This window comes from Antedon bifida, chromosome 5 (assembly GCF_963402885.1).
Source record: "Antedon bifida chromosome 5, ecAntBifi1.1, whole genome shotgun sequence".
Lineage (NCBI taxonomy): Eukaryota > Metazoa > Echinodermata > Crinoidea > Comatulida > Antedonidae > Antedon > Antedon bifida.
In genome coordinates, this window is record NC_136230.1 from 8,569,033 (window position 1) to 8,812,825 (window position 243,793).

The 243,793-nt window shown below is 33.8% G+C and overlaps 18 protein-coding genes across 21 annotated transcripts; 11 read left to right on the forward strand and 7 right to left on the reverse strand.

Moving 5' to 3' along the window:
* Window positions 1-11,557: 11,557 nt before the first annotated feature.
* LOC144843834 (cytochrome P450 2U1-like) lies at window positions 11,558-16,284 on the forward strand. Its single transcript, XM_078700795.1, has 4 exons — window positions 11,558-11,801; window positions 14,114-14,751; window positions 15,139-15,463; window positions 15,758-16,284. The coding sequence occupies exons 1-4, from the start codon at window positions 11,558-11,560 to the stop codon at window positions 15,937-15,939; spliced, it is 1,389 nt and encodes a 462-aa protein (XP_078556921.1). The 3' UTR covers window positions 15,940-16,284.
* A 786-nt stretch (window positions 16,285-17,070) lies between these two features.
* Window positions 17,071-19,958, forward strand: LOC144842171 (cytochrome P450 2J4-like). The gene is made up of 4 exons (XM_078698570.1): window positions 17,071-17,491; window positions 17,878-18,518; window positions 18,781-19,099; window positions 19,667-19,958. The coding sequence occupies exons 1-4, from the start codon at window positions 17,140-17,142 to the stop codon at window positions 19,846-19,848; spliced, it is 1,494 nt and encodes a 497-aa protein (XP_078554696.1). The 5' UTR covers window positions 17,071-17,139; the 3' UTR covers window positions 19,849-19,958.
* A 330-nt stretch (window positions 19,959-20,288) lies between these two features.
* Window positions 20,289-32,313, forward strand: LOC144843829 (cytochrome P450 2U1-like). The gene is made up of 4 exons (XM_078700787.1): window positions 20,289-22,416; window positions 29,838-30,478; window positions 30,739-31,057; window positions 31,602-32,313. The coding sequence occupies exons 1-4, from the start codon at window positions 22,065-22,067 to the stop codon at window positions 31,781-31,783; spliced, it is 1,494 nt and encodes a 497-aa protein (XP_078556913.1). The 5' UTR covers window positions 20,289-22,064; the 3' UTR covers window positions 31,784-32,313.
* On the forward strand, window positions 32,284-37,534 carry LOC144843828 (cytochrome P450 2J4-like). Its single transcript, XM_078700786.1, has 4 exons — window positions 32,284-32,648; window positions 32,971-33,611; window positions 33,718-34,039; window positions 36,945-37,534. The coding sequence occupies exons 1-4, from the start codon at window positions 32,297-32,299 to the stop codon at window positions 37,124-37,126; spliced, it is 1,497 nt and encodes a 498-aa protein (XP_078556912.1). The 5' UTR covers window positions 32,284-32,296; the 3' UTR covers window positions 37,127-37,534.
* A 1,206-nt stretch (window positions 37,535-38,740) lies between these two features.
* Window positions 38,741-42,849, reverse strand: LOC144843290 (arylsulfatase A-like). The gene is made up of 4 exons (XM_078700085.1): window positions 42,614-42,849; window positions 41,133-41,768; window positions 39,469-39,727; window positions 38,741-39,286 (listed from the first exon to the last, which is right to left on the reverse strand). The coding sequence occupies exons 1-4, from the start codon at window positions 42,847-42,849 to the stop codon at window positions 38,843-38,845; spliced, it is 1,575 nt and encodes a 524-aa protein (XP_078556211.1). The 3' UTR covers window positions 38,741-38,842.
* Window positions 42,850-65,281: 22,432 nt separating this feature from the next.
* On the forward strand, window positions 65,282-69,848 carry LOC144842323 (arylsulfatase A-like). Its single transcript, XM_078698760.1, has 4 exons — window positions 65,282-65,409; window positions 65,749-66,390; window positions 66,762-67,020; window positions 69,402-69,848. Exons 1-4 carry the CDS (start codon window positions 65,282-65,284, stop codon window positions 69,846-69,848), a joined length of 1,476 nt encoding a protein of 491 aa, XP_078554886.1.
* A 5,991-nt stretch (window positions 69,849-75,839) lies between these two features.
* LOC144842325 (arylsulfatase A-like) lies at window positions 75,840-78,934 on the forward strand. Its single transcript, XM_078698761.1, has 4 exons — window positions 75,840-75,967; window positions 76,328-76,966; window positions 77,960-78,218; window positions 78,488-78,934. Exons 1-4 carry the CDS (start codon window positions 75,840-75,842, stop codon window positions 78,932-78,934), a joined length of 1,473 nt encoding a protein of 490 aa, XP_078554887.1.
* A 5,237-nt stretch (window positions 78,935-84,171) lies between these two features.
* On the forward strand, window positions 84,172-89,138 carry LOC144843291 (arylsulfatase A-like). The gene is made up of 4 exons (XM_078700086.1): window positions 84,172-84,209; window positions 85,984-86,622; window positions 87,332-87,590; window positions 88,310-89,138. The coding sequence occupies exons 1-4, from the start codon at window positions 84,172-84,174 to the stop codon at window positions 88,739-88,741; spliced, it is 1,368 nt and encodes a 455-aa protein (XP_078556212.1). The 3' UTR covers window positions 88,742-89,138.
* A 3,265-nt stretch (window positions 89,139-92,403) lies between these two features.
* LOC144843827 (apoptosis-inducing factor 1, mitochondrial-like) lies at window positions 92,404-106,644 on the reverse strand. Its single transcript, XM_078700784.1, has 16 exons — window positions 106,503-106,644; window positions 105,393-105,514; window positions 104,260-104,413; window positions 103,434-103,543; window positions 101,974-102,104; window positions 101,469-101,644; window positions 101,058-101,134; window positions 100,265-100,373; window positions 99,710-99,754; window positions 98,593-98,655; window positions 97,754-97,848; window positions 97,081-97,221; window positions 96,421-96,563; window positions 95,731-95,884; window positions 94,868-95,026; window positions 92,404-93,973 (listed from the first exon to the last, which is right to left on the reverse strand). The coding sequence occupies exons 1-16, from the start codon at window positions 106,588-106,590 to the stop codon at window positions 93,902-93,904; spliced, it is 1,839 nt and encodes a 612-aa protein (XP_078556910.1). The 5' UTR covers window positions 106,591-106,644; the 3' UTR covers window positions 92,404-93,901.
* A 59-nt stretch (window positions 106,645-106,703) lies between these two features.
* Window positions 106,704-110,812, forward strand: LOC144843833 (ATP-dependent (S)-NAD(P)H-hydrate dehydratase-like). The gene is made up of 9 exons (XM_078700793.1): window positions 106,704-106,843; window positions 107,156-107,319; window positions 107,726-107,814; window positions 108,290-108,398; window positions 108,736-108,786; window positions 108,996-109,100; window positions 109,473-109,593; window positions 110,047-110,167; window positions 110,492-110,812. The coding sequence occupies exons 1-9, from the start codon at window positions 106,777-106,779 to the stop codon at window positions 110,655-110,657; spliced, it is 993 nt and encodes a 330-aa protein (XP_078556919.1). The 5' UTR covers window positions 106,704-106,776; the 3' UTR covers window positions 110,658-110,812.
* An 8,391-nt stretch (window positions 110,813-119,203) lies between these two features.
* Window positions 119,204-129,375, reverse strand: LOC144843824 (translation factor Guf1, mitochondrial-like). Its single transcript, XM_078700781.1, has 13 exons — window positions 129,138-129,375; window positions 128,633-128,747; window positions 127,580-127,728; window positions 126,929-127,087; window positions 126,115-126,263; window positions 125,259-125,462; window positions 124,010-124,139; window positions 123,493-123,602; window positions 122,754-122,958; window positions 121,929-122,030; window positions 121,142-121,275; window positions 120,342-120,600; window positions 119,204-119,622 (listed from the first exon to the last, which is right to left on the reverse strand). The coding sequence occupies exons 1-13, from the start codon at window positions 129,318-129,320 to the stop codon at window positions 119,497-119,499; spliced, it is 2,025 nt and encodes a 674-aa protein (XP_078556907.1). The 5' UTR covers window positions 129,321-129,375; the 3' UTR covers window positions 119,204-119,496.
* Window positions 129,376-129,394: 19 nt separating this feature from the next.
* On the forward strand, window positions 129,395-140,260 carry LOC144843836 (vacuolar ATPase assembly integral membrane protein VMA21-like). Its single transcript, XM_078700797.1, has 3 exons — window positions 129,395-129,506; window positions 139,344-139,453; window positions 139,925-140,260. Exons 1-3 carry the CDS (start codon window positions 129,478-129,480, stop codon window positions 140,059-140,061), a joined length of 276 nt encoding a protein of 91 aa, XP_078556923.1. The 5' UTR covers window positions 129,395-129,477; the 3' UTR covers window positions 140,062-140,260.
* A 1,001-nt stretch (window positions 140,261-141,261) lies between these two features.
* On the reverse strand, window positions 141,262-147,609 carry LOC144843830 (N-acetylglucosamine-6-phosphate deacetylase-like). 3 transcript variants are annotated; one of them, XM_078700788.1, is made up of 9 exons: window positions 147,472-147,609; window positions 146,575-146,850; window positions 145,930-146,069; window positions 145,524-145,578; window positions 145,104-145,316; window positions 144,535-144,623; window positions 143,749-143,893; window positions 142,704-142,833; window positions 141,262-142,230 (listed from the first exon to the last, which is right to left on the reverse strand). In XM_078700788.1, the coding sequence occupies exons 2-9, from the start codon at window positions 146,786-146,788 to the stop codon at window positions 141,987-141,989; spliced, it is 1,230 nt and encodes a 409-aa protein (XP_078556914.1). In that variant the 5' UTR covers window positions 146,789-146,850; window positions 147,472-147,609; the 3' UTR covers window positions 141,262-141,986. The 3 variants fall into 3 exon arrangements, with proteins under 3 accessions (XP_078556914.1, XP_078556916.1, XP_078556915.1); XM_078700790.1 differs by having other exon boundaries at window positions 147,456-147,473; XM_078700789.1 differs by lacking the exon at window positions 147,472-147,609 and adding an exon at window positions 147,010-147,123.
* Window positions 147,610-160,245: 12,636 nt separating this feature from the next.
* Window positions 160,246-180,440, reverse strand: LOC144843823 (neurochondrin-like). Its single transcript, XM_078700780.1, has 16 exons — window positions 180,027-180,440; window positions 179,515-179,614; window positions 172,939-173,086; window positions 171,840-171,991; window positions 169,370-169,497; window positions 168,534-168,669; window positions 167,588-167,757; window positions 166,875-167,060; window positions 166,395-166,510; window positions 165,596-165,812; window positions 164,718-164,841; window positions 164,147-164,224; window positions 163,680-163,838; window positions 163,047-163,145; window positions 162,429-162,540; window positions 160,246-162,074 (listed from the first exon to the last, which is right to left on the reverse strand). The coding sequence occupies exons 1-16, from the start codon at window positions 180,147-180,149 to the stop codon at window positions 162,032-162,034; spliced, it is 2,091 nt and encodes a 696-aa protein (XP_078556906.1). The 5' UTR covers window positions 180,150-180,440; the 3' UTR covers window positions 160,246-162,031.
* Window positions 180,441-180,737: 297 nt separating this feature from the next.
* LOC144843820 (ATP-dependent DNA helicase DDX11-like) lies at window positions 180,738-193,745 on the forward strand. 2 transcript variants are annotated; one of them, XM_078700776.1, is made up of 22 exons: window positions 180,738-180,871; window positions 181,304-181,610; window positions 182,238-182,353; window positions 182,817-182,943; window positions 183,170-183,256; window positions 184,068-184,280; window positions 184,779-184,977; window positions 185,750-185,955; window positions 186,544-186,696; window positions 187,173-187,219; window positions 187,598-187,790; window positions 187,874-187,912; window positions 188,007-188,154; window positions 188,285-188,401; window positions 188,641-188,826; window positions 189,074-189,177; window positions 189,759-189,977; window positions 190,585-190,691; window positions 191,089-191,173; window positions 191,264-191,339; window positions 191,733-191,887; window positions 192,009-193,745. In XM_078700776.1, exons 2-22 carry the CDS (start codon window positions 181,371-181,373, stop codon window positions 192,042-192,044), a joined length of 2,853 nt encoding a protein of 950 aa, XP_078556902.1. In that variant the 5' UTR covers window positions 180,738-180,871; window positions 181,304-181,370; the 3' UTR covers window positions 192,045-193,745. The 2 variants fall into 2 exon arrangements, with proteins under 2 accessions (XP_078556902.1, XP_078556901.1); XM_078700775.1 differs by having other exon boundaries at window positions 180,820-180,871; window positions 181,310-181,610.
* LOC144843818 (uncharacterized) lies at window positions 193,740-208,867 on the reverse strand. Its single transcript, XM_078700772.1, has 16 exons — window positions 208,808-208,867; window positions 207,876-207,920; window positions 206,561-206,601; window positions 203,837-205,908; window positions 202,858-202,981; window positions 202,560-202,615; window positions 201,902-201,970; window positions 201,018-201,167; window positions 200,200-200,376; window positions 199,376-199,428; window positions 199,065-199,261; window positions 198,648-198,706; window positions 198,160-198,327; window positions 197,374-197,542; window positions 196,464-196,534; window positions 193,740-196,055 (listed from the first exon to the last, which is right to left on the reverse strand). The coding sequence occupies exons 3-16, from the start codon at window positions 206,598-206,600 to the stop codon at window positions 195,942-195,944; spliced, it is 3,519 nt and encodes a 1,172-aa protein (XP_078556898.1). The 5' UTR covers window position 206,601; window positions 207,876-207,920; window positions 208,808-208,867; the 3' UTR covers window positions 193,740-195,941.
* Window positions 208,868-209,230: 363 nt separating this feature from the next.
* LOC144842616 (uncharacterized) lies at window positions 209,231-226,931 on the forward strand. The gene is made up of 15 exons (XM_078699073.1): window positions 209,231-209,277; window positions 211,651-211,780; window positions 212,217-212,410; window positions 213,228-213,385; window positions 214,806-214,864; window positions 215,058-215,147; window positions 215,437-215,499; window positions 216,043-216,161; window positions 216,831-216,936; window positions 217,272-217,337; window positions 217,497-217,595; window positions 217,982-218,094; window positions 218,570-218,696; window positions 219,304-219,426; window positions 219,640-226,931. Exons 2-15 carry the CDS (start codon window positions 211,742-211,744, stop codon window positions 223,894-223,896), a joined length of 5,613 nt encoding a protein of 1,870 aa, XP_078555199.1. The 5' UTR covers window positions 209,231-209,277; window positions 211,651-211,741; the 3' UTR covers window positions 223,897-226,931.
* Window positions 226,932-227,614: 683 nt separating this feature from the next.
* On the reverse strand, window positions 227,615-241,081 carry LOC144842415 (acid-sensing ion channel 1-like). The gene is made up of 10 exons (XM_078698867.1): window positions 240,845-241,081; window positions 233,904-234,071; window positions 232,940-233,119; window positions 231,737-231,858; window positions 230,946-231,133; window positions 230,216-230,360; window positions 229,773-229,829; window positions 229,336-229,492; window positions 229,086-229,177; window positions 227,615-228,741 (listed from the first exon to the last, which is right to left on the reverse strand). Exons 1-10 carry the CDS (start codon window positions 240,985-240,987, stop codon window positions 228,632-228,634), a joined length of 1,362 nt encoding a protein of 453 aa, XP_078554993.1. The 5' UTR covers window positions 240,988-241,081; the 3' UTR covers window positions 227,615-228,631.
* Between the last annotated feature and the right edge of the window lie 2,712 nt (window positions 241,082-243,793).

Consider the following 243,793-nt stretch of genomic DNA (forward strand, 5'->3'; position numbering starts at 1 on the left):
ACGATATTATTTCTATTCACAATATTTCCTATTTTATGAACATTTTGTCTTTTTATTATTATTCTCCCTGAGGTCAATGTTAGCATATTTGTAATAATACTCATTCGTTCTTTCGGCGGTTTCGCTAAAAAGGTAAGGTATACGTGTTAAATAATCGTTGGTGTTTTTACGCGCGTGTATGAATATCAAGGTTATTTTGAGAAGTACTTGAAATTACTATTATAATAATAATAATAATAATAAATAACATTTATAAAGCGCAAGAGACAAAGGTTTCAAAGCGCTGTGTTTTCCAAGATATGTGCAAGTAGTAGCGTGTGATTATGCTTCTCTGAAGAGATGAGTTTTGAGTTTAGTTTTAAATGTGATTACAGATTTTGATGAGCGTATTTCGAGGGGTAGAGTGTTCCAGAGTTTTGGGGCTGCGACAGCGAAAGCACGATCACCGTAAAACCGAGTTCTGGAACGGGGTCCAGGTTTGAGAAGAAGTCTGCAGGATGAACTCGATAACTTAATTTATTGTGTATGTATATTGAGGGACATATTGCAACATAGTATATTTTAACGCGCGTGCGCAAAAGTCAAAGTCTTTCAAGAAGTACATACTTGTACTTGTCAGATAAGGTATTCAACAGTGATCCGCTGGATTCCGTATTTACATGTGAATTATGTTCTTTGTAACATTGTATAATTAATAACATAATTGGTTTTTTTACCTCATCAGAAGAAGACCCATGTCTTTTTTTCTGCCAAACCTTCATCATTTTGAATAGCTATTAGCAATACGTTTCTGAAAAATATATAAAAAATAGCAAGAATTATCTGGTTGATAATTTTAATAATATGTTTATCTTTCATGTTTAATATAAATATAGTAAATACGATTTTCTTTGAACTATATAACGTTTTTAGTCGCGTGGACGCGACTCTATAGTTCACTATGTCGGTCGGTCGGTCTGTCTGTCGGTCCGGTATCACTATGCGTTTTAGCACGCGACTTGCTGTTGGCCTTGTTATATATAAAATTGAAAGCTTAATTCTCCAAAAATGCAGTCCCCAACAGTTTGAAGATATAACATGTAAAACGTTCGTGTCCAAAATATTAGGCCTATGTATTTGCCAATCATTCACTGTAAAACTCTGGCGGACGTCACTTAATTATCTGGCGGACGCCACTTATGGTCTTTTTCAAAATTTCCGCCTGTTATGTATGTACATCGCACATGATATATAAATTAGGCTATTTTCCTGTTGCTGTAGTAATTGTAGTCGATACGTTGTAGTATGAACGTTGTGCACAATAAGAGATACGTTGTACTAACGTTGTTGTACGTTAATGCTCCGTGTGGAAACAGAATCGTATATAAGTGAGCCCTAATATCAGGTATTTACGTTATATAAATTGTATTTAATAGTTATCTATGATTTAGTTAGATAGACATATCATGACTGTTTGCCCATATTAACCGTGATTCATACGGTGGCCTCTAAGTCACGGCAATTTAAAAAAAAAACACGACAATTTAAAAAAAAACCCACGGCAAATTGAAAATAAAACATCACGGCAAATTAAAAAAAACATCACGGCTATTTAAAAAAAAATCACGGCGACTTAAAAATGAAAAACCACGGCAAATCAATTGAAACACCACGGCAAAGTACAGAATTCCACGGCGGAAGTGAGTTACCACGGCCGAAGTGAACCCTTTGAACCATTTGGAAACTTCGATTTTAAGCATGCCATGTTCTTTCACATATTTATGATCCTAGCTTGCTCTGTTATTGCAGCAGGTATAAAAGGTATAGTACAATATTTTGATATTGATCCTTACTGTAAAGCTTGTTAAAATAAAAAACAGATTACTGTAATGTTAAAACATTGTAGGGCCTATGCCTAGAACTTAAAGAAGAGTGCAACAAACACGTAACTGCTGCAGTGCTAGGCATAGACTGCGCTAGGCCACATGTAAGATCATAAATAAATTAATAGAAAGAACATCATCAATGCAAAAATAATTACTTGCCTGAAATCAGAAAAAAATCGAAGATTCCAAGCGTTTCACTCCCGCCTTGGTAACTCACTTCCGCCGTGGCATTCTGTAATTTGACGTGGTGCTTCATTTTCAAGTTGCCGTGGTATTTTTGTTAAATTGCCGTGATGTTTTATTTTTAAATTGCCGCGATGTTTTATTTTTAATTTGCCGTGATGTTTTATTTCAAATTGCCGTGGTTTTTTCAAATTGCCGTGTTTTTTTCAAATTACCGTGGTTTTTTTTTTGTAAATACCGTCGTGGCTTTTTTTGTAAATTGCCGTGCCTTTTTTTTAAACTGCCGTGATATAGTATTATGTGTACGTACGTCAGAGAGAAAACACTATACTTAACATTGGAATCGAAATACAGTATATCTATATATATCAGTATTTAATCATAAATATTACGGGGGCCTGTTGAGCCGTGAAATGTGCAAAACGTCACATTTGTGCAAAAATGGCACACGGATGAGTGATCACACTGAAAAGAGATAGAAGTTTTTCAGGTAATCGGTAGGCCTACACAAAATCTATACAGAAAGTAATAAATAAGAAAAAAATAATAAAGATTTATACAATAACAATAGGTATATTTGATTGTGTAATAGCATGATGGTTTCTTGTCTGATTATTTCGTATACTCGCCGCTCATATTGGTGAAACTAAAATTGACCCGGCAGAACAGTTAGAAATGTTGGTGTTGGAAAATTAATGCCGGTATGACGATGGTTTCTCATATCTCAGAAACTATTTCTGCGTCGTCCTTTTATTTGCGTAACATTCGGAGGATTCGTAAGTATGTTGATGATGCAGCACCTGAAAAACTTTTTCGTGCATTTGTAACTCTTTGTTATACGGGCTACCACAAAAACAACTCCACATGCTTCAGCTGATTCAAAATACTGTGGCACGAGTTGTCACAAAATTACAAAGATATGCACACATAACAAATACGTTGGAAACATTGCATTGGCTTCATGTTCTAGGTACTGCATTGTTTTTAAATCTATAAATAGCATGGCTCCTGAGTATATTGCTGACATGCTTGGCTGTATGTTCTTGGGCGTAATATGCGTTCTAGTGATAATAGAGTTCTGCGGTGCTGACGTCACGATGGTAGGTGGCGCTGCGTGGTTGCTAGCCAACCAAAAAATGCGTTCAACCTGCCTGAGTGATTGAAGTAGTCATTTTAAAACTCAATAAAAACAAACTAAAATTTCAAAAGATCACTAAATATTTGTTTTTAATGATCTATTTATTTATAAAAAAAATCAAGCTAAGATACATAATTTGATAGAAATACAGATCTATACAGTTTATCAACATAGTAGCGTTAGCGTATAAACTGAAAGATACACAAATTATGTTAAATTAGTTAACAAACGTTTCATAACTAAACAACTTTTTTCATTAAACATGCAATATATTTTGTAATAGATAACATAACAAAAAAATATGCAGAAAATAATGTAAATATATATATGAGATTCTGTAATTGTTGAATAAAGGTGGTAGTTAACCATAAAAGAAAAAAAAAACATAGTAGCGTTAAATGCATTTTTTGGTTGGCTAGCAACCATGCAGCGCCCTCTATCGTTGTGACGTCTCACATCGGAAAACTATGGGGGAGACGGAACTTTGATAGTTACTGCTCCTCGTTTAAGGAATGCTCTGCCGAGCTCCATTAGATATTGCAAAACTGTTGGTATTTTTAAAAAAACAATTAAAACTTAAGGCATATGATTGAAACCACGAGGTTTCTTAAATTTTAGAAAAAAAATGATGGATAAATTCAAGTAGGCTTTTAATTGTTTTTTTTCTTTTCTGGCTAGTGGATAGTGACCTTACAAAGAAATTGCATTTTATTGAGCCAGATATTGTATATTGAATTGAATTTTTTAAAATTTGTTTTTAACGCGCCTTGAGCACTCCTGAGTGGTATGTGCGCCATAGAAATCTATATTATTATTATTATTGGACGTTCTGTTCGTTCGAGGGTAAGTTCCAGCGAGACTTCTGTAAAACAAAGGAAATGTGAGTTAGCAGAGGCTGGAGTAGTAATTAAAGTGGAATTGTCGTAAAAATAACGTCAATTAGAGAAGGAACTGCAACAGGAGAGGTCAGCAAAAGAGTTGAAGATTTGGCGAAAAAAAATGGCGAAGAAGATTATTATTTTTTTTTTCAGTTGAGCAGGTAGTTGAAGGATTACACGGAGAAGATAAAAAAGACGACATGAAACGATTTCTTAATGCTGAGTATTCTAAGGTTAATACTGCTGGAGATGTTCCGATCGTGTATGTGGTTAGTGAACCACAACCTACTACTACTGAGATTGTATTAGATCCTGGTACCTCTAAATATCAACGATTGGATGTAGAAAACCGAGAGCTGTTGTTTCGTTTTCGACGCCATATCCAACTTCATATGATAGAAAGGTTATGCAACCAGTATGTGTGAGCTTTGCCGTTTCTGACTATCCTGTTGTGTCTACACATGTAATAACACAGAACCAGCACAATGAATCAATCTGTTATGTACACAACATCTTAAGTCTGTTAGTGAAAATATTATCTAAGTTTGTTTTTGCTATTTTCATGCTTATACCGTACTATTTGTGTGCTATGTTGGACACTGTTAACACCAGTTGTCAATAAAGTATAATAATTATAATTATAAGAAATAATGTTGGTTGTTGAAGCTTTACAAAATTTAAAAAAGCTATAACTTAACATGTCAAACTAATTTGTTTAGATGGAAATTATTTAATTATGCCCTATGTAATAAGGAAGATGATTATAATCATATGTTTGTTTCATGTAGGTAGTTGTTTTTACGCAATTTAAAACAGATTATTTCCTATATATTGATATGTAGTTCCTTGATTCAAGACGTGACGTTTCAAGACAGTTTCGTCTAGCTGTCAGCTTGACTTCTTCAGTTGCTATGCGTTATGACGACGATTGGCCTCATTTCCAGCCACTGGATGTTGTTGGTGTGTAGCCTAGGGGACCAGTCGTTTTAACGCTGAAATTACTATGTATTCGAGAAGCATCTGTGGCCACGACCTAGATGGTACGCGGGCGAAGTTATTAATAAAACATGAAAACAAATAAATTTCGTTACAGAGTGGATAAAGAATATATTTAAAAATTGTTTCTCTTTGCACCACTCACTTCCCCATCCCTCAACCCTAATGTTACATACAAAACACAAATTCGGTTTGTTTAAATTTGACTCAAACATTATAAACATTATTTCCCATGGTGCTAATTTTAGTTGACTACATAAATCACCGGAAGTTTAACGACAACAATCTTTACATGTTATCGAGTAAAAGAAATGTTTGAATGTTATAAATGCAAAAAGCATAAAGTTATACTAATCTAAACAAATCATGAACTACTTACAAACACATTAAAGAAGTAGATAATTCAAAAACTATTACGAGAAACTAACATAAATACAAAATTCAAGTGATTAGAATATAACATGTTGTACATTATTGTTGTTAATTTAAATTATATTAATTTAAAATAAATAGGAAAAAAATGTTAAACATTTAAATATATCGCATACTACAAAGAATTCAAAATATGATATGATATGTAATGTATAACTATGTATGAAATGAATATTAAAGGTGGATTTGATACCCACAAGGATAAAAAAAAAAGAATAATTATTTGTTAAGTCGAGCGGCGTTTTTTAAGAAATATTTCGTGTTTTAACTTGTCCTGCAAAAATATTATGCTCGCCGCGCTATGTTATTTCTGTTGGTTATGCTCCAATGACCATACTTGTTTATCATAAATCGAAGTCTTTACTTCCGTGTATCTTGAAAAAGGTGTACTCAACAGCAAGTTTAGCAATTGGCTAAGCCCTGGAGGAAATATATTGCTATATAATTATTTCCTCCATGGCTAAGCCTACCTTGTATTACCTACGTATACAGGAAATTCGTTTCGTTTATTTTTTTGACCAGTATTACATCAATATAATAATATAGAATACTTTAAAAAGAGATGAAATATGCTGAGCATGGGCAACTTAAGCAAATTACATCTCTGTAGTTCAAGTGGATCAGCTAACCCTTAAAAATTAAACAAATGAAAATAATATAAAGTTAGATAGATAAATTTCAAAAAGTGTCAAGCAAGAAGGATTTCAAATGAAATGAATGATATATGTATCAATCAGTGTGTCAAGTTTTTAAAAATATATAAGAAAAAACATTTAGCTTTAACACAACTGAAAAAAAAACAGTCACTGCGTATAAAGGGTACTATCCAGGTGTAAAGAATACCGTTGAACTACGTATACCCAGATAAACTACCGGATATTTGAAAATATATTTGTGTTTTCCTCCATTGCATTCTAGATCATGTTGTGTCGTTTGTTTTAAAGGCCAGGTGCGGGCAAACAATTTCTATTGACCATACATTACAATAATTGTCGATCTACAGTTTCCCCTATGTTTCATAATTTTTAGGATTTTATTTGTGTTACACAAGCTTTTTGAAAATAAGCACTTTCTTATCAGTGGAGGGATAGTTCAAATTACACAGCAAAATATCTATTATTTTGTACACAAAAATGTTGTAAATAGAGAGGCATTTAAAAAAAAATAATATCAGATGACTAAATTTAGGTAATCTAACTTAAATTTTACGTTTCTGGTATTTTTATTCAACTTCAGAGTTTTATTTTCATGTTATAGAAAAATTACCACCGTATATCCACCATCCTTTTTTCACCTTCTAGGGAGTCACCAGATAAGACATATTATTATTACATTAGGTTAAACTACCTAACTACTGAAAATAAGTCTTCCTGTTTTTTTATAGCAGAATTTTGCCAAATTTTGTATTTGACCATTTTAAGGGAAATTAATGTTTTTTCGTCTAGATTTCTATTACAAATATTTGATTTATGTACAATAACCCAGATATTAGGTTTAAAATGCCTGTACCTGAGCTTTAAACTTGTCTCATACAGGCCTAAAACGAGTCTTTTACATATTCCTTCTTCTAAAAATACAGCAAAATTACACTACGCAGCGAAGTGCTCTTATAATGTCACTGTGATCATTACCAACATTTGATATTGGTTTCAAGATAACAGAATAATTATCATTTTGTTAACAAAATGATCATTATAAACATGTTAAACATGTTAGTTCTCTTTCAATATATTCATTATTGTTTTTTTTATCATCCTTACGGAAATCCATGTAAGACATTCTTCCTTCAAATTACAGTAAACTAATATAACAGAACAGAATTTTGAGAATAAACATAACAAATAGCAACATCACGAATAGAGCACGCCTATACATCTATAATATATAAATTATGCTTAATTCTGACATTGTAGGCGAGCACAATGGAAACACTTTTATAAAGATCTCCGCCTACCTACCTTATCTATCTCAGATGTACCACCGCGAAGGAAGCAAAACGTAGATTATATAACATTAGTCTTCAATATTATGAAATTGTTCCATATTTCTTTCTTAGGAAGATATTATAAAGGGTTTAAAACAAAAAATATTATTTCATCGGTAATTCCGGGTCGGTGAGTCATCACTTGCTACTTCCTGGTTTCAACAAGTATTTGGCCGTTAGTGGCGATATTCATTTTTTTGCTTTTTTGTTCCGTTTTTTTTTTCGGACCGTACTTGAAAGGTAGGTAGGTACTCGAAATAAAACTTATACTGCAAATTAAAATTAAATTAAATATATTCATAAATCTGGCGCGGCGGATCCAGTTGGCAATCCTCAGCTTTCTGTATTCGATAGTATTATTATATCATTTCTTAATCTATTATGTAACTATATTGTATTGAATTATACATTTTGTATTATATTACTTGGTTTTTAGCATTATATTATTATAAACATGAATGTATCAAAATATATTATATTATATCTATTTCTAATAAATTATGTAAAAAATGTAACAAATTATTTACGTTTTGTATTATGGCAATTCTTAAGTGACGGGTACTGTTCAAGGGGGAACCACTCAAATTACCCCTAAAATTGGATTTAATTATAGCATATCGAGTACATGGACCAAACAAATTCTAAAATGATCTATTATGCAGAAAATAGCACCGGTCTAGGCCTAGCTAGGCTAGTAGAAACGGGACATCCGTAGAGCCTACTTGGCTCCAGTATAGAGAATAGAAATAGGTCTACAGTCTATATAATAGTTCTATCAATGGACATATAAATTAATAGGTCCTAATTTGATAAAGGTCCATGGTTCTATCTATTTGAACGTGTACTTTTTATAAATTAATTTGATTTATTATAATACTATATTTATAAATCACAAAATGTTAAATGTTGCATTTTAAAAATTAAATGAGCTTGCTTAATTTAATCATTTAGTCAGTACATTCTTTTATTTTTATCTCAAAGAAGAAATGTGCTATTCAACATTGGTCAGGATTATGTTGCCAAAATCTAGCCAATCTAATTGTTGTTTTTGGACAAGAAAGAGATACTCCAGATATCAAGTGATGAAATTTACAGTGATTATAGTGTACCATCTACTATAACAGCATACATAGTAATACATTATATAATTTCAACTTAAAGACAGGAAACGTACTAGGCATACTTAGTAAAAATGGTGTGTTGTGTTGCTTTTTAGAAGATTGTAACATTATAAATTTCAATGAATAATAATAATAATGTTTCTGTTAAAATTATTAACTTTAGAAATGATTTTATCCTGTTTTGATGATATTAAATATCAAAATGAAGAACTTTGCTTATTTTATATTATCTCTCTTTGATGTGGAGGTGTGTGTAGTGTGTGGCTTCGTCGTACGACGCTGGCCTTTTACACACAAACTTTTCTCTAATCTATCTATCTAAGCTACCCCGCGCTATTTACACCACATTATTCAGGTTTTAACATGTTTAACTGAATATTTTTTAATCCAAAGGGATCGACATTTCAAAAGAAATGATTTACTATACGAAACAGAAAAACAATCACAATAATATTGTGCATTTAAAGTAAAAAATAAAAGAAGAAGAACTAAATAGATAAGTGTAGAGAGAGAAGACTGTCATTGACTTGCCAAAAAATGTCAGATCAAATGACTTTTGACTTTTTTAAAAATAAAAAAAAAAGTACTATCATGTATATTTTGAATTATTAAAGAATATTTTATTTCTCTCCAAAAATATCGACATTTCAAAGGACATAATTGACTATGCGGAACAGAAAACAATCGCAGTAATATTGTATATTTAACCAGAGATGTTCAAGTGCTTGAGAAAGATCTTCCAACCTGGCAAAATCACTTTACTAAAGAACTTTCACTTATCGTTATGCATTGGGTAAAAGATAAGAAGAAGTCTATACAAAATGTAAGCATTGTCTTAAACATCAAGGGGATTTATTTATTATTGTTACTGGACCAATGCTGAAGATGATAGGGGTTCGACCAGGTGAACTAGGATTCTATCTGAAAAATAATATCAAATGGAAAGATATTCTCAAGGTACGAACATTGTTTACGGTTCTTCTGTACTTACAACCATTTTGCTATAAATATTTCTGTACAGTACTTGCTTTGTATTTGTATGTTATTGTATCTCCAAAGGCAAATTACTGAAAAATGCTGGTGCTGGTGCTCAATGGAGATACACATAAAATGTGCAAAAGGTTAAATCAAAACGGCAAGAATGAAATTGCCAAACTTTCGGAAAATATTTCTTTCGGCAGGGATTTGTTATGTGTATGTAGGTTTGTTTGTTCTCACGATAGCGTCCACAAATTTCAAGTTATCATCCTTTTTTTTTGCAAAATACCTATTAATTTAAAAAAATTGATAACGTCACAAAAGCTGATTAAAATCTCGAGTTATATTTGTTTTCAACATGGGCCGAAATGCTAACGTTTCCTACGTTTTACCAAGTATTTCGCTCAGTTTCAGAGCGCTTAAAGAATTTATTTTACAATTGTTTATTGATCTTTTCGGCAATAGACATGATAAGCTTTACAAAACAAAGAAATATATAAATAAAAGTAGAAGCCGTACACAGAGTACACAGTATACTACAATGTATTTTTCGATTAAAATTAGAGGGCCAGAATGTTAGTACATAATTGTACACGTTATATAGGCCTACCTATCATCATGTTTAATATACTATCATTCTCAACAGAACTATGAACACAAGTTGTATAATGATTTTACGTATGCTGATTGGACAACACTTTTGGAGTCAGAAGGATGTGAAATTATTCACGGTGAGGTGAAAAATCCATGTGAAGAATTAATTATTCCCGACGAGAATTGTTTAAAAGGTATTACAAATAGACATGGAATAGACAAATCGTTATTCCTATTTTCACTCCAGTATAATATCATTATTATTGGGTGCATAATTTACAAATTTTCATGTTTCTAAAATTAATTTCCAGCCTTAAACAATCGCGCTGTAGCAAAACAAACGAGTGTTATTAATATTATTATTGGATTAAGAAATATTTTTAATTTTTAATTTTGCTTATCCTTCGCAGGACATCTTCGTACACTACTGGGGAATTTCAACTACCTGCCTCTAAAACACCACGACGACCTTATCCAAGACACTGTCCAGCGGTGTAAGCGGGAAATGCCCGTAAACAAGGACAGCTTAATGTATTTTTCAAATGAACTATATTTCATTCATGCAAAATTAACTAGAAAATAGTAATTAATACAGCATCATTCATCGAGTGTGCCATAACAATTCGTTAAGGAAATTATTATGTCACACACATGATTGTATCTCAATTTGGTTGGTCAGTAGGCATTATGGGCCATTTGGAATTCGCCCTATTTAAACGCATACGTGAATTCTGTAAACGACAGTTTTCCTGTTGCATCGAAGCTTTTGTTTTTTAGTTAAGTACAGTTAAACTTATGTAGGCCTATAGTCTATAGTTTGTGGATTCATTTTGATATTATGAATGGATACGAAGTCTGAAATGAAAAGAGAAATGAATGAATAAATAAATAATAAAAATGTATTTATTCTTTGCGGGATTTCACATTATCGTAGCCCACATACACTAGAATATATATATATATAATTTGAAGTTCCACAAAATTATGACGTTTAAGCCTATATTTACAAGAAGTTTCTACTAAAACTACTCTCCTTAATACTTGTAATGTTTTCTTGAATGTTTCTTGTACATTGCAGTGATTTTGACCAAATGAATAAAAACAGATTCGTTTGTAGTAGCAAAGTAATCGGGAGACGTTACGTAACTAATCACTCAAGCATTCTTTACCATTGAGGGGGCAATTTAGGCTAGATTGGTGTTGATTTCGAGGTGGAACGCTATACTGTAGTAGTAGTTCAAATTGCCTGTACTGTACTTTCGCATGAAATGGCGTTGCTGTACACCGAGAATTGGCTGTCTTCAAGCGCAAGCATTCAAACAATTGTTTTGATTATCATCGTGATTCTTTTAGCAGTATGGTTATTTTCCTCCAAGCCAAATACTAATATGCCACCAGGTCCCGATGGTTGGCCGATTATCGGATCGTTGCCACATATTGACAGCAATCCTTGTGTGACGTTCGAAAAGTGGGCCTTAAAATACGGTGATATCTTCACAGTGCAGTTAGGCTGGAATAAAGTTGTAGTTTTGAACAGCGTCGATGCGGTGAATTGTACTCTTAAAAACCAAGGTGATAAGTTTAGCGATAGATCTATTCTACCTTTAGTAGAATTAGGTTTTTCAATACCAGGTAAGTCAACAATAGACTATTGAATATATGTCAGCGAATAGGCATTCTTAAGCGTACTACCACTACCAGTCAGTGTTTTTTAAATTAGTAATTGTTTCGACATTACACCGTGATAATTCTCTTTTTGTTGTGTTACATACGTCATTTCACTATTGTCCTATTACATCATTTATTTAGTTTATTATTTTAGAGAATTGTAGTATGATGAGCACGTTTATATATGGGACATATTTCCACCGTCCGTGTAATAGCGAGGACCTTTTAAGATGAGCACTGTTTAGATTACAACTTTGGATATTTGCATTTACCGTATAACCAATAACACTATAAAGTGATATATTGCATTAATTATTTCACTTAAGCCAATACATATTTAATAATTTCGCTTACGTGTGAATGATAAAGCAGGCCTACATTCAACTATCCAAAATTCAATTGATGTTTTCATTGATGATTATGTCTAGTTGTATCTCTATAAACCTAACCCTACTGACTGGATTAGTTAATATCCTTTCAGGGTTGGATTATTGTTGATCTATTTCTTCCTAGAAATGACCTTGTTGAAGTGACCATTCAATTTCTACAACTATTCAACTTTGAACCGGAAGCACTGGTTGCCATATAAAGCGATTATCGAGAGTTCTTTAAAACAGACCTTTACTCCCATGCAAAACTTAGATATATTTTATATCGTGATGGCGTGTGGATTACATCGTTGTTCGAATCTAACTCTCACCGCATTGCTTATTTATTTATTTATTTATTACCATCTTTACTGAGGGTAGCCTATCCAGTTCCAAATAGAACTGATCATTCAGGGCCCTCGATAAAACATACATACAGTACAACACATAAAATATTAAATATTCAAATGACATAATATATTAAAAGCCTATAAATTTACAATGATTATATAAAATTCATATAGAAGTTAAAATCGTTGACAGATCGTATCAATTACATTTGCCTCTCTCCACCCAGGTGTATAAAATGGGTACCCGGTTAGATCAAGACACAACTTTGCGCTGATTACTAGCTGCAGTATTATGGGAGTATGTTTCCATCCTGTATGATCCAAAGAATGACCGGGGTAATAATGTGCAGCGCATTGAGAGCTTGCTTATGCGCTATATAAGGATGAACTATTATTATTATTATTTTACAAGTTCTTAAAGCATACAGAATCATCCTCATTCGGGCCTAGTACTGTAAACGTAACATGATCGAATCCTAGCAAAAAATAAGAAAGTAAAATTACTGTTCCCTGGTAAGTTAATTAATGTGGTTTAAATATGTGCGATCATTGTGCGAAAGATTTTCTGAAAAGTAGGCCTAATAATTTAACAAAAATGAGTTTCTGTAAATATGAAGCAATATGAACACGTGAAATCATCACTAAAATGTATTGAAGGTTGTAAGTGTTTTTCCTTAACCGTAAACTCTTAAATTGTCAGACCTTCCATCGCTAGTTAACAGAAGAGTCCAACTCTTACTGAAATTTGGTAAAGGAATAATAAAGTCTGATACATTTAGAAGCATTCTTCCCCCTGTTCGTGACATTAGGTCTGCGAGTAAGCCTGCGAGTAAGCCTGCGAGTAAGCCTCTACTCGAAATCCCGTTTGGTCGTACAGAAAGATTTAGATCTTCACCAGTCCCTTTTTTAGTCCGACTCATTAATGATGAATATTGAATAGGCTGGCACTATTTTAACTTACAGGTGGACCAATTTTAATGTGTTAATTTTTTAAAACTAGTTTTACCTTTTATACATATTTATATATGTTTATCAAATTTTGTAAAATACTGCTTTTCAGCATTTTGGCTGCCGTTGTATTTTGATGTCTTTTTATGAATAAATATACCTGAATATAGGCCTATAAGCAAATCTATATATATATATTTTAATCGCATGTGTTTTTATGATAATTATTTGGAGTATTTTTAAAATTGTTTTTTAACTTGCCAAAATAACGTTGCCAAGTATAGTACTTGCTTTGTTTGTTATTTCCACGATATTGTCCACATGACAATTTTCTATTGATTTTTAGAAACATCTAAATATTGGTGACGTCACAAAGGCTTATTAAAATATCTATACAAAATATCTTTATCTTTAATATGGGCCGAAATAATAAATAGCACGCCCTCTGTTTCTCTCTTTCTTTTTCCCAAGTATTTCGCTCACTTTCTGAGCGCTTAATTTCTTATTTAATTGTACATATCATGGCTTTGAATTTAATTAATGAAAACGAAGAAAAAATCAATATGTCGATAAATATTAAACTTTAAAAAATGCATGAATTTTTCGACAGGAAGCATTGCTTTTGAAAATGGCCCTACATGGAATGAGCGAAGACGCTGGTTGTTTGGTGTCATAAACCAGTTTTGTCTCGGAAAAAAGGATTTAGGAAACCGAGTAAATTTAGAAAATCGGATAAATATAGAAGCAGACTACTTGTGTCAAGAAATGGACAAACCTGATGAGTCTTTTAATCCGCGTCACTATATCAACAACGCAGTTTCAAATATCGTCTGCACTGCTTGCTTTGGTGATAGATTCGAATACACGGATCCGCAATTTAAGAAGCTCATAGAAGGAACACGTTATTTATTTCAACATACTGGCATTTCGTCTCCGGGAAACATCCTTCCTATACTGTACTACACTCCACTGTACAAAGAGTTTCGTGGTGTGGTGACGTCAATGAAAGACTTCATAAATGATATTATACGTAAGCATGCCGAAACCTTTGATTCTGGTGATATCCGTGACATCATTGACGCATATATTTTGGAATCTCAAAAGCATGGTAAAGATGATAATTCGTTTTCTCGAGACACGCTTTGGCGCGCTATTTTCGACTTGTTCAATGCTGGTACAGATACAACTAGTTCAACTATCCTTTGGATCATTACATACCTCTTAAACTATCCAGAGATTCAGAAAAAGGTAAGTGTTTCAGGCATAGTAGGCGATCAATGAATCAACCAACATCAATGCACACCAATAAGTAAATGGTAAGCAATACACTACTATAAAATAAATGTAATAGTTTGCTAGAAGAAATTGTCACGCAAAACCCATAAACGAAAAAAGGAGAAAGATAAAAGGAAACAAGTAGATAAAATATAGTAAACATGGGGTCATGAAATCGTTTTTAAAATCATAAAATGATGATTTTTAAAATAGTTTTAACGAAATGTTAAAAGAAATGAGATAACAATACTAGTATCGAATTGGTCGATCCGTATCGGTCCAGAAACAAAAATCTTCATCATCAAAGTTTTATTTTTTAAGTTTACTTTATTTATTGTCAATTTTGTTTGTAAAAAAAAGGTACAGCATGAAGTTGATGAGGTCCTAGGCCAAGAGAAGGCACCAAAATATAGTGATCGTCTTTCGATGCCATTCCTGGAGGCCACAATCATGGAAGTACAGCGACTTAGCAACGTTATACCATTGTTTAACCGAGCTACTACAGAAAATGTTAACGTACATGGCTACAATATACCAGCAGAAACTCCGGTATTGGTGAATTTCTGGAACATTCATCTTCATCCAGACACTTGGGAAAGACCTTTGAACTTTGAACCGGAGCGATTTTTATCTGATGATCTTACGACCATTAAGAAACACGAAGCATTTATGCCTTTTGGAATTGGTAGGTATTCGTTTTCCGCGCGGATCCTTGCAAGCGCAAAATGTACTGTACATACGTAAAAAAATATATGTGCACAAAGTATAGGATACTGTAGCATAGATGAAATTGCAAGACCACTTAAATTCAAAGGTCTGTTATTATCCATATACAATTTAACATGACGATAATATTTCCGGTAGATAATTGACTGAGCAAGAACATATTACTGTAGATTGTTTGTCTGAAAAGCATAAGACGATACCACTCTCATTGCCTCTTCACAAGACTCCTTAAGTATTATTTTTCTTATTTCAGGTCGAAGGTCGTGCATTGGTTATCTAATGGCAAAGATGGAAATATTTATTTTCACGGCAACCCTCATTCAACGGTTTACGTTCAAAGTACCAGATGCGGAACCTACCCCATCGGTTAAAGACTATGTCCCAGGTTTATCTCTCGTTCCTAAGCCATTCAAAATATTTGCAATTAAACGTTAATTGTAAATGTTAATACAGTAGATAAGATTGGATTCAAAGTACCAAGCGGTGAACCTACTACAGTACAGTACAGTACAGTTTCGTTCCTCCAACTGATGCCAGTCGCATCCAAGAGGCAATCTTCTCTAGCATCCAAATATATGCTGGGTCCGACTGTTGAAGGGCTTCCTTGACTGGGTGAGCTTCTTAGCTTGACTATGATCGCACTGAAGTAAATTGCTTAATTTAATCCAAGGGTCACGATAGTATGGTTTTCGGGCTTGTGCAAAGAGCATTCGTTTTGTTAATCAGTAGGGTAACCTACTTAATACCACTTATTCATTTAAATTCGTTACTAAACGCTAATTATAACATTTTAAAAGATAATAATATAGGTTTATATGGTTTTATTTTGGTTTATTTTATTACTTACTCTGAGGGTCCCTAATGATCAGCAATTGCTGGATGGATCACCCTCATTAAATATGGTTAAAAAAAAAAAAAAAAAAAAAAAAAAAAAACTTAGTTTATAATAATAGATGGGGTTATAAAGCTCTTTTGTCCATGACATGGTTGTTCTTGCCATGGAGGAAATATATAGATTTATATAATTATTTCCTCCATGTTCTTGCTTAATTGAATTTCGATCAGGTAATTATATTCAAAGTTAGGTGTGTTACATAAAATATGACTTACGTTACTTATTATTGTTACATTTGCTTAATATTACAATATTAAATTATTGCTGACGTTTTTTATGTTGTTAGTTTGATTTAAGTTATTTTGATTCCTTCTTTTGAATAACTAGCAAACTGCGTTATGGTATTGTATAAAGACTTAAAGTAGACTAAGATTGACGACTTTCAATTGTTCGTATAATTAAATTCATCAACACTGCCGGCCTACGAAGAGATCACTATTTTAAAAGGCGATTTGCTGATGCGTGTCGCTTCACATGTGTATCGCCTATTGTGCATCTGCTTAATCCTTTCTCCGCAATGTAGACTTATAAAGAGTAATATACTTTTTACAAAAGTATAACTTCCTTCTTGGCGGAGGTAATAATACTACTGGGCGGGAGATTGTTTAATTTTGGCCATGACAACAACGACACGGAAAACAAGTTGACAATAGGTTCGTTCATGCATATTATTCATTTCAAAGATTTGGTTTGGTACACAACGCACAGCTTTCAGTTTACCACCCAGTAGCAATATCAAGATGGCTTTGATTTATGACAATTTGTTGTCTTTAATTAGCATCCAAAATGTTGTTATACTTGTATTCGTAATCCTATTGGCATTATGGTTATTGAAGTCTAATAATAATTTACCACCCGGTCCCCGTGGCTGGCCGATTATAGGATCTATACCTTACATGTTCGGAGAACCACACGAGACCTTCGAGGAGTGGACAAGAATATATGGTGATATCTTCACAGTCAAATTGGGCTCGGAAACAGTAGTGATTTTAAATGGTTCTGATGTTGTGAAACAGGCTTTAAAAGACCAAGGAGAACGGTTCATGGACAGAACAATTATACCAATAGTAGAATTTGGCTATACGATAAAAGGTAGGTGACAATTTGCTTGTACGAAGTAGGCCTAGGATTATGGACTTTAGAGCACGAGCAAAAAGGACTCCCGCGAATATAAATCTGAATTCCCACCACGCTTGAAATGGTAGGAATTTGTTTTTGTACAATCAAGTTCGTACAGCTGGCCTCAGTACCCACTTATTGAATATCTAACAGAGCGTGGCTATTTTCGGAGTGATCTGGCGGTATGAGTAGAGAGAGTTATTAAGAGTAGACATATATTCTTCCTATTGTTTCAGAATACCATACTACTTCTTTTTATAACCGATACAACTTGTGTCCAGTCAGTGAATATGTAGTGCAATATTACATATTTTCATTCTATAGTTTGATTATAATCCCTAACTTCTATTCATCCTTAGGAGGTATTGCTTTCCGAAATGGACATCCCTGGCTTGAACTTCGACGCTGGTCATCTAGCTTCCTCCGTGACTATTGCCACGGCAAGAAAGGTTTACTTGGAAGACAGTTGAACTTAGAGAGCCAGTTGACTATAGAAGCAGAACACTTGTGTCAAGAATTTGGTAAACGCGAAAAGCCCTTTAATCCATTTCATTGCATAAATAATGCTGTATCGAATATTATTAGTATCATTTGCTTTGGCGATAGATTTGAGTACAACGATCCAAAATATAAGGAACTGTTAGAAGGCATGGGGTACTTGTTTGACTGTACTGGATTCGTATCCGCACTAAATGCATTTCCCATATTATACTATACTCCAGTGTACAAACAATTTCGTAACACCTTGCTACATACAAAATCATTTCTAAATGATATTATAAAACGACATGAAGAAACATTCGATTCTGAAGATATTCGGGACATCATCGACGCATATCTGCTGGAACTCCAGAAAGATGACGTTGATACCAGTGTGTTTTCCAAAGACATACTATGGCGAACAATTCTTGATTTGTTTGTTGCTGGAACAGATACTGTTACTTCTACACTTGCGTTTACTATCGCGTTCTTAGTCAACTATCCAGATGTACAGAAAAAGGTAGGCCTCTTGTCGTTTATACTAGGAGTAATTTAATTTATAAATGTGTTCTGTGAGTACCGATATATAGCTTACTATCAATCAAACTTGATTTGCCTTGTTTACATTAAAATGATCATTCTAACTCTCTGAAAAAGTATATTGGGTATATTTTCTTAATACTATATATATATAAAGGCCTACTTAAACTAGAAAATATATGTTAATGAAATAAACATTATTTCTCTCTGGCCTGTACTATAATTTCATATTTTCAATATAGCTACAAAAGGAAGTGGATGAAGTAATTGGCCAGAAGAAACCAAAATGGAGCGATCGTCATTCGATGCCATACCTCGAAGCCACAATAATGGAGATACAGCGGCTGGGTAACGTTGTTCCGTTTTTCGGACGGCGTACATCTGATTGTGTTATAATAAATGGATACGAAATTCCAGCAGATACCACCGTATTGGTAAACTTATTTAGCGTACATCGTCATTCAGATAAATGGGCAAGACCTTTGAACTTTGAACCGGATCGATTCTTAGATGATTTAAAGACCATTCAGAAGCAAGAGGCACTTCTGCCTTTTGGAATAGGTAATTAAGTTAGACCTAATACTTCCTCCATTGTAGACTAACATATTAGTTAAAAGTGGTCCAAACTGGTCCACAAAATCCACATTTTCAAAAACTAAGCGTATGTAGGCCTATGCATGGACTATATATGTAAACTGAACTCGCCAAGACTAAACTGTCTTTCTGCGTGTACCATCTCGTTTAAAATGTGAGTATACAAGACGATTATAGATTATTAATGACGATCTGAAATGTTGATTTAACATATTTGGCTTATTTAAAGAATCTGATGAGCTAGACTCATCTTTCCCATTATACTGGATACCGTCATATTTTATACCATAGTGTAACAAAAAGCATGGGGAAATGAATTCATCAATGGTTGACCAGGGAGTTGTTAAATTAACAACTCCCTGGGTTGACTTTAGCCAATTATTGGACTTGAATTATTACTTGAATAATTATGTTTTTATTGTAATACAAATCAAATTTCGATTATTGGATATTTCACGTATTATTAATTCGTAATATTAACTTTTATGGACAATTAAACAATGATTAAATTCTTCTTTCTTATAATTCTTTCAGGTCGTCGGTTGTGTATTGGTGAGCTGATGGCGAAAATGGAACTGTTCCTGTTTACGACAAACCTGATACAACGATTTCAATTCAAGGTACCGGAAGGAAGATGTGCTCCATCCGTAATCGACTGTCTGTCTGGTATAACACGACGTCCTAAACCCTTTGAAATATGCGCCATTAAACGTTAAGCAAATGTCTGATATTATGTATGTATGATATTGAGTTTGCGATTGCTTTGGCTGCCGGTACTTTTATGGAATTGAATATAACTAAATAAAATAAATGTGTTTGCATTATAGTTTACAGTAACAAATTGTATGTTGCACAGGTTTCGACGCATCGTATTGCATGTCCTTCGTTTCTATTTCAAACTGAAGCCTGACATGAGAAATGTATGTTCGTAAATCTTTATTTTGTATTAGGGAGGTTTCGCAACCTTACGAATACGATACAAAAACGGATACGTCACACATTTGTGAAACTTTTGAGCTGATCCACATTTTATATTCGTAAAGCGTATTCGTGTTGACGAATATCACCAGTCATATTCTTAACTACAAAACGAGTATTTTGATCTATTTTGCACATTTTGCAATTGAATCAGTAATGATTCATGATTAAAATATAATTATACTTTTATTTAAAGTAATTTACTAAAGTAATTTACTAAAATACCATGTCAATTTTAATAAATAGCAGTTTTTAAAGTCCTCACTCCCTTTGATGTTACGCTAGGCCTAGGCAGCCAAGCACCAAGCAACACGTAGGCTACCTGCCCTTCGCTCAAATTTACCGCAGTCATATTTTGGACGGCGCCCTCAATATTTCGTTGCCATGCGAAACAGATTTTTACTGGCTTACGAAAAACGAATACGTGTGCGTGACGTATCCGTTTTCGTTATCGTATTCGTAAGATTGCGAAACCTCTCTAATATCTCGCAGGTCTGATGACATACTTTTGTTACAACTACTAATGTAGAAAACGCCAGCTAATGTAGAACAATCCACCGCTAATGTAGTAAAACCTCCAGCTAATAGAAACACCAACAGCTTATAATATAGTAGATACAAAATCAACACCAGCTAATGTAGAACGGTCAACAGTCAATGTAGTAACAAAAATTGCCTCCCAGTAATGTAGTTACTATCGCCAACTAATGTAGAAAATATTATATATTTTACAAACCTATGTCTAAATCATGTGCAAATGCATCTCTTTATTTAGATATCAGTCTATCCACCTCTCATAAGCGACCGACTTTAAAAAAGGGGACATCTCCTAAGTGACCACCCCCCTAAACACAGACCGTCGTAAGCAACCACCCTCGTTAGCGACCACCTCTATTGAACGACTACCATCTCTGTTAAGGAAGGTACCGCTTGCCCTAATCGACCACCTCTTTAACGAACATACCTCTCGTAAGTGACCACCTCTTTTAAAGGATCATCACCTCTCTCTTTACTTATCAATCAATCTATCCACCTCTCGTAAGCGACCAACTTTCAACAAGCGGCCATCTCAGCGACCACCTCCTTAAAACGACCATACATCGTAAGCAACCATGACCTCTCCGTTTCTTAATCGACAATCTCCCGTAACGACCACCTCTCGTAAGTGACCATTGAACGAGAAGTGGTCCCTTGCGAGAGTTGGTGGTCCTTTAAAAGAGGTGGTCACTACGAGAGTTGTGGTTGATTATGAGAAGCGGTCCTTTAAGAGAGGTGATCGATTATGAGAAGCGGTCCCTTATGAGTGGAGGTAATCACTTACGAGAGGTGGTCGATTATGAGAAGTGGTCTCTTAACAGAGATGGTGGTCGTTCAATAGAGGTGGTCATTTACGAGAGGTGTTCGATCGTTATATACTGGATGTGGTCGATTATGAGAAGTGGTCATTTAAGAAAGAGCTGATGTTGTGGTCCCTTAAAAGAAGTTGTCACTTACGAGAGATGTGGTCGTTAAGAGAGGTGGTCGCTTACGAGAGGTGGTCTATAGTGTTTGGATTTTTTTAGCTACAACCAACACTGAAAAATATATACATGAGGCTAAGGCTTACATGATTTTTAGATAGCAGACACTCGGTAACATGGACGACATAATTCATATGGTATAAACAGGGAAAAGGAACAATTTCACTTTTCCTTGGGTATAAATAAATGCATACATGCTATAAAAGTTTTTCATTCTAGGCCTATAGAAGTTGTGCCATTCGGTAAATTCGGAAGAAAAAATGCTTTGTTTAATTTTGGCCACGAACACCCATAACCTTGGAAAACAAGCTTGTGTTCAAAACTGTCAACAATATAATTATGTTCATTCATGCGTATACTTGTACACATTCACGGAATTCTAAAGATTTGATTTGGTACGTAGACGAGTTGTGATCCAGCAAGACAATATTAAAATGGCGTTGATCTATGATGATGTGTTGTCTTTAATTAGCATCCAAACTGTTGTTTTACTTGTTTTCCTAATTGTATTGGCATTATGGTTATTGAAGTCTAATAATAATTTACCACCTGGTCCTCGTGGCTGGCCGATTATAGGATCTATACCCTACATTTTCGGTGAACCACATGAGACATTCGCGGAGTGGACAAGAATTTATGGTGATATATTTACAGTAAAATTGGGCCCTGAAACAGTAATCATTTTGAATGGCTTGGATGTTGTGACACAGGCGTTGAAAGAACATGGCGAGAAGTTCATGGACAGACCACTTGTACCGATATTAGAATTAGGCTATACAGTAAAAGGTAGGTAAGAATTTAAGAAATAGACCTATAGCTAGTATTAGATTATCTGCGCCTACTATTAGTCGAACCGGCAAAATTTGGATTAGTTTATTTGTATGTGTTTATATATCTATCACACACGCACATTAAAAAATTTACGTATAAAAATAAATGTATGTTAGTGTAGGCCACTATGTAATTTCGTGTCATTTTTTTGTTAAAAGCAAAATTCAAGCTGATTTAGTGTCTTTAGGGTGTAAAGTAATAAAAAAAATATGTTGCCATTTTTCTAAAGAAGCTTAAGGGTGTCAAATCCAAGATGGCCGCCAATACATAAAAAATCCAATAAATCTAACATGTTGGACAAAGTAACTTCCATTTTGAATAATGTTTTACGTTAGAACTAGTGCCATATGCGTTCTATACTATATAAACCTTACATAAACCTACATGCAACAGTATTCAGCCATTTTGAATCCCAAAATGGCCGCCATTTGAGAAAATGGTTAATTTCTTATTAAAACATGTGTACTGTTAAATGACATAGATTTAAGTCACATCAAATGATAGGCATATGCCAACAAAATGGTAATTAACATAACATATTGACCATTTAACATACCAGTCTGCAACTCAGTCTGGCCAGTCGGCATACAACAATACTTTTTATCAGGAAAATCAAAGTTACCTTATAATTCCTCGCTTGCATCTCCTGCAAGGGTTGGGGTTAAGTTTTCTAAGTTGCTGCATTCATGAACAATACAACCGCATATTTCTGTACATGGGAGCTTATTCCTGCGGCAACTACACACATTTCCTTGACATCCAGATTTGCAGCCACATTTAATAAGTGCAATTATAGCTTCTGGTGCAGGGGCATTTAAGCATCGCACTGGAACAAACTTGTCTTCTTCCAATTCCCATCCATAGTCAGTTGGAGAAGGAAAATGTGGATGACTTTCACAGGCCTTTCTCCACACCATTGCAATGTAATGTGCTCTCAGGATGTGTGGTTGTAATGAACCTTTAGTGGGAGGAAGACTCTCTCCCTCTGCTTGACGGTTCGAATATAAGAACCAGCGTAGTTCATCAACTTTAGTGTGTAATTTTGATCTATACAGCAAACAAACAAACTTTTCTAATTGGGTTGTCATTTCTGGACCTGGTTCTGTTATGTCATCCTGACCTAGTAAAGCCAATACATCCAATATTCCGTCTTCCAATGACATGAACACCTTCATGCACCAGTCTTTTGTCCTTCCAGCAAACCTGCCACACATATCTGATCCTGTAAATGCATGAAACCCAAGAATAGCTAATGCACGTTTTTCCCCAAGATTTTTATAGATAGGTTTGATAGGGATCTTCCTGTTGTTTTTCCCCTTTCCAGTCAGGAAAAATGTATTGACAGGTAGTTTTGGATACATGTATATCATCAACAACAAGACATCCGTATCTGGCGAGTCGATGACAATCTCCACATCACCATTCACGGAAAGAGCATGTAGTAAAAGTAAGGTATCTGCCTCTTCATGACTATGAGTGAGTAGTGTATTTGGCACATTAATATTGCCTTTGGTCTCTGTCCCAACTGTTACCATAAATTTCTTCAGTTGATTTACAGAGCTCCTACTATGACCCAGTGTCTTTGCAGCTAAGTATTCAACTAACTCTGCCTTTGTCTTTATGTCTGAAAGAAAGTCCTTCAATGAAATATTGTTGATTAGTGAGCTATCTTGAATGTGATAGTAGGTTGACCTTCCTTTCGTTCTCTTCTTTCTCATTTGTTCTTTCAAAGAACTAGTAATGTATCTATCAAATACCAAACGAACTTTATCATACCGTTCTGCGATCACAACAAGCTTGCTCAGAAACGAATCAGCAAAATCACTGCAATATTTCATATCATCTGTTTTGGAGATTGAGTTTACTAGTGCCATACCATCTATAACAATAACTGTGTACTGATCTGTTGTTACATCCTGGTCCATTGGTTGTATTGTTTCATCTGAAGTAATGTATTGTTCTTCAGGAATTAGTTCTTCGAGGTGATGAACAATCTTAGATTTGTCATATGCAAGAAGAAGTGTCCCGTCTGAAGCAAAAAGTGCACGTGGAATAACGCCAAACTCATACTTTCCTACACATACCTTCAAATCTAGATCAGGAGGACTACGTGATACAACAATGAATCTTTGTAGGAGGCCTCTTTCTTCTTTGACTTTGATGAGTTTGTCACCTATTTTCAGGTTCATCGCTGTATTTGCACTTTTAAATGTACCAATCTTCCTCCTTTTCATTGGATCCCATACAGACAATTTGCCCTCTACAAGACGTTCTGTTACAAATGCCTCAAACATGTTCTGCCCAATGGCATCACGCTCTAATATTTCATTTGTCACCTTCTCATTCATTACTTCTTTGCTAAGAAGATTATAAAGGTCATTACCAGCAGCATTGAATGGATCTCCATGGTCAACAAACACCTGTGTGAGCAATGCAGCATTCTTCTTTATTCGGGATGCCTTTCCTCCTGTTATCTCATGGTGCTGTTTTCTATAAAATTCGTTTCCTTTAAAATGCTGGCTTTCAAACTCAGAAACTAGATTTGCCAGCTCTGGTGCAATCAGAAAAAATCTGTCAAGAGCTTTCTCATTTTGTGTTATTCCGACAATACCACCAATGACCTTTAGTTTACGATTTTCTTGTTCGATTCCATGATCTGGACCAATAGACGTGAATCCAGCAAGTCCCTTTGTCACACAGAAGTTTCCTCTCATGAACTCTGTCCAAATGTCTGGAAACTTTGTTTCTGTAGTCTGCATTGTTGAAAGGTACAGCGGAAGTAACCGGGCATAGTTCAGATGGTCATGTGCAAAGAAATATTTTATAAGAGCCTCTGTACTTTCCATATGCAACAACAGGTCCCGTTGTCTCGTGGCCCTGACATACAAAAGGATAGTTTCAAACTGTTTCAAATAGTTGAGAAAGTAGCGTTGGATTGGATTTGCCTTGCCTTCAAATTGACTAAACTTTGTAAATATATCTCTTGTTTCAAACATTGTCAGTGTTTTATTGACAGCCTCATTTAGATTTTGTGGACCTTCTGTGCTCCCGGTAATATCCTTATGATAAGCATCTTGCAAATGAAACGATGCATCACTTAGAATATCTTTCTCTTCCGGCATTTTGTCTAAAAAACTGTCAAAATAGAGATGGTAGAGAGAAAGAAGAGTTATAGTATGGGCTTCTAGTGACCTGTATAGATGTTTTCCATTTAAGATTTGTGTTACTGTTGTGGGTGAATAGAGTCCAGCTTCAACCCAAGCTTGTTCAATTCCGCTTGCTTCAACATATTTCCCCAATGCTGCCAATGCCCAAAAGACTACATGTAGCTCACCGGGTCGAAACAGAAATTATTTCTTAATGTCATCTCTGTCCACCCAAAGTTTCATCGCCATATCATACAGTTGAAGGTCAAGAGTCATCACCGTTATCTTTCCTTTTCCTAATACCTGAGTTGTTATATCATGTGCTCTCATCAAACCAGTGTATAACGTTCCATATTCTGTGGGAGGTGATCGTATTAACGGTGGAACTAATGAAACATTGGTACGTCGTGCAGGAGATGAGAGGAGGGAGTTAAATGCTCCCCATGTTCCTGGAGCTTGTAAATGAGTATCTTTATTTCCTTCAAAGTTCAGACATTCAAGTATCCATGCCATATCTGTCTTTTTACTCATCTCTGTAATGGGCTGTGAAGTGCTCAACTTGCATGGAAACTTATTCTTTTTAGGACTTGGTTTTGAACACACTAGATATTCACATTCCAAAGCTTCATTATCTGATTGATTTTTTGCCTTTGGTGTGCGATCAATTTTAACTTTTGGTAAGATTGGTGGTTTGTCTTGATTGACAGTTTGATAAATTGCTATTGCTGTTCCATGCAATGTATTCATACCGCAGGGCGTGGCTTCTAAAAAATCTATGTTGTCCAGTGCGAACCAAACAAAGTTATCCTTTACAAGCCAAGGAGGAAGACACAGTCCTCCCACAGATTCCATCTGCATTTTAACAGCTTTGGCAATACCGGATTCGATTTCCATAACTTTAGAGTAACTGGTGCCAAGATCAAGCTCTTCTAACTTTGATACAATTGACTTTGATCTAGTATTCTTGTGTACATCTAGAGCTAAACCAACAGATAAAGGAGTTTCACAGTGGTTTCTAAAGTCGCTTGCCTCTGTCTTTGGTTTATACGACACTTGTCTGTCTGATTTGTAAGCTTGAACAAAGTGTTGCGCCAAGACTGATGCACTTTGACTTATAGATGTTTCTCTTCTCTCAGTTTGAATGGGCCTTGTTCCTTGTATAGCATGCTTGCAAAACATGTACAGCAATGGTGGTGGGTCATAATCTTGAAATGTACCACAGAACTTCCATTTAGGTGAGTTTTCAATATCTTTTCTTATTAGTTTGGCTGCTTTGAGAAGAATCTGCAAGTCCTCCTTTAGATTTCCCATTTCTATTGCAATTGATACCGCAACTTCTTTAGATTTGGTTGATAAAACTTGCTCTGACATTGTCTTGTCTAATGGTCTGTTAAAGTGTACATCAGGAATACTATCAATAATCAGCTGCTTTAAATATGGTTTATACCGTGGATTGTTAGGTACTGATACTCCGTTGCTTTCAAGAATATTTATGTAAGTTGTTTGAATATCATTCATGTTAAGAATAGTGTCTGTTTGATTGTCAAGTTCATATTCTACTACCTCAAGTAGTTCAAGGTCAGATACAATTTTACTGCAATCATCATCATGTGTCGTTTCAGAGTTACTGTTCCTATCGATTTCTCTTTTTACCTTTACTAAACAAGGAAGATGGTATTTGATATCATACGCAACTGCTGCTAGAGGATCAGCTGCTGCAACAACATTACTAAGTCTTGCTTTAAGATTTAAATTGCTTGTGTTTTTGCCAATTTCAATGAACTGGAATCCCATGTTTTTTGTTGAAATATCATGCAGTTTAATTTCTGTGTCTTCATCACAAATAATGCATTTATGGTTGTCAAAACTATTTCTTTTGCCCCTTGTGGATGTTGAGGCAGACATATCAGTAAAGGAAGATGGTCTTCCCCTCTTTTTTTGACGTATGGCACCAACATCCCTAACATTTATCCCCTTGTTAAATCTAGCTTTTGCCCTATCAATTTTGCCTTTGTGTGTAAGATCCTGATAGCATTGCCTGTGATAGGAAATGCCCTCATTTAACAGTTGCTCTGCACTTAAATCTTGTATACGATTAATCAATTCTACAAAATCTGTTTCGCCATACTCATATCTTAATTGAGCACTTTCTATAATTTTTTTAATTGAATCCAATGATGGTGTTGTTACGTAACTTTTATATCCACTTTGGCCACCACTTCTCTGACAAACAAAGCACACTTTTTCATCAATTAATTTTTGCTTTTTGGTTGTCAGATGAGCTTCCATGATTTGATATACAGTTTGGAAAGGATAGGAGAAGTACTGTTACCTATATGAATATAATAGCATTATTTAACTATGTTTATAAGATTTATAAATATAAAAACAAAATTGAAAACATTAATTTACTAAATTTCTATATAATCTTCTTCTATACATATTACTTATAATTAACTACTAACCTGACAAATAACATTTCACTTGGGATATCCTTTTTAGAATAAATTTAATAAACCTGTAATTTCAAGTTTAGAAGACCATAACACAAAAGCATTTTGTGGTACCATATCATCAAAGGTGTAATGTACTTGTGAGAGAGTCAATAATGGCAATAACTCATACAAAGTTAGACAACATTAGACAAGTTTAGACAACTTTAGACAACTTTAGACAACTTTATACAATCATATGAAAATGACTATTGTAGAACATTCTAGTACAACAAAATATTTATTTACACATATGGACACATATTAAACAAAAATATTTAAATAATTTAATTTTTTAGTGGCGGCCATTTTGAAATCCAATATGGCCGACAGATTATACTTTTGCCTAGTCACAAATGATTGTTTAATGAATAATACCAGCAAAACAGACTTGATTCACATTGATAATTTGTTTTATTGGTGACATTCTTATCTAAATAGCGGTTTTTTTTAATGTTGGCGGCCATCTTGAATTTGGGCCTTTAAATGTCTTTTAAAAAAATGGCAACATATTTTTTTTCATTTCTTATATTATCAAGATATGAAATAAAGTCTAAGTTTGCTTTTAACAAAAAATATACACGACATTCTTATAGACGACATACCAGCCTACACTATGTAGGCCTATTGTCTACTAAACCTGAAGGTTTAAAGTTCATCCCAGGGCCCATAAATTGACCTACTTGTGTTATACCAACATTGAGAGATTGGAATGTTCCATTCATCGCCAATCAATTAAATCTATTAACATAGTATTTTAAAAAAAAATTTGGTTTGTCTTCAACATTATGATGCGCTGTACTCGAGCTGTTTGATAGGTTTTCAGCTATTAAAACAATTATTGTAGAAGGAGATAGGTAAATGCGAATCATCCTCGTGTTATTGTGTGCGGGTATTTTTCAAGATGGATACACCCATTAGACAAACACCCCTATTTGGGTTGGGGCAAATCGTTGAACCTGAATTCGTTTTAATCGTCAATAACTAATTATCTAACTCAACTTAATTAGTAAACAAGGTGGTTAAAATCAGTACCGAAAGTATGAACCAACTTTTTATACCATTGAGTAAAAATTGTAGAAGTAACGCGCGATTTACCGAATTTTGCCCTTACGTAAATTTATATAAGGATTCCAAAATATATTCCGCAAACATAAATAGAATCTATATAGTCTTTGCTCTGGAAATTTAATTGTAGCAAGATATTTTTGTTTTTCTTTTTGCGCAACTAAACAAATTATGCCTACGTTCATGCAGTCCGGGCCTGTGTTGTGTTTTCGAATCATTAGCGCAATATACCGTCTACTGTATAGTTACTGTATCTAATCATGACTCAGTAATTTTTAATGTTCGTTCGGATCCCAATAAATGTTTAAGACTAATTCGAGAGGGATAAATGAAAGAAATAAGTTCCTGCTATTTTAGAAAAGTGCCTCATTTTCGTTATAAGATGGGTACCTCTTAAACCGTTTTTAGTGTTTCTGAACATTCAGTAGGCCTAGACTACAGTACAGTACGTCAGATCATGGACTCATTATTTAGATGAATAACCAGTCGACCAATTAAAGCTGCTCTCTCGCTCAAATCTACCTCGTATCAGAAGATAATACTTTACCGTAGTATACTTTACCGTAGTATACTTTATGCCTTTCAGGAGTACCGTCAAAATATCACCATACTATACACAAACCTCTATGGTTAATTCTATATCTTAATGTTTCTGTTCTTTCAATTCCAGGGGGTATTGTTTTTGTGAATGGACACCCCTGGCTTGAACTTCGACGCTGGTCATCTAGCTTCCTCCGTGACTATTGCCACGGCAAGAAAGGTTTACTTGGAAGACAGTTGAACTTAGAGAGCAAGTTGACTATAGAAGCAGAACACTTGTGTCAAGAATTTGGTGGACGCGAAAAGCCCTTTAATCCATTTCATTACATAAATAATGCCGTATCGAATATTATTAGTACCATTTGCTTTGGTGATAGATTTGAGTACAGCGATCTAAAATATAAGGAACTGTTAGAAGGGATAAGATACATATTAAAGTGTAACGGATTCGTAACTCCAGTAAATACCATTCCTCTACTCTATTACACCCCATTGTATAAGCGCTTTCGTCAAACCATGTCTAATGCAAAGTTATTTATTGAGGATAATATAAAACGTCACGAAGAAACATTCGATTCTGAAGATATTCGAGACATCATCGACGCATATCTGCTGGAACTCCAGAAAGATGACGTTGATACCAGTGTGTTTTCCAAAGACATACTATGGCGAACAATTCTTGATTTGTTTATTACTGGAACAGATACTGTTACTTCTACACTTGCGTTTACTATCGCGTTCTTAGTCAACTATCCAGATGTACAGAATAAGGTAGGCCTCTTGTCGTTTATACTAAGAGTAATTTAATTTATAAATGTGTTCTGTGAGTACCGATATATAGCTTACTATCAATCAAACTTGATTTGCCTTGTTTACATTAAAATGATCATTCTAACTCTCTGAAAAAGTATATTGGGTATATTTTCTTAATACTATATATATAAAGGCCTACTTAAACTAGAAAATATGTGTTAATGAAATAAACATTATTTCTCTCTGGCCTGTACTATAATTTCATATTTTCAATATAGCTACAAAAGGAAGTGGATGAAGTAATTGGCCAGAAGAAACCAAAATGGAGCGATCGTCATTTGATGCCATACCTCGAAGCCACAATAATGGAGATACAGCGGCTGGGTAACGTTGTTCCGTTTTTCGGACGGCGTACATCTGATTGTGTTAAAATAAATGGATACGAAATTCCAGCAGATACCACCGTATTGGTAAACTTATTTAGCGTACATCGTCATTCAGATAAATGGGCAAGACCTTTGAACTTTAAACCGGATCGATTCTTAGATGATTTAAAGACCATTCAGAAGCAAGAGGCACTTCTGCCTTTTGGAATAGGTAGGTTAGACCTAATACTTCCTCCATTGTAGACTAACATATTAGTTAAAAGTGGTCCAAACTGGTCCACAAAATCCACATTTTCAAAAACTAAGCGTATGTAGGCCTATGCATGGACTATGTATGTAAACTGAACTCGCCAAGACTAAACTGTCTTTATGCGTGTACCATCTCGTTTAAAATTTGAGTATACAAGACGATTATAGATTATAAATGACGATCTGAAATGTTGATTTAACATATTTGGCTTATTTAAAGAATCTGATGAGCTAGACTCATCTTTCCCATTATACCGGATACCGTCATATTTTATACCATAGTGTAACAAAAAGCATGGGGAAATGAATTCATCAATGGTTGACCAACTCCCTGGGTTGACTTTAGCCAATCATTGGACTTGAATTATTACTTGAATAATTATGATTTTATTGTAATACAAATCAAATTTCGATTATTGGATATTTCACGTATTATTAATTCGTAATATTAACTTTTATGGACAATTAAACAATGATTAAATTCTTCTTTCTTATAATTCTTTCAGGTCGTCGGTTGTGTATTGGTGAGCTGATGGCGAGAATGGAGCTGTTTCTTTTTACGGTTAACCTGATACAACGGTTTGAATTCAAGGTACCTGATGGAAGATGTGCTCCATCCGTAAACGACTGTCTGTCTGGTTTAACACGACGTCCTAAACCCTTCGAAATATGTGCCATTAAACGTTAAGCGTTATAACCAAATTGGTTTGGCGCTTTCTTTCGTCTGATAGTCACCGCTGAAAGTTTTCGGGTTTTGTGTTAATACTGTTCGTAATTTGGCTTTAGAATATGGGTGATAAATCAATTTGTGAAACACACAACAAAATTACTGTTAACAGAATGTTCGTTGCGTAAGTTGCAGTGGTCCTATGTGTTTCGACGAATCGTACTCTTCAATTTTTATAACTATTGTGAATATTCAGTGACGTCAGTATAAATACATGCTATACAAGTCGTTTACACTATGTATTTCTATAAAAGCTGTGCGATTAGGTAAAAAGTTTCTAAATAATGACCATTGAGGTATACTATGCATTGTTTAGTTTTGGCCAATAACACCCATGACCTTGGAAAACAAGCTTGTTCAAAACTGTCAACAATATAATTATGTTCATTCATGCGTATACAACAAATTCAGTGAATTCTAAAGATTTGATTTGGTACGTAGACATTCAGTTGTGACCCAGCAAGACAATATAAAATGGCGTTGATCTATGACGATGTGTTGTCTTTAATTAGCATCCAAACTGTTGTTTTACTTGTCTTCCTAATTATATTGGCATTGTGGTTCCTAAAGTCTGATAATAATTTACCACCTGGTCCTCGTGGCTGGCCGATTGTAGGATCTATACCCTACATGTTCGGTGAACCACATGAGACATTCGAGGAGTGGACAAGAATTTATGGTGATATCTTCACAGTCAAATTGGGCTCGGAAACAGTAGTGATTTTAAATGGTTCTGATGTTGTGAAAGAGGCGTTAAACAGCAAGGGGGACAAGTTCATCGACAGACCGCTTTTACCAATATTAAAATTAGGTTATACGGTAAAAGGTAAGTTAAATTTAGTAACTGACGATGGGTACCTAATTATTTAACAAAATAGGTATAATAGTGGATTACAATCCATAGATTAGATTAATCTCCAACTAGAGCACTTACAAAAAAAGAATTACTATTGTACTACGATACTTTTTGAGTTCCCTAACAGTAGGCCTAGTACACCCTAGGCCTACATGATTTCTTGGAAATCTTAATGTATGAATTAAAGACTAATTACCTTAAAAATGATTTGCAAATGTTCATTTCAATACACGTGACAATATACACCAATAATTAATTACTTTATTCAATGTATGATTTTTCTATTCAACAGGAGGTGTCATTTTTGTGAATGGACATCCCTGGCTTGAACTTCGACGCTGGTCTTCTAGCTTTCTCCGTGACTATTGCCACGGCAAGAAAGGTTTACTTGGAAGACAGTTGAACTTAGAGAGCCAGTTGACTATAGAAGCAGAACACTTGTGTCAAGAATTTGGTAAACGCGAAAAGCCCTTTAATCCATTTCATTATATAAATAATGCGGTATCGAATGTTATTACTGCTGTTTGCTTTGGCGATAGATATGAGTACAGCGATCCAAAATATAAGGAACTGTTAGAAGGGATAAGATACCTATTAAAGTGTAGCGGATTCGTAACTCCAGTAAATACCATTCCTCTACTCTATTACACCCCATTGTATAAGCGCTTTCGTCAAACCATGTCTAATGCAAAGTTATTTATTGAGGATAATATAAAACGTCACGAAGAAACATTCGATTCTGAAGATATTCGGGACATCATTGACGCATATCTTTTGGAGCTCAAGAAAGATGACGTTGATACCAGTGTGTTTTGCAAAGACATATTCTGGCGGACCATTCTTGATTTATTTTTTGGTGGAACAGACACTATTAGTGCCACACTTGCGTTTGCTATGGCGTTCTTGGTAAACTATCCTAAGGTACAGAAAAAGGTAGGTTCTAAAACTGCCAGTTAGTTAATTAATAAGTTTTATTCTAATTCTATGAATTGTTGATTAATTAATAATGGTCTTTGACTTGCTTCTTTTATCTATTTAGCTACAAAATGAAGTGGATGAAGTAATTGGTCAGAAGAAACCAAAATGGAGCGATCGTCATTCGATGCCATATTTGGAAGCCACCATAATGGAGATACAGCGGCTGGGTAACGTTACTCCGTTTTTTGGACGGAGCACTACAGGTGATGTTAAAATAAGTGGTTACACAATTCCAGCTGACACCACAGTATTGATAAACCTATTCAGCGTCCATCGTCATGCAGAAAAATGGGAAAGACCTCTGAACTTTGAACCGGCACGATTCTTATCAGGTGATCTAAAGACCATTCGAAAGCAAGAGGCATTTCTTCCTTTCGGTTTAGGTGGGTAGCTGGTTATTAAATTGGTTAAATCCATCAATACTTCTATAATAAACCATAAATCAGTGAGGTGCAAAATCAGCAAAAATGTAAAAAAAATAAATGTATCCTTGTTCTGGGATAGCCCTATTGTGCGACTAAGAACTTGTTTATGTTGTAAAATTGAGCGCGGTCCGCTGCAAGAGACATTGTACGTTTGATCTCAAATTGATACAAAATCTCTCTCATTTATCTATGGTTCAACCTTTTGTGGACGAGTCTAAATTGAATGTAAACTAGATGGTACGCTCGCTTCGCTCGCGTACCATCTAGGTCGTGCCACAGATGGTTCTCGAATACATAATAATTTCAGCGTTAAAAAACTGGCGATTTCAAATGTACGTACAATAAGACATGTCGTTTACAGGAACGAATAAATAGACACTGATTTATGTACTCAACTAAAATTAGCACCCTGAGAATTACTTCCGAAAGAGAAACTTGTCACAAAATGAGACCAATTGTTTAAGTCAAATTTAAACAAACTTAATTTGTGTTTTGTATGTAACATTAGGGGCTGAGGGATGGGGAAGAGGATGGGTGCAAAGAGGAACAATTTTTAAATATATTCTTTATCCATTTAGTAACGAAATATTAATTGTTTTCATGTTTTACAAATAATATACCACTAAACACAGTAAAACATTGCGATGTAATACTTTGTTGAAACTATCACCGTCCTAGTCGATTGAAATAGTTCAGTACATGTAACGATACATCACTACGACGTGTATGTTTATATAATGTAAAACAATTTGTGAAAACCACCTCTATTCGGGGAAAATCATAAATTCGATTTAATCGTCAATAAATATTAAATTATCTAACTCAACTTAATTAGTAGGCCTAATGGTTTTCAATTGTTTCTTAGAGCCAATTCATACTTAAGTTGGTTCCTACCCTACCCACCAAAGTTGTTCTGCGTTTAGGGCATGTGATGCACCGTAGGCCTATCCTCTACTGGCTTTACAACGCTACTCATGCCAGTGAGGGAAGGGTGATGATGTGGGTGGTTTAAATGCAATAATAAAGATTTGTACATAATATACGGCGACTGAAAACGCTAGCTCATTATCCGTTAAAAAAAAATTTATATCCAACCTCTGCAGCACAGATTGAAAAAAAAAATGGATCGAATTTCTGTTATGAGTATACAGTACTTGCCACTTGTGGAACAGAGATTGGAATGTTCCATTCATCGCAAATCAATACATTTGTATAAACATATATTAAATTAAATAGTATTTTTTAAAGAAAATCGGCCTGTCTTCAACATTATGATGCTGTACTCGAGCTGTTCAACCGGTTTTCAGCCATTAAAAACAATTATCGTAGGAGGAGATAGGAAAATGCGAAGCATCCTCGTATTATTGTCTGCGGGTATTTTTCAAGACGGACATCCATTATACCACGATCGAAAACACCCCTATTTGGGGCAAATCGTTGAACCTAAATTCGTTTTAATTGTCAATAACTAATTATCTAACTCAATTTAATTAGTAAACAGGGTTACATCTGGTGGTTTAAATCATTACCGAGATTCTAACCAACTTTATATACCAACATTCTAGAAATAACGCGCGATTTACCGAATTTGCCCTTACGTAAATTTATATATAGATTAAGTTGCGGAACATCCAAAATCATTTCGTGAAATGAAGAACCATGATACTAGTGAGGGCAATGTAGACAAAATTAGAAAATGGAGACAAAATGAGAAAAAAGAAAGAAAGAAATTAGGTTAATATCCATAAAACCAAAAATGGCCGCTATCTTCAGTACATTATTTTTTCTATTTATATCAGGTATAGTCTAGGAAATCTAGAATTTTAAGTCAAGCAAATTGCACACAAAGCTTTTATTTTTTTAATTGAACACATATGATGTGGAGATATAATTCCACAAATTGGGAATATGTAAATTACCTGAAATATGCAAATTGAGTGGAAAAATATAGAATATCTATTGAACCGCTAGTTGTAGAGAGGTGTTTTCCTAAATTGTTAAATATGTATGTTTATATTCCTTCTTATGGACTTTTTTGTCCAAAAATGATTGGAATTGCTGTATTTGACCTCTGACCTTATTTTCAAAGGATTAGGTAATTTTCAAAGGATTTACGTATCTCCATAACTACTCTAGGTAGAGACATCATTTTAGTCTCTATACTTTCACATATGATGAGGGGATGGAATTCCACAAATCACACCTCGGTCACACATTGGGAACATATGTAAACTAGAAATCAGAGAGTTGCAACCTCCGGAGTAAAAAGAGAAAATGGATCAAGAATCGTGATAAAGATCCGTATTGTAGTTTTTGCATATGGCCTAAGTAAAAAAAATGGTCCAGAATTGGGATATCCTGATCCGGATTGCCTCCAAAAGTAATGGAGTTGTTAAATTTGGTAAAGAGCTGGAATGGGGATATGTTCAAGCTAAGGTTCATCTTGAACCCTTCCAGCTGATTTACTATCAGCTCCAGCTTCTCTTCTAACGGTTATTTAATGCGATTGCAAACTGACTGCAATACAAGAAACTTTAAGATAAAATAGTTCATACATTAAGCTGGTCTGATTATATGGTTTCACTGAAATGCATTTTTTCCTTCTAATAAATCATGTTTAAGAACTTTACATCTTTCTCAAACTTTTCCCCTTGGAATGGCAGCCATTTTGAAGTATATTTACCATCTTGAATTTTTAAAAGTTGAACAATATTTTTTTAATGACTGTGGTTGAACAACTATTTGCCAAAATCGGATGCTTGAATACTGATATTTGGCCTAGATATGAAACAAAATGCGAATTTGACATTTCTACTGTATCTATTCTTCTACTGTTTTTGACTTTAGTAAACTCTTCTTTCAGGTCGTCGGTTGTGTATTGGTGATCTGATGTCGAGAATGGAAGTGTTCCTTTTTACGGCAAACCTGATACAACGGTTTGACTTTAAGGTACCAGAGGGAAGATGTGCTCCATCCGTAAACGACTGTCTGCCTGGTTTGACACGACGTCCTAAACCTTTTGAAATATGCGCCACTCGACGTTAAATGGCGTCAGTTTTCAGGAATATGAAAATCAGGAGTAAAATTCACATGTATGATCTCAATCAAATTGGTTTTTCAACGCTCTTCAGCAAGCCATTTGAAAGAAATTACTGTATTTATTTGAATAAACGCACGCCTCGCTTTGAATAACACTCGTCCCCTCGTTATTAATTAATTTGTAATATAAGAATAATAATAGATCTATATTTTTGTATTTTCATTGTATAAATGTATTCTGTTGGGGAATCCTTTGGAAACAAGCCTTTGGGCTTAAAGGGTTATCCCCTGCTTTCCATGTTTTTTTTCTCAAGTATTTGTATTATTCTATGTATTTATTTTCCTTCATATTTTATGCTGTTTCAATATTGTACTGTCCGTGGAAAGCAATAAATATTACTTACTTACTTACAATGTCGTTTGGAATATAAGTCCACCACCCCTCCCCCTCTTCCAATAATTTCCCCACATGTACACACAATATTGTATTATAACACATTTATATTTAATATTTGTAATGGGATTTACATGATCTACTGATCTACAATCTACCAGGCATGTCAATACAATTTTTACTGTATTTTATCTCTTCTTGATATTAATTGTGTTTGTGATTTATTCCTATTAGGCCTATAAGGGGAATTTGTTTTAACTATAAATGTTACGATATTTTAAATAAATGAAATAACCCCTCCCCCTCTAAAGACTCCCTCTCCTAAATATGATTATGTTCATGTATTATTCATGATTTCTGCCTGAACTCGTTAAAAATAATACATCTGGAACTGCTTTTTACAAGAAAAATAACAATATAATTATGAATAATACTGTATCAATATGCAGTCGCGTGCTCAAGTTAGTCGATATTTTGTTTAAAAAAAAAATGCGCAGAATTACATAATCTGTTCTGTGCATATTACCTCAGTATATAATTGAATAAGTTGATATTTTGGTCCTTTTTAAAATTTCGAAAAATTTACCTGAGGTGCAGAGAATCACATAGGCCTAATCTGTTTCTGCACAAGTTCAACACATAATTCGATAAGTCAACATTTTGGCCATTTTACGAAATTTCTCCCTGTACATGGATTTTTTTCTCTAAAAAATTGCCAAAATATAAACTTTTAAAAATATGATATGCTATTAAATGATAAATAATTATTATATTGATATGCGCAGAACAGATTATGTGATTCTCTGTATGTCACATTATAAATATTATCCAGTTATGTAAAAAATATGTATTGAGGCAACATGCGCAGAACAGATTATGTGATTCTGTGCATGTCACATATCACTCTTCCCTGGATATAGTAACCAAAATAACGACTTTTCGAAATGCAATTATTATGCAATAATATTGGCATATGCGCATATAATAATGATGTAGAACCATAGAAACCATTTATTCATGCAAAAAATAAAGGCCCATAATTTGGCAATTTTTCGAAATTTCCCTTTTTTTCGGCGGCCTTTTCTTAATCTTTACAGATTTCTTCATCTTTATTATTTAGTTAATTCATTAATGTTCAGTATATCACTTGGGGGTATAAATTACTGTAGTTCTATGCCTTTTATTACACTGTACTGTATAGTGTCAGGGGATGCTATACTTTATAACATATGAGATGAAGGTTAGTGTCAGAAGACACGATACTGCAGGTTATTTATTGTCGCTAGACATGATACTGCTCGTGTATTTTAGCAATACATTTGATTAAGTTACAAAATTGAGCAGTCTAAATGAAGCGGGAAAAGGTCAATGTTATAAAGAGAATTACACTGGCAACAACTTGGAAATGGTGCACAGCCAGAGTTACAGCATAGTAATACACTGTTGTCTCTTGACAGTAACACACTTTGTCCAAATGTCACTTTGTTTGACGATTCTTCCATCAATCTGAACATCATCTGAACTACACCCTGTGATTGATAGGCAATGTCGAATCTTTCTTCTGGATCAACCAACAAATCATAAACAAATGGTATTGTATATATTTCAATAGTACTATTACCTGCCAAGCACATTGGATCAAAATCTTGTCGATCAAGCGAGTATATATTTGTGGTCATGAAATGTCCTTTGTATCGCTTATTTCGAATGGCAAAAGGTCCCAAATCTGGGCTAGGTTTCGCGTTGTAATACAGCTGAGTTTTTCTTGGACTCTGGAGAATTAAAGAAATATATAATGAATCGTCATCAAAAATAAAAGTAAAAATATATTTATTAGAAAGAAAGAAAAAAAGAAAGGAAGGAAGAAAGATAGAAAAGAAAGACAGGAATAAAGAAAGAAAGAAAAATAAAGAAAGCAATAAAGGAAGAAATACTAAAAGAATAATAAACACACCTTTTCACCGTTAAACATAACGTCGCTAATATCATAGCCATCAAGAATAATGTCGAAATAATCCACTGGAGTACCACTTAATCTTCTTAAAGTAGGCCAAATATCTAGATGACTTAGAAGCTCCATTGAAACACCTTGTTTGATATGACCAGGCCATGACGCAATTGCGGGTACACGTGATCCACCATCAAATGTGGAATACTTTCCACATCTCATTGGTCCTGAAAACCCACCTAGAGTATGTTCTTTTTGAGCAGGTCTGTGAACAGAATGTTAATGGTGTTGTCCTATTCTAAATAGATATCAAGATTCGCTTTGTTTTCACAAGATTACATGTATTTGAAAGGAAATATCAAATATAATGAAATTCAAATATGTACACATGATAAACATAACAACTTAGCAAATGGTACAAAATAAAATACACAGACTCCAGCCACAGATTAGACACACAATTAAACAAGGCCATATAGATGGCTGCAGTCGCGTGCTCAAGTTAGCGTTTACCGACCGACCGACCAACCGACCGAATTTGCTGAACATGTTTAAAAATGTTGAAAATATTTAAAAACATTAATATTTTTTTAATTTACACGTGCGTAGCCTGTCATATTTTACGTGCTCGTATAACGTAATTTCGAGTTGAAAAGTGAATCAAATATGATGATATTATTAAAGAAAGGTTGTAAAACAGAAATCGGGCAAAGAGAGGCCATATTATTATCTAACGCGCGAAAATCTGCGCACTTTTGACAATTTTGATATGCTTAAAATTGCCCGAAACGTACTCTTATTTCATCGAATATAAATTTTGAAAATTTTAAGCGTGCGTACGCATGCGCTACATGCGCTACGTAATTGTATTGCCATATGATGATTTATGCCCTGAAATTTATGAGTACCAAATTTTATTTAATTGTGATTCATGCTTGTGAAGTATGATTACAAGCGCGCGTACGCATGCGTTACATGCGCTACGCATGTAATTGTTTTGCCATATGATGATTTATGCCCTGAAATTTATGAGTACCAAATTTTATTTAATTGTGATTCATGCTTGTAAAGATATGATTACAAACGCGATTTCGTTAAATCGTGCGTCGACCGCGTAATTTTTGATTGCGCACCGTGAAAACATAACCACATCGATTCCTGGTGGCCATAAGGAATATACTGTGAAAAATTGACTTAGCTAGATGAAACTGATATCAAGATAAGGCCATATACAGGTTAGTGTTTACCGACCGACCGACCGACATAGTGAGCTGTAGAGTCGCGTTGCACGCGACTAAAAACGACGATTACAATGGTATGGACACATGTTAAGACTCCCCGAAGACTGAGGCTCTTGTAAAAATTGCACTAAATGAAAACGGAAAGGCGAGAAGACCAAGAGGACGATCGCAATCTACGTTGATCATGAATTTAAAAAGTATACAGAAACTATTCATCCCATGACGAGAGGCGTTACTAAATAGTTGAACGCGTCATGCCGCAAGACCAGAGGCGTTACTAAATAGTTGAAAGCGTCATGCCGCAAGACGAGAGGACGAAAGCATGAAGCAATTCCAGTAAGAAAGACGTATGACTAGTTTTTATCAGAAGAGTCGTTATTTCTGTATATTATTCTCTGTACATCCTTTAGCTCAGAATTTTAAACTTACCCATTATCTGATGTGAACAATACCAATGTATTTTCTATGAGATCATTTTTTCTTAACTCGTCCATAACCTCGCCAATCTCCCAATCGAGTTCAGCCAGCGAATCTGTATATTGTCCACCCTTTGTTTGATTCGTGTATCGTCTGCTAGCAAAATGTGGAGTGTGTGGATGAAGGAATGAGTAAAAGAGAAAAAATGGTGTTTCGTTACAAGCAAATTCTTGTATCCAACTTCTGGCTGCTCTTACTTGTCGGTCTGCTAAAGTCGTTAAGTCTAGAGGTTGCTCAATTATGTCATTTTCCAGCATCAAAGGGCAAGGAACAGAATCATTTCTCATGTCGAAGTCACATTCTATATCTGGGTAAAAGCACGCACTAGAAAAACAACTTTCATGGCTGTATGGGAGTCCAAAAAAATGATCAAAGCCTTGATTTAAAGGTAGATATTCTTTGGACAGTCCAACACCTAAGTGCCATTTTCCGATGATGGCAGATTTGTAGCCTTGGGTTGCTAGCATTTCTGGAATAGTTGTCTCATTTAAGGGAAGTCCAAGAGTTGAGTCTGTTGAAAAAACTGACATTTCATTTTTATTCCAAATTCCACTACGAACTGGATAACGACCTGTCAGCAAACCAGCCCTGCAATACATTATTAACATCGATAATTAGTTTTTTTGTCAAGTATCATAGGCACATTTCGTAATACAGCATTTCGTATGTATCACATGTGATGTCTGTATCACGGAAAGTTGTATTAAAGGGTAAGTTTGTTAGTTTTTATTATATTACATACGTTACAGTATATCATGGAATTTGCATATGATACTGGACAAATTTAGATACAGTGCCAGGAATCGACTAGAACGCCAGCGTTGTGATTATATCAATATTATATTTTATTCGTCATAAAGACTCTTTTCCATTAGCGAATATATTTGCGCGAATCAAACATTCCTGAGTTATGGTTGCGTATTTGTTCATGTCACAAAAAGTATATGAAAATATTAATACGCATGTGCATTAGTTAACACATTATATTCGCGCGAATAAATTCGTCTTGTGAAAAACCGGCTTAATGGTGATGAATGGTGTTCGGCCATTTTATTGTATAACACGTTAAACCACCTCGTCGTGTTTTATGTACTACATTATACACGTATGCACCTAACGTTTACCAACAAAATAACTCATGCTATTGAATAAAGTATTTTTACTAAATGAATGTCCACTACAACGTTAGTGGTTAATGTTACATAAGTGGTTGATGTTTGTTGATTGTTACGTTAATGGGTGATACAAGGCCTGATACCAAATGCCGTAACATAAGGTACAAAATAATGTTACAATGATTCAATCCCAGACTATCTTTGCAGTCTCATTAAAAATGTGTTTCATTATTATATAGCGCTTAATCTTGGTTCACATGATGCAACGTAACAACGTTATCGTTCAATATTATGTTACAGTATCAACAAATTGCCTACCTTGAAGGGCTACAGATTGGACTAGCACTGTACATTTGTGTAAACTTCAACCCCGATCTCTCCAATTCATCGATATTCGGAGTCATCGATAGCGGATTACCGTAACTTTGTAGGTCAGCGTATCCCATGTCGTCAGCAAGGAAGATTACAATATTAGGTTTCTCTGTATAACATTTACTGCTAGTTAGTAGAATTAACAGTAAATATATCGACTCCATTCTCAGTTGCAACTTCATGTTACTTCATAGGAATAGGAATATAGAGCAATGTTTGTATTGTTTAATAATATTGTGAATTTTAATTAATTGTTACCAGCAATACGACAATGATAATAAGGAACGATTAAAGTACAATATGTTTAGTTATGAATATTACCAATGACAAATTATTGCTTTAATTATTAACTAAATACTCAAAATTAAATTTGCCTGGTATAGGAGCATCAGAAAAGCTATGTATGGTCGATCTTACTAATTGTTATCAGACATTCATATACATCTATATATAAATGATGGGTAATTCTGACATAGGCGAGCACAATGAAAAAACTTCGGGACAAATCTCTGCGTAGGATACCTACCTGATCTATCTCAGATGTACCGCGAAATGTAAATTTGATAACATTAGTTTTCACTATTACGATATTGTTCCATATTTCTAATTCAGGAAGAAGAACATTTCTGATTTCATCGGTAGATTTTCAACTCAATTTCAATTGTACGCGGTCAAAGTAATTTCCGGGTTCACGATGCAACTACCTGGTTTCAACTAAGTTGGCCGTTAGTGGATATAGCCATTTTAGTTTGTTGTTTATTTTCAGATCGGACAGCGCGTGTGAAGGTACAGTAGTTAAAAAATAAAAATTATACTGCAAATTAATAAAGATCAAATTAAATATAGGCCTACGCCATAAAGCATCGGAATATATTGTGGGGAATAGTATTATAAAATTACATAAGGAGATCTGATGATAAGACATTTTGTTTAAAATCGAGTGAAATCCCGATAGCCGAGTTTTATTGAGTAAGCTGGCAAGAATAACTGTAGGCTATCTGTGTCCCGTTAGGACCTCCACAATAAAACATCACTTTGAATAATAATCGCCGATGTTTTTCATGGTAATTTTATACACCTATTCAATAAATATTTCCCTCCCCAAAAGATTAAATTGACACAGAAGAGTAATTCAAAACCCTGGTTCACATCTGGTCTAATAAATGCATGTAAAAAGAAGAGTAATCTATATAAACTTTTTATAAAAGATCGAACACAACTGTCTTCAAATAAGTATAAGTGATACAAAAATAAGCAAACAAATATTCTGAGAAATGCTGAGAAACAATATTATAATAACTTTTTATTGTTAAAACAAAATGATATTAGGGGTACTTGGAGTATCATCAATGGTCTGATTAAAACAAGAAATTATGGAAATCTGCCAAAAGATTTTATCGATAATCCTGTTGATACTGTAAATGGTTTCAATAATTTTTTTGCTAACGTTGGACCTAACCTAGCTAAAAAAATAACAAGTCAATTTCCAAGTCGTGATAGTCCCAATGATTATATTAAAAAACGTATTCCAAATTCTATTTTTTTAGAGGCCACTTCCAAAGAAGAACTAATAACAGAAGTGAACTTATTTAAGTCTAAACATTCCAGCGGACATGATGATGTCAATAGTTGAACACATTATATATGAAATCAGTAAGCCATTGACACATATTTTTAATCGTTCGCTTGAGACTGGTATTTTCCCAGATACCCTTAAGAGCTGGGGATAAAAGTAGCTTCTCAAATTATCGACCAATCTCCTTCTTGCCCCAATTTTCTAAAATTTTTGAAAAAATATTTAACACCCGTCTGTTGAAATTTATAGACAAATTTGATATTTTATATTTAGGACAATTTGGTTTTAGAAAAAATATGTCCACTAGCCATGCATTGCTTCACTTTTCTCTTGTGCCTTTTTTCATATTTCTATTATATATATATATATATATATATATATATACTGTTTTGTAACAGGGGGTTTCTATTTATAAGCTGTGCTTCAGAGATTCCCTCTTTCCATTCTTTCGTTTTGTAATGATTATGTATGTTTATGTTTTTGTTGTGAATGGAAATAAAGAATGTTACGAATGTCAAGCATTTTCAATAATGGTAACCGACAGAAAACGTACAAGGAGAACGTCCTTCTAAAACCTTTTTACCCGAGTCATTATCATTCCGAGAACCATCGTCTACACTTCTTAGAGGGGAGTGAGCGAAGAGGATTTTATTTGATTATAAATGTTACCATATTATAAAAAATAAAAACATATCCCTCAAATAAGCACCTAAATTATGTATAAGACCAAATATTTATGTCTGGAAGTGTTTAGTTATTTGTTTTTGTATAAGATTGAAAGAATGTTCTTTCATACCCTGAAAAAGGGTCGATAAAGAAATAAAGGAATCATTGTCATTGTCATTGTCATACAGTCGATATTTGGCCATTTTTCGAAAAAAAATCCTTGTACTATTATAGTATTGGTAAATGTTCATAAAATGGCGCAATTTCGACTATTTTATATTTTGACATAATGCATAATGGTATGCGCAGAATCACATAACATGGTCTGCAAAACGTTCTTCAGTTATGGAAAAAAAGAAATCTTTCTTTGGAAGGATAACAATATTCAAAACACTTGCAATCTCTAAATTGGTTTATAACGCAAGCATAATTAACGTACACTTACATAAAATTAAAACATAAAAATACTTTATAATTTTCTGTGGAATGGTCAACGTGAAAAAATTAAAAGACTTGTTCTTATAAAAAAGCATGCGAAGGTGGCTTGAGTATGATAAATTTCAACTCCGTTATAGATTCATTAAAACTAACATGGATAAAAAGATTACTCAGTCTCGATCCAGGAAAATGGAAAAATATTCCTAAATACTTTATGTATCCAATAGAATACACTATAGGTGCTACTCAGCTTAACCTTGAAGATCATATTGACTTGAATAGAATGCCTGATTTTTATGTATCAATGTTAAAATTAGCGGTTAAGTTGAATAATATTGTTAGAAGTGTAGTTCCACAAAATATAGAAGACATTTTAAAACAACCACTTTGGGAAAATAAATATATAATTTCCGCAAGTCGAAAATCTCTTTATTTTAAAATATGGTTACATTCCAAATACAAATCGGTATGTGACATTATCGTTAATAACAGATTTCTAACTTCAGATGAAGTGATACCTACTTTAATCAATAAACAAAAAGGACTTATCGAATATTTTACGCTCTTGTATTTAATTCCATGTTTTTGGAAAGAAATCATCTTTACTTCAATGGAAAACAATCAAATTAACCTGCAAGTCAAAGAAACCGTATTTCATAAAAAATACAAGGCATCTTTTCATTATACCCTTTTTGTTGGCAAGGTTGCAAAAATCCCCAAAATACAAGCAAAGTGGGAAGTTGAGTTAGGTAAAAATAAAATAGACTAGGACAAAACATGGTGCTGTAAAGTTCACAATAATATGAAACATTTAACAAAAGTCGCCCAATTTAATTTTAAATTATTACATCGTATCTTAGCTTGTAGAAACAAGCACGAATGTGCGATACTCGGGGTACAGCAAAAGAAGCTGTGATGACGTCATAAGTAACGTCACATACACATCAATAACCTCGCTACCAAATACGGCTATACGGTACCATCTTTGAGACGTGATATGGCTGCATCCGGTTTGAAATTAAACAATCCGGCTCTATAGCTTTGAGGACATGTCCCTGTAGTATATTCATGCCAAATCCCAGCTCAATACTACAACGAATAAGGGAGGAGTAGTACTTTATAAATCGCACTTTTTTACTCAATAGTTTCCAGATGGAGGAGAAGAAGATGAGTGAGTCCTAGACTCGGGTACCCCGAGTAAAAACTTAAAGAAGTGGAATCTTAATAAAAGTGATTATTGCGAAAGGTGTTGCATAGAAATAGAAAGTGAAAAACATATGTTGTACACCTGTAATAGTATTCAATCAGATTTGAGTAAGTTCCGTAAACTGATCGTTAAAATAATGTATTCCGACTAATGAAACACTACGGCCAGGTTTCCCCGAATGGTCAGACATAGTTATAGGAACTCAGCACACGCTTTATAATGAATTCATCTCTTTATTTACATTTAGTATTTACAAATCTTGCATTATATATAAAACAAGCAAACGTAAAGATTGGATTATCACTTGGAATTTATTTAAGATAGAACTAAAAAATTTAATTTCAAATGAATACTTATGTAATCTAAACAAAGCAGAAAGAAAATGGAAGGACGTTAAAGAAAAACTCCTTGAATCAATTATCTAAAAAGAGAAATATTTAATAAAATTTAATTTATTTTTAAAAAATACACAAGAATAAACATAAACGTACGGTATACAGTATATTTTCTTGAGTTTAGATCAATTTTTAGTTTACCACCATTAGGGGCCTATTATATTATTGTTTTCTGACCGAGACGCAACTGGTGCTAGCCAGGACTAAACTAGAACTATAAAAATAAACCTGGCTAGCGACGAGGGCGTATCCTCATACTTCGGTTTGGGTTTAGCTTTGCAATATTTATTAGTTTCTTATTTTATCATATAATTCATGTAAATAATGAAAGCAATATTATGTTCAAAATGTAAAACTATACAATTTTATCAAAGTATTCAAACAAAGCACAATCTTATAATGCAATATACCATTTTGCAGTCAGGCTTGCTCTATGTGTGTGTGTGATACTGAGAATGAAACGCACATATAGATGATATAATGATTTGGATAAATATTTATTCTGAAAAGTCCCGTGAGCACGGATCACGGCAAAATAGAAAGTATACCTGCCCTCGCCCACGGGGCGAGGGATAAGTGATTAAGTAGGAAATACTGGGATGCTACAAAAGCCAAATTAAAATAAAATAAAGTGGGAGGGTGGGTGGGAAAAGAATTAAACTTTAAGAACATGAGCACAAGCGTGCGTTGCGACTGGCGATGATTTAGAAAAGGGGTGAAAAGTTTGAGCCGCCAGCCGTGCAAAATGCGATTGGTGTGTGACACCACCAATCGGGCGATTTTGCAGTCAGGCTTGCTCTATGTGTGTGTGTGATACTGAGAATGAAACGCACATATAGATGATATAATGATTTGGATAAATATTTATTCTGAAAAGTCCCGTGAGCACGGATCACGGCAAAATAGAAAGTATACCTGCCCTCGCCCACGGGGCGAGGGATAAGTGATTAAGTAGGAAATACTGGGATGCTACAAAAGCCAATGGATGCCACTGAAATGGCATCCAGCAGCCCAGCAAGTGAGGCGTGGTATCGGGACTTTTCAGAGCAATAAATGTGTTGAGCTATAATGCGCACAATAACTATTATAATGCGCCTACAAGTGTAGAGCGCGTTATGACATTGGTGGTCTATTTGGTACGAAATACTTTAGACAATAAAAGCTACGATGCACCTACAAGTGTAGAGCGCGCAATGACACTGGTGGTCTATTAGTTATAAAAGAATTCAGGCAATAACACTACTGTATAATGCGCCTACTAGTGTAGAGCGTGTAATGACACTGGTGGTCTATTTGAATATAAACTAATTTAGACAATAACAACTACGATGCGCCTACAAGTGTAGAGCGCGTAATGACACTGGTGGTCTATTTGAATATAAACTAATATAGACAATAGCAACTACGATGCGCCTACAAGTGTAGAGCGCGTAATGACACTTGTGGTCTGTTTGAATATAAACTAATTTAGACAATAACAACTACGATGCGCCTACTAGTGTAGAGCGTGTAATGACACTGGTGGTCTGTTTGAATATAAACTAATTTAGACAATAACAACTACGATGCGCCTACAAGTGTAGAGCGCGTAATGACACTGGTGGTCTATTTGAATATAAACTAATATAGACAATAGCAACTACGATGCGCCTACAAGTGTAGAGCGCGTAATGACACTGGTGGTCTATTGTTATTATAAAATAAATTAGACAATAACAATTATGATGCGCCTACAAGTGTAGAACGCGTAAAGGCACTGGTGTTCTTACATGTTATTAAGCAATTTAATTAGTATAGGGTAACACAAAATTACGGTTTCTGGTAGCGTTATACGGTACTACCTTAATTTCAGATTTGTAGTGGGGACGTCATGACAATCTGGTCGGATATATGTCATGTATGCGTTGCTAGACCATCTCCCAATAGCCTTGATGCTGTCTGTTGACAAGCCGAGTTTATGTAGGTCGGTTGTTCTGCCGATGCGGAAAGAGTGTGTGGTAACCGTATACTTTCCTACTTCCAAGTTTGCTGATTTCAGTGTTCTATCAAGAACTTCACAGAACGTTGTTCTGGTGATCGGTTTACCGGTAGTGTCAATAAAGAACTGTCCAGGTTTTGGAGGTCGCAGTGATATGTACTTTTGAACAGCCTTTACAGGACAGAGTCTTTCATTGTTCTTTTGTAGAATGAACGGGCGCTGTTGTTGCTTGCTGTGTTTGTAGGAGTGAAAGTTCAGGGAGATGCTGGATTTACTGTAAGATACATCTGCCGCGTTCAGGGCATGCCCTGACGGGGTAGATACTAGTTCGCTGATTCGTAGGCAAGCATAGTAACATAACAGAAACATAGCCTTGTACAGGATATAATCTGTTACGTTTATTGTAGTTATCTGTAAGCGTTCGATTAGCCTGATTAATATTGGCAGTGTGATTGGTGATCGTTTATCTCGCTGTCGGTATAAGTTTTTCACTCCTCTGCACAGAATGGTAACAATTGGGTTTGTTGTCGGATCTTCAAATAAATTGATTTTGTGCATAAAAGACACAGCACTGAGGTGCGTTCGTATTGTACTTGGCGCAAACCCGTGTGTGTGAAGATATGAGACGTACTGATGGTATGCGCATCTGCTGGTAGCTGACAGGCCGTGATTTGGTTTGTAAACTGCGTAAAGAATTTCCAGTTAGCTGTATATTGTTTCGATGTTGATGTTGACAACGATGCAGTAACTAGTTCTTTTTCAGTGGAGCGTAGTTGATGGGCAAGATGTATTCTGGGATTTTGGTTGGCGTAGGGTGCATTCCGTGTTTCTTTAGCAGATGCGGTGTTGCCTCGTATCGCGATAGGGCGTCGCACAATACATTCTTTTGCCCTGGAATGTGTTTTGCGGGCGATTTTATCATTATTATACCGAATCTAAATTTTTAATACTGAATATCAATCTTTATATCGTTTTAGCTCTGTAATATAAATTTTATCTAGATTTCAACACAATATCAAAATATTTTATATTATCTTTTAACCTCAGTCTGTGTAATATCACTTAAATATTCATTGATAGATAGATAGATAGATAGACATATATAACCTTTACCATGATTGTTTTTCATTGCAATAAAAATGGGTTGCCCCCACAAAAGAGAAAAAAAACATGGTCTGCGCATGTTACAATACATTTTATACAGTCGATATTTGGAAATGTTTTTTCTCGTAAATTAGAAAATTAATGGCCAAATTTGCACCCTTTTATTTGTTGACATAATGGCATGTGCAGAATAACATTCATGTGGTCTGCGCATGCTACCTCAATACATTTTTATACAGTCGATATTTGGCCATTTTTCGAAAAAATCCCTGTATTATTATAGTATAGGTACTTTTCGTAAAATGGCGTAATGTCGACCCTTTTATTTTTTTATAAAATGACATGCGCAGAATCACGCGAATGTATCCAGTCGATATTTTGTTTATTTTTTTTTAAATGCGCAGAATTACATATTCTGTTCTGCGCATATTACCTCAATATATAATTGAATAAGTTGATATTTTGGTCCTTTTTAAAATTTCGAAAAATTTGCATGAGGCGCAGAAGTTCAACACATAATTCGATAAGTGAGTGAAAAATGATTTTGGCCATTTTACAAAATTTCTCACTGTACTGTACCAAAATATCGACTTTTAAAAATATGATATTCTATAAAATGATTATTATATTGATATGCGCAGAACAGATTATGTGATTCTCTGTATGTCACATTATAAATATTAGATTCAGGGGAGCAGCAGGGAAGAGTGAAAAAAATATCACTCTTCCAAGGATATAGTAACCAAAATAACGACTTTTCGCAATGCAATTATTATGCAATAATATTGGCATATGCGCATATAATAATGATGTAGAACCATAGAAACCATTTATTCATGCAAAAAATAAAAGCCCATAATTTGGCAATTTTTTTTAATTTCCCCTTTTTTCGGCGGCCTTTTCTTAATCTTTACAGATTTCCTCATCTTTATTATTTAGTTAATTCATTAATTTTCAGTATATCACTTGGCGGTATAAATTACTGTAGTTCTATGCCTTTTATTACACTGTACTGTATTAGTGTCAGGGGATGCTATACTTTATAACATATGAGAAGAAGGTTGTTGTCAGAAGACATGATACTGCAGGTTATTTATTGTCGCTAGACATGATACTGCTCCTGTATTTTAGCAATACATTTGATTAAGTTACAAAATTGAGCAGTCTAAATGAAGCGGGAAAAGATTAACGTTATAAAGAGAATTACACTGGCAACAACTTGGAAATGGTGCACAGCCAGAGTTACAGCATAGTAATACACTGTTGTCTCTTGACAGTAACACACTTTGTCCAAATGTCACTTTGTTTGACGATTCTTCCATCAATCTGAACATCATCTGAACTACACCCTGTGATTGATAGGCAATGTCGAATCTTTCTTCTGGATCAACCAACAAATCATAAACAAATGGTATTGTATATATTTCAATAGTACTATTACCTGCGCGGCAAATTGGATCAAAATCTTCTGAATCAACCGCAGCTAAATTTGTGGTCATGAAATGTCCTTTGTATCGCTTATTTCGAATGGCGAAAGGTCCCAAATCCGGGCTAGGTTTCGAGTTATAATACAGCTGAGTTTCTCTTGGACTCTGGAGAATTAAAGAAATATATAATAACACGCTATGAATCGTCACCAAAAATACAAGTAAAAATACAGTTATTAGAAAGAAAGAAAAAGAGAAAGAAAAATAAAGGAAGGAAGGAAGGAAGGAAGAAAGAAAGAAAAAGAAAGAAAGCAATAAAGGAAGAAATAATAAAAGAATAATAAACACACCTTTTCACCGTTAAACATAACATCGCTAATATCATATCCATCAAGAATAATGTCAAAATAATCCACTGGAGTACCACTTAATCTTCTTAAAGTAGGCCAAATATCTAGATGACTTAGAAGCTCCATTGAAACACCTTGTTTGATATGACCAGGCCATGACGCAATTGCGGGTACACGTGATCCACCATCGAATGTGGAATACTTTCCACATCTCATTGACCCTGAAAACCCACCTAGAGTATGTTCGCTTTTATCAGGTCTGTGAACAGAATATTAATGGTGTTGTCGTATTCTAAATAGATATCAAGATTCGCTTTGTTGTCACAAGCTTACATGATATTTGAAAGGAAATATCAAATATATTGAAATTCAAATATACACACACATGATAAACATAACAACTTAGCAAATGGTACAAAATAAAATGCACAGACTCCAGCCACAAATCAGACACACAATTAAAAAAAACGTATGGACACATGTTAAGACTCCCCAAAGACTGAGGTAGAAATTGCACTAAATGAAAACAGAAAAGTGAGAAGACCAAGAAGACGATCGCAATCTACGTTGATCATTGAAGTAAATTATACAGAAACCATTCATCCCATGACGAGAGGCGTTACTAAATAGTGGAAAGCATCATGCGGCCGCAAGACGAGAGGCGTTACAAAATAGTGGAAAGCGTCATGTCGCAAGACGAGAGGCGCTATAAAATAGTGGAAAGCATAAAGCAATTCCAGTAAGAAAGACGGATGACTAGTTTTCGTTATTTCTGTATCTATAGCCTTTGACTCAGAACTTTAAACTTACCCATTATCTGATGTGAATAATATCAATGTGGTTTCTATTAGATCATTTTTTCTTAACTCGTCCATAACCTCGCCAATCTCCCAATCAAGTTCAGCCAGCGAATCTGTATATTGTCCACCCTTTGTTTGATTCGTGGATCGTCTGCCCGCGAAATGTGGCGTGTGTGGATGAAGGAATGAGTAAAAGAGAAAAAATGGTGTTTCGTTACAAGCAAATTCTTGTATCCAACTTCTGGCTGCTCTTACTTGTCGCTCTGCTAAAGTCGTCAAGTCTAGAGGTTGCTCAATTATGTCATTTTCCAGCATCAAAGGGCAAGGAACAGAATAATTCTTCATGTCGAAGTCACATTCTATATCTGGGTAAAAGCACGCACTAGAAAAACAACTTTCATGGCTGTATGGGAGTCCAAAAAAATGATCAAAGCCTTGATTTAAAGGTAGATATTCTTTGGACAGTCCAACACCTAAGTGCCATTTTCCGATGATGGCAGATTTGTAGCCTTGGATTGCTAGCATTTCTGGAATAGTTGTCTCATTTAATGGAAGTCCAAGAGTTGAGTATGTTGAAAAAACTGACGTTTCATTTTCATTCCAAATTCCACTACGAACTGGATAACGACCTGTCAGCAAACCAGCCCTGCAATACATTATCAAATTAACATCAATAATTAGTTTTTTTGTCAAGTATCATAGGCATATTCCGTAATACAGCATTTCGTATGTATCACATGTGATGTCTGTATCAAGGAAAGTTGTATTAAAGGGTAAGTATGTTAGTTCTTATTATAGAGCGTCGCGTATGAAACACACGTTACATTTTTTGACCTTTGACCTCTTAATTATATAACTTGTATAACGTATATAATTATGTGAACATACTGTATGTGGTTTACACTGGTATAAATGCACCTACTTTTTTTTACCGAAATAAATGACACTTAACGCAAAAATGACCAGGAATTATTATTCTGAATTTTTGACTTTTGATCTGATAGGATAGGCGTAAAGTATGACAGATCACTGAGAAACAGCAATCTCAGTTCTTACAATCAGCATACATCCACATAGGAACTAGTGATGTACAGAACAACTTCCATCCACACTTTTGCAGCTCTCAACAATCTTTCAACACTTCTTCTGGAAGATGATCAGTGGGAAACAAATCTATTGCCCTCAACTTTCCTTTTCCATTCCCATATTATAAATGTATAGCTTGCACATGTTCATTAAGTCTCCATCTTAGCCTGTGTATAAAATATCATAATGATGAAAAATATTACTTTAAACTCAATTCCACAATGAAAGGTACTTATGATATAATGATAAAAGAAATGTCGGTTTTAATATACCTTTTTACATTTTGAGCTCATCTATGCCGACTTGTTTGCTAAACTGTGATGTGTCAATCATTAGATGCCATTTGTAAATATTTTTGATGTAAAGTAGCATTCTTTCGTTGGCCTCTTTAATGTTGCATATGAGACAAGGTCGGGAAGTTCTCATTTTCATGAGTTGAGAGAACACCGTCTTTCAAAGTACTTACTTCAAACTTATCCTGCATTTGTGCAGTAGACCTACTTTCATGAGTCAGAAACTCAGATAATTCTTGTTCATTTTCGTTGCATCTAACAAAATGCACTCCACAGACAAAGAATGTGTAATTCAGACTCGGATGTTAATTTCACTACTTCAGGACCAGCCATGCCACATTCGTAAACTCATGTATCCTCTGTTATTTCAATGTAGCTCCACCTACACCATTTATTTTGGCATTTAACTGTTTGTGATTGTGATACAATGCAATACTGTGCAAGATTGAACATATAATGCTCAAAGGAGCTCATAGCATGGTGCTATGGCATGTAGTTAAGTACAGTTCAAAGTTGTCTCTTGCAATCGACAAACTGAAGACTGTAGTGTTATAGCTTCATCCTCAGAGGTATAATGTTGAACATAGGATGCTCCTCCGTGCGGTATTCTCATTCAGAGTATGACATTGGGGAATCATCTTTAAGAGATTACTTTTCGAAATAAATGCTGTAGATTGTGTGAAACATACAAAAAGAAGATGCAATCAAAGTAGGCCTACCACTTGGAAAACAATAAATTGTAGAATAACTGAGGCTTAATTGTTGAAATATAAAGGGTTCATTGTAAGGTCATTAATAATATTGATATAAACACGATCATCATACTATTCATTTGACATTCAATTACAGTCTATCTCGAAAAGAAGCTCATACTATCACCTTTTCGAGGTTTATTCCCTACCAATTGTACATATTAACCAAGGAAGCATACAAAAAGAAGATGCAATCAAAGTAGGCCTACCACTTGGAAAACAATAAATTGTAGAATAACTGAGGCTTGATTGTTGAAATATAAAAGGTTCATTGTATCATTAATAATATATTGATATAAACACGATCATCATACTATTCATTTGACATTCAATTACAGTCTATCTCGAAAAGAAGCTCATACTATCACATTTTCGAGGTTTTACGGTATTCCATAACATGTATGTTATTTCCTCTGTCAAACTATTAACAATTTTAGCCAATCAGAAGGTTCCATCATCATTTAACTAATGACCACCCAGCACAATGTTTACCATTAATCATTTAATATAATTAATATTTCAAAATTAGGTGCATTTAAGACCAACATAAACCACATACAGTATATTCACATAATTAAAAATCAATAAATAAATGTCAAAGGTCATAAATTGTATTTCCGGTCATTTTATGTGAAAACGTTTCATTAGTACACATTTTAATGTATTTATTCTAAACAAAATGACACCAAAATCGATTGAAAATGACCAGTAGTAGAGATATACAAATACGAGGTCAAAGGTCAAACTGAAAGAAACGTCATTTCCGGTCATTTTTGGACGAAACTTTTCATTAGAGCAAATATAAATATATAGTTTGTGAACAATTTGAGACCAATTAATTAAGTCTCTAATGTGTATAGTTGCCAAGATATGAACATTTATTGTTTTTATGGTGGCCATTTTGGAATCAAGATGGCCGCCATACCGGACGTTGGACACTTGGCACCCCCCAATATTTTGAATCTAAATACATCAAAGAAACTTTGTGCCAAGTTTCATGCTTTGGTAATAAAATGCACACCTCATGGCATTAACTGCTCTACTATAAATTAATGTCCACTACAACGTTAGAGTGGTCACGTGTTACATAAGTGGTTGATGTTTGTTACGTTAGTGGTTGATTGTTACGTTAATGGGTGATACAAGGCCTGACGTACCAAATACCGTAACATAAGATACAAACTAATGTTACAATAATTCAATCCCTGACTATCTTTGCAGTCTCATTAAAAATGTGTTTCATTATTATATAGCGCTTAATCTTGGTTCACACGTAAGAACGTATATGCGAAGTTTTTTTAGCGTTCTTTCAATATTATGCTACAGTTACAGTATCAAAAAACTGCCTACCTTGAAGGGCTACAGATTGAACTAGCACTGTACATTTGTGTAAACTTCAATCCCGATCTCTCCAATTCATCGATATTCGGAGTCATCGATAGCGGATTACCGTAACTTTGTAGGTCAGCGTATCCCATGTCGTCGGCAAGGAAGATTACAATATTAGGTTTCTCTGTATAACATTTACAGCTAGTTAGTAGAATTAACAGTAAATATATTGACTCCATTCTCAGTTGCAACGTCATGTTACTTCATAGGAATAGGAATATAGAGCAATGTTTGTATAATATTTTAATTTAAATTGTTACCAGCAAAAAAACAATTATAACAAGGAACGATTAAAGTCTAATCCGTTTAGATAGGATATGAATATTCACCAATGACAAATTATTGATTTAATTTATTAACAAATACTCAAAATTAAATTTGCCTGGTATAAGATCTTCAGAAAAGCTCAACTTATATGGTCTTACTAATTGTTATCAGACATTCATATACATTTATACAATGAAAACATATTTATCTTTAAAGGACAACTTTACCGAGAGCCATATTTTTACAACGCATTAGAAATGCACATATAATTTCAGAACAATTACGAGATTTACGATATCGCCGCGTGCGCTTGCCGTACAGCAGTCGCCGTAAATTGCTGTGACTTCAAGTGTGCTTAGCAAATAACCTTATGAGTTTTTACTTTTTTTAATATACAAGAGATAGGTACCCTAATTTGACATGCATTAGGCTTAAATTTGCCAAAATATTTAGTCTCTTATTTTAAAGAAACACATCAATATCCAGATAGCCAAAAGAAACAATAAAAAAAGAAATCCACATTTATATTATTTTTTTACTATTTATTTAAAAAGTGTGTTTATTAGAAATTGTCGCGTTTTGCCAGGCTTATCTATTGCGGAATCTTTAATAATAATAATGGTAACGAATTTCAAAGGATCGGGAATATGAACTGCAGTGTATTGGAGAGCAACTCATAACGTATTTTGAAAGTTAAAAAAGTATTTAATTTCCTTTAGAGCCAAGACCTTAGAAAACAAACGCTGTTCTATCTGTTGTCACCTACCAGCGCAATGCTTGCTGTATGCTTTGTATAGAAAACGACCGACTTCCGGTAAAGTTTAGCCAGGCTGGTTTAGTAGTGTTACAACCGTTAATGTAGAAAACGCCAGCTAATGTCGAAACAACCGTTAATGTAGAACAACCCACCGCTTATGTAGTAAAACCTCCAGAAACACCAGTTAATGTAGAAACAGTCAACAGCTTATGTAGTAACGAAAATTGCCTCCCAGCATGTAGTTACTATCGCCAGCTAATGTAGAAAATGTTATATATTTTACAAAAACGACGACACATCGTAATAAGCTACCATCTCTGTTAAGGGACCGCTTCTCATAATCGACCACCTCTCGTAAGGAATCACCTCCTCTCATAAGGGACCGCTTCTCATAATCGACTATCGCCCGTCACAACGACCTCTGGTAAGTGACCACCTCTATTGAACGTCCACCATTTCTATTAAGGGACCACTTCTTATAATCGACCACCTCTCGTAAGTGATCACCTCTTTTAACGACCACACCTCTCGTAAGTGACCTCCTCTTTTAAAGGACCACGACCTCTTTCTCTCTATTAAAGAACCGCTTTTCATAATCGACTATCTCCCGTCACAACGACCTCTGGTAAGTGACCACCTCTATTGAACGACCACCATCTCTTTTAAGGGACCATTTATCATAATCGACCACCTCTCGGAAGTGGTCAATGATGAGAAGCGGTTCCTTAACAGAGACAGTGGTCGTTCAATAGAGATGGTCACTTTCGAGAGGTCATTGTGATGGGAGATGGTCGATTATGAGAAGCAGTCCCTTAATAGCACGCTAACTCTAATAAATACATATCATGTTGGAAAGCATGTTTTAGGATTGATTACAATTTATTTTTATCTATTATTAAGTATTTTAAAAATATGCACAAATAGATGCAACATATGCGCACTAAAAATAACTTTGAAAAACACCCACCCTAGTTTCAAAACACGATCACATGTCACGAGGTTAAAATAAAAGGTGATGCAATTATTTTGTTATCAGGCTTTTTATTTTTATTATACTACCCAAAATTTGTTTTCTGCGATTGAAATTATAATTTAAAAATATATTTTTTCCCCGTAAAATAATCTAATTATCTAAACTAATTAATTTAGTATTAGTTCTTTTCAAAACTACACTGTTTTATTTGACATTGCGTGAACCTCGTACGGAAAAATCTCTACCGAAATATCAACGATGTTACACCAATACCACATGGATAGTATACAGGCTAACTTAGGAGCCTGCTACCAAGACACAGTGGGCCAGAAACAATTCAAAGTGTGCCAAAAGTCCAAAATGGTAAATGTGGCAATCCAAACTTTTTAATATTGTATAAGTCTATTAGGAAAAAGACATCTTAAATTATATAAATCCACAATAATGTTATATTTGGTACATTTTAATATTGTCTTATAACCATGGAAACTAGGAGAAATTATGACATTTCACTTAAAATGAGCAAAAATAACAGTTTTGATAAATTCGCTGCTAGAAAAAAGCAACGGATTTGATACTGCATGAAATTTGTATCTGTTATTATCAACCATTATGAGCTACTATAAAAAAATAAAAATAAAATTATTGCTTTGTTTTAGGGTTAAAGGTCACCAAATGCAGGCCAAAAATACCAACAAATCGTATTTTAAAAATAAAACCACTAAAATAGTTTAGATTCACGGCGATTCACGCGCTAATTTTGACATTAATATTTCGAGCGAAGCTTGAGCTTTACGTTAATACTAAATTTGGCTCCGACAATCCACGAGATTTCATATAGCAAACGATCAAGACCATATAAAATAAACAGCGAAAAAATACAAGAATTAATTTACTTCTGTTCTCTGGGGAACACATAGGGATATCCTCCTTTTTAACTTTGAGTACCCACCTAGTAACTCGTTTTTGACTACGCTCAATTAGGTCACTTTGGTTGGTAACCATGCAGGCAAGCCATATTCAATCAAAGACAAGCCACAGCACTACATGAACATATGCCGGCATCATTAATTTTTTTCCTATGACTAGACTAAGGCAGAATTCATGAATAATTCATTAGAATAATTATGACATAGTATGGGACATTATAGAGGGCGCTATATAAGCATGGAGAGCAGAGCCATATATAGAGAGAGTTACGGCATTGAATGGATTAGAAGCCGTGTTTGTGTCCAACTATTCCTATGTAGCGTATGGAGTTGAGTCTTTTGTTTTGAAAATGTATAACGTTCAAAAGGCTTTAATTATCGAATTTAATATTAAAACAATCAATTTGATTAAAGGCTTTTGTTAAAATAATAAAAAAATTATAAAGTTACTGCGAACATGATTTAAAACAACAAAAATAGCAATTTCGGACGGGCTCTGGTTGTGCGCTCCATGCACGCTCTACGCGTGCGCGTTTAGTTTGTACAGCGATTCTCTATAGTAATGCATTGTTTTTACATTTTGTTGTTTAAAATCATGTTCGCAGTAACTTTATGAGGTACACCTGACAAAGAAAGGGACCAAGACAGCTAGCCCGAGGTACACCTGACAATACTGGCAACGAGTTAGAGGTGGTACCTTGGAACTGTACTCGTTGATATCGTCCAATTAGGAATGATGATATCCAGTTCAGTACTGCCCCTTGTATATCAAAAAGTCCAAGTTTGTGGCATTTTGTCGAAAGCTCGACTCATATCTAAAGTATCAATGATGGCCGGTACTAGATTATCAAGGATTTTGGACCATTGATACACAATGTTGGTTAGTTTAGTGATACATGATTTCCCTTTGACAAACCCATGTTGATTTGAGTCAATAAGACAGTAATCTGTCAAAAATGAGTTGAATTTTTTTTATAACAATCTTTTCCATGAGTTAACTGAACACTGAAGGTCTATAAATAGACATGAGCGATTTGTCTCCTGCTTTGTAAACTGGTATCACATTTGCATTTTTCCAATCAACTGGCAGTTTTCCTACAATCAAAAGATATGCGAAATAACAACCACAGTGGGTGGGAAATTCTGGACAAAATATGTTTAATAAGTTTATGCGTGATCTGACCAGATCCTAGTTAGGTTTTAAAGAAGAAATAGCAGATGGAATATTTGAAAATGACGGGATTGAAAAAGGACATGCAGATGGATGTTTAAGGTTGGAATTTGGAATGTTAAAAATTGACACAAAATGTTTGTTAAGCCATTTGCAATATGTTAAAATTCTGAATATTGCACATCATTTGGATTATAAAAAGTGTTTGGTTGGCCTGCTGACCTTCTGGCACCAGAACCGCTTTTTACTATAATATGAGTAATTAAAAAGATTGTTTACAAAACTCTTTGTATGAACTTTTGATTTCATATTTTTTTCTATATTTTTTTCTGTTTATATTGTAACCAAATGGTAGATACACCCGTATTCTTTGCTTTCTGAAATAGTTGACGCTTTTTTCGAATCAGAAGTTTGATATCTTTAGTATCTAAGGATCTAAAGGTTTCCGTGTCTTTTTAGTGACAGTTGGGATACTGTCACGAACAGCTGCATCAAAGATATCAAGAAAACCGATCCAAGACACTTCAATGTCTTCTAAATTCATAGAAAAACACTCCTTGAATATTTGAGAAAGGTTCTTATTGAAGATTTACATGGCAGAGTTTTACGAATATCTAAAACAAACTCAATTGTCTTATGGTCACTCTCAACAGGATTATCCACTGCGCGTGTAAAACGAGATTTTTCAGTTTGGTTAGTGAAGGTAAGGTGATAGTCATGAGAAAGCCTGGTCAGTTGTTCATAACCATACTCTATAGTATCTTTGAGTTGATATGGGGCACTTGGCCAGTCCACATCGCCAAGGATTAAAACGCCTTTGTATTGATTGAAGTAATTTTCAAATACGGATATTGCTTGGTTGAAGCTTCCCAGTATGCCATGTTTTTATTTGGAGGTCGATACACAATTGCTAAAAGCCATGTAACTATTCTAATAGTTACAGATATCCACAATCTCACTAAATTGTCGTCACTTTCAATTACTTTGGGATTCAAATTAGCCTTGACAGCGACCAGTACTCCACCAGGTACGATCTCTTCGGAGAATGTCATAATTTTCCGAGAAATGTAGGTTATTTGAATCAGCACATTGTTTCGGTTAAATACATTATATCGATGTCACTCGGCCCAGATGAACAGTAGGCTGCTAACTAAACAGACTTCATCCGAATGCTACGACAGTTCAATAGACTACAAGAAATACCTTTATATGATGGACTTGAGTTTATATTGTGATAATCAACAGAATTGTCAATGTTTCTTCAACAACATGAGTTATCGATTCATTTTTCTAGAGATAAAAAACGGTTCAAATAGTAACAACCTAAATAAAATAATTGACAAGGTACTAAATTGACGTTTTATGTTTTTTCTATTTAAAAATAATCTTTAAAATATTATAGATTAGGCATACAACATTACCACATCATAAATTATAAATATTACAAACTATAAGAAAATAGAAGAAAATAATCTAACATTAACAGTCTACCGTATCATGAAATTGAACCTTGTACAATGATAAAAATTACTCACTTTCTGGTTAGTTGTGGAACTTCTCGGTTCATTTGTAACGTTGATTTCCCGCCATGGTCGTTTGATCTTGATTGGACCTTTACATGAATTTATGTCTGATGTTAATGGTTCTAAATTTCGCCATTTTCGCTTCCTTCCGTTGAGGCCATTATTATATTCTCCAGAATCTGTCACATGTCAAACATTCAATGTTTAGGCCTAGGCTACTTAATTTATTAAATTAGGAAAGACAGAACACTTTTCATCACTATGATGGATATCCGGATATGTGTTTTTAAAACTTTCGAATTGATAACAACATTAACGACAAAATGATTAGGCTAATTAGGCCTAGATTATTTTTTAAAAGACCAACTCTGCTGGGTGGACGGACATTTTTCGTCTAAATTTATGAATGTATCGTCCAAGAAAATGCCAAAATAAATCGCGATTTTAAAAATGTATATACTTTGGTGGGCCGATGTGTCTTCCAAACTTACGTACTGTCCAAGGCCATGGACAGTACTAAAATAAATCTCAATTTTGAAAATAGAACTAAGATTCATTTTGGTATTCGTCATTTAATAATCATACTCTTGTTACGTATGAAGTCAATATAATTATTTTAAATCGTATATTTACGGGACTTGTGTGTGGGTGCTTACCCGAAGAAGCGTAATAAAGTGGTGGTGGTGCGTGTGAATCGATTTGGCCAGTGGTGGCTTAAAAAAATTGTAAAAGAAAATTTGTAATTTAAGATATTGTTCACTACCTTTTGAAGTAGTTGTGCCTTTTAAGACGTTCTTCAACTTGGTCTTGTTACTTCCGATCATAGTTCTTAGTATGATATTAAAAATGTATTATATATTTTCAAATAATTTAAGAGCGTTTTTTGAAAAGAACTTTCTGTGAGAAATATCAAACAGAAATGACGTCTGTTTGTTCTACGCTACCATAGATATCGAATAAACATCACAATGCATTATTTACGCGGGCGTGGTACGCGTTATTGCTATGGTAATTATGCGCGCTTTCTTATCTAAAGATTTGTCTGTACTATCAAAACTTGATAAAAATAAAATATATTCTCTTAAAATGAATACAAACTATTCAAATCAAATTAACTGTATAACAGTACAGATGATGATTAAAATCATTATGTTGATTGTTACACCCCAACAAGTAGATAGAAATAGAGCACAGAGCTGAGCGCTGCCGCTGCTGAAAGGAGCCATCTATCAATACATCAATCCAATAATATTTATTATACTGTATAACATCTAAATACATTCCTGTCATTTGATTGGACGATTATGGGTCACATGGCGTGCAATAGTACGCACTATTTAACAATCGTTAAATAGTACTTTTTTCGTGTACGAAAAAAAAACTGTTAACGTTTGGAAAATATGTTTATACTATTGCTTTTAAAATACAACAGCGCCACCTATTTTGTACGTCCACCGCAAAGTAGAGCATACAACACCATAATAAATGCAACATATTCTTCATTTGAAATACAGTTATCAATGTGTGAACAATGGTGTACTTAATGGAATCAGGACTGGAGAAAGTCTGATCATTTTGTTGGTCTTGTGAGGGTTTGTCTCACTTTCATAATACAATACTTTTGTTTTTTCTCTCTCCTTTCTATATGTTACAGTGTTAGAAATATCGTAGTTACAATAAATAATATATCCTTATACTGTATATACATAAGATGCTTGATCTCGTCATAAACTACATTTAATTTAAATATATAAATAACAAAATTGCTATAAAAAGACGATAAAAATTTATCAAAATCGTACACTTATGACTGGGATTATTACAGATACAGATACAGATAACTTTTATTGTCCAAATAAACTGCATAAATTGCATTTGCTCACTTATCACATAAAAATATCGTATAAAAATAAAGTATAAAATGTAGAATAACAATAAATATAAAAATACACAATGATTAAAATAGTTCTAGTCTAGTATGTTCTAGTATGTTCGTTCCGGTAGCCTGATCATTAACAAGGTTTTATAAATTGTCAATACTTTTAACTTTTCTTTTAGATCCAAGCAAAATGCACCCCGTTTTTGTGAGTGCATGGCCAACAACATCAACAACAACAAAATCGACGACGACAACGATAATGTTTTTATTTCTATCTAATTGTATTTTGGTACTTTAAAGGTCCTATGTGAATGTGAATATGAAATTTTAAAAAAGGCATCTAATTTTCAGAATTAATTTTATAGAATTATTTCTGATTTAACTGCTCTTTTAAATTGTTGTCTTTTTCCTTGAATTGAAGTAGTAGACATAAAGCACTGTCCTATGGTACTCTGTATTTACATTGTAACGGTTCTGAATAACATGTATCAATACGAACACGTTTTCGTCTATTAGATAAATATAAGAGAGGTTTCGCAATCTTACGAATACGATAACGAAAACGGATACGTTACGCACACGTATTCGTTTTCGTAAGCCAGTAAAAATCTGTTTCGCATGGCAACAAAATATTGAGGGCGCCGTCCAAAATATGACTGCGGTAAATGTGAGCGAAGCGCAGGTACGTGTTGCTTAGCTGCCTAGGCCTAGCGTAACATTTTAACTTTAAAAACTGCTATTTATCAAAATTGACCTGGCATTTTAGTAAATTACTTTAGTAAATTACTTTCAATAAATCTATAATTATATTATAATCATGAATCATTCATGATTCAAATGCAAAATGTGCAAAATAGATCAAAAACTATACTCGTTTTGTAGTTACGAATATGACTGGTGATATTCGTCAACACAAATACGCTTTACGAATATGAAATGGGAATCAGCTCAAAAGTTTCACAAATGTGTGACGTATCCTTTTTCGTTATCGTATTCGTAAGGTTGCGAAACCTCCCTATTATCAAAACCATTCGACCGACCCAACACAAATTTCTTACAAATGATTTATTGGTCAACTGTATCAAATGGTATACTTCTCTAATATATATATCGTATATCGTAAGGTTACTGTAAATATTCATATTTTATTACATGTTTTAATTAATTATTTTTTTTCGTTTTCTCCCGGTATTAAAACTACAAAGGTCTATTCCAAGTTTGATTGAATCCATCGGTATTTTTTATGTTTTGTGGACAATATATTTAAGACCAGTTGGTTCATAATAAATTTCGCTACATCAGCCAAATGTCAGTAATATGGAGAGGCATTTTAACTGGAATAACTGAGTAGGTAAGAGACGTTAACATATAGTATAGGTCTACCAGTAAGTATATATAAGTATGTATAAACACATCAGCCAAATAACAATATTATTATATTAACTTGAATAATTCATTTTTCTTTGATAACTAAAATTCATTTTGGTAGCATCAGTATTGGAAATATTAATTCACGAGTTGGAAACAAAATCTGTATTGAGATTTACCAGTAGTAGATGGAAAAATGTTGACAACAATAATATGCCTACTTACTCTAGAATACAGTGTAGCTTATACAGAGAAACCTAATGTTGTAATCTTTCTTGCTGACGACATGGGATACGCTGACCTACAAAGTTACGGTAACCCTCTATCGATGACTCCGAATATCGATGAATTGGAGAGATCGGGATTGAAGTTTACACAAATGTACAGTTCTGGTCCATTATGTAGCGCTTCAAGGTAAGAATTAACAGAAACAATTAGGCCCTAGCAATTTAAGTGTAAAGTTTTTGTACAACACTTTGTATCTTGTTTTGAGAAAACATTCATGTCATTATGCAAGTTTGCCCATATTTGGAATAAACCTGGAGAATGACACGGTTATTACGGTTATGTGAGCTCTTTAATCTGTCCGTTGGTATGTGTTTTATTTTCAACTAGTATCCTGTGTGGAATAAAGTGTTTTTATTCCACAATAGTATAATCGAATTTCGATAAAATATTGATTCAAATAAGAATGTTAATTAGGCCATTCCAATATATCCTTCAATTTGTAATGTCTATAGTATTAAATAATAGGGCTGGACTACTAACCGGGCGTTATCCTGTTCGCACTGGAGTTTGGAACAGCGATCCGGATGGCGATGCTGTCTTTACGTCAAAATCTCTTCTTGGACTACCATTAAATGAGATAACTATTCCTGAAATGCTAGCAACCCAAGGCTACAAATCTGCCATCATTGGAAAATGGCACTTAGGTGTTGGACTGTCCAAAGAATATCTACCTTTAAATCAGGGCTTTGATCATTTTTTTGGACTCCCATACAGCCATGAAAGTTGTTTTTCTAGTGCGTGTTTTTACCCAGATATAGAATGTGAAAGCATCATAAACAATAATTCTCTTCCTTGCCCTTTGATGCTGGAAAATGACATAATTGAGCAACCTCTAGACTTGACGACTTTAGCAGACCGACAAGTAAGAGCAGCCAGAAGTTGGATACAAGAATTTGCTTGTAACGAAACACCATTTTTACTCTTTTACTCATTCCTTCATCCACACACTCCACAATTCGCGGGCAGACGATACATAAATCAAACGAAGGGCGGTAAATATACAGATTCACTGGCTGAACTCGATTGGGAGATTGGCGAGGTGATGGACGAGTTAAGAAAAAATGATCTCATAGAAAATACATTGGTATTATTCACATCAGATAATGGGTAAGATGATTTGTTATTTGTTATTTTCTGTAGTTAAACGTTATCAACCAAAGTGCTCTGTGTTAATGATTAAATCGAAGTTCATAAACGATTTATTTAAGTGTGATCAATTCGATTCAAATTCGGTCAAATTTAAATGGCCTCAAATTTTAAAAGTTATGCTTTTAACCACATTCAATGTATCGAGCCTTTTTTAAGCTAAGGAACCCCACTTATATGAAACGGGCATCAATATGATCAGTATTATACTCGCACTATAAGTTGAAGGTTCGAATCTGATCAGATATGTTCATTTATTTTAATTTTTAAAAAACACGCTTTTTATTTATTCATATAATTATTATGTTGAAAACTCCAGTCCGTTTTCACAGGCCTGATAAGGAATCACACACACAGGGAGGATTTTCAGGACCAATGAGATGTGGAAAGTTTTGCACATTCGATGGTGGATCACGTGTACCCGCAATTGCGTCATGGCCTGGTCATATCAAACAAGGTGTTTCAATGGAACTTCTAAGTCATCTAGATATTTGGTCGACTTTAAGAAGATTAAGTGGTACTCTAGTGGATTATTTCGACATTATTCTTGATGGCTATGATATTAGTGATGTTTTATTCAGCGGTGAAAAGGTGGGTTTAAATAACTTATTCTCTATGGTTTATATTTTACTAAATATAAAATACGTAGATACGAAGTTATCAAAAAATCGCATTTCTCTCTTTCTTATTGTGATAATTGTCATAATATATAATCATAAATAATAATATTGTGATAATGTAACTCGAAACTGTTTCACGTTAAAAGAGCGAGTTTTCACCTTTTAAGAAGTGGTTAAAATTGTCTGATGTAATCGTTTTACCAGTTTTAAAATCGTTAACAAGAGTAAGACTTATTCTTTAATACTAGTCCTACTCGTGAAACATCATTCACTCTAAAGGATGTGATCATCATCATTATTTTACATTAAGACAGATTTTCAAAAACCAAGCAGTTCTGATTGGGAGAGTAAAATTATTAATACTAGATAGTACGATCGCTTCGCTCGCGTACCATCTAATACCCCTTTCACACCAAAACTCCGGAGTGATCTCCGGAGACACCCCGGGGTTTACGACCATTCAAAACATCGAGAAACTCCGGAGATACCCCTTTCACACTAACCTGGCAACACCGGGGTTTATAAAATAAAATTGTAAATGTCGCCCTCTATTTTGTTTGTTTACATAGCGACGATCATTAGAATGATTTTATTTAGACCCGCTATATATGTTTTACAAATATTTAAAGTATTTTGAAATAATACTAAAGCAATGAGTGATCGTGTGAGAATGACCTTTTGACCTGAAAACTCCGGAGTTCGATGTTGGTACCTTTCACACCAAAACACAGGGGTGTCCCCGCAGTTCGCTCTCCGGAAAATATTCAGCTGTTCAACCCCGCAGTTTTAAACTCCGGAGTTGCTTGATTTTACCTTTCACACAAAAACACCGGAGTTTTGCTTTTGGTGTGAAAGGGGTATAGGTCGTGCCCACAGATGGTTCTCTAATACATAGTAATTTCAGCGTTAAAAAACTGGCGATTTCAAATGTACGTACCGCAGGACAATAATACATGTCGTTTACAGGAACGAATAAATAGATTGATGTACTCAACTAAAATTAGCACCCTGGAAATTGCTTCCTAAAGAGAAACTTGTCACAAAATGAGACCAATTATTTGAGTCAAATTTAAAAAAACTTAATTTGTGTTTTGTATGTAGCATTAGGGTTGAGGGATGGGGAAGAGGATACGTGCAAAGATGAACAATTTTTAAATATATTCTTTATCCATTTAGTAAAGAAACATTAATTGTTTTCATGTTTTACAATACCACTAAACTGAAACTGTCACCGTCATAGTCGATTGAAGTAGTACAGTACATGTAACGATACATCACTACGACGTTTATATTTTTTTGTAATTACAGTATTAATTAATACAAATGTTAAGAAGCAACTGTCAATAATAAAGTTTATTTGTTTATGTTTATATAATGTAAAACAATTTGTGAAAACCATCTCTATTCGGGGCAAATCGTAAATTCGCTTTAATCGTCAATACATAATTATCTAACTCAACTTAATTAGTAGGCCTAATGGTTTCTTAGAGCCAATTCATACTTAAGTTAGTTCCTACTCACCAACGTTGTTCTGCGTAACGTTTAGGGCATGTGATCCTTCGTAAATAAAAATAATAAAATACCTATATCCAAGACACTTGTGGAACAGAGATTGGAATGTTCCATTCATCGAAAACCAATACATTTGTATAAACGTATATTAAAAATATCAAAATAGTATTTTTAGTCGCGACTCTATAGTTCACTATGTCGGTCGGTCGGTCTGTCTGTCGGTCCGGTATCACTATGCGTTTTAGCACGCGACTTATGGCTGTTGGCCTTGTTTTAAAGATGGACATCCATTAGACAGTGTATACTACGATCGGAAAACACACCTATTTGGAGCAAATCGTTGAACCTAAATTCGTTTTAATCGTCAATAACTAATTATCTAATTCAATTTCATTAGTAAACAGGGTTACATCAGGTGGTTAAAATCAGTACCGAAAGTACGAACCAACTTTATATACCATCAAGTAAACATTCTAAAAATAACGCGCGATATACCGAATTTTATCCATACGTAAATTTATATATAGATTATACTCATAGCTATCGCTTTCAGGTTTTAGAGAAACAGAACGCACTTAAATGGATTTCAGTATTGAATTATTTTAAAGGTATTTTATAATGTGAATTGTGTTCCTTTTTCATTGTAAATATCAATTTTGAATTTGTCTTTATTGTTAATAATATATATATATATATATATACATTTTTTAAACCAAAATGCTTCGGGCTGCATGTTTTTTGTATAAACCTGAATAAATAAATACATTCTTGTTAATTGTATAGATTGTATTGGGTCTTCGTAATTAAAATATGCTAATTTTTACGTATTATATTTAACAGAGTCCACGAGAATCACTTCTGTATTACGACTACATGCCCGACCCAGAGACAGGACCTTATGCGATTCGAAACAACCGTTTCAAAGCACATTTCATTACAGAAAATATATTCGGAAGCGATCCAGTTGATTTAGACTCGATGTGCCGGTCTGGTAATGCCACAGAAATTCATGAACGACCACTTATTTATGATCTACTGGTTGATCCAGAAGAAAGATTTGACATTGCGAGCAACTCAGCATGGGTAACTGAAATGATGGTTAAATTGATGAACGAAGAATCGAAAGTCTTATTTGGACCAAGTGTTTTAGCTCAAGTAAATTCAACTATAAAACTTTGTTGTCTATCAAATTGTGAACCATTTCCAGTATGTTGTCAGTGTCCTTCTATTTATAGCTTAGATTTTTTCCCTATCCAAAATGTATGCAGAGAAGGAAGAAAAGAGTAAAGTTTCTTTAATACTTCTCCATTACATTTCAGTGATCTCGAACAATAAAGTAACTCAATACATTTTATTTTTTCCTAACGATATTAAATTAAGACTTAAGGATTATGGGAATTCCTTAGCTTTGGACCAGTAAACGAAATACAAAAACTTGTGTTATATAAATAGTTTGGCTTGGTTGTAACGTAATTGTTCTTTCTCGTTAAATAAGTTTGTAAAGAACCGTCTAAATTTCGTCAGATATTTTGAAGACGTTCACTGTAATTAAAAAGTTTGTACATAATAATAACACCAGTTTCAAAATATTATATGCATGATGCATGATAAAAGCGAACAAATTTGTATAACCAGACCAGCTCAATACCGATAAATGAAACGCAATCAAGAAGTCGATGGCAGTCCACGTGCCTTGTAAAAGTAAACAACAATCAGTATCATTTGGGCCTAACAATTACGGAGCTTGAAATATCCAACCAACTGTATTGCATGTCTACTATAGTGACAGTAAATGAATGAAAAACGGACTCATCAATGTTGATATAATGATCATCCATCAATCTTAAATTATCACAAATCACTAAATTGGAACGCAATTTCACATACAAACAACAGATTCAGAACTGAACTTAAACGGAAAGATTGGGGGAAAATGTGACCAACAATATTGTTATGCAAATGAGTCGTAAGTACATACATACATATTTATACCGCAGCATGTGAGAAACGCCGCCATCTGAACTGAACTGAAAATTAAATAAACTTAAAATAAACACCCAATGAAAAGAGGAAAATGATTTTACTAGAGAATCAGAGAAAATATTTTTAAAAATAGAATAGGGAGAGATAGAGTAAGGAGAAAAATATATTGGTTCTACTTAATATTTCTTGTAAAATGTATCTTGAAACTACGCAATATGGTGATCGTGAAGGGAGTGATTTCGACTTTCCCAAATTGTTAAGTTATTGTATTTTTCATGTTGTTAGCACAATTCATTTAAAATTAGTTCTAATAACACCAGTTTCAAAATATTATATGCATGATGCATGATAAAAGCAAACAAATTTGTATAACCAGACCAGCTCAGTACCGATAAATGAAACGTACTACTAATAAAATAATTATGACTTTTTATACCACTTTTATTCAACAAAACCAAATGCAAACATTACGAAAACAACAAAATATTAAAATAAAAACCTAGGAAAAATGCTTACCTTAAATTAGGACTAGCCAAAGCAAAAGGGGCATAGCAAGGCACAAGGGTAAATATAAAAGGATTCACTTCAGAACAAAAATTGTCAAAGTCGTCACTCCGGCGGACAAACCTGTAGGACATTGTTCATAGGTTTACACATTTCCACGGAAATAGAATGAAAGATGTGGAGAAAACCACTTTTCAAACCTTCTACACCGAAAAATGTACCTCGAAAATTGGATTGATGTCTTCCAGAGATCCTGTACAATGCCCCCAAGTACAGTGAGCACCTCGACAACTTTTGTCCACTAAGAATATTAAAGCTAGGCCCGATGTTGCCACTGATAGAATGGTCTAGAGAACCTATTTCAAGGGTGACGTATTGCAAAGTTATTTTTCCGAATCCCACTGTATGTTGCCGAATCCAAGTTTGCCGAATTTCAGTTTGATAAAAAAAGTGTTTCCATTTACTAGCATAAATAAAGTTCCAATTCTATCTTAGGCTTACCTACTTTCTTCAAGCAATAGGCATACAGATTTGTTGACATTATTTCATTTCCTTTATTTATTTGACAAAAAAAAACCAGCAATAAAATCAGGTTAGAAAAAACAAGCGACCTAGGCCACTATGACTCAATGAGTCAGTAATTCTTTCATATAATATAAAAATATTTAAATTAGGAAATTAAAACATAATTATTGTTATTGTTTGTAATTATCTTTAAAATAGTTCAAAGGAAAATTAACACCTGACCTTTTTAACAAAATTCAGACATATACATTTTCGCGATTTGTCCAAAATGGGGAAATTTCTGTCCAAAATAGAGAAGTGCTGTGTCCAAAATAGAGAAATCAGATTTGTTCAAAATAGGTAAATTTGTCCAGAATAGAGAAGTGCTAGAAACTGTCCAATATAGAGAAATCCGATTTGTTCAAAATGGGTAAATTTGTCCAGAATAGAGAAGTGCTGTGTGATTCAAAGTAAAAGCTTTCTTTTTACGATAAATCGAGATTTCATGTACATTTTTAGCCGCGTGTAACGCGACTCTACAACTCACTATGTCGGTCAGTCAGTTGGTCGGTAAACACTAACTTGAGCACGCAACTGCAGCCATGTATATGGCGTTGTTCCAGAAGGTACCCGCAGAATTCACATGTGTATCCATGTAATCCAGTCTAATGCAAGTTAATTAGCAGAGTCAGCAACCTAAATGACGTTTATTAAATCAATATTGGCAGAAGTTTAATATAACTTGATAATTAGAACTTGACAGGAGCCCGTAAACGTGTGCTATTTGTTTCCATAGTCGTTTCCTATTCAGCGCTGTCTGGGGTTCGTTGTGAAAACCAACAATCTATTTGATTTCGCAAACGTTTCCATATTGATTTTATTAATTTATTCTGAATACAATGGCTCTTGTTGACATTGTAAAATGATCATCTCGTCGTCTCAACTAAATTGATGTATTCCACGGTTCATTAGTACAATGTTCCTACTGTCTTATTTCAAGACACATAATAGAAGAAATGAAGCTAGTGCTTTTTAAAGTTGGGGAATTTGGAAAATTATTACAATTGTTTTGTTTTAAATTGAAATCAATTTAGCAAATTTGTGAACATTGGGTTTAACTGGGGTTAATTAATAAGGGACTTTTAGATTGTCACGGCTCTGGCGACTGGCAAATGGGAGCACCGTTTCAGTGGCATTTTGGCGTTCGGTTTCTGACATGAGTACAAGTGGACGTATGAACGAAAATGTGTTTCACATCAATTTCTTGGAATTAACAAAACAGAAAAGATAAAGAGATTAACATTAATCAATGATTATGAAAGTGGTGGAGTAAATGCTCCAGACTTCAGATCTCAAGTCAAAGCATTACAAATGTCATGGCTTAAAAGATTGTACAATAATGAATACCACGAGAATGGAAAGATATAACTTGTTCAAAAATTGATAATGTAAAGGTTAACCAGGTTATATATCAATACAGTAGAGAGGTTTCGCAATCTTACGAATACGATAACGAAAATGTGTGACGTATCCGTTTTCGTTATCGTTTTCGTAAGGTTGCGAAACCTCCCTAATATTGGTAAAATGAGTTGTAAAAGCATTTGTCTCTATTTCTTTTAAACAAATGTAAAGAACCAACCAAGAGCAAAACAAAGTTTTTGAATATAGAGAACGATTGCTCGATTGGACGATTTGTGCCTTTTTGGTTCCTCTAAGTTTTTCCCTGCCTTCTTTAATGTCTTTTGCTGTTAACTTGTTTTTGTCTGCACTAGAAGGAGAGTACTCACATAGTGACTTCGTCACTTTTCTACAATCCGCCAGACTAGTGTTAGATTTCATGTGTTTGTATTTTTGATTGTATATTTTGTGTATTTTATGTCTTCTGGAAAATAAATGAATTGAATTGGTCACTGACAGAAAAGTAAAAATGATATTAAAGATAATAAACTTAAACAGCTAAATTATTGCATTGTATTATTCCTACCAATAGAAGGCTCTTTAAAATGGAATATTAATAACATAGACACACAGAAGATGATAATCATTCCTTTTATTAATGTACTGAAGCAAATGATTTATGGAAATACATTGCTATTACCTTATACAAGTTTGGAATTGAAGCTAACTTTCAAAATATTGTACTCGGTACCGGAAACAGATATGTTGACCGCATGTTCTCTCTTGGATGCTTTTTTATTTATAAAGCACACATATTGAAAAACGGTAAAGAAATGCAACTATGGTTCACTTTCTCATAAACCTCTTAAATGCTTTGCTTTTCCATGACAGTTTACACAATAATTGATTAAAAATTAAATTGCTTTTCTACAACCAATAAAATAAAGAAGAATTATGTTTGACCATGAAGAAATGAATACTGAATACTAACCATTGTGATAATTTTGATCGGCGCATTTAAGAATCAATTGTTAAAGATGTACGAAAAAAACATGAAAAATGAAGATTAGTTAAATCAGACTTTGAATATGTTATTTTGTAGTTTTAATCAAGTTAATCACTTCAATAGAAAAAAAACTAAAAAAAATCATGTTTTCACTTATAAAATGACAAAATAAATGGTAAAATTCAACCAAAAATCCATTGGCTGGCAGCCAAATTGACTATTTTTTTGCTGTAATTTACATTTTTTTTTCAGGTAAATACATTTTTTTTATCATCCAATTTTTGGTCAAAGTGGACAACTATTATGTTGCATTAAAAAGGAATATTTAACAAAAATGTTTTAAGAATTATTTTTCAGGGGACAATACATCTTTAAGTATGAATATATCACTTACGATTTTAAAGAAATGTCCACCGAAGTCTAATACTAATGTATTAAAGGAGGGAACATGGTTCACCGCACACACTGCAGTAGCACTGCAACTCGGAAATGTAGGCTGGTGTAAACGACGTAAAAGGTTACCCAGGTCGGTGAAGCACCGGGTAAGTGATGCGGAATGTATTCAGCGTCAAGTCACACCGGGACGAACCCGTGTGCTTGCGTGTTCACGATGTAAACAGTCCCGTGTATATTTACCCGGTTTAATCCTCGCTCATTATTCTATTTAATTTATATAAAAAAGAAAAGATACTGATTGTGTTTGTTCATTGATTCTACAGTATAAATAAAACCTGATTATTTGTTTTTAGTCGCGTGCAACGCGACTCTACAGCTCACTATGGTCGGTCGGTAAACACTAACTTGAGCACGCGATTGCAGTCATGTAATGGCCTTGTTACTTATGTCATACATAAATACGTAATTTGATACGTATCACATATTTGATGACCACATAGAAATGTTGGTTTGCTTGATCCCACTCCTTACAAAATATATATATATATATATAAATCCAAAGGCAAATTACTGAAAAAAATGACAATGCTGTGGGTATCAGTGGCTGGATCTCAATGGAGATACAAATAAAAAAAGCGAAAAGCTAAATCAAAACGATAAAGTAAACAGCCAGAAAAGTTAGCAGAGCTTTCGGGCAACACTAGCCCTTCATCAGTGCAATATATATATATATATTTCCTCATCTTTATCGTTTCAAATTAATTAATTAAATTTCAGTATATCACCGGGCGGTTTAGAATTAATGTTCTTTGCCTGATTTGTTTATATATATATATATATATATATCCTTAACGTCGATGAATTTTGACATTTCAACGTGATTAGTGGACCTAATTTGTATACGAAATTGTATTTATGCAGCAAATCTCGCACCGTACTACACAATAAAGACAATAAACTGCGGAATATTTGTTGCCTCTAGGCCCATAAATGTCACTTAAATGTAAATAAACACCTACAAAATATTTATCCTAATCCTCTAAATAAGTTTACTATTTAAACAAGCAGCTATGCATATGCATATGCATGCAGATTTCTGCAGTTTATTGATAACAATAGAAATATACTTTTATATTTGATTGACTCCTTTTTCCATTATGTTGCTATTGAATCAATATTTGGCCCGGACTAACCAACGAATAACAAGCAACCAATCAAAAGCAATATAATAGTTCTATATTATTACAGAAATAAAACAATTTGTGTATATCTAGAAGTCGGAGATACAGGTAGCATAGTTCTATGTTGGTTGGTGGCCAGTTGTGTATGTTGGCATTCATATTGAAAATCACAATCATTCAGTTTTAAAATATTTTTACCGGTAGTAGATGATAATGTTGACTACAATACTATGCCTGTTGCTTACTCTAGAATACAGTGTATCCTATAAAGAGAAACCTAATGTTGTAATATTCCTTGCTGACGACATGGGATACGCTGACCTACAAAGTTACGGTAATCCGCTATCGATGACTCCGAATATCCATGAATTGGAGAGATCGGGATTGAAGTTTACACAAATGTACAGTTCTGGTCCATTATGTAGCGTTTCAAGGTAAGAATTAACAGAAACATTAGGCCCTAGCAATTTAAGTGTAAATAAGTTTTTGTACAACACTTTGTATCTTGTTTTGAGAAAACATTCATGTGAGGTTGAGTCAATATGCAAGTTTGCACATATTTGGAATAGACCCGGATAATTACACTCTATAGAATTATGCAGTAGTACGCTTATGTGAGCTCTTAAATCTGTCCGTTGTTATGTGTTTTATTTTTCAATGGTATCCTGTAATCAAGTCTTTTTATTCCACAATAATATAATCGAATTTCGATCAATTATTGGTTCAAATAAGAATTTAATTAGGCCATTCCAATATATCCTTCAATGTGTAATGTCTATAGTATTAAATAATAGGGCTGGACTACTAACCGGGCGTTATCCTGTTCGCACTGGAGTTTGGAACAGCGATCCGGATGGCGATGCTGTCTTTACGACAAAATCTCTTCTTGGACTACCATTAAACGAGACAACTATTCCTGAAATGCTAGCAACCCAAGGCTACAAATCTGCCATCATTGGAAAATGGCACTTAGGTGTTGGACTGTCCAAAGAATATCTACCTTTAAATCAAGGCTTTGATCATTTTTTTGGACTCCCATACAGCCATGATAGTTGTTTTTCTAGTGCGTGTTTTTACCCAGATGTAGAATGTGACAACATACACAATCATTCTCTTCCTTGCCCTTTGATGCTGGAAAATGACATAATTGAGCAACCTCTAGACTTGACGACTTTAGCAGAGCGACAAGTAAGAGCAGCCAGAAGTTGGATACAAACATTTGCTTGTAACGAAACGCCGTTTTTTCTTTATTATTCATCCCTTCATCCACATATTCCACAATTCGCGGGCAGACGATACATAAATCAAACAAAGGGCGGTAAATATACAGATTCACTGGCTGAACTCGATTGGGAGATTGGCGAGGTGATGGACGAGTTAAGAAAAAATGATCTCATAGAAAATACATTGGTATTGTTCACATCAGATAATGGGTAAGATGATTTTTTATTTGTTATTTTCTGTAGTTAAACGTTATCAACCAAAGTTCTCTTGCGTTAATGATTAAATCGAAGTTCATAAACGATTTATTTAAGTGTGATCAATTTGATTCACATTTTTCGAGAGCGGTTGGTGAATTTTGCCCAAAATAGAGAAATTTGTGTCCAAAATAGGGAAATTTTGTCCAGAATAACGACAAAATCAATAGGTGGCGCTATACCGTGTTCAAAATAGAGAAGCTGTCCAATATAGAGAAATCCGATTTGTCGAAAATGAGGAGATTTCTGTCAAGAATAGGGAAGTGCTGTGTCTAAAATAGAAACTGTCCAAAATAGAGAAATCCGATTTGTCCAAAATGGGGAAATTTCTGTCCAGAATACGGAAGCACTGTGTCCAAAATAGAGACACTGTTCAATATAGAGAAATTTAATTTGTCCAAAATGGGGAAATTTGTCCAGAATAGAGAAGTGCTATGTCAAAAATAGAGAAACTGTCCAATATAGAGAAATCCGATTTGTTCAAAATAGGTAAATTTGTCCAGAATAGAGAAGTGATGTCTCCAAAATAGAGATACTGTCCAATATAGAGAAATCAGATTTGTCAAAAATGGGAAAATGTCTGTCCAGAATATGTTTCTATTAAACATGGATAGATATTAGTACTTCATCATTTTCCAGTATTGTTGTGTTTCTACGATCTACGGTTTAAGAGTTCTGAGGAATCTGACATTATCTGAGTTTAAAGGTCAAATTTAAATGACCTCAAATTTTAAAAGTTATGCTTCTAACCAAATTCAAAGTATCGAGCCTTTTTTAAGCTAAGGAACCCAACTAATATGAAACGGGCATCAATATGACCAGTATTGTACTCGCACTATAAGTTGAAGGTTCGAATCTGATCAGATATGTTCATTTATTTTAATTTAAAAAAACACGCTTTTTATTTATTCATTATATTATGTTGAAAACTCCAGTCCGTTTTCACAGGCCTGATAAGGACTCACACACACAGGGAGGATTTTCAGGATCAATGAGATGTGGAAAGTATTCCACATTTGATGGTGGATCACGTGTACCCGCAATTGCGTCATGGCCTGCTCATATCAAACAAGGTGTTTCAATGGAGCTTCTAAGTCATCTAGATATTTGGCCGACTTTAACAAGATTAAGTGGTACTCCAGTGGATTATTTCGACATTATTCTTGATGGCTATGATATTAGTGATGTTTTATTCAACGGTGAAAAGGTGGGTTTAATCATGGAGAAATAACTTATTCTCCATGCTTTATATTTTAATAAATATAAAATACGTAGATACGCTTTATCAGAAAATCTATATCTATCTTTTTAATAGTATTTATACATTTTCTAAACCAAAATGTTCAACATTCGGGCTGCATGTTTGTTTTATAAACCTGAATAAATAAATAAATAAATACATTCTTGTTAATTGTATAGATTGTATTGGGTCTTCGTAATTAAAATATGCTATTTTCTACGTATTATATTTAACAGAGTCCACGAGAATCACTTCTGTATTACGACTACATGCCCGAACCAGACACAGGACCTTATGCGATTCGAAACAACCGTTTCAAAGCACATTTCATTACAGAAAATATAGGCGGAAGCGATCCAGTTGATTTAGACTCGATGTGCCGGTCTGGGAATGCCACAGAAATTCATGAACGACCACTTATTTATGATCTACTGGTTGATCCAGAAGAAAGATTTGACATTGCGAGAAACTCGGCATTGGTAACTGAAATGATGGTTAAATTGATGAACGAAGAATCGAAAGTCTTATTTGGACCAAGTGTTTTAGCTCAAGTAAATGAAACAGTAAAACTTTGTTGTCTATCAAATTGTGAACCATTTCCAGAATGTTGTCAGTGTCCTTCTATTTATAGCTTAGATTTTTTCCCTATCCAAAATGTATGCAGAGAAGGAAGAAAAGAGTAACGTTTCTTTAATATTTCTCCATTACATTGCCGTGAGGTGGTTTCCCGGTACTGGGTATGATCAACTAGCGTTCGTGTTCTGATGAAGATATCAATCTGTGGCGACAATAGAATGGACCCGAGACCTGGCTTTCTTCGACTTTTAAATAATAGAAAGTTTTGAAAAATTGTGTTAGGGTAGAAATGTACGTAGAATGATGTGTATGAGAAAACTGTTATTTGATCGTTAGTTGACGTGTACATAAAGTGAAACATAAATAAAATAATACAAATTGTTAGTAAAACAGAAAGAAAAGCAAAGAGATTATGGAGCGGCTGTACCAGAATATACAAACACTAAGTATTGTAAGGTTAAAATACTAAACAATTTAGGCGATCAGTGATGCCGAACAATAAAGTAACTCAAACCATAGACAAAATTTGTATATTAAACAGTACACCGTAAACGATGTCCATCTCGTGCATGTTTAGTAAATTAAATAACCAGAAATTTATACACATTTCATTTTTCCTAACGATATTAAATTAAGACTTGCAATAAAGGATAGCTTTGGGCCAGGGGAATGTGACCAATAATTGTTAAGCAAATGAGTCGTAATTACATAACAGTAGTTGGTCTAGATTTACACTATTTATTTATTATTATTATTATTTTATTATTATTATTATTATTTATTCAGGCAAAAGATATAATTTACAAAATCTAATACAAATCAATAAACATGACGCAAGAAGAAAACATAAAATCATAGTCACTAGCTTCCAGGAAGGCACAAAAGCAGCCTAAGCCACTGTCACTAATTAGGTGTGTACCTCCACCCAGTGACTAAGTAATACAAATAATAAAATAATATAGCTTAAAGTTAAAATCTTAAACGAATTACTTAATTATATTAAGCCTATAGTTTATATATGTAAATTTTTAATTAAATTCTAAATAAACAACTATAAAATTTACATTAAAATGTGTTAATATAATTAGGTAGGCCTACAAAGTACTGTAATATTTCATTCCAATTGTTAACTTAATCAACAGGTAAGTAATGTTTCCTTAGATTACATTTAAATATACACCATTTTAAAAAGATAAAAGCATTTCTTAAACCCATGGGTAATGCATCCCAAAGTCTACAAAACCGTACAGGTAAGCAATGCAGTGCATTATCAGTCCGAGCTTTAAGTCTCTGAAAAGTTAATATTTCCTGATGACGATGATTAATCTTAATCAGTTCATGTAATCAGTTTTTAATTAAGTAAGTTTTTAATCTAAGTAAATCTTCCTTGCGCGAGGGCCTCCGGCCGGCGGACACCCACTCAGGACATGTAAAGTTGTTGAATGGCCATGTGAGCATAATTTGCACTTGACGGAAGTTTGTATTTTCCAACGTCTTAGATTTATTTCTGTCGGGAATGTATCGGAGGCAGCACAAAGTACAAACGACAACTGTCTCGGAGGCAGGACATGACGGATCTTTTCCATATTATTGTCTCATCCTTTTCAAGTTCAATAAAATCAATTATTTTATTTTGAACCGATAGAGCTTCAAGAACCACTGCCACTTCACATCATTTTGTTTTAACCCGTTGTTTACATTGTTTAAGGATCGCGTCATGGGTCTCAATGTTCTTCAAGACGTTAATTCCAGGGGCTTTAAAATTGGGATGGTACATGGTATCGCTATCAAAACTTGGCAACAGCTCAATCAATTTCGACGTCTGGAAGAAAGGGAACTCCAAGAAGAAAGAATTGATGGATTATAGCAGTGCACATGTTCCTAGGAGGGTTTAACCATTTTTAAAGACATTTGGTAATTCGGAACTGAGCTGTCTCCATGTTTGTCTTTGCGATATCATGTACCATTATAAAATACCTTAGGCTTGGAAGGACATCTAACTTTCGACTCGATTCAGACAGATAAATTGCGCAGCTATGATTTATTCATAAATTAGAGTACACACTAAATTATTAAATCAATGTTGTTATTGTTTGAAGAAATAGATTAACAGTCTCTTCTAAATATTATAATTTAATTTAAGCATTTAATTTTTTTAATTTATTCTATAGAAGTTGGAGATGCTGGCAGCATAGCTCAAATTGGTATCACATTTAATTATGGGTGGTCAAAGATCGAAGCGTAGCTATAGTTGAGTATGCGTCAGAGCCTTAATGTTTGGGGAGATTTGAGCGGTAGAGGAGTGTTCTATCCAAATTACCACGGCGTCGAGAACAGTAGTATTAGTTTGCGCTTTAGTACGGTAATCAATAGTGTTCTTTCACCCTAATCTCACTCTTTCCTGGTTTGCCGTAATCGTCACAACTCCTAAATATTTTAAATATCCCTTTACTAAATGTTATGCTACCGTATTTACGTGAAAAGGCAATAGGCATACATAGTTTTTGACATTATATCATTTCATTTATTTATTTGACCAAAAAAACAGCAATAAAATCAGGTTAGGAAAAACAAGCGACCTAGGCCACTATGACTCAGCAATTCTTTCATATAATATAAAAATATTTAAATTAGGAAATTAAAACATAATTATTGTTATTGTTTGTAATTATCTTTAAAAACAATCTCAATTCAGACATATAGATTTTCGCATAAATTATTATCAATGAATATAAATTACAGGATACGGTACTCTATGAATACATACATTAATTAGAATAAGAGTCGAAAATACTGGTAGCATTCTATGTTGGTTGGTGGTCAGTTTTGTATGTTGGTATTCATATTGAAAATCACAATCATTCAGCCGAAAGTAGATGATACAAATGTTGACTACAATACTATGCCTGTTGCTTACTCTAGAATACAGTGTAGCTTATACAGAGAAACCTAATATTGTAATCTTTCTTGCTGACGACATGGGATACGCTGACCTACAAAGTTACGGTAATCCGCTATCGATGACTCCGAATATAGATGAATTGGAGAGATCGGGGTTGAAGTTTACACAAATGTACAGTGCTAGTCCATTATGTAGCGCTTCAAGGTAAGAATAAAAAGAAACACGAGGCCCTGGTAATTTAAGTGTAAATACGTTTTTTTGTACAATACACTTGCATCTTGTTTTGAAAATAGTACAGGAAAGATATGCTCAGAATCAGTAAAAGGTTGAAAAAATTGCAACAGAATTTTTTTCACCACAATGCATTTCTATAAGGTCCCTATATGAACATACTAAAAGTCTAGAAAAATCCAGGTAGGGGAAATAGGTTTTTTTAAACAAAATGGCCGCCAATGGCGAAAAAATGTCTAAAAATGAACAAAAAACATATATTTTATATCTAATTACCACTTGATAGCAGTTTTTATAATGCTTTTTATATTTCTCTAGTGTCAAACATTTAAACTGCAATATACATATTAATTTAAGTGCTATTTAGCAGCAAAAACACACATTTAAGTATCAAGATATCACCACGGTTATAATAATAGACGGTGTCTAATAAAACAGTTCATTTACATTTGTACTGTCACAACAATAGAATTATACAATCTTACAATTAATCCATTCATTTTTATTGTCCAGTTATCATCCTCTGTCTATAGGTAGGAATTAAGCATGTGCTGATGCCGTGGTATTCGTCACAAACAGTGGTACTGGTGGTAAATTTGTCATCAATGGACACATCACGCCATTTGTAACTTTCCATCCCCCAGTCTGTGGGTTGAAGAGTATTTTCTATCCACTGCTGTACCATGGTAATATACACGCAGGGAATGACATTTTGCAGCATTTGTTGTTGGGGGAATAGACTTTATTTTAAGTGCTGTTTTGCTTTTTGCTACTTTCTCCCAGAACGTATTCCTCCATACAGTATATAGCTACCAATGCCAATTCCTCTAATGCGATTGTTTCTTTTTTTGGAGACGTTTGGTTTTACAGAGTTTGTAAGCATACTACTGCCCAGGTGTTATGACTTTATAAGACTAACACCTTTTCCTATACCAAATAGATAGGACGTAGTATCACATCCATGGATTCCATGTATAAAAAGCAAACTAATTTTTGCAGAGCTTTACACCAAGAACAGACTTTACATGCATTCACAGTGCTCCCGCATCGAGAACATACGGTATTAAATCAATGAATGAAGCAACCGTGACAGAATATTAATTTAAGAGGAAAGAACATATTATTACACATGGGTCAAAATCAACCATATTCATCAATAAAGAAGCAGTGCACATTCCCTCACATATACTATTTCATCATCTATGTGAGACAGTCATACACAATGCATCAATTGTTGAAAAAGAATCTTGTACTTTTCCTGCAGCCCCCTTTTACTCCATTGACTCCATACACACTGCTAGACTACTCAGAAACCTTCATCTCACTGCCCACTGTATGTTATCAATGGGGGAGCACTGCTACATCAAACCTCTTGGCCCGAAACAGCAACATTTCAAGACATTTATTATGTACCATGTATGTTTGTTACGTTATGTGAAGGCAAAGTAAACTCTTGTGTTTAATGGCTATAAGTATGGGCCGTAAGTAAATTTGGTTTAGGAAAAGGTGTTGGTCTTCAAAATCATCACATCACAGTTGGAGTTGTATGTCAAATTCTGTAAACCAAACAGTTTCCAAAAAAAAAGAAAACATTGCATCAGGAATTTGGCATTGGTAGCTATATATGGAGGGAAGTCAATGGACACTTTGCTGCAAAATTTCATTTCGTGAGTCTTTATTACCAGGTATAGCAGTGAATAGGAAATACTCTTCAACCCACAGACTAGGGATGGAAAGTATTGATGACAAATTTACTACCAGCACCAGAGAAACTATTAAAGTTGATTAGATGTACCTGTAAATAAGGTTGTAGTAAAATGAATTGCAGTTGCAGAAAATATGATTTGGACTGCTGCTCCACTATTTTTTAAGAATGCCACGGCATCAGCACATGCTCAATTCCCCACCAATAGATGGAGGATGAGATACTGACAAGATGAAAGTGAAATTACCGCATTTATTTGAATAAATGCCCTTGGTGGTTGATTTTTACGGAGGGTAGTGGGGGCGTGTAATCGTCGTGAGGAGTTTATTCGGAGAGGCGTTTATTTTTGTGGGTGTAATGTGGTAACATGTATAATCAAATAAATACACCCTTTAGATATGAACAAACAACATCATCATGTCATTCAGTGAATTTGATGTGTTAAAAGACAGTGTTGTGTATAATATGCATGTGGCGGGACGTACATTCGAGGAAATAAATTCAAAATGATGTCCGATGGGGGCGGGGGAGGGGGTGCGGTGGCGTAGGTTATTCAAAATGATGTTCTATGGAGAGGGGGGGGCGTTTATTCGATTTTTCTAAATGTAGCGTTTATCCGAATAAATACGGTAATAGATTGTGGCACAAGGATTTTCCCGACGAGGGAGGGGGGGGGGGGGGGGAGAGCGCAGCTAGCATCAATTGGCTGGGCCATCAATGGGAGCGCACCCAGAAGTTCCGACAATATTATACCGGTAAAGGGTAGTTTTACTCACTTTTAAAAATGAAAATCCTTGAAACAGCACTCAATGGGGTATTGTTTTATATTAGGAAATATCATCATATTGTCTACATAAAAAATAGCCAATTGGGGAGAGGGGATGGGGGGACGGACAGACTCCCTCACCCTTCCCATATGATCTCCCATCCCTATACCCCTCCCCACTGGCACCACCAATGTTGTAATATATTGTTATAACAGTACAAATGTAAATGAACTGATTTATTATTAGACACCGTAATCCTATGCATTAAGCATAGGAAGGACTGCGTTTTATATATTATAACAATAGGGATATATCTAGATACTTAAACATTTGTTTTTCGGCCATTTTCTAATTAACAGTACTTAAAATAATGTGTTTATTGTAGCTCAGTTCTTCAAAATTGTAAAGAAATATATAAACCATTGTAAAAACTGTTATAAAGTGGTAATTAGATCTATCATTTATGTTTTTTTGTCCTTTTTAAGGAATTTTCGCCATTGGCGGCCATTTTGTTTAAAAAAACCTATTTCCCCAACCTGGATTTTTCTAGACTTTTAGTATGTTCATATAGGGACCTTATAGAAATGCATTGTGGTGAAATAAATTCTGTTGCAATTTTTTCAACCATATTTCATAGTTTTCCTGTACTAAAAAGCAGTACTGACGCAAGTCAGCCTGTCGTGAAAATAAACAAGGATAATTAACACTATATAAGAAAGTACAGTATGTGAGCAATTTATTCTGTCCATTGTTATGTTATCTATTTTTAACTAATAATATTTTCAAATTGTGAGCACATTCACCACCCCCGAGACTCATCTTTTCTTTTATTCTACCATAATATAGTTATTTCAGCACTATATTATTTTCTTCAGGTCATGACATAATCTGTTTCTCTGCGCATTTGTTGTGCGGATAACTCGGACTCATCAAAGTGACGAGTTCAAATCTTATTAGGCTCTCTGATTAAATTATGAATGTTGTTAATAGTATTTGTTATTAATAATAGTAGTGTTATTATTAAACTTTATTTATTATAGGTCTTTTCTTTTTTTAAAAATCATTGTCCTATTTGTTTTTGAATCGCGGTGTTTAGAGACGCAATCTACTTGGCCTAGTAAAAGTGCAAACCGAAATTTTCTTTGCCATGCTTTAATATATCTCTTGTGGTAGTCTACATTAGCAAATTGTTTTTAAAGCGAAAGTTTGCAGTACAGACTTCCACAAAATTGTTTTCTGCAATTTGCCAAAGTGGAAAACCTTTCTTGACAAATCTGGAATTTGTTGGAGATTGCACGAATGCAGACTCCCGCAAAATTGTTTTCTGTAATTTGCCGACGTTTTTTCAACTGGTCTACACTGGCAACCTTTCGAAAACCTTTGTTGACAAACCAAATAGCTTGCACGAGTTTGCAAACAAAACTTTGCCGCTGTAGACTATGTTTAGATACGAATAGTAAACGTGAATAACCCTAATCCCAATGTATACTGACGTCCACACAGTGAATTTCACACCCTTCAATCTGTAATTTCTATTGCATTAAATAATAGGGCTGGACTACTAACCGGGCGTTATCCTGTTCGCACTGGAGTTTGGAACAGCGATCCGGATGGCGATGCTGTCTTCACGCCAAAATCTCTTCTTGGAATACCATTAAACGAGACAACTATTCCTGAAATGCTAGCAACCCAAGGCTACAAATCTGCCATCATTGGAAAATGGCAATTAGGTGTTGGACTGTCCAAAGAATATCTACCTTTAAATCAAGGCTTTGATCATTATTTTGGACTCCCATATAGCCATAGAAGTTGTTTTTGTAGCGCGTGCTTTTACCCAGATATAGAATGTGACACACTGAAAAATAATTCTCTTCCTTGCCCTTTGATGCTGGAAAATAACATTATTGAGCAACCTCTAGACTTGACGACTTTAGCAGAGCGACAAGTAAGAGCAGCTAGAAGTTGGATACAAGAATTTGCTTGTAACGAAACACCATTTTTTCTCTTTTACTCATTCCTTCATCCACACACTCCACATTTCGCGGGCAGACGATACACGAATCAAACAAAGGGTGGACAATATACAGATTCGCTGGCTGAACTCGATTGGGAGATTGGCGAGGTTATGGACGAGTTAAGAAAAAACAATCTAATAGAAAATACATTGGTATTGTTCACATCAGATAATGGGTAAGATGATTTTGTATTTATTTTTTTCTGTAGTTAAAGGCCGGTTTCCATAAACGATTTAAGTGTGAATATATTTATACATTTTCTCAGGGTGATATTTGCCCTTGATTAGTATATATGACCATGACAAGATTCGAACCTTCGACTTACAATGTGAGTACACCATACCGATTATGTCCCATTTGGTTATTATGCAATCGTTGATTTATATTTTAAATCAAAGCCACATTTCATGGCTGTAGTCGCGTGCGGAAATTTGAGTTAGTGTTTACCGATCGACCGACCAACCAACCGACCGACATAGTGAGCTATAGAGTCGCGTTGCACGCGACTAAAAAAGCATACGTTTATAACAACTTATAAAGAACACACCAGTCCATTGTTTCCATAAGCCTGATAAACAAAACAGGGAGGGTTTCCAAAAACAAAAAACGCACCACGCAATTCCCTCATGGCCTGGATTTTTTCATTTAATGCAATTTTTACAGGTGCCTCAGTATTCGAGGAGTTATACCTTTGTAATCGTCGTCTTTTTTGTATAGCTTCAGTGTGTCTGACTTGTGGCTTAATAATAATAATGTTTTTGCTAAGTTTGTTTTTATATATTGATATTTTCTTAGCCCTGGGAAACAAATGTCATGATATTTTGTTTTATGTGACAACAAAATGGATCTTTATATTAGAATGTGACATTATATTCTGTCCACAGGCCTGATCGAACCGAACATACTCTAGGCGGGTTTACTGGATCAATGAGATGTGGAAAGTATTGCACATTCGATGGTGGATCACGTGTACCCGCAATTGCGTCATGGCCTGGTCATATCAAACAAGGTGTTTCAATGGAGCTTCTAAGTCATCTAGATATTTGGCCTACTTTAAGAAGATTAAGTGGTACTCCAGTGGATTATTTAGACATTATTCTTGATGGCTATGATATTAGTGATGTTTTATTCAACGGTGAAAATGTAAGTTTAATATTAGTGAAAATGAGTTTTCTTACAGTTTTAATTTCTTTCTCAATCTCCTAAGTTTCTCTTTTTAGGCATGAGAAATTACAACATGTGTCTAATATAAAATACGTATATACGCTATATAAGAAAATCGCATTAACCTCTTATCGTAAACGAGTGATAATGTCACTCGTTGTTTAGAGTGAGGCTGTTTTCACTCTTTAAGAGTGGTTAAAATCGTCTAAATGAAACGAGAGTTATACTTTCACTCTTTTATAACGGTGGTCTTCCTCATGTTTTCACTCTTTAAGAGTGGTAAAATCGTGTAAATGAAACGAGAGTTATACTTTCACTCTTTTATAACGGTGGTCTTCCTCGTGTTTTCACTCTTTAAGAGTGGTTAAAATCGTCTAAATGAAACGAGAGTTATACTTTCACTCTTTTATAACGGTCGTCTTCCTCATATTTTCACTCTTTTAAGATGTATTGTCCCCCTGAAAAAATAATTCTTTTCTTGAATTAATTAATCTTAATTTTTCATGTTTTTGGGGACAATACATCTTTAAGAGTGGTAAAATCGTCTAAATGAAACGAGAGTTATACTTTCACTCTTTTATAACGGTGGTCTTCCTTATTCACTTCTTAAATTAAGATAAGCTTCGATGATTAATTCTTAATTTTGGTTCTTCGTAAAACTTTGTAATTGAAATAATTATGCTGATTATGTTTCACAGAGTCCACGAAAATCACTTCTGTATTACGACTACATGCCCGACCCAGAGACAGGACCTTATGCGATTCGAAACAACCATTTCAAAGCACATTTCATTACAGAAAATATAGGCGGAACCGATCCAAATGATTTGGACCCAATGTGCCGGTCTGGTAATGCCACTGAAATTCATGAACGACCACTTATTTATGATATACTGGTTGATCCAGAAGAAAGATTTGACATTGCGAGCAACTCAGCATTGGTAACTGAAATGATGGTTAAATTGATGAACGAAGAATCGAAAGTTTTATTTGGACCAAGTGTTTTAGCTCAAGTAAATTCAACAGTAAACCTTTGTTGTCGATCAAATTGCGAACCATTTCCAGTATGTTGTCAGTGTCATTCTATTTATAGTTTAGATCTATTCCCTATCCATGGGTGTAGAGAGTAACGTTTTCTTATACCGTACGTCACTACTCCATTATTGTTGTTGTGAGAGTAATTGAAACAAAGGAACTGGAACATACAGCAAATAGTATACATAATCAAGTAGGCCTTATACTATGAGTTAAAACCAAGCTAGCAATTTTTGGAAATACATTAGGAGCCATTTTGAATTTTAAGACCTACTGTAATGCGCTTGTTATGCTATATTTAGAGGTATTGGTACACTAGGCTTAATGTGTGAAAGGACTGCCTTAATAGTAATACTTTATTCATCTTTACACCAAAAATCAAAATATACATAAATTAAAGATTAAAAGGTTACACAGAAATCCTAAGAGCTTGTAAAGATGTGGAAAGCATAATACTATCATAATGAATAAGTAATTACAGTGACACAATAAGCAAAATAGGATCGATAAAGGTAATAGGCCTACATAATAAAATACAATAGTACAGGTATGTTTATATTACAATATGCATGTTTAGTAAATCAAATAACCAGAAATTTATAAACATTTTATTTTTTCCTAACGATATGAAATTAAGACTTGCAAAAAAAGGATTATAGGAATTACATAGCTTTGGGCCAGTAAACGAAATACAAAAACTTGTGTTATATAAATATTTTGGCTTGGTTGTAACGTAATTTTTCTTTCTCGTAAAATAAGTTTGTAAAAAACCGTGTAAATTTCGAATATATTTTGAAGACGTATCACTGTAATTAACAAGTTTATACATGATAATAATACCAGTTTCTAATTACAATTAATCAACATCCTGACACAAAGCTACTCGTAGTTACAAACAATTACAATACCAGTTTGATACTTGTAAATATCTTCAATTTTCAAAATATTTTATTCATGATAAAAGCGAGTCAAAACAAGGCCATATAGATGGCTGCAATCGCGTGCTCAAGTTAGTGTTTACCGACTGACCGACCGACCAACCTACCAACCGATCGACCAACCGACCGAAATTGCTGAACATGTTTAAAAATGTTGAAAATATTTTAAAACATTTATATTTTTTTAATTTACACGTGCGTAGCCTGTCAATTTTGACGTGCTCGTATAACGTAATTTCGAGTTGAAAAGTAAGTCAAGAAAACAGAAATCGGGCAAAAAGAGTGCGTATTAACATTTAACTCGCAGTACGCGTGCAAAAATCTGCGCACTCATGGCAATTTTTTAAACGCTTAAAATTGCCTGAAACGTACTCTTATTTCATCGAAAATAAATTTGGACAATTTTAAGCGTGCACCGTGAAAACATAACCACATCGATTCCTGGCCATAAGGAATATACTGTGAAAAATTGACTTAGCTAGATTAAACTGATATCAAGATATAATATACAAGTTAGTGTTTACCGACCGACCGACCAACCAACCGACCGACATAGTGAGCTGTTGAGTCGCGTTGCACGCGACTAAAAATTGTATATCCAGACCAGCTAAATACCGATAAATGAAACGCATTCAAGAAGCCGATGGCCGCCCACATGCCTTGTAAAAGTAAACAACAATCAGTATCATTTGGGCCTAACAATTACGGAGCTTGAAATATCCAACCAACTGTATTGCATGTCTACTATCGTGACAATAAATGAATGAAAAACTGACTCACCAATGTTGATATGATTAGCCATCAATCTTAAACGCAATTTCAATCATACAAACAAACAGATTAGGAACTGAACATCAACGGAAAGATTGGGGGAAAATGTGACCAGCAATTGTTATGCAAATTAGTCGAGTACATACATACATATTTATACCGCAGCATGTGAGAAAACGCCGCCATCAGTTAGTACAGAAAATTTAAACAAACTTAAAGTAAAAACACGAATGTATTAAACTAAAACCATTAAGAACAAGGCCAACAGCCATAAGTCGCGTGCCAAAACGCATAGTGATACCAGACCGACCGACCGACCGACCGACATAGTGAACTATAGAGTTAGGAAGGAGGGAAATAATTTTACTGGAGAATCAGAGAAAATATTTTAAAAAATAGAATAGGGAGAGATAGAGTAAGGAGAAAAATATATTGGTTCTACTTAATATTTCTTGTAAAATGTATCTGGAAACTACGCAATATGGTGATCGTGAAGGGAGTGATTTCAACTTTCCCAAGTTTTTGTTATTGTCATGTTGTAGCACAGTATTCTTTTTTGTTTAAATTAAAATAATATAAGTATGTACTAATAATAATAATAATATGAGTATGATTATCTACTCACATCTTACTTTCGACAGCGCAGCATTGATTTATTCATAAATTAGAGTATACGCTAAATTATTAAATAAATGTTGTTATTGTTTGAAGAAATAGATTACCAGTCCTTTATAAATATTATTCTAAAACCGTTAATTTATTATGTAGAAGTCGGAGATGCTGGTAGCATAACTAGAATTGGTATCACATTTAATATGTATTATTGGTGTTCAAAGATCAAAGCGTTGCTATATTGAGTATGCGTCAGATCGGGGTCAGAGATTACGGTTTGGAGAGATCTGAGCGGTCGAGGAGTGTTCTATCCAAATTACCACGGCGTCGAGAACAGTAGTATTAGTTCGGGCTTTAGTACGGTAATCAATAGTGTTCTTTCACCCTAATCTAACTCTTTCCTGGTTTGCTGCGGTCACAACAACTCCTAAATATTTTAAATATCACTTTACTAAATGTTATGCTACCGTATTTACGTGAAAAGCTATGTACTGTATCATAAAACCAATTGCCGAGTTTGCTGAATAACAGTTTGATGAAAAGTGATTTTTTCGAATCCCTATGTATGATGTTGCCGAATCCCAGTTTGCCGAATAACAGTTTGATAACAAGTGATTTTTCCGAATCCCACTGTATGTTGCCGATTTTCAGTTTGATAAAAAGAGTGTTTCCAAATTCTACTCATTAGTTTGCCGAATAAAAGTTTGCAAAATTTAAATCTCATGTCTGCCGAATCCCAGTTTTCCGAATCCCATTTGATAACAATGTTTCCGAATATTACAGTAAGTTAGCGAATAACCGTTTGTCAAATTTCAGTCTCCCATGTCTGCCGAATCCCCCAGTTTGATAAAACCAGTGTGTCCGAATCCTACAGTAAGTTGCCGAATAACAGTTTTCCTAATCCCAGTTTGATAAAGAGCGTTTCCGAATCCTACAGTAAGTTGCCGAATAAGAGTTTGCCGAATCCCAGTTTGATAAAAAGCGTTTCCGAATCCTACAATAAGTTGCCGAATAAGAGTTTGCCGAATCACAGTTTGATAAAAAGCGTTTCCGAATCCTACAGTAAGTTGCCGAATAACAGTTTGACGAATCCCAGTTTGATAAAAAGCGTTTCCGAATCCTACAGTAAGTTGCCGAATAACAGTTTGACGAAACCGGTTGATGGATAACAGTTTGATGAAAAGGGTGTTCCGAATAGCAGTGTTCTTAAAGACAGTTTATCAAAAGAGGTTTCAATTTTGCCGAATCTCATTTTGAGCAACATTTAACCGAATTACCGTTTGCCAAAACTATATACAGTATAAAGTATATCTTTGGGCATAAAGGAAATGTTATAGGAAGGTACAAAGGGTTTTAATACGAATGAACACAAAGACTTCACTTATTCCAATTATCACACAATTTTTATTAATTTATTTATTTTTTTCAAAATAGAACCTGTGATGCATAAAGGCAATCTAATTCGTATATAATTTCATTTATAAAATTATTGATTGGATGTAAATAATTGCTTTAGTGCAGAAAATGAATAAGAAACAGTATTCTATGATTCCTCATTTATACATCAAATAATAACAATAATTTAATTTACTTGTTTGAAGTTTACAGTATGGTAAAGAATAGCTTTTATATAAATAGTAATGAAAATGTATAGTAAAAGAAATTCATTGGAAAATTTCGAAAATCAAACAAAATATTTAGTAACTTATAATGAACTAAAACATTCATTATTAATTTAATCAATACATTTTTTAAACACATTTTTCGAAAAAAATATAAATTCTATTCAATCACACAAACACTAATATTTCAGGTTTTCATCATTTATTTTGGTTAAATGAAAACTATAATATAATAATGGCTGAAAATTAAAATTTCAAACCGTATTAGCGGTGGAGTGGTTCATATAATGTTATGTTCAGCATGATTCCACTTATTTTAATTAAAAAAATTCTTTTCAATAAAAGTTGAAAATTACCCATGCCTATCATTATACTTGTCTGTCTGTTGAGAGGGAAAGTAGTTGTAAGGTGAGAGTAACTTCAATTAAATATATAATGTAAAATTAACACAATAAAAATGTATTCAAGCAAACAAAAGGTGGACTTTTTTTTCAGAATACAATCACCGCACACGGCACCTACCAATTGAATCGGAAATAGATGCATAGTGTAGATATGAAATACTAAAATTTAGATTAGAAAGTAATTAATTCAATAAATGTAAAGTAAAGTGTTCTGGATTAAATCTGTTGATCCAAGATTAAAACAGCTGATCTACTCAGATTAAGATAACTGATCAAAGATTAAGACAGCTGATCTAAGATTAAGACAGCTGATCTAAGATTAAGACAGCTGACCTAAGATTAAGACAGCTGATCTAAGATTAATACAGCTGATCTAAGATTAATACAGCTGATCTAAGATTAATACAGCTGATCAAAGATTAAGACAGCTGATCTAAGATTAAGATGGTTGATCTAAGATTAAGACAGCTGATCTAAGATTAAGGTCACTTGTTTAGGAATAAGGTAGTAATAATATTTAGGATCTGAGATTAAGATAGTGGTCTAAAAAGACGTCTAGGATTTACATAACTTTTCCAGGATTAAGGTATCTGGTATGAAATTAAGGTAGCTGGCCTGAGATTAATTAGGATCCGAGAGTAATTAGGATCTGAGATTAACATTTTTTTGGATTAAGAAGCTTGTCTACAATTAATATACCTGACCTGGGATGAAAATAAAAGTCCCAGAATGACTGAACTGGTTGAAGATTCAGATATCTGGCATGGGATTAAAAAAGTCTCCCAAAGATTAACATATTATAAAGTGTATTGTGTTCTGGATTACGTATCTAATCTCATCTGTAAGAAAGTGCACCTGAGATCAATTACATCATACCTAATTATATAACTATATTATATTAATTGGATTTATTCACTATGTAGATCAAATAATTTTGCTAATTCGTTCAAGTCATCATATTCTTTTCCTTCTTTGATTATCTGTAAAAAGAAAACAAAAGTGATCTCAATATTGGGGAGCACTTGTTTATCCTTGCTAATTAGGATAATTATCGGGACATTTTATATCATTTTCACACAGAAATGTGTGCCGGGAATATACTATTACCACGCTGGAATGGTTTATGCAGGCAAGCCGGCATTAGCCAGACCTGCTCAAGACCTAGTAATATCACTAGGAATATTCCAAGTAATATCAGATGGGAATTCTGTGAGAATTAAGGGCGTACCCTCATAATACTATTTGTCGGATACTATTGACCGGATATTCATCACCCCTTCTTAGTGGAAGTCAGTGGTATATAGGTTATCTTCCTGGCGTGATAGTAATAAGGCCCATTCACACTAGGATGATAACGATCGACGATAATAGACAATAATATGCATTTTTCATACATAAAATAAAAGAAATATAAAACCTTTTCATTCTAGAACTATAGAATAACCATCTATGCTTCCTTTGATGAAAATTATATTTTCACACGTCCAATCAAATGACGTCATGATTAGTAAGAGCAATAATATCGTGACAATACAACGATTTTATTGTTTTTATGTATCATGACGTCATTTGATTGGAATTTTAAAAATATTATTTTTATCAAAGACAGCATAAATGATTATCCTATAGTCCTAGATCGAAACCCTTTCTAATTTCTTTTGTTTTATGTTAAAAAAATGCATGCTTATATATTTATCGTCGATCGTTATCGTCCTAGTGTAAATGGGCCTTTAGTTGTGGTAAGAGACGAAAATGATGGTGGTATTTTATCAGCGTGACTGTGAGGAAAGGGCCACCGAACTGGAACATGAACTTGGAACAGATAAAAATGTACTGTAACAACAAATTTACGACTAAAATAAAATAGTACTGACCTTACGAGCTACAGGCATTTTATTGAATACATTCCATAATACAAGTCCAACAACTGTTTTATCCTTAACATAGAATACAACTCCTTTTCCGTAGTCTTCATCATAACTTGGGGCGCCAAGTTGTGGCGGGGAACTTGTTTGTGATTGTACAGTTGCAGCCTATGATTAAAGAAAAACGGTCTGGTAAATCAAAAGATGTCCTATAAGCCACAAGGTTTCAATAGAATTATTTCTCAAATGGAGTATGTACTATGGGAATGTTCCCATTCAACATGGCTGCCGAAAAACGTTTTTCCCCACGGACCACTATGGTCAAGTCTAGTAATTATATTTGACTATAACATGGTGTATTTATAAAACAATTCTTTATGCAAACGTAAGAAAAATAGAATCCGACAAAACTGTGTTGACAAATCAAAAGTAAGGAAGCATGTCCTAGAAAGCGCACAATGAATTAACATAATATTTATACAACATCGCATGCTCCCTAGTAATACACCAGTTGGTACTAGTACAATGCTGATTGATATTGCTTTCTATTCTGAAGGTTTGTACCAGTTTTTTCCAATCTAATTAAAGATGAAGGTTATTAAAAAAAGACTTTGAATAGGTCATTTTGCAATTTTAATAAGGTTAATAATAAACGGTTAAAATCAACCAAAAACCCATTGATTTCTCATTAATTTTATGCTTTAAATTAGTTTTTTTAAGGTCAATAATTGTTTTTTTCAATCAATTTTTTGGTCAATTTACAAATTATTATGTGACATTAAAATGGCATATGCAACAAAAAAAATTATATCTTTAAGACTGCCATAGTAATATCTTTCATATCTTATAGATGAGCTTTTGAAGATTCGAACCTGTTCAGTTTCTGATCTAATCCCCTCTCCAGTCTCCTCTACCACTGCCTTTGGTGTGTCTTTGGCTGTTGCTTTAGCAAATACTCCTACAGTTGGTAGGCTAGAATCTACAATTCCAATAGCTTCATAACCAACATCAGGACCTAGATCACTCCTTCAAAAATAAAATTAAATCAAATGTTAAAAAGTGATTCCATGCAATCATCAAATGAATTTCAACTTCCTAGCCTAGTTAAAAAACTTGCTCTAAATAAAACACTCAGTCAATTGAGAAAAAATAAATAAATGTATAAATTTGACTACTCAAAAAGTAGCATGGATATTATTTTTTTTTGTCGTTTAATTGTACTGTAGTGTATATAGACCTGTGAGTTTCTCAACGTTTCGATTGTCCTCAGGATTGAGAATGACAGACTATTATTAGTCATCACTACAATATTTGGGTATACTGTATTACTACCATATTTGGGTATATACTACCATATTTGGGCACATCACATTTTTTTTGGTCAAAATAGTTTGATACTGTAGACAGCTTATTGAACCCTTGTTAGTAGGACACTTTCCCATGAAAATCCATGGAAACACACATGCTTTAACAGTACAGCCAACCTGTGTTCAGGGGACACCTATATTCAGGGAACACCAAAATGTGTCACCTTATAGGTGTTGTATTGTTGAGGAAATTACCAGAACATAGATTGATGCCAATATGCTTTGCCAGCCCCAGTCATGTTCTCTCCTGCAAGTCTACCACTGACGACTGCATGATCATGGTGCTCAACTCTCCTTCTACCTAGCTTGATGTCATAAAAACATGCAACATCTCCAGCCTACAGAAGAAAGATATCTAATTTTATTTTAGCTGGGCCGACGCAGGATTTTGTGGTATGGTGGGAGTGGGATTACAGAAAAAGTTTCATACACTTTCCCTGACCTTTCTAGCAAAAATTCCATGACTTCTTTGAACTCATCTCTAAGCTAATTCTGTTTTTTCCAACTATTCCTCATCTTGTAGAGATGTTTCCATTAATTAATCAAAATCATACAAACGATATAAAGCTAATTTAAATGCTTTTTTGGTCTAAATTAGTATATATCTCACAAAAAACTAAATAGGCGGCGCTATTGTATTTCAAAAGTAATAGTATAAAATAATTAGTTTCGAAACTCGAAAAGATTTTTTTTTACACAAAAAAGTACTATTGAACAACCGTTCAATAGTATGTAACATTGCACGCCATGTAAGCCACAATCGTCCAATCAACCCTTTAATGAAATCAAAAAGGAAAATATTTTAGTAAATTCCAAATTTTTCTACCTTTATGAACAATGCCTTAAAATACTTACAGCCCATACATTTGTGCGAGCCTCAAGCTCGGCGTTTACTCTGTATCCGCCATGAACGTCATCAAGCTCCAAGCCAGATGACTTTGACAGTTCAACATTTGGTTCCAACCCTACAGCCACAACCACATGGTCAGCAGACACCTTTAACATACAATTGTATGAATGTTGCTTCAACTAGATTACATGAGGCCAGTACATTTCACAGCCGTATATAAATACGGCTCATTAATACGAGATGCTATATAGGTGAAAATTATGCTAGATAGCATAATAAAATGCCAGATTTAGCAACTATCAGGATCCCAAAAGTTTTTTGGCTATCCTAGAAAATCTTGTATGTATTTAGTTGTAATGTCAGTAAGTTATGTTATGACTTTTTATGTATCATTTATAATGATTTTCCTAATAAATTCAAATCAAATCCTGCATTAATATAAACCGGAGCGCTGCCATAAACACCAACAAAATCTTTTTTTTTTAAACTATTTTAGAACCCCCTTAACAAAAGGGTCACGTCTGTTAAGGAGATACTTTCCCGTGGAACAAGTGACAGGCAATATGTTTAAACACCACAGCCAGCTCCTATTCAGGGGACAACCCTATTATAAATACTTGTTGGGTCTCTAACAGGGTTGAGTATTTTTCAATGAAATGTAAATCTATTTTAAATTACCGTATTTCCGTTGCTAAGGGTAAGTACAACTTGTTCAGAGCCTTGATCAAATGCAGCAGATTTCAAAAATGCATTAGGAATCACAGAAACACCCTCTAAATAAGGAAAAATTATTATCATTATTATCATTTGCAAGCTGAAAATTAAAAGTGATAATAGGATGGGGTTTAAACTTTGAAAAATGATGGGAGATGTATTAAAAGCATTCAGAAATACATCTCGGCATAGAGGCCTCTATTAACACAATCTGTCACATCAGCATCTGTAAAGCCTGGCGCAAACTGTAGCTATCGGCTGAGCCAACTGGCGCGAATAACACTGTGGTCACTAAAAAAATTGCCGCAGACGGTGATTGCATTCTATCAGACGCATATTATACGCCTTCAGTACGCAATTTTCTGATTGGATAATTACTTACTATGCTATACGGTGCGCGCTGACATATTTTAATAAATTAGAATATGTCATTTGCAGTGGAATTTTAAAGTGAGCTGTTAGCTCACGATCGGCGCACATGTGCACGACAAAAAAATTAACCACGATAGATATTTTACTCAACGATTCCTCACGAATTGTCCGGCGCACACTGTGAGCAAAGTGTTACTCGTGCCAGTTGGCTCAGCCGATAGTTACAGTGTGCGCCAGGCTTAATAAACAATGGATGGCCATTCCAGACACTTTCCATGTTGAGAAAAGGGGAATAGTAACAATACAGGCAAATTGATGTCTTATAGGGATATTTTTGTGTATATCTGAAACAATCTGAAGGAATTGCACAATGGGATTGGAAGGGCTGATACATTTTCGATCATATACTTTCAAAACAATTGGTTGATTACCTTTTGAAACTTTGTTTGTTGTCCAATTACTGAGATACTCTGGAAGAACTCTTCCCATGTTTCCTTTGAAAAAGAATAACAACTTTGTTGAAGTAAGTGCAAAATTAGTAGAATCATCTGTGGTGAACATTCATTCTGATGAAATAGCCAGCCACCATAGACCACCATATTCTATTTCATATTTGTATTTTAAACAAAATTATCTGATCTTAGTATATATAATATATATATATATATATTATGCTTAATTCTGACATAGGCGAACACAATGGAAAAACTTTTGGACAAATCTCCGCCTTGGATACATACCTCATCTATCTCAGATGTACAGCGAAACGTAGATTTGATAACATTAGTTCCCACTATTATGATATTTACCTCCGTCAAGGAGGTTATGTTTTCACCCCTGTATGTTTGTGTGTGTGTTTGTGTGTCTGTGAACAGCCTGGAGGCCACAGTTTGGTTTTTATCCGATTCTCACCAAATTTGGCAACAATGATCTATGCCCCAAAAGCTCGGACGAGTTCGAATTTGAGGGGAAAAGGTCATAGGTCAACAACTAACAAAAAACTATTTTACTGCCTAGAGACCACAGTTTTATCCGATTCTCACCAAACTTAGCCACAATGATCAATGACACATCATATAATTGTGGTTAAATTTTGAAGGGTCAAGGTCAAAGATCAAGGTCCACAAAAAAGTAAAAAAAAAGAAATAAAAAAATAATAAAAAAGAAAACCTCAGTGGGACTTGAACCAGCGATCTCAACTGTGAGAGGCTGGATACATAACCATTACACCACACTGTCATCCACAACTTTGTAGTGTGCAGTTAACATATTTACACTAAGAACTAATAAAAAAAAATGTAAAAAAAAAATATTCAGGGGGCATTTTATGTAGGGAATTTTACAGTAGGCGGAGGTTTGTACTCTCGGAGTACCCTCTAGTTTTCCATATTTCTATCTTGATAAGATATTAGAAAGGGTTGATCTGAGTCTTTATCATTCCGAGAACCCATTGTCTACACTTCCTAGAAGGGGAGCGAGCAAAGTGAGCTCACCCTCTAGTTATTATAATTATCAATTAAAGATATCAATAGTGAGTTTGGTATTTACCAGATTCTGGAAAAAATTGTGTTACTTGCAAATCTGAATCCTTTCCTAAAAAAAAACAGAAAATAATAATAATTAATTAAATAGGCCCGGCCCAATATAATTATTATTTTTGTTTTAAAAAATTAATATAAAACATATGTGGAACTATAGAGGTCATGAATACAAGTTGTATAAAAGCAAGTTTGGGCTTAATACAAGGAAGTTTTCCTTCAGTTGTAGAGTTGTGGACTCTTGGAACAGCCTACCTTCTCATGTTGTAAAAGCTCCAAGCCTAAATCAATTCAAGTCATTGCTTAATGATCATTGGAAGACCCTTGACTGCAACTGTTCATACTTATATAAGCACATCATCTCTAACACCCAACTCAAATATTGTCAATACAGTTATCTTTTTAATTTTTTATAAACAGTTCGTACCCGGATCCCCCAAACGTCTATACAGTAATTATAGTTTTGTTGCATAGAAATAAAAGAATTGTCATACAGTATAAGCTATTTAGCTTGTTAACCAAACCGACCCATTAACATCAAACAAGTATAATTGAGGAAACTTACCTCGCTTTCCAAGGGCACAAGCCAACTCACTTCCCAGAAAGCCACCTCCTATTATTGCTATAGACTTTACATTCCTTGAAATTTCTTCTAGAGACTTAAAATCTTTAACCTGTAAATACGAAACAGAATTAAATGTTGTCGTATGTAATAATAAACTTTTCAAAGCGCTATTTACTGATGTCTCAGTGTTAAAAGACCAACAAGAATTATTAAAAAAGGTGAGATTTTAGAAGTGACTTAAATTGCTTAAGAAATTTACACTGACGGATATGAAGTGGAAGCTGGTTCCAAACTTGTGCAAAAAACTTCTTTGTGTTTTTGTAGACAGTAGCTCCTTACTAATTGCATTACAACTGGTAAAGCGTGGTTCCCACTAGAACGAATCACAACATAACGCAGCGACGTATAGACGCAAAGTGCGTAATCACAAGTGGGAACCGACGACAGTGCTGCAAACATTGCTACGGGAAATCAAAACGCCAACAACGCAAGGCAAAAGAACACCGGAAAACATAGTACAGCACATACTCAACAGTACACGGGGTGAACAAGGTTAAAGTATAATGTTGACACCAACAAGCAGGTTTGATTTCATGCAGGCGGGGGCAAACATAATTATTAGAAGGGCATAATATAGTTACTGCATTTGCTCAAGGTCCTAAATATGCTTGCAAAAGATCTACTCGAACTTCTCAGATAGAAACTGCGAGGTGTCCAAAGAGCTAGATCTCCTCAGAACAGAGAAGTCGAACAAGCCTTATAATAAAACTAGCGAATATAATTTTGCACTTACATTCCTAAAAAGCGTTGTTCTTTTTTCAACATCTTTTCCAGCTCGAGAAATTGCAGGTAAATTTCTTGGTGTTCCACCTTGTAATGAAAACAGACAATATTATTATTTACAATAAAAAATAAAATACTGCAGATATGTACAGAAATGCTATAAAAGGGTTGGAATTCCGTTTGTTCTTACTAGATTAAAAAACAGTAGAAACCCTTTTTTTGGACACCCACAAATTTACGTGAAACAGATGAGGGCCAGTATAACACTATGGTCAACCTCTATATAAATAAGGGATTTTGTATGGTCTCGAAGGTGTGTCCCTTTAATAGGGGTTCTACTGAACATAAAACTAGCTAACATGTGAACAAGTGTTACAGTAAAAGCTATTGAGAAATCCTTAATGTGAATATTAAATCTCACCAGTGGCTATAAGGCATTTATCAAATGTTATTTTGCTTCCGTTGCAAAGTGTTGCAACTTTCTTGTGAATGTCAAGTGACGTGACCTTAAGACCTCTTAATATAGCAACACCGCCATTTTCTTTGTTGGGTAATTCTTTCGGGTTACAATAAAATGAATCTGGTTCAAAGAAAATACTGAAAGAAATATAAAACTTGTGAATTATTTAAGTATTTAACCATTGCAAATAACAAACACCAAATTTAGTAAGATTTTATTATGTTATGTTAATATATTATTACAGTTAAAGTTGAATTCTGGATATTTATCTTTTTGACCAACTTACAAATTTATTTTTTGTATGGTACTTAACGCCCTTAGCTTCCATTAATTCATATAGTACATATGCATGTAAAACAGTTTGGCCCTCTATCAGGCAAACCTGTGATATGTGGACACTTCCTGGAACTGTACACTATCAATGATTTTGACAATACTATTCAACTACAGTGCATATTCATCTAACCTTCGTTCTTTTCCATTCCATTGCTTGAACTTGAACTGTTTTATTCCTTCTTTATCGTCACTGAACCATAGTTCTTTTGACAATGGAGGGCGCATGTATGGGTTCACATCTTCCTCCGTTATTACCAACACCTGTAAAAGATTTACAGGTGGTTGAAAATGTTTTTTCTGTTTCAGTTTTGAAAGATGTATTGTCCCCAAAAGAAAGATGTATTGTCCCCAAAAAACATGAAAAATGAAGATTAATAAAATCAGATTTTAAATAGGGCATTTTGTAGTTATAATAAAGTTTGCACTTATATAAAGACAAAACAAATGGTACATTCAATTAAAAATCCATTGACTAGCAACCACTTTGACTATTTTTTGCTTTAAATTTTTCAGGTAAATAATTTTTTTTAATCCAATTTCTGGTCAAAGCGAACATTAAAATGGCATTCAACAAAATATGTAAAAAATCTTGAATAGAGGTTCTACTGTAGCTGGGTTAAAAGATGCTAATCCATTACAAAATAGTAAAAAAAACACGAAGTGGTGTATCTAGAATTTTGAACTATGGGAGGAGAGGGCCTAAAAATAGTAAAATGAAGAGCTATAATCATGCTAATTTTCTATCTTTTAAATTGTATTTTTTTTTCAATTTAGGAGGTACACAACAAGGACAGTATCTATATATTATTAATGCTACTAAATTTTTCTCGTAATTTTACGTATCTCCTCCAATACAACTGAAAGGTACGTGCTCACATTTGGCACACTGATGTTTATTGAGGGGCCGCACACGATAGGATATGTCACTTTCCTGAATTTTAAGGATAAACACTAAAAAAAGGCAAAAAATAGCAGTAATTTGATGTCTCATCGACCAAGTTACGTCACTGTATAAACTACGCAACCTCCTCTGTTGTGTATCGCCATGGCCGGATCTACAAATACCATGCCGGGCCGCTAAATAAACAGTCTTTAGTCAACCGTATCGAATGATCACATCGTTACTTTATCAAAGTGCGCTGTTATTATACTTGCACATGCAAAGTATATAACAACATATTAAGGCAGAAAAAGACCGTGCGGAGCACAGGTTACTGCTAGTAGTATTTATTGTTCTTTGTTATTTAATAAATTGACATACCGTATTTATTTAAACATACCGTATTTATTTCAAGAGTTTTTTTAGGGCAGCGTTTATTCGAGGGCGGCATTTATTAAAGGGAGGCATTTATGGATAACATGTACAGTATAATGAAGAAATTAAAACGTTTTTTTTAGTGCGTGGGGAGTGGGGGTTTGGTTTAATCCAAATGATGTTCTATGGCGGGTGTTTATTTAAGGGAAGCGTTTATTTAAAATTTGGCATTTATTTGAATAAATACGGTAAATTAAAATAATGAATAAAACATAACCTTGAATGACTTCATACATTCTATGACTCAGTTCATAAGCAACCTCACGTTTAATTACCTTAGCCTTAGGATCATTTCCTCTAATAGCTCTGAAGGCAGCAAACGAAGCTGTCCCTGCCCCTATCAGGAGATATGGAGCATGTTCTGGGATCTGAGGTAGTGACACATCTATGAATATAAAGAAAGATAACGTGATACTGTATGTTATAATATTTTCATTTACTCCTATTGATTGTACAATATATAATAATAACTCTACCGTAAAGAGGAGTTGTTCATAGTGAAAATATGTCACAGGAAAGTAAGTAAAGAATAAACAAAAATTCATAATAAACATTGATTACATTTTTTTTAACGAACAGATAAAGTGTAAACTGGTTACCTCTGAAGGATAATGTCAAAATAAATGCGTGAAAGTGACTGAGAGTCAAATTTATCTTTTAAAAGCTCTGTCCACACTATCAAATATATCACACTTTTTTTTGTCAAACTAGTTTTATGTTATAAGCGGACAATCATATTATTATACCAAAAAAGCTTTACTGGTATATTCATCAGAAAACAAATGTTTAACAAAAGATAACATTGATACATACACTTGGCATGGCAAGGTGGAATCTTCAATGGGCAACATTGGTGTTAAGCTCTGTCTACACTATCAAGAAATGTGATGTGCTCATACATAGACATGATGATGTCATATCACTACCATATTTGGTCATATCACTACCATATTTGGGCATATCACTACCGTATTTGGGCACATCAAACTAGTTTGATAGTGGAGACAAAGCTTTACTGTAGGACTAATGGCCATGTTCAGTACAGCTTACATGACCTGAGACATAGTTAATATCTGATAATCTATGCTATAATGTCCTCACCTGAAGCCGTTTTCTCTGTCACACCTGAGGTTGCTGTCTCAGTTGATGCCTCTTTTGATGTACCAGACGTGTCATTCTCTGATGACGACCCAGGCATTAATAATTTTTTGCTGTAGTCAGGTCGGTAACCCAAGTTTATGTATTTTTTCCATACCTGTTTAACAGAATTAGACATCAGAAAATAACTATAGTGTATCCAGTAAGATGAGGAAACCAAACCATCAACAGAGACGAGGGCGCCCACCAACTCAGTCACGTGTATGACCCTGTAATTGGACAGAATTGGCCCTCTAAATCTGTTTAATGACATACTGTAAAACCTTGAAAAGAAGCCCATGGGCTTCTTCTTTTTTTAGTGCTCTTGGGTAGGCTTCTTTTCGAGATGGCCTTCTTTTCGAGAGTACTTTTGCAAACTGTAGAGGGGGGGCTTCTTTTCGAAATGAATGCTGTAAATTTTGTGAATTTCTACTACAATAATATGACTTTTGAGACATTTTTTCAACCATGAAATTATGTTTAATATACCAATTAAAAAACAATATAAAAAGCGAAAAAACAGTCCTATGATTCACCGTCAAATACAATCATTTCGTTATCATCGTCATAAATGTATGATAAACACGATCATACATATTAATTATTATCATCAGTCTGCATCACAAGTATCTGGCATTAAATTATCCTACTACAGTAACTCTTAATCACGTGTTTGTATTGTTTATTTCTCTTCCTTTGACGTTCAGTTAATAAACCTACATTCTTAATACAGTATAGTAGTCTATCTCAAAAAGAAGCCCATACTATCTTGAAAAGAAGCCCAGGGGGCTTCATTTCGAGACGGGCTTCTTTTCGAGAGTACTTTTGAAAACTGTAGAGGGAGGAGGGGGGGGGGGGGGCTTCTTTTCGAGGTTTAAGCCCATGGGCTTCTCTTCGAGGTTTTACGGTATTTTTCATTCTTCTGAAGATTAGTTTCGTTAATTATTTGTTTTTTTTTAAAAATAACTACTAACTCAGTTAGTGAGATGAGTGTTAAACAATATATTATAGGACACTGTGCAGGATGATGCAGTGTGGTAAATAATTAAATTGTAAATTGAATGGTATGGTCCTTACTTAGCCAACAATACACTTACCACTCCACCAAAAACGGTAAACGTTACCAGACCAGTTACAAGAAATACGTTGCCTTTGCCAGCCGTTTCACCAGCTGCGAAACCCATCTGCCTTATGGGTTGCTGGAATTTTGTCTGTTGGCCTAATAAAAAAAATATGTTAAAATTTATATTGTAAATAAATAGTGCTTTATTGTCCGCATTTGCTTGTTGTTTATGGTCACCATCTGTAAACAAAGTTTAATACAAAATATAGGCCTAAATAGGCCATTTGGAATAAAAATAAAACCCTCATATATAGTAACTATGGACGAATGAACTAGACGCAACACAATTTCCAACATTGAATTATAATTCCTTTACTTCTAATTTGGCTATCAACATATCAGATTATAATACTACTACTGTATGTTGTATAATGAAATAATATTTGAGATTGAGTGCATGTTTTAAACGCTTTATGTAACGTCCACCAACCACATGAACTTGCTCTATCACTACAGCATCGACGTTGTCGCCCAGCGTTATTAAACTTCTGGATTCAACATTGCTAGGTCTAGCCCCGGGGCTGAGTCACAGAATCAGCGCACACGTTCATGCAGCCTGGCGCTGCCGATAGGCATTCTCTACAGATACAGACGCGATCTGGATCTGGATGAATACTGACAAAGGACCACATGGGTATATGCGAAATGAAAAAAAATCCAAAGTTCTTAAATACGATGACGTCACACACGTACCAGCACCCCATTGGCTGATTATGAAGTAATGCAATTTTACCGTACCTTTAGCAAACGAAAGTTAGGATATGGTACCATCCGTATCTTTAGACACGGCCCACGCACAGCGTATAATTAATCAAATACAGAAAACACTTGCACAATTTGCAATTTCCTGTGCAATTTAAATTAAGTATTTTGAATTCAAATTGCGCAAGGAAATCCTAGCACAATTTCAAAATTGCGAAAATCGTTGCACATAACATATATGACCTAGGCCTAGCTCAACGTTCGAGCAAGATTTCTTCCTAGATAATCGCCGCCTTCTCCGTGACTCGGACTGACGACTGTCCGGCCTAGAGAAACGGTCTTTTTAAACCAAACAATATTTTTATAAAGAGTAAGTGTTTACCTTGGAAAAGCTTTGATTTTGGTGCCTTTGTATGTAGACATCTTGAAATTGATCTACTATTGTTTAAAAGCAATCTACAACGGTACATTTTAGATTATTTTTCACTTTTCAAGCAGCAAAATCTAAGGTACCGGCAACCGGAAACAGCACGCTTGCGAAGAGGTCAAAGTTTAGTTTAAAAAACAGGTCTCCTTGCAAAATCACTGAAGCGTGCAAAAACACTTTTGTAAACATACACATTTTGATTTGCCATTGTATAGAGTAACTTCGTTAAATGCGTGGATATTTTTATACAAAGACATTTTTAAATCTGCATGGTAATATTGTAAATATGAGTACAGGTGTGTGCACTTTACATGCTAATATTTCCAGGCTGTCGTCTACAAATCCAGTCTGGGCCTAGTACTAGGAGTAGGCCCGGTCAGCCAGCTGTATACCCTGGTACTAGTAGTAGCCTACTCTACTGTAGTGCATTTGTTAGTATATAATACTATAGGAAGTACAGTAGGCCTAGTAGTAAACGCTATGCTATTAGTACATAACCTTCTCTCTAGATAAATACATGTATTAGTTACTTATTTATCTAACCCAAACAAGTATGGTAATATTTATTTGTGCTGGTTATGACATTTTTTATTTATCTTTTTAAATAGAATGTGCAACAAATTCAGCAGTTTTATTGGAAGCTGTCAAATCCATCATTCCGCCACTAACATATGCCCAACATAAAGGACAACATGGACGGTTGGCAACAATTGGAGGCTGCAAAGAATATACTGGAGCACCGTATTTCGCAGCAATATCAGCTCTAAAAATTGTACGCAATTACAGACAGGGAAACGGTCATATTTTCACTTTTGTATATAAATTTACATGCATAAAAAAACTCTGAACTGCTTGATGATACACTGAATATTAAATAATGTACACGTTCTGTGGAATTACTGGTTTAAACATCCTTTTACCTAAACTAATACAATAAAGGATTTTAGGTTTTGCTCTAAAGCTCTGTCTACACTATCAAACTTATGCGATAAACAAGTTTGATATGCCCATATATGGACACACTGATGTCATATCACTATGTTTGGGCATATCACTACCATTGGAGACATCACATTTTTTTTGTCAAACTAGACAGAGCTTAAGAAGGAAAACAGTGCATAAGAAACACCATTATTAATGTACATTTTCTCTATTAATTTTATGTTCTATTTTTCTAGGGTTGTGACCTGTCTCATGTTTTTTGTACAAAAGATGCCTCACCTGTTATTAAGTCTTACAGTCCTGAACTGATAGTACATCCTGTCTTGTAAGTTTGGAGGTTACAATAACTTGAATACAAAAACAAACACCATTTGCACTGTTTACAGATGGTCACTGTTTGAATAAGAACTGCGTATAAAAAGAGTTTGTTCTGATAGTTATATTTAACTGCTATATATTTTCATAACTCAAGCAGGCCATCTCTCTCAAGATTTATGGCATCATGCCTTCGTCTTTTTATTAATATAAAGTTTGCGGTACACCACGTGTATTAGTTCTGAATTATTATTATTATTATATTAGTTTCTCGACGTTTCGATCAATATGCTTTGATCGTCCTCAGGAGTGAGAACAATATATTCAAACAATATATTCATCCTTTTAGTTTCTATTTTAAAATATTTATTTGTTTATATGTAGAACGAAAAGGAAGTAAATAAATATATTGAATTGAATAACAATAATCCATAGTCATATAAATGAAAATTATTTTACTTTTATCACTATTTTTTTTTTCTCAGAGATAAAAATGGGGGTGTTGAGGAGATAGCAAGTTGGCTACCCCGTATGCATTCAGTAATTATAGGTCCTGGACTTGGAAGGGAGTCTAGCATACTAGAAAACACAAAAGTAAGTCACCATACATGTCAATAATTCATGTTTAAAAGAAGAGATTATAAACAACTGCAACATTTACTATACTTTGTGTGTCGACTTCTACTTCATCTTTCATGTGTCGAAAAAAGATTTTTTTTTTTTTAAATGTCAGATTTGTTACAATTTAGGGCTATTTATTGCAGTCTACCTAACATTTAGGATAAAATTAATGGAATCTAGTAAAAAGTAAGTTTCTGTCTCTGATTTTGTTGTTGGTTCAATAATCCTTTGTTAGTTTACATCCTGATTCTTAAAATCCTAGTTTGAATGAAGAGGTGATATCATAACATTTAATATTCTTTATTTGCAGGCAATCATTATAAAAGCCAGAGATCTGAACATACCTTTAGTAATTGATGCAGTAAGTATATCAAATATGCATGGCAAAGATTTTACTTTGAACAACTCCCTGATTATAAAGTGTGAAACTACTGTAGGATGTTTACTTGCAGATCTCAATTTGTTTGCTATTTCACTCTCTCACATCCAATCTTTAGTTTTCGGCTTCTATCTTTGACTATATTATCTCTAAGGTTTCGAAACAGTTCAACAACTGTTGATATCTTGTAGGATGGAGTCTACCTGCTAGCACAATCTCCAGAAGTGATACAGGGCTACACAAAAGCAATACTTACACCAAATATTATGGAATTCAAACTTCTATATAAAAAAGTTGTAAGTAGATTGTTCAACATGATCTTTTCTGGTCATGTAAAATAGGTTAACCTGTTGGAACAGATTCACAGTTTTTGTGTGGTTTAAACAAATAATAAGGGGAAATAGAATTATTCTTATAATACAGTGGTTGGACGTTAATTTTTTTTTCCAGTACGATTTATTGGGGAAATCTGTAGATTACAGTTCCAAACTTTTTTTTGTATGATTGTACATTTTTATTACTTATACACAGTGCAGAAAATATTAGAAAATTGAAAATAATATGATACATGTGTGATCCAGCCTTTAAGTTATTATTTATGTTTGTGATGTCATATACAAATTGAGAACTAAAAATATGTTTTCTTTTTTGATACTACTACTTTGCAGTTAAATGAAGAGCCAGACCTGAGCCAGTTAAGTGATAGCACAAAAAAGCTAAGCCAGGCACTGGGCAATGTAACTATAATCAATAAAGGAGCAAGTGACATCATTACTGATGGAAAAACAGGTATGATTATTTTCAACTATTTTTCAAGGTGGAAGGGGTCATGGAATTATGCTTTAGGCCTGTCTTTTCTACTGTTAATTGAATAAATGTGAAGACGATATGCTAGAGACTGCGGACAGGCTCTGAATGCATACAGTATATCTTGCCCACAGAAGTCTCATATCGAGTTGAGTATACAAACCATAGCCATGAAAATGGCACAAGTTACAGGCTCTTTGTGACCATAGTTTTGATGGTAGAATAACTCATTGCATCTTTCGGACGAGTTCACAACATTTTTATCATCATTCTTGGAAAGCAATACTACTGTATTATACTTTTGGAGACGGTTTAATTAAATTGTATCCATTTTCAAATAGGCTTTAAATAAACAATACAGTGTTCTGTTATGATTATTAAACAAATTAAGTATTTGAATAAATAGTAGCAATATAATTTGTTGTACTTTCACAGTTTTAATAAATTCAAGTGAAGGGAGCCCTCGTCGGTGTGGTGGCCAAGGAGATCTTTTATCGGGTAGCATGGGAACAATGACTTTCTGGGCGCATAGGTACTACAGTAGCACAGGTGTAGGGTAAGAATCAGTTATACTAATAGATGTATTAAACCATTGGACAAGTTGATTGGACAAGTGGTTAAAGCATCTGCAACTTATAGCAATATATAAAGCGGCCTAGGTTCTGGTGGTGTCATCTTGGACAACAACTGGGTCCAGTACACATATACTGTGTGGCTTATGTGTGCTTTTGTTCTGGTTTAAATTCAGCCAATGTTAAAGCAGTTATGGGACCTGCTATATCTACATATTGAAATTCACCCCAGTAAATAGATTACACACCAAGAACCAAGATTTATGATACACATAATAGTTAGTGGTTTTTGTTCCACAATAATGTAGGGATGATATTCACCAGCTTGGCCAGCCAACGATGATTGCTGCATATGGGGCTTCACTGTTAACTCGAAAGTGCGCAAACCTGGCATTTGCGAAGAATCAACGAAGCATGACAACAACTGACATGATAGGAGAAATAGGTTATGCTTTTAGGTGTTTATTTGAATAAATACTACAGCACCTACAATGAGCTGGTATACCATCCGGAATAGTATCCAAAATATAAACATTCATTAATTCACAAAGGCTTACTGTATCTTTCTAGATATGTAACCATGATTTATTGAATAAAATTATTTAAATCAACTGTTTTTAAATATTCTTCTTCTTCTTAAATTGCATTTAAACACAAGTTCAGTTTGTGATCTGCACTCTTGACATTTGTTGGTTTCAACTACCCGTGTTATTAGGGGATCTATTTTTCCTTCTTTCCATCATTTTTGTTGGTTAATGTGTACAGAAAATCTTGTAACTTGGCCATTTAGACCTTTCAATTTGAAGTTCTAAAACTAACTTTTTGATGATATCCGAGTAAACTTTTGTGCAATTTTTTGAAATTCTAAGACAAGAAATTGTTCATAGCAGGCGTAAACCTCCTGTATAATAAAAATGGCATGCATCATTATAATTTACATCTGTAAAATCAATTTCTAATTAATTTAGAGCATTTTGCAAGCAATATGAGCATATGAAAATGTATAAACTTCTAAAAGCAAGTGACGATTGTACCACCACCATTTGATCGCTGTGTAGGTTACGTTTGTTTACTTGATGTTAAAGTTATAAACGCTCCAGACGTTTTTTCAAACAAATATATGAAACGAAATAACTGAATAAATAAAAATGTTGTATTTAAATAATTCTTTAATTCTTCTTATTTCTCTAAAGTGTTAAAAAACTTGCCTACATTTACTTTATGAATTTTAATACTGAGAAATTGTCCCCTGAAAATATATATTTTGTTAATTTGTTTGTTTAATATGCCATTTTAATGTAAAAAAAAAATTTTCCTGAAAAATCTGTAATTTAAAGCAAAAATAGTCAAATTTACTGGAACTCAATGTGTTTTTGGTTGAATTTAACCATTTATTATGTCTTTTTACAAGTGAAAACTTTTGTTATGGATGTGATTAACTTGATTAAAATTGTGAAATGGCCTATTGAAAGTCTTATTCATGTTTTTGGGGGGACACTAAATCCTCTTTCTTAATAAAGACATTGCTGCTCTTGAATCTGTCCAAAGAAGGGTCACTCGTACATGCTTCCCAAGATCAGCCAGTGTCCCTTACCCTGAACAATTAAAACACCTTAATCTGATGTCAATTACCAATTGTATTAGGTATTGATGTATTAATTTTGTTACCAAATGTATGTACAAATTATATGATGTTAAAGTTTTTAAATATTCATCTATTAATTGCAGACATGTTAATAATCTTAAGTTGCGTAATAATTTTATAGCTCGGACTGATTCATTTCATAACTCTGTCTTTAATTGTTTTGTTAGACATTTCAGAGATCTGCCTGCGGATCTCTGTGACCAACTATTAATTAATATAAACTGTTTTAAGAATAGCCTTAAGAAATATCTTACCAATCGGTTTTAAACTGTACATGTTTATGTGTATTTTAAAGATATTTTCTTAATTCTATCTATTTAATTTAATTAACAATATTTTATATAAACTAGAGGGTGAGCTCGCTTCGCTCGCTCCCCCTTTAGGAAGTGTAGACGATGGTTCTTGGAATGATAATGACTCGGGTAAAAAGTTTTAGGACATTCTGGCCTGGACGATTTCGATCGGTTACCATTATTTAAATGCTTTTGATATTCGTAAAACTAAACCTACTCACTAACCTGTTTCACAGTGTCTTAGATGATTAATAGCGTTTTACGTATAGTGTTGGGGGGATGGGGGGAGTGGCGATAATTATTTTAATTGATGTTTTATTAGGGAGGTGTTCCGGGCATTTATTCAAATAAATACCATCCTAATTGGTATAATTAATACATTATTCCGCGACACAGTGAGCTGTTTTGGCCTAAGAAGGAAGACGTTTTAGACGGCTTGCAACATGGGCAGAAGTATCCCAGGGTCCTGACGGGACACAGATAGCGCATAGTATACATAAAGTCCTGGCAGCTTCTCAACAACTCGGCTATCAGGGTTTCATTCGATTTCAAACAAAAGCTCTATCATCAATTCTCTCGATGTAATTTTATATAATTATTTCCCACAATTTACTCCTATGTTTTATGAATATATTTAATTTGATCTTTTGTAGATATAAAAAGTGGTAAAAAAGAATAACAAATGCTTGGTAAATTGTAGGCCTAGATAACAGTCCGACGAAATCTACTCAAAAATAGTATACTTGTGAATATAAATATAATATAATATTGTGTGTATAAATGTGGATGGGCATTAATTAGATGGTATTTGGATGGGAGGGAGGGGTGGGGGAGTGGCGATAATTATTTTAATTGATGTTTTATTGGGGATGTGTTCTGGGCGTTTATTCAAATAAATACCATCCTAATTGGTATATAATACATTATTCCGCGACACAATGAGCCGTTTTGGCCTAAGAAGGAAGACGTTTTAGACGGCTTGCAACATGGGCAGAAGTATCCCAGGGTCCTGACGGGACACAGATAGCGCATAGTATACATAAAGTCCTGGCAGCTTACTCAACAACTCGGCTATCGGGGTTTCATTCGATTTCAAACAAAAGCTCTTATCATCAATTCTCTCGATGTAATTTTATATAATTATTTCCCACAATTTACTCCTATGTTTTATGAATATATTTAATTTGATCTTTATGTACTATAGTATTATACCTTCACACGCGCGGTCCGAAAATAAACAGAACCAAACGGCCAAGGTTACAACTCCCTGGTTGAAACCAACCATGCAGGGAACTTGCTGGGTGATTGACACACCTTACCTTACCGTGAACCCGGAAATTACTTACTGCGCGTAGAGTTAAAATTTACCGTAGTTGAAACAGGTTACAACTCCCTGGTTGAAACCAACCATGCAGGGAACTTGCTAGGTGATTGACACACCTTACCGTGAACCCGGAAATTACTTACCGCGCGTAGAGTTAAAATTTACCGATTGAAATCAGAAAATTTCTTATAAAACCCTTTATAATATCTACCTAAGATAGAAATATGGAACAATAGCATCGATGTGAAAACTAATGTTATCAAATCTACGTTTCGCGGTACGTCTGAGATAGATAAGGTAGGTATCCATGGCGGAGATTTGTACCAAAGTTTTTGCATTGTGCTTGCCTATGTCAGAATTAACCATAATTTATATATAGATCAATTGCAGAATTTTATAGTTTTATCCCAATTTTATAGGAATTTATGTTTTTTGTGTGTGTTATTCATTTTATGTAAGTAATTCGATGTGGAGAGCCTCTCGACGGTTAATTTTGTTTATAACTTTTAGGTAATCCGGCCTCATTGATTTACTTTTGTAATGTTTTTTTTATGTCTTACTTTGTACTGTACTGTATATTGGCGAAATAAATGATATGATATGATATGATAAACATATAGAACATACAGAGTCAATTTTTTAAAATTCATTCAGTGATGTGGCTAATCATTTTACAGTAAAAATGTTTCCCATTTTAATTTTATAGCTCCATGCTCATACCACCTCAACCATTCATTTCAGGATTTTTTCAACAACTTTATGGGAAATTCCACGAAAGTACTATTGCATGTTTACACTCAAGTTAATACACAAGATCCATTGTAACATCACTTACAGGTCATAAACATACACAATAACATTTGTTAATTATGGTTTTTTAGGCACATTTCAATGGCTGTTTATTGTTTTTGTCTATTGTTACCTCGATTTGAAGTTTGAAATACTTTGAAACATAGATTATCTACATTTAATTTCTAAATACTCATCCTGGGTATAGTTATCCAAATGAATTCATTCAAGATCACATTAAAGTTTATGTAACTTTTTTTGCTACTATTTGCTAAATTTTGAAATTCTAAGCAATGTTTAAGTTTAATGACTCCCTCCACCCCAAATGCACCCGTAGCCAAAGTTGTAAAACATTAATTACACCAAATTGGAAAAATGCTCAAGGTAACAGAACCTTCAAATACAGAGCAACAAAAGAATGGAATCTTTTACCAACTGAAACTAGAACAAAAGTAACTGGGAAACATATTTATAAACTCAAAAATATAGCAACTCTTATGTCATCCAAGTGATCCTACATTTTTTATATTTTATTTTTTATATTTTATTTGTTTTTAACTGTTCTGTATATATCTTTTAAATTAGGCCTACTGTGTATTTATGTTATAATTTTTATTTACTTTTAAACTTATAACTGGACCATTTTGGAAAGCAGTACTGCGTTACTGAAAATGCAATCCAGTCAAAAGAAAGAATAAATAAAAAAATATATAAGCAAGACGCACGCTTCAGTATTTATGTAGAGGGCGTGCAGTCTCGTTGTTTGAGTTTGCGTAGACTGGCTTATCGCATTGCCTTTTAAAATTGTAAAGTAATCGCTCAGTCAAATATACAAAGCACAACTTCAGCAAAGCGTACTGTAAGTACAATATAATTATTCCACCACTTAATATATATATAATATAACATAATACTTAATATATAATAATATTATTATAATATATCAATGTTATTCTGGTGTTATTTTACATTACTGAACTGTATCATTAGGTTGAGCAAGTGTTCATTCGTTGGCTATAGGGGTTACTGGTTTTTAGTCAGTTCGGACTCCAGAGACGCCCGTCGGTCTTAGGCATCCAAAGACAGGAGTCTCTGATCATGAAAGGATCATGTGTTTTCCAGTAAAACAGTTAAAAATTGCTAGTTTTATACTAATTACAAGAAAATATTAATAAGAGAACATAATTCATTTATCAAGTATCGACCTATTTTGCTCAACCAAGTGATGTCAGGCCTGTACCAAGCTTTTCATAGGATAGCTGGACAAAATAGGAAGCTAGCAGCCATGTTGATTCTTTTCATTTTCATTTCATTTCAAAAGACATTTATTTTCCTCCATAGCAATACAGTACAAAATAATAAACAAAAATGGTAAGGAATATAAAAAATGAAATAGATGTTTGTTGGATAAAACAACAGAAAAGTGAATTTAAGAAAATTGGCTATGGAGGAAGGCATAATCCCGAGAAGATGAGGAAATCTTGTGCTGGGTATGCCTATGCAAATAAAATGGATAATTGAATAAGAGTGGAAATAAAGAGAAACAAACAAGACAAAAAAACGCACAGAAAAGGAAAAATAAAAAATAAATAAATTAATTAATTAATTAAAAAAAAATAAATAAAATAAATAAATAAATAAATAAATTGATAAAAAATAGATCAATCAAATTGTAGAATCAGAAAATAAAACTCAAAAACCACAGTAGATCAATGTTCAGCAGCATAAATCAAATTGCGACATTCGATTGTTGTCTTTTTAATACTTTAACATTAGGTGTTGTTTTAATTCTACATAGGAATGGTACACGGCATGCCCTCCTTTGTTTAATTTTGGTGTAGAATCGCCATCAATATTTATGAACAGTGCAGTAATAAATAGGCTATTCATGACAAACTAGAACAGCACACTATATAAAAGATATATGTATTTTGTTTTTTCTAGTTTAGCAGAAAATCACAGTATTGGAACAGTTGTATTTAATAGTGAATTCAGTTTTCTCCTTCCTTATCACAAAATGCCCATCATATATACATTCCTGAATTATGTGGTAAGTAAGATCAGATATTGAAAGAAACTATTAGTATTGGTGGGCTAAAGGAGGGGGTGGGTGTTGGTTGTGGGACAAAGAGCGCTGTTTACTTGCTCTCAGGGCAACCAACCCATAATTTTATGTTAAAATTTCTGCAAAATGTAAACTGCAAAAACATATGTGAGCCACTAAAATAGATAATTTTGTAACTATTTTTCCTATTCAATATAACTCATAAAGTTATTGTATTCAAATTCAAATGTATAAGAATAATCTTTATATTTATTCATTCAACAGCAAAACGCAGTAATAAATATTATAATGGATTTCGTGGTTAGACGTTCAATTAGGTATTTCCAAAATGTTTTTGGAAGCAACAACGAAGAGGTAAGTCATTTTAATGACAGTTGTAATTAATTTAATTAATTATTTCATATGCATTCAAAAGTGAGTAACTTGCCAATGAGAGGATGGATAAACTATTTTATCTCATCAGTCTCATTTGAGGCTTAGGGAGTGGAGTTGAAAGAGTTGTGAGTTAATATGGCACTAGGTCAGGATTGAACCCTGGACCTAGGGGATTGGATGGCAAGAATGTTAACCAGGAAGCTACAGCTTGTATGCCTCTATATTTGACTTTCAACACCACTCCTGGTTCTGGAAAGGAGGCACTTTTTTAGATATTCCAGTTGTTCCCTTGAATGAACTGACAAGACAAATATTTCCCATTCGGTATTCAATTCTTATTTATTATTAGCTACAGTAGTATCTATTTTTTCAACAATATATACTGTAACAGATATCTAATTCAGAGTTCAATTCAACTATCCCACTACATTGTTTTGTCAACAACATTTTAATTCATTAAACATCCTAAAGTTTTTTTTTTTAATTGTTACTTTTTTAACGGAATACGACATTTAAAAAAAAAAGTCAAAATAAATAAAAATATCATGAGGAAATTTGATGAGGACGGGGACAACAAACTAAAACTTTTTTATTTAGCCAAAACACAAGACAGACAGAATGCTTGGCTGGGCAATATAAAAAGATATACAAATTTTTCCTTATTTTGGTTAATATCTTCATCCATAATATATAAACAAGAAATGCAGCAAAGAAGGACAAACAAAATTAAATTTTGTTACTAAAGATAAAAATAATTCTTTCATCGCCCATGATACAGGAAGTTGACATTGGTGGCCAGGCGACCAACGAAAGTCGAGGTGAAACAATCGGCATCTATATTGTGGAATTGGAGGTATTTTTTTTTTTACCATGAGTTGGAGGGGGTAAAGCATCAGGACTTATAATTCGCCTCTCTGACATAGGTCAGAGATTTTGAGGGTGATCTTAGAATTTAGATTTTAGGATTTAAACTTAATGAATTCCAATTATCAATAACACTGAAGAATCAAAAATCATTCTCACCCCATCTTGTTATAATTTGTTTGTGGATAGGACAGGAGACAATAATAAGGTTCAAGAAAAAGAGGTTCTTCGGGGTCGGGGTGGGTTAGGATCCTCAATAACAACATAACCAAAAACCGAAATTGTCATTAGATACTATAAATTATATATTAAAAAAACCATGATTTAGAGATTTTTATATTTGTTTTTAGAACTGAACGAATGGCAATGGAGTTTAGCCATGGAGCTATTATAGCTCCATGGTTTAGCATTGAAGCTATATAAGCAAGCAAATCTTCATCGGAAAGTGGAACTTCTAATGTTGTTGTGTTGAGAAGTTCAGTATTCATTTATTCATGGTCAAACACAGTAAAATATGTACGTAGTTTGAAATGATTTTTGTTTGTTCAAAGTTCACAAAAAAATGAGTTAAAAAGGTTAAAATTTTAACGCTTTCAAGTTTCATTCAATTGCCTCATTGCAGTAGGGAGAAACGAGTTTCTTATCCTATTGGTTTTCCATCTTGGGTACACTAAACGCCCTGACTTACTAAAGACAAGGATGGTGGAGAGGGTGATACTCATCCGACATAATTACTTTCAATTTCTAACTTTGTTAACAATATCTTTAGCATTCTTACTATATTTAGTTCCTATTACTGTATTCTGTAAGCTGTTTTACTGATTTTCTCTACTGTCTTCATAATTTATCGAGGCTATAAAACCAAGCTATTGCAAAAAATGTTAAAACTGATAACATTACTGATTCATAAAACAACACCAAGATTCTATGAACATGATATTTCTTCATATGTCTTAAAATGAATCCTCTGTTTGCACCAATTGGTAAAATATGTTGAATTTTCTTTCCAGTTACTGTAAGTTTATCATCAATTATTGTACCTAAATATTTATGATGTTTTACAGCTCACTGTGGTTTTTATCACGCTTCCTATAATCAATAATAGTCTCTTTTGTTTTCTTGATATACAACTTTAAGTAATTATCAGTACACCAATAAGAGAACCAATTAACAGTAATAATTTGTTAAATAATAATAAAAAGTGATTGACAATGCAAAAGTTGACAGTGTTTATGTTTCATTGATGTTGTTGAGTGGCAATGTAGTATTTTCTAATTAGGTGATCATTTTCCATTATCTGCGTTATTCTTATATGTTTCTGGGTGATACTAAACAGTCCTATGCTGGCTATTGGAAACCTGTATCTGAGTCATTTAAGGCCAAAACAAAGTCTCTACAGACATCTTAATTGCATTATATATGCAATATTGGGAAAAGCTGCTGTTTTTTTTGGCTCAGTCATTCTCAAAAACTATCTTGTAACTTAGCCAACTTAAAAAAAAAGAAGTTTTGCGACATATTTTTTTGATAATCGTGAACCGTGCAGTGTAACTTGGGTGTGATTTTATGGAATTAAGATCATAAATTCAAAGAAACAAGACACAAATTTCATATCAATGCTTTCATAGCATTTATGCATGCACTTAAAATATCACACATGCTCAAAATAAATTTTTTATTAATTTACAAGACATTTTAAATAATTTAATCATTTCAAATACCTAACCCCTTATTAGTTGAAATTTAGAATCCGTGTACTGCATCATTCATTCTACTAAAGTAGAACCCTATTTAGAGGACACCTTCGAGACTCACCAAAATGTTCCCTTAATAGGGGTGTCTCCTGAATAAAAGAAGGAGGGGGGGGGGGGGTGGTGTTCCTACTATATACCTGTTATGTAATTTTATTTCATTAAATATCTTTAAACCTATAATAAAATCAGTGTTTAAAGCTGCTATCACCTTTTTAATACAGATATAAAAGCTTCTTTTGGAACATCTATATTGCCAAGTTTTCTCATTCTTTTCTTGCCTTCAGCTTGCCTCTTGAGTAGCTTCATCTTTCTTGAGATGTCACCACCATACTATGGATACAAATGAGAATAGAACAAAAACTGTTAAATAATACTTCAGAACCGATTGCTGCTGCTGTGTTTCTGCGGCTGCAGCTTCTTTGGGCTCAATCTAACCATACCCATAGACACTACACTCATACAAGTATTGCGCATCTGGTGTGAGACTCATGCTTTTTGACCCACTCTCAAGCTCTTACGTCACACGCCTATAACCTCACGGTTTTTCACAAGTCTCAATCTTTATTTTATTTAACTTCACTTCACACTTCTTACTAAAAACTTCAAAATTCTGTTGTTTATCGGCAATCCTAGGCCACAACAAGTAAAGCAATTATAATGTATCAGGGTCATTTCACCCTACCAAAACATTTTGACGCAGTTGGCTGGGACGTTTTGATCCACTTACGGAGGAAGGGGTGATGCTGTATCATAGCAATTGCCAATGACACAATGAAAGTACGGCTAAAATGATGAACTCCATTTTCTACATAGTTATTCCTTAATGTTATTATAATTGTGTTACTGCTATGCTAATCCTATGATAATTGGATTTTCTAATGAACTAAAAGATAAGATCACAAAAGCACATCATAGCACTAAAATATAGGTTTGCATTGGAAGCTGTGTTTGTTCAATAAGTCACAATCTTCGAGGAGAATGAATCTGTCCCTGTTATTTAAACAATATATTCTAAAATATAATGAAACCTGTAATATACTACTACTTACACATTTAGCAAGGACGTTCTTTTTCAAGGGCCTTACTGTTTCTCTCGCTAAAACTTTGCTGCCAACTGTTGCTTGTATAGCGACCTCATACAATTGTCGTGGTATCGTATCATACAATCTTGTACATATATGCTTGCCAACTTCACGTGCCTTATCGCGGTGTACCACTGTACTCAACTCCTCCACAACTTTTCCATTTAACAATATATTAAGTTTAACAAGATCTGCTGGTTCAAAGCCATTATCCTCATAATCAAAACTAAGGCACAAAAAAATTAATAATCTATAAAATCTTTCTGAATTCATTTATTATTAATATTGTCAAAATTCAAATTGGATTAAACTGAAAAAAAAAACTATTGTAAACATTGTAATGGTTAAGCAATCAAAAGCCGAGGTTCAGATTTTTAATGGAACTGGGAACAAAATGGAGCCTTACGACCAACTTTCAAGAAACTGAACAAAATTTAAAAAATCCAGTGTGTATCTGTGACCGTTTATCTCATGGTACTGATTTTAAAACTAATTCTGGTTATGTATTGTAATATATATATTATGCAACATCTTTCCCAAGTTGACAGAAGATCCAGTGTATGTGAGCCCTTACAAGTTTTCAGTTGCAATTTCAGTTAAGGGAAAGTAAAACATGTTCAACACAATGCAACTCAACAGCGCTTATGTCGACATTCGCAACTGTGCATTACTTTCAGTTGCATCAAGTGTCTCAGCGCGCTTATGTTGTGTAATGATCTCCGTGTTGACATACAGTATGCCCACCTTTAAAAAGGCTCCTACCTTACCTTGCATAACCTGATGAGATAGACTTGAGTCGGTCAAAGAAGTCGATGATGACTTCATTGAGTGGCAGTCTGTACTTTAACAACACCCTCTTCTGATCAATGTATGTGTGTTCAACATGCTCACAGCGTTTCTCCTGCAAAAAAAAAAATTCAGTCAACACATTATTTTATTAGATACAAACAAGGATAACATAATAAAATAAACATGACAAAAATGCATTAGAGATCAGATTTTGTCCTTGGTTGTGCCGTGGTGGCGCCAGTATTTGTCCTGACAGGAGAGGGGGATGAGGACGCTTGAAATGCCCCAAGGGTATCCATATGTTTGATGGAAAGTAACATTGATTTGTTCAGCACATTGAACTGCTCAAGAATGTGCAATAAAAAATACATAAAATATTGTACAAAAAGCGAAACCAACGGAGGAACTACTTTGAGTGTATCTTTCTTCTTTCGGACTTGCTGTAAAAAGTAGGCTATCTTCTTATCTTTTTCACATTACTTTTTCTAGACTCAATGTTCTTAAAAATGGATACAGAGATTTATACTTAATTCATATATTGCCTTTGACTCCACTCCACCCAACAAACTGTTTATCTTTATTTAAAAAATTATGATATTTATTTGTAATTGGTTCTTGTGGACCTTGTCGATGTTCTTCTGTCTTGTTCTTTTAATGTATTCCAGTCTGTAAATGGCAGACTCGATTGTGAATTGAAATAAAATATAAAAAAAAAAAAAATATTAAATGTAATATATTGTTGGACTTTGTGTCAATCATACTTACAATGCAGAGGTTAATGACCTTTCCAATGTATTCATCTGGTGTAATAATTGTAGCCATTATCATTGGTTCTAGGTATTTCTCCACTCTGGATATATCTGGGAACTAAAAATACATGTACATAAATAGAAAACTTTGCACACTTTTCTTCTCTTGTATGACTGGGTACCAAAACATCATCAGAAGGAAAGTGGTCAGAGTAGGGGAAAAAGCTGACCCTTTACTCTTTGACGCAAAGCTAGTTTGCAGTAGTTATTTCAATTAGTATCCTGTTGAAGGGCTTAAAGTAAACCCTCAGCACAAGCTTGGTGGTCTAGGGGTACGGCTGGCCTAGTGATCTGGAGGTTGTGGGTTCGAGTCCTATCCAAGAAAAGTGGTCAGAGTAGGGGAAACACCTGACCAATTAATAAAATATGTTGTTGGAAACTTTTGATAGTTGAAGATTGTAAACTGTTTATTTTTAACTTAATCTTTAATTGTGAGTGGCCGAGAGGTAAGACAGTGGAACCGTAATACATAGCTATAACATCGTCAAGGGTTCAAACTCACTCGCTCCATGGTTCTGGTGGTAGAACGGATAAGGACTATAAATCATAGGTCCAGTATACACATCTGGCTTATGTGCACTTTAAAGAACCTAGTACATCTTTCAAGATGAGTAGGGGGTTACCCCGGTGTACTAGTTCACACACAGCCACTGTATATACACTGGGCCCTCTGGGAGAACAGCCTTAGATTGGAGAGGCTACCCACTATAAAAAATAAATAATAATAATAATAAATCAAATTTGTATAAATACTCATCTGTAGTATTTATTATGTAATTACCAAAGCTGGGTTGTTGATTGTGATTTCATCTGTATCTCCATAGTCCTGTTTGTTCAGTTTTGTTTCCTTTAAGACAGCCTTGTAAGGCACACTAGGTGATGTGACGATGACATTAGCATTATACTCCTGCTCCAAGCGTTGATTGAATACATCCATGTGTAAAAGGCCTAAGAAGCCTAGACGCCACCCTTGACCTAACGCAGGACTAAAAATAACATACAAAACATTAGTTATGGTTAAATGATTAATATAATTAATTTTCAAATAATATTTAAAGTCATACTGACGAATGTCCAGTTAAAACAACTAAAATTTACATCCCATACCCCGGTTTGAAATATTACTTTCTTGAGCCACCCCTTTTTCGCAGCGCTTCAAGAATTTTGTTTGTTTGCACTTTTTGCCTATACCTATATGCCTATTTGGCTATATACAACTAAAGTACAGTAAACATATTAGGATGAGTAATCTGCAATTTTTCCTGTAATACTAATGGTTTCCCATGAAATAGTGCACTGGATACTGTATGTCTGAAGTTTATATGTCAATCTGACCACATGAGGGCAGGCATGCTCGGTTACGGTTTTATAATGCAAAAATCATGTATTGCTTCATTTCTGCTATATATTCTTATTCAACTAATTTACCATTGAGGTAGTAAGAAAACTTAGCCCTACTCACTTGCATACCATGGCATTCCATGTGTAAGTGGCATTAAGGAATTTTTAGATACACTTACCTACTATCTATGCTAACTGAGACGCTACTGTCATTCAATGTCAGACGATCTATTGCACTTCTAAGAGACACATACTCTGATTGGTCAATGGGATACATGCCTGCAAAAACCTACAGAAATTGAAAGAAACATCATATTTAGTAATCATAACTAGCAAATAAAAATACTCACTCCCTGGGGGTCAAATGTAAACACTTTTTTATTTAGTTGTATTTTTTTCATTCCTGTGATGATATAAAAATTGAAACATAACGGCTTGACTCACCTTTTTCAGAGTTCGTTTTACCTGATTTTATTTGACCAACAAATTAATAATTATTTTAAAAATAATGTGATGCAAATCTTTTTTAAGGTATAAAGCTCTGTGTATACACTATCAAACTAGTATGATAAAAAAGTGTGATGTGCCCAAATATGATAGTGATATGACATCATTGTATCCATATATGGGTACATCACAATTTGTTTTCACATAAAGTATAATAGTGTAGACAGGGAGCTTTAATAAATGACATACCATAGGTTTAGCAGCTTTAAAGCCAGGCATAGGCTCTGTAGGTTGGCCCGGATGGTGGAAGGTGTCACCTATATTGGCTTCTTTGATGTTGTACATTCCAGCTATAACATAGCCTACTTGACCAGAATATCTTAATTGATAAAATATGGATATAAGTGCCAGGATGTAGAGATAGAAATGTTGCAGTACATTCCTCCTCCTCTCAAAGTAGGTGTTATTATGTTAAGAGGTCCAGGGCACATAGATGGAAAACTGCTAAGGCAATACTACAGTATGATGTCTCAAGAGTATAAATAAATTCCTTTTACTTTCCCCTTAAATTATGAGTTGATCATGAGTTGACTAACCAGGTTAGTAGCTTAGTTCTACTACAAATTGAAAAGTAGTTTCAGTACTATAGTAGTGTAATAACATAGTGTTCAGTTGGGTCCACCCAGCTAATGGTAGGAGATAGGCGATCATCCAGGGTAGCAGTATAGTGGTCTTTAATTGGAAGGAGTCTTTAATTGGAGGAGTCTTTAATTGGAGGGGTCTTTAATTGGAATGAGTCTTTAATTGGAGGGAGTCTTTAATTGGAGGAGTCTTTAATTGGAGGGAGTCTTTAATTGGAGCGAGTCCTTAATTGGAGGGGTCTTTAATTGGAGGGGTCTTTAATTGGAGGGGTCTTTAATTGGAGGAGTCTTTAATTGGAGGGGTCTTTAATTGGAATGAGTCTTTAATTGGAGGGAGTCTTTAATTGGAGGAGTCTTTAATTGGAGGGAGTCTTTAATTGGAGCGAGTCCTTAATTGGAGGGGTCTTTAATTGGAGGGGTCTTTAATTGGAGGGGTCTTTAATTGGAGGGGACTTTAATTGGAATGAGTCTTTAATAGGAGGGGTCTTTAATTGGAGGGAGTCTTTAATTGGAGGGAGTCTTTAATTGGAGGGGTCTTTAATTGGAGGGGTCTTTAATTGGAGGGGTCTTTAATTGTAAGGAGATTAGTAATTTGTTTAGAACAGTAAACTATAGTCCAATAAAAACAAGGCCAACAGCCATAAGTCACGTGCTCTCAGAAAAAAATGAACTTTCAAAAAGTAATGTACTTTAAAACTTTTCTGTACATCAAAACAGTTAAAAAAGTACAGAAAAGCGATAAAACGCATAGTGATACTGGACCGACAGACCGACCGACAGACCGACCGACATAGTGAACTATTGAGTCGCGTCCACGCGACTAAAAATGACAAAAAAATCTAACTCAGTTAACGTACAGTTGGCCAGTGGGAACTCTATCTGGATACATAATGCCAACTTCACTGACATCAAAGGTCTTTCCTGAGAATGCTGAAGTAATTTTATCTCCTTTGCTGATACTGCCATCAATGATGGCAACATTCGCTATTGCTCCTCTGTACTGATCATAGGTTGAGTCAAACAAAAAGGCTTTGAGTGGTTTTGTTGGTGAACTTGCAGGCCTGTGGAATCAAAAAGAGGAATAAGTATTTAGCACGATTGTTATTTAGGTGCAACAACATCCTGGGTTCAAATCTGTTAGAGAGTTAATGGTCGTTAAAGGCCTTTCCGGTTTTTAAAGGTACTGTAATATTTTCCTTTTCCCGAATAAGTACAGTAAAAATTCATCCTTTGGGACACTCCTGTACAAGGCACACCAATAATCAGGGGACACTTTCCTGTGAAATAAACGAGGGGCAACACTGTTTTAGTTTTATCGCCATGGCCAACCCTATATCATTTGGACACATCTACAGTATTTAATTTAATTGGGTTATATAAGTTGGTGGTTAACATGCTTTACTTTATGAATCCACCAGTCAAATCCGATAGAATTACAATAATGGATTTATTTATCCATGCTTTTATAGATATAGAACCCCTATGAAGGGACACCTTTGAGACCCAAAAAGTGTCCCATTAACAGAGGTGTTTCCTGAATAGGGGTTGATTGTAGTGTTAAAACATATATTTCCTCTCGTTCATGTCATGGGAAAGTGTCCCCTTTATAGGGATGTCTCAAAGGAGGGGTTCTGCTGTATATTTCATCCAGCTGTTCTCTCACCAACAACTCTCAGACTTAACATAAGGGTAGGCTACCGAGGACAAACTTACGGTGGTACTTTAAGAATAATAGACTCAAATACATCTTGAATGCCAACTCCTGTCTTTGCTGATATTCTTAGACACTCTTCTTCCTTCAGATCAAATAGGTTCTCCAGTTGGCTGGCTACACCATCTGGGTCTGCATTCTTTAAATCTATCTTTGGATAAAATAAAAACAGAAACATAAAATCCAGTTAATGATGTATTGTCCCTCAAGAACATATAGGCCATTTCGAAGTTTTAATAAAGTTAATCACTTCCAAAGGAAAAAACTAAACAAAATAATGTTTTCACTTATAAAAAGACTAAATAAACCAACCAAAAACTCATTGACTTAAAGTCAATTGGACTATTTTTTGCTATAAATCAATCAAGTTTTTTCAGGTAAATATTTCTTTTTCCATCCAATTCAACAAATTATTTTTTCAGGCTGTCATTATATATTTAACCATAGTTTTTGTGATAATATCTTTTCCAATACTACAATTTATACTACGGTCAACTATCCCAATACCAGACGTTCTGAAAACCAGACACTTTCCAAAACCAGACTTTCTTTGAGGTTCAAAAGGTTCTCTTTTACCATCAAAAACACATTCTGAATACAAGAATTTCCAGAAAACCAGACATTTAAGCCAGCCCAGAGGTTTCCAATATTGGAAGAGTTGAATGTACATTAAAACCTCTGGGAACGCCTCCAGGGCCCAACAAATTCTCTCCTTAATATGGGTGTTCAGTGAATAGTGAAAACCATATATTTCCCATTGTTGGTCCTCACAGCAAAGTTAAAAAGAGCAGGTTCTATTGCCTCTGTTTTTCTTACCTTATTTAAAACAGGTATAATAGATAATTCAGCCTCAAATGCCAAATAGAAGTTAGCAACAGTTTGTGCCTGAACTCCTTGGTTTGCATCGACCAATAGCAGCACACCTTGACATGCTGCCAGCGACCTAGATACCTCATAGTTAAAATCTACATGACCCTGTGAAATATAAACATAACATACTGTAAGGTACTAAGCGGCAATATTTCACTGTCAAATTACATAACATAACTATCTTATAATTGTCACTTGACTAGGCTGGGCCACGCGACTAGGCTGGGCCACGCGACTAGACTGGGCCACGCGACTAGACTGGGCCACGCGACTATGCTGGGCCACGCGACTAGGCTGGCCCATGCGACTAGGCTTGGCCATGCGACTAGGCTGGGCCACGCGACTATGCTAAATCTTGGTTCTTGCTGAAAAAATCCTGCCACAATGTAACATAATGACAAAACGTAAGAATATACTCTTCTATCAATTTTACATCCCTGTTTTACAAAAAGTTGAATCACTGTTGCGACGTATACATATGGAGCAGAAAAGGTGTTTATGTCATTGGTTCGCACTTGTGACACGAAAGGTTATGTTTTTATGACATTTGGCTTGCGTCCTACTAGTAAGAACCAACCTTAAATGTTAAATACTTACCGGTGTATCTATAAGGTTAAGTAAATACTTGGTTCCTTTGTAAGTATAAAATAATGACGATGTCTGGGCCTTCACTGTGATACCTCTCTCACGTTCTACTTGAAGTGTATCTAGTACTTGTTGGTTGTCCCCTTTTTTAGAAATCACACCTTAAAAAGATAATCAAGAAAGGTCTTATCATTCTCACAAATTAGTATAAACAAGACCATCTACATGGCTGCAGTCGCGCGCTCAAGTTAGTGTTTACCGACCAACCGACATAGTGAGCTGGAGAGTCGCGTTGCACGCGACTAAAATCCTTGCAATCAGACAAAGATTCAGAAACAAGGTTATACCAAGGCAATCTAACAACACGATGCTGGGTTCCCGAGATCTGTGGCTGTGAGTCGCAAAAGTTTGATAACCTCCCGCGAACGAATTTTCAATCTTCCACGGTTTAGAAAATGTCATCTGCTAACACTGAGAGAGCTTGACTTTTTCTAATATATTATGATAGGTTAAAACAGCTATGGGCACAATCAGTCCCACGCCCCTTAAAAGACACCGCGCGTCACAGAGAATATGTACATAGTACAGTACTGTTGGTATTTGTCACAGCCAGACATAAGATCAAAGGACTGTTGTGAGTTCCTACAGTATGTTGGCAAGGCAAGCTCAGTGTTCTGTTGTCAGATTGCCTTGGTTATACATAGAGAGGCTCATATATTTTAAAAGTATCGTATTTTAATAAACAAACCCTAAATCCCTCTCAAACAATAAACGCCCCGGGTATTTATTTGAATAAATACATTTTAATTTGTGGCAGCACTTGTTTGTTACACAAATTTTCCTACTGCATGCATCCATACACACTAGGAACCAAAATGACCGGAATTGTACTGAGAAGGTTTGCTCTTTTCTAGTTTAAATAATATAAAATGAATCAATTATATAATATGAAAATGATCCCATAGCATAGCATTTCAAGACCTCATGTTATTTAAAATATCATAACTCTAGAATGTGGGGGTCTTATCAGAAAAACGTTATACTGAATCGAATATACAACTTCACCTGCTATTTCTAACAGTCTGTCAGCTAGCGTGCTTTTGCCATGATCAACATGGGCTATGATGCTAAAATTACGAATATTTTCAACTGGAAATTCTCCCATATCCACACACACTTTCTGAAAATAAAAATGATTCAAAGTTAAACATATATTTTTTTTATATATATTTGTAAGGCTACAGTATTAAAATCACTCTCACCTGCACTTGTGTTTGTCAATGGTCAAACATAGGGACATTGCTAGTGGCATTGTCAACCGTAAGTATGTCGATGTGTATATGTAATTGATTATTTTACATGGTTGATGGTGTGCGTCTAGGCCTAGTTCCTTATTTTAGGAGGTACCAGATCATTTCGTTGGCTAGTTTTAAATCATATATGCAACCACTTGGGCCACCCATCCTTTTATTTTATTTATACTGCAGTTGACAGTTATATCAAGAAGTAAGCGAGCCTAGCTAGTTACCCTACTCCTAGGCCTAGTTTCTTGTAAGTAGGCTTACTGTACCTTTTCTTGTGAATGTAACTTGCTGCATGTAAAATAATTTCTAGATCTCTGAAAATTCCTAGGCTCATTATTTATCCAATGACCGCAGTAAAGCCACGGGAAACCAGCATGTTTCCCGGGCGACAAATGTTTGGTAAATCGGGCACATGCAAAAATTGCTTTTACTGAGAACATTTCTGGCATCACACCTTTTGTAAGGGTAAATATATTATCATATTTCAATAAAATAACTTGCGTTGGTGGTAGCAGACATAGTTATAACGATTGCCGAAAAAAAATAATATTAAACACAAGAAGCACAGTAAATTTTGTCACATTTTATTAACTTATATTTAGCAAAATGAATGTGGATCGGCGAACCTTTCAAACGTAAGGATATTTTCATTCGATTTTATGAACTTCACGTAGGCCAATATAATAATAAAGACATATAGGTAGGACTAATCCGCCAGACCAGAGCTAGCCGCCTAACTAGCTAGGCTATTAGGCCTAGCTAGGCGCCGCTTGTGTATTAATAGGCCCGCTAGGTCAGGGCCCTACTACTCTATTGCCCAGCTACAGTGTAGGGCCTACCTAAATAGGGCTAGGACCGTTTACAAACAATGCTTCTGCTAGGCAGTCTACTAGGTAGGTTTTTAAAAATACAGTTTCCGAATTGCACTTTTAGTTTTAATTAGTGCCTAGGCCTAGGCCTATATAGGGTGTTATGCGCGATTTGAACGATTTGCGCAATTTAAAATTGCGCAAAGAATTCCTTGCGCAATTTGAATTGAAACATCTGTTTCAAATTGCGCAAGCAACGTATTAAATTGCGCAAGTAATCTGCAAATTGCGCAAGGTTTTTCGACAGATTGTGAAATCATGCACACCCATATTTTCATAGTAATTTCTAAGAATGATTCAAAATTAAAAATAATATATCGCATTTCCTTATTTTAGTAGTGAAAATATTGTTATTGTTAGCATACCGTCGAAGACCCGACAAAGGACCACAAAGGTGGTGTTCCCGGCGGGCGGCTAATACTACTCTAGCCAAAGATGCTCTAGCCTACTGTATGGCTATGTTTTGATAGCAAGTCTAAACGTTGGTGGCGGTAGATTATGTTGTGTATTACTACATTATTTTTTGTTATTTTTACATTTATTTTGATTTAATTTAAGTTGATAATATTAAGTGATAATATTATTTAATTGTGTATGCCATTGATGTTGTGTATTATACACATGTAATATCTTCGCATTTATTATGTTTCATTTTGAGTTATTAGTTTCTAATAAATTATCATTGTTAACCGATCGTCGACTACGTTAGCACGCATTCTGGTAGAATTCTGCTGCGCAATTTGACAATTTTCCAAATTGTGCAGCGCAATTTGAAATTGCGCAAGGATTTTCTTGCGCAATTTGATATTGCGCAAGTTGATTGCGCAATTTGAAATTGCGAAAAAAATTCCTTGCGCAATTTCAAATTGCGCAATAATTCTTTGCGCAATTTCAAATTGCGCAAGGAATTTTTTGCGCAATATCAAATTGCGCAAATCGTTCAAATCGCGCATAACATAGGGGCCTAGGCCCAAGGCCTAACAATAACAATAACAATGACATGAGCTGCAAAATGTTCATATTAATAATTATAATAATAACTAGACATGAAACTCGTCACTTTGACGAGTTAGTTATCCGCACAACGACAAACGCCACGTGCACGTCATACGTTGGAATATTGCACACAGATAAAGATTATGGCATTATGACAAGAACTGAAGAATATGATATGCTGTTAGTGCTGAATTCTGTCAATTTGTGTCATATAGTATATACATGCAAAGAGTATAATCTGTATACATATTACATACAGTGTAGAATAGGTGAAATTTATTCCAAATTTTAACATGGCGACGGTATCAAAATGAAACACTTAAATAGCAATTTTTGGAGGAAATTATCTCAGGAACAACATATTAACGTGTAGAAGAAATTTGAATACGTAAAATATAGATGCGCACCCTTTTAAATGTGATGAACTATTACGCAAAATATGAAAATACGACTTTTTTTATTCAACTGGCCATATGATGACGTCACAACATCCGATTGGCAAAATGTTTACATGAATTCGTATCTACAATCCAATAGCTTCCAGAAAACGTTTTAATCGTGATTATCACATTTTATTCTTACGAGCTATTACAGATTAAAATTTACTGTAAAGATGAAATTAATGACCCACGTAATTAAAATTTTTAGGCATGATGACGTCATAAAAATTAAAATATTTTTATCTCATGCTAAAGAAAGTTGATTGACCTACACAATATATAAATTTAGGAGAAAAAGGAATACAGATAAGCGTGATGCGCTCCATTGAATGTGATGAGCAATAACGAAAGAGACAAAAATCCTATATTTTACATTCGTGTGGCCATACGATGACGTCACAATGTTTTTTTAGCCTTATCGATGCATGATCCGATATCTACAACTCATCAACTTCTAGATTTTGTCATAAAAATAAACGGTTCACGGTTTACTTTAGAAACTATGACTGTTTAAAAAAAGACATAATTTTGACGATTTTTTAAGCTTTTTCATAAAAAACGCGCACGAATTGTCTAATTCAACGTGTTCGTATGGCGTTATTTAAACTGGAAAAGGTCTAAATTGTTTTCAAAATTACTAGGAAAGACTTGAAAAATATAATTCAAGAGAAAAAAATATGTTTTTAACGCTACGTGCGCACTGCGTGCGTAAAAAATTGCGCGCCCGTGGGAATTTTTGACATGCTCAAAATGACAAGAAACGCATAAAAAGTTGATTAGAAATTAATTTTGCGCATTTTGAAATTTTAAATGCGCGTGCGCGCGTAACTTCTTGTGAAACATGCCATTTTTAATCCGTAGAAAGTTTGCCCCTGATATGACTTAAATTTTGTCAAAGTGTCAATACTAAATGACTTTTGGTTTTTAATCTATAATCAATCATTGAAATTCATAAAATTGCGCGTAAGTCACGTTGCGCAACTATGACGTCATTCAAAAATAGGAGGTGCACAACTTCACGTAAATGCCCATATGTTGTCAAAGTTATGAAATGTTATGTTTACACATTTTAGAGAAACGCGACTCACAAAAAGGAAGGAAGGATCCAAGAATAATACAGAAAAACTAGATTTGAACTCGTCATTTTGACGAGTTCGGGTTATCCGCGCAAACGCAACATGCACATACTTAACCATATGAACCTCGACAATTATTATGCCATCCTATGACATGAAATAAATATGTTTACAGTGCTGAATTGTACCTATTATGTAGCATACATCATATTACAGTATTTTACAGAATAAACTGTATATGTTATATACAGTGTAGCATAGACAAAATTATGAGACCCATCTTTTAAATCCAATTATTAACACGATGACGTCATCAAATTGACATATAAAGATAACAATTTTAGAAGATAATTATCTAAATAATTACATTAAATCAAATTTGAAGAATTTTGGGCACGTAAAAGTGAGATGGGCTCTATTTAATATGATGAGCAATAACGAAAGAGTAAAACATCCTATATTTTACATTCGTGTGGCCATACGATGACGTCATAACATCCGAGTGGTAAAGGTTCTGCATGAATTCATATCTACAACATATCTGCTTACATATTAAATTAAAAAAATTGGGGGTCGTGGATGATCCTGAGGAGCTATAATAGATTAAAAATAGGCTTAATTTTGACAAAATTTTGTCACTTTTGCAACTAAAACGCGCGCAAATGGTCTAAATCAACGTGTTCGTATGACGTCATTTTAATTTGAAATGATGTTAATCTTTTTTAAAATGACCAAGAAAGGCTGTAAAATCATAATTCAAGAAAAAAACACATGATTTTCATGCTCCGTGCGCACCTTACGCGTAATTTTTAACGTTTAGCGTAGAAAGTTGATTAGAAATTAATTTTTAAATTTTAAATGCGCGTGCGCGCGTAACTTCTTGTGAAACATGTCATTTTTAATCCATAGAAAGTTTGCCCTTGATATGACTTAAATTTTCACAAAGTGTCAAAACAAAATGACTTTTGGTTTATAATCTATGATCAATCATTGAAATTCATAAAATCGCGCGTAACTTACGCTGCGCGACTCTAACGTCATTAAAAATATGGAGGTGCACAACTTCAGGTAAATGTCCATATAATGACAAAGTTATACAAAAGATATATTCACAAGCAATAGGGGATATGCGACGCACAAAAATCCGGGAAAGAAAGAAGAATAACAAAGAAGAAGATGAAAAAAAAGATATTTACAATCACATGGGTTATCCTGCAACTAAGTTGCGGATAACCAAAAATATTGATCCCATACAATAACAAGGAGTTATCCGCTCTACCAAGCGGATAACTAATAATCACTGTTTGGGACAGTTTATCAAAATGAGTCATATGTGTGTATATAGTTTTAATACCACAATAACCTAAGAACAAATTAATTATGGTAAAACCTACCTTTGTTTAACAAGTCAAGTTTAACTAGACATGAAACTCGTCACTTTGACGAGTTAGTTATCCGCACCACGACAAACGCCACGTGCACGTCATACGTTGGAATATTGCACACAGATAAAGATTATGGCATTATGACAAGAACTGAAGAATATGATATGCTGTTAGTGCTAATAGCTTCCAGAAAACGTTTTAATCGTGATTATCACATTTTATTCTTACGAGCTATTACAGATTAAAATTTACTGTAAAGATGAAATTAATGACCCACGTAATTAAAATTTTTAGGCATGATGACGTCATAAAAATTAAAATATTTTTATCTCATGCTAAAGAAAGTTGATTGACCTACACAATATATAAATGTAGGAGAAAAAGGAATACAGATAAGCGCGATGCGCTCCATTGAATGTGATGAGCAATAACGAAAGAGACAAAAATCCTATATTTTACATTCGTGTGGCCATACGATGACGTCACAATGTTTTTTTAGCCTTATTGATGCATGATCCGATATCTACAACTCATCAACTTCTAGATTTTGTAATAAAAATAAACGGTTAACGGTTTACTTTAGAAACTATGACTGTTTAAAAAAAGACATAATTTTGACGATTTTTTAAGCTTTTTCATAAAAAACGCGCACGAATTGTCTAATTCAACGTGTTCGTATGGCGTTATTTAAACTGGAAAAGGTCTAAATTGTTTTCAAAATCACTGGGAAAGGCTTGAAAAATATAATTCAAGAGAAAAAAATATGTTTTTAACGCTATGTGCGCACCGCGCGCATAAAAAATTGCGCGCACGTGGGAATTTTTGACATGCTCAAAATGACAAGAAACGCGTAAAAAGTTGATTAGAAATTAATTTTGCGCATTTTGAAATTTTAAATGCGCGTGCGCGCGTAACTTCTTGTCAAACATGCCATTTTTAATCCGTAGAAAGTTTGCCCCTGATATGACTTAAATTTTGTCAAAGTGTCAATACTAAATGACTTTTGGTTTTTAATCTATGATCAATCATTGAAATTCATAAAATTGCGCATAAGTCACGTTGCACAACTATGACGTCATTCAAAAATAGGAGGTGCACAACTTCACGTAAATGCCCATATGTTGTCAAAGTTATGAAATGTTATGTTTACACATTTTAGAGGAACACGACTCACAAAAAGGAAGGAAGGAAAGATTCAGGAAAAATCAAACAATGAATTTGTTCAACCAAAACATGTAGTTGCCAATGTTAGTGCACCAACCACTACTCAAGATGCAATTTTACAACCAACAAATCATTTCGTAATTCTTGACACCGAGTCCAGTGAAAATAACTGTCAAGATCAATCAGACGATGCAAAATGTGAGCTGGTTAGATCTAATGAAACTAAACAACGTACGACAGATATCATGAATGAAACTGTTACTATCAAAAGCCATGATAGAACACCATCAAATACCAACAAGAATTTAATCATCGGAGACTCAATGCTAAAGCATATTAAAACTAGAGGCCTCCATCAAACATCTGTCAAAACAATGAGAGGGGCTACAACTAAGCAAGTTTATGAGCGGTTGGATGAGGTAAATTTTAATGGTATCGAAAATGTCATAATACATGTAGGTACAAATGATTGTGCTGTTCCAGACATTAATCTTACAAGCCTAGAGAATGACTTTACTGACCTTGTAACAGAGTTGTGGACAAAAGTTTCCGGTGGAAATGTGTATGTATCGGCAGTATGCCCTCGTTTTGACAATGCCCACTACAACATGCAAGTGGAAAAGCTCAATGATTCATTAAAGCAAATGTACGGAAAATACTTCATCGATCATTCATATACCATTGGTTTGAAAGAAAGTTCTAGGTCTAACTTCACATCTCATGGCCTACACTTGAACCAACGTGGCACATCAACTCTCATCAAGAGTATAAACAACAGTATCCAAATCCTTCAGAAGAACAGCAAGAAACAGCAAAGAATGAAATCACCTAGATGTCATTTTTGCAGCGAAACCGGACATATTAGCAGTAATTGCCGTCATGGTCAACCAGTGTTTTGTTATATCTGTGAACAACTTGGACACAAAATGAAATACTGTAAAGCAAAACATGTCAAAGATCAATGAAAAGTAGGCGAAGAAGTTGAAGCCGGAACAGCTGTACAAAGTGCAAATACTAATATAACCAATTTTAATACTTCTGTTCCATTAACTAAGGATTATGCAAATGTTAAACCTGATAAAAATATTGTTACTAGTATATATAATTATAACAATAGCTCTTCTAAATGTAAGCAAACTCTTAATTTAATGTGTACTACTTGCCAAATTTGTTCATTATCTTATGACTTTTCTTGTTTTCCTAATCCTTCAATCAGACTTAATAATTGGTGGTGCGACAATTGTTTTATACAAAACGCTTTAATGGAACTACCTTTTTGTAATTACTTTAACAATTTTAATTATGAAATAAGTAGTAAAAAGGGCTTTAAAATTGCCCACTTAAATATACAATCACTTAGAAACAAATTAGACAATGTCAAAACACTTCTCCATGAATATAACTATGATATATTTTGTATAACCGAAACGTGGCTAAGCACCAATATTGATAACAATGAGATTTTAGTAGACGGATACAAGATTTGTAGGCTTGATAGACCAAATACTCAAGCTGGCGGTGGAGTTCTATGTTATATTAGAAGTGGTATTGCCTTTAAAGAAATCCAAGAGCTGAGATCTGAAAATGTTGAAGCTCTTTGGATTGAAATAAATTTACCATATTCTAAACCTTTACTTATAGGTAATATTTATAGACCACCTAATGCTAAAGTTGAATATTTAAATGAACTTGACAACATGTTCCAACAAAGTACATCATTATATAATGATGTTGTGATCTTGGGAGACTTTAACTTAGATATAAATAATAATACTAACGCAAGAAAAATTAATAAAATAGCTAAAAATAGTAATCTTAACCAACTAATTAATGAATTTACAAGAATAACTAACACTAGTAAAACAATTATAGATTTGATTTTTGTCACTAATTGTAATATTTCAACAGCAGGAGTATCAAGCCATGGAATAAGTGATCACTCCTTAATATATCTAATTCGAAAAACTAAAAAAACACATATTCCTCCAAAGTTTATAACCTCTCGTTCTTTTAAAAAATTTGACCAAAACAAATTTATAGAAGATTTAAAATGTATTGACTGGGATCAAATCAAGCTTTACTCTAATGTTAACACTGTCTGGTTGCTATGGAAACACTTATTTGGTGAGTTATGTAATCGGCATGCCCCTTTAAAGACAAAGAGAGTGAAAGGATCACTTCCTGAATGGATAACCACTGATTATATAAGATTAACAAAAGACAGAGACTACTATTATAAGAAAGCTCACAAAACTAATGAACCTGAAGATTGGGACAAAGCTAAACAACTGAGAAATCAAGTTAATAATTTAAATAGGAATTTAAAAAGAAAATATTGTACAAATACTATTAACGAAAATGCTAAAAATCCTAAGAAATTATGGAATACAATAAATAAATTAATACCTAAAACTAAACCCAGTATAAATAATGTATATAAAGATAATAATAAAAACTATACATCCAATGATAAGGACACAGCCAATGTTTTCAATGCTCATTTTACTTCAATTGGAAGTTCTTTAGCAAATCAATTTACTAACTCCAATAATACTAACTCCAATAATTATACTAGTAACACTTCAGAAAATTGTTTTGCGGGTAACAAATTTGAATTTGATCTTCTTACCCCTGATTACATTTTTAACCAGTTATGTAAATTGTCAACTAATAAAGCTATGGGTGTTGATAACTTTGATTGCAAACTTCTTAAACTAGCTGCTCCGATAATTTGTGACTCACTCTCATATATTTGTAATCTTTCTATGTTCAGTTCTAGATTTCCAGATGAATGGAAACTAGCTAAGGTAACACCTGTATATAAAGATGGGGATATGTCAGACCCTTATAATTACCGCCCAATTTCTGTTTTACCCATACTTTCAAAACTCTTAGAACGTGCTGTGCATGATCAATTATACTTGTATTTAAGAACTAACAACCTTATAAATCCCTCCCAATCGGGCTTTAGAAAAGGTCACTCTACAGAAACTACTCTTTTAGATGTTACTGATTATATTTTAGATAACTTTGATAAAGGTATTTCATCTGCTGCTTTATTTCTTGACTTGAAGAAAGCATTTGATACAGTTAACCATGAAATATTACTTACCAAATTAAGGAATTATGGCTTAAATGATATTGCACTTCACTGGTTTAAATCATATTTAAGTGGACGATCTCAAGTTGTTTGTATAAATTCAACAAAATCTGACACCATGAATGTTAATATTGGTGTCCCACAAGGATCAATACTGGGACCTTTACTATTTATTTTATACGTAAATTCACTTCCTGAATTTTTATCATGTAAATGTGTGATGTATGCAGATGATACAACACTCTTATGTAGTTCATCTGACCCTTTAATACTTCAGAATCAACTCAATATCAATCTAAACAAAATTATAGAATGGTTTGACCATAATCAACTCACACTAAATCTTAATAAGACCAAGCTTATGGTTTTCAGCACAAATCAGAAAACGGCAACATTTAAGAATATAACTTTACTTCATAATAACGAAACTATTGAAAGAGTTGATTCTTTTAAGTATTTAGGTGTCATTTTTGATCCTCAACTAAATTGGAAGGAACATATAGACAAAATGTCTTGTAAAATAGCTAAACGTATCGGTGTGATTCGTCGTATTAAGATGTATCTTCCTATGTATACTTTAAAAATGTTAGCAAATGCTTTAATTATTCCATTATTTGATTATTGTTGCTGTGTTTGGTCCAATTGTAACATAAGTTTTTCAGATTCTCTTCAGGTTTTAATCAACAGATTAGGTAGAATATTGTTATCAGTAGACATGTATACCCCTATTAATGATATCTTAAGTACTCTTGGATGGAGTAGACTTACAGAAAAATGGAATGAAAATATTCTTATAATGCTATTTAAATGTTTAAAAGAAATAGCTCCAAGATACTTAACAATATTATTTCAATTTACTGTAGATAACCATAATAAATGCACTCGCTCCCAAAGTAATAATGATTTATCTATTCCGTTATGGAATAACTCTCAGGGTAAAAGAACTTTTGTTTATAGATCAACTAAATTATGGAATTCTCTACCAAATAACATAAAATCAGAACTCCATAATATGTCTTTGGCAACTTTTAAATCTTCACTATAGAAATCATATATGTATTAACCTTTTTGCCTTCACAATTGTAAATAGTTTTATATCTGTTTTCTTTCTTTTTGTTTTTCTTTTATATTTTATTTTTGTTGTAAATATGTTTACTGAACCACTTTGGAAATCAGTACATCTGTATTGAAAGTGTATTTCAGTTTAAAGAAAGAACAAACAAACAAACAAATAATACAGAAAAAAAATATTGATCTCATACAATTACAAGGAGTTATCCGCTTGGTATACCAAGCGGATAACTAATAAACACAATGAAAACGCATGTTGTGATAATATTATTATCACAATGCGTTCATTGTTTTGGTATCACTATGCCTACCAGTGTATGTGCTAACTATGACACTACTATAATAATTGTAATTAAATTTCTATTTTACAGGGGTGTTTCAACTCTATCAAGTGTGGGTAAAACATTGTTGATATTCACTGTATTGATGATTACTTTACCTGTATCTATGTATTTTATTACCAAGAGTATGATTTTTGAAGGTAACTATAAATATAATGAAACTGTAGATTAATAGATGCGATAAAAACATTGAATACCAAAAGCTATTTGCATTTCTGCCCCAATTCTGTACAACATTTTTGGTCACCAACTGAATCGGTCACACACTTACAAACACCTAGGTAAAATCTACATAATATCATTATCCCTTCCTAGATAAACTGAACCAAACCCTCAAAATAATCTACATATACCTTCCTAGATAAACTGAACCTAATCCTCAAAATTATCTACATACTGTATCCCTTCCTATATAAACTAAACCTACCCCACTAAATACTCTACATATACCTTCCTAGATAAACTGAACCTAACCCTCTAAATAATCTACCTATTCCTTCCTTTCATAGGAAAGAAATCAATCATTGCATTACAAACCAAATAAATTACAAGGTATTCTTTAACTTTCAACAGTTTTGATGTTTACAGATTTTATATTCCCTTTTTTTCAGGTATGTTTTTAATGAACAGTAGGAATAGCAGTTTTTACGGAGCCATTGTTGCAGTAATTATAGTGCATGTTATTCTAGCTTGTTTTATTTACATTTCATATTTTGAATCGAGTCAGGAAACTGAAAAAGAAGACTAAAGATACACCATGAAAAAAAACCCACTCAGGTTGTCAAAAACTTTAATAGGGGTGTTTTTTTTTATTTGGGGAGAGGGGGGGGGTGTTAATATTATTGAAGCCCAGTACCACAGGAACTGTATTTGACACCCGAACATTATGAATGGGTATGAAGTTTGCATCCATTGAAAGGCCTGGCAGTTAAAAACATCCACAAAGAGAAATTGGCCATAGAGTTTTCATCATTATTACAATAGCTGTACATTTTTTGGAGGGCTGGGAAATATATTCATAGACCAGAATGTAATAGGGGTGTGCCTACAGTCACATTTTGCCTAAAATAAATTTGAGATAGGTAATTAACTGTGTTGCTATTGTACAGTACAATTCTTCTGTACAGTTTAATCGGGAAAAGGAAGGCTACATGATTGCACAAACTAATAAAATCGGATGTTTAACCATGGTTACTTTCACCCATACAGTATAATGGGGAGATGGTGGTTATAACAATGTACTGTAAATTTAGTGATTTCTTTGTGTCTTCCATTAATTGCCTAATTACTGTACTGAAATACAACTGCACATGGTCTGCAGTATGGTATGGATTTTGGGAGAAAATTTTTGGGGAAATTAATGATCTACAAATTACCTAGTAATTTATATTTGGGTAAATAAGACAAGAGATGTGTAATTTGGTTATAAAATACTTTTTACAATGTTAAATTTAAAAGTCAGTATTAAAGAAAGCCCACTGTTAAGCTTAAGGGTTCAGGGCACAACTTGCACAATCCTGTTTAGTTGTGAATTGTTTAGGTGAATGAACTACCTCCCTGCTTCTATTAGAGGTAGGTTGGTTGTTACCAGGCCATGCCTAGTCCTCTACTAATTTTGTTAAATTGCTAAATATTTTCTCGATACCCAGGGGCCGATTCGCTAATAATATTTTGAATATTATTATATTACAGGTAATAGTCTGTCAAAAATAGAGAATTTCATTTATAGTTCTTTGCAGTACCCATATTAAGCCTGTTTTCCTGAGCTCTGATTGGTTGTTCATTATTTGCGTCATAAAACATACAGTACATGAAAATATGAATATGAAAAAAATGCTTTCGATTCGTCCAAATAAATTTACCTATTGGAAAACGGGCTTTAATTCACATTTAATATATTGTATAATAAATTTACTGGAAACAATAAAACATACTGAAATTTATATAATTGTTATTTATATTTTATTTTATAGAGAGGTTTAAAATAAAAATACATTTGCATAGCTTTTAGGATATGGTATACACAAATGCACTAAATTGTGTTTTTTTGGCTTTTTACACTTTTAAGTTTTTGTATATATTTTCTCTAAATAAAAATGATAACAAATAGTTATTTAATAGCTAATGCCCAGCTTTATATGTTGCTAATTTTCTCTTGAACTCGAATGAAAACATGCTAATATCGATCCATTAACTAGATTTTTATAATAAATTCATGTATTGATTAATAACTGGAACATTGAGTTGGTACCACATTTTTCACCTTTGTTGCTGTATTGTTTATTATATAACACCTAAATAAATTCCTGTCATTTGATTAGACAAATGTGGGTCACATGGCGTGCAATAGTATGCACTATTAAACGATCGTTTAATAGTACTTTTTTTTACACTCATAAACATTCATTATTTGTATACTATATAGATGCCAATATATTTCTATTTCTTAATGGCAGCACCTTGGAATACAAGCACCTTATGGTTTGATGTAATTTCAAACTGTTATAGCACCCTCTATAGTTTTGACAAGTTGAGAGGATATACCTGCTGTGATATATTCAACCTTTTACATTTTACATAAAAATCTTTTGAATTCTAGGCTGGAGATGATTTGGATCAACGATAAAAAATAAGCGCAATAAATGAAATTAAAAGGGAATCGGGTGATTTTACTTAAGCCATAGAATGACTTGTTTGCCTTTGCCAAACTAATTCACCAGCAATGTATGTTGCATGGACATTGAGATCATCGTCCAGAAATACAAAATCAGCATCCGTGTTATAGTCTAAAGTACCCTTCCTCTGCTCAATTTCAAGGAGCTGTGCCGGATGGAGAGAAGCGCCCTCTAGAGCTTCAACTGTGCTGCAGCCAGATGCCAGTTTAAAATGCTTTACACACTTTTGCATTGTTGCAATACTACAGAATTTGGGAAGAAAAAAACATAATTTGTAGTGCATACAGTTATTTGTCTTTTAAGCGTTGAGCTTAGTTATTATTGGATAGGATAGGTCTTTTTCACCCTAGTCCCTGTGAATTCTGTTCCGACAAGGTCACATGGGAACTGCTGGAGAACGGAGCAGTGAAAATGGTTCCTCTGCATCATTTTCCTTTTATTTCTTTTTTTGGATATCTTAAGGCCAACTCAGACAGCATCGTGCGACGAGGCACGACAAACATTTTGACTCATCATTACTGTGTGAGTTGAATCCCGACGAGACGTGTCGTCTTGAGATAGCGTCAGGGGCTGGTTTGTTAGGTCATCGGGAGAATTTTAATTTTCTTCTGACGAGATTATTCATCAGGCCTCGTCGTACGTTGCTGTCTGAGTTGGCCTTTACGATATTTTTTCAGATCATTTTTGTGAATGAAACAAATACAATAAAACTGACCTTCCAGCTAATGTAGTTGTTCCTGCTAAGTGAGCACTATTGCCATTGATTTCTACAACCTGACTTCCCAGATTATGACATCCTGGAGACAAACCCATCGCTGCCATTGCGTCCGTTATTAGGACGATTCCTTTAACAAACACAAAAAGTTATAAACACAGTAGAACCCTCTATTAAGGGAACACAATTATTAAGCCTTGTCTATACTATCAAACTTTATGTGACAAAAAAATATGCATTTATGGACACGATGATGTCATATCACTACCATATTTGGTCATATCACTACCATATTTGGACAAATCACACTTTTTTTGACAAACTAGTTTGATAGTGTAGACAGAGCTTTAAGGGGACACTTTCCTGAGAAACCAATGATATATGTTTTAATACCACAGCCCACCCCTATTCAGGGTGACAGTGTGTTGGGTTCTGTTGGTGTGGTTCTACTCTACTGTATGTTTTAAATAGCCATCACCATATGTAAATTAAATAAATATATTCCTGGGTGATCTAACATTCCAGATTTCTACCCAGATTTTAATTGTTTCATTTTGTCTTTCAAATGTTTCATATTTTCAAAATGGTTTTAATTAAATTGTGCTGGTAGTAATAATAGTCAAAAAATTCATTTTGTGTTATGTAGTAAAAGTGAATTTTATTATTTATTAGTGTAATAATGTTTTATATTTCTTTTTATTATGTGAAGCACCTTTAAATGTTTATATTCATAAAAAGAAATAAGTATTTATTATAATATTATCAGGATGATAATTTAATATTCTACCTAAAATTTAGTGCAGTACCTGCTGCTTCCTTCAGCTAGAGTCCAACCCTAGTAGCCATCAGCGATGGTGGTCTAGAGGTATGAACACCAGGCTAGTGATCTGGAGGTGGTGGGGTCGAGTCCCAACCAAGAATTACTCGCAAGTATTCTCAAGTGTACTTAGTATAAAGTAACAAACATCTGACCAATTACATAATATAATCCATGTTAATATGGTACCGATACAAATTACATGTTTTACAATCATTGCTATCTTACCATCAGGATGAGCTCTATGTGCAATGCGTAAAGCCGCTGGATGCGTGTGTATACCATCTGATATCATTCCGTAAAATATTCTACTATTTTCAGGGATTTTACTGCTTGTTAAAAGTCCAACAATGCCAGGGTCACGATGGTGAAACTAGATAAAAAATATTGTAAAAAGGGTAAAGAAACTAATGTACTTCTTCCTCAAGCGTGAATCAAATCAGATAAACATTTATTTATTTCAAATCAAATAAAATTGCTTCTAATTTAAGGTGAAATTAAAGTGTCAAATTAATTAATTAAAATCAAAGTAATATGCTAAAATTGGTAATTAAATTAAAATAAATGAAAGAGGTAGGAACAAAAAAATCATATAAAGTCCATATTTTCTACAACCTCTTAAGCTCTGTTTACACTATCAAACTAGTTTGACAAAAAAATGTGATGTGCCAAAATATGGTAGTGATATGATGTTAACATGCCCATATATGGGCACCTCACATAAAGTTGTGGAGTTATAGCTTGGTGGTTAAGATTCTCACCTACCGACCTATGGTCACGAGTTCAAATCTCATCAAGCGCCAGGATTTTTCTCTTGACAAAGAGTAGAGCATCTTGTGTATATATTTGTCTTGTGAATGTAATCATTTATGCTTGCGAGAACACCTCTATTAAGAGGTCCAGAAGGTGTCCCCTTATTAGAGCTCTAGTAAGCAGACACTTTGCTTGGTCCTGAAGGTGTCCCCTTATTAGAGGTTCTACTATATATATTTGTTAGTATTCATATTTTCTTACCGGTAACATAGCATTGAAAAGGTGTGTTATAAAGGTACTACCATGTGTTGTTGCAGTCTCTGCATCAGATAAGTTACCCATTGAATGACCTATGAGGAAAAGAATCAATGAACATTGACATTTATACAGTAGAACCCCTATAAAGGCCAATTTACACAGACGAGCGGTAACGGTAAAACAATAGAATCTATGTTATTCGACCTGTTGACCATTTACACACAACGCGGAGCGGACGGGCGGTTCCCGCTCAGGATAGATACAAATTCTACATAGAAAAACTACTCGGTTTTCTGCTTAACGTTAGGGGTTCATCTGAATATGTGTTTGCGGCCATAGTGTTACAACATTTATTGTCCTTTGTTTGTGTCACAGAAAACTGTACCCTAAATAGAGGCTTCCTTTTTAAAAAGGATGTCTAAAGGAGGGGTTCTACTGTTTTTCATATGTAAATATGACAATGTGATTGGTCAAAATTGCATCATCTGACTACCGCTTCCTGGAGTGGATTTCAAAAAGGATTGGGAAATTATCTTGTCAATATAATAGTATTTTAAACTACTTTTATTTACCAACTGAAACAACTATATTTCTTTTGCGTAATTCTATAATCACATCTGCACTCTTGGAAAGCTCTGGAGCCAGAGTAACTATTGCAACATCTTCAAGATTTTGGTAAATATTTAGAACATCCTGGAAACCATTTTGGTCATAGGACTTGATAAGGTTGACAGGATGTGCACCATTTTTCTCCTTACTTATAAAAGGACCCTCTAAATGAACACCTGGAAGAGTATAGGAATTCATGTCATTATTAATGTTGAAATATTTAATTCTATGGTTCTCAATTGAATGAAAATTAAAGACATAGGCACAATGCAGTCATTGCAATGTGTATGATTATCCAAAGATGCTGCTAAATAATTGAAGACCTTGTTTGGGGTATACAATACACTTTTATAAGAATAATATCAATTACTCCAAGTTATTACCTAAAATACCAGCACCCTTTTTGCTTCCCTTTGTCTTTTTTATCTTTGGCAATATCTGTAAATAAGTAAAATAATAAAATTGAAATTTTACATCGTATACTTGAATTTACCAGTGAAACTGGCAAAAGTGTAAAAATCAAGAAATACAAAAAAACAGAATAGAAGTGCTGCACTGTATTTTTTTAATGAACCCTAAACACTGGAGTAGACAAATTTATGGGAGTAGTTTTTATATCTAGGTGGAGAAAGTCAAAACCTAATGAGTTACTTTGCAGCTATTGAGTCCAATAGTAATTTTATGCTTCTATGTTCCTACAGTATGTTTCTGAGCATGTGCAGATCGATTTTGACTCGACAGCTGCATAATAAACACATAACAGACACTTCGAACAGTTACATACTGTACCTTTTTATATATCTCTTGACTAGAAGTTATGACGGTGGGACAGAACGACGTAACACCATGTGCCAATAACCCCTGAGCAACCTTCTGAAGTCCAGCTTCTACGTTCTCAGTGTTGGATGAAAAATCAACTCCAAAGCAACCTTACAAACACAAATAGAGTGTAGGAAATAAAATATAATTTACTATAAAATAATATAATATAAAATAATATATCTTTAATTGACCAGGTGGGCTAGGTATGAAATTTAGGGAGTATTAGGTGGGTGGGATTATACTTGTGGACTTAAATTAAAACAAGGCAATCTAACACTGATGAGCTCCAGAGATCAAAGGGTTTACCTGCGGCTGGGGTCAGTTCCACACCCCGGAAAATATGTACATAGTAGAGTACTCTTTTGGTATTTTTTTGCAGCCAGACATAAGATCAAAGGCTCGATTTCCTATCTTGGCAAGACGAGCTCAGTGTCCTGTAGTGTTAGATTGCCTTGATTAGAACAGAGTTCAATTTAGCACAGGTCCATAGACCAATGTCCAGTAAAACCTATGACAAGGCTATAAAACTTCTCAATAAACCGGACAGTTTTGGCTTTGTTTATTTTCTTAATCTTTACGTTCAACAATCTTTGACGACACCTGCATACATACCATTAATTTGTACATCAATAAAGCCTGGAGCAATCAGTCTTCCATTGCAATTATACTGGATGTCTGCATATGCCTTTTCTTCATAGAATAACTTCTCTGGATCCAAGATTAATCCATCTCTTACCCAAAGGTCTTCTCTGACAATTTCATGCTTGTAAAGAAGTCGACAGTCCCGAAACTGAATGATTGGTGACTGCGAATATTTAGAGGGCATGCTTCAATTCACTTCTTTCTTGAGGGTGTTTATTCGAATGGAAACCATTTCCAGAAAGATACCTTAATAAAATTTCAAATAATTTTTTAAAAAATGGTGATTTAGGTTTAATTTGGTTTTATGATATGTCTCCTGATATTTTAGATAAACCAAAAAAATCTCCCGATTTACATTTTTAATTTCTACTACTCTAGATATTGATAAAAGAATAAAAAACATACTTAATAATATATAATCAATTCATGCGTTATTTAATAATTGAAATAAACACTGCATTTTCTGTCTTTGGATGGCACAATGCCTGAAGTTTACAATTATTTATAGATACCAATTTTGTATACCGCCCTCTATAGTTTAATGTATTATAGCACCCTCTATAGTCATAAAACCTCCTGATAATTCATTTTTCCAAGTTGGGAGGAGGTCTCATTTTTGCTGGTAAAAATGATAAATCCATATTACATAACCACCACATCATGACACTGGCTACTAGGATAATAGTATGTATGTCTAGGCCTAGGCACTCCTAATTTAAGCCTACTAGGCTACTAATAGAGAATACTAGGGCCTAGTAGTACTACTAATACTATCTACTAGACCACTGCCAGGCCTACTACTAGTACTACCATGGAGTACTCTCAGTCTTAGTTAGTAGATCTACTCCTACCTATTAAAATAAATACCTTGGAAATACTTCTACAAATTATTAAGGACGACGATACTCTACTAATTGGGAAAACCTTTAGGCTAGGCCTACTGTCTCTCAGCTCTTGACCTGATTTTTTTTTATAGAATAAAATAGGAGGAGCTGAGGTCGAGTTCTTCTATATGGCTCGTATACAGTATATATAGCGCCATCATACGTACAATTTAGAAAAGGGAATTTCCCTTTATGATGATGTAATCAAATTTTGTTGCCTTTCTTGATTATGCATTTTGAGAGAATTTCATGTTGATATTTAAAAAATGCCTAGATAGCTGTTTGTTTTGTTTTACTTTAAAAGTCATGAAGATTTGCTTTAGGGTGGGATGATTATCACAATCAAAGTTATTACCTATCTTGACTTTCTGAATCAGTATTATCAAGATTTCATGTTCTTGCTTAAATGAGGAAATAAAAAACGTTTGTCCTTTTTAGGCTTGAATGCCTATACATACTGTAGTATTATGGTGACCTTAAAAGTAAAATCTAGGCCTGATGTTTGTGATATTTTTTATTTAAACCTGTAAACGGGAATAAATTATGTGACAAATATAAAAACTTTCTGGTTTATTTTATCCTCTGTGTGTGTAATTAAAGCCAATTTCAATTAAATTCTTTTATCATTTCTTTTCACACTATTTTTCTTTCCTTGTTTTAGAATGGCAACCGTAAATAAAAGAGTTAAGTTATCATGAACCTTTGACGATGATAGGGCCTCATTCAAAGGTATTCGATTGTCACGGAATAAGATCCTCAATTCAAGCCATATTATTGTTTGAACCAGTATAAACCAGTTTTGCTATTCTTTATAGAAAATGAATGTATTTGTTGTTCATTCAACTGTGAAGAATATAATTGAAATATGAACAATAAGCAAGTTCATCGTATCGCAGTAAATCAGTTGATCAACAGTGTGACGTGTCATATTATAAGGAGTGGCTCGTGTAAAAGTGGACCTAAATCGCTAAACTGCAAATAAACTGCCTTTTAGCAAATAATTAAGAATGTATATGCTGTATATAAAGATACCTGAGCCTAACTTACATGTATGTGAATGTACATTTACTGGTACAACATATTAATTGTAAGTATTTATTTTCAATTCCAATGAGTAGGCCTAGTATTACTAAACGGTAGAGCTGTAAAACGTCACAAGCTGTAAAACGTTACAAGCTGTAAAACGTTACATGCGTTTTTACTTTGATATGCGTTAAATTTTACATGTTTAGTCAGGTGGCTTAACAACAAATTTTGAGGAAATCGTGACACGGTGGACAAAAGCGCCAAATTTGGCATGGAGCTTCGTTGGGACCTACCAATTGATTTTTGCCTAGGAGCCACTCTGGTCGTCATTTATTTTTCAAGATGGCGGCCAAAATCCAAAATGGCCGCCAATAAATTGGAAAATCACATTTTCATTTGTTGCAGAAGTCACATATAGGCAAATGAACTATCAACACATAAGTATTCATGTTCATTGAAACATATTTTAGACATGTTGCATTCGTTGTTAAGATGGTGGCCAAAATCCAACATGGCTGCCAGTAGCTTAAACTGGAATATCATTCTGGTTGCAGAAATCGCATAGGTATTAAACGAAGTAGGAAAACATGGAGTAATCATGGTCATTGAAACATATTTTAGACATGGTACATAGTTATAACCAGTTCAGTTTCTGAAACCACATAAAATGTGGTATTTTTGGGAAAATTAAGATTGAGGGCGCTGTTCAAAAGTAAAAAATACACTTTTTTACCTGTAACTAATTAAGTTTTTGTCAGAATATTTTTTAAATGGTCTTATTTAATAGATAATTACATTTTCTCTATATTAAAGAAAACAAACTTTACATTAAATTAATAGTTCAGATAAATTTACGTTAATTGCCTAAAATCAGCAAATATAACACATTTTAATACATAACAAATACTATTGGATTAAAATTGATTTAATAATTCCTGATTTTATTAACTTTTGCAGACTGAAAACAAACAGTAAAATGGAAAACGCTGAAGAGAAATTTCGGCAATTAAAATCGGATCTCAGTAGACACTATGAAAGGGAAAAATACAGATGGTTGAGATTTTGTCTCTTTGATAACCTAGACATAGGGGACATTACAGACCCACGTTTTATAGGAATGTTCTTATTCAATAGACTCCACGAAGAAGGTAAAATCACGCCGCAGAATGTCAGTCTTCTATTAGATATTGCTAAGGTAACACGCTTAAAGCATGCTGAAGATCTGGTACTTCAGTACATGAAGGATAACAATATTCAAAACACTGGAGACATTTTATCCCCTTACCGAAAAAAACTGTTTCGGGCCTTGAAACAAAGTGAACAATTTGATTTGCAAAGAGTTATTTCTCATTATGGTTTACATACTGAAACGCAAAATATTTGGGATGCAGTTTTACAATTAGAAATCGACAGAGATTTAGAGGATAATCCAGCAAAAATCAAAATATTTGCAAGTCTAGTTGGGAAACGCTCACAGGAAGAACTTTACGGTATGTTTTTACATTTAGACCACTGATTAAGGATTCTAATAGAAACTTGATCATAATTTAAGATTCAGGTTTGATGTATTTGAAGTAGGACTACAATTAGTCTGCATTGATTTTTTATTCATTTGTTTAATATTTCAATATAAAAATAATTATATAGGCCTATTGATATCTATCAAACAATACTGTAAAGATTTTCTCTATATAGAACTAATATGTACGGTTATATAATTCATACATTTCTACACTCATTCAAGGCAATAGTGCGGGGTGCGGTTCATGGTTGATCATGTCCCATATGTGTGATCATGCCACATAAGGGTGATCATGCCCCATAAGTGTGATCATGCCCAATAAGGGTGATCATGTCCCATAAGTGTGATCATGCCCCATGAGGGCAATCATTCCCATAATGGTGGTCATGCCACATAATACGTGTGATCATGCCCCGTAAGGGTGATCATGCCTCATAAAGGCAATCATTCCCCATAATTGTGGTCATGCCCCATAAGTGTGATCATGTTCCATATGTGTGATCATGTCCCATATGTGTGATCGTACCCCATAAGGGTGACCATGTCCCATAAGGGTGATCATGCCATAAAGGGCAATCATTCCCCATAATGGTGGTCATGCCCTATAAGTGTGATCATGTCCCATATGTGTGATCATGCCCCATAAAGGTGATCATGTCCCATAAGGGTGATCATGCCCGTAAGGGCAATCATTTCCCATAATGGTGGTCATGCCCCACAAGTAAAATCATGTCTCCTAAGTGTGATCATGCCCCATAAGGGTGACCATGTCCCATAAGGGTGATCATGCTCCATTATAAGGGCAATCATTCCCCATAATGGTGGTCATGCCCCATAAGGGCGATCATGCCCCATAAGGGTGACCATGTCCCATAAGGGTGATTATGCTCCATAAAGGCAATCATTCCCCGTAATAGTGGTCATATCCCATAAGGGCGATCATGCTCCATGTACTCATGCGATTATCGGTACTGTATCTAGATTTGCCCTGTATCATAGGAATATTTGGTAATACTACATCGTATGTGTGATTCACATGTATCTCGTAGTATCATATACCATAACTTAAGTCTTAATCTAGCCTTACATGATACATGTGATACAAATGAGATGTGATACTTGGCAAATAGTCTGTTATACGGGGTAATGCTTGCTTATAAGTTTTAAACATCTATTTACCACCTTGGAGGTTTTGTGTACGCGCAAATAAATGAACTGAAAAACCTTACAAATATATAACAATGCTGTACTAGTACGGCATAGACATTTTAAATAAGGAATTTAACCAACCGTTGACCTAATAAAACAAAGGTAGTAGGATCGATCTGGATTTTCATTGATCAATAAAACAGTCATATTTAAAAAAATAAATACACCAATGAGAATGTCACAAATAGGAGGTTTTGTGTACGCGCAAATAAATGAACTGAAAAACCTTACAAATATATAACAATGCTGTACTAGTACGGCATAGACATTTTAAATAAGGAATTTAACCAACCGTTGACCTAATAAAACAAAGGTAGTAGGATCGATCTGGATTTTCATTGATCAATAAAACAGTCATATTTTAAAAAATAAATACACCAATGAGAATGTCACAAATAGGTGGATTCAATTTTTTCAATAAAGTGTAAATGCTAAAACTAAAAGAATTTTAAAATAGTTTTTCTATCTTTAGGTGGGGAACTGACTGAAACAACAATGGAGCTGTCCTCTTGTAAAGGAGGAAACAAACTATCACCAACCGATGAAGGTAAGTGTAGGCCTACACACAAAATATTATGAAATATTTTACGCAAAAACGAATAATTGGAGACATAATATGTCACTATCTTTTAAACTATGCAGCGTATTTGAAATAAGGAAAGAAAAATATTCTCCTAAATCAGATTTAAATACTAACACAACTAACAGTAAGACAACTGAACTGTCACATGCTTAAATTGACGTCACCTTAGATGAATATTAAAATTAAAATACCGTATTTATTCAAATAAACGCCTCGGTGCCTTTATTTATTTCCTAGAATAAACGCCCCCACACATGCATTTATACACAATATTGTATTACAACACATTTCTATTATTAGTAGAATTCATTGATTGGCATGATCTACAATTTACCAAGCATTTTGATATTAGTTTTACTATATTTAATCACTTCTCGATATTCATTGTATTATATTTTTTTCATATCTATGAGGTATTTATTTGATTATACATGTTACCGTTACACCCAAACGCAGTGCCTTCTCCGAATAAACGCCTTCCTAAAAACACTCTTGAACAATAAATGTCCCAGTAATTTGACTTTTGAAATGTAAAACTACAATAGCAAAGCAAAATCTATCAGGCTTCGATTGTAAGCACTGTGCCACCTTTTGGTAAAGGTCGAGCGCCTCTAATATTCATATTATTAAGAACTCGTATTCATATCATAACAATTGATGTTGATTTTATTCACCAGCTATCAAGACATTTCTGAAAGAACAACAAAAAGGTTCATATAAAGCTATGAACCTAATGGAATCGGCGGTTTTCGGTGAACAATACAAAGTTGATATTGCAGACGTATTCACAGATCTCACATTACTTCAATCTACAAAAGAAAAACCGGTTGATCATGCAACGAGACTAAATGAAGCTAAACATACAAGTTTGGAAGATGTACTGCAGATTATTAAACCTAAAATGTCATGTAAAGTTCTAATAACAGGTAAAGGGGGGATGGGGAAGACAACCCTTCTCAGGTACATAACCTATAACTGGGCTAATGATAATGATGATACATTTTCTAGCAAAGTATTGTTTCTACTAAATATTAGAGACATAGAGGCAGGAAAGACGATCATAGACAGTATTGTTGATCAAATAAATCTTGTTAAATTTGCTAATGGTATGAAAAAAATATCCAAACAAAACCCTAAAGAATTGATTGAAACTTTCATAATAGAAAATGAAGATGAAATAGTTTTGCTATTAGATGGATTAGATGAGTTAGAGCAAGGTTCTGAAGAACGACTACAGTTGCTGAAATTCGGCCAAAATTACAAGACTACCACATTAATAACATCACGACCTGAAAATATTACAACGTTTGTTGAAAGCTGTGATGTTCATGTTGAAGTTAATGGATTCAGTAAAAAAAGTGTGAATAAATATATTAGGAAATACTTCAATGAAAAGCATGAATTAGGAGAAAGGTTAATTAGTGAATTGTATGATTTCAATTCAAACTATTCATATACAAAACAATCAATGATTGAACTGTGTTCATCTCCTTTGCTATTACTTATGATTTGTAGCATATGGGAAGAATCCGGAGACCTTCCCATTGACTTTTTAGATCTTTTCAAAGAACTAATTTGCTGCACAATAAATCAATTTCTATCCAAAGGATCTATTGGTGTAAACAAATCCAGAATCGCAAATGTTGACAGAATTCCAATTAAATATAAAACTGCACTACTAGCATTAGGCCAATGCATGTATGAAGGATTAAAGAAAAATGTATTGATAATCGACAAGTATGAGTTCACAAATTTGTTTGAGGATGAATCAATAGTAGACTTGGCACTGAAAATTGGATTTGTTTACAAAAAGCCACCACTCAGTAAAAGAGATAGAAAGGAGTTGTTTTCTCCTCCACACAAGCTAGTTTCAGAGGCATTAACGGGGTTTTACCTTGCAAATAAGTGTCAGTCAGGTGATTTGAAAGAGGAAGAGTGTGAAATGTTAAGGTCAAATACATACCTACATATGACAATAATGTTTACTATAGGGTTTCTAGGCGCTGGTGCTGGTAGACTTATAAAACATTGGTTGAAAGTGAAAGCTTTAAGCTTGTATTCAATAGCAAAGTATTTCAGATATGTCAAGAAAGAACATGAAGATTCTGTAATAGAGGAATTAGATGCAACACTATTAAATGTTGATAAAGAAGTCAAAGAAACATTTTCAGATATGTCTGAGTCATTTAGAAATTTTCTATCTATTGATACGAACAAAACGCAAAAATATGAAAATGAGCATTTGGTACAACTTATGAGCAGATGTCAAGTCAAGTGCGATATTTATGAATATTCATATTTAGACTTTCAATTTCTGGATTCTATATTATCAAAGCTTATACAAACAAAAGCTATAAAATCAACAGAAAAATTTTGTGCTATGCTAGTTCATTTATTTATAATCCTACATGGAGTAATCAAGGATAGAAATACGGCTATGGATAATGACATGTTGCTTGAATTTCATTTATTGGTAAAAGACGAAGTAATTGATATCCTTTCAGTAGTAATGGACAATTTTCAATTTCAATATAACTTTGCCGGTGTTTCATTTCATAAATCATATAGTCTAAAATTTATGATTCATTTGTTGAAATTTTCTTCTAACCTGATATATCTTAATGTTCCGTCTGACAGTCTGACAAAGTTGAGAAAACTACTTGTTGATAATATTTTACCACATGATCTACAGCTTCGGCTAGAACCTACTGATTTAAGTGTTATTGATAAGGATTTACTTTTTAAGTTAGTAAATCACACTTCCGATTTCGAATTTACTAAATATAACCTGACAGTTGATCATCTCAGATGTCTTGTAGATGTTTGTTACGAACAAGATATGATATTGACATGGAAAATGTTAAATCTAAGTGGTCTTTACCTATCGTCATTTGAAGTATCGAAATTAGCTTGTTTATTTAAATTCTCTAAAAAATTACAACATCTTGATATGAGTAATTGCCATCTCTCTGGTAGTATCATAAAAGATTTATTGAGTGAATGTGATAAAAACAATGTCGTATTGAAACGTAACATGTTTAACCTAGAGGGAAACAATCTTTCAGATATCGATGATGTTTTACTGTTTAGGTTGTTGAATCTAACTTATGCAGTTCATAACACTTTTAATTGGCATGATTATAGCCTATCTATTGATAATCTGAAAGGACTTATAGATGCCTATATGCACGGTAATTATAGGTTATTTACATGGAAAAGGTTGAATTTAAGGTGGCTTAACCTAGCTTCTATTGAAGTATCAAAATTAGCTTGTTTATTACAATTCTTTCCAAAACTTGACATGAGTTATTGCCAACTTTCAGGTAGTATTGTAAAAGATTTTTTGAATGAATGTGATAAAAACAATGTTGTGTTCAAACCTGGCATGCTTTATTTAAGGGGAAACAATCTTTCAGATATTGATGGTGTTACACTTTTTAAGTTGACCCTAAATTGTTTTATTTATTATGACACTTTAGAATGGCAAGATTATAACCTGTCCATTGATAATCTACAAAGTCTTATAGATACCTGTTGTGAACGTGGTCAGGTATTGACATGGAAAGGGTTGAATATAAGTGGTCTCGACCTATCTTCACTTGGAGCGACAAAATTAGCTAGTTTATTAAAGGTTTCTCCAAAACTAAAATATGTTCATATGAATGACTGTCACCTTTCAGGTGATAATGTAAAAGATTTTTTTAATGAATGTGATAAAAACAAAGTGGCATTGAAACCTGACATGTGTGATTTAAAGGGAAACAATCTTTCAGATATCGATGGTGTTACACTTTTTAAGTTGGTGAGTCTAATTAAGAATGATATCATGCTAGATAATTTTGAATGGCATGATTATAACCTGTCCATTTATAATCTACAAAGTCTTATAGATACCTGTTGTGAACGTGGTCAGGTATTGACATGGAAAGGGTTGAATATAAGTGGTCTCGACCTATCTTCACTTGGAGCGACAAAATTAGCTAGTTTATTACAATTTTCTCCACAACTAAATCATCTTGATATGAAAAATTGCCAACTTTCAGGCAGTATTATAAAAGATTTGTTAAATGAATGTGATAAAAACAAAGTGACATTGAAAACTGAAATGTTTAAACTAAAGGGAAACAATCTTTCAGATATCGATGGTGTTTCGCTGTTTAGGTTGGTGAATCTAACGTATGCAGTTCACACTTTTAATTGGCATGATTATAGCCTATCTATTGATAATCTGAAAGGACTTATAGATGCCTATATGCACGGTAATTATAGGTTATTAACATGGAAAATGTTGAATTTAAGTAAGCTCAACCTAGCTTCTATTGAAGGATCAAAATTAGCTTATTTATTACAATTCGTTTCAAAACTTGACATGAGATATTGTCAACTTTCAGGTAGTATTGTAAAAGATTTATTGAATGAATGTGATAAAAACAATGTGTTCAAACCTGGCATGCTTGATCTACGGGAAAACAATCTTTCAGATATTGATGGTGTTACACTTTTTAAGTTGGTGAATCTAAATTGTTTTATTTATTATTACACTTTTAAATGGCATGATTATAACCTGTCCATTGATAACCTACACAGTCTTATAGATACCTGCTGTGAACATGGTAAGAACTTGTCGTGGATAAGGTTGAATGTAAGTGAGCTCGACCTATCTTCATTTGAAATGTCAGAATTATCTTGTTTATTAAAGGTTTCTCCAAAACTAAAATATGTTCATATGAAAGACTGTCACCTTTCAGGTGATAATATAAAAGATTTTTTGAATGAATGTGATAAAAAAAAAGTGGCATTGAAACCTGAAATGTTTGATTTAAAGGGAAACAATCTTTCAGATATCGATGGTGTTACACTTTTTAAGTTGGTGAATCTAATTAAGAATGATAACATGCTAGATAATTTTGAATGGCATGATTATAACCTGTCCATTTATAATCTACAAAGTCTTATAGATACCTGTTGTGAACGTGGTCAGGTATTGACATGGAAAAGGTTGAATATAAGTGGTCTCGACCTATCTTCACTTGGAGCGACAAAATTAGCTAGTTTATTACAATTTTCTCCACAACTAAATCATCTTGATATGAAAAATTGCCAACTTTCAGGCAGTATTATAAAAGATTTGTTAAATGAATGTGATAAAAACAAAGTGACATTGAAAACTGAAATGTTTGATCTAAAGGGAAACAATCTTTCCGATATTGATGTTTGATGTTCTTGCTTGGTAAATATAATTCATTGTGTTGAATTCACTTTTAAATGGTGTGAATATAGCTTTGTTGACAAGCTGATCTGTCTTGCAGACGCCTGTTCCGAACATGGTAGGATATTAAAATGGAAAAAGGTGAATTTAAGTGGGATTCGTCTATCTTCAATTGGCGTAAACAAATTAGCTTGTTTATTAAAATCTTCTACACAACTGACAGATCTTGACATAAGTGAATGCCACCTGTCAGGTAGTATCTTAAAAGAGCTACTTAATGAATGCGATAAAAACAATGTGGTACTAAAATCTGGTATGCTTAATCTAAAGGGAAACGATCTTTCCGATGCTGATTGTGTTTTACTTTTTAGGTTGGTGGATCTAGGAAGTTGTAGATGGTTGTATCCAGCTTTTAAATGGTGTGATTATTACCTGTCAGTTGATCAGCTAATAAGTCTTACTGATTGTTGTTATGAACATGGTTGGATATTGTATTGGAAACAATTAAACTTAAGTGGGGTTGATCTATCATTATTTGAAGTATCAAAATTAGTTTGCTTATTAAAGCTCTCTCCAAAATTACAAGAACTTGATATGAGCAATTGTAATCTCTCTGGTAGTATTATAACAGATTTATTGAATGAATGTGATAAAAATGGGCATAATGTCTTGAAACATAGGATGCTTCTTAATGGAAACAATCTTTCAGGTATTGACATTGATGTATGTTTTCGCTTGGTAAATCTCCATGCGGTTTTTAAATGGCATGACAATAACCTGTCCATTGATCACTTAAAAAGTCTTGTAGATTCCTGTTATCAACAGGGTAGGGTGTTGAAATGGAACATATTGGATTTAAGTGGGTGCAACCTAGCTTCAATTGAAGGATCAACATTAGCTTGTTTATTGAAATTATCTTCACAACTACAACTTCTTGATATGCGTAATTGCCATCTCTCTAGTAGTATTTTTAAAGAATTATTGATAGAATGTGGTAAAAACAATGTGGTATTAAAACCTGATATGCCTATGCTCCGTCTAAAGGAAAATAATCTTTCGGATATTGATGGCGTTACGCTTTTAAGGTTGGTGCATTTTTGCAGTTTTAGCAACCGTTATAAGTACAATTTTGAATGGCGTGATTATAGCCTGTCAGGTGATAATCTAAGAGATCTTGTAGATACCTGTAATAAATATGGTAGGAATTTGACATGGAAGAGGTTAAATTTAAGTGGGTGTAACCTAGCTTCAATTGAAGGATCAACATTAGCTTGTTTACTAAAATTTTCTCCACATCTAGAGCGTCTTAATTTGTCCAATTGCAATCTTTCAGGTGGTATTATTTTGTATGTACTGAATGAATGTGAACGGAATGGAGTAGCATTGAAAATTAATATGCTAAATCTGATTGGTAATGACCTTTCAGATATCACAGATGAAATATCAGTTGCTAAATTTAAATGGGTACAGAGTAATGATGAAAGCTGAGAGATGTAGAAATCTCAAAATAATAGATAATGTATTTACGGCTATACAGTATATACGGTATACTCTATTTCTAAATTTCTAAGGTCATAAAAAGTCAACTCAAATAATGTTGATATGCAGTGACAAAGTATTATAACAATTTTAACTGGGTTTAAATTTGGAGATTGTCAACAAAAAGAGGTAAAGATTCCTCAAGTGTTTTTTGTTTGTTTTTAGTGTGTAAATCATATAAATGATACAGTATTTTCATAACATGACAGTAGTAATAGTAGTCAATGTACTTCCACAACCTGCATCTTTAACGTTGGTGCAAATTTATATTTTAAGTTGTTTTTGTGGAAAATGCTATTGTTAATTTCCTGGTGAAATGTTTTATTCTATTTTTTGTACTATCCGAAATAAAGGAAATGAATGAAATGAATAACCATTTTTTATTTGTAGATAACATGTTAAGTATATCATAAAATGAAACATATGCTACTATATCTTAATTATTACTTTTTAATGTTAAAATTAATTAGTTATAGGTATTTGTAGTTAAAGATCTATTGTCCCTTGAAACACAAAAAATGAAAAAAAAAATATTCTAAATATAAATTGGCCATATCAAAGTAATATTAAAGTTATTCACTTTAAGTCGAAAATTCGAGGCAAAAACAACAAGTTTACGTAATTAACAGGTAAATTAATTTGATTACATTTCGTCTGGAAAATCGTCACAAGCGAAAGTAAACAAAGATTTCAAACCATTAGTATGCATTATGCATGATGCTAATTAGGATTGTTTGCAACTCGTCGCGGTTGGGAAGGTGTTTTCACACAGATCACGAAGAAGTTTTATGATTGTACATACAGAGTAGCCAAACAAGCGCGTTGCATTATGAAATATGTTTTGATCGAAAACTTTGACTGGAAGTCAAAGTTATTTTTTGAACAATTTCGGTTAAATTATTTTTTTTTTCGACTAATTTTTGGTGAAAGTTAATAACTATTATGATACTTCAAAATGACCCACTATTTTCGGAATTAAAAAAAAAAAAGTTGTTGTTGAATTAGTCAAAGGGACAATACATCTTTAAATATCGGTAAATTATGTAGTTTTATTTCTATACTGTAGAGATCACAAGTTTACAATTAAATCATGTTTTGTATTATGTTGAAGAGATTATTAAAATGGATGAAACATAAGAATATTAATAAGAATTGTTTCGTTTGTTGTAACTTTCATTTTTTAAACCATACCATACTGTAAATTCATAACTTGATTCATGATGTTTTAATTATGAATAATGACTACTACAAGATACATACTAAACAATTCTTGTTTTCTGTGTCGTTTTATTTGCTAATTTGTTCATTTTATCGTCATTGTCAATATTATACCATTTTTCTACTTTCATCGCCATTTTTCATCTACCTCATCACTAGCATAATATCATCACTCCATATTATTCTTTCAATTTTATCTTGACCATTTCGACATGTTCATAACTACCATTATCATGTTAGGCCCTATTTGATTTCTTCTTGATTATAAACAATTTCATCTTCGCCATTTTACCCATCATCAAAATCGCGGAAACCGAAGGTATGGAAGATTAATTTAATTGAAATCAGTTAAATTAAAACTAAATGAATTCCATTTTTTACGTTGTGACAAATGTATTATGGATATACATGTAATTGTGTCTTGTAAAAAAATAACAACATATTCATAATGTACAGTAATGAAAACAATTACAATTTATTACAATTTCTTTTAAAAAGCACTTTTTAGAATGGTGGGAATACCATAACATTATGGTAACAATCGAGAGGAACAATTCAGCCAACTAAAATAAAAATTACAACTTTCGAAGCTCCTTTTTTAAGCCCAAGGGACTTCAACATACACCCATAGCATATCAAATCTGCATCTGACACCCTATATCTTTCGGCATGTCAGAATTTTGCAGTGCCTATAAAGGGTGCTGGTCAACCAAAATTTACGAGTTGGTGGGTACGAGTTGGCATGGGTACGGGTTGACCTGTATTCCCTATAAAGCGTGATTCTCACATGGACGCAACACAAGCCCACACCGTCCTAGTAGGAACCAAGCTTAAATGAAACGATAGTCAATGCATATCGATTTTACATATGTGCTGCCAGATGGTCGTAAGCATGTTGTTGTTGCGTAGTTTAAATGCCCCAAGACGTAACCCTTGCACCATAACTTCGCGGTGGGAAATACAGTATATCTACATAATAGCAACTTGCTCACAAGAAAGAAAAAATGGATCCAGTTATTGATAATTCAATTTTGAAAATAACTATATACTGTACACCAATAGTGTATAACGATTTAAAAAATATACATTTAAAAAAGATAAAACATATATGTGCGGTCAACTGTCAATTAGCTACAATTTAGTGGTGATAGGCATATGCTTACAACACCTAATATACAGTACCTTGTAGCTTTATTGAATAGAACAGCCCAAGTGCAAGAAAACTTAAATGTGAATGAATAAAGTGCAAAAATCATAAATTAGTAAGAAAAATTAGGATGACAAAATACATGAGATTCAGAAATTTAAGCACACTAATGCAAGGTACTGTAATAATATATAGTAGTGAGGGGACACGTTCAGGACCCCTTGAATAGGGGTTGGTTGTAGTGTTAAAATAAATATTGCCCCTCATTTGTTTCACAAGAAAGTGTCGCCTTAATAGGTGTGTCCCCTTAATAGGTGTGTCCCCTGAATAGGGGTTGGTTGTACTGTTTAAATATATTATCCCTCATTTGTTTCACAGGAAAGTGTCGCCTTAATAGGGGTGTCCCTTGAATAGAGGTTGGTTGTATTGTTTAAATATATTATCCCTCATTTGTTTCACAGGAAAGTGTCGCCTTAATAGGGGTGTCCCTTGAATAGAGGTTGGTTGTAGTGTTTAAATATATTATCCCTCATTTGTTTCACAGGAGGGTGTCCCCTGAATAGGGCTTCTACTGTAGCTTTTATTTTTAAAATATTTTACATCTCTTAGCTTAGAATCTGAACTAAACTCTATACAGTCAGCTCTGGATAGGATTGAAAGCTAATTACAGAATATAACCGAGGATAATCCCATGCTCGCATATACATATCCCATCCCCTAATTTAGGCTAAATTACAAAAACCACTGTTAATCCCCTGGGACTATAATCGGTCATATGCGGTATGTCTTTATATAATTTTTCTGTATTTTCATGCATTATATTATAAAAAATAATTTGCATCCATTTCAATTTGACACACACTTCTTTGTACAGCTGTTCTATAGGCAGGAATAAAAAAAACAGGCAGGAAAACTTGGTATATTTATACTAAAACAAGGCTCTATCATTGGAAAGGTGTTCTAATTGTCTTTTCTGCTGGTAGCAAATCAGAGCATCTTGACTTCAGCTTTGCTAATTCAGTTTCTTATCTAGCTGGTCAAATCGAACCACAAGCTCAAAGTGCCTTTGGAATTACTTTGAGTTGAGTCTTCATCTTTGTAGCATTATACCAAGTTCTTCGAGTTTATGCATCCTGGATGTGTAATAAACAGAAATATTTTTAAATATTATGTTATGTAATTATTTAAAGAAGTGTTCGGTCGTTGGGTAGACATACATTTTCAGAAAAAAAAAATACATCTCTCTTTTTTGTTGTTGAAAGGAATACATAATACACCCGATTCACTGTAACATGTCCCCATATATAGAATATTTATAGGCAATTTCTGTAATACAGTGTCACATGTGTAAGGGCCTATGATACAGGTGTCACATGTGTATTACATTTGGTGCCTGTATCATGGAAGGTTAGTTTAAGGGTCACCTGTGACATGAGATGCTGTATCGATACTGTAAAAATGAAAGACGCACTACAATTTTTTTTTACCTTGCAATGTCCATTCCGTTAAGGTGTTTTATCTTTGCTAATGCTGTAGCATTATGTTTAGCCAGCTCACACAACATAGAGCCAAATAGTGTCCTTAGATCAGGCTGTATATCTATACAAAAATACAAATAAATACATGCAAAATTTACTGTAGCAAATAATTTCAATATACTATACTTATTTTAACACACATTAAGCTTGGATCTACTTGAGCAAAGTTCCATTGAATCCGTGAAAATTGATGACACATTCTATATTGCAAGATTCTACTCATGCATAATGACGTGTTACGTAGTGGTGACGTTACCGGTCCATCATCTCTCCCACAAATAGGTTTCGTAACAGCTTTTATCCATGTTTCATTCGGGCACTGAATGCTTGTCAGTATACCGTACGAGAGTGATGTGATTGTTTTGTTATTTATCTGTTTTTGTATATCTCAGAGCAAATATAATTTCCATGTATATGTATATGACAATAAATAGAAGTAATTTTCTACTGATGAATGAATAAATGCAAGGTAGATGTATGCAAGCGAGTTGTGAATGAAATGAAAAGCGACAGGTCAAATAATCCATCGCATGTGATTGGTCAAGTTGGAGAAGTAGTGCTACTTACTTTTACAGTTGCCTAAGATGTTTGATGCATGATTTATCATCTTTGTTTCAATAATAACATTTGGTAGCCATGGCAACACAGAGATACAAGCTGTCATCACTATTGGAAAATAAAACATTATTAATTCAAAATTTAATGCAGTTGGTCAAATTCATTCACTGTGATAATTACTGAAAAACTACTATTTTCTGATAAATAGTAGTTTTCGGGAAAAAAAAGCACAACCACAATTTGTGCCAAGTTAAAAAATAAGACCAGTTCCTATCACCAATTTAGCAGTAGGCTTACAGTATATGAGATAATACAAGCTAGTAAAATCTACAGTAAACTACTCTAGTCATTTAGCTAAGTTGACGAAAATTCCCCCTTGTTTATTTCGCTGGCAAGTTCTTTCCATAATATTGCTGCTGAATAGGCGTGTCCCCTGAATAGGGGTGTCCACAGAATAGGGGTGTCCACTAAATAGGGGTGTCCACTAAATAGGAGTGTCCACTGAAAAGGGGTGTCCCCTGAATAGGCGTGTCCCCTGAATAGGGGTGTCCCCTGAATAGGGGTGTCCACTGAATAGGGGTGTCCACTTAATAGGGGTGTCCCCTGAAAAGGGGTGTTCCCTGAATAGGGGTGTTCACTTGCCTTGCATTGCTAGATACCATAGCTCCATTATATCTTCCCAAAATGGTTGGTACAGTTCACTAACTCCGCATAATCCTTTACCCACAATTGCATATGCGCCATTCATTATCTGCACACTGGTATGTATGTAATCTTTGAGTTGCTCTGTACAGGGAATATCTTTAACAAATGGAAGATTTATAATATTAAAATTAATCATTTTACTAAATTAAACTAATCAGTATTTTTATTTGCTAATAAGCTTGGTTACCACCTAGCATCATGGACCATCTGAACTGTCGCTTGTGATTTGTCAACTCACTTGCATTGTGCCGAAGCAGTTGCGTTACAGCCAAGGGGAACCAAGCTTAAAGCTTACATTTGTTTGTCCATTGGTATTTTTGTAATACTTTTGCAGTATAGTGATATTGTGAAACATAATGTGTTTTCTTGTATGTAAAAAAAAAATAAATAAATTGTTTTCTAACCTGTTTTTCTTGCAAAATGTCTCAGCAGCATTAAGCCAAGTACAATCATATTGAATGATATTACAAGGTTATTAAGACCTGAAACAAATGAAAATATTTTTATTAGCTGCAATGCCCAAAATCAGGATTCAATGTTGTTAGGAATTCTGAGTTAAGGGTGGTGTGTCACTGGAAAACAGTGTATCCTCTACACCTTTGGTGATGGCCTTTGTTGATTTTAACAGACATTATAATGAATTCAAATTATCTAATAGACAAATCAATGATGTTAGTGATGTCCTGATGCTGAGGGTGTGTACCCTCCCAGTGAGGCAGAAAATGTCCACCTCCTCTGCATTCAACAGTTCTAAAAAACACAAGGGTCCACAAGACCTGGACATCCTATCAAAAATGTTTGTTCTTGCGGTGTGGTATCTTTTCCGATTTTCCACGTTTTTAAAAAGCCCCAACCAGCCAACACCTTTCTGATGCAGTGAAGATCAAGTTTAAAGAGAGAAGTTTCCCAATCACAGTATGTTTTGTCTTAATAAATGTGAGATTCAAATGTACAACTATTACACAGTAAGCTTACCTAAGGTTGGTAATGAAGTTGACACAATAGAGAGAAGTTCATCAAAGACTTGATGTTTGGCAATCATCTCTGGTTCTTCTACTGTGATGTTCAAAAAAATATTGCACAATGTAGCAAGAGCCATCTAAAAATGAAGCAAAAAGAGATACCCAGTAGTATACCATGATGTAGCATTCTCAAAAAGTAAAACAAATCTCAACTTAAAATTGATATATTTAGGGATCCACTACTACACACTATTTATTAACGTTTCAGCAATTATTTAAAGCCTTTTTGAGTATAAATCACACACTGTTTGTTACAGTGTTCAGTCCAGAAATTACCTCACACGCTTCAAAGTCTTTTCAATCAACATTGATAATCTCTCTAAAACTCTGTCTACTCTAGTTTGACAAAAATGTGCCCAAATATGGTAGGTATATGCCCAAATAAGTTAGTGATATGACATCATTGATTCGTATCCATATGGGCACATCACATTTTTTTCCACATAAACGATAGTGTAGACAGAGATTTAAGCTTGGTAAAAAAAGTGCCCAAATAATGGTAGTAATAAGCTCAAATATGGTAGTGATATGACAGCATCATGTCCATATGGGTACATAACAATTTTTTGTCACATAAAGTTTGATAGTGTAGTCAGGTTAAGCTTGATAAAAAAAGTGTGATGTGCCCAAATATGGTAGTGATATGACAGCATCATGTCCATATATGGGTACATAACAATTTTTTGTCACATAAAGTTTGATAGTGTAGTCAGGTTAAGCTTGATAAAAAAAGTGTGATGTGCCCAAATATGGTAGTGATATGCCCAAATATAGTGTAGACAGAGCCTATAAGAAACAATTCAAAGTTTTATTTGAAATCCAAAACCATACCTCTGAATCCTCGGCTTGCTTGCCTTGTTGTAGTAGTTGCCACTGGTAGTTAAAATACTGCATGAAAATCTCAATACAGTTATGCTCCACTAAAATCTTTCGCGAGGCAGGCTCCACACTGAGGTGGCAGAAACCAGGTAACAGCAAGCGAAGGAGGTCAGAATTGCTAAACACTTCTGGAGAAGGGTTTGTCACTGCGTCATGAAAAGATTTGGTTCTGTAAGGAATATAGTCTAATGTTGGCATTCATTGATATAAAATAATCATATTTTAATTGTTTGGTTTGATTTAAATGTTGTTATGAAACAGTAAAGTGTGTAAATTTATTATGGAAAAAACAGTCATATACTCTGCCCTACCCTGATGTAATTGTACTGTATACCCAACACACTAAGAACATTTTACGAAAAAAATTTGCAAGCAATTCTCCCATGGGGTACGTCACTTTAGCTCCCTGACGTAAAACATCTAACCAATTAACTTAGCTTCCTAATGCAAAGGTACTCCGTAGTATTATTATTATTATTATCATCATGTTGATACAGTAAATGTTGCTTACTTGAGCTCAAATATAATATAATAGCCATCAGCACAAGCTTAGTGGTCTAGCCTGAGAGTTCCTTGCAAATGTTTTCGTAAAGTGTTCTGAATATGCTGAGTATACAGTAGAATTATGTCAGATTAGGGCAAAACATGTAAACAATTAAATTAGTAACCCCCTGATGCAAAACTAATTTGTAGTTAAACAATTGTCAAAATAATTAGTTTTATTAATAAAGTAAATTCTCTGACAACATACGCAACATGGATAAGAAACGGAAGTATCTCATAGATGCCTTCTTTGAGCGCAGACGTTTCCTCAGCTAACCACGTGCTAAACACACGCACTGATGCTTGCACTATAGGATCATTAATCTATAAAAGAACACATTTTTAATGTTACTAGTTTCACAAATAATGAATGTTCATGACTTGAAAGATTGACTGTTCAATTCACTGAGGTAGATTTGAATAGGTCGTTTACACCAACGTTAAAGAAACGTGCACATATGGAAAATTAATTCACAGTTTTGGTGTAAAATCCTGTGGAATACAGCCTCTTCTGGTACATACATAGGCCTCCTACAGATCGGAAATAGACTACACGGTTCATCAGCAGACTGGAAAAACTTTTTTTTTTATTATATTGATCTATTTTTCCTGTTTTTTTTCTTGCTATTATGCTAATATAAATAGATATCATTTCTGAAATAAGTGAATTCATTAATAAACAAATTACCTTTTGTAGATCAGCTTGTACACTCTTTATATAGTAGATGATAGCACCAAATGCCCCAGTCATTGCTGAGTGTAGCTGAAGAGTCTGTTTCTGGTCTAGGCCCATTGAAGGCCCTACCATAAGGAACTCTATAACATTTTCAAGTATTTTGTAACATGACGTAATTATACCAGCTTTTTCCATTCTCTGTGAAATAAATTAATATTGTTATTCAATTATTAACATCATTATTAATTATTATTAACTATTTAAAATGTTTAAATGAATTAATTAACTTTATTTCTGTTTGAAAGTCAAAATGTAGAGGTTAAGACGACATGCATCATGAGGTAGTATTTGATTTTTTAGTCATGATATAAACAATATAATAAACAAAATGCCAGGCACTTCAAGCGTGTCATATGCTGATGTGCATTCTGGTTTGACTACACATCTTCCAGTTAACCAAATAGTAGAGAACAGATCAGGTCTGTATATCTTCTTAGTCAAGATATACTAGACAGTCAACTGCTCCAAAAGAGTAATAATAATATAATAATATCCTGGATTTATATAGCGCCTAATGTTGTGAAACTTCTAAGCGCTGAACAATAGTACCCCAGTCATTTATTTGGGATCAAACAGGTATGGAAACAGACTCCTATAATGAAAGCCAAAATCAAACAAGTTTGGGTATGATTTATTTATACATTGAATAAATTAAATTTACTGACCTTTTCATCGGTTGCATTTTCTAGAAGCATTCTGACCTCAATACATGCCATATGCACCATCAGTAGCAGTGTCTTGGTATCGCTCTTGTCTGGGCCTAATGCCCATTCAACACCACATGCTTGAACCATACCAGAGGTCAAACTTAACTGGGAGTCTCTTTGAGACTCATCTAAAAATATATATAAAGTTGTACTGTATAATATAACTTTATTGAACAGACGCTTTTAGAACAGCGGCACACGTTTTATGACGGTGCGTTCATAAGTTTAAAGAAAAAAAAGAAAAAAGAAAAGGAAATGAATTATACAATAGTGAAAAAGTACAAAACTTAACTTTTGATGGAGTATAGGCCTATATAAGTATATTTATTTATTATTATTATCAAAATTATTAATATCTGCTAAGGTGTTATGGTATGAAATATACAACAAATATAACACCAAAATTATACCACTACTACCATAGACTTATTATATTATACAACTAGACAATACAAATCAATCACAGCTCAAAAAGCTAGCCACTATGGAGAGTGACCATGAAATGTGGTTGCATCACATCTGCCAATAAGATGTGCCAGTTTGAGGACATGCCCACTAATCAGTCACACACAACTATATGTCTGTGCTCCGGCATATTAAGCATTTTAACACGATTGTATTCCTATATTAAACAATCCTAGTGTGTGAAAAAAAAAGGAATTTTAAAAAACTGTACTGTGTTTATGGGACTGTTGGCTTGTGAGCCATAGAGCTCTATTTACTCTTAAAGAAGTCCTGGATGTTATGTCGAACAAATAAATAAAATGAAATTTAGTTTTCATATTTTTAATAAAAAATTTCATATACTAATAATATTCATGAACAGATATAGTGGGCATTTAATGAGTCCCTGACTAGTTTGCTGTCACCTGGAATATAATAACTTTATGCTTACTACACTTACTTAATTTATTTCTAAGTAACTGGGAAATACCAGTGAAGACATGATTACTCCATGTTGGTGGAAAGTCTGCAATTCCAGAGCCAGCATACTCCAAAATTAAACCTAGACTGTCACATAATTCAAATTTCTGCAAATCCTGTACAAAAAAAAAAGCTTGACACATTAGAAATTTATGGCTCCGCCATTTACACACATGTATAACGCGAACAAACTATAAAAATAACACGAAATAATACAGTAGACACCATTGGGACCCAACAAGGTGTCCACTTAAAGGACAATTTTATAGAGAACCATACTTTGACAACGTATTAGGGATGTACATATGATTTAAGAACAAATTCATGGCTCACGCTCGCACACTGTGACGCCAAGTGTGCTTAGCAAAATCTTCCTCCTGAGTTTTCACTGTTGTTAACATACAAGATACATACATTTCAATTGCTAATTTGACCTGCATTAGGCTTAAATTTGCCAAAATGTTTAGTCTGTTATTTGAAGTTCAACACTTCAATATCCAGAGAGAAAATAGAAACAATAAAAAAATTCAACATTTCTATTTTTTACGATTTATTCAAAAGGTGTGTTTACTAGCAACTTTTTGTGCTTTGTGAGACTTGTCTATTGACCCCTGAGGTAGCTAGTATGCACGGCAAAATCGTAAATCCCCCAATTGTTCTGAAATCATATGTACATCCTAAATACGTTGTCAAATTATGGTTCTCGGTAAAGTTGTTCTTTAAGGGTGTCCTATATTATAGTGGGAATTTGTATTTAGTGAACTGAAGCTAGTGAAGATCAAACACAATACAGTATTTTGATGTGTTGAATGTTACCTGACTATCTGAAAACTGCTTGCTTAAGATGTCCAAAAGTTGTAAAAACGATTCCTGCTCATGCATCCAGCTGTACTGTCCACCAAGGTGAAAAAGACCGATCATCACCTTAAAGGCTTTCTCACAACCTATATTTAATAAAGGTATTATAGTATATATGAGAATGAATAATTTTTTTTTACTTTTTACTGATATTTGTCTGTGAACTTTTTGTTATACTAAATGTACTATAATTATAAATAAATAAAACAACAAAAGGGTAATTACTGAAAAATGACAATGCTGTTCGTAAACAGTGGCTCAATGGAGTAATGGAGGTACAAATAAAATAAGCAAAAAACTATATCGAAACAATCAAACAAAAAATTGCAGAGCTTTTGGGTAACACTAACCCTCCCTCTGTGCTGGATTGTTAAATAAATAATAGTATTAAAAAAAATACTGTAATATATAAAAATAATTTAAATAAATGATAAAGACGCCAAGCACCTGAAGATTGAGTTCATACTCATGAAACAGCCTGTAGTGCAATAAAATGTTCAGTTGGTAATTTACTAGCGTCTTTATCATTTATTTATATTTGGCTCTACATTTTGTATCGAGCACTTTCGCTTTCATGATCTGCGTTAAATTTAACACGATTTAAAAATAATTTATAGATCTTATATTTAATTTATGAATATTTATGTAACCTGAGATGCTATATAGTTTTGTTCAATGTTGTTTACCTGTCTATTATATCTCAGTCTTTTGGGGTGTTTTTTTGTTAATTTTGATTAGCAATAAAAGAACAACAATAAACTGTATAGGAAACTTAATTTCCTCAAATTGTTTATTCCCTAATAACTTCCTCTTTGTCTTGTATATTATTATCTTCTGCCAGGCATATCCCTATTCAAATGATTGTGCTTCTTTTATAAAATGCAATTGTCCTTTGTACCTCTCCACTCAAGCAATTATTTTCTACTCCATTATAGTTTACTATCAAGTACACTTATAAGTCCTTATGAAGGACAGTGACTCCTGAAAGTCTGTAGCCATATCACCTTTACAATTAATATGTTGTGAGACACTAGTATTTTAGTCAAGTCCATAAATAGAAAGCCACTCCGAGAGTGCATACTGTAAAATTCTCCTTCATAAGATTTCTCCGGAAAAATATCTATACATATTTTGTTGTGTGTGTCTTAATGCTGTGTGTGATTTAGGCTAATTTCACTACAAGCATGTGTGTGCAAGTTTGGTGTAAAGGTTATGTAAGCAGCCTTTCAACTAACACTAGTTTCATGAACATGAACTCCAAAAACAAACAGGTGAATTTTAAAAGAAATAGGTTTTTTATCGTATCGTTTTTTGTATCGAAAAAACTATACATTAAATCAAATTATGTTTTAAAATTACAAATTACAAATTATAACTCTTGCTTCTTGCACAAAAATGAAGTTTTTTGGACAAGTAGTTCTCGAGAAAACGCAATTTCAGTTTACATGTTACTTTAAGACTGCTCACCGGAAAAGTCTGTCCTATCTTTTAACCCAACAGGTCTGAAAATAATACTAAAAAGTGGTCCAGAATTGAGACCGTTGTCCGAATTGCCTCCAAAATTTAATGGAGTGGTCCTTGACCACATATCTGTATTTTCATTTTGGTAAAGATATTACAATAACATTTTGAGTAATCCTGCTAACAAACAACCAAACAGACAAACGTGATCGATTACATATACCTCCTTGGGGCGGAGGTAAGTTAATAAGGACTTCACTAAACTGATATTCCCTGAATATTTAAATTTAAGGTGCAAGTGCTTCACTAATATAGTGAATTCGCCCAGATTTCTGTCTGTTTGTCAACTTTTATAAGTTTACTAGGCTAACAAAGTTACCCACATTATTACTAATGTATATACCCCTGTCTATGGTATATGCCAGTTTGACGGTGACCTTTAGCGTGACGTGTGTGGGTTCGCTGGGCTGCATAACTTAGCTAGGCCTAGGTGGCCTACCTAGTTCAATCGCTGGCTTAGCTAGGCTTGTGATATTTTTTTGTTTTTTGTGTATGAAAAAGACAAAACACCAAGGTATCTTTGAATTGATTAAAGTACTATTTTCCATAGTTTTCTTATACTAGTTGGCAATCTGGGTTTATTGTGTGACACGGTGTGACTTGCAAACTGGCCTGATACTCTTAAATATTTCCAGTACAATTCTGGTCATTTTGATATGAATTTGTATGGATGTGTGCAATAACAAAAATGTGTATAGCGGACAAACGTACACAAAGAGAAGTTATAGTGAAATAATTTCTCAGGTGGTTTATTGATCATTACACAAAACTTTTTTTTTATCATTGCCAACACTGATTAGGTAGATTCTTAAATCACGCCCTGTCCAAAATTACTTGTTATACACTGTTTAGGTAGATTCATAAATCATGCCCTGTCCAAAATGACTTGTTATACCCCTCAACTTACCTTTCATATTGTTAGTAATAGTTAAGCAGAGAGCTGTAAATGTTTTACACTGCACTAGATGCTCTCTACCAACAGGAGACTTGGCAATGGCAAACAGAATCTGATAGACATCATCTAATATGGCAACACCTTCTTCTGCATTGCATAAGACACTGTGAATATAACAAAATTAATGTCAATGTTGTTAATGTTGTCAAATTTATATAGCACTTTTAACAAACTATTAAGGGCGTGTGGCGCATTGTGTTGGGACGTTCGACTACTGATCGTGAGATCAAGGTTCGAATCCAACTCTCGCCGCATTGCTTGTATCCTTAGGCAAGATACTTTACTTACATTTGCCTCTCACCACCCAGGTGTATAAATGGGAACCCGGTGAGATCAAGACACAACTTTGTGCTGATTACTAGTTGCATTATGGGAGTATGTTTTCATACGCGTTTGATAAAAAAAAATGACTGGGGTAATAATGTTCAGCGCTTAGAGGTTTCACAAGTCCAACATTTACTAAATATTTAAGCGCTTTGGTACAATATGTTAATAATAATATCCTTGATTTATATAGCGCCTATTATAGTAAAGATGTATGGGAGAAAAAAACAGATTGAAATTACAAGTAATGAGATAGGTGATACCAGAAGAGGTTCACAATTTATGTTATTCTCATTTTCTTCTAAAATTAACACAGCAGTTAAAGGGAATAACTGTACTTTCCAGGGACGAATCCAGAAAAGAGGGGGCGGGGCACATTTTGTGCCAAATGCATACACAATAGCTTGGGGCCTGATTCGTGAATTTTTATTATTTTTCAATTGAAATACAGTATAAGGGAGAAGGGGGGGCTGATGGTTTTAGAAGCATGAAACTTTGCACAGTGGTATTCTGAGTGATACCCTTAAGGTCAGATCTATAAAAAAACAGACTATCCCCTCCATCCTCACCCACCAAGTCTATCATTTTAAAGCCTTGCAGGCACACTCATTTTAACATAACACTCTGGGTAACTGAAAATATGTGTTTTCCCCCCACTCATCCTTAGCTTTTTGAAACCCATTCCTAGACGGTTCTAGCTACATCCCTGAAATAGTGATATATTTACCTGTTTCCTGTGATAATCTCATTAAACATCGGTATCTTGTTGAGCATCTCAGGGTGTTGGGAGAAAAGATCATCTGTGCTATAACATGCCAACATCGTCATGGCAAGAGAATGGAAAGCGCTCACTTCACAACCTGCCGTCTCCTCTTCTAAAAAGATAAAAGGTTTATATTATTTCTTCAAAATATTTTATTTAGAAAAAACATAATTATTTTTTCATATAATTGCAAAAAAGACCATAAAATATATTTTTCTTTTATTGTATATTTAGGCATAATTATCAAAGTTAACAATAAGCAAATTCATTCACTATCCTTCTTAAAGGTAGGAATTTGATCACAGGGACAAACATAATATACACAATGCTTTTGATGCTTAAACAAATTATTTATGTATTTAAACACTACCAAATCTATCACATGAAATATATATCTACTGTATTTATAATTTATTCAGATCACATTAGCAGTTTTTGAGCGTTGGTTGGTGGACCAGTTTTTCAGGACAAAATAATAGTGGTGTCCCCTGAATATAGTGGTTGACTGTAATGCTAACACTACTATACATATATTACCCCTTGTTCATTTCACAATAAATTGTCCCCTGGATAGGGTGTTTTAAAGGAGGGGTTCTATTCCGATCAAGGATATGATGCTTCCAAGTTTACACGCCATGGTCTCCACCTTAACAAATATGGAACATCTACACTGATAAAGAGCATAAATAAAGTAGTGTCTATTCTCTTCCCAGTCAAGAGACAAGAGCGCACAAAATCAGCGAATGTTCGATGTCACTACTGTAGCGAAAGTGGACATACACATAGAGTGTGTCGGCATGGAGGTCCAGTTATCTGCTGGAAATGCAAGCAGAGCGGACATAAAGCAAAGCTATGCCAAGTTCAAGACATGCGAAAGTGAGTTATTGGCAAAGAAGATATAGCCGACACGAACTTAATGGTGTTAAATGATCAAGAACGAAATGTAAATATAATCAATGTTAATGCTTCACAACCAATTACTATTACTAATGCTAAAATTAATGCTGAATGTACTTATGATAATAGTTTAAGTAATAATGTAAACCAAAGTGATTTTATGATAGATTCAAAATTAGGTTCTGATAGTAAAAACAAGCTAAATATATTCTATTGCAATGTAAGAAGTGTTAAAAATAAGTTGCATGATATAAATTCTCGATTTAATTCTTCATTTTATGATATTATATCTATGACAGAAACATGGCTTGACAATTCCATTTATGATAGTCAACTATTTAATAACGATTATATAGTTTTTAGAAAGGATAGAAACTCACATGGTGGGGGAGTACTTATTGCTGTAAAAACGTCATTACAACCATCTGAGTGTCATGAACTAAATGATAATATACTGGAGTTATTGTGGTTAGAGTGTTACACTGGTATTGGAAAAATTCTTATAGGTGTATATTACAGACCACCATCTTCCAATATTCAATACACAAATGCTTTATACACAAATTTAGAAAAAGTACAAAGAAAAATGACTCAGTACAAATGGGTTTCGCTTATTGGTGATTTTAATATACATATTGAATGGAATGATATACAGGTAGATAAAAGTAGTGGTTTAACTAGCCTAGCGAATGGTCTATTAGATGCAACAAACTCTACTGGGTTAGTTCAAGTCTTAAAACAACCATCGTATATTACACGTGATAGTAAAGGACATTTCTTAGATTTAGTATTTGTTTCTAATCCACTACTGATTGAAAAATGTCGTACAATTTATAATTTTGAATCATGTGATCATGAAGCAGTTGAGATCTCTGTTAAAGTGTCATATAAACGTGCTAAGGACATAACTAAAACTGTATATGCTCTTAAAAAGGCTGATTTTTCAAAAATGCAGACTATATTAGATAATTTTAATTGGGAGAATTGTTTTCAATATAATAATATTAGTGATATATGGGAAAGTATTTCTAGTAATATCAAGTTTGCAATTTCAAAATCTGTACCAACTAGGAAATGTAAAAAATCGAAATCTTTTCCCTGGATAACTCCAGAAATCAAAAAGCTTTGCACAAAGAAAAGAAAGTTGTACAAAATTGCTAAACAAGTAGGAACTGAAGAAAGCATAAATAAATTCAAATCTTGTAGCAGGGAATTAAAAAAGTCAATATATTGTAGCCATCGGGATTATGTTGTAAATATTTCAAACAAAGCTACAACTGATATAAAACAATTCTGGGCGTATATAAGGTCTATAAAAAATGACTCAGATGTTATTAGCTTTAAGATAAATAACACAATGGTATCTGATGCTAAGGTGTTGGCTAATCTTTTCAATACACAATTTGTAAACAACTTTTGCATAGATAATGATCAGCATTGTGATTTGGATACAATAGATTGTCTTACCAACTTTGAATGTGAACCCTTTGTGATGCCTGAGGTATTTTATGCCCTCTCACAGTTAAATGTATCCAAATCACCAGGACCTGATTGTCTGCTTCCAATATTCTTAAAGTCATGTAAGGCACAATTGGCTAATGTTTTATGTACATTCTTTAATTTAACTGTACAAAAAGGTATTTTACCAAAACAATGGAAGGATGCAAATGTTGTACCTATTTTCAAAAGAAATGGAAAACCCAAAGACGAAATGAAAAGCTATCGTCCAGTGTCTTTAACTCCCATAATTTGTAAGATTATTGAGAAATTGCTTTGCTATCGCTTAAGGGAATATCTAGAATATAATAATATCCTTTCAGAAAATCAGTTTGGGTTTAGACAAATGTATAGTACTGAACTTTTACTTTCAAAGGTTTTTCATTCATGGGCACAGAGCTTAGAACTTAAAGGTTGTAAAAATATTGATATTATTTTTCTTGATTTTTCGTCTGCATTTGATAAGGTGTCTCATAAAAGATTAATTAAGAAACTTAACAACTGTGGCATTGGTGGAAACACTAATGCATGGATTACAGATTTTCTTTCAAATAGACGCCAAAGGGTTATTTACAGAGGAGAAAAGTCAGAGTGGGTAAATGTTACTTCAGGGGTACCACAAGGGTCAGTTTTGGGCCCTCTTTTATTTTTGATTTATGTAAGTGATATTGTAAATAATATTTCTTCTTCACTTTTTCAATTTGCTGATGATCACACATTATCACGTCCTATTTATAACAATAATGATTGTAAATTGCTTCAAAAGGATTTAGATTTAATTGCTAAATGGGCAAATGTAAACAAACTTCCCTTAAATCCTGTCAAATGCGCCGTAATGCATGTTACAAGATGTAAAGAGATAGTTAACTGGGATTATACCATAGAATCAGACAATATTCCTAAAGTTACAGAATTCAAATTTCTAGGTGTTTATGTAAATAGTTCGTTGTCTTGTCATACACAAGTTAATTATATATGTTGTAAAGCAAGCAGATTGCTTGGTTTCATTTCAAAATGTAGTAAAAATATGTCCTGGTTAGCTATGTTGAACTTATACAAAGCTCTATTACTTCCAGTGGTTACCTACTGTTGTTCAATGTGGGCACCATTTGAGAAATCATATATTAATAGAATAGAAAGTATACAAAGGAAAGCAACAAGGATAATAATGTTTAGAAAGGAAGGTTCCTGGGACACATCTTATTTTCATAGGTTGAAAGTGCTTGAATTATTATCTATTGATGACTTGTTTAAATTAAATAGACTTTCATTAGGATTTAAGGTGTTGAAAGGTTACTGTCCCCATTCTTTCAATGAGTATATTAAAACTAGTGAAAGATGTCCGGGTAGGCTTTTACGTTGGAATTCGAAAGGCAATACTTTTCATAATTCTGTTTTTGTTTCCTTTCCTAGACTATGGGAGCAAATACCAAATGACATAAAAGATTCACAAACAATTTCAATATTTAAGGCTGCTCTAACAAAACACTATATTTCATGTTATGTATAATTTATTTGTATTTTTCTTGTATATGGTTTTATCTTTAACTGATTGTATTGTATGGAGTGAGTGCAGAATCTGTTTGGGCTTTAGCCTATTCTCATTCCTGGTTATTTTTACATTGATGACCGAATAAATATTATTATTATTATTATTATTAATAATAATCCTTAATACATATATTTTCTGTTTATATGGTATTTGAAGTAGGTCTCTTCAATCAAGGCAATCTAACAACAGGACACTGAGCTCGCCTTGTCAAGATAGGAACTCGTAATCACTCTTTGAATCTTAATATGTCTGGCTGCGACTAGGTATCCCAATGAAAAAATTTAGATTAATTTTTCTACTTTTTCTTTCAGTTAACCACAAAGAACTTAATGTAATTAGCATTTTGCAATTTAAATGATTGAAATCCGATTACCCGTTCTGAAGTTATGGTTATTTAAAGTGGTAAAAAAATACTTGATTTTTTGCCTAAAAATGGTGTTTTTTGCAGTTAAAATTGGAAGCATTTTTAAAAGGTTATAACTTTTACAATAATCAGTTAAAAGTTTTGATTTTTTTTAAACCTATAGATATCACAGAGTTGTACAACTCTATTTTTTTTGGAGTTTCAACGAAACCTATTTTTAAAATTATTGGTCCGCAAAGTTGGTCCGAAAGCATTTTGCGCCCATTTTTGCTGGAATTCCCTAAAAAATGAAAAAACTGCAATTTTTCAATGATCTGTAACTTTTGAACTACTGTACTAATTCATTTATTTTTTTTGGTACTTGTTAGAATGTAGTGTATATATCATTAATAAATATATTTGATATGTGTAATATGAAAAAAAAATTTTTTTTTAATGGTGAAATTTAAAATTATAAAGAAAAAAATGAAAAAGTATGTTAAAAACTGTGTGTACTGTTTCCTTTCTTTCACACTAATTTTAGGTAAGTTTGATTATTATATTATTTTAATATACTTTATATTCATAATTTCAATCATAAATACTAAATTATATATAACTTTTGAATACGTAAAACAAGATTTTAGGGCCGTATGATTATGACACCAAATCCAAGCCGGGCTAATGCTCTCTTACTTAGGCAAACACACAATGGGTCAAAATAAACTCATTTAAAATAATCAATGTTAATTAAAACAATTAATTGTTTACATGAATAGTATATATAACATTATAAAAATGGTTTTCTTTTCGTATTTCTAACCGTAAGTACGTTATTAAATTGAAATACGGAGCTAAAGTTTAGCCCAAGTAACGGCTTACTCGCGATCAGCAGTCGCTCCCGTAAAAGTATTTCGGTCGCAGTTAATGACTTTCGGCCGCCGTATACAGAGTCAAATGTAACGTTGGTAAATTAGCTTAATAAATTTCTTCGGTACATTTAAACCTAACGCATTTGCATTGTATACTTGCATAATAAATCTTCCGCACATTACACCAATTTTAAGTTGTTAAATTAATGCGTAAAACCAGATATTCTACGACGGAAAAGGACATGTCAATCTCCGACATCGCTGCTGTCACACATCTCGCGTCGAGCTGGCCGAACTCGAGCGAGGAAAACTAAACAACGTGTTCAAAATATGGAACGTACCATTCGCTGATAGGGTGCAATAATGTATTAAACGGAAAACGTCACAACAAACTAGCGCGTATTTCACAGTACAATATTTTACTCACTACAATATTCACCGGATTATAATGGTTGAATCTTTAAAATTCTGAACGGGATTTACGCCTCATGCACCATTTTAAAATGTAGTTCGCACAATTACCATGCACAATACGTTTGTAATCTATGTTTTATCGATTTCAATGTAGATTTAGCTATAATTTAATACCAAAATCCATAATATTTTTCCATAAACGGTGATTCAAAATTGGATTTTTGTCACAAAAATTGACTTTTCGTTACTAAAAATCTATTTATAAAAGACGATTTTCATATCAAATTAAAGCTCATTTAAAGCCTGATAACATACAACAAAAATTAATCCGCTAGCTTCAATGGTAATCGTGCGATCGTGTTTTGAAAACTGATGGGGATTTTCCGATGAGGTTTTCAACGCGCGGAAATCGGCTCGACGGGATTTTAGAACCGTTTTAAAATCGCATTTTCTCGGCAACTACTTCATTAATTTTAATTGTAAACACACTTATACATAGATTAAAACAAGTACTTTCAAACAATATAAATTTTGTAAGTATTAATTAAGAGTGAATACGATTTATTTACCATCAAAGTCATACTACTTATTCGAATTTTGTTAATATTTCAAAAGTGATACCCCTCTGTGCGCTTTCATTGGGATACCTACTGCGACAAATACCAACAGTACTACTATGTAAATTCTTCGTAGCGCCCGGTGTCTGTTAAGGGGCGTGGAACTGATCGTGTCGCAGCCACAAATAAAACCCTTGATCTCCAGAGCTCAGCATGCTGTTGTTAGATTACCTTGCTTCAATTAAGCAAAGGCATTCATGAATGGTCAATTTGTGATATGCTCAATAGAAATACTGTAGGTCAAGCCAAATAATTACAGTGTGCCATTAAATCTCTTATGGTACAAGTCAGGGTTGGAAAACTATACAACCATAATAGGCCTTCTACATGACTATAGTGAATAATTACTTGTGCTAAGCAGCCTGTTCAGAAAGCTGAAACCAACAGAGTGGAAGATTTGATTTCTAACTTCATTTGTTGTTGTTTCTGCTTGTACAAGCTTGGTTATCTGGGAATTAAAATAATATATCAAGTGAATATCTTATTTTTAACGTACAGAATTAATGGGCTTTTTTACTAAAACAAACTTTTTTATAGATGTAACACTTAATTAAAGCTTACTTAAAAAGCAATCAATTGTCACATTTATTTCAACAAATTGGGTTTGATTGAGATGGAAATGAGGACAGGAAAAGAAACGACATCAGATTCAATGAACACACACGGCACGTAGTACAAACAGAAATATCCGGTCAGTATTTAAAAAAATAATCACAATACCAAATGTATTAAAAGACGAGTTTAAACTTTAAAGCCAGTGTTCTTTATAGCTTATCACTGCACTAACATGATCATCGTGTACTGTAAAAAACTGTAAATCACAAAAATAAAAAACTTAAAGTTAAAAGTTTATTTTTTACCAACAAAAGTGCAGCAAACTTTTCGGTGTCAGATGAGGCCGATTTCATTGTATGAAGACATTTCTGAACTGTTGGTTCATCTATTTGCGAGACTTTATCTTCAGCTACACCTTCTGTTTCCATAGTAAATATGATGTGACACTGTACAGCACTGGAAATGCTTTCTTTCCGGGTGATGAAACTGAACTAGCACAGGAGCAGGCCTGTTTTCAGAGGGAAAGGGCCTAGCTTTCTATCAAGTTTTCAGCTGGTTATACACCTAATATTCAATCTAAATTAGTTCTAAAAAATACAACAAACACAAGATAAAGTATATAAGAAAGAATAAAAAGACTCCGACTGATGTGAATCTGTATACATCCATTAAAAATTAAAATTCATATAACTTTCTTGCACGACATTTTTTAGGTTTCTCGTTTTTCCCCAGATCAGCATCGAGCTTCAGAATTATAACCGCCCTCTTGTGACGACTCTTTACAAAATGTCAAAATGGAATAACCCTAACTTAATCATGGCTTTAAAACATATAAAATAGGCATAGTTATTATAGATTTTCAATTAAATTTTTAAAAGAATTTGTAAATTTGTATTTTTAAATAAAAAAACATATTTCATATTTTTTTAAATAGATAAATAGTTTTACATTTAAAATCTATAAATACCTAATATTTGTTTACCCATTTCATAATCGCTTCGACCATGTACATTATTTTTGGATTTTTCCGCGAAATATTCGAGATTTTTTAACAAGGATTTTTGTTGAGGTGACTTTTGTACCGTAACCTTGTACTAAAAATACTATTCAGTGTGAACTCAGATGAATTTCTTGAAGATATCCTTATTTTGTAAGACTAATACTGTAATTTTATAATAACAATATTTAAATGTAGCTAACTAATGTACAGGTTTACACGTGTAGAAGTTCTGTTTTATTGAAATTCCAACCACTGTACAGATTGATGAGATTGTTTTGTTCCTTTCATTCTGAGACAGAGACACAGACAGAGGCCGGGTTAGGCCTAGGCATAACTAAGCAGCAAAGCTTTAGCTACTGTAGTGTAGGCTAGGAAATGGTTGGGCCCAGACTCTCTTTTAAGGACAGGCCCACTCCAGTAGAATCAGGGAAGAGTATGTAATTTAACTCTTCCCTGGTAGAATATGACTGCGACCTACACAAAACAACATACCGGTATATTATTAATATAGGCCTACCTACTGTACATGCTGGAATCTGCTTTGTATTTTGTGTAAAACTTTCTAATTATTTCATTCACTAGGCCTAGGCTAATTTATTCTATGAATTAATGAAGCCAGTCAACCAGTCTTAAATTACAGACTTTATTGATGGATTCAGGAAGATCATCAGACACTTCTGCAGAAGAGTTCTTCCTTTCAGAAGATGATGTCAGTGATGTCTTTCCGAAGTCACCAAGATTCTCGACAGCAGCCTCAACAAGTTCCGTGCCATCAAGAGATTTTCTATTTCCGTTTACACCATATAACATTCAAAAGGAATTCATGAGTCACCTATATCTGGCGTTGGATGAGGGACAGATTGGAATATTTGAAAGTCCGACAGGAACCGTAAGCTAATAAAACAAACCAACCATGAAAATCTTCATTTACAATCAACTCTCCCGATTCCGGCCTCTCTAAAAACATAAAAATCTCCCAAAAACAGACTTTTCTTGAGGAACTAAAAAAGTTCCAAATTCTCTTTTACCGTTAAAAACACATTCAGAATACTAGACTTTCCAAAAAAACCAAATATACGATATATATTAGGCCAGCCCAAGGGTGTGGTATTGGGAGAGTTGACGGTATATACATTTATATTATAAAAGTCACCAACATACTACAGTATAAAATAACAACTACTGTACCCACTGAACTGGCCTAGGTGATGTCAAAATGGCAGCGACTGGCCATAGTTTATCTGTTTAAAAATAAGGTTTAGTTTTCTGTATAAAGAGTAATATCCTAAGAACAGATATTTATACAAAATACAATACAAAAACTGTATTATTGTTATTTATATTAGGTATACAGTATATACTGTAGGTCGCAGGTTCATTCATATTGTTCAAATTGCTTAAGTTTGGAAACTAGACAAAAAAACTGGACATTATTACAGCCCAAGGGTGTTCATAATTGGAAGAGTTTATTGTATAATTTTTATCCCTTTATTAATCACTGTTTATTTGTAATTAGGGCAAGTCGTTGAGTTTAATTTGTGGTGCTATTACTTGGCTACGTGATTTTGAAGAAAAGAAGAAGAAAGAAGCTCAAGACATTCTGGATAAGTCATCAGCTCTTGATTCATCTTGGTTAGTGCAACCTCCGCCATGCCACATAAACACTAATTTTTCATGTCTTGACTGCAAAAATAAATATCACTGCAGGAATATAACGTCACAATTTAATGCTAGTACATCATGGTAAAAGTAGCTTTACAATGAAAATCCCTATGGTGAATCTATCCATTGTTGGGGTCAGCTTGATATCTGACCTAGGCATATGAAAATTGAATCACATGTGTATTAAACCATCTTTTAAAATCTAATGAAAATCGTGTAATAACTTTTTGAGTAATTCTGATGTGCTTACTGGTCCACTGGGAGAACATTCTTGTATTTAAGAGGTCACCCAATATACATAAAAGATAAAAGACAATATTAGCAAGCTTTTGCAGGACGCCCAAATACATCACAATAAATAAGCCAAACCGTGTATACTAGGCTTATTCGCATGTCCAGATTAATCTTTTATCTTTTTTATTTATTTCTTTAGTGATTCAACACTGAATGACACCCTGCAGCCCTTAGTTGCATCAACCCCAACGGAACCAAATGAACCTGATTGGTTCCTGGAATTTGATAAAAAGAAGGCTCTTGGTGAACAAGCCCAGAAGATCAAGGTAAGCATTGAATTGAATCACATTGAATTTTACATAGCTTTTAATTTTCAGACTGCATATGAAAAAAATTTAATAAAAAATTGAAGATTCTACAAACATAATGCTGGTAAACATATTTTTATTCAGAATATGAATTTAATTTGCCCTTTCACAAACTTGAATATTTGTCTATTTCTAAGTACCAAGTAAGATAATTTATTCAATTTGTTTTGGTTTTTTGTAACAGCAAGATCAAGAACGAAATATGAAAAGGGATCAAAAGCTGAAAGAAATGAAAAATGACATCCGACAGAGGATGCAGTTTAAAAGAAAGGTACAGTGTTGTATTTAATTGGATGGTTTTTTTTTTAATGGTTTGTTAGTTAAGTCCACTACTCTACAGTAGTTAATTTGCTGGGCTAGCTGATTGATGGGTAGCTGGTAGATGGCTGGCGGATTGATGGGTAGCTGGTAGATGGCTGGCGGATTGATGGGTAGCTGGTAGATGGCTGGCGGATTGATGGGTAGCTGGTAGATGGCTGGCGGATTGATGGGTAGCTGGTAGATGGCTGGCGGATTGATGGATAGCTGGTAGATGGCTGGCGGATTGATGGGTAGCTGGTAGATGGCTGGCGGATTGATGGGTAGCTGGTAGATGGCTGGCGGATTGATGGGTAGCTGGTAGATGGCTGGCGGATTGATGGGTAGCTGGTAGATGGCTGGCGGATTGATGGGTAGCTGGTAGATGGCTGGCGGATTGATGGGTAGCTGGTAGATGGCTAGCTGGTTGATGGGTAGCTGGTAGATGGCTAGCTGGTTGATGGGTAGCTGGTAGATGGCTGGCGGATTGATGGGTAGCTGGTAGATGGCTGGCGGATTGATGGGTAGCTGGTAGATGGCTAGCTGATTGATGGGTAGCTGGTAGATGGCTAGCTGGTTGATGGCTAGAAATGGCTAGCTGATTGATGGCTAGAAATGGCTAGCTGGTTGATGGGCTGGAATATATCTGGTTCATTATAAAATAAATTAGCAAATATACTTTTTACAATGGCATTAGTTTTGAGTTTTTCATGTTCTGACTTTCTAGGTTATTTACTATTTATGACATTGTTAATTTCTTTAAATCTATATTTCTTTTTCTGTAGAGAAAATCAACCACAGTTGATGATGTTGCCATTAAGTCAACACATGATGAAAATGCAAATACGGTAGAAGGTGGTAAATCAGATACGACACCTGTAGCAGACGACGATAATGATGATAACTTAGTAGTTGATGAGTATCATAGCGATGAAGAAGTAACAATGTTTGAAACAGAAGAGGAGGAGGTTGACATGGAACAACCGCATGTTACTAAGGTAACAGCTTTATGCAACCAGTAACCTGTTTTCAGAAACCGTAGAGAAACTAGAGAGCCAATTGGGAGACAGTGAAGTGATGCAAGCAATGATGGGGATCGAATTCTAAAAATTGCAGCCATACAACTGTAGCTTGGTGGTTAACTTGCTTGCCTTCCAATCCCAAGGTCCAGGGTTCTATCCTGCTCTACAGTAGTGCCGTGGTTGTAACTCGTGACTCTTTCAATTCCACTCCCAAGTCTCATTAGACTTTATTGTCTCATGAGACTCTGGTTTATAAGCATGAAAAATTGTAAATTATTCTGTAATTGGCGAGTTCCTCGTTGTTGGATGCGTAAGAAATTTTTTTTAAAATACTATAAAGGAAATCAGAAAATGTGTATATAAGTTTTTATATATTATCTTCATTGTTAATAACTTGGTTTGCTTGTGTGTCCATTAGTTTTGTTGAATTTGAAATATAAATATTTATTATTCTTTTCATTTATAATTAAACAGATATACTATTGCAGTCGAACACATTCGCAACTTAGTCAGTTTGTCCACGAGATTCAGAAAAGTCCATTTGGCAGTGACTCAAAAGTGGTAACACTAGGTTCTAGGCAAAACCTATGCATAAACGATGCTGTAAAGAAGCTAAGCAGTTTGTCTATGATGAATGAGAGGTGCCTGGAACTACAGAAGAACAAGAAAAAAGGTAGACTTATATACATACATTAGAACCCTTACTTTAGTACACCTCTATTCAGAGGAACACTTAGAGGACACTTTCCTGTGAAACAAATTAGGAGAAAATATGTTTTAATACAATGGCCAATTCCTATTCAGGAGGCATTCCTATTTAAGGGGACACTTTTATTTATTTATTTATTTGTCCCATTAATAAGGGTTCTCAGGCCTTGTCTTTTAAGGCGAGTGAATGCGATCACTCACCTAACACACTCCTAAACTGCCCTTGAGGAGTGCGATTTACAACACGCCTTAATTTGGTAAACTTCTACACACCAAAATACAAACAGCACACCTACAGCACCCCTGAATGTATTGAGGAGTGCAATTTGTAGCACACCTATGATTTTCAAAAGACAAGGCCTGGGTTCTACTGTATATAAATGTCTGAAACACTTGAATACATTTACCATGGTGGTTAAGGTGTTGATAAATGTGTCTGGAATGATTGTTTTGGTTTTCACATTGGTCAGTTAATAGTTAATATAGTACTTTTTTGTTACATTTGGACATAGTAACAAATATATTGAACTGGTAGGGTAATTAGCCCGACACAGTGACGTAAATTAAAAGTTACTAAGATTAACTTACTTTCACTTTAAACTGGCTTTATGTGAGGCCTACAAATGCAACAGAAATAAATACTGCGAAGTGAACAATTGAATTTAAAATATAGAAATCAGCTCATATCTTCAGAGAATAATCTAAATTTCAGATTGCGTTTGATTGTTATTGTTTAGAACCAAAGAAAGTTGAGCAAACCCAGCCAAAGAAACGAGCAAAAGTAAATAAAAGTGGGTGTCCATTTTACTCAGCAACTCGGTTTGAGAATTTTAGAGATTACGTATCGGTGGATGTTATGGACATCGAGCAACTTGTGGAAACTGGAAAGGAAATGAAGTCATGCCCTTACTATGGAACAAGATTGGCAATCCCGGAAGCTCAGGTAAGAAAATTCACAAAATTCATTTCAAATCAATTCATTTATTTCTTTTTATTTAAAGTAGAATGCACTTATGCTGGAGAAACTTAAATAAGCCCAAAGGGCTTTAAGGCTAGTTCCACCAGAAAAAAAATAATCAAAAAGTATATATAAATAAAATATGTCAAATGTAGTCAACAAATAAATAAATTATTAAAAAATGAATAAATAATTAACTGTAAAAATAAAAGAAAATGAAGCTGCATAAACAAGCTCAACAAGATACAGAACAAGCATGATACAGGACAATAACACACGATAAAACAAGGACAGAAGGGACGAAAACGCTGGATAAAAGTAAAAAACTGGGTTAGAGGAGAGCGACAAAATGCTTAGTGGGAGTCTATCGATTATGGATACTTTGATACTAACAATGATTTGTAAACTAAACTTGAAGGATTCGAAAGAGTGGTTTTGTAGAAAATGGTGTTTGTCCTATGGAATGGATTGTCACCTCTCCAGAAGACTGTGACTATTAATTCTAGCCTGAAATATTATACTGTAAAAGATATTTTGAAAGTTACTAATATTGATTATTTCTTATTTTATTAGGTGGTTGTTCTTCCATACAATACTCTTTTACACAAATCTACAAGAGAGGCATGTGGCATTAAAATAGAAGGGAATGTTGTGATCATAGACGAGGCGCACAACCTGACTGAAACAATTGCCAATATGTATAGTGTTGAAGTTACTGGCTCACAAGTAAGAATAGACTGTAATATTCCTGTTTCCCAACCGCTGGTCATGATCCAGGGGTCGTGATCCTCTGTGTGTTCTTGACTCTCTGCGTAGTCTTGACCCTACACATGGATGCGACCTAATGCATGGTGGCCCTATATGTGGTGAAAAAATTCTTGCTTAAGCTCTGTCTACACTATCAAACTTTATGTGACAAAACAATGTGATGTGCCCATATATGAACATGATGATGTCATATAACTGCCATATTTGAGCATATCACTACCATATTTGGCCACATCACACTTTTTTGTGAAATATCATTTTAGATCAAAGTACTTCAGAAACAGGTTTTTAGTGTTTTTCAAAATCTTTTTTAGCCAACCCTAAACATATTTTACACAAATTTACATATCCAACTGCTAATCCAATATTCCACCTATCTTCTGGACAATCTGAAGATATATTACTTTATTATTTTGTTATTGTTTTGTCTACAGTTTTGCAGAGCATATTCACAGCTTTCACAGTACATGGAAAAGTTCAAGTAAGTAAATCAATAGAATCAAACCCGTAACCAGTGGTAGAGTTGTAGGATTAATCATGACTATTGTTAATCTAGACTTAATATTTGTCGCTACAATATTTTAGTCTCATATTTCTTACCCTCAAGCTGGTCTTGTTTATGGCCAGACCTGGCCAGACACTCTAGGTTGCCTGGATCTTACATTTCTTGTGATTAGCTTAAAGGACCCAATGGAAATAGCTACTAAACTTTCTGGGCCAGTATGCTAGAAAATCTTCTCTAAATATTGTAATGTCAGTAGTTAATGTCACTTTGTATGTATTTTTATAATGATTTTCCTAATAAATTCAAATCAAATCTTAAATATATATTATTATTATATTTTTTTATTTACTATAGGAGTCGACTTAAGGCCAAGAATTTGATGTACATAAAGCAGATTTTGCAGATCTTAGGAAGATGCATTAAAGCCCTTGGAGGAAAGATGAATGCCCCTGCTGAAGAACAACAATTAGGGCCTAGCAACTCAAAACTTTATACAATTAATGATTTCTTATTTTCAACTGAGATTGACAATATTAACATGTTTAAGGTATATAATCTTGCATTGTTTTTTTAAATTAAATTTATTAAGTTGTAAAAATTCAATCATTGACTGTGTTCGTTTAATTTCAGATTCGAAAATATTGTGAAAAAAGTATGATATCAAAAAAGGTAAGTAACTCATGTACATTGTACAATTTGAAACCAATCAAATGTTTTCTAACAGTCTTGTGTAATTTTAAACCAATGAAAATCTTTCTAACAGTTAAATGGATATGTTGAGAAGTACCAACCATCGGTGAAGACTGCTGAACCAGACGTTGAAAAGACGTCAGCCATGACCAAGTTCCTGAACCAAATAAGTCAGAAGAATGAAAAGAAAGAAAACAAGAAAAATGAACAACCTATACCAGGTATAATATGCAAATGAAGGGGAATATTGAAAAAATAGTGCACAGACAAATTATTTCATATTACAGTAATTTTCCAGACGAAAGAATATTTACTTGTATGTATTAACTATGATATTGATGTTTATACTAGAAATGGCAGAGAAAGAACAGCAGCATGTAATGTCCTCACCACTGCAGCATATCGAAGCCTTTCTTTTGGCACTTACAAATGCAGACAAGGATGGCAGGGTTGTAATCCACAAACAAGGTATGCATATGTAATTTTCCCCTTTCCTCATCTTAAAATCACTATGTGGTTATAGCATCATCCTTAATACTTAATGCTTTACCTAATCTAAAATTCTTCAAAAAATGAAAAATGTCATCTCTCAAAATAAAAAATAGCTAGACGCTGTCCCTGATAGTTTCAAAATGGTTGAATTAAAAAATTTAGGCCCAAATTGATCAGCAACCTCTACTAAACAAATTTATCTTTTCTTGTTTCAGATTTATTGAGCCAATCTAGCATCAAGTTCCTGCTGCTGAACCCAGCTGTACATTTCAATGAAGTGGTCAAGGAAGCCAGGTCTGTGATTGTGGCTGGTGGCACCATGCAACCGGTTGATGAATTCAAACATCAACTCTTCTCTTCTGCAGGCGTGACACCAGATAGAATATTGGAATTTTCTTGTGGTAAGTGGAAGGTGGAGATGATTAGTCTAACAACAAGTCAGAGCCAATTCCTTTTTTTAACATTTTTTTTCAATACCAGAATATCTGGAAACCAGACATTAGGCTCAAGGGTGCCCAGTTGACTGTACTATTCTGGTATCTTGGAATCTACAATAGGAATGCTGTATCTTTACACTTTAAATTTATTACAGCCAACCTAAAAAATGTTTTTCAAACAATTTACTCTTTTTTAACATTTGAATTTCAGGACATGTGATTGCACCTGAAAATTTACTTGCCATTGCGATGGCACATGGACCCAGTGGACTTCAGATGGACTTTACATATCAGTCTCGTGACTTGCCTAGGACGGTAAGAATTTACATTAAAAACATAGGTCTACAGCTTAGCGGGAAACTATACACAAAATATAATAACAATTATCTCGGCCGTGCTCAGTACACTTTACAGAACCTAGTACATCTTTGGAAACGAGCAGATGGTTACCCTGTTGTACTAGTTTACACCTAACCACTGTCATGGACAGGTGAGAAAGCGCCTTAAAGTAGCTGCACTGACATGACCCTTAGCGGAGAAGCATGTCGTTAAAAATGTAACATCCGAGTCCACAGCGCCATGAGCAAGAACTCGGTATATTATTATTAAAAATCATTTATAAAGCGTTATTTACAGCGCTAAAAGACCAAAAAGAATTATTGAACCTGCTGATATTTTAAAAGTGAATTGCTTGAGAGAGATTGACACTGACGGATGTGAAGTGGAAGCTGGTTCCAAGCCAATGGTGCTTTGAATAAAACATTTTAGGATCTTAGATTTTAGTTGTGTTTTTAGAATGGATAAGAATCATTTCGGAGCGAAAGACCATGAAATCTATCTACTCAATTTATAAAAATATTTCTTTTGTTTATCAAAAATGTTTAATTTATCATCAGATGGATGAGTTGGGTCGCATTCTGACAAATACGAGTAATGTGGTTCCTGGAGGGCTTGTGTGTTTCTTTCCATCGTACGATTACGAAAAGGTAGTCTACAGTCATTGGGAGAAAACCGGTGTGATTACCAGACTACAGAATCGTAAGCAGATCTTTCGTGAGCCTCGCAAGGCAAACCAAGTCGATCAAGTACTAGGACAGTATTCTGCTTGCATTGAGGTATAGTACATTTCTAAGCAGACTGTTACTGTATGTGAAAGGGCATGTCCAGAACAATTTTAATGGTTACAGGAAAATCAAATTAAAAAACAATAATAAAACTTTGTCTGATTTGTGAACTATGTCATGTTAGTTCATTATGCGCTTGCATAGGATGTGTGTCCTCGCTCCTCACCTTGACACAGGTTTGATGGTTTCTAGGTCCAGGCTACGAAACATCGATTGACCTGACCCAGGTTGGTCTTTGCCTTTTGCCCAGTCCTTGCAAATATCTAATGTTATGTGTACATGTTTCTATGCTGCCTAATAAGCCTGTAATGGCCAATGGTCCACCTGGTCATTTGTCCTGTCTACATGATGAGTGATGATAATGATGACATGATAATCAATTTAGAGAGTACAGAAGTTTGCCCTGCTTCAAAGTACAGCCACTCTCTAAAGCTTTGTCTACGCTATCAAACTTTATGTGACACTATCAAACTAAATGTGATGTGCCTACCATATTTGGGCACATCAAACTTTTTTGATAGTGTAGACAGAGCTTAACAAGTTTTTTGCAAAAACAATATTATAAGTGACATTTTTTTTTCAAACCATGCATTTTCAGAAAGCCTGTAGTGAAGGTAATAAACTGTCTGTGAATGGTGCTATCTTACTTTGTGTTGTTGGCGGGAAAATGAGTGAAGGTATCAATTTTTCAGATAATCTTGGAAGGTGAGTATTTTTTTAATTTTGTATGATTATACTTTGTGAAGGGCTGTTAAAAAAATCCTCTTTAAACTTTAGAGCAAGTATTTTTTTATTCTTATTCTATTCGGTTCTTTAATAAAAACATTCTGATCACTTAATTCTTCGGTGTCGATTTTAATGCTAGTTAATGTTCTTTTTTTAATGGTTTTTCTATATTGACAATATAATTTAATACCACAGGCCTTTTTTATAATATTAGTGGCTCATTGTAATAGTAGCAATATTTAACTGATGATTTAGGAGTAAGCTCTGAAATACACATTTACGAAAACATAAACAAAAATACTGACTTGATGTAACCCAACTCATTTGTATCGATGATCTAATGTTCTTTGTATTTGTATTTTTATTATTATTTCAGGTGTATTGTAATGGTTGGTCTTCCATTTGCAAATATCAAATCACCAGAGTTGAAAGAGAAGATGGATTACCTCGACGCTACAATGGTAAACACATTTTGAAAGTGTTTTTTTTTTTTTTTCATTTTTGTTATTGGTGATCATATTTTGGTAGTGTTTCTGTTTTTCTCCCTGTAGCCAGCAATAAACGGCAGACGACCAGGGCAAGTGCATTATGAGAACCTTTGCATGAAAGCAGTGAATCAGTCTATTGGTAAAAACAATGTTTACTGTAGTTAGAGTGCTTGTATATTTAAGTAAAAATCCTCAAGATGTATTGACCTTGTGCACCGATTTCAAATTGACCTAGTTATAAATAAGTAGACCTGGTTAAAACTAAAGTAGACCTGGTTAAAACTAAAGTAGACCTGGATAAAAATTAAGGTAGACCTGGTTACAACTAAGTAGACCTAGTTAGAACTACGTAGACCTAGTTACAGCTAAGTAGACCTAGTTACAGCTACAGAATGTAGACATACAGTTACAAGTAGACCTGGTTACCTACTGAACTTCACTGTAAGTAACTACGTTAACTAAGGTCACAGAAGAAAAACATGAATGTGAATGTATTACTAAATTACTGCAACATTGTATGCTCATTTCTTAGGCCGTGCCATCCGACACAAAGGAGACTACGCAACTATCTTACTAGTTGATTATCGGTATGCACGACAATCTATTCAGGATAAACTCCCTGGCTGGATTGTACAGCGCCTCCAGACAGCTAATAGGTTCGGCCCAGCATTTGCCTCCACTAGTAAGGTAAGTTTAAAAAAAAATAGCCAAACGTTCATAAATCTAAAAATGTTATTTCATAAATATTTTGGTAATTCAACTTAGATGGTAGTAAAGTGACATAACATTTTCATTTTTGACTTTTCAGTTTTTTGTGGACAAACGACCAAAACTTCCAGTTTAAATCATCCACAGCAACAACTGTTTGAGGTTTCAGTGTAGGCTTATTCAACTGAGTGGCTTAGTGTGGTCTCGTTAAATTGTTTAAACAACATAAAGAAACTTCTATAATTGGAATTGCATGTTCAAACTAAGATTATTTAAAATTTATTTTTTCGAAAATTACCTTCCAGGTAATATAGTATTTAGGAAAAATGTTTACTCGATCAACAGTTGCTGTTTAAAAAGTTAAGAAGTGTATACTGTACATTTTGAGCTGTAGCAGTATCCATCCAGAGACGAGCGACGCACAACCATTAAAAAATGCCATGCTATTGCATGTTCTGTTAATATAAAATATAAAGTTATTTATACTATTTATTGATTGTGGAATTTGAGTTGATTATTGCATTTTTTCACTGCTTTCAATAACAATAGAAAACAATTACAGATTATATAGTAATGATTTCTTTTTTTTCAAACTTGCCTTGCAAGCACTTATTGTATATTTGAGTCATATTCCATAGTTCAGACTATAATTTCAAGGCGATTAATTTAACATTACTGAGCGGGAATTAGGCATTTTAAAATGTTGGCCACGTTTGAATAGATAAAAAACTGTAAACTGTAACAATTATAGGATCATTTGAGGCTTGGGTAGTGTAGTTGAAACAGTCATGTTTCTAGGCATGGGATGGCACTAGGTCAGGATTGAACCCTGTAGCCAAATTCACCAATCACACTTAGGCTAAGGGACACACTTAAAACTAAAATCTTAAAATTACAAAAAAAAAATCTAAATGAATACAATTTAAGGGAAATATCTCACTTAAGTGTGATTGGTGAATATACAGTCACAGGACATTGGAAGGCAATCATGTTAACCACCAAGCTACATGTATCTTCTTTGGGATCCACCTACTGCATCCACCCCAATTAGTAATTTGCCTTCGGATTGTAAAGGCCATATATTATTTGAAATGTATACAAGAAACTTCAAACAACCCAGTGATATACTGGCAATTAATTCATTTTAAATTAACTGAAAATTAGGAAACCTGTGAGAATACCTGAGATTTCGACCTAGAATCTTTATTTATATCATTCTGCATAATAGCTGTAAGTCAAACTTTACACCAGAATAAAAATACATATATTTATTTCCATCAAGGAATTAGTTCAGTGAATGAAAAACCGTTTAAATGATTATTCCATACCACAAGAAATATAAATGGTACATTGGTATTTTATTACAAAAATTAAATTTATATTGTCATTTATATGATTTTAGCACATGGACTAAAAAGGTTGAAGAGGTACTAATTTTTTCCAGTTTATTAAAATATTCTAAAGCTCATGATGATGCCATATTTGGGCAAATCACCACCATATATGGGCACAGCTTTACAATCTTTCCAGTATCACAGGCTAAAACTATAAATACAGTGTATAATCGCTATAAAAGATTAACATAATACAGGCACAACATGTGATACACTGTATTACAGAATTTGCCAAATGATACTGGCTACACAATGCCGTTGTGGGGATACTCTACAAAGAATCTGTTAAAATGTTTATGCAAGAAGAAAATAAGCCATAGTTATTTCAGTACATGTTCCATGCATAGAGTGTACATAATAAATTCCCATATTAATAAAGTTAATATCTTAAAAACCTATTATTAAGTACATATCTTGGAGAGATTTTGCTTTTGAAAATATATTAATTCTTTAAAAAAAACATTCTATGGCAGCAAACTTTAATAAACTTTTGTTTGCAGACTCTGGACTACTACTCCTAGCCCGTGACTATTATTGACTGTTATATTGTTGATAATATTTGGGAGTTGGCTACCCCCAGAACAAATGGCAGACCAGTCAATATGCACAAGGTACTCTTAAATTTAGAAGTGGAATTATATCTCGTGAAGTTTTTAAATTCATTCTATTTCTAGTTTTTGATAATTTTTCTGGTTTTCTTTCAGTATAAATTATGAATGCCATTGTATTTATTATTAGTCAAAACAATAAAACTAAACAAAATAAAAGTCTATAAATATTATATTACTAAATTTCAAGGGTACAATATATTCTTCTGTTTCATAAATAAAATACAGTTATTACATAAGATTAGATAAGAGAATATAATAATAACAGATCTATATACAAAAGTAAATACAATTATAAAACATTATTTCAAAGTTTAAAAGAAAAATTCTAAACCATCCAGCAATAATGCTGAAACATTAGCCACCTTTTTCAGGACGCAGCACATGACTATGCAGCTATTGTGTCTATAAGTCATTCTGCACATTATCATGTACAAACGCAATAATAAATATGTGAGTGACAAAAAGTAACCTGATCGAGATTCGAACCAGGACTCGCAATACCAAAACAAAGATATACATTTTTTTAAAGTAGCAATTAATTATAACAGTTGAAAGAAATGTACAGTATATAAAAAGGTTAATTTATAATGGAAGATAAAATTCTGAAATTTAATGAAAGTATAATACTATATATTATTTTGTTATTGTTGACAATAACATAACAAAGTTCTTTGTAAATTATATTAGCAAATATAATACAATCAGTACTGTTCAAAATCAAACTATACACACTGATAAGTTTTAAGTGAAATAAGACTAGAATTCTGAAGTACAGAATATAATTTGGTATACACTATTCCTCGTAAACCATCTGGTTAGGCGTTTTTATTTAATTAGGCACAATTCTGTAAGAGTAGTATTGTGGTCCTGGGATCCTGCAGGATTTGAATCCAGGATCCTGTGGCTATATTCACCAATCACACTTAAATGACATATTTCCCTTTAAAAAGTATTTCACTTTAACTCCCTTAAATCAATTCACTTTAGATAGTATTTTTTTTTATTTCAAGGGTGTTTTCCCTAAGCTCTGTCTACACTATCAAACTTTATGTGACAGATGTGCCCATGGACACGGTGACGTCATAACACTACAATATTTGGCTAGTTTGATGGTGTAGACAGAGCTTTAATAGCCTAAGTGTGAATGATGAATACGACCACTGAGATTTATGACTCATTATCTTAACCACAAATGCATTTTTGTCTTTTAATGTCCTATATTATGTATAGATTCAGAGAATAGGAAATTGAAATTAAAATACTTATAATAATAAACAAATATTATGGCAGACAATTGGTTATATCCAGACATATTTAAAAAATATATCTGAAATAATATTTCCTTTAAAATTAAATTTTATTTAACTCAATATTTATAACAAGTAGTAACTTGTTAAAATAATGTATATCATTAAAATATTCTTACTTCGAAAAAATAATACTAGATATCCTCAATGACATGCAACTTGATTAGCATAATAAAAATAATTATATATTTTACCAACAGAACGGATTGTTCTCCAATAAACCAAATATTGAGATATTTCAGTTGTTTTCACAAGCCAACAATTTTGTTTAACACCAAAGGGAACAGACATATCATTAGCTAAAATATTTTATTTTATAAAGTGTAATATTTTAATAATATATATAATGTAGTTTTGTAAAAATCTTTTTTTCCATAGTGAAATTTGTAAAAATAGAATTATTATGTTTAGAAGTAATGAACTTCTTTCAACACAAAAAGTGTGTTTTTAGTGGCAGTAAATGAGTTTACATACAGTTAAACACATTCTTTGGGACATCCAGATTAAGAACGAAAAATATATGTTTTAACACTACTTCACTAGAGGAGACACGCCTATTGGGCCTTGGGCATAAATTTACAACTAAAATTGGCAATATTTGACTTTTAACATTATAGTTGTTATCTGCACTACAATTACAAAAATTCTATAAAATAAAAACAAAGATTCTTAACTTCAACACCAAGCAAAGGGTGTGTCCTTTGACTTTCATTATTGTTTATCACGATGAAATCACCTCTACAAAATTAGCTGGGAATCTGCCAACCTTTCCATTTAGACTTCCTTCATACCAGTCATCAGTGTAACTCACTACATCCGTGATGAGATCATTAACCTGGCAGCAATAACAAAATAACTTTAACAACATTTCTTTTCAACTCAACAAATTCAAATTTGGATTATTTTTTCTCTTATTAATTATATACCATATTTTCTCCAATAGATGGTGCATGTTGGTTAAGGTTTAATTTATAATAATATCCTGGATTTATATAGCGCCTAATGTTGTGAAACCTCTAAGTGCTCAACATTATTACCCCAGTCATTACCCTCATCCATACCACGTATGGAAACATGTATGATGCTTTACCAATCTGGCGACCTCCGTAAAGAACCTCATCCTACCTTGTATGATCCAGCTAAGTTAGTATTAAGGCGCCTTTTCCCTTTTTGAAAGCAGGTGGGAAAGGGAAACACAGGGTGACACAGTAGATTAAAAAAATTAATATTTATTATAACATACCTTAAATCCTAGATCATCGGGCATTTCAGCATTGAAATCAAATAATGCTCTCACAGTCATCTTTGAACTCCCTACAAACAATCATAAATTATCTGGTTATTAATCACAATGGATATTATTCTGTTGGGTTAATACTCAAAATGTAATCATCCCAGACGAAAGGAGAAGAGACTTGTATAGCAGTAGGCTAATGTGGTAGTCACTGTGTTGTGCACTGAACCGTGAAATACCATAGTTTCCTCTGGTCCATGGTTCAAATCCCATCATCACTCACTCTGCGTTCCAACTGGCAAGTTAGAATACATGTAGATAGTGTACCATCTTTCGGATGAGATGTTAAGTCGTTGGTCCTGTGTGCAACATGGCGCATGTGTACGTTAAAGAATTCAGTACGCTCTTTTAAAAGAGTAGGTGATCGTCTCCTAGTGGACTGCCCAATTCATCAACAGAAGGACCCACCGGAACCAAGTCTAAAGCTCTGTCTACACTATCAAAGTAGTTTGACAAAAAAAGTGTGATATGCCCAAATATGGTAGTGATATGACATCATCATGTCCATATAAGTGCACATCACATTTTGTTGTTACATAAACTTTGATAGTGTAGACAGAGCTTAAGGACTTAAGCCTGTTTTCCTGTCGACGCTATCGTCGTTGATCGTTAACAGTTCAGCGACGATCATTTGAAAACGATCAAGTTGAACTGATAACGATAGCGAGTACCTTTTCCTGTAAATCGTTAACATTTCAATGTTTACGTAGAAGATCGCCGATTATTGTTAACGATAGCGTTGAATAACGTCGACAGGAAAACAGGCTTTAGTGGAGTATCCTTGATGTGCAACACCAAAATAACTAACTAGCAGATGAACGAAATAACGCAATACAACACAAGACTTATTATCACTTACCTTCTTGAATTTCCACAAAATTCTTTGGGAAGATACCTTCTTTGCCTCTTAGTCTACCCCTTAACCAATCATCTCCTACAGTTTCTATTAGGGTGATTGTATCCCCTTGATTCAGGGTTAATTCAGCCTCATCTGCAGCCTCAAAGTCAAACAAAGCAGTACAAGTACCCTACAAAATCACAAAATAGTGCATTATCAGAGATAGTTCATATTTTTGTAAAAATCCCACTTGCGGGCCTGCAAGTCGGATTTTTATGGAGGAGTTTGAATTGGTTCGAATTTCGAAAAAGTAGAGCCTTTGATGGACCAACCAACGATTAATTGTAAAAATATTATAAGAATAACACTGGGGTGGGCGGATGCCAGATTTCAGAGGTAGTGAGTGAGAAATTCTCCACCACTTCAGCCCCATAATGGTTGAGGCTGATGCTAGAACATTTTGACAATATGGACTGTTAGTGGCCATAAATTAAGTAAAAATTGTATGAAAGTCTAAAAAAACTTCTTTCGAGTATATAATTAATTTGCTTTTCTAATTTCTTCTATTTTTTGGAAATTTTTTTTTGGACAAGTGGAGCTTTCTAGCAAACAAGTTTCTTTGATTGTTGATATAAAGTTTGCGGTGCACCACGTATATTAGTTCTGAAAAGAACTGTTGAGGTTTCTTTGAGCTATACAGTACTATATATCAATGTAAAATTAAACAAAACTATGGATTATCTAAGATGGTTTTTTTGGGGGGTGGTGTTGATGGGCCTGTTAATCTAACACTAGCTTCTATTTTACCTGTAATGATGCAGTGCTTGGCACTGTACATGGTGAGTTAGCGGCCGATGGTAGATTATCAGGAATATTATCAACAAAATTTGCTGGAAAGCTTCCTTCAATACCATTCAGTTCTCCAATCAGCCATTCGCCATTTACCCGACTTTTAACATTAATTTTATCACCAGTCTATAAAAGATAAATTATAAACAGGAAAAATAAACATGAAGTTATCAAGTTGAGTTACTGGTTCAACATACTGTACCAATCTTACAAAACCACTGAGAGTGTGTGTGGGTGTGTGTGTGGTGCTGTCGCTTATGGAACTTTCAAATTGCATGGACCTAGGAAATTATTTCATTGTGTGCATACAGAGACATTTCTCGACATAGTTTTGGCACGTTTCTGGGTTCAGACGACGACGACCAACTAAAACTAATAATACATAAGTCATCGCCAATTAATAACCCCGTATCAACAAAACTAAATATACAATTTTAACAACAAACCTTAAAGTTTAGCTCTGAGCTATCAGCACCAGTAAAATCGGATAGAGCAACAGTCGAACCTACACAAACAACAATTATATAATGTGATTATATAATACAGAAAAATACAGTAATATATTTAAATTAAAGTGAACTTGAAATCATGATTTTACTGTATATGGTCTAATGATCCCTTTCCAGCTAAAATCAAGCTATACTGGGCTTGGGCCATGTGGGAGGGGGAGACATGTCCCACTTTTTTTAAGGCTCCAAAATACATTATAAATACCTGTGTCCCATTCAAAAACGCATCGAGATCTGTGGTTTTTATACATAGCATCTTATGTTTAGGTGTGAGTGGTTTTCCCCACTTTTTTTAGGCTTCATAACATTTTGTATAAAGAAAAATACATTAGAAATATATATAGTTATACATACCATCATTGGCTTCTACTGGCAAATCTTCAATGATCTCCACATAAGCTTGAGGAAAGATACCAGTTTGGCCGTTAAGTTCACCCTTTAACCATTCATCCCCGACTCTTGCAATTAATTGTATTACATCACCCTCTTTTAAAGGCAAGTCCGACGATTCATCACCTTCATAATCAAATCGTGCTTTACACCTCGGACCACTGTTGAATATAATGGTATATATTTGGGAACATTACGCGAAGTTATGTCATTAAAAGGGTCAATTATCTAATAATAATACTTTTTAGTTCGAAAACAAAAAAAATAATTTTTACCTGATATTATTACGGAAATCATTTTTAATATTTTTGCTTTCAGAAATGTCTTCCTGTAACAACAAAAAATGGAATGTACAATATAGACACAGTGTAGGTTAAAGTACAGTAGGTCAAACGTAGGTCAAAGGGTATACTATACATTATTATATCATAAGTTTCATATCAAGACTTGTGTATAAGCCTAGCATATATTTTTTATATAACTTTGCATGGGCGGATCAAGAAATGTTTAAAAAGTCGGAGGGGGCTCAAATTTATTTATTTTTTCTTCAACAGCGAGTAACTCGCCAATTACAGGATGGATAAACTATTTAATAGTTTATCGTGCTTATAAAGTCTCATTTGAGGCTTAGAGAGTGGAGTTGAAAGAGTCATGAGTTACAACCCCGGCACTATTTGAGGATTGAACACCGGATCAGCATGTTAACCACCAAGCAACAGCTCCAAGAAGGGGGATCCGAATACACAGTGGGATGTCCGATTCTTTTCTCATCTCCTTTTAAAGGGGGATGTTGTGGATGAGTCAGAAGCTCACTCATCCCCCTTTTAAATCTGTCTACATTTTTTTTTATATTTCCACACATTCAATAAAATAAAAAAACTGGGCTCTATACTTCCAATGTTTTATTTATTTATTTTTTATTTTTATTATTTTTTTTGTTTTAATCTGGTGGCCATGACTTAAAGTTTGCCTCCAAACTTAATTTGGCCTCTGCACTCTTGTATTTTAAAACATTTTTTTTACTGGTGTAATTTGTTCTTTAGTAAATTATAAATGTTATATGTTTGTACAAAAAAACAATAAAAACAAACAAACTTACAATAATTTCAACATAGTTCTTTGGGAACATCCCTGAGTCTCCATTGCACTCTCCCTTGTACCACTGGTCATCTATCTTCTCCAATAGCTTGATGTTGTCTCCAGCACTGAATCTAAGGTCCCCTGAAGCGTCCGATTCATATGCATGTAGAGCTACAGCACATGGCCCAGTGATTTCCTGCGTAATCAAACAAATGTATTTAAAATGGTAACTAAAATTGTTTAAATAAATGCAGAAGGTACAATGTATATTAGATGGGAGAAGCCATCTTTTAACAAACTGAAACATTAAGGCATACTACAAATCAAAGGAGCGCCACCAGGTTAAATATCAGAATTCCAAATATCACATAGTCCTTATTCAAGCTTCAAGAAATTCTATTGGTCCACTTTAAACTTAAAAATTAAGACAATAAAACAATAAGAAAAATGCATCAAATTGCATAAAACACATGCGTTTTAAACTCATCATCATAAAATAATTTCCGCAATCAACATTTCAATGTTTACCAGAGGTGTGTAGTCTATACTCTAGCAATTAATCTGATGTTTATTATTATATTATGTATTTAATACAGAAATAACCTTCTTCACTCAGACAGTAAACGTGAAAAATATTTTTTTGGAAGGCTCTCAGAGAAATTGGGAGGGTTGGAATGTCTGTAAGCCTTGACATTTGAAAATCCTGAATCACCACTACAATCTATCCTTCCAGACACAACAGCTCCTTGTGCTCTCCACCGAAGCAGATAAAAAAAACAGGTTTACTTTGTCTCTAAATAAGGTAGTTAAGGTAAATTTATAATTTTTTTCTTTTACCTCTAATTGACTTTCCACTTCTTTTTCAGATGGTGATAAAGGCTTGACAACGTTTATAAAATTCTTTGGAAAAATTCCTTCTTTATTTTTATTTTGACCACAAAACCAATCAGAATTCACTTCCTTTATTAAAATGATGACATCATCTTTCTACAAATATAAAAGAGATTAAAATGTGAAATACACTTTTATGGATTAAATAAAAACAATGCAGTATTTATGTGGTACTGTCTTTTGGAGGGAAGGATGTGTTCCATACAACACTGTTTGGTCAACAAGACAGGTTATTACAATATAGTGTGTCCTTCTCATTATGAAATACATGGCAAAATCTTTCTGGCAATAATGTTCATGTAGTGAGAAATATACAAGCACATCTTGAAAACATTTTTTTTACCAACATTGGATTGGCCTAGAATATACTGTATATATCATGACACCAATCAAGTTTAGTTTTAATAAAATATATATTTACTATCAACAAAATCCAACAAATAAAAGTAATAATTTTGCTTATAAAAAGACAAAATAAACAGTTACCCATAAGGCCAATTTACACAGACGAGCAGTAACGGTAATAAAAAATATAGAATCTATGTTATTCCTTATGACCATTTACACAAAGCGCGGAGCAGACAGGTGGTTTCCTCTGAGAATAGACACAGATTCAACGTGGGACAAGCTATGCAGTTTTCTCGCTTACCGTTTCCGCTCGTCTGTCTTTAAGCAGAAAATAATGGTGGGATTCCAGTTAACTTTTATGTTATCGCTTTATCAAGTAAATAATCAAATTTTTTGGTGAAAGTAAATAACACATTAAAATAGCCTATCTAACAAAACAATTTTAATAATTATTTTGTTCAATCTTTAAAGTATTTAATTACCTCAAAAGATAGTTCATCAACATTAGTTGCTTGGAAGGAGAATAGTGCAATTCCATGGGGTTTCTCAACCTAGAAATAGACAGAGAATATCATAAAATAAACAACTGATCTTGGTTGGTACTTTTATTCAAGTCTGTAGTCAGGGTGCATTATTTTTTTCCTATGAGGTTAAGGCAGAAATCATGAATAATGTATGACATTATTTTTCTATGATAAAGAATTGCAAGATAGCCAATATACTTCCTAAATATAACTCAGGGTGCCTGCAGACTCTTAGTCTAAAGCCTATACCTCTCGACCAACTGTTTGGCATGGCAAAACCTGTTGAAACGAGGTATTTGATCGCTGTCCATGTTAATATATAGCGACCCCTATATTTTCATAATTAGGGTCATGAATTATTCATTATTTCTTCCTTAGCCTCCCTGAAGTACCCCTTTCAAACTATCATACAAAACCAGCAGCATAGTAAATACAGTATGCATACTAATCTTACTCATTGTGGGAGAAACCCCTGGCTATGGGCTTGATATAATATAAATTTAGTCAGAAGTATATAGTAGTATTTTGTATATAAACAAATATTATGAAATAGTCTAAAATGTACTAATGTTTTTCCTGTGGCCAATGATAAACAAACAAGAAAATTAAAACTCACTGTATATTTAAATAGTGGATGATTGGGTCCTGGCCTTGGAGGTAAGTTACTTTTACCTAAATAAAACACACAATTAAACAATTATTAAACATTAAATAAACAACCTTTTCAGTCACCCTCTGGCTGGATGCCAGTCCAAAACATGGTTTAATTTTTATTTCAGCAGCACTGCCAAATACAGTACAGAAAAACAATGACCACATTTGTTTTGTCCTTTGATTAATTAGTCATGACAAAGCTACAATGAGTTGTTTGTGTTGTCAGCAAACAAACTACTGTAGACACTGTAGAATCTCACCTGCTGTCTGTCCACCAGGTCTCATTGGTGCCGGTCTTTTTGTTTTACCGTTTGACTTTCTTGGTTGTGATGGTTGCATTGGAGCTTTCTTCTTCATATTCTTAAGATTAGGGCCACTTGAAGGCTACAGATAAGGAAAGTATGATGAGGCAAAAGAAAGCAATATTTATTATATTTCAGACACAGGTTATTTTACTGTAATAACAAATGCCATCTCACGTGTATTAGTTCTGAAAGGAACTGTTGAGTTTCTCGACGTTTCGATCAATATACTTTGATCGTCCTCAGGAGTGAGAATATTCCTGAGGACGATCAAAGTATATTGAACGAAACGTCGAGAAACTCAACAGTTCTTTTCAGAACTAATACACGTGGTGCACCGCAAACTTTATATCAACATTCGATTTCGCCATGCAACCCTTCAAACAATAAATGCCATCTCATCTCCACTATGGGTTGATCCATGTCTTTCAGCTGCCACCAAAGGCATTCATCTATCCGTAGACAGATGTTTGGTTCCCACAAGGACGCAATGCAATGGATGTAAGTGTAATGCAAGAAATTTGACCACACACGTAATGTACTATATGAACGGTCATTGGTCAACTTGCTTGCATTACTCTTATGTTCTTACATTACGTCTGTATTGGAAAGGCAGGCAGAGGTGAAAAGTAATAACAATTTAAAGAGAATCAATTTAACAAACAAAAAAAATGTTTTCACGTAACATGAGTGTGTATGAAATGAAAGAATATTTATACATATCCCCATCTTATTTTACGTTTCCTCACTAATCTTGGTTCTCACTTCGACGCAACACAAAGACGTAAGCGAACCGTAAGCAATTAAACCAATCAAAAAGCAATAGATTATCCGAATTGAGTGATTGGTCAAATTACTTGCATTGCACTTTCGTCTTTGCGTTGTGTTGGAACCATGCTTTAAGAAACCTTTAATAATTGTTTGACATTCAACTTACCCTTGGAGGTGCTTTTTTCTTATTGGAAGGCTTAGCAGATGGTCGTATAATCGTAGGTCGAATTGTTGCTTGTGGCCGATCCATTACATTTGCAGATTTATTCTGAGCAGATGGAGCACTTACTTGTTTACTGCTGTTAGGAGTAGGACTAGCTCTTGGCTTTGATTTTGGAGCTAATGGTGCTTTGCGTACAGGTGCCAAAAGTAGATTTGAATCAAGTTGTGCCAGAGTCTTTGTCTGTTGTGGTTTTTCTGTCGCTATCGGATCAAACAGATCTGCAATGTCTTTCATATTACTTTGACTAGACACAAATTGTGGTGCTTTTTGAGGTATTAAAGGTTTCTGATTCATAGGATTCCATGAGGTTGATTTATTTGTTGTAGTCTGAGAAGTATATTGCACTCTTTCAACAGGAACTGGTCTTGATTTGGAGGAAGCGGAAGAAGACATCGATGATAGGAGTGACAATCCTTTGGCAGTATTCGAGACAGTCGCTGGGTCTGGAATCGTGTACGATTGTTTGGAGAAATTAGTTGATTTACCAGTGGTCTGTTGCTTGTTGACAGTATTTGATTGAAACTGGGAAACAGATGCAGATATTGATGCCATTGCGGATAGGCCTTTCGCAGCTGTAGAGATAGTTGCTGCATCTGGAATCGTGTACGACTGTTTGGATACATTAGTTGATTTACCAGTGGTCTGTTGCTTGTTGTCAGAATTTGATTGGAATTGCGAAACAGATGCCGACATTGATGACATTGCAGATAGTCCTTTTGCAGCTGTATTGATTGTTGCTGCATCAGGAACTTGACTACTCCAATTTGATGCAGGTGGCCTGTTGGATGCAAGTGGTCTGTTTGCTGCTTGTGGTTTTGGTTTAGTTTCAAATGCAGACATTGTTGAAGACACTGCTGACAAGCCTTTTGATGCTGCTGATAATGTGCTTGCATCAATTGACACTGTCTCTGTTTTACTATTCGTTGCTTTTGACAATGAAAATGGATTTACAGGTGAATGCGATGTCTTTTCAGGTGGCGAGGGTTTAGGTGGCTTACTGACACCTGTATTAAATGGTGATGTGGTTCTTTTTGTATTGGTGGAGTCAGAATTACCTTTAACTTTAAGTGATTTGTTCAGACCTTTTATTGCATCGCTAACAGACAATGCATTTGGTACAACAACATTATTTTCCTTATCATTAAGTTTATCTTTCACCTCTGAGACTTCTTCAGAATTTGTACTAGTGACTCGACGCCTCGGTATTGCCATTGGGCTTGATATTTTATGATCCGACTTTGGGCTTGATGGTGGGGGAGGAATGGCTATCCTAGCTGTAGGCTTAGGCTGCTGTAAAGGCTTAACAGCTGGCTTAGGTGGTTTAGTGGAAGTCTGTGGAGGAACTGGCTTTTTCTTTTGTTCAACAGCTTTTTCAAGTTCATAAACAGCAGATGGTTTTTCTGGCATCTTTTCTATAGTATTATTATCAGAGACATTTTTGTTTATTGTTTCCTTTTTTTCAGTTTCTTTTTTCGCTTCAAAACTTAAACCACGTTCGTATTTTCTTGATGGTCTATTTGAGGGGAGTGGAGGAGGTTTATTGGTAGAGCTCTCGGTTTCAGAATTTATCTTTAAAGATTCATTTTCTGGTGTACCGCCACCAGACTGGTTTTTCTCTGAGCATGAGCTTACTCTTGGTCTTGGTTTCGGAGTCAACTTGTCACTGCTGGTTGTGTCTGCAGTTGAACCTGCCACCGATGTTGATGATGAATTTGAAAAACGTGGACCAGACATTGGTCTCTGAGGTCGTTCCAAATTTGCTGGTTCTTTTTTAGAGTGGTCTTGATTTGGTATATGTGACGATGCTATTTCTGAAGGACTTTTCCTTGACAAGACTGGAGAGGCAGTACTAGAACTGCACACAGAACTTGTGCGACTTTTACTGGGTGGGGTGTATGCAGCCTTTGGCCTTGATGTAGGCAATGGTGGTGGAACATAAGTTCCTGCTGGTCGATTCTGTGGAAGAGGTGGTGCTGCGTCTGTTGATCGCTCGTTTGTACTCAAAGACTTTAAACCTGTCATACAATGCAAGAACAAGCTTTTTAAATACTATGAAAACCAAATTACTGTACGATACGATAGTAATTATTGTCATTTATACAACTAGGTACAAATGAAATTTGGTTGGTTGATAAATGACCAGGGACTATGTCAAATATATTCATTCTAATTTCTACTGCAGTAACTACATTTTATAAATGTATTAAACTACTGTGGAGTAGCTTTGCGTCAGGGACTTTTGGTCAGATTTTGCCCTACTCTGATGTAATTTGTACTTCAAACTAAGTACATTTGAGCGTAATTTTCGGCTGTACTAACTACATCTCTTTAATCTTGTTTATTTACAGTAGCAAGCTTTGTTTGGGTAATCAGTACACACAGTGTTAAAATGATCATATAAAAAATGATCATACAAAAAATGCATACATTATTGTAGAAACTGAATATAGAATAATTTTGCCATGTCTAAATTTCTTTTTGCCAATGATAATCATTTATATTATAAGTTTTAAAAGCAGTTTTTCACTAAAACAGTCTTCAATATACAGTAGTATTAAAGGTGACACCCCTACAGGGAACATTTTTTTGTGCAACAAACATGCAAGACCTATTCAGAAAGAGCTGTAAATAATAATAAGTGAATTTGTAATAAAAGATTTGACTTACCTCCATGAGGAGCGGGTGGGGCGGATCTAACAGGATCCATTCTAAGGGAACAAATACAAAAGGTCATGAACATTGTATTGTACTCTACTCTATAAATGTAAACAAAGATATGAACTTGCTAGCATAACAGTTTACAAAGCTAACAATTCTGCCTAAAACAAACAATGATTAATCAAGATTATATTAGTACATCATCAGAGGTTTATTTATCTAGTAAAATTACTAACAATAACATGTAAAAATGTCTGTTAGGTTCGTCTTATTTTGTCAGAAATTGGGCATTAATCACAATGGACAATCCTATAATAACCACCGATTCAACTGTCATAAATAAAGTAGTTAAGCTCTGTCTACACTATCAAACATGTGACAAAAAAATGTGATGTGCCCATATATGGATATGATGATGTCATATCACTACTATTATTATATTATTTACTAATATTTAAGCACGATCACACTTTTATCCAACTAGGTTGATAGTGTAGACAGAGCTATTGATGGAAAGTGCTACTGAATATAACATTGCATGTGATTATAGAAATATGTGCTATGTTAATTAAAGATGTATTGTCCCTTGAAACACAAAAAAGTGAAGGTCAAAATATTCTAAATTTAAATTGGCCATATCACATTAATGTTAAAGTTATTCACTTTAAGTCAAAAATTCGAGCCAAAAACATCAAGTTTACGTAATTAAAAGGTAAATTAATTTGATTACATTTCGTCTGGAAAATCGTCGCGAGCAAATGTAAACAAAGATTTCAAACCATGAGTATGCATTATGCTAATTAGGATTGTTTACAACTCGTCACGGTTGAGAAGGTGTTCACATAGATCGCGAGGAAGTTTTATGATTATGCATACAGAGTAGCCAAACAAGCGCGTTGCATTATGAGATATGTTTTGATCGAAAACTTTGACTGGAAGTCTGAAAGTCAAAGTTATTTTTTGAACAAAAAAAAGTCTGTATTTCAGTTAAATGATTTTTTTTCCAACTAATTTTTGGTGAAAGTTAATAACTATTATGATACTTCAAAATGATTCACTTTTTTTTTTAATTTTTTTTTTTTTTTTGGAATTAGTCAAAGGGACAATACATCTTTAATCACTGATTCAACTGTCACAAAATAAATAAATAAATTTGTTATACATTGATTCCCTGAATTGATCAGGGAAGAGCTAAATTAAATTAATTCTTCACTGCATTGATGTAAAGTGCAGCTGAATATTACATTGAATTTGATTATAGAAATATGTGCTATGTTAATAAATGTAAAATGTGATAACAACATAATTCATTCAAAGTAGTTACCTGAGCTGTCAAAAATGTACCACCTTACAATAAAATGTATGTCCCCTAAAACATGAAAAATAAAGATGAATAGAATCTTGAGCTTGAGTAAGCTATTTTGTAGTTATAATAAAGTTGTTCAGTTCTGATTTCGCTAAATACAAAATAAATGATTACATTGTGTCAAAACTGTGTGTCAGTCAACCGGAGTGTCAGTCAACCACAATTAACATGACGCATTCTTACAATAAGACTTTCTGGGAAACAAGTTATATTTTGCCAAAAATTAAAATGATTAATAGTAATTAATCTTTATTGGTATTATACTTTTGTGCCGATTAGATCCCGATATATATAAACTATCTTAGTATGGTCAAGTCTATAAAGTATATACAAACCATAGACAAGATATAAAAGACTAGGCCTATAGACCTACTTGTGTTTTCATCAATAAAGAATCAATACAATGTATTTATTATTTGTGGTATTTTATTTTACGAGACCCATTTTTATTACATACATGGGTCTAACAAGTTACAAATATGACTATGAAAAAGTAATCAAAATTACTGTTACTTGCATTTTTATATTTTAGGCCTAAATAAAACTATTTTTTAAAATTTCAAATCAATTATTTCTTGTGACAGACTACAATACATACTAAAAAGAAAAAAAAACCCAATAATTAACGTCAAAATAATGTAGGCATATTACACTTAAGTTTACACTGGTCATTCTACAGCTAGGCTAGGCCCCCTTGGTTCGAGTGTACATGCCTCACCACATAAAACGCCTCCCGGTCCATTCCATCCTTTGAACCGACAGAAACCTAAATTCTAACGGACGGAGGTAGGCCTAACTTTAGAATGTTAAAAACTAAGCAATAGTCGGTAAAATTACACGTATCATAATCACAAACTTATATAATATACATTCATAATAAAAATAAATACCAGTTAATTGATGATAAAAGTATGACAAATTGAAAAAAAATATATAATATGAAACTCCTAGGCCTAGTTTCTCGCGAATATTTACAATATGAACTTCCGTTGTTTTCTCTCTCCCCCCCCCCTGCGCATTTTATTTGTTGTTTTTCTCATTTAATTTCTGACGAATCATTTGAACTTTGATTGAGTCCCAAAAACGGACCCATCTCATAACAAACTACTCTTTATATTGCATAGCTGAAGGGTTTGTCGAAAAATGAATTATTGTCGTTTAAATTACCAATAAATTGTAGAATAGTTATGCTTTAAAATGAAAATAAAGCATCAAATATTTATGTGTTTATTTCTAAAAATTAAATCGTCTTAAAATAACTTCCCGGTGGCGCTATTTAGGAAAGCCTTTTGCTATGACGTCATGACCTGGCGCCAAAGCCTTATAGAAGATGCTAAATATGGGAAATCGTCCGAATTTCGTAAGTAATTTTGGTAGAAATATTGACTTCACCTTCCAAAAAGTATTATATAATGAATATATAATATATGTAGATATTTGTTAATAAATAATACTACACATTTTGTCCTTCAATCAATGATTTTAATCTGTATGAATATATAATGAGATAATTTTGAATCAATCAAAATGGATGGAAATGTCATGTGTAAAAAATGAAATGGTCACCAAACAACATCTGGATGTGCCCTAACTAGCCTACCCTGGGTTTATCTAAATACGTATGAAGTATTATATACTTGATATATTATTATACATCCCAAACATGCAGTTAGTTCATATCCTCATATAAATATTGCATTTGCAATTATTACTACGTTGCAATTCTTTAGGCCTAGAAAACCAATTTATGCTGAGAATGTAAAGGGTGACCCGAGATTAGACGATTTCCTCAGGTGGTGAATTAGGTCATACGAGGTAAACGGTGTCTGTTTGTGGCCTAACTTTTTTTTTTTTCGGCTAACCATATCTTCCATCATTTTAATCATAATTTTTAGCATTCATCCAACATCATAAGCAATTACACGATATCAAATACTATAATATAATACAATTTATTATATTAATATTTATTCATTTGATTAATTTATTTTTATTTACAAAATTATTAGTTACCATTTTACAATTAAATGTTTGCTCTACTCATCTCTGCAACTTAAAGCAGAAAATTGTGCAAAATAATAATTATTTTTCTGTTTTATCGTATGTACAGATTGGCTATTTTATGCTGTTGTAAACAGGATAAGCCTATTGCTAATGTTATGCCATTATTGTATTTCAGTAGCCAATATTTATAATTGGTAGAAACTCCATGTCAAACTGTTTATGAAAATGTTGGTTGTGGCGATTACTATATGTGGTATTGTAATCCCTACAATCATGGATTATCCCAAATATGCATGTTTTTTTAATCTAGTTGTTGACCTATAAATGTTACCACATTTACAACTCTTGACATATATCATGTAGTGAATTACAATATACAGATATAAGAGAAAAAATTGTTTATATAACAATTTAATCTTTCAACTCTTTAATTTCTCCCCTTAATTCAGATCTCCTACTGTGATTCAATGCATAAAGATTAATTATTTGTACCATTGCACTCATAAACATTAATTATTTCTATACCATTCCAATGTAGTTTTGTTTATAAGATTCAAAATTGACATGAAAGATACTAAGTAATGTTGTATGTAATTTTTAATTTTATTTGCATAATGAATGTAATTTTAAATGCAAATGTAGATCATATTTCCGTAGTAATGTATAAGTATGGACGTTCCATGGTATTTGAGAACTCTTACTAAACTGTCCCACCTACATACTACTACATGAATGATGTGCATGGGTGGTCACGCTCATGTATTTTCTAATTATAATCAAATGCACAAGTTTGGAAAAAATTAAATTACTAATATTTTATACAATATTTACGATGATGGTGATAGTTGATATTAATACATAATACTGGTTATTATTCTGGCAGAGTCACCGGGGGAGGTGGGTGTCACTCTTAAATATTTCCATACAGGGAGGTGCAACATTTACGGATATTTTCCCAAGGATTTGGTACCAAAAATCGTGCAACCCGGGGCAGGGTCACCCACATTCAAGCTTTCTTGCCTACCTACAGTATATAGTTAGTCTAAATATTTTATTTTGATACCTTCAACCCAGCATAAATTCCACATACCACCTGCCCCAAAAACTTCTAACTGGAAATATTTTCCACCTACCCTTTACCTATTTGACACAAAACATTGATTATTATATAGTACTATACATCCCTAATAAAAGTGTGCAATTAAATGTTACATAGGTTTTACAGATAGTTCTGAAATGTAGTTGAATAAAAATTACCCATATCAATATCATTTTGCTATTTTTATTCCAAACTGTTAAACTCACATGCATGACATACTATGTAACTACAGTATAATAACCTTTGTTTTTTTTTTAATGGTTTCAAAATAAATTAACCAATTAAGTAAATGCTTGATTCCATAAATATTGTTTTTATTAAGATTATTGAATTATTTCATAAAGATTAAAATAAATAATACAGTTTATCTTATAAAATTGGAATTTACCAGATCAAATTAATTTTAATGTCTCTTTGTCTGCTGCCCTCTCTTGTTAAGTTTGTTCTCACTCAATGAACAATTAGGCTTGTGCCATTGTTATGCAATTTTTGTCAATATTAAAATGTAATTGATAGGTTTCAACATAATATCTATACTTTGTTAGTAATTTAATTAACCCACTAAAACATTAAAAATATTTGTCATGTTTGCTGATTTTCATGTTCATGAAAAACTGTCTATTTTTTCAGATAGTCACAACATAGATGCTATTAGCATGGCAAGAATAGTCAAAGAGTAAATTATTATTTATATCTAGACTTGTTTCACAACAAGACAACCATGTATAGCCAATCAGGCAACCACAATCAACCTGCGGAGGTGAGTGTCCTAATTTAGGTACTGTAAAAATGGTTCATAGAAAGAAACCAACTTAAACAGCTGACAGAGAAACTGGGAACTGCTTCGTCGCAGGATTGAGTTCAAGCATCTTGGTGATTCTAATAAAAGTTGACATATGTAGTTGAGTATTCTATATTCTCAAGTTCGGACCAATGCTTTTCCTAGCCATGTTTATAATGTTGATATAAAGTTTGCGGTACACCATGTATATATATGAAAAAACTGTTTCGTTGTAATCAATATACTTTGATCCTATTTTTTTTTTTTTTTCGCCATGCAAACCTTCAAACAACATGTTTATAATGCACATTGTTTACATGCCGTTAGTACTGACAGTCATGATATGCAAAAGATGTTTGTTATGAGCATAAATAATGTGTCTATAGTATTCATACTGTTCATTGGATTTTTTAAGGTTTTCCGCAAGGATTTAATAAGTGCCATGAAGCTTCCTGACTCGGCACATTTAGATCATGATGAATATTTCTTGATGGCCGACACATGGAAACCAGAGTGGGAGAAAGGCGTACAAGTACCTGTTAATCCAGACCGTGTACCATGTGCAGACATTAAAGAGGTTCGTCCAAAAACACCTGGTGTCTACAAAATGTAAGTGCCTTAATATTATATTAAAGCTTGATTCACACAAGGAAGTAAGCGCAACATAAGTAATTTGGCCAATCACAAGCGATGAATTATCCCAACTGTCGCTTGTTATTGGTCAATTCGGGTTCCGTTGCGAATACGTCCTTACGTTGCGTCCTAGTGGGAACCAAGCATTACCATTAGAACCCAATTAATTGAGGGGACAATGTGTCTCCTTAATAGGCGTGTCCTCTGATTAGGCGTTGGCCCTCGTGTTAAAACATATTGGGCGTCGTTCGCTTTACAGGAATTCTACTGTATATTACATTTTCAGGTATTTTTCAATGCATTTACATTGCAATGTACTGTATTTACAGTAACACAATACCAAATGAGGTGGGATAATGTCAATTGCTTATGCCTATAATTAAAAGAATGTTTTGAATTCTTGTTTTAAATTCTCACAATGTCATCTTGTGATCATGATAGATGCACAGTTGCTGGTAAATTCATTACTATAACACAAAGTATGAATTAATTATTCCTATAAGATTTGTATTTAAATAAATCATTTAAAAAATTTATATTTAATACAGTAGGTAGGTCTAATGAAATGGCCTGAACATGTTTAGTTCAGTTTAATATTGCTTAATAAAGTTGCTGAAATGACCCTAAGCATGTTTAAATTTCTTGTTTCTTCTTTTTTTGTTCCCTTATTTTTTTATTCCCATCATTGTTACCATAATGGCCCTGGAAATGTTAAATTTTTTCATATTTTTTGTCTGAATTTAGTGAAATGGCCCTGAACATGTTTAAATGTCCATCTTTTTTTATCTGTTAGACCACGCAAGTTAGTGAAACTGCCACCAAAGGGTAATGATGATGAAGATGACAAGGACAAGGGATTCTGGCAGTCTCTAGAGGCTGTCTGCAAGTATGACCTAGACGACACGGACAGAATCTGGCTGGAGCTTGCCAACAACGAGAGAGAAGAGTATGGTAGGTCGTTTTTTTTTAGCCTTGTTCACATTGAACTTGTAACTTTACCCATTGGTAAGGCAAGGCCATTGGTAAATTTGATTATTGATCGCACAATGCACTTTAATACTTTCATCTTCGTCTTGAGAAGGCAGAGACTCAGTTTATCCATACTTCAGTTTGGGTAATAATGTCATAAACATCTACTTTCTTCCTTTTCCTTAAACTTGTTTTCACATTTTTTTTTAACACCATTAACCATTAGTAAACTCTCGGGGTGCCGAACCGAATCCGGTTGCGATGTGAAAGCAGTTTTATAAAATATCTTGAAAGAAAAAACAATTTTAACTGATGAAACCCTTAACCCTAATTATCGTGGCAAAACATTTTTCTTTTATGCCATTAATTCCATTTTAGATTGCAATTCAATAGCCACATTTTTTCTGTAATGTTTTTGCATATAATATCATGTTTTATTAATGTAATTATTAAATCAGCATTTACCTGGTTATAATGTAATGATGAATTATTAATGTAGTCATAAAGGTTGATACAACAAAAATTGTCTATATTAGGTATTAAATTAGCATTAGTCCAGAGGTAGCATTAGCCTAGATTAAGCACGTGCCCAGATTAAGTACATGCCCAAATTGAGCACTCGCCCAGATTGAGCACTTGCCCAGATTGAGCACTTGCCCAGATTGAGTACCTGATCAGATCATGGTCCTATAAATTTGTTACAAATTGCAGGTCCATGATCTGGAAAACAGAGTCTAATATATAAAAAAATGCTGCGCCTATAATATAAAATAACCAAAATATATAATAACAAACCTTATTCAATCAATCTTTTTTCTAATAAATAATTATTTTATAAAATATAAGTCTATCATAATTTTAATCTTTAGAAAGTATAAATTAAAAAAATTATGCTCAAAATAAAAGGTATTGATACAATGCAACCAAAACTTCAGCATAATTGCTAAAAATGATACTTTAATGTTATATGTTATCATTAACCATTGCCCTGAACTATCGGCATATTGTTTTTATTACCTATTTTGTATGTTTTCTTGTTATTACCTAATAATAATATACGCTCTAGCAGTTGAACCTAATAATGTGATATTAAATATGATTATAATGAAACGATTGTGTTGGTGGATTACAAACTATTATAAAACAGACAATGATGTGAAAGAAAATTATGCCTTAAGCTATACCAGGCCTTATGGGTAAAATAAAAGCATTTGAAAGGTTGTGTTCCAGTAGCCTGATAACGGATACTTTATTACTATAATTGTTTTTATGGCTGCAGAAAGACTGCCAAAGATTTGTATCCTGTGCTTGTAGCCTGACTGTAAAATAAAATGATATATTTAATTTAGATTGACTTTGTAAATTAATAACCTTTGACCTTTGTTTTGTAATTTCATTTCAGGTTATCCTCCAATTGATGAATATACTGTGGAGAGAATAATCGAAGAATGCGAAACACAGGTCGGTATTAATTAACCATATTCACAAATATATTAGAAACATTTTTTTCCCCAATGAAAATTGTTTTTGATTATCAAAATTAATAATTACACAAAATATGAAATTAAATTCTTATCATCTCAGCAAGGCCCACCTAAAATGTGAGTAATTTCAATGCAATTTCATGTCAATTGTTGGTTTGTTTTCTCCACAGTGCCATAGTAACATAGAACATGCAATACAAACTGAAGAGGGCCTCGGTATAGAATATGATGAAGATGTTATTTGTGATGTTTGTAGAGCTGTAAGTATTAGCTGACAAAATAGCATACTTAACAATGAATGAGTTTTTTAAAATGATATCATATGTAGTTATACATTATTTCTAAATACAACAAAATTTGATTTTGAGTTGTGAAATTTACATTAGCACATCATGCTTATACATATAGACAAACTTTAAATTATCGACGAAAATTATTTTGAAAACGTAACACAGCACACTGTTGGATACTGAATCCTATTTGCAATGGTCTATACACAACATAAGCATATAAAATCATTATCTTTCTTACACATTTGTTTATTTTTAGCCGGATTGTGAGGAAGGCAATGAAATGGTTTTCTGTGACAAGTGTGATGTCTGTGTTCATCAGGTAATTGTATATAATATACCGTATATCCTCAGGTATAATTCAACTTGGGGTCTAATCTCCCACCCCCTACTTTATATCTGATTTCACAAACAGTCATATTCCAGAGTATAGTACCAGTATTGACTTTTGGTCAGGATGTAGGCCTCTCTCTAGCAAGTTCAGATGAGTTTTTACAAGAAATGCTAACAATCATTTTTTTTCCTGAACCAGTCCCACCCCCAAAGTCGGCCCAATTTCATGTTCTGGGGGGTGGAGGTGGGGGCGGTGAGATTATACCAGAGGATATAAGGTTAATTATTATATTATATATGGCCCTGAAGTAAACTCTTCCAAAGTACGAAGATAATCTGTATTTTTTAGGAAAGTGGGGTTTACTGTATGCATGTTACGTTGGACCTTTGAGAATTGCAGTATAATGAGAGATAACATTTTTTATTTTTTTACACAATATATATTTACATAAAGTCATATTTTAAAAGAGTTAAATTTCATGGATACTATTTATAAAACAGTACAATTACACAAGCTCATTGTTTATTTTAGGCATGCTATGGTATCATTAATGTCCCAGAAGGAACGTGGATGTGCCGTACCTGTGCCCTAGGGATACAACCGGCATGTCTTCTGTGTGGCAAGAAAGGCGGAGTGATGAAAAGCACAAGGTATATTGAACACACCTAAGCATATCCTTGTGATTTGATTGGTTGATTATGTATCACACATTATTCAGATCTATTCTCACTATTAGGTGGTATATTCAGGCCTTGTCTTTTGAAAATTATAGATGTGCTACAAATTGCACTCCTCAATATAGTCAGGGGTGCTGTAGGTGTGCTGTTTGTATTTTGGTGTGTAGAAGTTTGCAAAATTTAAGGGTGTAAATCGCACTCCTCAAGGACAGTTTAGGAGTGCGTTAGGTGAGTGATCGCACTCGCTCGCCTTAAAAGACAAGGCCTGTATATTGCACTTTTGAGAATTCTGTGCTTATGACTGTTGCGATTTTTGCGATAGACCAGTCCATCTTTCAACTCATGAAAATATTCTTTTACTTTATAAACATTTATTAATAATGATGTACTAGCCAGTTAGAAAATGGCAAAATCAGCACTGTGGTCATGTTACAAGAGTTGTCAAAACAATATAGATTATCTGATAAAAATCCTAGAAAGTATGAAACCTTTTGCCATTTTCCCCCTGACTGTAGCAGTATTATTAATTTGCATTGCATAAATACATTATAAAGTTAATAGAAACAATTCTCAATTAGGATTACATATCATTATTTACAAAGTTGCTCTTCTCATGAATATGCATAACTTTATTATGATTAGGAGTGGAACAAAGTGGTCACATGTTAGCTGTGCATTGTGGGTACCTGAAGTATCCATTGGGTGTGTTGATAGGATGGAACCTGTAACAAAAATTTCACAAATTCCAGTAAGGATTATTATTCTTATCTTTCATATCACTTTGTTATAAGAACGATTTTTTCGACTCTGTGTATGATTTTTTTTATAAAGGAAATCAAAATGTCAGGCGCATACTCATGGAATATTAACAACGAATCAACCTAACCCCTAAATAATCTGAACCTAACCTAAAAAATGACCCAATAAATAGTTGGATAAGTTGTTGTCATGCTCTTGACTATAACTGGTATATATGACATTTTTTAATTCTAAATTAATCTCTAAATTCAGAAGTTCCAATAGTTTGATTTACTTACAAATTATACACGTTATTACAAGTAAAACACATTTACTTTATTACAGGCCAGTCGATGGGCGTTGGTTTGCAATCTGTGTAGAGTGAGGACAGGAGCGTGTATTCAGTGCTCTGTAAGTTGATACACATATTATCTTTTTACCTTTTGAGGACATAAAAGCCTCATGAAACTTATTAAGTTATATATGTGTTTAGGCTGAACAAAATTTATTTCATTCCATTTTAATGTGTTTATTGATTGCAAATTGACTATATTATGTTATTTAATGTAGGTAAAAACTTGCAAGACGGCCTACCATGTTACCTGTGGGTTTGAGAACAGTCTTGAGATGAAAACCTTTCTAGATGAAGACTCGGAAGTCAGGTTCAAGGTCAGTATATTTACTTCTTCAGATGTTGGTCTATACATGCCATTTTTAATAAAAAAAACATAGTGGGTTTTCTCTGGTGGGCTAAGACCAATGCTTAAACGTCCAGTTATATTTCTTAATAAATGCAACCTGTTGATAGCAGGTATCTTGCCTGACATATTGCAATTTATGCTTACACTTAATGTTTGAATAAGTTCAGGCTCATGACTATTAGCTTCAACATCCAGTCTTAGATAGTCTAATATTGACTGAGGGTAATGTTATAATAACATCTAGCATACAATTTCCCCAGCTTGAATAATCTGAGCCAGGTGAGATGTGCTAGCCCACACAAATAATTTATCATATTTCTATTTCATAACCCAACTTTATTACTCTTTTCTTAGTCATTTTGCTTAAAGCACTGCTCAAAGAAGCCTGATGTGGATTCTCCACGCAAACAGGGCATGGCAAAGAAGGAGAAAACACAGGAAGAGAAAGCCAATGATCGAGTCATCAGGTATTGCATATTAATTTCTTCTGTTTCGGCGTCCACAAAACAATGTTATTACATTCAACTCAAAATACATGTAGATGGAAGCTACTAACAAATCTTTAAAAAAAGGCTTCATTTGGTGGCGTTTCCCAAAAGCCATTATGAACCACCTGAACCACCTATTTTAAAACAACAAAAAGAACTGAACTGGACACATGCTACGCCATGATAATAATAATTTACATAAAGGTGTTCAAACATCTAAGAAAGAATTCATGCAACAATGCACAATCACAATAAACAATTCTTCTGAACATTTTCCGGCAACTCAAAATCTTTAATAACTACAATAGAACCTGAATTAAGGAGACGCTATTCTCATTGAAAATAATTACATACGCGCACACTCTTCCCTATTAACTAATACTTTTTTTTCACACTTGACCCCTGACCAATGTACACAATAACCAACAATGGTTTTCTTTTTTTGCTTTTTCAGAATTCAACGGATCATGGAGGAGTTCTATGACTATGCAGAATCTGAATCAGTAGCAGAGTCGTTAGGAATGAAGGATGACATAGACACTATAGACCTATTACTTCAGTACTGGAAGCTCAAGCGCAGGGTAAGTAGAAATTGTAAAAATTATCCTTTTTACAAACAATTTATATTTTTTTATACATACACATGTATAAAAATAATATCCTGGATTTATAGAGCGCCTAATGTTGTGAAACTTCCTAAGCGCTGTAGATATTATTACCCGGTCATTTTTGGATCAAACATGTATGGAAACATAATCCCATAATGCAGCTAGGAATCAGCACAAAGTTGTGTCTTGACCTTACCAAGTACCCATTTGTACAACTGGCAAATGTAGGTAAAGTGTCTTGCCTAAGAATACAAACAATGTTACAAGAATTGGATTTGTACCCAAAATCTCAGGATCAGTAGTCCAACACACCGCACCACACTCCCTTACAGCAGGTAACTTGCCATTTACAGGATGGATAAACTATATTGTGTGCAGCTTATAAACCCATTTGAGGCTTAGGGAGTGGAGAAGAATCATTTGTGTGTCATGTCCCTGTAGGTCAAGATTGAACCCTGGACCTTGGGATTGGAAGGCACGCATGTTAACCACCAAGCTACAGCTCCACTTTAATTTCAGTAGAAAATTGTGAAATATTTGAAGGAAACAATGACTATTATTGTTTATTTCGTTTATCTAGGCCAACTTCAACAAACCTCTCATTTCATTCCGCAAGGAGGACGAGACGCCGAGTGAAAATGAGGAGTACAACCTCACAGCACGTCTCAAGATGTTTGTACATCTACGACAAGATCTTGAACGGGTAGGTTCAAAATTTGATCTTTTTTTTTTCAAAAGATATTCTACCATTTTTCTCCCAATACCAGACTCTCTTAAACCAAAAACTTTTCTTGACCAAATGGCCAAAAATTCCTTTATAGCATTAAAATCTATTCTGAATACTAGACTTTTCGGAAAATCATTAGTTTACTGTAGTTGAAGTATTATTGAACATTTCCATATTTATCATTTTCAGGTACGAAATTTGTGCTACATGGTGCAGAAACGAGAAAAACTAAGCAAGCAATACCTCAAACTTAAACATCAAATTTTCAAAAAGCAATGCGAAGTTTTCAACAGTGATACCACCGATTTGACAGAAGAAGAATTAAATTTGTTCGTACATGCGGATTCGCTTAGCAGCAAGGAACGTGTAAATGAACGTTTGGATAGGATGGTAAAGTGCCAAAGTGCGTCGGATGACGATGATACATCCGATGTTAACTCGCCAAAAATGTGTCATAAATCTTTAGAAAACGGTGCATCGCGTAATCGACACAATACACAAAGATCAGTAGGGCATTCAGATGCTGATGTCAGCGATTTGGAAAGCGAGGAAGAAAAACATTCTACAAATGAAATGTTTAGTGCTAATCGTGAAATAGATATAGAAACTGATAAACAAGATATCTGTAGATCGCATAATGCAGATACAAAGAATCGTGTAAAACGATTCAAACGAACTGTAAATGGACGATTTGGAAAAAGTAGTCAGAAAGTTTGTAGATATGAAAAGAACTCTGATAGTGTTTTTGATGATGCGAAAGAGGAAATTGCACCCGAGTGCAGGAACGGAGTTGATGTAACAACTCGACATAAAAGTACTGACGCTTTACGTGAAATTGATGCGAAAGAAAACCATGGTATTTGTAAAGGAAAGAGATTATCAGGAAAACGTAGAGTTGTCAATGTTGAAAAAGAAAACGATGAATCGTTATCGGAAACGGAAATACTGCGACGAACAAAACACAATGACACTTCTATTGACCAATCAGAACAATTATATATTGACAACAGTGATAGTAATCTTTCATCAGATCTGCGGACATTAAGTTTAGGGAAACGGAATCAGAAATCACGGACCAAAGAATGGATTGAAGATATGAGTGATGACAGTTTATCAAATTTTGAAGATTTAAAAAAATCAAATGAAAATGATCATGTTAAAAACTTTAACCATTTAAGATGTGATAGCGATGATAGTGTTTCAGAAAGTGATCAAAAGCCAAAGAGGAACCGTCGCAGGTCCAAGCAAATGTCGGGCAATCATAAAATTGTGAAAAACAAATCGTTTGCGAATGAAAGCGATGATAGTTCTGTTGCAGTTCATGTGGAAGAGAAAAATAAAATTGTACCCGATAAACAAATGCAATCAAAAAATAGTACTGTAGACCAAAATGATTGTGCGGCAAAGAATCAAAGTATTTCTAAAAATATTGACACTAACTGTGCAAACAGTAGGATAACTGTAAGGACAAAGGCAATGCGAAAGATTCTCCCTCCCAGAGTAAAAAACTTAGTAAACAAACTGAAAGAATCAGCTAGTAAGAAAAATGATATCAAATCAAAAGTATTACCTGGCAAAGTGCATGAGAATGATGTAGCGCACGACAGTAATGATACTACTGTTAACCGTACAAGAAGTACAAGGAAAGGTGTTCGCTCACGAACTGACTCATCCTCAAAAGAGGAATCAAATGTGCCTACAATTAGTAAAGAAGTGAAACCTATTAAAGAGAGTGATGAGGCAATTACTACCCCATCAAGAAATCCGCGGAAGTTTGTTCGTGAAAAAGTAGAATTGCCTTCAAAAGAAAAATCAAATGGGCCAACAAGGGAGAGAATGAATTCAGAAATAAAATCTGAAAGAGAGAGTGATGAATCAGTAAATCTGTATTCACAGGAGAGTAACCGTAAAAGGACAGATTCGGTTTCAGAAGTAAAGTCTAGGTTTTCAGCCAATAATGATAGTATTGAGGTTGATATTAGAGCGGATAGAGACAGCGATGATTCAATACGCTCAACAAGGCGGAAATGTTTCCAAGCAAAAGTGCCCTTAGATACAAGTAAAAGTGATAAACAAATCGAAAAGAAATCTGAGGGTGCCAGTGATGAAGTTAATGCTCATCCAACAAAACATCCTAGAAAATGTTTGGTTTCCCAAGTTGACTTATCTTTAGATTCAAATATGCCATTAACTATTAACAAAGATTTTAATTCAGAAGTTATATTGGTTAAACAAGTTGAAGAATTGAATTGTCAGTTGACGTCTTCAAGGCCTCTTCGGAAGAAAAATGTACACACTACAAATGAAACGGTTTTACAAGTAGATTCATTAACCAATAAAGATACGGATATAGAAACTAAATCTAATTTTGAAAATGATAAGAAAGAAGCTGTCAATCCACGCGTGTCTAGGAATTTACGTAAACACGATACAAAATCAGAATTTGAAGCTAAGGTGGTATCAAATCATATTGGAAATGAAAATGTTGGTTCTACTCAAAATGTTTTAAGCAATAGCCACGGGAATCTAACGCACTGTAACACAAAAGAGTATAGTATGAAAGTTGAAGTTAACCAAGGCTCAGTTACGAAAACATGTAAAGCCTTACCTAAGAAGCCAAAAAGGCGGAGAGTGTCCAATAGCTCCACTACAAACACATCTCATTCGGAAACTAAGTTGCCACCACGTCGGTCAAAAAGAACAGTTGTTAAAAATGACCTAGAGGCTTCAACTGATCTTCAACATTTGTCAAATGAAATTGTAACAAAGAATTCAGTAATACTTGATCCAGTCATACTTGTAGAAGAACCCATTGATGGCTTGCAGGAACTACCAAACTCTGTACAGGTACCAAATTCTGCATCGGACACAACAATCAACGAGTCATCTGGGTATGTGGCATCACCACAACAAAATGTTCACCTTGAACTGGATGAAGAGAGCTCTTCAGGTGAAAGTCATTTTGGAATTCGAAAGACCATTACTGATTTTCTTGCTCATGGAGATTCATCTTCAGCAGCCGAAAGCAACATAAAAACAAATGTAGCTCCTCGTCAAGCCAAACGTCTGACTAGGTCTGTTCGCAATGCATTCGTTAAGCAGGTGCCTCCAAAAGAGAGCAGGTCATCAACAGAGAGTGAAGATGACTCAAAGACTGTTAAGAAACTGGCAGTACCCCCACCTCCATTAATTAGGTTGGAACAAGTACAAAATGAAGTTATAAAGAAAGAGATTGAAAACTTGCCATCTCCTAAAAAAGAGGAATTACCAGTTACGCCATTTCTTACTCGAGTGGAGAACATGGCAGAAACTCAGTTGCCTACAAAAGATGAACAGATTCCTTCTGCTCTAGTTCCTACGAAAGAACAGAATGAGCTGGTGGCACCATGTCCAGAAAAAGAAGAGAACTCATCACCTGTATTGCATCATGAAAATGAGATTGCATCATCATCAGACAGTGATTCAAATGGAAGCTCTGCAGACTCTGATAGTGGTCAGTCTTCCTCAAGCTCCTCCTCTTCGTCATCCCAAAAGAGCAACTCTAGTCAAAACTCATCTTCATCTAGTTCTGATTCTTCAGAAAGTTTTCATACGTGCGACAGTGGCAGTGAACATGCCAACTCTGATAAGGAACAACCAGATCAAGAAGTGGCTAAAAGAAAAGGGTTGAGAAGAAGCACACGGGTTCAGACCCAACAGCAGCAGCAGCAACAGGAACAGATGAAAGAGATAAATGCAATCACCAGCAATGCAAGTGAGGATCCTTATCATGAGGACCATATAGATGCAGAACTAGATGCTGTACCCTCCTCACCCATGATTGACAAGACCATTAGAAAGCGAGTACCAGAGGGAATTAAAAGAAAAGAATCTCAAACTGCCAATCCAAATGCTTTTGCCAAAAAGCCAAGGAGAAATGGTATTATTAATAACAAGAAAATTGATTCCTATTTTAAACCTATTTCAAAAACTGTTGATAAAGACAAAACTGAAGCAATACCGAAACTTATTATACGAATACCAGAGTGTATCCAGAAATCCCCAACCAAGTTGAAAATAAGAGTTCCAACATCACCCTATAGTTCATATAATAGTCCATATCGAGGGGACGACCACGTTCTGAAAAAGCGCATAAAAACCAATCATGTAAACAACACTGACGTTGATAATTTCCAAATAAAAGGTTTAAACACTTATGTCGCGAATGCAACATCAGTTGTTAGCTCACCAGAAACTAGAGGTGCTAGACGGCGGATTGATTTAGAGTTAAACTCAAAAAGTGTTGACCGTGAGTTTGAAAATGTGGACAATGAGATTAGTATATGTCGTTCAAGTCGTGAGCCAAGTCCAGTGTTGGATTCACCGCAGAAGCCGTTGACGGAAAGGTTAGTCTTAAGAAGGACGACTGGCAATAACTATCAGGTATCTCAAGGCAGCCAAAGGTGACAAAATCAGACAGAACAATTCAAAGCTCATTAGGTGCCTATATATAATATTGCCTAATATTTCTGTCATTGAATGTGATGATAAGAACTAATAGGGAACTTTAGATTTATTATTAGATATTTGAACAGTATTTTATTTGTACGGTATTGAGGAACTTTAAATTTGACTATTCATTGGTCCCAGTTTGCTACCCAATGTGCTATTTCACTAGTCTCAACTAACGTTTAAAAAATGATGTTTATCTTAGGTGGGTCACTGTATCTTTCCCTAGTTTTCTGACACGGACCTGTTACTTAAGCTTTGTCTACACTATCAAAACTTTATGTGACAAACAAATTTGATGTGCCCAAATATGGTAGTGATATAACATCATCATGTCAATATATGGGCACATCACATTTTTTTGTCACATAAAATTTGATAGTGTAGACAGAGCTTTATACAAACTGTGATGATTGGCTGCCTATGATGTAATCAGTGTTATAGTGTACAGTGGAACCCCTCTTTTGGTACACCCCTATAATAAGGTGAAACTTTCCCATAAAGGATCAAAGAGAAATATATGTTTAACACTCTTTTTGAGAGGAAACTTGTTTGGTCCTGAAGGTGTTTCCTTAATATGGGTTCTGCCGTACTTTCAATTTGGTTGACCCTTTAAGCTCAGTCTACACTATCAAATTAGTTAGACAAAAAAAGTCTGATGTGCCCAACAACATAACATTTTTTTGTCTGATTTTTAAATCTAATTGCAATTGTTAACATCTACTATACCGATTGGTCAGATTTCACTTGCTGTTTATAGCGAATCAATGTGATTGGTCGTTTAGATATGGTATAGGATATCTGGTGTTCTTTTTTCTTCAATATTGCCAATGCCTTAATCCACGCCTTACCAATTTTCAACGCAAATTGATTTATATATCTCAGGTTTAAAAAATCGTTTTTAGTTGCAAAACGTATCAGTATAATATTCAATCAACATTTTTTAAATGGTTAAAATGAATTCATAGAAGTTTCGTTGGATTCTTAAGTGTTCTATTATAGTACTACAAACCCCTCAAATCTGTTCTACTGCATTTTTGTCATGTCACTTGGATCCTCTGCCAATTTTCAAGACCTGTTATGCAAAAAGTAAAATCTGTTCATAGGACATATACACATGTGCCAGACAATATTTATTTTATTATTTTATTATATCTTGTTAACTTTAAAAAGTGCAGCATCAAGCCAATTATTATATCTATTATTTAATTTATTTTATAATGAATATCAGATAAGTACTAAATCTAGATAATAATTTACCAGATTTCCGGAAGAAATTTGACAAATTTATAAATGTAAAATTTGTATTCTAGAATTTAAATTATAGAAAGAAACAGTTATTTGTAAATTGTTATATAATTATGATTGTAATTTTTTTTATATTTATTATGAATTTGTGGAAATAGGCATGGTTGCTAATAATGCAGTTGAATTTGTTCATTTTTTTAAACTTAAATTTACTTTACGAAATCTTTAACATACAGCTATTTAACTGATGTAGTTTAATGTGTACAAAATGTGGTCTTTTAAAATAAAGATTTAAGACAGATAAAATCTGAATAGCAGTTACATTCTAGGCATAAACATCTGATTTAGTTGTAAAAGGACAATAAGTAGGGGCAGATCCAGGATTGTTCAAAGGGGTGGGGTCGCTAGCATAACTAGCTATCAAAAATTGTTCATATAATTTTAGGGGGTGGTAAGTCATGCTTGTCAAGCTGGATCCGCGCCTTAAAGCCGTCGCCCGTCATTTACTAGCCAACGGTTGGTCCGTCCCTAATTTACATATGCACCTTCAATGTCTTAATTGTTATAGGCCCACCTAAGCATTTAAATGAGGAAACTTGCTTAACGTCTCTCCTTTGACAGTATTTTCAATTACGTTGTGTGATGTACAGAAGTATTTTAACTATATTAAAACTATTTCTTGCCGTACCATTGGGGAATGTGTTATAATTGTATCTACAATGTTGCACACTTATATATGCAATCTGTACTCAACTAAAAAGTTTCTCATTTAACAGAATGAGATGTTTAAAATAATGTACCGTTTTTAAATGAACGTAACAAAGTTTTATTTTTTTTTGAGAAAGATAACTTATTTGTTGAAACACCTAAAGTTTAAGGTCATTTGTGAAACACATTCTGTATACAGTACTGTATATGGGAAATATATGTATACCATGCTTGTCTCCAATTAAGGACCACTTTTAAGACTAAGGCTTTAGTGGCAAGTTGGTCTCTAATTAAAGACCTGTATTTGGTATTAGTATTATTTTTCTATATATATTATCAGTTCTGACGTTCTGTTTAAAAGTTAAGCGACTTTATGAGATAGCGATGCTGTACTGCTTCTTAAAACAGTATGTCTTATAAATTTGTCAGATAATGCAATATTTTTTGTTATGTTTGTGTACATTTTAAATTCTATAAAAAAAAATTAAGATTTCAGAAAAGAGATTAAATATTGTTATTATGCAGTAGGTCTGTTGTACAAATCCGATTGGCACACTTTTGGAATATTTGGTACAGTATTTTGTTTCAGATAATTTTTAAATGAATTTATTTTAGATACTGTATTTCGTTGAAGGCATATGTTGTTTAAGGGTTGATGTTATTACTGTGTAGTTTATTGGACAAAAAAGTATTTATGGTAATTTCGAACACTTTCAAAACTTCATTACTGCATGAACTTTGAACCTTTGTGATAAAATAGTAGCAAATTTGATGCCATATTTTTAATGTACAGTGACTATTGATTACCTTTTTGAAACAAATCGGTGTATATTTAAAGAATTGGTATTATTGAAAAGTTATCTAGGGTGGTTTTTATGCTTTTTTTATTTCATTTTTCGAATTATTTTTAGTGTGTTTGTAAATATTGTGGAGTATATAAATCTTTGAGAAGATTTTTTTTCTCCTATATGCTTTCATGCCTTTTTATGTAAATATCTGAATAAAAAAGGTAAAATTGAAATGCTGCAAATGTGCACATACAATCGACGCGTTTTGCTATTGTTGTATATCTGGTATGAAACAGAAAAATAAGCAGACCAAAAGGAAGAGCAAAATAAGGAAATTAAAAACAGACAAAACACAAAACCATCCTGCCAATGGTAACAGCATGATGCTGAGCTCCGTTAGATCAAAGGTTTCATCTGAGGTTGCGACAAGATCGTTTCCACACTCCTAAACAGAAAGCGGATAATAATGTACTTCGTATACTAGCAAGGCAATCTAAAACAGTAAACAGTCCATTGATCTTATGTCTGGCTGCGACAAATACCAACAGTACTGTACTATTTTATGTACATATTCTCTGCAGCGCGGTGTCTGTTAAGGGCCGTGGAACTGATCGTGTCGCAGCCACAAATAAACTCTTTGATCTCCGGAGCTCAGCATCCTGTTGTTAGATTGTCTTTAGTACTCGTAGGCCTATGCATTTGTCGCAGTCAATCATAAGAAGATCGAAGGACTGTTACAAGTTCCTATCTTGGCAAGGTGACTCAGCATCCTGTTGTTAGATTGCCTTGACAGAGGAAAATTGCATTGAATAGTGGAGAGCGTCATATCTTAAGACGATGATGACATGAAACGCGTTTTGCGTTTTGGGTTGATTATTACATAACAGTCAACACATAAAGTGCTGTTTTAATCACATTTATTGTGTTTTAAGACAACATAAAGATGCACACAACAATGTGGCCATGAATTTAACTTCGTCATCTATCTATATTGAGAGTTTCAGATGAAATCTCTGCCATGTTTTCATGACGTTTCATCCTCTTTACACACATAACATGCGATAACAATAATAATATAGACAACGTCTAGACAAGGAGCATATTCCGGACTCCCATCCCCTATACTGTGTAATTAAACAAATATATCTTACCCTATACACATTTGTTGAATTCTGAATGTTTTTGATTGGCCTACCATACCATTTTTATACCCCGCTCGGCACCTGCTGTTTGTAGCCCTCGTTATTTATTTTTAATCTGCCTATATTTAGTTAACACACAATAAACTTAATTACTTATTTAAGAGTAGGCCTATGATTGGACAGTAGACCTATAGATTTGAAGTAATAACAAAGACTTCAAAGAAAAACAACGCTTCAATACGTTAGCCAAACTTTATAAGAGGGCATGTGCCAATATAACCAATTATGTTAGGTTTTTAAAAGATATCCAAGTATGTTTTGTTCTAAAAAAGATATCTCTTTTAACCATATAATTGTACATACATGTTATAAATACATTTTTAAAATATGTAATCTTTGTATATCTTTGTCATGAATGGAATAATGAATAAAAGTGGGCTAAACCCACGAAAGAAAAAAAAAGACTTCAAAGGTCGAGCCAAAGATCTTGTTATATAGGCCTAGAGTTATTATTAGTAGCCTGAATTCCTTTAACATTCAAGATGTTTATCTCTTCTGTACTTTAGTATATAAACGGGGTTTACCCAGCTATGTGGCTCAATGGTATAGGTAGGTAGCCCTAGGTTCGTAACCCATCAGCATTTGGTAGTTTTGTTACTAGTTGAGAGTGTTATGTTCAGTTACATTTAGGAATAGTTCGGTTATCTTGTACCGTATTTATTTAACATTGTTCGTAATTTCTGCCTCAGACGTCCAGAAAACAGTCGCTGCCTGGAAATGAAGCCAAAAACAGTAGACACATCGAGTTTATGTCTTCATGTTGGTATTTTGGAAAGTCCGGAACATGTAGTCCAAGAATTCAAAAACCGATAGAATACTTATGCCCAGAAATATTCCCATTGAACCGCCGATGTCCGCTGATAAAGTAAAATGTTTAAAACTTGTTGAACTTAAAAATCACAATACAATGTTTAAGAACAGATTATAATTCGGGTCAACATTAATTAATCACTTGTTGACAAATCTGAAACTTGTTAATCTTTGCCTATTTCTACAGAATTCTTTATGTTGGGTAATTGCACAAACGAGCCAAGCTGTAGCAGCTTACCAAGTTCGGGTTTAAGACTGAGACTACACATTCCAAAACCTGGAACAGTTTTTAATTTCACCATGAACGAAGCTAATAAACTCAATTTGTTAGAGGATGAAGATCTTGATACTTATTTATTTCTTGTACAAATGTAACCAATGTTAAACTTACCTAAAAGATCGTACCATTTGTACGCCGCATTTTGTGTTGTTTCGGTGAATTTTAGATCTTCGAAATATATTACTAGCTCTAGAAGGTTTTTTCTGAAAATGAACAAATCCAAATCGGTTGAGAAATGTTTGATAAAGGCACCATTATTATATATATTGTAGTTTGCAAACAACGGCAATCAAACAACAGGACACATGAGATCGCCTAAAACTGCTAATAATTTTAATAGTAAAACAAAAAAATAATTCACTTTGCATAATCTTTGTCAGTCACATTGTCTCGGTGTTGGATGTTCTTATTGTAGGACGGTGCCGGAAAGAGATTTGACGATACCCTAGGCACGAACAGTACTCTGTGGCACGGTACTGGACAGGAGCAATGGCGATCAACCTGTTGAACGTATTGGTCTGTGAATTAAAAAATAAAACATTCTTAATTCTTCTTTTTTTTTATATATGTAATGAGAATTTGAAATTAAAAATGCTTTGAGAGTTGGTAAAGTTCCTAGATTGTTTATAAAAATTCACAAACCCAGAAAGCTTTATTTTTCTTTGCAAAAGTTCAGTTCCCTTTTTCCAAAAGCTTTCTGTGTAATGTGATGTGATGCGATTCAATAATTCTTGTTTAGGCCTAATAGTTAAAGTGAGTGATAATGTAATGTTGATTTTGGTATACATTGATACATACCCATTGTAGGTCCTGAACAAAAGAATTGTTGGGATGGTGAACACACAGGAAAATCACCTACGAAAAACAGATAGACATCAAATTGCTAGGCCTAAACAATATAAGTATCTGTTTTACCATTGGCGATTGTAATTTTACTCTTCCGTCACAATATTTTCTCTATGTGACATTTTTCTCGGCAGGGCATTTTAATACATTCAGATAAACAGCTCCTTATTGGCATTCAACAATTTCTCACGTGCGCCATGATCATATTCTACATTCTCTAATTTAAATATCGTACGGCGTATTGACTATTATCGACAAACGGATGGTATGCCTACCCATTGCGACCAAAACGAAGACTTCTTTACGGCTTCATCATACCGCCGATTTTGTGAGCTTTATTTTCACTACCCGATAGGAACGTTTATTTACAGCTAAATCCGCCATTTTTGTCTTACCTGGCATAAATGCGTTTTTGCAGTTGCACTGGTTGATGACGTAAGAGGTTTGGCAATCCAGATAGCATCCCATTATGGAATAAGGTGTGACGTGTTCCAGTTTTCGAGTACCACAGTCTCCAAACGGTTCTTCAAGATTATAAATCTGTAAAAGAGGCAACACAAAGTATGCATAGTGAAGTTATTATTTTTTAAGTAAGTAATTGTGTAAGTTTCTACTTATTTTGGTATGTTATTATAGTAAGACACACTTGAAGCCAAGACCCTTTCTGTTTGTCTTTTTATTCGCGTGCAAACGCGACTCTACAGCTAACTATGTCGGTCGGTTGGTCGGTTGGTCGGTAAAAACTAACTCAAATTTGAGCACGCGACTGCAGCCATGTATATGGCCTTGTTGAAGTGTGAAATACAATGTTCAAATACTGATTCCCAAGTATTCACCAACAAACAGTCAGTTAGTAACTTAAAAAATCAAGTATGTTTTACATAATCAATAACTACCTATACGTTAGTCCAGTTTTCTATGTAAAAAAAGTGCCTTCATGTGTAAATCATGGGAGAAGGTGTAAACATTGTGCTTTATGAATATTTGAACCATGCTGGTTTTAAAAACCCATGTTGCCATATTTTGAATTTGAATTTTTAACCCATTGAAAACAAAATGGTCGTTTCTCCGCAACGCTTAGATTAAATGAAATACTAAGATGCATATTAATATTCGTTCTACTACCTTGGAGACATGAACCTCGGCTACATTGTGGGTACCAGGTCCTACTACAAATCCTAGATCGTTAGCGAGTCCTCTTGGAATATCCAGTTGGTGATGTAGTAACACCTTGAAGCCAACCGAAGTACGCGGACCCGCCATGTACTCGTCTATTTCCACGTCAAGCTCAAGACGTAAGCCAAATCTTGCACCTATGAATGATACAAAATTAATTTACACGTAGAATCGCTATTACCAGATTTTCTCTAAACTTTTTTGAGACAATTTCCAAGATCAGCACCCTATCTAGTATGAGATAGGAGGAGAATAAAAGAGGGAGGCCTTGTTCCCGATTGGAAGATGATATCAGAAGACAATGCGATTTCTTCAAGAATGGTCATAGAATGGTCAGTGCCAGAGACATGGATACAATTTTATCATTTCTTCTTTTTTTTCTTTTATTCAATTTTTCACTCTTCAAAAATAATACAATTTATGTGAAACAATGATAACAGGTATCATAGTAATAAACAATAAGGTACCGTAATCAAACTAATTTTTTAAAATATATATAGAGAGAGAAGTATGATACTTTAAGCTTGACCCCGATCATAGAGTCGAATATGATCAGGGAGATGATAAAAAAAAAGAAGCCTATCTTTCAATAATAATAATATTATAAGTTATATCTCATAAGCATTTGTGTCGGTTCTACAGTATCTAAGATATCATTCGGATAGCTTAACTATGTTCTATGCAGGCTTAAATCTAGTGCACGTCAGCTAAAAGTTATAGCCCTGTATTGGAATACAAACCTTTATTGTAAACAACTGTTGCTGGAGAATGTTCACCAGAGTTGAAAGTGTGACAGAGACCAAAATCGGTAAGAGAGGAGTCGAAGTCTTCAGGACTGCATGGCCTACCTTGCCACTCGCACCTGATTAATAAAGTGATTTAAATTTCAACATTTTTCTTCAAAGTAACGATATCAAACTGGTTAAAATGTTGTAAATGTATAGAGGGGGCAGCCATAGGCCTAGTTAATATACTGACAATGCATATTCAACCTATACAATCCTCTGTCGCTACTCAATGCATATTCAACCTTACTATACTCTGTCGCTTAGTTCAAATGAATGTAGGCCTGATTGTTTATATTGAATTCCTTTTAAATTTGCAATAGTTAAAACGACCAATTACATTTTTTAAAGTGAATAATTTTGATTGAACGACAGGAATGAGTAATAATTATGTAACTCATTTTAAGTTTAATTTAATAACAGGCCTACTGTTAGTAAGTTGATAAATTATTGAAGGACGTGAAATAATGATAATCTTTTGATTTGAATTATAATTGATTACGCTACTCTATACATATTAGATTTAAAAATGTTAACATTGAGCTAATTATTCTATAGAAGGGTGTTAAAGCGAGTTAACCATTGACAAGAGACAGTTCGAATAATCCATCGCTTCTGATTAGTCAAATCATTACGTTACTATTAAGTTTTTGTGCTGACGGCAACAGGCCCGTACCATAGCATCTAACAACTAGGCCTAAATATTAGCTAACCTAAAACCCTCTAATTAATCTCTAACTCTATAGTATTCCATATGGAATGAAGGTTCGTGCCCGGATTTCATTGGGCAGGTGGCGGTCGGATAAAAAATCTTACGCATCACAAGTGACATAATAGTGTTTGAGAATGAACAAAATCGGAAAAGGTAACGTGCACGCTATATCTTCTCCGGCTTCCGGACTGAATCGTGGTGCAGTATGAATGTGTAGCTAATTAGGTCTATAGCAGATCACTGTTATTATCCTATTTGTTGTGAACAATGTGACAAAAAATTAAAGTTGTTGTATAGTTTTGGCTGGATCATGAAAGGGGTACCGTCCCTCTGATCTCCACTGAAACCCACAAGTGGCGTGTATACAGTATACTGTACCCATATCCAAATAAATAAATGTTGGTGTTTCAATAATTGGAAATGTTTGTTTACATATTGAAACCTACAGTTTAATCATATCGTGTTTCTGATGACCAGCTTTATAGTAAAACTCAGACATATTTAGATGATCAATTGTTTCAAAATTGAAATCATTTGATTTAGCATTATTGTGACCATTTCCAGTCGGATATAACTTGTCAATGTAGTCCTCATAGTCTTTGCCCAGATTGCTAATGTAACTTTTCCTGAAAGAGTAGAAAAAAGGGAGGATTAAAGTTCTTTCTGCTAGGGTGTGTGTCCATTATATCGTATTGTCTGTCTCTTTGTCTATGTAGACGACTGAACCAGAGCCGAAAGTTCAATCCATTTCAGCTCCAGTTCCATTAAATCGTCGTACTGTTGCCGCTAACAGCAATTGCTAAATTCTGTCTCTACCACAATCCACGAGAAGACACCTTGATTCATCACACAACAATCGGCAGTTCCAACATTGCCGATTTTCTGGAATGAATCGTAAATGTACTGGACAATTACAAACCGAATTTATTTGACGTCACCAGCATACTGATGAATGAATGTTTGACTGTTTAAAATATTAATTATCTTGATGGCTACAAAATATATTTTTGTCCCTCATTATCAGAGTATTTTGTTGTTTTTAACAAAAACTTAAATTAAGTTTAAAGTTTTAAAATGGATGAAGTGGCTTACAAGTCGTAGTTCCAAAAACATGTAAAATGAAGACTAATCATTTATCAATTAATTAATTCAAAAAGACTTTGAATAGGCTATTTCGCAGTTGTAATAATGTTAATCACTTCGTAGGAAAAAAAAATGTTTTCAAAACAAAAATCCATCGACTTCCAGTAAATTTGACTATTTTTTGCGTTAAATTACAGGTAAATAATATTCAAATATTGGTCACAATTTGTCATATTAGTGACATTAAAGTGGAATTTAAAAAAACGTTGAACAAAATTATTTTTTCATCTTTAAGATTTGGCATAACATAAACCATACTAAACAAACCTGAACATATTAAAGTTACAAATCGTCACTGCTGGAAACTGAAGACTAGGCTCATAGACCACCTTCACGACAGAGTGTATTGGTCGTGACATTAGAAGCTGTATTCCAGCTGTAAGTTGAATACTAAGCATGACCAGGCCAAAAATAAGTAACAGGATCCAACAAAACCTACAAGATACAAGATATACAAGTCTACTTTATTGTCAAAATTTTACAATTTTGAGATATGTTTTGTACCATAGTAGAACAATAAAAGTGATAAATATTTAAATAAATGAATACAATTTACTATCTTTTAAAGTTTTGATTAAATAAATTGCATGCCATATACAGTGTTGAAAATTTGAAACGGTTTGTCGAAATTGTTTTCTGTGTCAGTCTAGCCTTTCCTGATATGCTAACAATAATATCTGATATCAGGATATAGTGTAATTGTCTATATGTTTTACATACATTTACAATATTTACATAATATTCATGATGAATTTATTAATGGAAACAGTTAGCTACAAATATTATTAATCTTCATTATATTGATATAAAGCCAGGCTAAGTCGAGAATTGAAAGCATTATAAACATTTATCAATTTCACATGAACTGACAATTAACGATGTAATGTCCCCCTAAAACATGAAAAATGAAGATTAATTAAATTAGACTTTGAATAGGTTATCTTGTAGTTTTAATCAAGTTAATCTATTCCGTTTAAAAAACGAAAAAAAAATGTTTTTTCATATAAAATGATAAATAAATGGTCAAATTCAACCAAAAACTGTCAGTCATTCGACTATTTTTTGCTTTAAATTTTTTCAGGTAAATACATTTTTTTTCAATTAAATTTTTGTTCAAAATGGATAACTATTGGCATTAAAATAGCACGTTAAAAAAAAAATATTAAAAATTATTTTTTCAAGGGGACAATAAATCTGCGTAAATGAGAAAATCCACCCAAATCAAATTCTAACTCGGAACCTTCTGCTTAATATGCATAATTAACCATAAATCACTGGGGTTTTCTACAGCTCACTATGTCGTTCGGTTGTTCGGTCGGTCGGTCTGTAAACACTAACTGCATCCATGTATATTGCCTTGTTATAGTAGGCCTAATTGTTCCAATTGTTAAACATGACATGACGGCGGAACAGCACTAGTTCTCAACTAGGCCTACTGTATATATATTTTCACAAACGCCCTTTTCCGGTTTAGCGAAATATAACCATCGGAAAAATATATTGTATCAATATTTTGATGTAACCAAATGTATACTTTTTTTTTTTTCTTTCTTTCCCTTTTCAGGGAATTTATTATTTCAATGTATATTGGCCTTTGGCCCTAATACAAACAAATAAAAATAACTATAACTTAAGATAATGGTTTCTTCTTTCAAAAGCAAAGTAGACGTATTTTCCTAAATTATAAGTAAAATTTGTGTTGGAAAGTAATAAACATAGCTTATTAATAGAAGGAAAAACACGAATAAATCTTGGAATAAAACTTTTTCTTAAATCATTGTAAAATGTGCATTGCAAAATAAAATGATATTCATCCTCAATAATGTTCTTTTTACATAATTTACACGTTCTCTTATACCTTTCTACACCCTCCCATCTGCCCTTTTCAATTTCTAGCTCTAATATTCCTAAACGTAACTTAGTTAATAATCTTCTTTGTTTAAAATTAATGATGTTGGTCAAGTGATAACTTAAACATATTTCTTTTTTATAAAGAGAAAAGAGCTTTAACTTATTATGTAAACTAAATTTTTGAATGCATTTTTGTTTTTCAATATCACATAAGCGCAACTTAAATTCTCTCAAAAATAAACCTTTACTATTAACATATTGTTGTAACCATATATAACCAAAACCAGTAGAAAAAAGTAAGTGTTTGACCTGTTGTGCCCAACAATTCTCATTACGGTTAACTTTTCTAAGTTGAAACTCATAACACTTAAAAATGAATCTGTCATGATCTAAAGTAATAATATGTAACCAAAATCTTATAACTGTAACTAAACAATCCAAAGAAAGCGGTAATCTACCTAACTCAGAAGTAACAGCGGCATTTGGTGCATTTTTCCCAACTTGCAATAAATATCTACAAAATTTAGTATGCGTTTTTTCAATAATGTTTATGCTATCTGACATTCCCCAGATTTCGCTTCCATACGTTAAAATAGGAAGTAATTTCACATCAAAAATATGGTTCCATGTTTTAATTGGAAGAAAAGATAAGTTACGATAAATAAATGATTTTAAGCAGAATAAACTTTGATTTGCTTTTTGTTGATTATGTTGCATTGAGTTGTTCCATGTACCATTTGAACTAAAAATAACACCAAGATAATTATACGAATTAACAATTTTTAATTGAATATTTTTATACTTCCATTTTTCGATGTTCCTTAAATTGCGGCCATTTTTAAAAACCATAATTTTGGATTTTGTAGTATTTACAGTAAGTTTCCAAGTATCACAATAAAGTTCAAGTTTATTTATTAATTTTTGGAGACCTTTCACCGTATCACTAACAAGCACTAAGTCATCTGCATAAAGAAGATGATTCATATGACAATCTCCAATTTGAATGAAATCGTTTACCTGATTAAGTATACCACTCAAATCATTAATGTAAATATTAAAGAGTAAAGATGACAACGGAGAACCTTGTTGTACTCCAATCGAACAATTAAAAGATGGACTAAGTTTGTTGCCAATTTTAACATGAGCAGATAAGTTTTGGTATAAGGAATTTATTATGTTTAACATTCTGCCTGAAACACCGATATATTTCAGCTTATGTAGTAAAAGTGTATGATTTATAGAGTCAAAGGCACGTTTAAGATCAACAAAACAAACAAAAATCCTACCCCTCTTTTTATCTAAGTATTTAGAGATGACGGTATCTAAAATGAATATATTATCTGTCGTTCTATATCCCTTACGAAAGCCTGCTTGTTCCTCATGAATTAACTTTTTACTATTTGTAAATTGTGTTAACCTAGAATTAAGAATATGTAAAAATATTTTTCCTAGGATTGGAATTAAAGAAATACCTCTATAATTTTCAGGTTTGTTTTTATCTCCATTTTTAAAAATTGGAACAATTAAGCTTGTTGCCCATTGTTTGGGAAATTTTCCAACTAAAAATATAGCGTTAAAAAGAATTTTTAAAATATCAAAAATAATGTTGGGGGCGTTTAGCAAGAATTCAAAATTCATTCCATCAATGCCGGGAGCTTTTCCACTATTTTGAGAATTAAATGCTCTATTTATTTCATCCAACGTTATGTCGTGGTTTAAATTATCATTGTCCTCATTCTGTTGGCATTCTGCGATTTTTGGCAACTCAACGCTAACAATAGACTCATCGTTTTTAAATAGGTTCTTAAAATGAATATAACATTGATTAATAGAAATTTCACAAGATAATTTCTGTTTTGTCTTCAACTTCATCCAAAACGTTTTGCTATCCTTTGTATTGAGTGCATCAATAATTTGTTTGCGTATTTTTTTATGAAAGTTAATTTTTTTGCATTTTAATAGCGATTTATATTGCTTTTTTGCCTGAATATAATTATTTAAAAAAGGTTGAATGCGCATAATTCTAAATCTCTTTAATGATTGTTTAACCTGCATTTTAAGGTCCTTACAATCTTTATCAAACCATTCGTTTCGTTTTGTAGAAGTTGAAGATTTACTTGTTTGTGTATACTTAATTCCTTTACATACGTATTCAAAAATTTTACATAAATGTGAAACTGCCTCATCAATTTCATTTTGAGAAATAGCATTCATAAAATCATTATCAATAGTTTCAATGACATCATGTTCCCATCTGACTTTGGATGCATTAATGTAACTGTTGGACCATTTGAACGTACTCTGAGTAAACGTGTCATCTTCATTGACAATCAATTTAGGCCTAGTGTGTTCTTTGTCTTTGAATTGAATACTAAAGGCAATTGGCATATGATCCGATTCAACACGGTCATCAATTCTTAAATAAGATATTAATTTAAAGTTGTTTGAGTTAGTAAGAAGGTAATCACATACACTTTTACCTTGTGAACTGATAAATGTAAAACCACTGGATGATTCTTTATCAATTCTACCATTTGTGATTCGCATACCAGTTTCTTTGCAAAATTCTAATATATCTTTACCGTAGCTATTTAGTATACAATCAGAATTCGTTCTACTTTCAATCCGGGTGTTGTCTTCCACATATAGATTATTGTTCCATGTGTCGTTTTCATCAGCGGATATATAATCGTCCTCCGAACCAGTTCTACCATTAAAGTCGCCAACTACATATACTATGTCAGATATTTGGGAGCTGTAATGCAAATATTCGTTAGATAAAATGTCAAAAAAGTCAGTTGTCGCGTAACTAGATGTACTTGGTGGTCTATACAAAAAAGCGATTACAACCGTGTCGGTTGGGGTTAGAGTAATCTTTAACCAAATAATGTTATTCGATGCACTTGACAGTTCTTCAACGACGAGATTTAATTTATAATATACCATTAGGCCTCCACTATTTCTTCCATGACGACTTTTTTTATCTGATAATTTTGATATGCAAGTGAAACCTTTAATATTGTAATCGTTCCGATATTTATCCCATGTTTCACTAAAACAAATTATGTCAAATTTGTTAACATACTCAATAAAGTCAGAATCAGCAAATTTGTTTCTAATACCGTTAATATTCCAAGAAATACAATCAATGTGTTTGGTGACTTTCAAAGATGGTTCAGATTGTTCTTCATTAGGACCATGGCCAAAATCCTATTTTGTGAGGTTTATGATTTTGTTGTCTTCTACGTTGAATGTATATACTTCGTCGCCTATAAACAGCTTATCATATCTGAGCCGAAAACGATCGTTGTTTTTGATTGCTTGTTGTATTTTTGGTTGCAGGCCTTTTCTAATTTTACGGACTCTGAGAGTATAATCTTCACCCATGTTAATTTTTGATTTATTTCCAGCCATTTTCTTTTTGAGTGCTCTATTTTTGGACATTATTTCATCTTTTTGTTTGTAGCTAGTAAGTTTTGCTATGATGGGTCGTGGGTTACTTTTGCTGTGCAATCTATGCGCTCTCTCGAAAGCGACCTCTTCGATTTCTAAATTTGTTGTTATATAATCCTTTACCTTTCGTTCGCAGTCAAGCCACGTTTCATTTCTATCATCTTCAGGGATATCATAAATAATGATGTTATTACGACGACTTTCAGCTTCTAGTTTATCTAGTTGTGTAGTTATAACTTTGTTTGTGTTTTTTAGTCTTATATTTTCTTCTTCCAAATCAGTTATTTTTTTAGTTAGTCTGTCAAATCCTTTCGACATATCTCCTTTAATTGAAGCGAAATCAGAAGCTATCCTATCCATTTTATCGTTTAAAACTGTATTCATATCGTTAAGTTGTTTCAAAACATCTTTCAATGAAGGTTCCATTCCCATCGATTCTTTAATTGTTGTTTGTCTGGTTTCTATAGGGCCCGGATTTGTTTCTATATCGCCGGCTATAATAAGTAGCTTGAATATAATTGGTACGAGAACGATGATATTTATAATTGTACTGACAATCATTTTATAGTAGTCTTGGGTATTCCAATTGTTAATAGCCATCTGCTATAGACCATTCACAATTTTACGAAACATTCCTCAGCAAAATGGCGGTATTGTCCAATAATAACTACACACAAATTCAACTGTGTAAATTAATGATGATTATTAATGGGTAATCCGTTCTAGATTATACTAAATAGACAGTGGTATGTTTAAGTTGTGCCGTTATGAACTTACCCTCAGCGGGAAATATGAGTTGTTCAGCTGGCGTGTTTTAATCGCTGGTTTAGCTTTTGGCTAGCGATAGCTTACTTTCCTCTGCAAAGTGTTGGTATATAGTCCATGTAAACGCACAAATAAATTCAAATGTGTAAAGTAATGCTGATTATTGATAGGTAATCCGTATGAAATAGATCAAAAAAAAACCAAAATGTCAGAGTCTAGGCTTAAGGTGTGCCGCTGTGATTTGATCTGCAGCGGGAAATATGAAGTATGTTCAGCTTGGTGTGTTACAGTTGGTTGAAACGCCGGTTTGGCTAGTATGGCTAGCGAGAGCTCTTTCAAGCACGTCTACTCTCGTTGAACACCTGTATGCAAGACATTGATCAAGTGAAGTATATATGCGAAGTCTGTATAAAGTATGAACACCTAGAAATTACAAAGGCATTATTGATCACACCCTGCTGGTCCATGGCCAATAAATATCGAAGTTTAAATTTATATTTTTCAAGATTCGAGTTGCCGGCCGAATTTGTTGACAATGTCCAGTCACATCTTTATAATTTACTCCTGTTTCATTAGATAGAGAGCGATCATTACTGCAGTGTAGACAACGTGTAAATTGTGTGTTGTTTACTAACAACGAGTGAGATATGATCATTTATAATTACAATAAGAGCTTTGTAATTAAACGCCTGTTCATTAATCAAGGTAACCAAACAATAATCAATATGATTTTCTCAACAATTTAGTTTTTTTCTGAAAATAAACTAGAATTTTAGACAGATTGGATATTTGATTAACAATAACTCCGTTACATTAAATTTGTATTTCTAACTCAAGTTATAATTGCATACAAAACCTTTAAAAAGGTCTTTTCGGATAAGATTCAAGATTATGTATTCGTCCATTGACAATTGGCAATTATACATATAAAATACATTAAAACATCAACAGACAAAAACTACGTGATTAAAAGAGATAAAAAGTGTGCTTAAAAAATGTTGAATACCTTCTAAAAATGTTAAACCTTTAAAATGATTAAACAATACGTGTTGTACTGTTAAAGTAAAGATAGATAAACCGCCATAGAATCTATTTATCATATCAAATGTATGAATATAACAAATACGAATCCAACTCACCGTCTCGAATTCTTCGATTTACTGTCTGCAATGTAACTCAGGCCAACCACACTGCTTCTTTCGCCGTAAGCCTTCAACGCTAACAACAACGAGTTTCTGTATTTCACCTCCGCGGTTATATTGGCAACTTGTGCCATGGTCATCTTTTGGCCAACAGACTTCTTGGGCTCATACACCGGTGGTGGAACTACGCCCGGTGGTAGATAGTCGTCTGGGATGTATGCTTCATTGCATGTACCTGTCGGATGCTTTAGATTGACGTTCTGGTCTTTAAAGCGTTCCACGGTGGTATACATCTCTACAGCTTGTGGAAATTATAAACGGGATTAATATAGGCCTAAATAGTAGATTTGTTAAGCTCACATATCAACCAAAATGTTCAAGGCGAACCAAAGGAAACTAATCCGAAACTAAAGAAAAACTACCAAAACCCACATAAAACTTGCATTCCGTTTTCCAGTAATTTAATTGACAAAACAATGACTTGCGTATTTTGGAATTCGGATAATCAGATTCAGATTATAATTATGATGATATTGGTTTCCACCGATATGTCAAGAAAACTCATCATATTCGTATTGATTTGAAATCGATAAAGCCATAATAACCGAACTATCAAAATAAGGCAACAAAACGCTGTCAAGATTAATCAGTTCCCCTACACAACACTAATGGGTTCTATCGATTGTTCAAAACACAAAACCTTATGTTAAGTTAGTACACACATTATTATAAGTATAGATTTATTATTATAAACACATGTACATTGTTTGTATATTCATAATGTTTCTATCATTGCATGCTTCTTTAAAGATGCTCTTTTATTCATAGTTATATAATGGGTTATATCGCTTGTTCAAAACACAAAACCCCAGCTTTGTCCTATGTTAAGTTAGTACACACATAATTCAATTCAATTCAATTCAATTTCTTTTTTATTTCGGAAATATCATCCATATTAATAAACTTATAAACAGAAAAAGAAAAATCGTAAACTCTAAGATTAAGTATATAGAATGCTTCTCCATCTACAATACATTTTGGAGTTATAATAAGTATAGATTTATTATTTATTAAGTATTAAAAAAACTCATGTACGTTGTTCGTATATTCCTCATGTTTTTATCATTGCATGATTTTTTACAGATGCTCTTTTATTCAATATTTTTCAACTACTTGATATTATCATTTTTTCATTCTAATAAATATACGAATCAAAATGCAAATTAAAATCACAAATTAATCTATGGAGCTACAAGGAGAAAATAATGTACATTAATACACTTAATATTTTCGGGAAATCAATAAATACATTATTTGACGTTTTTAAGCAATAATTAAAGTTAAGTTAGATTTAAACAGGTTCATTATACAGAAACACAATGCAGTATTTCATACATTTCTTATACGAATAATAGATTTTTTCCTAAATAAATCATTATCACTTAAGTAACCATAGGTTGAATTTAATATTTCCTGGAAATCAATAAATAAATTATTTGACGTTTTTAAACAATAATTAAAGTTAAGTTAGATTTGAACAGGTTCATTATACAGAAACTTACACAATGCAGTATTTCATACATTTCTTATGCGTACGTATAATCGATTTTTTCCTAAATAAATCATTATCACTTTAAGTAACTAGGTTGAATTTAATGTTTCCTGGAAATCAATAAATACATTATTTGACGTTTTTAAGCAATAGTTAAAGTTTAGTTAATTGAACAGGTTCATTAGGCGTGTGGCCCTTATAGAGTAAGGGCGTGTGGCGCTGTGTGTTGGACGTTCAACTACTGATCGTTAGACCGAGGTTCGAATCCAACTCTCGCCGCATTGCTTGTATCCTTAGGCAAGATACTTTACTTACGTTTGCCTCTCTCCACCCAGGTGTATAAATGGGTACCCGGTTAGATCAAGACACAACTTTGCGCTGATTACTAGCTGCATATATGGGAGTATGTTTCCATAGGTGTTTGATCAGGAAATGACTGGGGTAATAATGTTCAGCGCATTGAGAGCTTGCTTATATGCGCTATATAAGAATGAACTATTATTATTATTATACAGAAACACAATTTCTTATACGTATAATCGATTTTTTCCTAAATAAATCATGAGCACTTAAGCGTGGTTCCCACTAGCGACGCAACGCAAGGACGTAACGCAACGCAAGTGAATTGACCAATCACAAGCGATTGCTTATTCGCTTGTGATTGCTAACTGTCTATAACTTCGCTTGTCATTGGTTAAAACGCTTGCGTTGCGTTTACGTCCTTGCGTTACGTTCTAGTGGGAACCACGCTTTAGGTAACAGATTGAACTAGGTTGCAACAAAATGATTAAACTACACGTTTAAGCTTTGTCTACACTATCAAACTAGTTTGACAAAAAAAGGTGTGATATGGCCAAATATGGTAGTGATATACCCAAATATGGTAGTGATATAACATCATATTGTCCATATATGGGTACATCACATTTTTTTGTCAAACTAGTTTGATAGTGTAGACGGAGCTTTAAACTACTTTCTAAAATACAGTCTATAGTATTTTATACTCATAATATTGAAATAAAAAGTGCAGTTTTAGTAGGATTCGTATTTTATAAAGATTAATTGAATTTATGTTAACACGTCCAACAATGACAAGTTATTCCATTCTGGAAAAGATAATAAACATAATCAATGTATTACTGATACATTTCTGTACGGCATTACATTTGAAGAAAACACCTACCTCTAGGCCTAGATATTGGATGGATAACGTCTGCAATGATGTCGCTCTTCGCTTGGCGTCTTGCTACCAACGACTGAAGAGCCAAACGTTTGATGACAAATATTTCAGGTTTGATTAGTTAAATGTATCTAGGGAAAGACTTGATTAATAGGCCTACACATTTATCAATATGCTTTGTTTAGTGTCTGACCTCCGTTATAATTTGAAAGCA

Bases quoted from the DNA above. Each gene is read 5' to 3' on its own strand.
- LOC144843823 (XM_078700780.1), bottom strand. From the start codon at position 180,149: ATGGAAACAGAAGGTGTAGCTGAAGATAAAGTCTCGCAAATAGATGAA. The intron at 168,670-169,369 runs GTAACATTCAAC...TTTTTTGTACAG, and splicing joins AGCAGTTTTCAGATAGTCAG to GATTTGCAGAAATTTGAATT. The intron at 163,146-163,679 runs GCAAGTGAACAC...ATTTTCCAATAG, and splicing joins ATGGTATCTAGCAATGCAAG to TGATGACAGCTTGTATCTCT.
- LOC144843820 (XM_078700776.1), top strand. From the start codon at position 181,371: ATGGATTCAGGAAGATCATCAGACACTTCTGCAGAAGAGTTCTTCCTT. The intron at 182,354-182,816 runs GTTAGTGCAACC...TTATTTCTTTAG, and splicing joins TCAGCTCTTGATTCATCTTG to TGATTCAACACTGAATGACA. The intron at 182,944-183,169 runs GTAAGCATTGAA...TTTTTGTAACAG, and splicing joins AACAAGCCCAGAAGATCAAG to CAAGATCAAGAACGAAATAT.
- LOC144842325 (XM_078698761.1), top strand. From the start codon at position 75,840: ATGGGATACGCTGACCTACAAAGTTACGGTAATCCGCTATCGATGACT. The intron at 76,967-77,959 runs GTAAGATGATTT...CCGTTTTCACAG, and splicing joins TTGTTCACATCAGATAATGG to GCCTGATAAGGACTCACACA. The intron at 78,219-78,487 runs GTGGGTTTAATC...TATATTTAACAG, and splicing joins TTTTATTCAACGGTGAAAAG to AGTCCACGAGAATCACTTCT.
- LOC144842415 (XM_078698867.1), bottom strand. From the start codon at position 240,987: ATGACCATGGCACAAGTTGCCAATATAACCGCGGAGGTGAAATACAGA. The intron at 234,072-240,844 runs GTGAGTTGGATT...TGTATCTTGTAG, and splicing joins AAATCGAAGAATTCGAGACG to GTTTTGTTGGATCCTGTTAC. The intron at 233,120-233,903 runs GTTTGTTTAGTA...CTACTCTTTCAG, and splicing joins TGTAACTTTAATATGTTCAG to GAAAAGTTACATTAGCAATC.
- LOC144843836 (XM_078700797.1), top strand. From the start codon at position 129,478: ATGAATGTGGATCGGCGAACCTTTCAAAC. The intron at 129,507-139,343 runs GTAAGGATATTT...TCTATTTTACAG, and splicing joins GATCGGCGAACCTTTCAAAC to GGGTGTTTCAACTCTATCAA. The intron at 139,454-139,924 runs GTAACTATAAAT...CCTTTTTTTCAG, and splicing joins CAAGAGTATGATTTTTGAAG to GTATGTTTTTAATGAACAGT.
- LOC144843830 (XM_078700788.1), bottom strand. From the start codon at position 146,788: ATGCCCTCTAAATATTCGCAGTCACCAATCATTCAGTTTCGGGACTGT. The intron at 144,624-145,103 runs GTAAATAAAAGT...TTTTCCTCATAG, and splicing joins AAATATAGTTGTTTCAGTTG to GTCATTCAATGGGTAACTTA. The intron at 142,834-143,748 runs GTAAGATAGCAA...TGTTTGTTAAAG, and splicing joins ACATAGAGCTCATCCTGATG to GAATCGTCCTAATAACGGAC.
- LOC144843834 (XM_078700795.1), top strand. From the start codon at position 11,558: ATGCCACCAGGTCCCGATGGTTGGCCGATTATCGGATCGTTGCCACAT. The intron at 11,802-14,113 runs GTAAGTCAACAA...ATTTTTCGACAG, and splicing joins ATTAGGTTTTTCAATACCAG to GAAGCATTGCTTTTGAAAAT. The intron at 14,752-15,138 runs GTAAGTGTTTCA...TGTAAAAAAAAG, and splicing joins ATCCAGAGATTCAGAAAAAG to GTACAGCATGAAGTTGATGA.
- LOC144842171 (XM_078698570.1), top strand. From the start codon at position 17,140: ATGGCTTTGATTTATGACAATTTGTTGTCTTTAATTAGCATCCAAAAT. The intron at 17,492-17,877 runs GTAGGTGACAAT...ATTCATCCTTAG, and splicing joins ATTTGGCTATACGATAAAAG to GAGGTATTGCTTTCCGAAAT. The intron at 19,100-19,666 runs GTAATTAAGTTA...TAATTCTTTCAG, and splicing joins ACTTCTGCCTTTTGGAATAG to GTCGTCGGTTGTGTATTGGT.
- LOC144843824 (XM_078700781.1), bottom strand. From the start codon at position 129,320: ATGCCAGAAATGTTCTCAGTAAAAGCAATTTTTGCATGTGCCCGATTT. The intron at 127,729-128,632 runs GTGAAGTTGTAT...TATCTTTTTAAG, and splicing joins CAGACTGTTAGAAATAGCAG to GTGTGATTTCTAAAAAAGGG. The intron at 119,623-120,341 runs GTAAGTAGTAGT...TTGTATCCATAG, and splicing joins AGAACGTCCTTGCTAAATGT to TATGGTGGTGACATCTCAAG.
- LOC144843290 (XM_078700085.1), bottom strand. From the start codon at position 42,849: ATGAAGTTGCAACTGAGAATGGAGTCGATATATTTACTGTTAATTCTA. The intron at 41,769-42,613 runs GTAGGCAATTTG...AATGTATTGCAG, and splicing joins CCAATCTGTAGCCCTTCAAG to GGCTGGTTTGCTGACAGGTC. The intron at 39,728-41,132 runs GTAAGTTTAAAA...TTCTGTTCACAG, and splicing joins TTGTTCACATCAGATAATGG to ACCTGCTCAAAAAGAACATA.
- LOC144842323 (XM_078698760.1), top strand. From the start codon at position 65,282: ATGGGATACGCTGACCTACAAAGTTACGGTAACCCTCTATCGATGACT. The intron at 66,391-66,761 runs GTAAGATGATTT...CCGTTTTCACAG, and splicing joins TTATTCACATCAGATAATGG to GCCTGATAAGGAATCACACA. The intron at 67,021-69,401 runs GTGGGTTTAAAT...TATATTTAACAG, and splicing joins TTTTATTCAGCGGTGAAAAG to AGTCCACGAGAATCACTTCT.
- LOC144843828 (XM_078700786.1), top strand. From the start codon at position 32,297: ATGGCGTTGATCTATGACGATGTGTTGTCTTTAATTAGCATCCAAACT. The intron at 33,612-33,717 runs GTAGGTTCTAAA...TTATCTATTTAG, and splicing joins ATCCTAAGGTACAGAAAAAG to CTACAAAATGAAGTGGATGA. The intron at 34,040-36,944 runs GTGGGTAGCTGG...CTCTTCTTTCAG, and splicing joins ATTTCTTCCTTTCGGTTTAG to GTCGTCGGTTGTGTATTGGT.
- LOC144843827 (XM_078700784.1), bottom strand. From the start codon at position 106,590: ATGTACCGTTGTAGATTGCTTTTAAACAATAGTAGATCAATTTCAAGA. The intron at 101,645-101,973 runs GTTAGATGAATA...TATTTCTTTCAG, and splicing joins TGGAATGGAAAAGAACGAAG to TATTTTCTTTGAACCAGATT. The intron at 95,027-95,730 runs GTTCGAATCTTC...CTTTAATCATAG, and splicing joins TTAGATCAGAAACTGAACAG to GCTGCAACTGTACAATCACA.
- LOC144843291 (XM_078700086.1), top strand. From the start codon at position 84,172: ATGATGTCCGATGGGGGCGGGGGAGGGGGTGCGGTGGC. The intron at 86,623-87,331 runs GTAAGATGATTT...TTCTGTCCACAG, and splicing joins TTGTTCACATCAGATAATGG to GCCTGATCGAACCGAACATA. The intron at 87,591-88,309 runs GTAAGTTTAATA...TATGTTTCACAG, and splicing joins TTTTATTCAACGGTGAAAAT to AGTCCACGAAAATCACTTCT.
- LOC144843829 (XM_078700787.1), top strand. From the start codon at position 22,065: ATGGCGTTGATCTATGATGATGTGTTGTCTTTAATTAGCATCCAAACT. The intron at 30,479-30,738 runs GTAGGCCTCTTG...TTTTCAATATAG, and splicing joins ATCCAGATGTACAGAATAAG to CTACAAAAGGAAGTGGATGA. The intron at 31,058-31,601 runs GTAGGTTAGACC...TAATTCTTTCAG, and splicing joins ACTTCTGCCTTTTGGAATAG to GTCGTCGGTTGTGTATTGGT.
- LOC144842616 (XM_078699073.1), top strand. From the start codon at position 211,742: ATGTATAGCCAATCAGGCAACCACAATCAACCTGCGGAG. The intron at 211,781-212,216 runs GTGAGTGTCCTA...GGATTTTTTAAG, and splicing joins ACCACAATCAACCTGCGGAG to GTTTTCCGCAAGGATTTAAT. The intron at 217,338-217,496 runs GTAAGTTGATAC...TATTTAATGTAG, and splicing joins GAGCGTGTATTCAGTGCTCT to GTAAAAACTTGCAAGACGGC.
- LOC144843833 (XM_078700793.1), top strand. From the start codon at position 106,777: ATGCGTGGATATTTTTATACAAAGACATTTTTAAATCTGCATGGTAAT. The intron at 107,320-107,725 runs GTACGCAATTAC...CTATTTTTCTAG, and splicing joins CAATATCAGCTCTAAAAATT to GGTTGTGACCTGTCTCATGT. The intron at 109,101-109,472 runs GTAAGTAGATTG...ACTACTTTGCAG, and splicing joins AACTTCTATATAAAAAAGTT to TTAAATGAAGAGCCAGACCT.
- LOC144843818 (XM_078700772.1), bottom strand. From the start codon at position 206,600: ATGGATCCTGTTAGATCCGCCCCACCCGCTCCTCATGGAG. The intron at 205,909-206,560 runs GTAAGTCAAATC...ATTGTATGACAG, and splicing joins CCCACCCGCTCCTCATGGAG to GTTTAAAGTCTTTGAGTACA. The intron at 196,056-196,463 runs GTATGTTATAAT...TATTGCTGCCAG, and splicing joins CCGATGATCTAGGATTTAAG to GTTAATGATCTCATCACGGA.